This window comes from Mixophyes fleayi, chromosome 4, assembly GCF_038048845.1.
Source record: "Mixophyes fleayi isolate aMixFle1 chromosome 4, aMixFle1.hap1, whole genome shotgun sequence".
NCBI lineage: Eukaryota > Metazoa > Chordata > Amphibia > Anura > Limnodynastidae > Mixophyes > Mixophyes fleayi.
Genome location: NC_134405.1, coordinates 328960251 through 329248608, shown reverse-complemented (window position 1 = coordinate 329248608; position 288358 = coordinate 328960251). Strand labels below are relative to the sequence as shown.

The 288358-nt window shown below is 42.6% G+C and overlaps 7 protein-coding genes and 1 long non-coding RNA gene across 9 annotated transcripts; 6 read left to right on the top strand and 2 right to left on the bottom strand.

The window, feature by feature from the left end:
* Positions 1-12529: 12529 nt before the first annotated feature.
* On the top strand, positions 12530-25990 carry SSBP1 (single stranded DNA binding protein 1). Its single transcript, XM_075210359.1, has 7 exons — positions 12530-12629; positions 14444-14512; positions 15096-15150; positions 18699-18839; positions 21672-21762; positions 22970-23058; positions 25834-25990. The coding sequence occupies exons 2-7, from the start codon at positions 14489-14491 to the stop codon at positions 25872-25874; spliced, it is 441 nt and encodes a 146-aa protein (XP_075066460.1). The 5' UTR covers positions 12530-12629; positions 14444-14488; the 3' UTR covers positions 25875-25990.
* Positions 25991-47557: 21567 nt separating this feature from the next.
* CREB3L2 (cAMP responsive element binding protein 3 like 2) lies at positions 47558-87556 on the top strand. The gene is made up of 12 exons (XM_075210352.1): positions 47558-48038; positions 75755-75971; positions 78179-78345; positions 78505-78592; positions 78745-78932; positions 80711-80857; positions 81352-81410; positions 81726-81794; positions 82210-82309; positions 83710-83839; positions 83922-84135; positions 85934-87556. Exons 1-12 carry the CDS (start codon positions 47943-47945, stop codon positions 86007-86009), a joined length of 1551 nt encoding a protein of 516 aa, XP_075066453.1. The 5' UTR covers positions 47558-47942; the 3' UTR covers positions 86010-87556.
* A 19158-nt stretch (positions 87557-106714) lies between these two features.
* On the top strand, positions 106715-108673 carry LOC142153076 (E3 ubiquitin/ISG15 ligase TRIM25-like). The gene has a single exon (XM_075210349.1). The coding sequence runs from the start codon at positions 106730-106732 to the stop codon at positions 108395-108397; it is 1668 nt and encodes a 555-aa protein (XP_075066450.1). The 5' UTR covers positions 106715-106729; the 3' UTR covers positions 108398-108673.
* Positions 108674-117256: 8583 nt separating this feature from the next.
* On the top strand, positions 117257-118422 carry LOC142153078 (E3 ubiquitin/ISG15 ligase TRIM25-like). The gene has a single exon (XM_075210351.1). The coding sequence runs from the start codon at positions 117267-117269 to the stop codon at positions 118341-118343; it is 1077 nt and encodes a 358-aa protein (XP_075066452.1). The 5' UTR covers positions 117257-117266; the 3' UTR covers positions 118344-118422.
* Positions 118423-133796: 15374 nt separating this feature from the next.
* UPK3A (uroplakin 3A) lies at positions 133797-154956 on the top strand. Of its 2 annotated transcripts, none has more exons than XM_075205422.1 (6): positions 133797-133890; positions 148668-148805; positions 149499-149748; positions 150853-150938; positions 151552-151684; positions 154165-154956. In XM_075205422.1, exons 1-6 carry the CDS (start codon positions 133875-133877, stop codon positions 154295-154297), a joined length of 756 nt encoding a protein of 251 aa, XP_075061523.1. In that variant the 5' UTR covers positions 133797-133874; the 3' UTR covers positions 154298-154956. The 2 variants fall into 2 exon arrangements, with proteins under 2 accessions (XP_075061523.1, XP_075061522.1); XM_075205421.1 differs by lacking the exon at positions 133797-133890 and adding an exon at positions 145771-145944.
* A 2702-nt stretch (positions 154957-157658) lies between these two features.
* Positions 157659-256239, bottom strand: SMC1B (structural maintenance of chromosomes 1B). The gene is made up of 25 exons (XM_075210347.1): positions 256031-256239; positions 250492-250680; positions 242913-243025; positions 241462-241665; positions 240699-240937; positions 237495-237753; positions 236481-236621; positions 236261-236343; positions 229496-229703; positions 221660-221845; positions 216493-216672; positions 215698-215844; positions 215471-215608; positions 206623-206739; positions 199263-199369; positions 198850-198991; positions 198247-198392; positions 197798-197951; positions 193060-193158; positions 182072-182228; positions 170004-170158; positions 167681-167832; positions 162410-162479; positions 160593-160703; positions 157659-159330 (listed from the first exon to the last, which is right to left on the bottom strand). The coding sequence occupies exons 1-25, from the start codon at positions 256137-256139 to the stop codon at positions 159238-159240; spliced, it is 3699 nt and encodes a 1232-aa protein (XP_075066448.1). The 5' UTR covers positions 256140-256239; the 3' UTR covers positions 157659-159237.
* Positions 255597-276509, top strand: RIBC2 (RIB43A domain with coiled-coils 2). The gene is made up of 7 exons (XM_075210348.1): positions 255597-256468; positions 263191-263272; positions 266561-266905; positions 267937-268055; positions 271811-272038; positions 273364-273530; positions 276106-276509. Exons 1-7 carry the CDS (start codon positions 256352-256354, stop codon positions 276185-276187), a joined length of 1140 nt encoding a protein of 379 aa, XP_075066449.1. The 5' UTR covers positions 255597-256351; the 3' UTR covers positions 276188-276509.
* Positions 276510-276596: 87 nt separating this feature from the next.
* LOC142153075 (uncharacterized) lies at positions 276597-281702 on the bottom strand. The gene is made up of 3 exons (XR_012691442.1): positions 281565-281702; positions 280877-281047; positions 276597-278025 (listed from the first exon to the last, which is right to left on the bottom strand). It is a non-coding gene; the product is annotated as an uncharacterized LOC142153075 (long non-coding RNA).
* Positions 281703-288358: the final 6656 nt, after the last annotated feature.

Genomic DNA, 288358 nt, shown 5'->3' with positions numbered 1-288358 from the left:
TGCCCAAATGGACGATTGTCGCCTCATTTGGTTGGTCGTACCGTTTAATATTTTCGTTCCAATCTTGTTTCCGCTGTGTAGTGTGTATAAACTTCCGACCGATCCACAACAGTGAGTACAAAATTACAGTCCTTGCTCACGACAATATGGCTGTAAAAATTTGCTAAAGGGACGTCTGCTCTTCCCTTTATCGTCCTAAACAAGGCTAGTGTGTATGCAGTCCGTGGACCGAGCGATCGGACAATCGTTCGGCATAAAAAGTTGGTGGAAAATTCTGTAGTGTGTACCCAGCTTTACAAAAGCCCAATGTAAGAGACATCATAGATATCTCCAGCATTAGGCTAAGCTTTGCATTAAACCGCAGTAACCCCATTTTTCAACAGGGACTGCGATCTGGGGCTATTGAACAAGCTCTAAAAAGGCCCAGCTTTTTTGAAGATGGCATTAGCCATTCTACCCTAAGGGGAGAGCATTGTGCTAGAAGGATCAGCGGATCACTAGCCACAGACTAACACTAACTATCCTGCCCTCCGCTCACTCTTGGAAAGTGGCTTTGTGTGTGTGACCTCTGGATTATTATTTTTTAATTTTTTTTAGTAAATACAAAAAAATCATGTAATTGTTGCGATGGCAAATGTTAGTGCAAAAATCCTGTTAATAAAAAGACCCCTAGATGAGATAGAGGTAGAATAATTAGAGTAAGATGTGGTAACAATACATACAATACTACAGTGAGATATAACATTCTATCAAAAACGTTGTACAGGAGCTAATGGTGGTGATATATGGTTATATTGATGATTATTAAGTAATCAAACATATTGATGTTACTAGTACCGAGAATATGTTAAATGGGCTGTGATGGTACTACCAGAGTGTGAATGAGGGAATATAGTGAGCAAAAAAGATGAAGGAAGCTTTTGGGAGCAGAATGTTCCCAAGTTTTTACCTATAATAATTAATAGCACTTTATTCAGCATTTTATTTATTTTTAGCTGAGCTGCTGCAAGACTGAGCTATATATATTATTATGCTTCATATATGAAAATGTCCACGCAAGGTGCATTAGACTAGGTTCAGAACACCTTTTATTTAGGGGGAGATTTAAAGAGCAGATAGCTTCTGCAGGACCCTCGCACGATCGGTCTCTGATAAGAATCCTCCTAGAGGTGCGAGAAAAAAAATTGAGCAATGGTTTCTGTACCGTAATTGTGATATTTCTGTGCAGGAACACATTGCTCAAGGCTCTAATGGGACCTCATGACTAATTAAACTACCACCAGGGGGTGACAACAGGGCCTGCCGTCCTGTAAGTAGGAGGGTCTGTCTGGGCTCTGAGTGAGTGTTGGTGCTATCTGTCTATAGGCCTGGGGCTGAAATACAATGTGCAGGGTTTCAACTTTTGTTCGGAATTTCTAGATGTGATCTAAAATGTAAAGGATCAAGTATGAAAAAGTAGTTATTCTTTGTCCAGAGTTGAGGACTGTAATGTTTGGGATTTTTTTTTGGACTAACCGTTCATTTTTCAAAAAAAATAAAAGCATTTGAGACACTTTCTCTACAGTGCTGTTTGATCTGGTCACACTAAACTCTGAAAAACATATTTCATGAACCCTCCAAGTCCCATCCTAAAAGTAAAACAACACCGAGGCTGGGCAGGATTCTCTCTCGGCTGCCAGACACATACATAGTGTGTGGCTGTAGGTAGCCAGCCCATGCTAGTGGGGGTGGGCAATTACCCTGAACACCCCCTTCTGGATCCGCCAATGCCATCTACCTGAGATAGTAATAGGTGGCTCCTCATATGCCCTCTAGCCATAATCTATATACTGTTCAATAAAGCACAAGAGACCACAGAGCTGTCAGTGGATCAGACTCTTTTCCTGCACTCCTGATGAAACTACATCTCTGTCCTTATTGCTGATCACCAGTATCATCATTTATTTATATAGTGCCACACATTCCCTAGTGCCTGGCATAATCCTACAGATAAGACATACATGAGAGCAGAAAACATAATAATGGGTACAAATAAGCAAAATTATAAATGCACGGACAAGTCACATGGCATAGGAAAACAATTCTGCATAAGACGTGATCGGGACAAGCGAGGAAGACTGGGAGTGGACAGACTGGAGACATCGGGTAGAGGACCCTGCCTATGAGAGCTTACATTATAAAGGACAGGGAAATGAGAGACAATAGGAGCAAATGGAACAATAGGCACGGTGGGATTTCACTATGGTGCGGAGGACTGCAAGATGCTGTGAGCAGGATCGTGCAGGATCCTGCTTTACAGGATAGGTGTCCAGTAAAAGGTAGTGCAGAAACAATAATCAGCAGTGCAAACAAGACGAAACAGGGACATGCCTGATGAATCCCCTGCAAATGTACTAATAGAATCTGTCCCATTAGCAGATTCTACATATCCACTAGAGACAATGAGTATGGAGGAGCTGATAGGGGAATGCCAGATCCGGGGTGTACCTTACCTGTACTGCACGCACAGGGATATCCTCAAATGTCTTTTAAAAGATCAGGAGAATCCCATCAATGCCTTTAGTGTCTATAGGAAATGGATGCTCCCTTTAGGTCCCCACATACCTCTCTGGGAACAAATGCAACGTCTGCAACAGAGTTTTGAAGAAGCAGAGGATGAGGTATGGCACCAAGGATTTACTGGCACTGAAATGTGGCAGGATCAGTGTTATCGATTGTATACTGAAAAATGTCAATTGCAATATCTTTTGTCACACTCTAAAAAAATGTCTGCTCAGTCTGTTAATCAGGGGGAGGTCCATCCCAGTGGATTATACACAGTTGCCCAAGCTACTATCTTGGGGATGACTGGAGAAGAACTGATTGGTGAGGATGTTGTACCTCTGACTACTCAGAAAGGATTAGGATAAATCCTCCCATGTGGTGACTTGGATGGAAAAGAGCTACTATGTAAGCAGCCTCAGACTGGCCTGCCGGGGAGCCGGACTAACCACCGGTAGGCCCTGTCGCATTGAAGCTCCGCCCCCTCCGTTGTTAGGGCGGAGCTTCCATGTGGCTGACTTCCGACGGCGACACTTGTGTTAAACACACTACCGCACAAGCAGGCTCTCTGCACTTGCGCGGTAGTGTGTTTATTAGTTTCAGCAGGGGAATGAAGAGACAGCGCTGAGGAGGTCCTGTTATACAGCCGCCCAGAGGACCAAGAATGAAGGACGTCAGAGCTTTGCACAGGTAAGTGCACGCCCAAGGCAGCAGGCATGTAGGAGGGAGAAGGGGGGGCCAAGGCAGCAGACATGACAGAGGGAGAAGGGGGGGCCAAGGCAGCAGACATGACAGAGGGAGAAGGGGGCCAAGGCAGCAGACATGACAGAGGGAGAAGGGGGCCAAGGCAGCAGACATGACAGGGAGAAGGGGGCCAAGGCAGCAGACATGACAGGGAGAATGGTCACCAAGGCAGCAGACATGACAGAGGGAAAATGGTCACCAAGGCAGAAAACATGACAGGGAGAAGGGGGGCCAAGGCAGCAGACATGACAGAGGGAGAAGGGGGCCAAGGCAGCAGACATGACAGAGGGAGAAGGGGGCCAAGGCAGCAGACATGACAGAGGGAGAAGGGGGGCCAAGGCAGCAGACATGACAGGGAGAAGGGGGGCCAAGGCAGCAGACATGACAGAGGGAGAAGGGGGGACCAAGGCAGCAGACATGACAGAGGGAGAAGGGGGGCCAAGGCAGCATGGCAGAGGGTGAAGGGGGCCAAGGCAGCAGATATGACAGAGGGAGAAGGGGGGGCCAAGGCAGCAGACATGACAGGGAGAAGGGGGGCCAAGGCAGCAGACATGACAGAGGGAGAAGGGGGGCCAAGGCAGCAGACATGACAGAGGGAGAAGGGGGGCCAAGGCAGCAGACATGACAGAGGGAGAAGGGAGGCCAAGGCAGCAGATATGACAGAGGGAGAAGGGGGGGCCAAGGCAGCAGACATGACAGAGGGAGAAGGGGGGGGGGCAAGCCAGCAGACATGACAGAGGGAGAAGGGGGGCCAAGGCAGCATGACAGAGGGAGAAGGGGGGGCCAAGGCAGCATGGCAGAGAGTGAAGGGGGCCAAAGCAGCATGGCAGAGTGTGATAAAGGGGGGCCAGGAGAAGGGGGGAGTAAAAGCAGCATGGAGGGCGCAGTGTGATCATAAGTGAGAGCACAGCATGGTGATGAAGGGGCACAGTAATGTGTGTGTGATGGCACAGCGGACTTGTGGCAATGTAATGTATGTGAGGTGGGTGGTGGCTAACTAATGGGGTATTTGTTTGTGGGATGATATTGGGGCCATTTGATTTTATAGTGAGGACTTTTAATTTTAGATGGGGTGGTTTGGGGACTATTAATTGAATGTGGGGCTGAGTTTGAGGAGCATGAGGTCTATTTATTAAATGTGAATATAAACTATTTAATGGCAGTGACGGTTGTGGGAAATAGGTATATTTAATATATGTAAATGCTATTAATTTATTGCTGGGCTTGTTTGGAGGGAGGGTTAGTATAGTATTCCCATTTAATAAATAAACCTATTACTTTAATGTTTGGGCTGGAGGAAGGCCTAAGTATTAATCGTGGGTCCTATTGATTTAATGCCGGGGCTGGTTGGAATTTTCTAAATGTACCCATTTTTTTCCCAAATAGGGCCCCAACATTCCAGGATCCAGACAAGCCGCAACTAAAGAAACCAGCAGCCACAGGTGGTGACAAGAACAGGTAGAACAGTCTGTCAAATGTTCTGATTCTAGTGGGACAATCCCGATTTTTGGTGACTGTTCTGCTCAATCTAAAGGGCAGGTCAAGACTGTGTACTCTTTATATACACAATGCATTCATTATATACTACACTAAGGTGCTAGCTGTCCTTTGAGGGCTGACCACTCCCCCTCTAGTGTCTGGTCTCGCCTCTATGATGGCAGGCCACACCCCCTCTGGTGGGCCCCTAGCATTGCAGTCTCCCGGTGGGCCCTTCATGCCCCAGTCCGACACTGTATGTAAGTATCATATAGTAGCATCTTCTGATAATTTGCCAGTGTTATTGGCACCTGAGACTATATCTGAGTTAGAACAGAATTGCAGAAAAGGCCAGTTATCCACCCCTGTTGTGTCTGAAAATGTTTTATCTAATGAAGTAACGCAGGATACCGCATGTGTGCTCTCCAGTGCAAGTGATGTACAGCTGCTCAACATAAGATCTCAGCAGAACTCATGATTACAGACTGTATAACAGAATTAATGGGAGAGGATAAAGGAATTGTCATGTCAGGGGACACTACCATAGGGCCCTGGGAAAACTACTCCTACACCTTTCCCTATACAGAATTGGCAGATAAGGAGATGTTGACTGAGTGGGTGTCTGAGGGGGCACCAGTACAGCAAGATTCACCAGCCCCACAAGGTTTGATGCAACGCACTTCAGCTCCAAATCTTGGAATCCAGAACCCAATACCAGAAGCCTGCACTGGACCATCCACTCTGGTTTGCTGCCAAGAGGACAAGTCTGTGTCCAATGGGGATTCACACTACCCCGATGCGCCAGAGGTGAGGGAAGTAGTGCAACAGCTGGATGTTGTAGCGGGGGAGGGGAGATTCACACCAACATACTTACAGGGGCACCCACAAGTGGTTTGGGATGGGGACAGAGGATTCCCCAGCCGCAAATAATTTATGGAGCCCCCACATTTGCCTGCCACTGGGCAGTTGTCCCTGGAGTGTTTGGGGAAGGGGGCATTAGATCATTGCCAGAAACAAACAGACAAGGAGCTCGAAAGTTTGCCTGCCTTTTGGCAGTTTTCACTCGAATATGTGGGGGAGGGGAGCATGGTCTCCAGAAACAGAGGACAGGCCAAAGGACTATTTGCAGTTGGGCATTTAAGGGTGGACAAAGCACCCAAAGGATGTTGGACTACAACTCTCCGACCATGGATGTGTGCACCGGAGTGGCCCAGTTTTAATGTTGTCTCATTTTATGACACAGGGCAGCATAAACCCCCACTCCAGCTGGGTGGGATGATATGCCCGCTGCCATGGGACCCCGTTGGGAGATTGAGGAACTCTGTACTGCTGTCTACCTTACCATCACACCCAGGAGCAACCACAGCAGGTCAGAGACTTTGGACTTGGGGGAGAAAGGTTTACTTGGGGCAAGGGAGACACTGGGGAACAAGGGCGAAAAAAGTGGGGGGAGGTTATGTGACGAAAACGAGTGTGATAACACTAACCATTCTGTTTCTCGTTTCTCACATAATGTGGATTATAGTACTTTTTATAGCCCTTGCTTTTGTTCCCCAGCTCACCAGACTACAACTGTATTGTCTTATTACATGTGGCTAAGGTGACATTGTAGCTCAGTGTAAATATGTATATTGTGTATTGCATATTGATGACCTGGTAGTGAGGTTGTTATTCATTGTCTTTAAAGTAAATCCAGGGGGTTATGGGTAGGGATCAGGTTAAAAGATACTGGCAAGGCTAAACTAATTAGTGTTCATTGTTCTCAGTAGACTATTCCAGACTGGCCATCTAGCAGGGGAGGTTTTGTGGAAGGACAGCTCATCTTCACTGCCCTCTTCAATCCCCCCTAGTCCAGCACTGACAATGGTTAAGAAAAATAGACCAAGGGGTTTGCCTAGAGAGGGGAAAACACTGTGCAAATTTGACCCTAGATATGAGGAGCCACTCCAGGGGGGAGGGGTGCTCATTCTGGGATTTCATTCATGGAAGGTGCAAGATCTGGTTTCGAGTTGTCGCTCTCTACCAGAGTCTACATATGCAGCTGAGAGAGATCCATGGGTCGTCAAGTCTGGACAACCAGGTGACTGTAACTCCTTAAGCTAGTGGGGTAAGGGACAGATGATGTGGTATACCTGCCTGGCATTTATTTACTCTGTGTACATAATATTCTAGTGTTGTTTGTATTACAATAAATGTACTGTTGTACCTTTCTAACTGCATTTGTCTGAGTGACTATACGAACCCTAGAAGCTACTGGGTAGACTTCCCTGGCATAGGAAGGCACCCATGGTTGGCCAGCCAGCTTGAAGTGGGTAGCATTGGGCCAGAAAACCCGGTATCTTCACAGTAGCGCAGAAGGCTGGATGGTGCAGAGGTCTAGTAGGCATCCAGTAAAGGTAGCGCAGAAGGCTGGATGGCGCAGAGGTCTAGTAGGCATCCAGTAAAGGTAGCGCAGAAGGCTGGATGGTGCAGAGGTCTAGTAGGAATCCAGTAAAGATAGCGCAGAAGGCTGGACGGTGCAGAGGTCTAGTAGGAATCCAGTAAAGGTAGCGCAGAAGGCTGGATGGTGCAGAGTACTAGTAGGAATCCAGTAAAGGTAGCGCAGAAGGCTGGATGGCGCAGAGGTCTAGTAGGCATCCAGTAAAGGTAGCGCAGAAGGCTGAATAGTACAGAGGTCTAGTAGGCATCCAGTAAAGGTAGCGCAGAAGGCTGGATGGTGCAGAGGTCTAGTGGGCATCCAGTAAAGGTAGCGCAGAAGGCTGGATGGTGCAGAGGTCTAGTAGGCATCCAGTAAAGGTAGCGCAGAAGGCTGGATGGTACAGAGGTCTAGTAGGCATCCAGTAAAGGTGGCGCAGAAGGCTGGATGTGGCAGAGGTCTAGTAGGCATCCAGTAAAGATAGCGCAGAAGGCTGGACGGTGCAGAGGTCTAGTAGGAATCCAGTAAAGGTAGCGCAGAAGGCTGGATGGTGCAGAGGTCTAGTAGGCATCCAGTAAAGGTGGCTCAGAGGCTGGATGGTGCAGAGATCTAGTAGGCATCCAGTAAAGGTAGCGCAGAAGGCTGGATGGTGCAGAGGTCTAGTAGGCATCCAGTAAAGGTAGCGCAGAAGGCTGGATGTGGCAGAGGTCTAGTAGGCATCCAGTAAAGATAGCACAGAAGGCTGGACGGTGCAGAGGTCTAGTAGGAATCCAGTAAAGGTAGCGCAGAAGGCTGGACGGTGCGGAGGTCTAATAGGAATCCAGTAAAGGTAGCGCAGAAGGCTGGATGGTGCAGAGGTCTAGTAGGCATCCAGTAAAGGTAGCGCAGAAGGCTGGATGGTGCAGAGGTCTAGTAGGCATCCAGTAAAGGTGGCTCAGAGGCTGGATGGTGCAGAGATCTAGTAGGCATCCAGTAAAGGTGGCTCAGAGGCTGGATAGTGCAAAGATCTAGTAGGAATCCAGTAAAGGTAGCGCAGAAGGCTGGATGGTGCAGAGGTCTAGTAGGCATCCAGTAAAGGTAGCGCAGAAGGCTGGATGGTGCAGAGGTCTAGTAGGCATCCAGTAAAGGTGGCTCAGAGGCTGTATGGTGCAGAGATCTAGTAGGCATCCAGTAAAGGTGGCTCAGAGGCTGGATGGTGCTGAGGTCTAGTGGGCATCCAGTAAAGGTAGCGCAGAAGGCTGGATGGTGCAGAGGTCTAGTAGGCATCCAGTAAAGATAGCGCAGAAGGCTGGACGGTGCAGAGGTCTAGTAGGCATCCAGTAAAGGTGGCTCAGAGGCTGGATGGTGCAGAGATCTAGTAGGCATCCAGTAAAGGTAGCGCAGAAGGCTGGATGGTGCAGAGGTCTAGTAGGCATCCAGTAAAGGTGGCTCAGAGGCTGGATGGTGCAGAGATCTAGTAGGCATCCAGTAAAGGTAGCGCAGAAGGCTGGATGGTGCAGAGGTCTAGTAGGCATCCAGTAAAGGTAGTGCAGAAGGCTGGACGGTGCAGAGGTCTAGTAGGAATCCAGTAAAGGTAGCGCAGAAGGCTGGACGGTGCAGAGGTCTAGTAGGCATCCAGTAAAGATAGCGCAGAAGGCTGGATGGTGCAGAGGTCTAGTAGGAATCCAGTAAAGGTAGCGCAGAAGGCTGGATGGTGCAGAGGTCTAGTGGGCATCCAGTAAAGGTAGCGCAGAAGGCTGGATGGTGCAGAGGTCTAGTAGGCATCCAGTAAAGGTAGCGCAGAAGGCTGGATGGTACAGAGGTCTAGTAGGCATCCAGTAAAGGTGGCGCAGAAGGCTGGACGGTGCAGAGGTCTAGTAGGAATCCAGTAAAGGTAGCGCAGAAGGCTGGATGGTGCAGAGGTCTAGTAGGCATCCAGTAAAGGTGGCTCAGAGGCTGGATGGTGCAGAGATCTAGTAGGCATCCAGTAAAGGTAGCGCAGAAGGCTGGATGGTGCAGAGGTCTAGTAGGCATCCAGTAAAGGTAGCGCAGAAGGCTGGACGGTGCAGAGGTCTAGTAGGAATCCAGTAAAGGTAGCGCAGAAGGCTGGACGGTGCAGAGGTCTAGTAGGCATCCAGTAAAGATAGCGCAGAAGGCTGGACGGTGCAGAGGTCTAGTAGGAATCCAGTAAAGGTAGCGCAGAAGGCTGGACGGTGCAGAGGTCTAGTAGGAATCCAGTAAAGGTAGCGCAGAAGGCTGGATGGTGCAGAGGTCTAGTAGGCATCCAGTAAAGGTAGCGCAGAAGGCTGGATGGTGCAGAGGTCTAGTAGGCATCCAGTAAAGGTGGCTCAGAGGCTGGATGGTGCAGAGATCTAGTAGGCATCCAGTAAAGGTGGCTCAGAGGCTGGATAGTGCAAAGATCTAGTAGGAATCCAGTAAAGGTAGCGCAGAAGGCTGGATGGTGCAGAGGTCTAGTAGGCATCCAGTAAAGGTAGCGCAGAAGGCTGGATGGTGCAGAGGTCTAGTAGGCATCCAGTAAAGGTGGCTCAGAGGCTGTATGGTGCAGAGATCTAGTAGGCATCCAGTAAAGGTGGCTCAGAGGCTGGATGGTGCTGAGGTCTAGTGGGCATCCAGTAAAGGTAGCGCAGAAGGCTGGATGGTGCAGAGGTCTAGTAGGCATCCAGTAAAGATAGCGCAGAAGGCTGGACGGTGCAGAGGTCTAGTAGGCATCCAGTAAAGGTGGCTCAGAGGCTGGATGGTGCAGAGATCTAGTAGGCATCCAGTAAAGGTAGCGCAGAAGGCTGGATGGTGCAGAGGTCTAGTAGGCATCCAGTAAAGGTGGCTCAGAGGCTGGATGGTGCAGAGATCTAGTAGGCATCCAGTAAAGGTAGCGCAGAAGGCTGGATGGTGCAGAGGTCTAGTAGGCATCCAGTAAAGGTAGTGCAGAAGGCTGGACGGTGCAGAGGTCTAGTAGGAATCCAGTAAAGGTAGCGCAGAAGGCTGGACGGTGCAGAGGTCTAGTAGGCATCCAGTAAAGATAGCGCAGAAGGCTGGATGGTGCAGAGGTCTAGTAGGAATCCAGTAAAGGTAGCGCAGAAGGCTGGATGGTGCAGAGGTCTAGTGGGCATCCAGTAAAGGTAGCGCAGAAGGCTGGATGGTGCAGAGGTCTAGTAGGCATCCAGTAAAGGTAGCGCAGAAGGCTGGATGGTACAGAGGTCTAGTAGGCATCCAGTAAAGGTGGCGCAGAAGGCTGGACGGTGCAGAGGTCTAGTAGGAATCCAGTAAAGGTAGCGCAGAAGGCTGGATGGTGCAGAGGTCTAGTAGGCATCCAGTAAAGGTGGCTCAGAGGCTGGATGGTGCAGAGATCTAGTAGGCATCCAGTAAAGGTAGCGCAGAAGGCTGGATGGTGCAGAGGTCTAGTAGGCATCCAGTAAAGGTAGCGCAGAAGGCTGGACGGTGCAGAGGTCTAGTAGGAATCCAGTAAAGGTAGCGCAGAAGGCTGGACGGTGCAGAGGTCTAGTAGGCATCCAGTAAAGATAGCGCAGAAGGCTGGACGGTGCAGAGGTCTAGTAGGAATCCAGTAAAGGTAGCGCAGAAGGCTGGATGGTGCAGAGGTCTAGTGGGCATCCAGTAAAGGTAGCGCAGAAGGCTGGATGGTGCAGAGGTCTAGTAGGCATCCAGTAAAGGTAGCGCAGAAGGCTGGATGGTACAGAGGTCTAGTAGGCATCCAGTAAAGGTGGCGCAGAAGGCTGGATGTGGCAGAGGTCTAGTAGGCATCCAGTAAAGATAGCTCAGAAGGCTGGACGGTGCAGAGGTCTAGTAGGAATCCAGTAAAGGTAGCGCAGAAGGCTGGATGGTGCAGAGGTCTAGTAGGCATCCAGTAAAGGTGGCTCAGAGGCTGGATGGTGCAGAGATCTAGTAGGCATCCAGTAAGGGTAGCGCAGAAGGCTGGATGGTGCAGAGGTCTAGTAGGCATCCAGTAAAGGTAGCGCAGAAGGCTGGACGTGGCAGAGGTCTAGTAGGCATCCAGTAAAGATAGCGCAGAAGGCTGGACGGTGCAGAGGTCTAGTAGGAATCCAGTAAAGGTAGCGCAGAAGGCTGGACGGTGCGGAGGTCTAGTAGGAATCCAGTAGAGGTAGCGCAGAAGGCTGGATGGTGCAGAGGTCTAGTAGGCATCCAGTAAAGGTGGCTCAGAGGCTGGATGGTGCAAAGATCTAGTAGGCATCCAGTAAAGGTAGTGCAGAAGGCTGGATGATGCAGTGACAGACAGGTGCTTTGTAAGTAAAGATGGGTGCTTCCTGCATATATTGTTCTAGATGGACCAGTTGTAGATTGAAGATGACCCAAGTTCATTCCAATTCCACTTTAATCTTTAGCTTCAAGTTTTCATGGTTGTGACGTCATGCTTATGACAGACAGAGCTCTATGCAGGCTTGAAAATGCAGCATTCAAATAGAAGTCTCTGAATCAGCGGTTGCAGCACTGTATACAGTTCTTAGTTTGCATGGTCCACTCAGAGAATGAGGCGTCTTTTTTCTAATATTAATGTACTTTTTTTTTATTAACGTAAATTTATCTTACTGCATATTATAATGACATTTTTATATTGAAATCTTTTAATTGGTTTTGATAAACTGCACAACCATATCAGAAATGGCTGATAACTGAGCCACTTGGAGAGGTGGCCCAATGTGTCCCAATTTTACAATAGAGAATTTTTGAAGATCAAGCTTGTCTGGGCAGGGTATTCTATGGTAACATGAGGCTCTATCTGGTGAACATGGGACAGTATTTAGTTTTCGGCTATACCATGCATGCAGAATAGTTACATATTCCCCAGCGGTATGTGTCGATTTACTCACCACACATGGTACCGTAATTATTTTTTCAATATAATTATACTGTTTTGCTCATAAAAATATAGCTTTTTCATAATATTAACAATGCATAGTCTGCACTGCAGTAAACTATAATAAATATCGACAGCCTTGTAAATAATACAATATTGATATATTAATAATACAAAATATACATAAAAATAAAGGCTTACCCTGCAACATCCCTCTTGGGATTATTGTCTATCACATCCCCTTGCAGGCAGTTAAGTGCATTAATTAAATAAATAAACTAGACATTATTAACATTTCATTTAATCAGAAGCTGCGGGTAATGTGACAGAACCGTTTCTTACATTCCACACTGAGCAATGATTTTGATATAATGTTTTCTTCTAAGTGGGGCGGAAGTGGGGCAGGTGCGGACTGCAGGAAGTGGGGCAGGTGCGGACTACAGGAAGTGGGGCATGAGCAAACTGCAGGAAGTGGGGCAGGTGCGGACTGCAGGAAGTGGGGCATAAGCAAACTGCAGGAAGTGGGGCGGAAGTCCTTGATTCTGTCGGAAGTGAGGCTAGTGTGTGACAGAATCTGTGTTCCCCTTACTGCTCACGTGGGCAGAAGAGAGTGACCCTGGTGAGGTGAGTGGTCATTGTCCTGTCAAACTTTCGGGGTGTCGCGTCTTGAAGGCCAGTAGTTGGATCCCACATCATGTGCTCCCATGTTCCCAGCTCATAGTGTGGCAGCCTTTAAAGCTTCCTTGCAAATGTTCCCCATTTCAAAATTAGGCAGTAAATTAATGTAATTCGTATGAGAAAGCAGCAATTAGTACAAATTGCACCTACAGGTGTCATATATATATATATATATATATATATATATATATATATATATATATATATATATATATATAATGGCAGTGTAGGACTTGCATATAATGAGGTACCCTTGACGCTGGGATGCAGCCTTAAATTTTTGATCAAAATATGAACTAACAACTCATGTTTTCAATTTGCTAGATACACATAGATATGCTGTGTAAAGGATAAGTGCTGACAACTTTTTTTTGTTTTGTGTGTATATATATATATATATATATGGAAAAAGTACAGTAATAAAGCATAATGGGAATTATCTGTTAGATAAAGACGTAAGAGGGCCCTGCTCATAAGCTAAATGCCATATATTGCATATTGGTCCAGCCAGATTACAATGGGAAAAAGCACTTAGTGGGAGCATATGATCCAGTCACACAGCAATGCTGGTTTGGAGTTTAGAATGTTGTTTTAGTATAGATGGAGAATAAAAGTAAGTTGTGAATGAGCTAGGTACAGGGTAGCCTATAGAAGTTAAGAAAGGCGATTCAGGGATTTTATAAGCTTGCGTCATTATTTCTAGGGAACGCTGAAGTTTTGGAGTCTAGGGAACAGTTTAGTTTACAAAGGAGGTTATTCCACAGAGTTGGTGTAACCCCAAAATAAGCCTGTAGCTGGGAATGGGATCAGATACTGAGGATAAGAGGGGAAGAACAGATTTGGATACAGATTGGATGTGGAGAACATAGGATGTTTTTGAGTCAAGGATGATGCCCAGGCAGCGAGCTTGAGGGGTAGAGCTTATTGTTGTGTTGTCATCAGAAATAGATGTCAGGTAGGTAACTTCTGTTGGCTGGTGGGGTAAACCTAGTCATCTGCTTCCAAGCTACTGACTGCTGTTATCAGACACGTACGGCCCACATAGACTTCTTGCAGAACCGTTCAATCTGCTTCTACAGTGTTTGTCTGTGGATGCTTCTCTGATTCCTCTGTAGTTGGAGTGATGATCTCTTTAACGTTTGTGCATCGCAGATGATACCCAAATTTGTCTATCCTGTCTCCCCATCTGTGTTGGCTTCTGCCATTTCATCTCGGATATCCTCTCGCCACCCCCAAACCCCACCTGATCTAATAATATTCCCACTATCCGACAGAAGTTACCTACCTGACATCTCTATTTCTGATGACAGCACAATAAGGTTAACTCTTAATTGTTGGGGAATACCTTTTATATACACTTGTGAATGTTATTAGATGTTTATTACTATACACACACACATATATATATATATATATATATATATATATATATATATATATATACACACACACACACACACATCTTTTAGTCTTTCTGGGGTACGTTTTATGCTGTAGGCCATGCACCATTTTAGTTGCCCTTCTTTGCACAGTCTGTAATGTATTTATATCCTTCTGGAGATACGGCCTCAAGAACTGAACACAGTATTCTAGTTGAGGCCGTACCAATGACCTATACAGTGGAATTATTACTTATATATAGTGTTAATATCTCTCAGTAAAGTAGATGGAATGTCACAGTTTCGGAATTTCTCAAGCTCTGCAAAGTATGAAAACTCTTATCTATATTGATGAATGTCTTTATTATACAATCACTTTAGGTTTTTCCATTTCTTTGGAAAAGTGGTACACGCAGACCAGTACAAATGTTACGCAGAGCTGCCACGCAGGTGTGTATGCTGTTTGTGTTTTACATTATGATGTTTATGGGTTGCAAACTTGCCTATGCTCGGTTAAGACAGCCATTGTTTGGGGTGAACCATATTCATCAGATGCAGTGTCTCAGTCCTCAGTGTTTTTATATATTATATTTTATTTCCTAGATCCCTATCCAGTATTTTACTCAGTAGAGGTTTTTTACCAACTCCTAATGTATCAATATGTTTTTGTTCATTTAGGTAACCGTTCCCCTTTAAAATATACTTGTTGTGATTTAACAATTTTCTGCACCTCTAAAACTACCTATATTTTATATCGTAAATAAAATGAGCCACAAAATCATTATATGTTTGTGCCAAAACTGTCTGTAGAGCCCAGAGGACGTGTGATTGACACCAAATATATGTCAGTCGGGATGGGTGGAATTTTTTTTAGGCAATGACAACTATGCCACAGCTGTAATTGTCCAGTCTGGGCGTACATTTGTGTGTTCAGATTTGTTCTTGAAGCCAAGATTTTTTTAATTTCATGTATTAGACAGACCCTACCCCTTGGTTTAGAAGCATAACATTTCTACGTCACTGTCTTCCCCAGATGTTCCGTCAGTCGGTCAGATATCAGTCCACAGACTGGGGGGTTTTGGAGAGATGTGAGTATTTATAATCCCCTCATTGTGTTTGTCGTACGGTATATGCTGACAAGTAACTTACTCTAAAGAATCTTATGTGTTTCTCTTGTTGAAAATTTGTCTCCTTTCCAAGAGATGCAAAACATTATTACCAAATATATATATTTATTTTAAACTGCAATTTTTCCTTTTCTGGATATGACGTCTAGGAGGTGCCATTGCTATTCATAGTGAACTGTAAGGCTGGGTACACACTACAGGTTTTTCACACAATTATATTGCTAATCACACGATAAATGAACATTAGGTCCGATATCGCATTAGTGTGTACAATCCCACGATCATGTTTTATAATTCCAAAGCACATCGTATCATTTCATTTCATTTTATAACCAAACTAAAAATCACTATGAACAATGGAACGTTATCAGGCAAATCCTTCACTGTGTATGCACTGAGGACCGGCAGTGTCCATAGATCTCCATAGAGTTTACAGAGTCTTACAGCTGATGGTTATGACAGATAAAGAGCACAGATCTGACGGTAAATCATGTAACACGTGTATAGTGTGTACACATGAATCGGCTGCTGGTCGGGACTTTCAGTCGTTGGTAAAATTGTTAACGATATCACATCGGGGACATTTTCTGTAGTGTGTACCCAGCCTAAGGCATTCCACTGATTAGCAAAATCACATTTTTATGGGGATAGTGATTGATATGGATGGGATTCCTTTGGAAAGTTTATGGGCTTATTTTTTGTTTTCTTTTATATAGATATATTCGTTCATAAATCCACTTGGTTTCTATTTTTGGAGAGAATCCTTGTGTTAAATCCCCATGTAATTTATTTACCTCAATTTCCGTAAAAGGAATTAAAGATGGATCCCTGTAATGGACGGGACAGAAGTTACTAGATACGTTTTGGGTTCTCAACTGTTTCCTAATATTTTGAATATGTTCACTAAATACGGTTTTGTTTTTAGAGTCTGTGCAGGCACTCAAATAACTATATCACATTTGTCGAATCTCTTGATGAGATCCTTCATTTCAAACACTTTCAGTTTTAAAGGACTATTTCCTTCCTTCCCATTGCAAAGCTTCGTTCTATTACAAGTAAAACACAACCTCTAATAGCCGAGTAAGATCATCTTGTTTCTCCTTCCTCCTCCATGGCAGCAAATACTAAGGGGGCATCCACCTTACTTCTGGTGTCTTTCCTTCCACTCCTCTGAAAATCCCTTAGAGTCGTGCTTGACAATTCTAGGGTTCATGACTGCAGCCATTGGGGGGTATTCAATTAGGTGCGGGACAGGCCATGAAGACAATCCGTGGGACTGAAATAGCGTGGATTTTCGTCCCTAAATCTGCGATGTTGCGGTACCGTGTTAACATACCTGCGCAGCCGCGTCGTGCTGCGAATCCCATACCTAATGGAATACCCCCCATAGAGTTTTTCTCGGGCTAGACTTCATATGACGCACCTACTGAACTGCTTCCCGACAGTTTGGAACAGAGATGTTGAAGATCCGCATCAGAATGGCATACATCAACCATCAGTGTGGTATCGGGAGCCAAGCAACGCCAGCAGCCAGACCATTGTTGCACTGGGTTGAAGACCTCCCAGAAGGTCTATCAGCTTCAGACATAGCCGGAGTAGGCCATGTTAGATTGGTGTTTCTCAGTCGTTTACTCTGCACCAGAAGAAATAGGCTTTGGAGAAAATTCATTTTCATGAATAATGAACTGGGGAAACTCGGGAATTCACAAATAGGACTCGTGGCAACAGCAGACCATGGTTAATGGAGGTGATCCAATTGTCAGTAACACGACCTCTGTGTGCCAACCTTCTACATCAGGGACACACCTGGCATCCATGTCTAGAATCCCTGAGACTGATAGGGTGGATAATGAGTGGAGACTACTGAAATAACCAAGTGTTGTTGACAGATGGTATCTATTCTTTTTAAAGCCGGGAAACAGTTCACATGCAAGATCTACTACGCAGTCTGTAAAAGTGTTTGCAACTGGTTCACTTTGAGTAAGATAACAGCAGGTGTGAGTCCTCTGTCCATCACATCCTGCAGTTTCTGCAAATAGGTCATGGCAGTTCTAAGGGGTAGATATATCAAGCTTTCTAAAAAGGAAAAGTGGAGGTGTTGCCCATAGCAACCAATCAGATTCTAGCTATAAATTATCTAATACATTCTAGAACATGACAGCTAGAATCTGATTGGTTGCTAAGGGCAACACCTCCACTTTTCCTTTATGGAAGGTTTGATAAATCTTCCCCCTAGAAGTACAGATTTCCGCCTTAAGGGCATAACTGCACCTTAAATTAGCAGGAAATATTTATCACAAGATCCGTGCAGACGGCAAAGAGAATAAGGTTACAGAACAATTTTTATTGCAGAATAATGTGTCCTTTGTATAAAAATTAATTGTCTTTCTGGCTAAGAGAGATAATAAATGTAACCAGTACAGTACATAACCCCCTCTCCTTTCTTTTGGAATACAAGCTATAGGGTTTTTTGCTAAGCAAGTGTACACATAATCTACACATAGGGGATGCAGCCAGTTTGTGAACTCAACCTATATCCAGCCTTTCTGTTCTTTAGTGACATCATCGAGCCATGAGCGACACAGTGATGTCACTAGTTCCTTGCGGATTGGTAAACTGACTACTGGCACCTCCCAGAAAATGGCTGCCTCCTCTGTCTGTATAACGGCTGATACTGGGGAATCCACATATATAGGGATCCTGATTTTGTCCGTAATCCATAAATATCGCATTCTCCTTCACACAGATGATATACTCCACGTTCCTTTTATGAACAGGATGTTTGTTTCTCTTATAGTGAACTGTTTATTCTATTTATTGACTCGTGACACAGTTATATTTAGGAAACGTTCATGCATTTTACTTCTACATTAAGATTATGGTGGGTGAAACTTGTCTGTGATGTAGACAAACGTTAGGCGTGGTCATCTATAAGGAAAATTAAATTTTATGAAAACAACGTTAATGGTCTTTCTCTGTCTGATGCTTAGAGTTGAATTATTACCACAAAGATGCAAACGCTCATTTTAAGACTCCCGAGTCCCTGATTATGATAATAATTGGTTAACTTAAAGGAAGTCTAAACCCTGCAAAGATAACTGCCCCCCCCCCCCCATTGGGAAGCCCACCCAGGATAATCCAAAGCAACAGATGGCCCCTCTTCAGCTACACGCTGGATTGACCAGGTTGGGATGCCCGTCTTTCAGTCTTAGACCAGAATGGGTACAGCGCGGATGACTAGTGCTATACTGGAGACTGCAGTGTGTTCAGCATGTAGCCGGGCACTGCTAGGGTACATTACAGCTACAGGGCCAAGTTATGACATACCACAGGAGCGCTCCTCACTGTAGCTCAGGGTCATGGGGTGAGTTATTCATCCAAGTTCATGACTTGGGATGTGGATTAGCAGCAGCAGTATCTCTGACATCCACTATAACAACATGATAATTGCAAACAATCAGAAATATGGGGCATGTTGTGTAATGTTTTGTTTCATTTGTTTGTTTCAGCTATAAACAAGGTGCAGATATTGGGCAGAGTTGGGCAAGACCCGGTTATGAGGCAGGCAGATGGAAAAAATCCGGTGACCATCTTCTCAGTGGCCACCAACGAGATGTGGAGGTCGGGGGAGAGTGAGGTGTTCCAAGCAAGTAAGAGCAAATTTTCTGCTGTTTATTGTTTATTAAGCAATAAATTATTTGTTTACTTATTGTGCCTGTAAGTATTCTTGTTTGTTTGTTTTTTTGGCTTTACTAGTGTCTACTCCCTAGGCAACACAGTCACTGGCATAAGGCACCTATATAAGCAGCCTATGACCGTGCTTAATGTTCTGTAAGGTCATTATTAAAATCATCCACTCTGCTTATTCCTGATCTTTGTCACTTGTTGTTTTTAATCGAAAATTAAAACAGTTTTTATGTCATGAAAACCAAACACTTAAGTGGTGTTAGATGTGGGATGAAACATTTACTCATCTCTACATAGCACTGTTGCTATGATATGTAAGTGTGAACAGACAAGAGAATCTTTGTGAAATGAAGGAATGTTCTGATGTAGAGTTGTTCTGTTCTACAGTGAGAGTTCTATTGTTGCCATGACGATAGAACACTTTCTCATCAGATAGTTCAACCACAGGAGTTGCAAACTCTTTCCATCACAGTGGAGCTGCTGCGCGTGTGCTGTGAATGTACTAAGATTACATCCCAGGCTGGATGACGTTCAGATATGGGCTGGCTGTTTTCATCGTCACAGATCTTAAAATTGATTTCTGTCTGACCAAACCTGTTCTGGTTGCCAAGAAAAGTTGAGGCTTTACCGTTTATAACTAGGAAAGATCGCGCTCTCTATGATGTTAGACAAGAGCTGCACCAGCTGAGGGTGTCCCTCCCTCCATAAACAGTACTAAATAAGCAATTAGCTGAGCGCTCATTGGCTAGGGAATCCTATCTATTAATGTAGGGTGATGCCAGTGGGAATCGTGGATTAATAGGTTACACAATTTAATGACATAAAAACAAGCTACAAAAAGCAGAATTCCCTATGAGGGTTAAAAGGCACATTCAAAAATACAATTAGCAACAACCGTCATAAGTCTAGGCTAAAGACTTGTGAAATACACAAAAGGACATTAAAAACAATAAAAACAATAACATTCCAAAGATAAAACAGTATAATGTGTCCGTGAAAAAGGAGAGCCTCCAGAAAGCCTCATGGAATGGATCTGATCAAGAAATGCCAAAAACAAGTCCAGAATGGGTTAATATCAAAACTGTGCAGACCGGACCCGTTACTAACCAGGTGCAGGGCAAGGGTCTAAAATATGTCCTCCTCAGTAAGTATCCAAATAGATATATAGTGTGCAGATAAAAATCCGATAATCCGTGATGTTGAGATTGGATAGAGTATACTTGCTGTTATGATCTCTTTGAGGTCTAGCCGCGCGGCGGGGAGGATAATAAACCTCCCTTGAGAAAGTCCGGACAGGACGAAACGCGTTGGTAACGCCTCTTTCTACGTCATCATTTACCGACATCTACCACGGCATTCCAAACAGACGTTAAGTCTGCACCCCTGCAATATACAACACGAGGTTTATTATCCTCCCCGCCGCGCGGCTAGACCTCAAAGAGATCATAACAGCAAGTATACTCTATCCGATCTCAATATCACGGATTATTGTATTTTTATCTGCACACTATATATCTATTTGGATACTTACTGAGGAGGACATATTTTAGACCCTTGCCCTGCACCTGGTTAGTAACGGGTCCGGTCTGCACAGTTTTTATATTAACCCATTCTGGACTTGTTTTTGGCATTTCTTGATCAGATCCATTCCATGAGGCTTTCTGGAGGCTCTCCTTTTTCACGGACACATTATACTGTTTTATCTTTGGAATGTTATTGTTTTTTATTGTTTTTAATGTCCATTTGTGTATTTCACAAGTCTTTAGCCTAGACTTATGACGGTTGTTGCTAATTGTATTTTTGAATGTGCCTTTTAACCCTCATAGGGAATTCTGCTTTTTGTAGCTTGTTTTTATGTCATTAAATTGTGTAACCTATTAATCCACGATTCCCACTGGCATCACCCTACATTAATAGATAGGATACCCTAGCCAATGAGCGCTCAGCTAATTGCTTATTTAGGCATTACAGTTTGTCCTATGCTAGTTGTCATACATAGATGATTTTGTTTTTATTTTTTCTGCTTTAGTTCACCAGCCAATTAAAAGGGGTTTTCCACCTTCAGGGAAATTTTATTTAGTGCCCTTGTACAGCTGTTTTTTATTGCTCCCTTTTATACTTTTCAGCAATGTATCTAAGAGTTTACTTCTGTTTTAATGGGACATGACACAGCTACAGTTGTACCCAATTAGAGAGATACTATAGGTACATAACCCCTGGGGAACATTCAAAACAAATATCAATTTGGACTTTTGAGAAATACATACATTTAATGGACTGTGTTCTCTATTAAAAACATGCCCTTGGATGTGACACAGCTCAGCTCTGTATATCTGATGCATTTGTATCCACAGATCAGATCTGAGTCATATTCAAGGGCAGCAAAAATATTCTTTTACCTCTCAGACGTCTTTTAATGCTTTTTATGTTTTTTTTTTATTTTAATTTTTTTATATTATATTACAAATATGTTTGTTTATTTTAATTGACCATGGATACAGCATTGCTGGGCTGCGCTGTGAATTAGATATAGTTTTATCCAGAGAGCAGCTTTGTGTCTTATACTCTGGACAACACAAATAAACAATTGTGTCTGATAATATGTCAGTGAATTAATGTTGCCTGAAGGTGGAAACGGCAGTAACATTGTGGAGTTTGGAGCTGGTTTGTCCGGTGACCTCAGGGGAATTGCTCAAGTCACGTAGTTCTTGTTCCTCCCCCGGGGAGGATTATACAGGTTGAGCTGGTTGATCTGGGGAAAGTTACATTGTGTACTGACTTATTGTCTTTATCAGCCGGAGACATCAATCAGAAAACCACCTGGCACAGGGTCTCCGTTTTCCGGCCTGGTCTCCGAGATGTCGCTTATCAACATATCAAGAAAGGGTGAGCAACCTGGGACATTCTTACTTCCTTTCAATGAAAATGCAGAGGTAGTGGTTAGATGGCACTGCCTTCCAGTTGTTGTGGCCTAAACTTTAAAAGGATTGTTATGTTGCCACCCCTCCGATATATAGCCCTTTGGCGGCTTCCCATAACCCTCAGCGGTAACTGTACATACGCCTCCAGGTATAAGTAGTGAGCGGAACCTGCTGGCTTTGGTTAGGACTCCTGTACGTTAAATGGTAAGAGCTTAATTATTTCCCCTGAAACCCACAACACGTGGCCTCTCCTGTCACTACCTGCTGGCTGACCATCAGGTAGGTGGCACCTTTATTCTGGCCTGCTGCTTTGTGGTGATGAGACATAACGTCACTGGCCTGTCCATTATTCTAGAGAAGGATCCACAGCGTTCTGTTCCTGAAACCAAATTAACAGCACCTAGAACGCAAAGGAAATGCTGCTTCCTTGTTTAAAGAGAGAGGCCAATGATGTCATAAGGACTTTCCTCCAGCAGAGGGCAGTGCAGGAGAGAACACATCCAGTATCTCCTGTCTAACTCTATTAGAGACATTATTTTCACCACCACCAGGGGCGACTCTCTCTATACACCCCTAGCAGCAAACACACATAGAGAGGAAAGCACAAACATAGAGCAGCAAAGATGTTGGTGCAAGTAGCACAAAGAAAAGTGTGGGAAAGCCTATCTAGGAGACGTATAACCAATAGAGAAAGATCATTAAACCATAATATACCTATTTCACATCCCCTTAGGCCTAAACTTCAAATACTATTTGTATTTTAATCATTTGCATGATTAAACGCCCAAGATAGTAGCCCTGAATCCGCTAACAAACAACAATGAAAGCCCAATTTGTTACTTATCCTCTTGTAACCAGTGGAGATGGTAATTTGTTTTATATTCAGAGACAATGGTCGCGCTACACGGCAATTAAAATTCACCTCTGTAAATCACCCTGTTGGTGTATTTATATTTATAAAGCCGGAAAACAATTACTGGGAATACCAGAGGTTCATATAAAACGTATTTCTTGGGTCTCAAGTATAAAAGAAAAAAACATATTTATTGGTCAGATATTTATTACATCTATTTAATTATCCTTTATTAACAGGATCATATTTTCATACTGATCCAAGTCTGATTGATTCCCTTGTAAAGCGATCTCTTGTGCTGTCTGCTCTCTCCCATAAGGGCGAGGGTATACGTGGAAGGAAAGATCGACTATGGAGAGTATACAGATAAGAACAATGTCCGAAGACAGGCCACCACCGTCATAGCAGGTAGGTGTACGGGTCAGACCATTCCAACACCATCTAAATCCAGTTTAATTCATATCCTGGCCGCCCTTATTTATTGGTTTCTTTTGAATCCCTTTTCACATTGCCGAAAACCGAGGATCCCACCCCGGTTGACTGGGTTCACACTGAACCCGGTCGACTTGGATCTGCAAAAAAAAAAAAAAGCCCCCTTACCATTTAATAGGTAGCATTTCCTCACGTATGTCCGTCAGCTACAGGGTCAAATGACATCACTTTTATTGGCCAGGGGGAAAATTATGGTTTTAAAGCGGCAATAGGCAGACCCGCACCCTGTATAATATAGTCCAAGCGGCAGGTCCGCCTATTGTTGCTTTAAAAGCATATTCATTTTTTATTTTTTTACTTTTTTACACTTGTCGGTGAGACCTAGGTTTAAAAACCCAGGTCTCACCGTCCATACTAGCATCTACCTGGGTCAGACTCGGGAATAACCCTGCAAAAGACCTGGGTCTAATTCCCAGGTCATCCGACCCGGGTAGATGCAGGGGGACCCGTTCACACTGAGGCTCGACCCCCGATGACCGGTGCTCACCCCGGCAATAACCCGGGTTTTTGAGGCAGTGTGAAAGGGGTATGAATTAACTCTAATTCATGATTCCAAACTTTTAGCTATATAGATTGTGCCAGCAGAATAGCCTGAAGATGAGTACTGAGCATTAAATCATTCGGTCCCAGCAGAAGGCCTCCAATTCTCAATCCTGTTGCACTTTGTTTGTTTTTTTACGTTGGATTAAATGAGTTTTTCTGCCAAACTGTAAAACCGACAAGAGTGGTACATGAAAGTCACTCCCATACTTAACTTAAATGATGCTGTACCTAGCGGTATCTTAGGAGCTAAGACTGAAGTGTTTAAATGAATTAAGGGTTGAGGTCCTAGAGCGTTAGGGGGTTGGACTCTTCGCAACGTTTCACTTATTCTACGGTTCGTATTTTCCAGAGTATCCTCAAAACAAAGAGACTTGAGAAGTGTCAGGCGGACCCATAAGCGCACCTAGGACGCCCGTAGATGATACAATTTGTAATTGATCCTTTTAATTATTGTCATGAATGTAATAGGGTTACCCATGTTAAGGAATTTCTGACATTTATGGTCTCCCCGGCTGACGTCAGGCACGCAGTCACTAAGGACATGTCTTGACCTGTTCTTACATGTCTGGCCTTTTAGGTATACATTCTTCTTATTCCTTGCATCGCTGGTAAGTAGATTGCAAGCTCTTCGTCCCACTCCCTCCTCCTCCTTCTGAGTTCTCTGAGGTTACTTAATTCATCTGTGTGTCCTATGTGTATAATTGCAGAGTTATTAATAAACTGGGCGCGTTGTTTGTTGTTCTAACAGATTTAGAGAGATATTAAAACTTCTCCCTGACAAGTGCTAATGGCTGGATGTCCTGCAGGATATAGAGCCGCACATTATCCAGTCTGGACGCTTCCTAACACTTCAGATTGCTGAACCACTAAGAAGGAAAATATTTGCCTTTCTAGACCGTTTATTAAGTTCATACTGAATGTTACACTCGGCCATTATTAAAATATTAACTTTCAGCCGGATGTGTAAAGCTAAATTTAACCTGAGCATTGCAGTGGTTTAATCTTCATTTATATGAAGGAGAAGAGAGATTTAGCAGGCATTCTGGTAGGTTATGAAGAAAATTGGCTATTGTATTGTAGCTTTGGGGAATTAAATGAACGTTTAAAAAGATTTTACATTTGTCCCACACCCCTCCATATAATGTACAGGTACTCCTCACTTAACGACCGAGTTCCGTTCCTACGACTAGGTTGTTAAGCGAATTGGTCGCTAAGTGAGTACAGTACTGTTATATGCACCTACATGTATTGTAATCATTTTTATTGATTCTGAATGAAGAAATAGACTAAAGAAAACTGTATTTTGTTAGTTTGCTTTACATTACATAACACTGCATAACAGAAAATAAACATGTGTACAGTAAAGCTCTACAAACAGCAGCAATTATAACAAGGAGGACCCAGGGAGAACCTGGTTGTAACTCCGAGCGGTCATTAAATGGGTAGGTTGTTAAGTGAGGAGTACCTGTATATAACTAGTGCCCGCAGGATACAGCACAAAACGGGACACAAGGCGAATGCGGCCAATCCGCTTATAAACAACCCATACTTTTGTGGCTGTCATCCTGTGTAAAGTGTCGGGATGAGAGTCTAGGAAACCTCGTGGGACCCTGGTGATTCTACTAAGTGGGGGGTAGATTTACTAAACTGCGGGTTTGAAAAAGTGGAGATGTTGCCTATAGCAACCAATCAGATTCTAGTTATCATTTATTTAGTACATTCTACAAAATAACAGCTAGAATCTGATTGGTTGCTATAGGCAACATCTCCACTTTTTCAAACCCGCAGTTTAGTAAATATACCCCCTGGGTGTTTATTGTTGTGAAGAGAGAGCGAGACTGCAATTTTCCTTGTAAACTGCTTTCAAACTAGTCTTCTGAATAAGCATTTAAAAAAGAAAAGAAATCCCACAAAATGAGAAATAAGACCGGGCGCGGAATTTTGTTGCAAAAGCAAACTTTAAATTTGAAAATATAAAGGAGAAAAAAAAAATGATCTGTTGTACAAGTAAGGTTCAATTTTCATGTTGTTTTTTTTGTTTGTTTGTTTTTTAATCATTTTTGTTCATTGACAATCAATTATTTATTTTTTTTGCTTCAAAACCTCACTTTAGCTGACAGTGTAATCTATCTGTACCTTCTCTTGCAGATAACATCATATTCCTGAGCGATATGCGGGATAAGACTTGATGTGTCCCTCCCGCCCTCGGTCATGTCCTTTGTGTACAGCACTTAGCTTCATAATTGTTATTCCAAGTAAACTCTTTCTTTGTATTTACTTTAGAATAAAAATACTTTTTCTAAGACTGGTATGTTGAGTGCTGGTCTATATGTAGGCTCTTCTCACTTCTCATCCGTGGTTCCTGCTGGTGTTAGCAGGGACGTCAGGTCAGTTACCCTGGTAATAACGGAAAGATGTGTTCTACAAGGAAACTGTTACAGCTACCAAACAGTAGCTGTAGGTAGAAAATTTAAGCGGCCTGTTAGGACCTCTGTTAGTGGATGTGCTATTTAAGTAATAATACATAAGATGTACATTTATGAACCGTTTATTTCTCTTTTGAGCCTCTACAAATGTGTTTAATTCTACCTAGACTGTACAGTATATTCCCACATGGGGGCTTGTGACTGCCTGCCTCTTGTCATATTTTAGGATTGTCTACCACTGCATAACATCCTGTCCTGTCCCCCCTGCCACTACACCGCACCGTGGGGAGAATATCTAGGTGCACACTACAAATTTCCTCCCGATGTGATATCATTAACGATTTTACAGTGATTAAAAAAAATTCTCGATCAGCAGCCGATTCCTGCGTACATACTATACACGTTTTACAAGATTTACCTTCAGGTCTGTGCTCTTCATCTGTCATAACCATCGTCTGAAAACATCCTGACTCTACGCACTCCATAGAGATCTATGGACACTGTCGGTCCTGAATGCTTACACACTGCAGGATTGGAACGACCTCGTTGAACGAGATCTTTAGTCCGGTTTAAATGCATGTAATCTCATGTTAATTAGACCTTTAAATTTCAGTGACCAACACTTGTTTAGCTTGAACACACAGCAGGAAGCAATTAGACTTGCTGTTAGGCTTCCTATCTCTGTAGACTCAGGATGCAAGTAATTTAGAATATCACAGATTGATGTTCATTTTGTAAGTTAAATTGTAATAAATGCAAGATTAGAAAATGTTATATCCTGATGGTAAACATTCAATGTAAAATCTCAGCCATTACAGTGGCAGCTAAGACAGGGACTCCCCCTGCCAGTCTAGGGCTCCAAAGCTGTATAAAAAGAGCACTGTTTGACCATGTAATGTATTAGTCCATCTGTAACTTATGGATGATCACCAGTACCTCACACTGGTGTGTAAAAGTCCTTGTCAGGACTCTTGAGCAATAAAACATCACTGCTTGAAGATTCTGCCTGCGACTATTACCTGCTGTATCTTGTGACCAACAGATAAGAGCTTACGCTCTAATCCGTTCCCCGGTTGTCTTGTGTTGCGTGTCTGTGTCAACGCTCTGCCCGCTACCCGGCAGTCCTGATCCATAGTAAGCGGTCAGGAGTTACCAGCCAGACCACAGCAAAGAGCCGCTGCAGCAGCTGTTCCAGCTACCCCAGAAGTAAGCGGTTCTAGGTGCCGCAAAGGAGCCCAGTGGTGGCAGCCGAATTCTTCTACAACTATTGCACGGTCAGCGAGTGTCTGGTGGCAAGGTGACACCAGAAGGAGCGGGCAGTAACAGTCTGTTACTGATGGTGAGAAGGAAACCCAGATAAACTGTGTAGTAAGGACATCCCTCTTTTCTTCTTCCCCCTACAGACCGGGTGGTGAAGTAAGTCTATCTGGTCACATCCTCAATGGCAATAAGGTGCGTTATCACATAACGGGTTACCGCTGGCGAGAGCTTTGTATGGAGCAGCCTGTTTAACAAGAATCAACACATTACAAATAACACAGCATATTCTGTTATTCTCAGGATATCAATAACAGAAAAAAAACAAAAAAAATATAGAATAGAATATTTGTTTAAAAAAAAAAAAAAAAAAAAACTTTTACCATCTTAAAACATTAATTCATTAAACAAATTATTATTTTTTTCCATGTGTCTGGAACTGAAGGCCAAAGTCTGTATTTCAGTTCCATGCGCCCATCTGCACAGACTGTCCCGGTGCATCGTGAGTGAACTCTGCAGGCTCCGGACCAGTATTACTGGAACAGATAAGGAACGTTCTGCTGCCGGCAATTGTTTTTCCATCATACTGGTGACAAGTTATTTTATTTTATCACTAGGACTCACTGCCATGACCTAGGCTCTGTTAGTAAATAGTCCCCACAATTATAAAGGGAAAGTAGAAAATAGGGTTATAGTGCTTATCATGGGTGAGAGGACAATGTAACAAGACAGAGCAGGTTCCACCTCTCCCTGATATCACGATTGATTGATAGAGATTGGGAGAACAGGGAGAGGTGCTGGGAGTCTGAGGGGTCAGGGGTGGAGGTTATTACTTGACCTTTTGCAAAATTCCTGAACAGCTGCCCTTCAGGGAATTGTTAACTTGTCAGGGTTATAAAATGTGACCCCGCAGATCATTCTGGCTGTAGCACTGATTTACCTGTCTTCAGAAATCTGCTTTACATTAGAAACACGCAAAATCTATTGTCAAGACACTTGGGCTGTGTAGGGACAGAATATAATTCCTGCCTGCTATGCACCCATAGTCCAGTCCTATTCAATACAAGGGATTTGTTCTGCCGTACTGGACAGACCGACTCCTGCTCTGTAGTGGTGGCCTCTATATACAACATATTGCAGATGCCTGGTTGTCACCCATGTGCTGCTTGTTGGGGGAGCATAATATAGAGTGTTGTCTCTCCATATGGCAGCCTATAAGAAACAGAATTATAGATTTCCACATGCTAATAGAGAACCCACATGTTTGTATCTATGGTATATTAGTATTTGATAGTGTATTTACAATAACTTGGGATCAGAATGACTGACACTCCTTACAGTCTTGTCTACATCTCTCCAGAAGGTGTCCTGGAAATGTATCTTACGTGACGTTATCCATAGACTCCTGCGTAATGCTAGTAAGATAAAAATGTTATATACAGATAATAGAAGAGCGTGGGGGGAGGGAGTGTGGAATGGGGGGGATTGCTCTAAGGGCAAGGTGTTACAATTCCAGGTAATAAGCAGTTGCTCTCGAGCGACCCCTGCTGCTTCTTGGTGGAAACGGGTCACAGCGCCACCTCCGACCCTTAATGACTTTTGTAGAGGTGACCTGTTGAATGAGAGTGGGTGGTCTAAAGTGGGACTCTCCCTTCAAGTAGTATTGTACAAGACAGTGTTTGTTAAATAAGCACTGGTTAGTTAATGATGGCTATATGGACATTTATAGATCTTCATAAATAGACCCTTAAGCTGGGTACACATCTATGCAATTAAAGGGAAGATCACATGATTCACGAGGGTTCGGTTGCAAAGTGTGTATGTTCTCACGATCATGTTTTATCGTACCAGCACACGTGTCATCTGTTGATTTGGTTTTTTAAACCTTCTAAAAATCAATCAACGGTGTGTGATGTCGGGGAAATGTGGAAGCGTGTACGCATTCACGACCAGCAGTGTAGGCAGATATCTGTAGAGTGTGCAGAGTCACGATCTTTTCAGCAGATGGTTATGAGAGATGACGATCACAGATCTCAAGGTAAATCGTATAGGTGTGTACACATGAATCAACATGCTTATCCGGACTTTCAATCATAGGTGAAATCATTGCAGAAATCGCATCTGAAGTAGGATTGCATATGTGTGGACCCAGCTTTATGTCTTTCCTTAAATGTAGGCTCTTGTACGTAAACCATCGTCATTGTTTATTTGTATGGTGCCATAAATTCTGTGGTGCCCGACATACGCCACACATGACAACAAGCATAGTAACAGGTACGTAGGTACAATTCGGCAGAATATTAAAAGCATGGATACAATTAACAGAACACATAGCATACAGCCCAGCATACAGGAAAAAATCGGGGTTGATTTCCATTTTATAAAGCACTTCGGTCTCATGGGGCGGGCCTAATATCCAAATTTTAATGATGTATACGTTTGATAATGAGTCATGTGACAGGTAGCCATGGTCTGCTCCCTTAGTATGTAGAAATGACAGATGACCGGTCCCCTGCACACTGGCTATTTCTGTTTATTAAACCATTATTCATGAGGATGTAGCCTATCGGATCATTAGAAACTGGCATCTCATGAATATTAATCAGACCCTATGAATATAAGTTACGCTGTGTCTTGGTGATGCCACTGGTTCCTAGTCAAGTGATAGGCTGCCTACTGGCTCAGTCCACGGACTGGCTTCCTCTACTGTGCGAAACTTTAAAGATATTTCTTACTTCTTGTAGTCCGCACCTAAACAGAAGCAACTCATTTCATCCTAACGACGGATCAGAAACGTCAGAGTCCATGCTGGCATTTATGATGCTTTCCTGATCCAGGCTTTACAGTGTAGATTGTCACGGTTCCAGGCAGGCAGCGTGTACGGACTCTTGTGTAAACTTAAACCACTGACATTTTAATCAGTGAAGCAATAATTCTTTTTTTTGACAAACACACTATCCAAACATCCTCTTTCCGCACCCAGACAATTAAGCTTTATTAAACGCCCTTAATTACGTTTTTGCTAAACCTCAGAATGATGTTTAATCCGGTAACGACAAACTATGTAGAGACTCTGACGACTGTCCCTATCGGCGCAGTCTGCGCAGACTGGTGTTGAATAGGGAACTCCACCTTCAATATACGTTGGTCTTCATGGCAGATGTGTTGTTAATTTTTGCTGCCATTTGATACAGCAATAGATCTATTTAGCTACAATTATGTCTAATACAAAAACCTAAACCCATCTGTCATATCCAAGGGCAATTTTCACATTCTATAAAGACTACAGGTTGGCTTAGTACATTATTCTCCATTTGTTTATTATCGTTTATACAGCAACAATCATATTACGCAGCGCTGTACAGAGGATATTTGTCATTCACAACAATCTCTGACCCATTGGAGCTTTCAATCTAAATTCCCTAACACGCACACAGACTAGGGTCAATAATAACCTACCAGTATGTTTATGGCGTGTGGGAGGACACCTGAGCTCTTGGAAGAAACACATGGAGAACATACAAATGCATTAAGATAATATGTACTCTGGCTTGTTTCCCAAGCAGTCACCTTTGTTCCGTAGGACAGTTCACCAACAGTACAGGAAAGTTTCAGATACTTGTGTTTGTCAAGGAAGTTACTGCACGTTCTATGTGCGTCAAACTGGGGCAAACTTTGCTGGGAGGTGAGGAGTTAATGCCCCAGGGAGTGTCCCGGCTGTCACAGTATTATGTCAGCATGTGTTATTTCATATAACATGGGCCTCTTCCAGGGAATGTCATTATAATCCTAAATACTGCCAACAACATGAACTAATTTAGCATAAATACATATTGTGTTTGTTTCGTAGTGTACAAAAAAATGCAATTAAGAATGATTACAACAGATGATGCCCATGGTCACTGCCGCTGGGTAGGTACATTTAGGTGTTAGGCTGGGTACTTACTACAGAAAATTTCTCCTGATGCGATATTGTTAACGATTTTACCAACGACAAAGTCCCGATCAGCAGCCGATCCATGTGTACACACTATACATGTGTTACAAGATTTACCTTCTGATCTGTTACTCTTCATCTGTCATAACCATCGGCTGTAAAGATGGTGAGTCTGTAAACTCTATGGAGATCTGCCTATACTGCCGGTCCTGAGTGTACACACTGCAGCATTGGAATGGTATCGTTCTATCTGCTGTAGAGATTTTTAGTCCGTTTTTAAAATCAAATCAAACGATACGATGTGCTTCGGTATGATAAAACATGATCGGGGGAGCATTTATCGTGTTATTGGCACAATAATTGGGAAAAAACCTGTAGTGTTTACCCAGCCTTAGGTAGGTAATATCAGTACAGGAACAGACTCTCCAATTTTAATTAAACCTCAAGTCATTCTCAAATGAGAAGAGGATGTTAAAAGCAGACTAGAAGAATCTACCTGGTCTAAGATATGCAGGGACATGTGGTCCTCATCAGGTCTGAGTAATTATATTGACACTGGATTGAAATTACTCCTGAGTGTGGGATCTAGATCCAAATAAGTTCCACAGAAATAATTTTTTTCATAAATTCAGATTTTAGTTGTAGGTCTCTCGGTGTCAGAATTGTGGTAATCGTGAAATCGATTACCAGCGCTCCCCCGTATGTTGGAGATCCTGTGGGTCTAGAGCTTCTCTACCACGTTTTATGCCCTAACCTACAACTACTGGGGCAAGAGGTCTTTAGGCTGATCTCACCTTTGTGTCCTTCCAGATCAATCAAATGCACTTGTTTCTCTTGGTATCCAGAGTAGGACATATATTTACTACACTATAATGTTTATAGACTTTTATAGACCCTCCACCACTGGAGAAGATTCTCAATAGGGCAATAATCATCATCATCATCATCATCAATGCCCTTTCTATTTACAAGGGTTAGAATCAGTGGTCACACGTTTTACTCTTCTTATGGCCAAAGTTCTAATTCTCTTGTCTTTTATGTAGCTCATTAGAGTTAATGTTGCTGGGTCCACCCTGCCCCGTTCCTCCACATGAGGGGGACGGGGGTGGGGAGACATTTTAACAATTAATACTCACCTAATGGGGGTCACTGCGGTGAGCTAGGGGGGACCTGTTGGGATTAGGCTACTGCTCCTCTTGTGCCAAGTCCGGGGACTGTAGAGTAGCAGCACTGGGTGCCACCTTGCCTGGTGACCTAGGTGGGCCTGTTCCTGTGACCCAGGGAGGGCCTCGCTGAGCAGCTCTGGAATCGTTCTAATGCACCCAGAAAAAGTGTTGCTTACCAGGTGTCCCAGGAGGTCAAACGCTGCAGCAAAGTTCAGTGACCTCCGGATGATGGTGATTACGGTATATGGCCAAACAGGAGCATTATTTGGCCGGTAAGTGGTGATAAAACTTGGTAACATAGCCCTGGAAGTCTGGATCTAGTGATGACAGTACTACAAAAGGGCTGAGCCCACGAGTAACTGGCTGCACATATACACTAACCCCATACCCCCTAAGACCTACACCCTTCATCTTATGTACTGCAGACTGAAGAACATTCATTTGGCATTTGTTTCGAGGGGAGGATAAAAGAGGGAGCAGTAGGGACCACTCATGGTTGTGATGCGTCGCCAAGTTAATTAGACTATTCATGAACTTCGCCCCAAGAACGATTTAAGTAGTCTGGGCTCCCTTTCAGCCCTAGGGGTAAATGTATCAAGCTGCGACTTTCCGTGTAACGATGTTGATTATAGCAACCAATCAGATTCTAGCAGTCATTTTGTAAAATATACTAAATAAATGATAACTAGAATCTGATTGGTTGCTATAGGCAACATCTCTACCTTTCAAACCCGCCGGAAAGTCGCAGCTTGATACATTTTACCCCTGGACTTAAAGTTGCTGCCCCAAATGCCCTTTGTATGATCTACCACTGGTTAAATTACCCTAAATGCAAATCAATGTAAAAAGACAACTTGTAAACATACATGGTACTTTTTCCATAAAATAACAGAATTAAAGAGATTAAAAGCTGCGTGTCCGCTCGTTAGCTAAGCCCAATGGCTGAAATCGCCTTGTGTAACCCTCCGTGCATTGTTCTGAGTGACAGCTGTCTTCCTCTGTAGCTGTATAAATGGTGCGTTCTGTTCTGCTGTGAAACAATTCTGGTTTGTGTAAAATCTGCATTACCCGCAGAAAACAATTGGCCTGATTTAGAACATACACGGAATGTTGCTGGGAGATTGCCCATATAAAGAAACTTTTCATTTAGGTTTAGAAGTCCCTTGTAGTTCATTTTATTTTTCTTATGGTCATCTGTTTTAAGAGTCATCCACCTCTTCAAACTGGGAAAAAGCAGCTTAGTTTGCTGTGTTGCCGGACGCAAGATTCACAAAGGACAAGAAAAAAAAAATTACATTTAGTAATGACAGCAGTTCCTTGTGAGAGGGCCGTGTCATATTATTTCAGGTAATACGGTGTATCACAGGCCTCTGTGTAAGCTGGCAGACGGGTATAAATAGAACACTGTGCTACTTAAACCTTCTTACATAATTGTGAATGCATCTTACAACTAAAGAGCTTTTTACATGGCCCCCTCCTCTCCTCTCTTCCTGTTAACACCCCACCTCAAACTTTCTTCAGGTGGGAAGACCTGACTGACCCCAGTCCTAGTGTACACACAGCAGGGGAACAAACTGCCTTACAAAGCCCTCCTATTCTGGTCTCACAGAGGGATATTAAGGACTAAGCTGTTACAATGGCTCCTGTGTCTGCATATTACCTGCCCCTGACACACTTTATATTATCGATAGGCAATTCTCATCATCATTTATTTATATAGCGAGACTAATTCCGCAGCGCTGTACAGAGAACTCGCTCACATCAGTCCCTGCCCCATTGGGGCTTACAGTCTAAAGTCCCTAACACACACACACAGACAGACAGACAGACAGACTTGCGTTCAATTCACTTGCCTATCGTGACATGGCCTACACTGCTTGAGGAGCAATCAATCTGTACAGTCCTCTGTGGGGCGATATTGAAGAGACTGGACTGAAAAATGAGAAAATCAAGCTTATCTTAATAGCCCCCAACCCGGCGCCACCATTAAATTAATACCTCCCTCTCCAACCACCAACACCAGGCAGCCATATAACAGTAAAAGCACCACCATATATCGACCCCTGAGCTGTAGGGGGCAGACTCTTCCGAGTGCCCAGGTGACTTGCTACCATTAGCGGAGATAAGAGCAAACTCCACCCCTGATTTACCCGAAAACACCCATACGCTGGGCCGCAAGCGGCTCAAGGTGCGTCCAACTGTGCACCCAGGGCCAGCATCAGCGGGGTACAGGGAGTACCGTAGTATGGGGCGGACCAGCCCTGGGCCCAAACAGATTTATTGGGGGAGGGGGGACTCAGCAGTGAATTAATCAATGTTGGGGGGCCACTTTATAGGCAGCAGCTACTCCTGAGATGTGAGGGGTGGGTGGGGTGGGAGTGTTAGGCATCTGCACTGAAAATAGGAGATGTGGCAGCGGGTCCGTTTGTAGGCAGCGTGCCCGCCGTCGCTCCCAAGATGTGGTGGGGGGCTCCAGTGCCACGCTCACCAGGTATGCATCTTCCTGAGACGCGTCCTGGACAGAGAGCTACAACAAGGCAGAGAGGTGCCCGGCTCCCAATGCTATTAATGGAAAGGAGCCAGCGAGAAGAAGCATAGAAGAAGAACACATGAGAGATAAGTAAACTATTGCAGGGGTGTGTGCGGGGGGCAGAAGGAAGAAGGGGGCCCTGCCTGTTACATTTGGTTCTGGTGGCAGCCCTATATGCAAATGCAGAACCAGGCCATAAATGCAATAAAACTTTATAAACATTTGTTTTTATAGTCTCCCATCTCGCCCCGCTCCGATCTGTACTCAATGCAGCTGCCAGACTTATCTTTCTCTCACGTCGCTCCTCCTCTGCCTCCCCTCTCTACCAGGCCTTACACTGGCTCCCTTTCCCTTACAGAATCCTCTTTAAACTCCTTACTACCACTTACAAAGCTCTCTCCCAGTCTACTGCTCCCTACATCTCTAACCTCCTTACCATTCACACTCCCGCTCGCTCCCTGCGCTCGGCAAACGACTGTCGCCTCTCCTCCACTCTCATTACCTCTTCCCACTCCCGAGTCCAAGACTTTTCCCGAGCTGCCCCCCTGCACTGGAATGACCTCCCTCGCTCCATCCGTCTCGCTCCCAATCTGTGCTCCTTCAAACGGGCACTCAAAACTCACATGTCCTGAAAGCCTTCCAACCATTCACTTAACCCTCATCTACTCTGCTTGTTCTCCCTCCTCTACCCTGGTACCTTTTTCTCCCTGGAATCACTGCCTCCCTTCGTGCCTGTTTTGTCCACCCTCCCTTAGGATGTAAGCTCGTATGAGCAGGGCCCCTCTCCCCTCCTGTCTTCATACCGACTCTTCTGCTCCGCCCTCACTCCATATGTCTGCTCGGAGTTTCCGAAGCATTGGTACTTAGTGTTTATTGTTCTGTGATGTTTTACCCTGTATGGTCTACTGTTCGCATTATGTAAGGCGCTGCGAAAACCCTGTGGCGCCCAACAAATAAATGATAATAATAATAGTAAACAATGCATATGCTATTAGGTATTATATTAGCAGATATAACCTTCCTTTTCGCGCTATGCATGAAAGTAGCACATTTTTTAAATATGCACACAAAATTCTATAATATATGCTTGAGCAATGAAGAAAGCATCCAGCGGTTTCAGAGGTGAATCTGCAATCAGCCAATCAAACGCTTAGCTAGTACCGGCAATATCATCATCACCGTGTTTCTTGCACCTAATTCACACAATTTACACTACGCAAAAGGGCGTATGTTCAACTCTGCTTTAGGCCCATGGTGTTGTTTTATTTTCCTTACGTCTTTCCCTCAAGCTGCTGATTTCAAGTTTGCTAAGTGAAATGTCACTACCATGGCAACCACAGTCATATTACATGTGATGTAGTGAGCAGGAAGGCTTTGGAGTACCCCTCTTCTCTGAATGCTCATACACAGCACATTCCTACCTCTCTTTCCTCTGACATCATATTCACAGAGGGAGGGCCTCTACCTCAGAGATCAGGTGAACCTACCCTCAGGAACGAGCTTGAGTGCAAAAACTGAAATGTGTTCCAGATGAGAGACCGCCATATAATTCATACCCGAAGATAAATTTTGCAAAGGGAAGACTGAATTATGGAAAGCCTAGAAAAAATTAGATTCATGTTAAAAAAGTATAAAAATAGGTGGGATTGCAGCTTTAAAGACAAGTTATTCCACTACATTTTTTTTACCGTGAATGTTAGTATTAATATTATAACCTATCAATATAATTGCAGAAACTGATACATTTAAAATTTCACACGTAGTCATTTGTCCATCCAGATTTGATTGTTATAAGTGATTGTGAAACTGCCCCTTCCCTACGCGAGTCTGTGGCCAGCCAGCGTATAATTTACACCTTTGTATTGTTGATCGCTTGCTGCATCTTTGCATACAGTTGGGTATTTTTCGTTTGTCTTCATACAAACCGCATCTGCTCTTCACATCACCAATTATTAATTTGTTAAAACCACAATTGTAAATAATATTACATAAATGTGATTATGTCACTTTACAAAAGGCTGTTAATCCATTATAGCGACATGTCCCTCACTGTGTATATGTTGTTTGATAATATAAATATGGTAGCCGGGCTGATTGTCATCTGTATGCTGGTTACATATGTGAATAAGCCCTAAAATAATGAATTTGTATGGGTTTTTAGGAATTTTCTCTCCATTCTGCCATGTCCAAATTCAAGTGTTAATGAGAGGACGCCCGAGACACAGTAATCACTGGGGAGGGGGAAGGGGGGACTTATCAAACCTTCTAAAAAAGAAAAGTGGAGGTGTTGCCCATAGCAACCAATCAGATTCTAGCTATCATTTATCTTGTACATTCTAGAACACGATAGCTAGAATCTGATTGGTTGCTATGGGCAACACCTCCACTTTTCCTTTTTTCGATCATTTGATAAATCTACTCGTAGGGGTCCCAGATCAATGGCACATTCGGGATCCCAGCTTATAGAGAAGAAAGAAAGTTAAGCAGTGCTGGTCATTGTCACATTAAACGCTGTGATCCAGTATATTGTGGGTGTTTACTAAGAGATTAAACCTTTGCTGCCTATCACACATAACGACTTCCCCACCCAGCATATATCCACTATCATTTCTTTATTTGATATATTGCAAACAAAGACACAGCAACTGCTTTGAACTTTCCATAGTACATATAGGATATTTTCCAGTCTTTTACAAGGTCATGTGTTTTGGGGGGATGGATGGAGAGAGGTCCTCCTGCTTTTGAAAGGATTGCTGCATATATCAAGCAGCATAGGAGGGATTTTAAAGGTTGGTTATAATGGCTGTTCCTTCAGAGAGCCTTCAGTACAACACGCCCTGTGTAGGCTGGCCACACCTACTCTGGATACTGGCCAAGCCCACTGCATGCTGACCACACCCTCCACCAGTACATTGCTGCTTTACTGTAAAACATATTACTCAGACTGTATACCACATCTGAGTGGGTAAATAAAAATAATTATTATCTTATTTCTTGGATCCAAGATATTTTATTGCAATTATATATTTTAAAAAAAATTAATACAAATTCCCATTGCTCCATACAGCCAACATTGTACATGTACTATATTATGAAATCCTGCTTTATATGAATATATAACACAGTATAGTGTCACGGTCTGCCTCTGTCTGCCTTGCAACATCTCCCTTTTTGAATGCTGCTTGCATCCTGCAGCCCCTGTTTGTTTTGCACTGTGCAGTATTTGTGTTCATTTTACGTGTTTGCAGCAGTACCTCTGATGACCAGAGGTGCTGCTATTGTGCCTTACTTGTTTGTATCAGGGGTTAACCTGCCCTGTAATTATTCCTTGCACCTGGGTGTGTACCTTCTTAAACCTGTCTCTCCCAGCAGTCATTGCTGGTTATTGTTGTCCCATCCTGTTATTCCTACCCTCTGCTGTGCTTGTGGTTTCATGCTGCCTGGATCTCTCCATATCACTGCTTACCTGCTATCTGGGAGCTCTCCATATTACCACTTTCCTACATCAGCCATCTACCCGGTATTTATTCCTGCATTTTTCTGTATATTCAGTATTACACCATCAGATTCTTATTCCAACAATAAACTTTGTGTGTTTTCACCTCATTCCTGGCTCCTGAGCTGCACTTTGTATTTGAATCGTGACATATAGTTAAGTACATCTCAATGCCTTCTTACAATTTTTTAATTAAATTTCTTAAGGTAATGGAGATTAAAAATATGTTCATTTAACTTTTTTTAAATAAATAAATAAGCAGCATGCTATGTTATTTTATAGTTAGAAAATAATTTTATTTTATAACAAATTAACTATATTAATTAATTTTAATAGTAAATGTGATTAGACATTAAAAGAACATACATTTGCTTTCACTTATGTTACCTTTAAAGAAAAAAACTTATTATGACAGGCCTTATAATGTGTACCTTGGAATGTAGATAATTTGTAAGTACAAATGCAATTGGGCTACTTTTTCTTATCTTGACCCATGCACTACAAAAGATCTTCACAGTTGTTTGAAATACATCTCAAGACTACAACTCTTTTGAACTCATAGAATGCCTTGTGAATAAATGTAATTAACAGCATTGTTTTCCCAACAATGGACACACAAGTGTAGACAGCATAACATTATCTCTCTGAAAAACATTAAAAGATAAGTGTTAACCTTTGACTGTTCTGTTAAAGAAGGAATAGTGTGGAAATATAACACGTAGAAAAAGGTAAGTGTCACAAGGTGCTAGATGTACAAATTTAATTATATATCTTAATTTTTTTAATTTATTTTTTTAATTAAAACATCTGACAGACCGACCTCATATGGGTGCTTAGAGACTGGAGACCCCCTGTCAGCAGCCTTCCTGGTCTCACTAGAGATGCCTTAATGGTATGGTATCCTTTATGTAGTGATACCGAGGGATTTGCACGTCCTTCAGTAAATGTATAAATACAGGCAGTTGCCAAACAGATTGCAGACTTAAATCTTTCCGGATGGGCAGCTAGAGGAGTCTTGACCTTAGGACACCTATTTGAATCCGGTATGCTTACCTCCTTTGCTCATTTTAGCGACCTATATCAGTTGCCTACAGGAGACGTCTACAAAACTGTACAGCTCAAACACTGGCTAGCAATGACATCGCCACAAGACCTATCAATAAGACCCCCTCCAGCATTATATCATACTAAATGGACGAAGGGAAGCAATAGAGCGAGCATAACTTCTTGGTACATTATATTAATAGCACAAACAGACACATCTAAGTCCAAAAATACAACTTCAATGGGAGGCAGACCTCCACTTGGATGTGTCAGAAGAGGACTGGGAGTGTATCATTAAGAACGCCTTTAAAATGTCTAAATGTCTCAATCACACCAAAAGGCTGGTGAAGCTCCTGAATAGAATGTATGCCACCCCGGAAAAGCTACATAAGATGTGGCCCTCTGCATCCCCGACATGTTGGCAGAACTGTTCAGAGAGAAGGGATATCCTCCACTTGTTTTGGTCATGTCCAGCATTACAGTCCCTGTGGAGAGAGGTATTTAACTTACTCAGTGTGATCTTTCGACACCTGGGAGTAAATGTATCAAGAGTTTTCCGGCGAGTTTGACAAGTCGAGATGTTCAGGTGAATATTGTAAGGCGCCTCTAGATCTGTCCAAACAATGGAATCTACTTCTAATTGCAAAAGTAAGATCAATAACCTCATGCTATGTGGGCAGGGTTGTACCGTTGTTCTGCATGGCTACGCGGACTTGATATAGGCATATTAAGCCATGGTCTTGAACCATGCTGAATAACCTAAATGGAAAAAAATAAATAAAAAAGACATGATTGACATAATAATGCAAATTTAACAAATATTAAATTGCATATTTAAATTTTGATAACTCACCAACTAACCATCACCTTCCAGTCTTAATTCCTCAAAGTCACGGAAAAGTATGTATGAGTTGTGGGTAAAACATGGAAAAGCTGCATTAACAGAATTCTACCTTTGGCATGTCCATTGAGTGGAAGTGTTTTCTGTGACAACATTTGTGTTTGTGTAAATACAATGTCTGTTGCTCCCCTGATGTTTGAAATTTTCCCAATGGCATATCAACATCATCAGTTTCATCATTATCATATATATATAGCGCCACTAATTCCGCAGCGCTGTACTCACTCAGAGAACTCGCTCACATCAGTCCCTGCTCCATTGAAGCTTACAGTCTAAATTCCCTAACATACAAACCGAAGAGAGACTTAGGTCAATATAATAGTAATTAACCTACTAGTATGTTTTTTTTGTTTTTTTGGAGTGTGGGAGGAAACCTGAGCACCCAAAGGAAACCCACGAAAATACAGGGACAACATACAAACTCCACACAGATATTGACATTGTTGGGAATTTAACTGATGACCCTAGTGCTGTGAGGCAGAAGTGATAACCACTAAGCCACTGTGCTGCCCACATAGAATGACTGTTTGACCTCCTGCCACTGTCTTGTATCATGGGTAAAATATATGTAGTCCTTTAAATGTTTAAGGATATCCTTTATAATGATCGAAAAAAACATGCAAAAGGTGGGTTGGGGTAATCCAAAAGCCAAAAGATGAAGGGCTTGATTCATTAAGGAAAATAAGGCAAAAAAAGAGTAAGTTTTCTCATGGACAAATCATGTTACAATACAAGGGGTGCAAATTAATTTATTATTTTGTACATAAGTTAAATACTGGCTGTTTTTTCATGTAGCACACACATACTTGATAGCTTTATTTTTACACTGAATTGTAAAGTTGATCTAGGACATGACCTACTCCAACTATAAATCTGCCATCAAATTTAAAATGTATCTCCTCCTCCAATTCAACATGGTTTTGCCAAGTGTCAAAGTTACTCCTTTTTTTGCTTTCCTTTCCTTAATGAATCAGGCCCAAAGTGTTCTCGAAGGTTTGGTGATTCCTGGCACAGCATTTTTCTTCTTGTCTTTGGGTCAATTTCAAGCTCTATACGTTCATATAACGCTAAGATGGCAACAAAGGGCAAACCATAGATCCTAGTGATGTTTTTATCGTGAATACCATGAAGGATTTGGCATGGCCTGAAGACGTGCACTTCCAAGACGTCTTCCTCTTTGTAGTCTAGGCTGGTTGATATGGTCCTCCGGTCAACTGGAGATCTGGTGAGCATGATCCGGAGATTCATTCTCCAAAATTCAAATACCCCCATCACTTTCACAAATTATCACCAAAATACAACGTAGCTATGAGATGGAAACTATTGGCTTTAGTTACCAAACTGCCGTAAGTTCTCCATTGAACAATTGGTTCTCATGGCATGAATATTATTCGGGACATCTCTCTCTACAGGACCCTCAGTAACTGATCTGACTTCTGAGAACTCTACTGCTCTGATGTTCCCAAATGTGCCAGGTCAAAATGTTTTTTATCTCTAAATATGTCTACCTCCCCCCCCCCCTTTTTAACATCCCATCTATTAGTTGTTTATGTTTTTATTCTATATAGTGTCTTCACTATATGTTAACAATGTAAATGCACACATCTTTAACATTATTGATTGTAAACACTATGCACTGTTATGTGTGTTATACTTTCTTTATAAAAACAATAAAAAACTTTCTAAGTTAAAAAAAATTCAATTTTTTTCAATTGGATGAAAATTTTTAGAGATTTTAAGAACAAAAGAAAAATGTATATTTTAATGTTCAAGACTAACAATAGTAATGCAAATGCGTGAGTATAAAAAGTACATAAAGAATGATTTATATTCACAAGCTAACTGAAATAATTCTTATTTGAGGCCTTTAACAAATAAAGTAGTTTACCTGGTGCCTGCCTGCTGCTAATATAATGTAGATGGACATAAAGGAATAGCTATATACATGCCAGGCAAATAATGAAATAGTGAGTAATTAGAAAAGCCTACATATAGTGATGCTCACATAACTAGATTAATGCACCAACGTATGAAAAAACTATAAAATGATACTAATATTTTTAAATGTATAAAATATTAATTTATTAGACAATTATATGAAAACATACATATTTATTGTAAAGAAGGGATATATAAAAATCTATCCATGCATCACAATATAAATACATATAAATTCAAATAGAAAATTCCACAAATTAATAAATAATGAACACTTTTGGTCACACTTTTGCAACGCCGGAGCACTGCAGCTGTCTCACGAAAGAAGCCGAAACGGAGCTGCTGCTTATGCGTAGCAGCTTCGTTTCAGCCGTCCTCGGCCGCTTTAGTGAAGCAGCTTCCAAGTTCCATTATGAAACGAAAGATGCTGGCTCCAGGCAACTATGAGGCATAACATGAGCTGGGGGCACAACTATGAAGGATAACATGAACTGGGGGCAGAATTATGAGGCATAATATAAACTGGGGGCAAAACTATGAAGTGTAATATGAATTGGGGGCACAACTATGTGACATAAAAGTGGGGGGCACAGTTTTGGGGTAAAATCTGGCATAATATGAACTGGGGGCACTACTGTGTGGTGAAACATGAAGGTTTATTTGTTTGTCCCATTACCATTAATATTATTATGATATTAAAGTAATGAAATAAGAAACAATTTTAAACACATATATATATATATATATATATATATATATATATATATATATTGCAGCACGTCAGGGCAGGGATCCATTATCCCTCTACACACACAAGTAAAGACCACCTAGAGATGGCGCACATTGAGGAGCACAAGTCTTAGATTTTCTGCACTTGATAAAACAAGCAACATTGCAGTCCCCATAGAAACCTGTGCATTTGCGTACAATGAGAGTGTAATCCTCTTTTTATAAATAGCATTGATAGTTAACAATGTGGTTATCCCCCGAAAACGAATGTTCGCCCCCTTAGGAGGTTGATAAATAGGCCCCCAGGTGAAAGCAATCAGTATTTCTCACTTTCAGCTAATTACACAGTAGAGCCGTTACATAGTGGCCAATCTCATAGAGCAGACGTGCTCAAACTCAGTCCTCAAGAGCTAAGAGCAGGTCATGTTTTCAGGATTTCTGTTTGCAGAAACAGGTGGGATAATTACTGATCCCGAAACATAGCTTAACTCACCTGTGCATGGTTAAAGAAATCCTGAAAACGTGAACTACTGGTAGCTCTTGAGGACCGTGTTTGAGCAACTCTGTCATGTAGGCTTAAGCTGGATACACACTACAGATTTTTCGTCCAATAATCGCCTCAACCAGCCGACATACGACCGCTCGTTTGAAAGTCGGGTTAGTGTTTGTGGTGACACCATGGTCGAAAGTCTTCCCAAATGGTCGATTGTCGCCTCAATTAGTTGGTCGTACAATATTTTCGTTCCAATCACCTTTCCATCGTGTAGTGTGTATACGTTTATGATCAATCCACGACAATCATCCGATACTTCCTCAAGCTGGGGCTCCGTTGGGGGCGTGTGTATAGAAATTTCAGATGCCTGTACCTGTCCCATGTGGTACGTTGTCCCCACATCACTGACTTGTTAATTAGATGATTGTAATGGAACAGAAATAACACTAGTCCATTGCATTGATGCGTCTAGCATATGGCAGCCAGTTTAATAAAGTGCAGTGTTATACCAAAACAACGTTTTTATGTGTATTGCTTACGTCTGCCTTCTTAATGAATCTGCCTTTATTAACTAATATTTGCAACATACCCAGAATAAACCACACAGTGTTAATGGCACAGTTTTATTGCAGAAAAAAAATAAAAAAATATTTAGTGCAGAATAATAAAAGTTATAAAAATAGTACTACACTTTAAAGGTGCTAGTGCTTTGTGGCAGAATCGTTCCAAACAGTATTGACATTTCAACAAAATTCTTCTCAAGCTTTTTCATTTTTTTCTTGACGTCACTTATAATCGATGTTATTTCTTTAAAATAATCGTTGAGCTTTACTTTTTTTTCTCCCTCAGAGCTTTCATCGGATATGACGATGGTATCTGCGAAACAAGGAAATAAAAAATAGCATTAAACTTCTATATCTGTAATAAAGTTAATAAAAGTCTTTATCCAACACCATAAATAGTCTCATTTGCTCACCTTGCACACTGCTCGAGATCAGTTTATGTTGCTGTCCTTCTAGTACAATCGCAACAATAGCGGGCTTAACCTCCATAGGTTCTGTAAAACAGGCGCCATTTTGGTTATTATAACGGTGCCCAAAGCATTGTGCTGCCTACACATGTTCATTTAAATACCTTCTTGTATAACTTATTTCATATCTTCGTATTTGACATCAATTTTTTCTAGTTTGATAACAGGTGTTACATTAGTGGTATCTAAGCTGTTCTTATCACCGTTAATTCTTCATTCTGGAAAAACAACCTATGTTACAAATTTAGCTTTTGCATTGCTTCATGTTCAATTAAAATGAAATAAACTCCTTTAACCAGGTACACTACACGTGGTACTCACTTATTTTTAAGGTCAGACCACCTCTTCTGAACTTGGAATTTCTTTTCTTGCCAAGTTTTCCTTCAGTAATCGCAGTAGTTTTTGCATTATCAGTTCCTTTCTGTTATTAACTTTTCGGTATTCTCGCTTTTGACAGTCGTAGTCGTACTGGTCCAGTATTTTTACCATCATCTCCACCTCTCTTGTGCTCATTGGCTTTGCTCTTTTAACTGCCGTAAATGTTATTTCTTCTTCTTCTTCTTGACCATCTCCATCCCCCACCACAACTTCTTCAAATATTTCTGGGCCTTCCAGCACCATCTGTGCCTCCATTGCTCCAACCCCCACCGACACCTGCACCTCATCCACCGGCGCCAGACAGGCTCCTCTGTAATTTTATACACTCACATATGGGCGTTGCTTTCTGCTGTGGACCAATCAGCGATGATGCCCGACAGAATGGAGCATTGTGGGTGAAGACTATTTGTGCATAATAACCTCGTGTATGGAGAATTTTAGCTATAACTTTAACCCGTACAGGACCAGTTTTGGGTATTAACTATAGTGAAAGCTCTGCTCCTTTATGCTAATGCGTTTGGTATATTGTTACATGACCCGCAAATGTCGCTTCAGTGTGTACGAAATTAAAATCACTGTTCACGACAACATGGCTGTAAAAAGTCGCTACTGGGATGGTCGCTTTTCCCTTTATCGTCTAAAACAAGGCTAGTGTGTATGCAGTCCATGGACCGAACGATCGGACCATCGATTGGATGTTAAATCGATCGGCATAAAGAGTTGGTGGCTAATTAGGCAGTGTGTACCGAGCTTTGTAGTGAGGTGAAGGTTATAGAATTTAAACTTCTACAGAAGTAACGGTCATTTCTTTACTATACTTGAAAGTTTTAATTTCAGTTTAGGAAATGACTGAATACTGTTCAGCTGCAGTCTCAGACAGTTTATGGTAATGGAACTCTTAATATAACACACCATTCCGGCTGAACCTGGGACAGGAGTTCTCTCTGTCCTGCATGCTGGCTAATCCATTGCAAGGACTTAAGTTCTTTTAAATCACAAATACTCAGACACCCATCCACTTTACATCTCCATCTTGGCTGTCTAGATTCCCAGTGCTAATTTACCCTGGTAGACGGATTAACATAACTATTGTGGATCTCACTCACTCTTATCTCATTATAAATGGTTGTTTGTTTGTTTTTTACATTGTGCGGACAAGTCTTCAGTCCGCATTGAGATTTGTGTCAGATTACTTTCTGTGGCCTGGGGGCACTCACGTGTGGAAAATGGCAAACACCGCAGCACTGGAAGAGTTAATGTCGATATGCACCAAATAAAATCTAAAGATATAAATTTACTGTGTAAGCGCTGCAGCCGCAAAATGGTTAAGTGTCAGCGTTATTCGACGACAGTGGAATGCAATGTATTTAATCTATATGTGTTTAAAAACTTATTGGTAATAAGAGATGTATTTAAACTTGTGAGGGAGATCTGCGAGATTAGTTTGAATAAGGGATGTATGCTAGCTTATGAAGGGGACTATGAGGCCCGCGCCTGTCACCATCTTTGTCTCTCCTACTCGTTTATACTCAAGCGCCCGCCTAGGGACGTCTCATTGTCTTCCGCCTTTACCATGGGAGCACTTCAACATTAGAACCTTAAGACATTTTCCTTCCATGTTTTCATTATACTTTGGAGAACAACTATTCTCTATATTTTTAAATTAATTCAGTTTATAACTTTGCCTGTCACAATTTTGCACTACCCCCCCCCCCCCAAAAGTCCAGTGCCTTAGGCCGCAATTAGCTGTAAGGGTTTTCTACGGTGGCAGAACTCCTCAGTGACTTCTAATATCCTTATAATTTACAGTACGGAGTGTTTGATCTCATATATTCTAGTTTATCATTATTATAATCATAGTTTTTGTAATACTAAATATACACAAATAAAACCCCTATAATAATTAACTTAGAAGACCCCCATAATGATATACACCATTTAATATCCTTAAGGTACTGTATAATAATATGCAGTGTTATACATTATACTATCTCTATACAATAGCAGTGATATTGTATGACACTGGAATAATAAGCTTACAATTTAATACTATACCCATATAACAATATACTAATGTCCCTTTAATAACTGTTTAATCACTATAATAATAATGTTTAACAAGAGCACTGATTGTATGTTAATAATAATCATATTATTGTTAACAATTATCATTATATAACATCCTTATAATAATAATACTCAAAATCAGCTTAACACTTCCAGGTACACGTGGGGGCGGGGCCTCCTCTGTGTTGGTCACATAGATATTCTTGTCCTTATCCCATTGGTCGCGCCATGTTATATTTTAACAGCTATAGGTCGTTATGAGTGTCAGTCATCAGTGCCCTGCGCTCTCGATTGGCTACTGTGGATATCAAACAAACGAGGCCCCGCCCACATTCCAGTGAACTACAGCTGCGTTTTCCCTGGAGGCTTTGGAGAGTCGATGATTGGCTGAGAGTGAAGTAGCAGTTAGAGTAGCCGGAGGTGATTGGTGGACATGCAGCCAGGGCGTGGTCGGGGAGCAGGAGGGGGGCGTGGGCTGCTCTAGGCTGTCAGTCTGATCCTGGACACTGAGGAAGCAGGATCTGATCTGTGCTCTCAGTATTATATACCCTGACCTCCCACAGGACCCCATAGACATCTGCCCGGCCAGGAAGCACCTTAATCACCATCATTCTCATTTACTTAATTATTACAGCACAGCAGGTACTGCAGCAGCTGACACTAAAGACTTATCCCTTAAATAGAGAACTTGCTGAGTGACAGATACAGGAGCCCTTTAAATTGCAGTGACCAGCTGACATCTCTCCCTAAAGCTCTGTTCCAGGCTGTGCACAGAAAGCTGCAGGATTGTAATACCAAAGTATCTTAAAACTATTTTTTTAATACCAATTTAACCCTTATTCATTGGGCTGATCACTGGCAGACCATGGAGATACTGGAGACTGGAGAGTCTGTGATGCAGTGGGACCGAAAGCTGAGTGAGCTCTCAGAAGTGGCAGAGAGTGACTCACTATACAACACGGTGAGAACACATCATTATTGGTATTATTGTTACCTGACCATCTCTGTTGTAGGATACTGGTATTTATTGTTTTGCTGGCTTCTTCCCATAACAAAAAGTTATGTTGTGTTGTGTAGTGAGGGCTGCTACCCTACCCACCCTCTATTTTATTATTTATATTTTAATGTTCGCACTGATCTGACACATGTAGGGATTGCTTTTGCTTCCAGGATGCAATTTCATGTGAATATAGCTCAGCAAAATTCTTATTAATCTACTTAAGTAAATTAATATCTATGCTGTATGTTCATATTGCAGCCTGCTTTCTGGAACTAAGACTTGAAGGCAGATGGCTATATTATAAACACATAGAACACACATACTAATTTGTTACTTCTATTAATGTCTTCTACATCGCCCGGTCATTAAGGGGGTCTCTGCCTGCAGAGTGCAGATGTTATGGCTCCCCACACCTGGATAGGGGCCAGCATTTTGTGCACAGCTGTGTAGAGGGAAGAGGAAGGGGGGGGGGGGGGGGTACATGACAAATCTGAAAACTATTGAGTGCCAAATTTCTTTTTTTTTTTTTTTTTCTGCAGAGAATGTAGCTTTTTTTTTTTTTCTTTCTCACACTTATCTATAAAGTTTGTTGCTAATTTATTGATTGCTCATGTGTGCTATCTTTATTTTGAGTTTTATGCAATGACAGAGGTAGATAATGAGCAAGTTGTAGATGTCATTTTCTTGTCCTGATGAACTTTGTTTCCTGCAAAACGTTGGCTTTTGTTACTTTGTTTCATATACTTGTTATCAGCTATAGAAGAACTTGTTTTGGTGCATTTATACTCACACATTGTTATCTGGAGGGGGGGACTGTCTGGATGATAGTATTCGGTTTGGGTATGTGGTTGGTCTTCATTCCCCCAACTGTTCATCAGTATTTGGTTTCAAAGAGGAGGTGCGGGGTCAGTTCTAGGGGTCAGGGCTTTGGTCTGTTAGCGTTCTATTTAAAAACAATATATATGCATTAAACAGATGGGCAAACGCAGCCTGGCTAAGATAACTGTTTGCTAAACAGGATTTACTGAGAAGGTCAATATCTCCTGTGATTTGAAACATTGACCTTTCCAGTAAATCCTCATTGTTTAAAGAGTCTTGTTTTTCTGTTTTTTTTTCATGTTATTTACAAGTTTTGTTTTTATCCTACTGACAGTATCCTATAAATATTATCAGTGTATCTATTTTTACTTTAGTTGTTCTGTAGTTTAAGAAACAGTCCCTAATGTGTGATTCTATTCTAGGCCAGTATGAGACCGGGCCATAGTGTTATTGTAATGGTTAATATCAAATGCCAGCATCTGCAGTAGTGCTGTGTAATTTTGGTGTCTTGTGTAGTCTACAGGTTGTGCTTAATTTCTGAACGAGAGAGAGGGGAACGACAGTGTCCTGTTTATGTACCTGTGTTGGTTCCTTGTCAATCAGCAAGTATTGCATGTGCTCGAATGTTTAGGTGCTCACGTTCAGACATCCCTATTCTGCCTCAGAAAATGTCACTGACACAACCCGATCCGGGGTCTTAAGTTATAGAACAGAATAAAAGTGCGTTTCCTGGTTTAAATGCCTCCAATTGAAGTAGACCACCTTGAGCAATAGGATGAGCGCTGACTGCGTTCCTTACAGCAATTAAATCCAAGTCCATGATGAAATAGTGGTACCCACGTTGGTGTCCTACAATGGCTTGCCCATAATATAAACGTAACTCCCCCCCCCCCCCCCTCCTGTTATAAGTCTGCTTCTGCTTTTCTCACTTATTTTCCAGCAGCACTAACCTGCACTGAGTCACTTGGAGTTAAAAGAAACATTTTATCAACAATGGAAGTAAAATAAATGAGTGCTGCAGACTATTCTAATGCACGTGACAGAATCTGGTTGCTATGGGTTACAGTAACTTTTTGCGAGATACTGGTATATTAGTTTGGATAAATGTCCAGCATTGTCAATTGTGCACGCGCAGGATAAATCTGCATACCGCCATGGACACATAGGGCTCTGTGAATGTACCTATGACTGCATACCCATGACTTCTCTGATGCAAGGGGTTACTTGTATGTGTCTGCTTTCTATTTTTCTAAGCGTGTAGAGATTTGTGGGATTTTGGCATGCCTGTCCATGCACCTCACAGATGTAGACTACATTCACTGGTGTGGAATTCTTGGCTCTTATACAGAATGTCTGGGATAGATCATACTTGTACCCAATGCCCCTGGACATTTACTGAGGTATTAGGGAAAAACACCATTATACCAACACATTTCCTTCTAGATATTTTGTTTTATCTTGTTGTTCCAACACTTCCCTATTCCTGAGAGAACTACAATCAGATCTTAAAAAGTAGATTAAACGTGTATTCTACATGTACAGTGTACTGGTTATATTTTACAGTGATGGCATGCTGTAAGAATGTTTACTCAGTTTAGCTTGACTGCCTCTGTCTGTTTAATATGTGGGTATTGTGTTATCAGCATCGTGCAGGATGGTGTATAATATTTATTAAAGATATTTTTGCTCAGATATATCCATAGTTTTGTAATGGAAGATTTAGGACACCCATGTAACGTAAAGTTTGGATACACTTCATTTTAGGTTCTAACTATGGTAAAGCAGTTATGGAAATCTATTCCAAATTGTGCTCAACTTTGGGTTCACTATCGCGCTTAAATGCTAAAATTATATTGTGAGTTAACAATTTTAGGTGGGCAAATAAGGGCACTATCTTGGGAAAATCTGGACAAATGGGAGATATATGTGGAATAATGCTATTTAATGCATACCTATGCATGGTGCAGGCAGACATTTTGACAATGCAGACTGTAAATTCATCAGTCACCTTGCCCAAAATGATTTGATTGGCTGCATCTTCACGTACATTGGTTAACACCACAAAAATGGCTGCCTCCAACAGTACCGCAGGAATGTTGAGTGAATTGATAGGTTCACACATTCTTCCAGTGTGTGAACACTAAGAGGCTATGAGTTAAAAATGTACATTTCAGGTAATATGTCAAGCTGGGGTTTTTTTCCCATAATCCTCTGCTAGCACTAGAGTGTCACTGTTTGGTTAGCTGGTAGTTGCCTTGTTCCCACTAATGACAGTGTTTCAGATGTAAACGTCCCCACATCTGGGTGACAATAAGGGATCGCAGAGTTGCTCAGGCTGGTGGGCCCCAGTTTTGTTGTCTGCAATTTCGTTCTTCAAAGATGCAGACCCTTTTGAAATATGATATAGATGGCTTCTGTCTGCTGCTGACGATCAGCCGTGCTCCTCACGTCTCGCTTCTGTATGGTGCCTGGCAGTAAATTGCTGAGCTGCGTTATAAGTAATGTTTAAAGGGACCACAGCCGTGAAGATAATTGAAGTGTAATAATAAGTTGCAGAGTCCTAATTTTCAGTAACTCCTAGCAACCAATCAGACTTTCTGTTTCACTGGCTGACCTCCACTCCATCTATCAGAGCTGATTGGTGGTTACGTTTTACTGCAATCCTCCAGTGGAATATTGTCTAATTCTCTCTCTGCTCCTGAGAGAAGTAACACAATATATCCGCAAACGGTATCTCTCCATCTGCAGTGGAACTACAAGTCCCAGGTTACTAGCTGGGCATGCTGGGGCATGTAGCTCCATAATAGCTGGAGGGCCTTAGGTGCCCAAGTCTGCTATAAATAGAAAAACACCCAGAGCCAGATATCTAGGGAATAAAGGAATGAAAGTAGATTCCAGCCAGCAACCAAGGCTACATGTAATTTTAATTACCTGGACATGGCATGGGAATTTTAATAGATATAGTTGGCAGATTGTGTGTGTGTGTGCGTGCGCCTTTAAAAAAAATAAAATAATAACTTTAAGTCTAAATATATTTTTCCAAGGTCTGCCTACTTAATGACAGTTTACATGCAGCAAAACCACAGAGAATAGTGTAGTTATAAGATTGTCTGCAGCATTGGTGCCAGGCAATATAAGAGCCTTGTAATAACATGGTTAAATACATATCTCAGTGTGGGCTGAATCCAGAGAATGAATGCGGGGGGGGGGGGGGGGGGGGGGTCAGACAAAGAATCTTTAAGACCAGACGTTTATTTAAGGCAAATGTAAACATTTATTATCGGAAACTGCCAATTAATAACTGCATGTAGAGTCTGTAGCGGGTGGAACGTTGCCATCGCGTTGTCTAACGCAAGCTTTGCAGGTAAAGTGTTTCACGATCATCGTCCTCCTGTCCAGCCTTTATCGCTCCCAGTGGTTGTTTATTAGCTACAACAATATTAATTGTAGGATGCAGCCTACAATTTCAGTAGGAATTGGTGGCGTCACATAGAGTCTTCTGTCTCAGTGATGTCACTGGTCAATTGATGGCTGAATATTGGTTAAGCCTACAGCATGGTTTGCTTACATCGGCCTGATGCAACGTTAACGCAAAGTCACTATCAGTCGGCATTTACACCTGACCTGTACCGGGTGAAAGTGATACAGCTGAAACCAAGCGTTCTTCTGAGAAACACAGGACTTGAATCAACCGCATCTGCATCGGTGCGCCGTTGCCGTACATGGGCTACGTTAGTCCGCCCCTTCCCTCCCCAATTCTGCTTCCTAGTCATAGGTTGTGTTCGGACATGAATTGCGTTCCTTGGCATAATGTCCGTTTCAGCCACTTCACGCAAGATATAGGGCAGCACGGTGACTTAGTGGTTAGCACTTCTGCCTTACAGCACTGGGGTCATGAGTTCCCTGTGTTTGTGTGGATTTCCTCCGGGTGCTCCGGTTTCCTCCCACACTCCAAAAACATACTGGTAGGTTAATTGACTGTTAACAAATTGACCCTAGTCTGTGTGGGTTAGGGAATTTAGACTGTAAGCTCCAATGGGGCAGGGACTGATGTGAGTGAGTTCTCTGTACAGCGCCTGTGCTTAATTGATGATTTCTGGTATTGACTAATGTTTTCATGATAATAATCACTGGGGGACACTGTTCCATTGTAGTTTCTGGGCCCATTCACACCTATAAGCTGCTAATGTGCTTTTCAGCTGCTAACTTTTATGCCTGGAAATCTCATTAAAAATAGTATGAATAGTTTATTATGCTCCCATTACCATCATCGCATTTTAAAATGTTAACGCTGCAGTTAAATTGTTAAATCCGTAGAACGCAGCACAGTCTATTCAGTATGCGTTAGTGCGAGCTCCAAGTACAGGTTGTATTGGTAAAACGTGCGTTTAGTTCTCGGTCATTTTACCAGCGCATATGTGTGAACGAGCAACTCTCAATGTTTATAAATACAACTATGCAACTAATTGGGGAAATGATGATGGGCCCTGTGACTATGATGGGACGTGAATGTTTATAAAGAACTAAAATGAAGATATACTCTCTTTTTAGGTACAGGATATTTCTTTTTACATTTAAACTGACTGTAACAGGCTTGGGAATCCTGTGACTCCGGCTCTCGTGGAATTAGCCAGTGGCTAACAAAGCATGCTGGGACAGGAGAGTTCCACCACAGCCCAAGGGACAGAGGATGCCTATGTCTATGCTATATATTTACAGAAAACCCTGCTGTATGGCTTTGATTTACTGCCTAGATTGGGTTTTGCACGTTCTTCGTCCCTCTCACCTTATTTGACTTTTCAGCTACAGAGCGGTGGGTGTCTCCGCTTCCCCAAGAAGGAGTTGGTTCTGCGTTGAGTGTGTTGTGTGGTCACATCTATGCAACATTTACAGAGATCTACAGACACCCTTGGGCTGAAACTTTTATAAAACTTTGGTCAGTTTTGTGGCTTTTGGATAACTTCTCTCCCCCGTACTACCACACCTGGACAATAGATGGTCTGTTTTGGACCCTGTGGCAAAGAAAGGGATGAATTTGCAGCTATTTCTTATCTTTTTTTTCTTTAATTCTACATAGAAAGGAGAACTTACAGCTAAAAGGCAACTGTTTTTTTTAACTTATATTTTTATGTTTTTTATTTACAGGTATCCCTAACAGAGAATAATGGCAAAATCTTGCATGGCTTTTCACACAGAAGGCAGCCATTTTATGGGCAAACTATCATGTGACATCGCTGAGTCGCCGGTGGATCCAGTCATTTTGTGGGTTCCACCAATATTCATGAGGTTTTGTCCTATTTACTCTGTGCCTCGTGCCTCTAACATCATGATGTCCCAATGAGCTGTTGCACCACCATTTGATACACCTCAAACCCCCTCTCGAAATCATCTCCCCTCACGTCATCTTAGATCTACCTCTGACCTGCGCCTCACCTGTGACAAGCACCTCTCTCTCTTACCTGTAAGACTTCTCCTGTGCCGCCAACCACTTGTCCTCTACCACGTCCGATCAGACTCCCCTGGCCCTCAAATCTTTAAAATCTCTTTGAAAACCTGCTTCTTTATTAGAGTTTACCCTGCTACCGCCTATACTGCTCATGCTGGTACCACGTACTTGCCACTCTCCAAGAATGTCCGGGAGACTCCTGAATTTCGTCTAGTCCAGTTGAGCAGGCCGCCCTCCGCAATCCCTGTGCCCTATGTTCTTGTGGAGTTGGGATTTCCCAGAAGGGAGGTTCATAAAGTAGGTAAGTATGTGTTACACTGTCTTGACTGTCCCTCTGTCTCCACTCGGAGCCATCCTTGCTCTTCCCTTTTTCCATTAGATTGCAAGCTCTGTAATGAGTACAACTCTCGCTATCCACGGTGGCTTAGTGGTTAGCACTTCTGCCTCACAGCAGTGGGGTCTTAAGTTCAGTTCCCGACCATGGTCTTATCTGTGTGGAGTTTGTATGTGTTCCCCGTGTTTGCGTGGGTTTCCTCCGGGTGCTTCGGTTTCCTCCCACACTCCAAAAAAACATACTAGTAGTTTAATTGGCTGCTATTAAATTGCCCTTAGTCTCTCTCGGTCTGTGTGTGTATGTTAGGGGATTTAGACTGTAAGCTCCAATGGGGCAGGGACTGATGTGAATGAGTTCTCTGTACAGCGCTGCGGAATTAGTGTCTGTGATTATTTTGTGGCGCTTTAATCAACGACCGTAATAACACTAATAACAAAAATTACTGGGATTCCATAGTGTACAATGCTGATCACTTTTCATCTCTCCTTCATCATCTCTTTCCAGCCAATTACCTGTGGCACATTATGCAAATGAGAGGGAGGAGACACTCATCAGCATAATATATATATAGTATGAAATGACTAAACAGGTAAGTACAGCTAAAAGTGGCTACATTAATACATTAGCAGTCAGTGAGCAGGGACGGGTTCTGTAAAACAAGATCCTACATTGAGAGGGGTTAATTTTTGCTCCTCATTCCTTCCACGGGAAAGAGTGACCTCGCCTTGCCGGAATCCTTCCATCTGACTCAGAGGGTGGGCTGGACTCTCTCTGCCTTTTCCCATGGTGAGAACCTCCGACTCTACGTTTGTTTGGTTCCTGCTAATTTTCACTGGAATGCGTTAAAAAACGGTCCCAGCGTCGTCCTCTCCTTCCCAGCTGGTTTCTTTCCTCCAGACAATGGTCAGCTGTGCCATGGTTTTTATTGCACTACTCCATCTAAATTGCAGTGTTATAATGCTCTTACAGAAGCATTGCTATTTTATCTTTATTTTATTTTTATTCTTAACCCCAACAAGCTATCTGAATGTCTGGGCTTATTCCACATCTGCCAGTGTGGATAGCTTTGTACTCTTGCAGGGATTTGTGATCCAATGTTTGTAGTGTTTCATGCTGGGACCTGTGTGGAACACACTGTAGTAAAAAAACAAACATTTGTCATATATCTTAAGACTCGATTTCCCCCCCCTCCCTGTTTCTTAACCTCTGTTCTCATTTAGGAGCATGGCAAATAAGGTGGTCCTCATTTCTACACCTGTATTTGGGTCTTTTAAAAACCCCTCATACAGAGGTGGAAATAACGGGCTGTGGGCCCCGCTGCAGGGAAGCAGGCACTGGGGCCCAGAGTTCGCTGGTTCCCCGTGCAGCGGGCCCCATTATCTCCATGGGCCCCCGTGCATAGCACCGACTGCACCAATGGTCGTTTCGGCACTGATCGGTACGATACTTGGAAATGGTTAACCCCCCCGCCATTGTTGGATGAGGGGAGAGCTCATGTCTAACGCTTTCCTTCAAATATCTTAACCTTGCGTACCCTGGTCTAATTACAATCTTGATCTAATTATCATCTTGTCCATCTTTGCAGGGCAAGCTAAGGTTATTTACGAATAAAACCTCATTCAGATATTTTCTCCAAAATTAGAGCCCTGCCCTTTTCTCTTCAGAGTCCTCCATCTCCTCATGAATTTCTTATTGCAATGTCTACTAGAACTTGTCCACAGTGTGTGAACGTTTGCTGAAAAGTCATCAATATCTTGAATAAGCAAACTCACTAAATGTGTGTACAGAGATCTCTTCATGTTCCTGGAAAGAACTTTTTTTTTTTCTTTTTTTTTTTTTTTTCCAGATTCAGTCAGTCATAGCGGAGTTCAGAGTGTTTATTTTATGTGTCTTTATTTTTCTGGTAGTCCTGTATATATTTTTCTAGCCATATCTGTCATACCAGGGAAAATAACCCAGTCTTTACCCAGGGAAAAGCAGGACAGAAAGCAGATAGGGGTCAACAAGCCCTTAATAAACATTAAATTCTGCATGTATGCTTAAGCTACTATAGTTTTTTTTCCTGAACAATTTAAATAACAGCGTTAGGAGGTTTGTATTAACTTTATTCTATAAAATGACAGTAACACACGTCAGCGCTGTTTGTTTACCATGAGTCTTATTTTCTACATGGTGATGATTTTCCCCAGTGGGATCTTCCATGTTTGTTACTCCCTAGAAAATAAAGGCAAATTAAATAATTTGACGGCAGCAGATCATTAGCCGCCCCACAGCTAAATGAAAATATTTCTTGGAAGGATTATCCAATAATGTATTGTGAAGTTAACGTTTCTGCAAAGGGAGTTCCCTCATTCTGCAGAGTGCAAAAAGACTTACGTTGGTGTTAAAATTTACATTTTCAGTATAATCTCCCTTTTAAGGGTATTTTGTTTAATTTAACCCATACGCTAGTAACTATAATCTAACCAGATAACAACTTGTACATAAACACCCAGTTTAAACGATGTATTTGACTTGATGGTTGTTTGCAGCCTAGTCTGTCCTCTCAGATGTATTTTGTACTGCAGTCTAAAGATCAGTGTTTGTTCTTTAGTCATATCAGACCAGTGATACCACCCCACTAAGATTAGCCTAAACACAGAAATAGACTTTTAACAATAAACCCTACTTTACCTCTATGACTAATAGACTTTCCTTTGCTTGATGATTCCTGACGCAAGCAGCCTTGGATACGGAATGTGCCGTTGACACTTTTCGCAGGAGGTATTTGTGAGTTATTTTTGTTTTATCAGTGCAGATCTGTCAAGATGTGTCTTTCTGGTTTGTATTTTAATGTTGATTTCCTGCAACACATTGGTATTAATGAGCTGCGGGCCACTTTGTGGACTGTGCCAGTATTCATGAGTATGTTGTCCGTCACTTCATTAGGAACTTGTGAAGACATTAATGGGCACAAACTGATGCAATTATCATCATCATAATTTATTTATATACTGACTCCGCAGCGCTGTACAGAGAACTCATTCACATCAGTCCCTGCCCCATTGGATCTTACAGTCTAAATTCCCTAACATACACAGACGGTCATGGTCGGGAATTGAACTCATGACCCCAGCGCTGTGAGGCAGAAGTGATAACCACTTGGCCACCATGCTGCCCATAGTATTTATTTTATTTTTTGCACGAGTGTGTACGCACCCACGATCATGGTTTATCGTACCAATACACCAGGGGCGCACAGAGGATTTGTCAGGGGGTGTTTCCTCCGCCCCCGTAAAAAAAAAAATTCTGGAGACCTGCCGCGCATGCGCGCCAGCGCCGTTTCGGCTGCACTGTAGTATACAGCAGCCGCGGCGCTGTCAAAGAAGCGTCCACTGCACACATTGCATCTGCTGATTTGGTTTTATAAACTTCCTAAAAATCACGATAAACGATGTTGGGTAAATGTGGAAGTGTGTACGCACTGACGACCAGTTGTGTAGGTGTGTACGTATGAATCTGCATGATCGTCGGGGGTGTCAGTCGTTGGTGAAATCGTTAGAGAAATGGCATCTGAAGAAAATTGCTATAGTGTGTACCCAGCTTAAGTCCCTCAGTAGTGTCACTGGCTTTTAGTGAATTGATGGGCTGTGTTATCATGAATATTGACCCACAAAATGGCTACTTATACTGTGTGTAGATGAAGGGTGAGTTGTAATTGCTATTGGTAGACCTTTAGTTCAGTTTCCAACATATAAGATGTATTTTGAGTACAGTACGTCAGAAGATTTTTTTTACATTTTTTTGCAGTGTTATGTGTAGTAAACGCGATAATCGGTGATATAAAAATGATCTATTCAGGTCATACAGAGTGTCCGGGAGACTTCCCTATTTCAGGGTGTTCTCTCTGCGGGAGAATCTACCACCTTCCCTGATTCCTCCTCCTTTTAAAGAGGCCTCAAGGGTCCTGATGGCTCATAATATAGAGTTTTGAATAGGAGTGTTAGCCTGTTCTGTAAGTAAAGTGATGTGATCTATTCATGGCTTTAATAAAACATATCTTGGTTGTAGGCCTCCCATCATTTAGAAATGAATAACTGGAACATGTGACCTGAAGTTCACAAGTTCCAGCAGTCCTGATTTTGGTGGGGAAGTCCCAATTCCCAAAATGAACCAACAGCAACGCTTTGAAATATACATTTAGTGTATTATTATTACTTTTCTTCCTCGTTTGAATGCAACAATCACTGAATTTTGAACAAAGCATCTTTCAAATCTGCATCTGTTTTATTCAGTAAAAATCCTAAACCTTTGTTTACAAGACGAGTTAGATATTAGCGTGAAGCTCCTTAGTGTAGCTTCCTCTCCGTATAGAAGCTAAATATTTACTCCATTCCTCCTGCTGACCCCAGAAGGACAGTTTACCATAAACATCTGTATTTCTTGTCTTGTAAACTCTTTCAGCCCCTTCAATACCCCGGCTCTGGTTGGAGGATGGGAGAGAAAGTTGAAAACCGGCCAAACCAAATACAGATGTCAAAGCGTTATACGAGGGAGCTGGTCTGTAATGGCTAGCAGATGTGGCGTGGTTTCCTGATGGGTCACCCTGGCACTGCCAGCCTCTCTACAAGACAAAGCTCCCTGTCACGTATTCTAACGACTGGTTGCTTCTTTATATCTTATGTTAATGTAAATAGCACTGTGTAGAATTAATTCTTCTATGCCTTGCAGAATACTGGGTTCACAGATTAAGGAAACGCCCTTTCCCCAATGCCAAAGGAAAGTCCTTCTTTTTTTTTATTCTGTGCAAAGTACAGCCTAGATCTCGATTACCCCGGCGTATAATCAATGACTAAAACACAACTAGCAGCATTATAACTTTTAAACTCACGCTCGTCAGCCCCTTACAAGTCCGGGAGACTTAATTTGGTCCGACAGGACTTCCCTCACGGTTATTTCGAGAATTTAGCGGTATATAATCAGACTGTTGTATATAAATGATAAATTTAAGTCTAAAGCAGTTTCGTTTATTTTTTGACAGCTATTTTCTTCCTGGACTTTAAGAAAATTTGACACTTCCGAAAACCTCTACTGACTTCCTGTTAGCGTCGGTCACAGTTGCTCATGGATTTTTATATAGTGGACAGAAATTTTCTGAAATACATTGAGTTATTTAACTTGCGACTAGTAGATTCACGCTGTGGAAGGCGCCATTTTGTTAGCATAGCCAGAATTATTGACAATGCAGTCTGTTAATAAGGACAGCACGGTGGCTCAGTGGTTAGCAATTCTGCCACACGGCATCGGGGTCATGAGTTCAATTCCCGACCATGGCATTATCTGTGTGGAGTTTGTATGTTCTCCCCGTGTTTGCGTGGGTTTGCTCCAATGGGGCAGGGACTGATGTGAGTTCTCTGTACAGCGCTGCGGAAATAGTAGCGCTATATAAATATCTGATAACAAATACTTCTGGCAGCACGGTGGCCTAGTGGTTAGCACTTATGCCTCACAGCGCTGGGGTCATGAGTTCAATTCCCGACCATGGACTTATCTGTGTGGAGTTTGTATGTTCTCCCCGTGTTTGCGTGGGTTTCCTCCGGGTGCTCCGGTTTCCTCCCACACTCCAAAAAACATACTAGTAGGTTAATTGGCTGCTTTCAAAAATTGACCCTAGTCTCTCTCTGTCCGTCTGTCTGTCTGTGTGTGTGTGTTAGGGAATTTAGACTGTAAGCTTCATTGGGGCAGGGACTGATGTGAATGAGTTCTCTGTACAGCGCTGCGGAATCAGTGGCGCTATATAAATAAATGGTGATGATGGTGATGATGATGATACTTCTCTAGAACCAGTGGCACCAGTGAGGAACTAAGTTTACAGTATTCTTTATTATATAATATAAGAGGCTTGGATATTTAATAATCTGGTATAACAGCAATATTCCGCTGTAGCCCATAGCAACCAACCAGATACCGCCTTCTAGCAGTATAGTATGTAGTAATAATATCTTATTGGTTACTGTCTGTTACAGGACGATGCATGCTTGTTAAATAAGGCCTTTATATGTGCATAATTATTTTGTACTAGGGTGGAGGTAGACATGGGGTAGATTTTCTAAAAAGGAGAAATGGAGGCGTTGCTCTCATCAACCAATCAGATTCTTGCTATCCTTTTCTATAATGTACTAGATAAATGATAGCTAGAATCCAATTGGTTGCTATGGGCAACACCTCACTTTAACTTTTTAGAAGTATGAATATATCCACCCCAGTGTGTGCCACCAGGGCAAATGGGGACACAGACAGTGAAACACAGAGAGCCGTGCACAAGGATGAAAAGGAAGCATCACTTGTTGTGATAGACTGTAAGGGCTGAGTTACTTGCGCTGACAAGTTTTATTGTATTCAGAATCCTTATGTGTGGTAAATATATTTTTTTTATTTGGCTTAAAGGTTCTTTGGTGCAATTTTATATACAGGAACGGAGATCTTCCTGCTTCATCGTTTTAGATGCAAAAGGTGTGTTATTAGTCTCTTATTTTTAATACATGGAAAGAGATAGTTTTCAGAGTCTTATGCATCTGAAGGATGCTTTGTCAAGAAGTAAAATAAATAGGATCTAGGAAAAATAAGATGTCCCCCTGAGCATTTGACTCATTATTTTTACATTTTAACAAGACCATAAAACTGGCTTGTTGGAGCGATGAGTCATTGATGTCTTAAGGCAGACTTAGGCATTATATCCAAGTGATAGAGTGCCGATTAGAGACTCTTAGAACGTATACAAGGTGATGACATTTATTTGGTTAATTTTGGTGTTAATTATTTAGAGCAATGGTTGCAACATTTCAAGACACCTGATGGATTATGGGAGTTGTAGTGCAGCAGTGTAGATAGACCCAGCAGTTTAAATATCTAGGTCCGGCTGTGACACAAGGCATGCTGGGAGATGTAGTTCCCCACTGGGCTGACTACCTTTTGGTTTAAATCCACGTTGCTTTTGTCAGTATCTTCATGATTTTATTTTTTTTCTTTTATCTTTCACGTATAAGGATGTACCTTACCCCTAATCTCCAGAGTCTGCGCCTACAGGTTTACACGTGCATTCCCTTTTATGAGACTTCTTGTCTAATTATGGACACGCTGAATGGGATTAGTTCAGTGACTGTCATTCTAAATGTCAGTTCCCCCTGAGGCGAGTAACCGTAACCTTAACAGTACCTGGTGGGATAATTAGTGATATGGCATCTTGAATGTGCCTGCCATTCTTTTAAACAAAAATTCTAATATGTCAAGTAAATTGTGTATATGCAAAAATCAATTTGTGCATAACATTTGTTGCACATTCCCCCCCCCCCCCCCCTTTAAATTATAACAGCAATACGTAGCTGCCCCTGTGATACTGTCCGGGCTATTAAGGGTTAATTTGCCTATTCTCCAAGCTAGTCTTTACAGATGTGCGCCAGGTGAACGAGCCGGATTACCAGGTTTGGGGTTATCCGCTAAAGTGTTAAAAAAAAACTTTAAAAATAGATTATATAGCGTTTGTCTGTAAAAGGGGCTTTTCTCCCTGTGATAATCCTGCCCCAGTAGGTTTCCCTGGTATTAGTGTTTGTGTATTGTACCAGTGTCCTTTGCATTGCAGTTTCCTAATTTTACCATCGCTCATGGGCTTGGTTCAGTGGAAAGAATCTTGCAGATGGATTTCGGAAAGTTGGGAAGTATAACCTCTCAGTGAGGCTGGGTATGAAGCCGGCTTTGTGCTGTAGGATGAGGTGAATGTTGGCTCACAGGAATGCTCTCGCCTCCTCCCTGAGGAATGTCCTCTGTCTGGACTGCCATTGGGAGCTCAGCCTGCCATCTTTTCCTGTCAGAGTACACCTTGCAAATGTGTTAAATATTATGAAACCTTGCACGCACTTTTTTTTATTGTTGTTTTTCTGAGAAAATAATCCGCGTCTATTTCACCGGTAACAATTGTACTGCAAATCTGTTTGTATATGTAAATATATCGCAGTAATATACATTAAGTAGAAGATCATGGTAATACTGGCGTAGTGAAGGGATCTATTTGTTGGAAAGCAGAGAGATCACTTTCACTATACCAATAAGTAGCATCTAGATAAGTCAGGGAACGGTATTTTTACATAGGTGAACCTACGTCTGCTGGTATTATGGCTGGTAACGTTACCTGATAAGTACCTCAGGGGTGTGGCATCCCTGCACCAATGAGCATACCAGTGGCATCTGCACACGGCATGGTGAACAGGACACTGCTCAAAACAATCCCGACAGTAAGAACAAAACTCTTGATTGGCTTGATTGTTGGGGCTAGAATCACAGCGCTTCTGTGGTAATCCCTTTTTTTTTCTGTTTTAATGGGACTTAGAACTTGAATGTGCCGGTTCCAAAAAATTAACTCTGTGTCCAGGCCCATTGCATGGAGCCATCGGTTCCACTGTGGTTTGTTTTCCAGGTTAAGTCATCCAGTTTGGCACGTGGGGTTATTGGATTTCTGTGAAGACCGTACTGTACCTCATTATAGTACTTAGAGATATACAAACATTAATACCATTTATTTTAGCAGTTTGAACACGCTGCCAGATCCGGGGTCTCTAAGGACTATCTTGGACAACTCGGCTCAGCTACAGGCCAAGGAAAATGGTGATGCTTCAAAAAAGTCCTTTGTCTGCGTTCAGAACACAATGGTGGTTCTGTCCCTGCAGCAGATTACTCACAAATATCGCTGTATATTATTTAATGGTCATTAGTTTTATGAACAAACTTCTTTCAGAAAAATCTCATAATTATTTACTGCTCATCCTCATAGTTATTTTTTCCAAGCACCGGACAGTCTGTATAATAAATTGTATAAAAATCAAATCCTACATAGACCGAACAGGTAAATACGAGGTGACAGAGAAGTCGTAGACATGAGGGATCTGCTTGTGAGAACGGTACAGTCTAGAGATGGGATTCTGCATTTAAACATAAACTCCCCTGTGTGATATTATAATGAAACATTACTTTTTAAAAAAACATACAAAGGGCTCTTTCATATCTAAGTTGTTATAAAGGCAACAACAGAACCATTTTTCCCAGAATATAACCACAAGGGGAGCTTTTAAAGGTTGTAAACAATTGATGGATTTATTACATACTTGCCAACATTTGAATAGTGAATTCCGGGAGATCCCGGGCAGGGGGCGTGGTTGGACGGAGCGGGGCACGGCCAATCACGTCATTTTGGCCCCACCCTGCGACAAACGTCATTTTGTCTCGGGGGCGGGGCCAAAATGACGCCATTCACCGTAAATCACGTTCTGGCGGGTAAATTGCAATATGCGGGATACTTGTCTGCTCTCCCGGTTGTCTGGGAGACCTACCCGGGTTTCGTGAGTCTCCTGGACATTCTGGGAGAGTTGGCAAGTATGATTTATTATTTCACCTACACCAGTGGTGGAAATGTGCTGGTATACGGTGGTACGCCATACCGCCAAGTCTACTACTTCATTGTACAACTATCAATTTCAGTTCACTTACATTCCCATTACATTTTTCATACTGTCACTTCTAAATGTCCTTTTCGACCCCTGTATATGAGGGTAACGCCTATAAACCCACTAGGGATCAGTGACGGCACTTCATAACCAGTTTGCATGAGGTACTGATTAGGGAAAGGCTGAAAGACTGCCTTCCTGTCAATATCCGTCCAGCCCTCAAAATGGCTGCCTCCTCCTAGTGTAGGCAACAGAACGCCATTTAAAGTCCAGTTTAATAGGTAACGATTTGTGGAGACTGTTCCATGTCATATTAGATGTTCACCCTATGCATATTTAAATAAAAAGGAAGAGTAAATCCAAGCCAAGAAATATGGTGTGTTTTTGTCATTAAAGTGTACCAATCACCTAACATACAGAATGCAGCCATTTCATGAGCTGAACCAATATTCAGTTTTCAACTCTAGAAACTTGTCACCTGACTTCAGTGATGTCACTAGTTTGTAGGGAATTAATATGCTGTATTCTCATGTTGGTATAGCCGGCAAAATGGCTGACAAATGTATGTGCTAGTGTGACAGGAATATATATATATATATAATCTCCTCATGCCCCTTTTTCTCTTGAACAGCGAGGACATACAGTTCCTGGTAGAGGGACATTGTGTAACCCTCCACCTCCGCTATGGACTCTGATAAAGCGAGTTGGGGTCACTGTGAACTGTATTGGATTTGGCGTTGCTTCTATACACAATAATAATTGACAAGTTAAAATGTACCTGTCCCAGCTGGATTGTATTACAATATTTGCTCTCTTAAAGAACCACCTACAACTCTGACATATATGTATATATATATTCACATTTTATTTTCTTGCATCATGAAATCAAACGTATTTGTTGAAAAAATCCCACTTTTTCTTAATAATTGATTGGATAAGTATTCCCGCCCCTTTCATCCCAGTCGTCTAGTTTGAGTTCTATTGGGCTGGATAGGAACTGTTGACGAACAGCAATTTTCAAATTGTTCCTCAGATTCTTAATAGTAATGATGTCTGTGGAGGTTCCAGTGGGAGCGGCTTAAATACAAAGAAATGCAGCAAAATCGCATTGACCTACTTCAAGGCATTGTATGCTCTGGGTCATTGTGCTACTGGAATAGAAATGGTCCCCCCAAATCCTGGGTCTCTTGCAGAATGCAGCAGGAGATTTGTCCATATCCTGCACCATCCATGTTGCCCTCTAGTTTCACAATTAATCCAGTCCCTTCATCATCTTAATCTATTTATATAGCGCCACTAATTCCGCAGCGCTTTACAGAGAACTCATTCACATCAGTCCCTGCCCCATTGGAGCTTACAGTCTAAACCCCCTAACATACACACAGATGGAGAGAGACTAAGGGCAATTTAAAAGCAGCCAATTAACCTACCAGTATGTTTTTGGAGTGTGGGAGGAAGCCGGAGCACCCAGAGGAAACCCACGCAAACACGGGGAGAACATACAAACTCTACACAGATAAGACCATGGTTGGGAATTAAACTCATGACCCCAGTGCTGTGAGGCAGAAGTGCTAACCACTGAGCCACCGTGCTGTCCCTTAAGAAGTGGATATCCCCATAGCCTTATGCTCCTGCCGTAATGCTTCATGTTTGTGCCAAACACAGCCCCTAAGTGTTGAGGCCTAAAAGTTCGTCCTTGGTCACACAGACCTGGAATCTTCCTCCACTTGGTATGTGGGACACAAGCCTTCTAGTAAACCCTAGGAAACCATTGTTTCTTCAACAATGGCTTTCTTTTTGTCACCCTCCCAAGAAACATAGAATTATGAAGTACTCCGATTGCATCTCGCCCCTGCCAAAATACTGCAACTCCTACAGAGTCACTCCTAGCCTTAGGCTCTTGGTAACTCCCTTAGAATTGCCAATTTTTAGTTTTGGACAGTTCTAGAGAAATTCTGTTGTTCCAAATTCTCGTGTTTCTTTGGTCTTAACAGTACTCCAGGAGTTATTACAAGTCTTTGGAATCTTATATAATTTCCTCTGGTGCTTTTCGATACCCTTTTAGAAAATTGTATTTGATTGTTATTTGATCTTCATGATGAAGCTCATATTTAGAAACCTAACCACATGTGGGACTTTCAGACAGGTGTATTTATTTTCAAATCAATTGGGTACTAAACAATTGCTAAAAAAAATTTGAGGCAACTGATTATACTATGGCTTATGTAGGTGTACCTTAGGATTAGGACAGTATATGCCACTTTGACTGTGTAATGAGATCTGCAGAGAGATTCTACTACTTTGCACGATTTGTCTAAGTGGTTCTTCTAGTCTAGGATCTCCCCAGGCTTTTAGGTCTGTCTGCAGCACATTACATAAGTGTGCAAAGGTAGCATTTACCTGGGAGGAGCACTTCAAGGAGTCTCACTGTTCCTAACCCCCAAGGCAGGGTCTGCTGGACATCCCATCAAGCTGCTGTCATGGTAGCAGTAACCAGCATTCCGGTGTGTTTGTCCCCTTGGTAGAACCTTGCAATTTCGTGTGTGTGTTTTCTTTAACTTATTGTGTCCTAAATGGTTGTGATAGGGTGGCTAGATTTTATTTTTACACAAATATATCTTCTCCTTTTAATCCTGTACCTCCCTGTGAGAATTAATTTCGTTTTCTTTTGTTCCCTATAGAAACTCTGTATGTGTGGTAAATTACATTGACCCGCTCTTTACTAGTAATTTCATCAATGGTGACGCATTTGGGGTTTTGAATGGAGATTGTACGTCATAACCGAGGACCCCTGGTGTGTGTGGTACAGGGATCACAAAGGATGTTATATAATCCATTGCTGCCTGTGCAACGCGATACCTCGTTCATGACTGAATTTCTTAGAAAACAGTTTGCAGTTGGTCTTCTATTAATTCCAGGGACAATTAACAGTTTACCCCCAGCACAGTGATACAAGGATTGAGCTTTGTTTTTGGGTCCTATGAGGCAGCTGTCGTAGGTAACATTATTTAAGTGGAAGCAAAGTGTAGGTGATTTATTATTTACAGACAGGGTCACCCGCATTGCGCGGGTCCAATTTGTAATGTGTAGCAGTTTTTATATATTAACAAATTATTTGGCAAATAGACCAAAAATGTGATTTAGAAAATGTTGCATTATGTCGTGTTGTGGTGTTGCGAGGTTTCCTTCCAACAGCCAAAGGAGCAGCAGCACTAGATTTGAATTTGGCAGCTTTACCTTGAGCTGTGGAAGATATTCGCCAACAAACAAAGAAACAAACAAATATAAATAGATATAGATATATAGAGAGATATACATTGCCATAGACCTGAATTTGTGCTTTTATTCTGTCACTTAATGAAATATAATTTAGAATATTCTTTATATCGCACTAATACAAATGTTCTGTTGGTATCGGGGAAAGTATGTTGACCGCGTAGTTACCGCCCCGGGCGGTGGGACCACTTCCGGTTGTGGCACAGTTTTTGATTGCTTCTCATTCTCTATCTGGGTGTGAGTGGTGGGGGCAAAAGCAACAAGTCTGCAAATTAGCACCCAGTATAGTGACCCACAGACCCTTAAGCTGGGTACACATTTATGCGATTGTCGTGCAGATCACACAATAAACGACTATTTGGCCAAATCTTGCAGGAGTGTGTACACTCCCACGATCATGTTTGATCATACCAAAGCGCTATGTGTCGTTTGAGCATGATTTTCAGGAAGTTTATAAAACCAAATCAAAGATGGAACTATGTCGGGCAACTGTGTAAGTGTATACACACCCCCGAGCAGCAGCGTAGGCAGATATCTGTACACTGTACAGAGTTGCAATCTTTTCAGCAGATGGTTATGAGAGATGAAGATCACAGATCTGACGGTAAATCGTGTAGGTGTGTACACATGAATCGGCATGATCATCGGGACTTTCAGTCATTGGTGAAATCTGAAGTAGATTGCATTAGCGTGCACCCGGCTTTACTGCTCCAGTTAAATTTGTGGGTCGCTGTCCCATGATGCAATCGGGGAATCGGGTGAGTAGAAACCGTGGTAGCTGCATTTCTTTTCTCTCCGTCGCATGTGGCGGCGTTTTCCATCTTTTAAAATCCAGATTGAAAGGAAGACTCCCCCCTGACTATTTGGTTTCCTCCGGCTGTGTCTCCCCCTCAGTCCTTGCAATCTATAAAATGATTGTTTCATTTGAAAGTGGCACCCCCCCAGCCGCACAGCCTGAGTGGAGCTGTTCTTGGCTTGGGAGGGCCCCGGCAGTGATGGAAAGCAGATGTGAGCTCACAGTGGACCAGGCTGTCTCTGTACACAGGCGAAGGCTTCCCCCTCTCTGCCAGAATCTCCAGTGCGGTCCTAAAGTCCGGATTTCTTATTCTTGCATATGTATCAGAAGTGTCATTAGGATTCTCACACTTCATCTGTCACAATACTGAAACATTCTAATAGGAACTGAGAATTTATATGGGTTAATATAGAGAATCTGTGGTATGGGGGGGTAAACTTTTAGGCCAGGAGCCATAATTGTGACCCAGTTTATTGTCAATAATTTCATGTATAATTAACAAGCTTTTGTTTTTGTTACTTTTTGTTGTAAGTTTTGAACAAGCAGAGTAATGCCGCAGCCGGATTAGAGATTGGTACAATAAGACTTTGCCTGTTCCACCTTAATTGGCCAAGTTTTACACTGTGCGTTAAATTCGAAAGGACTGGAATTTTGAACAGTAAATTTGGGTGCGGCAGTGGAACCCTGATCAGACCGGTCCAATCTTTGCAGTCGTCCAACACACGAGTTAAAGGCTCTTGGACCGGCCAAATTGTGTCAAACCGGGTGACGTAATTTGATCTGTAGAAAATCTCTTCCAGCATGTTTCTAACCTCGCCCCACTGTAACTTGTTTTACTCACCTGACCTGTTACAACTATACTCCATTAATACCACAATTCTATTTACAATGCACCCAAACTGGATCACCTTACAGGTTCCATAATCTTTTCTTCTATAGCTTTTATCTTTAGATTGTTAGCTCTTTTCAGTAACATTCTTATTCCTCTTGTCTGCAAATATTATTTACATAAACATCACTTGTGTATTATAACATGACCGTATTACATTGTTATCACATATATACATGTTTCTCATGTCAGTCTCCGTGAAGTGACGACAGTGCTGATTTCTTACCCTGTTCTGTGTAATCAGCAGGAAGCTTGTCTGATAGCTGTCAGAAACCGAGATATATTCACTTTCCCATGAGCCAATCGGACGCATGTATAGGGGAGCGCTGAGGAGGGGGCAGCCTACAAACCGTTTTATTGGAACTATGTCCCCAGTTACACGTGGTGTGTATATATAGGTTCTCCATTCTATCAGTACAGACTGTACCTTCTCCCTTGGTTTGATTTGTCTGTAGATCATCTGCGTCTTATCAGAATAAAACTAATTATAGCTTCGTAATTTCCTCTGCAAATTGTCATAGCAGTGTCTGATGTGTTCTGCTATTCAGTGTTGTTTAGGATCATAATACTCTTTATCTTTTGTGTTTGTTTGTGTTGTGTTTTATAAAACTTTGAAGTTTTTTTTTTTTTTTTACCTTCAGATTACTTTAATGGACTTGAACATAAACTCCTGCAAATGATGCCAAATACATTGTTCTGTAGTTCTAGTTTCCTTCTATGCTTTCCAACCATGTTTTTATACCATCAGGCTCGGTTGTTCATCTTTTGATCTACTTGGATTAGACACAATACTGATGCCTGGATACAATTGTATCCAATGCCGGGAGCACAACAGTGGCACGTTAAAGGACAGTGACTATAAACCATTCATAAATACATTGCTTTATCTTCATTTAAAAATAATGTTAAGCTGTGTGTTTAGTAAAAGTCGCACAAGGCTATGCAGGAGCTAGTAAATGAAAATGATCCACACTCTTGTTTAAACTTTAAATTGACCAACCAAAATATGGTTGTTTGTGCTTAGCTTTTATATAGAGACATTTGCAAGAAGCAAATTGGTTCTATCTATTAACATCCCCCTAATAAGGCTCTGAGCCTGTGGGTGCCGCCAGCTATCTGCTGGAATGTCCGATTCATCCTCTGCTGGGCGATGGATTCCTGCCGTAGAAAGAGACTCTTTGTATCCTGCCAGGTAACACCTGGGTTCACATTTCTGTGCTCAGCGAGTGAGTCCGGACAACGTTGGGACTTGTCTCCATTAGCTGCTTGCCTTGAGGCTTGGAATACATAACTGTGTCTCGCTGACAAGCGGAGGGGTTAGCTTAACCGCCCGCCTGCCTCTAAAATGGCTGGTGTTTATTCTGAGTTTGTTTGGTGAACTTAAGCCGTTACTTCTACAACAGTATAGTCCGTAACGCTAGTTTTGCTGTATAAACGATGAGCACCTCCGTGTCTGTATTCTATTTTTAATAATATTTGATGTGCTGAAGCAAAATAAGTTTTCTGAAGTTTTCCATGATAATTTGGCCACAGGGGGACACTGTTGTGGACAGTGGATGCAGTTTCTTATTAGCATGGCCGTGAATCAATATGGCAGCTCCTATTCTTGTTAAAGTTGTAAGACTTGCAGAAGAAGCAGAAGTTCTGTGGGCTGAGCCAGTATTCCTGAGAATGTGACTTAGAAATTCATTAGATATCGGCATACCACCGAACTGCCCCTGCAACGGCTATAACGTCCCAGGAGCCTGTGTACTAGTGTGATAAAGAAGTACTGGGTGTAAGTGTGAGCAGTGTGCAGTGTTCTGCAGAGATCTAAAAGGGATATAAAGAGAGAACTGAGTGTCAGATTAACCGGTGGGGGCTGTTTACTTCTCTCACCCCCGGCTGCACTAGACATGAGGGGCTGCACTTCACATAGAGCCCCGGGGGTCCCTTTGGACCACGGCCAGGATGGTTCTTCTACAGGGGATGTACTAAGTGTGTGTATGAGATCAGGGGACCCTCTGTTGGTGCAGGCCTGGAAAATAAATCTGTTCTGTGTATGGTGTGTGGGGAGGGAGGTGGGGGGTGCACTGAGATGATGCAACGCAGACCTGACTCAGTGCAATCCTTTCTGTGGAAGCTGTGTGCAGACTCTAACATCTGGCACACACACATCCCCACATTCTCCATCCTGTCTCTATTCTCCAAGACTTTATTCTCGTTCCCCATTTGTTTTCAGCTTCCTTCATCTGACATCTTCCTCAATTGTTGCTCTATTGTTTCTGTAATCTGTACTCTGCCTAATCAGACTGTCCTGCCTCGCCGCCTGTCCGGCTGTCCTGCCTCGCCGTTCCTTGCCGCCTGTCCGGCTGTCCTGCCTCGCCGTTCCTTGCCGCCTGTCCGGCTGTCCTGCCTCGCCGTTCCTTGCCGGCTGTCCTGCCTCGCCGTTCCTTGCCGCCTGTCCGGCTGTCCTGCCTCGCCGTTCCTTGCCGCCTGTCCGGCTGTCCTGCCTCGCCGTTCCTTGCCGCCTGTCCGGCTGTCCTGCCTCGCCGTTCCTTGCCGCCTGTCCGGCTGTCCTGCCTCGCCGTTCCTTGCCGCCTGTCCGGCTGTCCTGCCTCGCCGTTCCTTGCCGCCTGTCCGGCTGTCCTGCCTCGCCGTTCCTTGCCGTCTGTCCGGCTGTCCTGCCTCGCCGTTCCTTGCCGTCTGTCCGGCTGTCCTGCCTTGCCGTCTGTCCGGCTGTCCTGCCTCGCCGTTCCTTGCCGTCTGTCCGACTGTCTTGCCTCGACGGTCCTGCCTCGCCGTCTGTCCGACGGTCCTGCCTCGCCGTCTGTCCGACGGTCCTGCCTCGCCGTCTGTCCGACGGTCCTGCCTCGCCGTCTGTCCGACGGTCCTGCCTCGCCGTCTGTCCGACGGTCCTGCCTCGCCGCTCCTTGACGGCCGTCTGTCTCTTACCTAACCGGTCCTGTCTGTCCTACTTTCACTCTCCTTATCGTCTCCTATATAATCCACAGCTATATCTCTTTCCTTCCTGTTCTGTTTCTCTAGTGTCAGTTTGTGTTGTTGCTTTTTCTCAGTTGTTGTCTCTTATTCTCTGCTGCTGTCTTGTTCCTTCCCAATCACTGTCCTTTTTTTTTTCTCTCTGTACTGTCTCTTTTCTCCTGTTGTCTTTTATTCATAACTACTGTCTCTTATGTCACCCTGAGTCTCTTGTTCTGGGGTATCTATCTCCCATCTCCACCTTTTCCTGATTGCTCCGCTTTAAGATCAGTCTTTCCCACATCTTCATTTCCGTATTTTTGGTAGGAAAAGGTGCCATGACTCATGGAAACAAACGATCGGGTTTCAGACTTGGGGTGTTTGTCTGGATTTGTGGTTCCGCTACGTAACTGTCTGGGTTTATTCTTCAGTAATGGCCTGTTAACCCCATCACTGCTGGGTGGGCCAGGAAGATAATACAGAGCTAGTAAGTTTGCAAGAAGACTGTTGACTGTTAGGGGTTAAGACTCTTCAGCTGGAACCACAATCACAGGTCCTGGCTGCCAAGTCATCCCCCAGATTCTTGTAATAACTGCTGGCAGAGTTTGTGCACTTCAAATACTAACTCGTTCCTTGTTTTTAAATAACAGTAACAGTGTTCTGCTGGATCAGAAGAATACACATTTATATCTAGTTATATTAGGTGCGAATGATACTGTATGCCGCAATAATATAGGGACAGTGGCGCATATAACAAACATGCAGATCCTGTAAGAAATTATATGCGGGTACAGCGTTCACCCTCGGTCATTGCTGGTCTAACTAACCCCAATGCTTTTTGGTCTTTATGCTTTGGAATCCGGAGAATTTTAAAGGTGATCTGTACTGTTAGGCTAAATACACAATGGTGGTACAAGTCTATGTTCAGGATTCCATTCTAAAGCCAGCTTGGTGCATGTAGGCCAGACCTCCCAACCGAACCGATTTAGGTGGGACAGTCCAGATTTGACGGCTCTGTTCCACCATCCTGACCTGGGACATCTTTGTCACGGTTGGGAAATTTGGGAGGTATATTGTCTGCTCACTGCGGTGAACGGGTGACCTTCGCACAGTAATGGAAGTGTTTGGAGGACAATATGGGGCAGCCAATCACTTCAAAATCGCTAGGCACGCCTCGGGTGTGTGGCTATGTCCAGTCGTGACGTGTCAGAACCTGCCCATTCGAGCTTACAGTCTAAATTCCCTACTACACACAGCAGCCAGTTAATCTGCCAGTGAAGGTTTTGGAGTGTGGGAGGAAACCGGAACACCCGGAGGAAGCCCACACAACATATAAACACCACCCTGTTCTGATTCAAACACAGAACTCCAGTGCTGTGAGCCAGCAATGCTAACCACTTTGCTGCATTTAAACGCATATTTTACGTATACATAAACCCTGTGCTATTTATATGCATTTCTTCCTAGCATTTTTTTTTTTTTTTTCAAACAGCAGTGTGTACATAGTCTGAGGCTGTCAGATACACGCAGACCCCATAACTCTTCATTTTGAAAATCCTTCAGACTCTTTAACACCTGCAGAATAGAGGGTGCTAAGAACTTGTCTTTTAAGTTATGTAAAATAAATCATACTTGCCTACTCTCGGAAACTTGTTTCCGGGTGCGGGGCGTGACTAGGGGGCGGGGCGCGGCCAAACGCGTTATTTTGGTCCCGCCCCTCCGCAACGGAAATGACTGTTTTCGCGGGGTGGGACCAAAATGGCGCGATTCTCTGTGAATCGCGCCATTTTAACAAGGGAATTCCGGGATGCGGGCGAAATGCCAACTCTCGCTGGAGTCTGGGAGACTGACTTGAATTTCGGGAGTCTCACGGATTTTCCGGGAGAGTTGGCAAGTATGAAATAAATATCTAAACTTTCATTATTTAAATTGTGTAGATATTTACTAAGGTCATTGTTCAGCAGATGACCGGGTACGTGGGTCCATTCAATCTGCAAATTATTAATCTAGAAAATAACTTAAACATAGAGCAACTGGGTGTTACAGGTTTATGAATTGACACAGGGAGTACTTGTAAGAAACTTGCACCCCAGAGACAGAATAAGGGGGGGGGGGAGTTAGCCCTTCCCAAGCATTGCTACATGTGTGTTTGCACAGTCTATTCACACTGATGGGTGGCTGGTTCACAGAGAGGGCATCTCCTCACTGTATGTAGTGTACACACAATGCGTGTTTGTACTGTGAGGCTGCCCATAGAGATCTGCTGCTATTTACTGTGTAGGGGGGTGGACACCATCCTGTCTGGCCCTCTGTAACCGGAGACCTGCAGTATATGAGAATACAGCCTGTTTAGTTACTGGACAGTATGCAGCTGAAGTGCCTCATCACCTCACATGTTCCTGGTGAATTTATACGACTATATTAGGTCAGCACACAAAATGGCTGCCTCCACTCTCGGGGACAGGGCTTCCTGGGGTCTGGCCATAGACAAGAGGCACAGTTAGCAACTCTGCATTAGTAACCATTTTTCATAGAGCAGCTTTTTATATTTATTTTTCAATTTTTTTTTTATAATTATTTGTAGGAGGTCCTCTGCCTGTGTATTGCAGGGTCCCCCTTCCCCCCCCCGGGTGCAGCCATAGTGGTGTATATAACATTACTGGAGACCTTCCTGTTTACACTGTGCTGGGCTAGTAAAAGGTTTGCTGGGGTCTTAGCAGGAGGTCTTGGTTGACTCCCAGGTGCCCAGTTTATACAGACCTCCCCTTTCACTTATAAACAAACCATAAACAAACGACCATATTGGCTTTTCTCACTAGCTGCATGGGAATGTGTTGTTTTGTAACTGTTACCCGGACACAATGACATCTCCATCGTGAGGGGGAACTAAAAATTGTGCCCCCCCCCCCCCCCCCCCCCCCACACACACACACACACACACACACAGATACCTCCCAACTTGTCCCTCTGACTGATTCAGCACCAATTGTGTAATAGCACATAAATTGTATATTATCCTGCAATGTGGTGTTTGTGACTTTATGTAGTATGTTTTTCTTTATTTATTAAATATGTATGTCTTTGGGAAGTTGAATTGTTGGGTGATAAACTCTGCCACAAAAACATAAATATAGTAGAGAATACATAATACAGTACATATACACTTATACTTTTATTTTGGCTTGTAAGCACAGAAAGCAAAAAAAAAAAAAGCAGCAAAAAAAGACTGATTATACAACAGCAGACAGAAATTTGAACAGTGAGGCTTCATCAGGAAGCCAGAAAAGAAATTGCAGTAATTCACAGATTTAAAGATAAACATAGGTTACATTTAAAAAAAAAAAAAAAAAAACACACACCATATACTGATATGGGGCATCCTCTCTGGAAACTTATTGTCCATAAAGTTCTGAAAAAACACAAAGGGGAGGAGGGGGTGGGTTAAATATCCTCCTACAATCACTGTGAGGAGCTCTGCTAAACAAAGGTAGTGTGCGAAAAGAAAAGAGTGGTTCTAGGTAATTAACAAACAGTTGCAAGTATGTAATTTTGTTGGTAAAAGCAATGTTGTTGTCTGTCTTTAGATTGCTTGTCCCAGTCTGCATTAATGTGGTTGCTCTCTGCACCTTGCCATCTGAATATGGACTGACTACCCCCCCCCCCCCCCCCCTCTGTTTCCTCCGCAGCCCTTCTCCGAGCTCCTCGACGACACTGCCCTGTTGGATGCCCTGGGACAGCTCATAGGGGACCCGTTCCTGACCGAGAAGTACGAAATGATGGAGGTAGAGAATCCCAGCTCTCCCTCCCCCATGATCAAGGCGGAGCACAGCTACTCTCTGTGTGGGGATTCGCGCCCTCAGTCCCCTTTTACCCACGGCTCTTCTGACGACAACTTTAGTGATGGTACGATGAGCGGGCAAAGTATGGGGTGAAATGGGGTCTTTACAAACATGTACACGTAAACATGTGTATGACACTTAGAAATGCAGCTGACTCATGGAAAAAAAAATACACGTATGTGTATTACGTGTGTGTGTGAGGCAGTACCTCATGACACGCCTCGGTAACGTCACATGTTCCTAGTGACCTGATGGGCTACATTTTTAGGCCACAATATGGCTGCCATCACCAGTGTCTCACCCTATTCACTGGATAGTAGTTCCGTTAGCAAAATGGCTGCCTCAAATATAAATGGCTGACAACCCGATATCCACTATGCTATATAAGATATCCTTTTATGGCCTGTTAAGAAGCCACATTCACATGCCGTTGTCTTAGTAAGTTGCCAACCAGTTTCCATAGGCTGTCCCCGTTCTTAGAGCTTTATCTGTGGACATTTTTTTTTTTTTACATTTTTTCCCTCAAAATGTCCCTATTTTTTCCCCCCAATATTGACCGCAAGACTCAATTGGTCTCCTGCCCTTTTAAGATGTTCACCATCTGTTATTTTCTGGGCTTGATAAGTTAATAGTTGTATATGTATAAAGTTAAAAAGAAAATGTTATCAAATTGAGAAATGGTGACGTGATGGGAATTGCTGTAGGGTCTGTATTGCAACCACTGGCTTACCGGACAGGGAAACCTGAGGGGAGAGGTGTAACTGGCCTGTCCTAGTTTTGCGATGAACGGGTCGGGTAACAATGTGTGTAATTTATAAAGGAAGCTTCCTTGATTGTATAACGGTCTTATATAGGGTTAATGTTCCTGTCTCCTCTCACCCCCTCCTACGCCGAGATTATTAGACAACGTGAGCATTCACGATCCAGGCAAGGGTTAAAGTCTACTTTAAGGCAAAGAAAAGACCCGGAAGCCATAAGGTGTTATGTTCTGCTGATGTCAGACCTCGCACCCCTACAGGGCAATTGCTTTAATCCTTCCTTGCTGGATGACAGGACCTTCGCTCTTTGTCATGTAGCAATATAGACTAATGACATTATATAGGTCAGAAATGCCGTCATTCGTGATTTCACAACGGCTGCTGCTTATTATGCATTGTTTGGGGATTGAGAGATAAGACCGTCTTCTTTAATAAACTTTTCTAAATGAAAGGGCTGCATGCTCCACTTTGATGTAGGCTGAAATCTCCTCCTCTTTAGGGACAGTTATAGGTTTCCACTTTTACAGTACGTGTGGTTTAAGTACTAACATTGTTTTTGGGTGCAGCAATTTTCATTAGCCCATAGCAACCAATCGGCCACTTGCTTTCATTTTCTAACTTGCACTTGACAGATAAAGGGCTAATTGCTGATTGGTTACTGTGGTTCAGGGCAAATGCTGCACCTGAATGCAGTCTTGGTGAATGAGCCCTACTGAATCTAGACCGGCTGAACAGTACAATTCTCAGCAGATACCAGCCGCAAAGTATCCTGTAACTGTGTCCCTCTGTGGCCCTTACAGACCAGTGGTGGTCTGTATCGTGGTCTGTTAGGTGTTTCACTCTCCACTTCCTGCTCAGTGTCAGGTCCCCAGGAGTTTGGCTCAGGTCAAAAATTAAAATAATTTTCACTGCTCTGTATTTTCCTTACAATAACAGTACTAGGTGTTGTGAGCTTATTACTCCATTGAGTTTGGAAATATTTCCACCTTCAAATCACGTTATAAGTTCACTGTCCCCGGTAGGAAACTATCCTGGAAATGAGGTGTGCAGGAGAAAACGTCTTCCCCTCTGGTTGCGTAAACAGCATAGATTTGCGATAGGTCGTGAGTATTTAAAGCTGCATTACCACTTAATCCCTAAATTTGACCAACCTCTTCCTTATCCTCCCTGGGGGCTGCTCCACACAGCTGCTTTTCCTGGGGCTCCTTGGAGGGAAGAAATAGTCAAATTTACCAATTAGGCCATAATGCAGCTTTAAGTCTAATTAAAAGAAAAAAAGAAAGGGGTGTAAATGTTCCTTGTATCTTGTGAATATTTGTTATCTCCCAAAATGGCCGCCTCCACGTTGTGTAGGAGACAGGTTGTGCTTTAAAAGCCCCTTGAAACTGCAGACTTATGAAAGTAGCCATATTGCTTGTTCTGTAGCTGGAGACTTCCATTCTATATTGTTATCGTCGGAGCATTGCCAAACCCTGTTTCACGTCTTTCTCACCCTGAACCTCTCCCTCCACAGGGGATCTCGCAGGTGATGACTGGTGCCTGGGAGGACAGCTCACTCCAACCAAAATTAAGATGGAAGTCCCTACTGAGGAGAGCCCGGGCCTTGCCCCTTCCGTCACACTGACGACCAGCACAGTAACGGCTCCCCTCGAGGTGGAAGCCCTGCCGGAGCCAGAGCAGGTGAGCCCCAACATATGTCTATAGATACCTATTGCACTAGGTCAGGCCTCTTATCTGAAACGCTGTACGAAGACCATACAAGATTTCTTGTGTGTAAAGTCCTCCAGATTGCGTTCTCCGGTCCATTTCCTTATACATAGTGCACTTGTTTCATTCCAGCATAAGCCTCTGACCCCAAAGTCCATGCCGCAGATCAAACTGGAGCCCCACGAAGTGGATCAGTTCCTGAACTTGTGTCCAAAAGAAGGTGAGCTCCTCCCTATGTACCAGAAGCTGTATCTCGCCCCGTCATGTGATACGTTGCTGTGTTTTTCTTGTTACGGTTCATTGTTCGCTTTAGTTTTCTTTGTGTTTTGTTGTTGTCATGGTCACAATTTTTGCTTTTGTCCCCTCGTCCAGCTGCCTCATCTGATAGCCTACAACTGCCCCCTACTCCTCCCAGCAGCCATGGGAGTGATTCTGAAGGAGGCCAGAGCCCCAGCAGGTCCCTCCCACCCTCCAGCCCCGTCCAATCACAATCCGGGAACAAAATGACAGCTCGCAGCCCCTCCGCTCTCTCTAACTCACCCCTGCTGACTGCCCCGCACGTAAGTCTCTTTCGCTATATGTCATGTTAGTTTAATTTAGTCTTTTTAGTAGAGGGGCTTGCTGACTACTGCTGTCCTACCAGCGTCTCTGAATTCTAAGCAGAGGACTTAAGTGGGATCTCCGCTTCACTTATCCCCCTCCCATCCCAATAATAGTACTTTGGTCTTGGTCCCTCCTCGTGGTCTCTCATCATCTCTCTATTCAGCAGGCTCCCGTCACGCCAACATTGCCGAGGCTTCTACTAATCGCCTTTGGTGCTGGTTGGGCCTCTCCATAGCGGGAGGGATCTTACACCGCGGCTCGTATCTCTGATGTTACGGAGAGAGCTGAACATCTCCGAAGGTCCTATCTATGTGTGAATGGTGGGGGAACAACACCGAAGTACGATTATTGCAGGAACAGGCAACCTAATAGGCTTCAGGGCCCCATCGTGCCCTCTAACCTTCAAGTGGGCCGACATTACCCATCATCTCCAAAATAAGTTATACTTGGAGGACCGCATGTGACCCTAGGGCGATCTAATGCCCATCACTATATTATTGGGAAGAGAGGGGGTTTAGTGCAGGGTTCATATACGTGAAAAACCCCCTTTATAATAACTTGGTTCTAGTAACACACAACAACCAATCAGGTATGTGCTCTAATTATTATACTGCCTACTATATCGATGAAAGCTCATATCTGGTTGCTATGGGTTACACACCGGAGTGCAGCTTGCACCAAGTTACTAATTAAGATTTCCACAACTAGAATACAGAAGTTATCGCTCACTGCTATAAACTGTTCTAGATGAACTCATCACAGATTGGAAGATAAATTTCAGTCTATTCTACAGCAGTTAATGGTCGTTCTGTGAGTCACTATCCAGCATCTACACCCATTACTTCATCCCAGGGCACAATCCACCTATTCATCACTTGCACTGACTCACTCTCCAGCCCAATAGTTTAACACTTTCCCCTGCAACGTTTTCACATCGGAGAAAGATATTCTGTGAATGTATGTCTGGATATACCGGTTTACATAGTTTTACATAGAAGCATTTTCTCAACAAATAAGTCCTAGGGGTAAACTTGCCTTTACAAGCCATGGCCGCTTTAAGTTTTCCCTGCAAAGTCGCCAATTTCCGGCGACTTTCAGAAATCGGAACTTGATACATTTAACCTCTAGTGTCTGTGAATTCAGTTGTTCTTAATTGTTTAGAAAACAGAATTGAATACAGCGGTATGCAGATATATGAGGATATATAATATAAAGTGTCAGGCTATCAGGAAATACTTAGATAGAGAAAAAGAGCAAACACCACCCCCTACAGGCAGAGTATAGGTATTGCATGAAATCTTTAGGTCTCTACAGATAGTCTATAGGTATTGCCTTCTATAAAAAAGGGACTTATAATATTGACAAAGTTGAGGAGAGTAATAGATATAACGGTATTGGGACTAAAATGTTAATCCTGGTGAAGACGTATTTTTTTTGCTAGACTTCCTAGGTCAATGGAAACAGTCAGCCGTTTGGTCTGAAATTGCTGATAACGCAGAACAACAGCTTGCTGTTCGCTGATAACCAAATAAATGTTACAATTTATTTTTGTAGAATATTCAGTCTTCAGTGAAATGTTTAGCCCTGCTCCCCTATATGGTGTCATAACTGTACAGACAAATCCAGCTTTAGCTATTTAAATGTTATGTATTGTGGTTATAATACTGTATTTAGATCTACAACAGACTTTGTCATTTATACTGCTAACCTGTCTTATTAACCTAATGTTCTGCAGAAGCTGCAGGGAACTGGACCCCTGATCCTGACTGATGAAGAGAAAAGGACCCTCGTAGCTGAAGGATACCCCATACCCACTAAACTGCCGCTCACTAAATCTGAAGAGAAGGCGCTGAAGAAAATCCGCAGGAAGATAAAAAACAAGGTGCGGGGCTGACAGTCGTCCTTGGCTTATCGCTTTCTGACATACTGTATGGCTGGCTCCCCCCGTAGGCTGGGGTTCTGGCCGCCAGCCCCTCTGGCTCCCCCCGTAGGCTGGGGGGTATGGCCGCCAGCCCGGCTGGCTCCCCCCGTAGGCTGGGGGGTATGGCTGCCAGCCCGGCTGGCTCCCCTCGTAGGCTGGGGGGTATGGCTGCCAGCCCGGCTGGCTCCCCCCGTAGGCTGGGGGGTATGGTTGTCAGTCCGGCTGGCCCCATTAAATTGGGGTCCTCTGAAAGTGAGTGACAGACAGGACGGATCCGTTTTATTCAGCCTTTTCCTTTTAAACATTAATAAACCCAAATGGACGTATAGCGATAATCTGCATGGCGTTCGTTCTGATACTTTCTGTACTCTACTTACTAATATACAAGTTATATAACTTTAGGACAGGGTAATCCACTTGAACTGGGATCACTCAATACCTGAATCTTTCTTCAGATCTCAGCCCAGGAAAGCCGCAGAAAGAAAAAGGAATATATGGACAGCCTGGAGAAAAGGTAAATATGGGCCCAGACTTGTCTCCTGCCTCTAATCTCTAACTAAGAACTGTAACTTGCTGGTTCAATTGTGCATTAAGAATTCCCTTTATATTACAGTAGTCAATTGTCTCTCTTTTTTTTTTTTTTTTTGCCTGTGGTATACTATGCAAATGAAGAGGACACCCAGCAGACACTTTAATGGTTTAAATAGACAACTGGCCCCTGTCACTTTAGCTTTGAGAGTAATTTAAAGGTTCAGATTTATTTTTCACAGCTACTCGGACAAAATCCCCCCCCCGTTCTCTGCCTCACACACTGTCTTTCTTGCTGCAGGGTTGAGAACTGTTCTTCAGAAAACGGCGACCTGCGAAAAAAGGTGGAAGTGTTGGAAACCACTAACAGGTGAGAAGATCCACCCAGACTTCCAGTTACCGTATTCTAAATGGAACTTTAGTCAATAGATCTAATTTATGTAAAGTTGTTTTATTTAGTCTATGTTCTGTAAACAGCATTTTTTCAGTCTGTTTTAACTATTACAGTGATCCATACAAATCATGAAAGGACTATCGATGAACATGGGTGCTGTAACCCATAGCGACCAATCAGACGCCTGCTTTTAGTAGTCTATGTTGCTTTAGACCAATCCAAGCTGTTTGCTGATTGGCTGCTATGGGTACATGCAGAAAGCTCCTATTGATCTAGAAGTTTCCATTTGGCTCCTGAATAATACATTTTCTAGCAATTCCCTTTTATTAGAATATCTGCAGGAGGAACAGAACTCCGTTTCCACCTTTTTATTTTTCTTTCCCACCCTCAGGACCCTCTTGCAGCAGCTACAACGCCTCCAGGCAATGGTGGCAGGCAAAGTTTCCCGCTCCTACAAAGTCGCCAGCACCCAAACTGGTACCTGTCTCATGGTGAGTGCTGGACTCCTGGTCCTATTTAGCGTACATGTTACCTGAGCACACTGGAGGCAGCCATTTTTGTTATGGGCTCCGCCAAGGCTCAGCCTATCCGTTCATTAGGAACTAGTGACATCACTGAGGATTAAGGCTCTTTGTGTTAACGTCCAGTTGCGATTCCCACAATTATCTGTGTCAGACACTTAGACTAATTCGCCTGAGCATTGGGCTTGTGACACGAACTTGAAAGACGACTGACTGGCATAATTACGTTGTCTCAACCTTTCATTTGTGTAAAGGATTAATTTACGCTGGTTCTTTTCCTCGCTATGGTTTCCATTACATTGATTATTCATTTATCTGGACCATTCTAAATATAATGTAACCGGATCTGTCAATGACTCATGGTTTCATTGTACTCTGTGTCTCATTAGTGCTCTAATTATAACAGGTCTATAGCAAAATCTTCCTATCGTACACATTGTGCCAGTATTCATGAGTCTTTATCGATTATATGGAACTCGTAGATCTGTGTGTGTGTGTGTTAGGGAATTTAGACTGTAAGCCCCAATGGGGCAGGGACTGATGTGAGTGAGTTCTCTGTACAGCGCTGCGGAATTAGTGGCGCTATATAAATAAATGATGATGATTGTTACCCCACATTCTCAGGAATATTGTTTTGTCCCACAAAACAGTAGCCACCAGGGCCGTAACTAGGGCTGTGCCACAGGGGCGATCGCCCAGGGCGCAACACTGAAAGGGGCGCAATTTAGGAATATTTTAGGTTCATTTGGTTAAAATTGAGGGTTAGGGGGGCGGCATTTGTCTTTATCGCCCCAGGCGCTAGAATTCTAAGTTACGGCTCTGGTAGACACCAATGTGTTTATGGTGCCTTTACTCGCAAAATTAGAAAAATGTGGTCCTATAATTCCAATTTCACATCAAGAGGGACCCCACAACTAGACAGTTTGCACAGATTAGAGATGGGTTATTCACAACACAGATTAATAATTAAAGGCCAACATTTCATTTATTTAAAATAAGAAAAACTGCTCCTAAATATATTTTTAGATAAATATTTTCTTAACCAGATAATTAAGTAGAATTTTGGATTTAGTTCGATTACCCTGTAAATAGTTGTTAAGAGACCATTGACACCAGTTATTAATTAAATGGACCTATCGTCGGTGGAGGAAGCCTTGTTGTATACAGAGCCAATATTTCTGGAAATTATTGTTGATGAGCGTTGCACCTCAGTGATGTCACTGGTTATTAGTGAATTGATAGAAAGCGTATGAATATTGTCTCGGTCCACAAAAACCAAGTATAGGTTGGGTTTGTTCTTGTTAAATAGTGAGAGAGGTGAATTGTCCTTTACTTTCCTTAATCTGTTGTTGCCTCTTGTGCTCCCCCAGGTGGTGGTACTGTGCTTTGCAGTCATTTTTGGTAGCTTCACACAGACGTTTGACCGCTACCCATCAGCAACCAAGACAGTTCAAGAGCAGAGCCGCCATTCGATACCGGAATCCTATGCAGCATCGATAGGTAAGTGAGACGGTATAATAGTACATTCATGCCCCCTACTTGTAGTGTTAGACCAGTCACTGACTGCTGCGGTCTCTCCTAGTGCGTTCCAGGAATCTCCTGATCTTCGAGGAGCATCATGGGTGGGAAGAGTTGCATAGCTCTGCCGTGACTGTGGAAACTCGTGACACCTGGGAGAGGAGCGCCGAGATAATCTCTCAGCACCACACGTCTGCTCTAGAGGAGCTCAGCCGCTCCCAGGACAAATCGCACGTGATGTCTAATGACAGCAGCCGGGACGGTGCAGTACGGCACAGGTGAGGGATGCAGGGTACACAAATTCTAATTGGAAAGCAGAGAGAAGATAAGTAAAATAGGAATGTGCAGTATCACAAAGATTAGTGACAAAAGTAAAAAATAAAGTGTAAAAAAGGAGACAAGATAAGTGGAATAGAGAGGTGCGTAGAGATGCATGTAACACAAAATTTAGTGGGTGAGATGCAGTACGGCATAGGTGAGGGAGGGATGTAGGTAGTACAGGAATTAGTAGAAGAGATGCCGTATAGCAGAGATGAGGGATGTAGGTAGCAGAGGATTTAGTAGAAGAGATGCCGTATAGCAGAGATGAGGGATGTAGGTAGCAGAGGATTTAGTAGAAGAGATGCCGTATAGCAGAGATGAGGGATGTAGGTAGCAGAGGATTTAGTAGAAGAGATGCCGTATAGCAGAGATGAGGGATGTAGGTAGCAGAGGATTTAGTAGAAGAGATGCCGTATAGCAGAGATGAGGGATGTAGGTAGCAGAGGATTTAGTAGAAGAGATGCCGTATAGCAGAGATGAGGGATGTAGGTAGTGCAGGAATTAGTAGAAGAGATGCCGTATAGCAGAGATGAGGGATGTAGGTAGCAGAGGGTTTAGTAGAAGAGATGCCGTATAGCAGAGATGAGGGATGTAGGTAGCAGAGGATTTAGTAGAAGAGATGCCGTATAGCAGAGATGAGAGATGTAGGTAGCAGAGGATTTAGTAGAAGAGATGCCGTATAGCAGAGATGAGGGATGTAGGTAGCAGAGGATTTAGTAGAAGAGATGCCGTATAGCAGAGATGAGGGATGTAGGTAGCAGAGGGTTTAGTAGAAGAGATGCCGTATAGCAGAGATGAGGGATGTAGGTAGCAGAGGATTTAGTAGAAGAGATGCCGTATAGCAGAGATGAGGGATGTAGGTAGCAGAGGATTTAGTAGAAGAGATGCCGTATAGCAGAGATGAGAGATGTAGGTAGCAGAGGATTTAGTAGAAGAGATGCCGTATAGCAGAGATGAGGGATGTAGGTAGCAGAGGATTTAGTAGAAGAGATGCTGTATAGCAGAGATGAGGGATGTAGGTAGCAGAGGATTTAGTAGAAGAGATGCCGTATAGCAGAGATGAGGGATGTAGGTAGCAGAGGATTTAGTAGAAGAGATGCCGTATAGCAGAGATGAGGGATGTAGGTAGCAGAGGATTTAGTAGAAGAGATGCCGTATAGCAGAGATGAGGGATGTAGGTAGCAGAGGGTTTAGTAGAAGAGATGCCGTATAGCAGAGATGAGGGTTTAGTAGAAGAGATGCCGTATAGCAGAGATGAGGGATGTAGGTAGCAGAGGGTTTAGTAGAAGAGATGCCGTATAGCAGAGATGAGATGTAGGTAGCAGAGGGTTTAGTAGAAGAGATGCCGTATAGCAGAGATGAGGGATGTAGGTAGCAGAGGGTTTAGTAGAAGAGATGCCGTATAGCAGAGATGAGATGTAGGTAGCAGAGGATTTAGTAGAAGAGATGCCATATAGCAGAGATGAGGGATGTAGATAACACAATTAGTGAAAGGTGCAGTACAACATAGGTGAGGGATATGAGTGACACAAGATTTAGTGGGAAGTTTGCAGTACGGCAGATATCTGGAATGCAGGTAACTCAGTGGTGTGAGAAGTAATTGGATTAATAGACAGGAGCAGTAGGGTGAAGGATATGGATACGCGATATTCAGTGGGATAGAGGAGGATCGAGAAAGGATTAAGTCTTATTTATTTATCATCTACACAACACTATTTACCAGGTTTATATATTTTATTCTTTTTCTGTTTTCAGGTTCAGTTCGGATTTTGGTCAAAATGAGACGACGAAAATAATAGAACTAGACAGAAGAGTAAACGCTACTTCCTAATTGTATATTTTCTTCGCTTACCGTTTCCTTAAAACCCTGTTTCCCAAACTGACGCAGCCACCCCTCAAGTTCCCATCCTGAGACGGCCCTTTGGACTATGCCTCCCTTATCAGGTGGAGGAGGCTGGGACTCTAGACTTGATATTGGCAGATGATCCATGATAGAAGTGAGCAAGATTCTATGGAACACCCCCCCCCCCAGATTTCTTGGGCATCTGAAAGAGGAACCATCTAATAGTTCCTTCTCAAAAGGGGAAATTCGTTGAAACGTTAAAATTAAGACTCTATCTGTAATGCCTCTCTGGTTAACCCCTTGAAAGAAAGACCTGCGATGAAATGTGACCAAATCATTTGGGCTGGGAGGCTCGTTTCTTCTGCAGCCCTTTGCCAGACAATGCATATTATGATCAGAAAATTTGGGACGTGAAATGGACATATTTATGTGATGACTCTTTCAGTTCAAGATGAGCCAGGAATGTGTTGCAGACAGGACCCTGGAAGGGAAAATGTTAAAAAAAAAAAAAAAGGGAAATTCCTCTTCCTCTACAAAATGAAAGAGGAGAATTTATATACAAGATTTGGGTTTAAAGATTATTATCTTCATCCAGGCTTAGGCAATTTGCGGCTCTCTAGCTTTTTGAGTCCTGCTGGGATTTGTAGTTCCACAACAGCTAGGGGGCCACAGGTTGTTAACATTAACCCTAATCAGGTCCTTGACCCCATCTCTCCCCTCTTGCCCTGTATATGTAGTGCCTTATATCTGGATCATATTAGGACATTGTTGGCTCCCATCATCCAATTCCACCCCGCTCTATATGTGTTGAAAATTCTAAACGCCCTCCTGTTTGGAATTCCTCTCTCAATACAGTCCACTAAATTATGTTTCTTAATATTATATCCAGATGGTTTTTTTTCTTAATTTTATTATACAGTACTTGCTCCATTCCTCTCCACGTAGCCACTTAAATGTCCCTCCTGCTTTTGTAAATAGTATTTATTAGTTGTATTTGCTACTTTCGTTCATTATTGAAGCCCCAAGAGGGTGCGCGCCCTGCTGCAACTACTAACCTCTTGTCTCCGGTACAGTGCCTCGTACAATCTGATCATCAGGGCTACCGCCACTGAGAGCAACCACCTCTACCAAAGGTGCCGAGGCTGCACAATATAGCGCTCTGAATCCCATGATCCTTTGCAAGCCAGTGGCTGGCCAACGGCCAGCAGGGACTCTTGGAATTTGTCATTTTAAAAAACCGCTACAGAGGAACAAATTCACTGCAACGTATTACTTATTTTGTTTAAGTTTGGTCACTTGGAGCCTTAACTCTCAATCGTTGGTGTTGCTGACAGAACTGTCCTCAATCTTTTACTGCCTTGGCAGATCGCTAAAAAATGGGCCATGGATCTCGCACCTGGCACTGAAGGGGTACATTTATGTTCCATGTATGTTTATTGCTTCTCTCTCTATCTCTCTTTTTTTTTTTTTTTGGTATAATATTTTTTATAAAACATAAAATGCAAAAAATGTAATAAAAAAATAGCTGCATACTGGATGGAGAGTGATTATTTAATGGTATAATTAGGGTGAACTGTTGGAGATCAGGAGGGACAGCATCAACAAAGTGGGGCTCAGGCACTGTAAATACCGGGGCTTACAACCCTAAATAACTTCATGTCTGATGGGATTGGATTTTTACTGACCACTACTTTTTTTTTTTCTTAAAGCAGCAATTCCATGAAAAAATTCAGTTAATCACTGTGACAGGCTATAAGAGGAATGTTTGTATTTACCATTTTCCCTTGTTTTGTTTCTTAAGGCCGCTGTTAGTGATTTATGATTCTGGACTATCATGGCAATGGCATGGCACATTATGTAGTGAGCAGAGAGGCTTTGGAACCCCTATCTGAGCTCTCTCTTAGGCTGGGTACACACCTTAACTGTTTTACCAACGATTAAAAAAAAGAAGAAAAAAGTCCCGATCGCATAGCGATTCATGTGTACATACTAAACACATTTTACAAGATTTACAGTCAGATCTGTGCTCTTCATCTGTCCTAACCTTTGGCTGATAAGATGGTGACTCTGCACACTCCATAGAGATCTATGGACACCTCTGGCCCTGAGTGCATACACACTGCAGGATTGGAACGACATTGTTGAACAACATTTTTAGTCCGGTTTAAAGATCAAATGAATCCATACGATGGGCTTTGGAATGATGATCATTACAGCGTACACACTAATACAATTTCTGTCCGAATGGTCGTTTAGTGTGTGATTGGCCCCATGATTGGCTGAAAACCTTGTAGTGTGTACCCAGCCTTAACCTGTGACCTCCTCGTCCTCCCCCCTCTGCCATCACATGACCGGCTGAGAGCTGTGAGCCGGCGTCTGTGCAGCAGATCGTTTGTGTCTGGCAGCCATTTTTCTTTGCCAAACAGAGGACTTTTGAAAGATGAGTGAATGATTTGTAGTAGGATAGCGAAGATCAGATGCATGGTAAAAAGCTATTTAACTTGCTATTTAAGGGAGATAAAGTGGGATTACTGCTTTAAGGACATTGCATTTTTGCCCCTGGTCATTCAGTTTAAAGAACCTGGGGCCAAAGGTCTATAAAGGAATAATTGACCACACATACAATCAGATGCAGCCATTGTTTGGCTATTTTTTACCGCCATAACTGATCAGCGTTTGGGTCATGGGTCCAAATCTGACAAGGGTCCTCTCTGTGTCGAGGTTGTATGTTCTTCCTGTGCTTGACTGGGTTCCCTCCCACAGTGGAAAAACATACTGGTATATTACTTGGATCCTGCTAAAAATTGACCCGTGTGTGTGAGGGAAATTGGACTGTAACCTGCATTGGGACAGGGGCTGATGGGAATGATTGGATATTCTCTGGAAAGCGCTCTGTTATATGGTGGAGCTATACAAATAAGCAACAATAGATCTTCTTGGGACCCACATACTCTATAGTGCAATTTGCTGCCAATTACGTCCAAGTCCGTGATTGGCAACTGATGGACTTCAGGCGCTGCACGGGGCACTTCTAACCTTCAAAAGGGGTTATCCATAATCTCAGCAATAAGATATAACAACACTTAATCAAAAATGACAGATATCTGTAATAACCAGCAGACAAGTGTTACAAAATATAGCAAACATCTGACAAAGCAAGAAGCTGGGAGCCGCAGGTGAAGGCTTGGAGGGCTTGAGGCCATAGGACTAGCTGTTGCCCATCCACCTGGCTAATAATGTCACAGCTTGTATGGGTACCATTTATTTAGAACGTAACAATAACCTGTTAGAAACTAATCAGACATTTGCTTTTACTGTTGATTATTCAGAGCCAATGTACAGAAATGTCTCTCCTTATGTCACAGTGAACATGCTTCTGCCAGTAGATGGGCTGGTATCTCTCTTCCACCAATACTAATCAATATTCATTACTGCCCAGAAGATCAGACTTCATGCTGATATGTAATTAGGTATAACTTGGACTAAGACACTGGTGTTAAAGGTCTGCATTTGAGATGCTGACCTATGTTTTAGAGCAAGCAAATGGCTGAAAAATAGCAATCATTGTACCAATGTGCTTGCATTAAACCTGCTTAGTACTGGATTGTGTTTAGATATATTGTTTTTCTAAAACTCTTTTTGCTATTCAGTGCGTCTGACACTCATCAAGTCCATTAAAAACTTCCATCCATTTCCCATAGATTGTAAGTTTGCGAGCAGGGCCTTCTCACCTCTTTGTCTGTTTTACCCAGTTTGTTTATTAGTTTACTGTGTTTGTCTCCAATTGTAAAGCGCTACGGAATATGTTGGCGCTATATAAATGATGATGACGATGAATGGGAACGTATTATAGCTGCAATGAGATGCAGTAAAGCGTTTTATATATGCGTTTTCACAAATTTCGCAAATGCCAGTGTGCAAGTAGGTTAAGTGTAACATGTTTGTGTTTGTCTGTTCCTCATCAAATGATCATTATTCATACTAGATATTGCAAGTAAGGCAGCATAGCAATGTGTGGAAAAGGAATCCTCTGGTAGTACTTCCACAGTCTCCCCTCCTGCCGAAGGTTGATATCCTGCGCCAGAACTGATACAGCCCCCAATCCCCCAACGTGTTTTGACTTAGTTTTTGTCAAAGCAGATGGGGAAGTTCCTCTAGTTATGGTTTTTAAAGTAAGACACATCAATCTTAAATGACCTGCCACTATTTTCCACATATCCCAATGCAGATCTTAAAATCGGATAGAATGTCGACACAAACATTCGTTCTGAAAATTGTATACAATTGACCACTTTTTAACTAACAAGGCTGTCTCTACTCATTGAAGGCCTAACTGGTCGCCCTTCTCAGCGCATATGGGCACAAAGAGGCTGCTAATTTTGCTTTACGTCTGATGGGGGAGCCCTGAGGTGTTGGTCGGGAATGATGCTGCGGACAATGACCTCATCCGAATGTCGATGCGGTCAGCATCCGATCACACTATTGATGCCCTAACATAAACTGGACATTTGGACCGAGTACCAAACTGATGGATCTTGCACAGTTGGCCAAACACATTTATGTACATGTATCATCATCATCTGTGTTTATTTAAGTGTCCTAAAACACAGCCGTACGGGACATTGTGTATAACAAATCATAAAAAGTATATACAAGGTTGATGATGAAGGTGTAAACGTGAGAGGCCCTGGCTTATGAAGAGCAAGATCTGATAACTTGGCAGTCGGGCAGAGTAGCCCGATTGCCCTGTGTGTGTGGGCACCTTCAGTGATTATCAGCTTGTAGATAAATAAAGATATAGGGATCTATTATCAATATTGTGAAATGTTGAAGACTTTCTATCGCTGATTATATCAGATAAATCTTATAACGCCCAATTTAACAAAGAAACGGTCAGCGGTGCAGTTGGCCAATGCTCAGCTGCCTGGCCATACTGTCTGACAGTGGTAACAGGAGTTTTCCTGTTTGCGAGGCTAGTGAAGGGTTCCTCTGCATGCACACTGGAAGCCCGGAATGGAACATCCAGTTCCAGATTTGTGAAAATAAAAATAAAGTTTTATAACAAGCTGACTGGTGATAGGAGGCTATCGATGTTCATGGTAAAAGCTTCATGTGGAAGCTTTGCCAAACGCCATTGGCGAAGGCTTCCACCGAAAGTGCTTACCTGCCCAGGGGCTTAGAGAAAAGGAGTAAAATCCATAAGATCTTCTTCCTATTTATTAATTTGATAAATAGACCCTATAATTTTACTGACAGCACAGCCTCTCCCTGTGTGTAAATATGTGAAACACACCTGCTCGTTTCTGAGTATCAAAAGTCCATTACTGTTATTTATCTCTCTCTCTCTCTCTTGCTGTCAGCGATGGCGTCTGCTGATCTGAGACAGGAGCTGGACTGTCCCATCTGCCTGAACATTTATACAGATCCTGTATCACTGAGATGTGGACACAACTTCTGCCGGGTCTGTATAGATCGTGTGCTGGATACACAGGAGGGGGCTGGAGTTTATACCTGTCCTGAATGCAGAGCAGAGTGTCGGGAGCATCCTGCACTGATAAGGAACATTCCTCTGTGTAACAGTGGGGAGATTTCTGTCTACTCAGCCAGATCAGGAGGAGACTGGGATCTTCTGCACTTACTGTATTCACTCTCCTGTACCTGCTGATAAATACTGTCAGCATTGTGAGGCTTCTCTGTGTGATAATCACCTGAGAGTACACAGCAAGTCTGCAGAACACGTCTTATCTGATCCCACCACTTCCCTGGGGAACAGAAAATGCACTGAGGATGCTGCCTGTATCTGTGTGTCCTGCAGTTTGGTCAGAGTACACAGGGGACTCCGAGTGGAGATGCTGGATGAGGCCTCCAAGAAGAAGAAGGAGGAACTGAGAAATGTTCTGCAGAAACTGACCATAAAGAGAGAGGAGACTGAGAAAAGAGTCCAGAGACTGCAGGAGCACAGGAGAGAATATCAGGATAAAGCATCTGGTGTAACAGAGAGAGTCACTGCCCTGTTTAGAGACATCAGGAGACAGCTGGAAGACCTAGAGAAGAGAGTCCTGAGTGAGATCTCCAGGCAGAAAGAGAGCGTTTCACTCTCAGTCTCTGATCTGATCCAGCAGCTGTAAATAAAGAAGGACAAGCTGTCCAGGAAGATGCGTCACATTGAGGAACTGTGTAACATGTCTGATCCAGAGACTGTCTTACAGGAACCAGACACAGGTGACCTGTGTTATACTGAGGGCAGAGAGAGATATGATAATCAGGTCCATGGTGTAGGAGATCTGGATGTGGGTCTCATCTCAGAGACATTACACACATTATCTGATGTAATAACAGGTATAAATATGGGGATCTATGTGCAGAAAGCTACAGACATATTACTGGATGTAAACACAGCTGGTAACTATATACATATATCAGGTGACATGAAAACTGCATCCTGGTCAGATATAAGCCAGAATCGTCCATTAGCACCAGAAAGATTTCAGGAAAATCAGGCAATAAGCGCCAGGAGATTTTCCTCAGGACGACATTACTGGGATGTGTAGATCAGGAAATCAGGGTGGTGGAGTGTAGGGATGTGTTATCCCAGTATAGACAGGAGAGGACATCAGTCAGGCATTGGATATAATAAGTCCTGGAGTCTGATGTGGTATAATAATCAGCATGCAGTGATACGTAACAGTAAAGCGATCTGGTTACCTGACATTACTCCCTGTGATAGCGTGAGGATATATCTGGATTATGAGGCTGGACAGCTGTCCTTTTATGCTCTGTGTGACCCATTCAGACACTTACACACCGTCACTGCCACCTTCACGGAGCCCCTTCATGCTGCATTATGGGTACTGGACAGTTGTATAAAGATATCTGGGAGAGTCAGGAACTGGGAGAAATTACCATAATGTAACTCCAATTCAAGAAAAAAACTGTGGTACACTAGGACCAATAATAGCAATTATAATTATTAATCCAAATTATAATTTCTTTATTAAAACATTTCAATTTCCTTTGATTAGTTATTTTAAAAATGCTAAATATTTTTTAAAAATGTAAACAATGTGTATAGTGTTGAAAATAGTTATTCAAATCTTAACCATTTTTCAATATATCTGGAAACAATGTTCCTTCCTATGTTTTTTATATTTACGGTTTTTATTTGTAGTGGTCTCTTTATTCATGATGCAGCTCTCTATATAATCTATAAAATTAATTTCTTAATACACCACTCTGTTTCCATTCCCTGTTATAATGATAACGGTTTGTTACCATATATGATTTATTTTTTTTCCAATAATAGTTTTTATTGAGCTTTTTTCATTTACATGGTATAAAGAAAGCATTCAAATGTAGGAAAAGGGGTTCTAAAGGGGGAGGGTGGGGAACAAGGATGGTAGTACCAAGGGAGGGCTGGCAAATTTTAGCCCGGGGGGAGACTCGACTCGACTCGACAGCCTATTAGGAACATTTTAAAGGGAAAAATGCAGGTGGCCCAGTGACAGCCCAAAGAAGTCCACTATGGGACCGGCCTGGGGGGCAGATGCCCCCCTGCCCTCCAGCCCAGCCTACCCCTGGGTAGTACACATACAGTACAGTAGATTTAACCGCATACAATTCAGGAACTCAGTAACAATATTTAAATTGGTATCACACTCCCTTAAGTTGGATCGTTATTAGGAAGGGGGTAATAATGTATTGGAAGTGTCTTGGGGGGATAGGATTTGTAGGTATAAACTCTTCCAGGCGAACCACATAAGATGGAGTGAGAAAGCAGAAGAAGTATAGAGGACACCTAGAGTTTCCATATTGCAGCTCAACTGAACTTTGGTTAATACCTTAGCTACCAGGGAGAGAGATGAGGTTCTCCAGGCTTGAGCAATCACCACCATAGTGACTATAAGTATGCGGCTGACTACATATCGATCACCTGACGATAATTGGGGAGGGAAAAGCTGTAAGAGAGCCACCTCTAGGGTAAAGGGGACCAGAGTCTTAATGGCCTGGGATATCGGGGTAAACACTGTGTCCCACAGAGTATGGGCAATGGGACAGCTCCAGAAGATATGTAGCATATCACCTGTCGCTCCACAATTCCTCCAACAGGCCTTGGACTGTGCTGGCCACATCTTGTGGAGTCTAGGGTTAAATCTGTCTGTGAATTTATTTATAGAACATCACTGAGTGATTCAGACACTTTGACATCTGGTAGGTTTATTGGACAACTAGGTCCCATTAAGTCTTGTCTAATACTAGGTCCAGGTCCCTCTCCCAAGCACGGTGGGAGGGGGACCTGTAAAGAACAATAGTAGGCTATTAAATTTTTATACAGTCAAATTGTATTGTGCCACAATTCACACACAATTAGGAGAGGTAGCATTTTGCATTTTCTTTATAAAAATGTAATAGGCTACTATTGTTCTTTACAGTCAAATTGTATTGTGCCACATTTCACACACAGTTAGGATAGTTGGCATTTTGCAAAAATGTAATAGGCTGGAATTGTTCTTTACACTCAAATTGTACTGTGCCAGAGCTATGGATTCCCATCAGTCCCCAGAAGACCAGGATCACCAAGCAGCTGCTGGCACCATTCATGATGATTATAATAATAATCCCTCTACCTCTACATCGTCTGCTAAAGCCTTTCTTAAAGTGCATAGTGTTTGTAAGTCAGGGAAACAAAAATGTAAGAAAACACCTTTTACCTCAGTAAATAAATTATCACCTTTACTCAAGGCCAAGTGAAGTGCCAAAAAAAGATGCCAACATGCCATTCTACACACGCAGTGGCAAGGAAAGAATCAGACCTTCACCTTACTTTAGGAGTGCTAGTTCTGCTAATGTACTTCAGACATCTTGTAAGGTCAGTGATGACGATTGAAGACCTTGTCATTCTGACTACAAAAGTGGTACCCAAATACTTCTAAGTGTAAAAGCAGAGCTGGAAGAAAGTATCAAGGCCTTACAAGAAAATGTTGGTTCTGATCCAGATATGACACAAATACCTGAGGAGAGTCTTGACCTTGTACCATACAGTACTCACAAAGAAGCCCCCTGTCAGCATGTGTTCTGATGTCTGCATGAGCAGGCCAAGTGTAGCCGGTGATACCCAAATTGATGATGCTATTTTGGAATTGCAAGAGGATGAGGGGGATATTTCTGTAGCTGATGACGGCGCTAATGAGGATGTTGATGACGATGATGTTGTATGTGTAAGTCCTGTACCGATGGAAGCAGTTGTTGCCAGTGACAGCAAGAAGCCCATTGTCATGCCTGGGCAGAAGACAAAAAAATCCACCTCTTATGTCTGGAATTATTTTTACCCAAATCCTGACAACAGCTGTGTAGCCTTATGTAGCGTTTGTAAATCCACAGTCAGTCGAGGTAGGGACATAAACCATTTAGGAACCTCATCCATGTTACGCCATTTGAAGAGAGTTCATGGGAAGCTTTTGGGAAAATCCGAAACTTATTCCCACAAAATAACAACAAGCAGTCCAGCATCAGCTAGTTCCCTGCTCTCATCTAGATCACAGAATCCTGCAATCGACACCAACAACACCATCCTCATCAATATCCTCATTAGTGATCGGAGTTAGTCCTGCATCCAAGCCGCTTAGGCTACATGACTCCTCCCCTAACCAGGATTCCTGTGAAGATTTTGTGACTTCTTGGCCTACTGCTGCTGCTGGGGATGAATCTTCCTCCCATAAGCAGCCCAAGAAGAAGACCACTAGTACTTTATAACAATTAACTATGACACAATCTTTTGCTAGAGGAAGCAAGTATAACAGCAGTCACCCAGTCGCCAAGCGGATCACAGACGCCGTAGCGACTATGCTAGTGTTAGATCTGCGTCCAATATCCACTATCCACGAGTGGAAGTGGGCAAACAAAACATTATATGACTGTGACAGCCCACTGGGTTGGTGATTTGCCTTCACAAGCAGGAACAGCAGCAGCATGTCCACTGTGTAACACTTCTCACAGGCAGGCTACTCTTTGTATCACTAACAGGCATACAGCTGATAAATTGTTAAGAAAACTAAGAGATGTGATTGATACATGGCTTATACCACTTGGACTCTCCCCAGGATATGTCATTTCTGATAACGCCAACAATATTGTGCGAGCATTACAGCTGGGTGAAGTCTATCACATTCCCTGTTTTGCTCACACAATAAATTTGGTGGTGCAGAGCTTCTTGAAAAATAACCGTGAGGTGCAGGAGATGCTGTCGGTGGCCCGTAAAATTTCGGGACATTTCCGGCATTCTGCCACAGCACGTAGGAGATTGCAGCAGATGACGATGATGACGATAACATCTTGACAGTGTAGAATTCATTTAACAGCACTGTTGGTCTAAACTGCCTTTAGGGCATTGATAGCTGGTTTAGTGGGGGACCAAACACTTCAGCCACAAAAGTGTCAGCCCTTGTCGCTGAAGTGCTTGGTTTGTTAAAGTGTGCATGTCCTTTGTAAGATCCAACATATTCACAAGGACAATTCCATCTTATATTACTTTTCTATTGTGAGTTTGTGACACTGGTGTGTGGCAATGTTTTCTAGATGTGATATAAACTGCAGTGTGTTTGTGTCGTTGCTCTGTCGCTTAATATCCAGCCAGCTTGCTGCAGTATTTGGCTGAAAGTGTATGAAAAGCATATTGTGACCTGTGAGATGGCAAAAATTGAATGGAAATGACTGGAAATGAGTGTTAGTGAGATTAATAATAATGTAGGTACAAAATAATACCTAAATTATGTGATTTTAGCCCAAAAAATGGAATTTTGTAAAAAAATATCAAACCAAAACACGCAATGGCGGTTTTGGCAAAACCAAAACCCGAAGGTAATCCAGATCCAAACCCAAACCCAAAACCAAAACACGGGGGTCAGTAAGCATCTCTAGTCATGAGTTCGATTCCCGACCATGGCTTTATCTGTGTGCAGTTTGAATGTTCTTCCCGTGCTTGTGTGGGTTTCCTCTGGGTGCTCCGGTTTCCTCCCACATTCCAAAAACATTCTAGTAGGTTAATTGGCTGCTATTAAATTGACCCTAGTCTGTCTCTCTGTCTGTGTGTGTGTGTCTATGTCAGGGAATTTAGATTGTAAGCTCCAATGGGGCAGGGACTGATGTGAGTGAGTTCTCTGTACAGCGCTGCGGAATTAGTAGCGCTATATAAATACCCAATGATGATGATGATAATTTCTGCTGTGTGAGTGCTTTCAGTAATTTTTTTTAGCTTCTGGCGCCCTCTAGTGGCATTGGATAGTAAGGACTTAAGGTTAATAGCAGCTGTAGAGTTTATGGAGCAGAAGCAGACACTACGATTAGGCAGCTGCCTACGGTGCAAGGCTTTTGAGGGAGCCACTGTCGCCCAGAAAGAAAAAAATTGTTCGGGTTAAGCGCTCCGCACTGAGCGCATGGCACTCATGGGTGCAGGGCTGGACTGGGACTAAAAATCAGCCCTGGCATTTAAAGTCCACAGGCCCACCTCAGTTCCAGCAGGAAAGAAACCGAGGTGGGCCTGTGCGGCAGCACCATAAAAGGCGTGACCACATTGTGTTGTGGGTGTGGCCAACATGGCGCAATGATACATACATTAAAATAAAACATTAAATTTATCACGCCACCCCCCTAGGCACATTATGACACCCCCAGCCCACTGTACTTATCTATGCTTCTGGTGCTGCTGACATCCATCAGGGTGGGAACTTCCTGTAGAGTGAGCAGGGAAGCTCTTAAGCTCTAAGTCTCACAAGATTTGGGAGACTATCGGCTTGCTCTGCAGGCTGTGTCCTATCCAGAGACTTGGAGCAGCTATCCGCTCCCTCTTGCTAACCAGAGCTGGATTAACACTTGGGGGGCCTGGGGTATTTAAGATAGGGAGCTCCTATTATGTAACATGGCTATCATTTTAGACAAATGTTAGACAAATACACAGGCAATACTGTGTGCAATACTTTTAGTTGCACGCAGCTCTGCCTTCACAAGCAGTACAGTGTGAAGCGGGACATACCTCCCAACTGTCCTTGTAGTTGGACCAAATCTCACTAAACAAGACAGTCACCAAAATTCGGGACTTTCTCACCAGATTCAGGACAGTTGGCAGACTGTCCTGCTCTCTCCTACCTGTCTTTTTACTTTCACGACCTCTGGCTCCTGGTGTCTTTAGTTCAGTTGCTGCTTGTCTGGATACTGGAATGTTGGAGGCCCTATTTGAAAAAAAAATTGGGTACATGTAATTTAGAAAACTCCAACCAGCCCTGGTGTTTAATCAATACAACCCATGTTTTATAATTAGGCCTCCCTCCAGCCCCAACATTAAAATACTAGTATTCACATTTAATATAAATAGCTACTGCTGATAAATAAATCTATTTCCCTCCCTCCAAACAACCCCAGCAATAAATGAAATAGCATTTCCGTTTAATAAATATACCTATTTCCCGCAAACATCACTGCAATTAAATAATTCATATTCACATTTTTTTCCCAAACAGCCCCACTTTCAATTAATAGCCCCCAAACCACCCCAGTATTAAATTAAAGGTCCAATCACCCTATCTTAAATTGCTAGGCCCTAATATTAAATTAACCCACATCACCCCACAAATAAAATAGCACAAATGAAATAATTAGCGCCCACCTAAACTCCACCATTAAATTAATAGCCTACCTCCCACATTATATTAACATTCTTCTCCTTCCCTCATGCCTGAGTACATGCCCCCAATTGATATTATGCCACACAGTAGTGCCCCAAAATCATTTTATACCACACAGTAGTGCCCCAAAATCGTATTTTACCACACAATAGTGCCCCAAAATCATATTTTACCACACAGTAGTGCCCCAAAATCATATTATGCCACAATAGTGCCCCCAGTTCATATTATGCCACAATAGTGCCCCCAGTTGAAATTATGCTACACAGTAGTGGCCCAAATCACATTATCCCATATTTTGTGTGGCACCTTTTTCTTCCCCCTGTTATTGTGTTGCACCTTTTCTCTCCCCCCCCCCCCCCCCCCGTTTTCTTTACTTACCTTCTCAGCTTCTTCTGTTCCTGTCTCCTGTCCGCTCTTCAGCTGCCTTCCAGGACCTGTACTGATCACATGTGCCCCGCGCAGCGATGCGTGCGGCACATGTGGCCAGGAAGTGTCGGTGCACTGACTGCTTGAACCAGCCCTATTGACCATCGGCCCTTCTGGCATTTGCCAGAAGTGCCAGATGGCCAGTCTGGCCCTGCATGGGTGAAAGAGTGCAATCGCTTAGAGTACACAGTCCCTTCCTCTCCCCAGCTGCTGGTCACGGTGACAGTCTGCTGTATAACCTCCGGCCTGCAGGGTGTGCTGTGGAAGAGAAAGCACACAGAGAGGAACTGACATGGGATCAGATCTCCTCTGACTGTTAGTGGGAATGGAGGGGTGATTTAATATACTTGGTGGGAAGTTGTTGAAGGGGTTAGGCATGATCCTAATGGGGTACTGTTGATGAGGCTGAGGGAGTTAATAATTAAGGGAGTTAATGATGTTGAAGGGGTTGTTATGATGAGGCTAAAGGATTTATTCACTATGGGGCTGGGATCATTAATAATGAGGGGGATGATGTGGAAGTTAATGATTATAAGGGGGTTTATTTGTAATTTTGGGGGGTTAATTAATGATGGGGAGATTAATATTGATAAAGAGGTTATTACGATGATGAGAGATTTTAATGATTTTGAGGAGGTTAATGACAAGGATGAGGGGATTGATTGGTAAGAGGGTTAAGGATTATTTTGAGGTGGTTAATGATCAATGATTCCAAACCTACATTTACATCAATGGTTCAGATTATGTTTCCATATAGAATGTTATAAACACAATTCAGTCCTTCTAGATAAGTTCTGATATTTAACACTGAAGAATTCCACAGCGATATGATCTCTCAGCCTTGAAAAAGTCGTCCCTGTGCTGTGGAGTGTGACTACTGACCCACTTTAAGACCGAGTGGTAAACCAGGGTTAAAGATTCCTTCATGTTGGCTGTTACATCTGCCTCAGTCTGGTAGGAGAAGTTTATCTTACTCCAGCAGGGGATTAATTATATGATTTTTTTGCTTAATTTTTAATGTGAGTGTATGAAATACTACTATATTAGTTTTTATATCTTTCATTTTTTTAAATATACTATTGTAACTAGAGATGGGCGGGCTCGGTTCCCCGAGAACCGAACCCACCCGAACTTTGGGTATCCGAACGTCATCGTGACGTCGACGGATCTCGGGGCTCGGTTCTCGCAATACTTGAAGATTATAAATACACGCCTCCAAAGCAATCCATCGCCATTTGACAGAGGGAGAGAGCAGGGTGTAGTCACAGACTGATTAGAGCAGGGACAGAGAATCCAATATTCTGATTCCAATTGTGCTAACAAAAATCGCTAGAGAAGAGAGGAGGATAGAGGTTTGGTTTTTTTTTCCAATATTTGGCAGTCAAAGTGCTTTTTTTGGTGTCCCCCATTATTGTGCATAAATATTTCTGGCTGTCAAAATTACTATCTGTCAGCAGTATCTACCAAATAATTTTTAGCACTCCTCAGTGCTTTTGAAGTGTCCCCCATAATTGTGCATAAATATTTCTGGCTATCAAAATTACTATCTGTCAGCAGTATCTACCAAATAATTTTTAGCACTCCCCAGTGCTTTTGGGGTGTCCCCCATAATTGTGCATAAATATTTCTGGCTATCAAAATTACTATCTGTCAGCAGTATCTACCAAATAATTTTTAGCACTCCCCAGTGCTTTTGGAGTGTCCCCCATAATTGTGCATAAATATTTCTGGCTATCAAAATTACTATCTGTCAGCAGTATCTACCAAATAATTTTTAGCACTCCCCAGTGCTTTTGGGGTGTCCCCCATAATTGTGCATAAATATTTCTGGCTGTCAAAATTACTATCTGTCAGCAGTATCTACCAAATAATTTTTAGCACTCCCCAGTGCTTTTGGGGTGTCCCCCACAATTGTGCATAAATATTTCTGGCTATCAAAATTACTATCTGTCAGCAGTATCTACCAAATAATTTTTAGCACTCCCCAGTGCATTTGGGGTGTCCCCCATAATTGTGCATAAATATTTCTGGCTGTCAAAATTACTATCTGTCAGCAGTATCTACCAAATAATTTTTAGCACTCCCCGGTGCTTTTGGGGTGTCCCCCATAATTGTGCATAAATATTTCTGGCTGTCAAAATTACTATCTGTCAGCAGTATCTACCAAATAATTTTTTAGCACTACAAGTGTTTTGGGCTGAGAATGGATTCAAAGCAGTCCACATATGAGCAGAATGAGCAACCAGGTTCTGTCACCAGTCCTGATGTTAGCGTTCCCAGTACATCATCTGGGCAAGGCGATGTCAAACTACACAGTGTTTCGAAATCAGTGCAAAAAACAAAAATAAAAAAAAATGTTACTGTGTTGAAGCGAAAAAGAAGTGTTACTGAGCAAAAGTTAAGTGCCGATAAAAAAAAAATTGCCAACATGCCATTCTACACACGCAGTGGCAAAGAGAGAATGAGGCCTTCACCTTTGGCTATTAGTGGCAGATCCCAAAAGTTACCGAGCCTACAATTGGTGCACAACTACTGTTACGCGTAAAAGCCGAGCTGCAAGATAACAGTAAGGCATTAGAGGATAATGTATGCTCTGATTCACAAATTACACCAATCCCTGTGGAGAGTCCATCCAACAGTGGGATGTCTAATCGTGAGCATTCTGCTGATGTGTGCCTTAATAGCCCGAGTGTAGCCGGTGATACACAAATTGAGGATGCCACTTTGGAATTAGAAGAGGATGACGGGGAGATTTGTGTAGGCAACGAGGGCACTAATGAGGATGTGGATGAGGTTGTTTGTGTAACTCCTGCACCAGTGGCAGAGGTTCTGGCACGTGACAAGAAAAAGGCCATTGTCATGCCTGGGCATAAAACAAAAAAATCCACTTCTTATGTGTGGAATTATTTCTACCCAAATCCAGACAACTATTGTATAGCCATTTGTAGTGTATGTCAAGCCACAGTCAGTCGAGGGAGGGACCTTAACCATCTTGGAACCTCGTCTATGTTACGCCATTTAACGAGAGTTCATGGCAAAGTGTTGGGAAAAGCTGAAAGTTCTTCCCAAAAAATTACAAGCACTCCATCATCAGCTAAGACCCTCCGCTCACCGACATCCCGACGGCTACAAAATACACCCACCACACCATCCTCGTCAATATCCTCAGTAGCGCTCGGAGTTAGCCCGGCATCCCAATTATTAAGGTTGGATGACTCCTGCGCTATTATTGATTCCTCTGAAGAAAGCGTTAGTCCCACTGCTGCTGCTGCTGTTGCTGCTGCTGGGGGTGATTTGTCAGCCCAGAGGCAGGTCAAGAAAATGAGCAGTCCTACATTTCAGCAATTAACTGTGAAACAATCATTTGCTAGGGGAAGCAAATATGACAGCAGTCACCCAGTCGCCAAGCAAATCACAGACGCCATGGCTGCAATGTTAGTGTTAGATCTGCGTCCAATCTCCACAATAAACGTAGCTGGTTTTACACAGTTAATTAAGGTTTTCTGTCCGCGTTACAGAATTCCATTGCGACACCATTTCTCCCGTAAAGCAATTCCACAACTATACCAAAAAGTGTGTAAAAATGTAGATATTGCGCTGAAAAATGCCATTTTGCCCACTGTTCACTTAACCACAGATATGTGGACAAGTGGAAGTGGCCAAACCAAAGACTATATGACTGTGACAGCCCACTGGGTTGGTCACTCACCTTCACCAGCAGGAACAGCAGCAGCATTTACACCACTACGTAACATTTGTCACAGGCAGGCCACTCTTTGTATCACCGGCTTCACTAACAGGCATACAGCTGACAATTTGTTAGCAAACTGAGAGAAGTGATTGATACATGGCTTATACCACTTGGACTCTCCCCAGGGTATGTCATTTCTGATAACGCCAACAATATAGTGCGAGCATCACAGCTGGGTGATTTCCAACACATTCCTTGTTTTGCTCACACCATCAACTTGGTGGTGCAGAGCTTCCTACGAAATAACCGTGAGGTGCAGGAGATGCTTTTGGTGGCCCATAAAATTTCAGGCCATTTCAGGCATTCAGCCACAGCATGTAGGAGATTACAGCAGCTCCAAGAGCAGTTTAACTTGCCCTGCCACCAACTTAAGCAAGAGGTGGTAACTAGGTGGAATTCCACCCTATACATGCTTCAGATGATGGAGGAACAGCGCAAAGCCATCCAAGCATATTGCACAAGCCATGACATTAGGAAAGGAGGGGGGATGTATTTCACTCTTGCACAGTGGGGAATCCTTTCAGTGCTGTGCAAGGTGCTGAAACCATTTGAAGTTGTGACGTGTGAGGTGAGTGCAGACTCTGCTAGTTTGAGCCAAGTCATTCCTTTAATTAGACTATTGGAAAAGCAGCTTGAGTAAATGAAGGAGGAGCTGAAAGCAAGCAATTCAGCAAAGTATGTTGGCCTTGTCAATCAAGTACTTCATTCGCTTCACAATGATCCTCGAGTTATTAAGATCTTGAACTCGGATCAGTACGTTTTGGCCACTGTGCTTGATCCAAGGTTTAAGACCTACATTGAGTCTTTACTTGTAAATGAGCGAGATGTGAACTTTTGCAAGGAGCTATTGCTCAGCAAGTTGGCTGCTGAACTGGGCCTCGGCTTGACAACGTATCCTCCTTCACTTTCTCAAGCTGCTGCTGCTCGTACAAAATTAAATTTCCCAAAAAGAAGCAGGGAAGACGCAGGGGGCAGACCAGAACAATTTAACATCTGGGCTGGTATGAAGGATTTTTCAAAAAAATGTGTCACTTTGCCCATAACTCCATCCAATACGAGTATAAACATGCAAAGGATGGTGGAGGATTACTTTCAAGAGGTAGTTGATATGGAAATGTCAGACAGTCCCTTTCCTTACTGGGAAGAAAAGCAGGCCATTTGGAAACCCATGTACAAACTTACTTTGCAATACTTAAGCTGCCCACCCTCCAGTGTGTACTCTGAACGAGTGTTCAGCACAGCAGGGAACTTAGTCAGTGATCGCCGTAGAAGGTTACTTCCCAAAACTGTGGAGAAAATGATGTTTATAAAAATGAACAACATCTTCCACGAGGAAGGCCTTCACCATCCAAGACATCCAAGCACTGACTGTTCTCTAATGGCGGATTCAAGCGGCGATGAATTGATAGTCTGTGATGATGACGTACACACTGATGAGGGTGAGGATGAAGCTGAAGATGATGACAATAACATCTTTTTAAAACTTTCTATGTAAGTGTAGGTTGCAATCTACCCCCAAAGAGGAAAGGGACTTGTGGCATTTCCATATCACGTACCGTCTTGAAAAGCTGCTGTTTGGGCAATTTCTCCTTAAAGGTAGGGTGTCATAGACAGAGTGACCCCAAACTGGCTTTGTCCATTTCTCTTAATATTGTACAGTCTATAACGGCTGAATTTTTTTGTATTTTCGACAAGTGGAGGGGGGCCTATAGAGCCAGAAACCAAACTGGCTTTGTCCATTTCAATTAATATTGTACAGTCTATAACGGCTGAATTTTTTTTAAAAAAATTTTTTATAATTTTTTATTTTCGATGGTCAATCAAGAAAATACAAACGTAAAAAACAATAATACCAGGTAACGAACATGGTAAAGCCAAAACAGTAATTACAAAGTATCGAATTCGAAGACAACATTAGGCAAAACATTCAAAATAAAAATAAACAAAGAAAGAAAGTGACCAGTTTTTATATTTTTAGAGAGCGATATTAAAAGTAGGATACAATAACAAAAGGGATTGTTAGGGAAGGGCAGGGACCACAAAGTTAAACACTACGAGTTTTCAGAGGGTAGTTAGGGTATAACGAGGCAAGAGCTGAGAGGGAGGCGTCCATTGAGCAGACTGCGGTCACCGCACATGGGTCAGGTCAGAGAAAAATCAAGTTGGGGGGGGGGGGAATGCGTTTTCCACGTGTAGCCATGGAGCCCAGACCTGGTTGAAGACATGGCAATTTTTTGTTTTTTTCAACAATATGAGGGGGGCCTATAGAGACAGAAAGCAAACTGCCTTTTTCCATTTCTTTACATATTTAACTATTAGTGTAGGGTGTATTATACATCCAAAGACGATGGCTGCATTGCCAATATGCATAGATGGAGAGGAAGACAATCTGTTTTGTGTGTAGAATAAATGAAGGCCTACCTACCAGGAATTAAACTGTTTTTTTGATAATTTATTAGCTTTACAATTAGATCACTTATCTATGAAACAGGTGGAGCACTAAATTGGGTTATTTTAGGCCCAAAAACATTGATTTTCCAACAAAATAGCAAAACAAAACCAAACAAAACCAAAACCAAAACCAAAACACGCAATGGCGGTTTTGCAAAACCAAAACCAAAACCAAACCACGACGGTAATCCAGATCCAAAATCGAATACAAAACCAAAACACGGGGGTCAGTGACCATCTCTAATTCTAACCCATCGGACAAGTAATCAGTGGATGTTTGTACTACTACACTTCTGCGGAATTCTTCAGCGTTATATTCCAGAACTTATTTCGATGGACTTATTTTCATGTTGTGTATATAACTTTCTATGTGCAAGTATTAAATTTGAACCCTTGATGTGAATGGGGATTTGGTATCGTTGAGGGTTAAAAGTGTGAGCACTTTTTGATGCACATCATCCTATTCTCTATAGAGCTTTCAGATGTGCTCGTCATGCCGCCCGGGAAGTGGTATCCCCCGACGTGACTTGACCACATGTTTTTTTTTTATTGATAAAGCAATTATTTATTCTTTGTATATTCTGATGTGAGGCTATTTATATATTATTATGGTCTGCATAGTAATTGTAGTGGAATAAACTCACTAGCCCACATTATGAATGTGCCTTAATATGATTATGTACTAACAGAACCAAAATGGTTTATAAAATCTTCATCCATATGACTATTTTATAAACAGCATCCGACGCTGTTAGCTGCACTGTCACTGCGGGCACGCTCTGTTTGATTAGTGTGGTCACGTGAGATGTGAGATCTCACGTGACCACACTAAGCAATAAACTGCAGCCACACTGACAGCGCAGCTAACAGCGTCGAATGCTGTTAGCTGCGTGATTGGGTACAGGAGCATGCGGGACCGCCCCCTTGAGGACAGCGACGGCCCCATTAGAGGAGAAAGAAGCCGATCGCCAGCATTTGAAGAAAAAAAAACAAAACAGCTTGCAATTCTGCCGCGCTGCGCCCCCCAGGACTCAGCGCCCCAGGCTGCAGCCTGATCAGCCTAGTAGTTGATCAGGCCCTGATCATTATTGTTTATTTGTAAGGTGCCATAAAAGAAAAACAATTGATAGAGGAAGGTGCAGATGTGAGAGGTTAGAGAGGACCGGACATCTTGCACTCAGGCAGACCAGACAGATTGCCCTGTGTATGGGCACCTATAGTGAAATTTAGCCTGTAAATTAATAAAGCTATAATCTTAGGTTGCAACAGTCTACCTTTCCAGGATTCCACTAGGACGCCCTCTCACAACCAAAGCCTCTACCTGTGTGTAAATATGTGAAACACACCCACTGGTGTCTGAGTGTCAGAGACTTTCACTTTCATTTCTCTCTGTGCTGTTAGCGATGGCTTCTGCTGATCTGAGACAGGAGCTGGACTGTTGCATCTGTCTGAACATTTATACAGATCCTGTAACGCTGAGATGTGGACACAACTTCTGTCGAGTCTGTATTGATCGTGTGCTGGATACACAGGAGGGGTCTGGTATTTATACCTGTCCTGAATGCAGAGCAAAGTGTCGGGAGCGTCCTACACTGATAAAGAACATAAATCTATGTAACATAGTGAGGAGATTGCGACCTACTCAGCCAGCTCAGGAGGAGACTGGGATCTTCTGCACTTACTGTGTGGACTCTCCTGTACCTGCTGCTAAATCCTGTCTGCATTGTGAGGCTTCTTTGTGTGATAAACACCTGAGAGTACACAGCAAGTCAGCAGAACACGTCTTATCTGATCCCACCATTTCCCTGGGGAACAGGAAATGCTCCGTCCATAAGAAGATCCTGGAATATTACTGCACTGAGGACGCTGTCTGTATCTGTGTGTCCTGCAGTTTGGCCGGAAAACATCGGGGACACCATGTGGAGATGGTGGATGAGGCCTCTGAGAAGAAGAAGGAGAAACTGAGAAATGTTCTGCAGAAACTGACCACAAAGAGAGAGGAGACTGAGAGAAGAGTCCAGAGTCTACAGGAGCGCAGGAGAGAAGATCAGGAAAAAGCAGCAGGTGTAACAGAGAGAGTCACTGCCCTGTTTAGAGACATCAGGAGACAGCTGGAAGACCTAGAGAAGAGAGTCCTGAGTGAGATCTCCAGGCAGGAAGAGAGTGTTTCAGTGACTGATCTGATCCAGCAGCTGGAAAAAAAGAAGGACGAGATGTCCAGGAAGATGCGTCACATTGAGGAGCTGTGTAACATGTCTGATCCAGTGTCTGTCTTACAGGAACCAGACACAGATGACTTGTGTGATACTGAGGACAGAGAGAGACATGATGACCAGGTCCATGGTGTAGGAGATCTGGATGTGGGTCTCATCTCAAGGAAAATACATACATTATCTGTTATAATAAGAGGCATAAACATGGGAATCTATGTGCCAGAAGCTGCAGACATATTACAGGATGTTAGGAAAGTTCGTAATACATTATCTAATGTAACAACAGGTATAAAGAAATTAAACTATATGCAGGAAGCTACAGACATATTACTGGATATAAACACAGCTGGTAATACTATACATATATCAGGTGACATGAAAACTGCATCTGTGTCAGATAGAAATCAGAAACGTCCACAAACACCAGAGAGATTTAGGTATAATCAGGTAATAAGCACCAGGAGATTTTCCTCAGGGCGACATTACTGGGAAGTGGAGGTCAGTAAATCAGGGGAGTGGAGGGTAGGGATGTGCTATCCCAGTATAGACAGGAGAGGAGGTCAGTCAGGCATTGGAAGTAATAACAAGTCCTGGTGTTTGTATAGATGTAACAATCAGTATACAGTGAGACATGACGGTAAAAGGATCCAGTTACCTGACAATATTCCCTGTGATAGAGTGAGAATATATCTGGATTATGAGGCTGGACAGCTGTCATTTTATGCTCTGTGTGACCCAATTAGACACTTACACACCGTCACTGCCACCTTCACTGAGCCCCTTCATGCTGCATTATGGGTAGTGGAAGGTTGTATAAAGATATCTGGGGGAGTCAGGAGCTGGGAGAAATTACCATGATGTAAGAAACCTGCCCCATAGACCGGTGACATATCATGGAGGGGATTTTGATTGATGGATCAGGTCTAGTTATAGCTAAGCTCCTCCTGTTTTGTTCTAGATATTGGATCTCCATGTGTTCAACTTGATGTGTTATATGTGGGTCTATCAGGGTTTTTTTTTATGAATGAAATTGTATTATTAATAACAGTTGATTTGAGTGTCCCAGTAAGTGAATAATATAACCTATATTGATTTGCAGAAATAATAAATACATATACTAAGGTTCTACTTAAAATGCCAGGAACATGTTGTGTTGGGTGATTGAATTCCCTGTGCTCTCAGGAGAATGATACAGCTGAGAGCGGTCCCCATGTACTTCCTCCACACAGGTAAATTCTAATGCTAACCAGGCGCTGCGGTATAGCCATGTGGGGGGGGGGAGCTAATAAAATGAGTGAGGTGCCAGGAATCATCCTATTGAAAGCATTATGCTCATTACTAGGCATGTGAGTAGATGTGACCGCTATCAGCCTGTGTGTGTGGATGTTTTCCAACTGTGCTAAAAGTCCCCAGTGCTGGCCGGAAGTGATCTCTTCCAGTCTGGTCCCCCCAAACTTTTGCACAATACTTTTAATAGGATCCTGGTCTGCATGTTGCACTTTGATGAAGAAGTACATTCCCCCAACACAATATAATTACACACTTCATACACAAAGTTGCCACTTGTAATTTAGACAGTCCCCATGCAAAGAGAACTGTTTAAAGTAAAATAAATTAATTAAAAAAAAAAGGGGAACATGCCCTCATCCCCGAAACCTTAAACGGAGCCAGGAGTAGACAGCCGGAGCTGGTATCCAGTATACTAGGGAGATCACGAGGATGGGGGGATCCCCTGCCATATGGTTAAAATCAGCCTCAAACTGGTCAACGGGGGGCTGGTAGCCTTTGCGAGTGGAGATGATGCTGTTTTTGTGTCCTCTCCCTCCCACCCACCCACGCTCTGTAATGTGGGGCTCTTACTGACCCCCCCCATGGGAGAAGGTAATTGACAAGTTTGGGACACCTGGAGTGATAACTTTGACACCCGAGTGATTCGAGTATAACAAACGCACAAAATTTTCAAATACACTTCAATTGAATGGAAAACTCCCTAAAACCTTCCTTCACCAATTTTTTAAAGGTAAAATAATTTATTTTCTTCCTTGATCTGGTGAAGTCTTAACAGAAAAAAGAAAACACTGAAAAATCCTCATAAATAAATATATAACTCACCTGGAAACTGCTGCCACTCAACCATCAGAGACACGCCCTTTTTCCTGGCCAACCAATCAGAAGCGTTATTCTCAGACTCTTTATTACAGGTGTCACATTTTTGTGTTTTGGTACATTGGTTGAAGTGTAACTACACATATACTGTCCTGCAGAAGTGTAACTGTTGGATGCAAACAGCCCCCATTATAAGTATATGATTGAGTCGAAATCTCTGGGACCTCAGTGAAGTTTGGTTCTGTAGCAGGGAGAAAGAGACTGAACCCTCCTGAAAGTAGATAACTTCCCTATATATCATCATCATTATATCATTAACTATAAATGTGACCTGTCCACCCCTTTCATTTACACAATTTAACCCTGCAAAATTGAATCTTGTTTTTTCCCTTCAGTTTAAACTAGGCGCACTTGTGACCTAATTTGCACGTAGCAATGAACATCCCGACCCGTCCAACTCATCCTACTGACCGAAACAAAATTTGCACCTCTGCTGATGCACTGATCTTTGCCGGCAAAACCATGCACTTCCCCTAAAGCTAAGGGGAAGGGCAGGGTTGGTTGATTCACACACACGGGTGGGGCCAGTGAAGTCACAGTAGCTCACATGACTGCAATCTGAGTGTTTTGATGTGTATCAGATTCCATAGAAACTGTCCTAAGTGGACACATGCCAGTCCTGGCAGTAGCAAGCAGTTTAAGTCCAGGCCTCTAGCTCAGACAGGACACTCTTCTGAGGTTCAGCCATGGTAATGGTGGGCTGCAGTATTTAGTGGGTTACTCACAGTTGCTGTAGACAGTGTCCAATTCCGCAGACCTGAGGGCTCTTGAAGTTGGGATGAAAAGCATGGATGAGTCCCCAGTGGCTTTCCTCACTATCAAAACAAAATTAACTAGGAGTGGTAACCAAGAGCTTGGGTCATAGGCACATAGGAATGTAACAAAACAAATAAAAATCAAACATGTGGAAGCGGATGATTGGTTCAGGGTTGAAAGGGAGAAGATAGTAATGTTAGTGGGCAGTCACTCATAAGGAGGAGAACATCAAATATGAAGGTTTTGTTAATCTTTATGGGGGAGGGTGAGGACCTGTAGTGAATAGTCCATGGATTTCAGGTTCTAGAGAATTTATAAGGGGTATTGTGATTGATGCTCAATTAGCAATAAAAGGTAGAGATGGTGTCTTTTGGGTTTTTACAAAGCTGGGCAATTTGGCATTTCGTAGCATTTGATTGTGGGTTATTAGTAGCTGGCTATGTTGGGGACTGTGTGGGATATTATGAGGAAGAAGCAAGAAAGAGAGCTAATCATGCATATGACTACATGTTATGAGTTCAATGGGGTGATGAACTCTTTCCACAAGGGGCCCAATTCGGGACAGTGCCACAGGACAGAGTACCCTCTCTTCCATAAAGTCTCCCACAAAGGGGGTAGGTATTGGGGAATATAGCGTGCAATCTTTTTGGTAGAATATACCAACGATAATATATTTTGTGAGCTTTCTCGTTTATTTTAACACATATAGGACTTTCTAACAAGTTAATTCCAAATTGAGCCCATTCCTCATTGTTATAAATCATAGTTGTCCTGATTCATCAAGGAACGCACTGTAAACGCAAGTGAGGTTTTTTAAAATTGGACAGAGATTGCACGCGCGTACACCCGTCCTCAAGTACAAAGAAACGTTTATATTTGAACATGGGTATAAGTACGTTATGGCTCTACACTACTTGCCGTATGAGGACAGACAGAACACACTGCAGGATACATATAATCACTATGTGCAGTTTAATGTCCTATCAGAACGCATGGAAAAAAATAAATACATTAACAACTCTTGATACTATAATCATTAATAAAAATTCATTTAAAATAAAATATTTCCTTTTAACATTTTTTTTACATGGAATACACTTATCAGGATTTCTTAATGCCCACTGTACATGCATTTTTACAGTTTCTCATACTTGCAAACACATGTTCCAGTATGTATATGCATACAAAGCCGTCATCACTATCAATCAGCACTTACACCTGACCTGTAGCCATACTTGCCTACTCTCCTGGACTTCCGGGGAGGCTCCTGAATTTCGGGGAGTCCTCCCGGAAGACCTCCCTCGTTCACCGAAATTCACGGCATTAAATGGCGGGGGCGGGGATTAATAACATCATTAAGCCACGCCCCCGCTATTCAATGCCATGAATGTCTGCATTTTATAGTGGGGGGGGGTCTATGGGATGCCCTAAGTACCTAAGAGATGCCCTAGAGCTTCAATCAGAAGATTGTGCGTGCGCTCTACCTCAGCACCCTCTTACTGTACATTGTCTAAGTGCATACACAGCTCCTTCCCCTGTTCTCCCCTTCAAGCCGTAGGCAGTCAGAAGAGTAATTTACGATTACAGATGAATTGCATGCTCTTGCGGTCACTCGAGTAAATTCAGTTTCTGAGCAATTTCACGCAAGATACAGCACACAACGAGACTTATGTCCGAAGATGAATCAGGCCCTGTGTGTTTAGCTGAACAATTGAAAGAGTAGTCAAAAGTAGGTGAAATAATGATAAAGTTTATTATTTTCAACACACGTGATGTCAGGTTAGTGGAGCCCTTATAGGCTGGAGAGTAAAACACAGCAAAAAATAGTGCACAATAAACAGTCCAGGATATGGAGCAACATTATAGCAGATCTGCAATATCACATGAGCCAAAGTCACAGAAGTAAATTTAGAACGTGAAGCAATAATATAAAGTACCCAGGTTTACAGAATAGCAACTTGACAGGTTTATATGAAGATGAAGCAGTCTCTGAGAATCAGGTTTGTACACCAGGGGGTAAATGTATGAACATGCGGGTTCTTCAACACCCGCGTGTTCAGCGTGTTTGGCGATTAAATTTCAAGCGGCACTGCATTGTAAAGGGAAACTTCCCTTTCCAATGCAGCGCAGCTTGAAATTTAATCGCCGAACACGCGGGTGTTGAAGAACCCGCATGTTCATACATTTACCCCCAGGACTTGAATACAGCTGGTGCTGTAGGGGTAACTAGATAGCTGAAAACTGGAATGTACTATGGTATAACAGTCCTAGGAAATCACAGACACTGAATAAAGCTGAAATCAAACAGAAAGCAGCGGAACCCCAAGGAATTCGGGAAACCAGAATACAAGCTGGTGGGAACTGGAAGAAAGGCTTGATGAGACTGGAGCTCAGAGCAGCGGAATGTACACAGGAACAAACAATGACCAGCAATGAGCAGTGTGAGTGGTATGAATGTAAATGCAGGCAGGTGCAGGTAATAATATAGTCATAGAGAGCGGAGATTTCACCCCTCACAGGCATAGTTGCCAATTCTGCTTTTAACAAGCGGAATTGGGCTTGTTTTTTTTCAGAGTTGCGGGTTTTTGGGCTTCACAGCATTTTTTTTTCAAAAAACTTTATTGCCTTGTGTATAATAACGCTTTAGTCAGTGTAAGGACGCTGCTGGTCTCTTACGTGAGCGTGACCTCAGGTGTTGGTAGGTAAACTTCAGCGTTGGCTCCTCTTGGGGGAGCCTGTCTGTGTTGTATGCAGTAGATATGGAGAGTATATATGCGACCAGACAGAACATGATGTGTGTAATTATAGTGTAAAGCTAGGGATATATTGTAGTGTACAGAGAAAACAAACCCATAAAGTGCAGCTATAACTCCTGAGTCTTCCTCTTTAGTCACTGTAACTGCAGAAACTGCTGCAGATCCCTTTTCTATTAATATTATCTTGATAGCTGTATCATAAATAAAAATAATAATAACATTTTTGCTTTTTTTGGGCTCTTTTTAGGATTGTTTGGGCTTGTTTTTCATTTTAGAGTTGGCAACCCTGCTCACAAGTAAAGTACACAAAGACCAAAACAGCAGCACCTCTGGTGGAACAGAGGAACTGCATGTCACAATATTCAGGACACAGTACTAACAATCGGGGGAAAATTCAATTAGCCGCGATGTTCACAATGTTCCTCAGAACATTGCGGGAGCAGATTTTTACCTTTACTGCGGTAAAATTTCCGCTCATTTGTCCTCGCACCTCTATGCAGGGGCGGATCTAGAAAATAATTTTACCGGGGGCCACTTCCTCTATGGGATGTGAGGAAAAAAATCATCAGAACTTGTAAAAATTCCGCAACAGAACATTGCGGTAAGTTGAATTCCCCCTTTGGTGTCTGTATTTATCTTTTCTCGTAAAAATTCCTAGTGTATCTGAGTTATTTTCTTTTGTTTTATAGACATGTCAGGACTGAGATGTCAATAAATATGTATAGGTGTATGCAGCAAAGATAGTATTATAATATAATATTTAGAATAAGCTATTTGAAAGAACTAGGGAAAATCCTATCATCCTGAAGGAAATGTTTAGTGACAAAGAATCATGGTAAAGTTATATTATCAATGAAAAGCTTTGGCCATTATGTACTTTTCTTTAATTAAGAGATCGTTGAAATTTCTGCTGAGTGAGTGCTTTGAGTAATTTTTTAGCTTCTGTGGTCCTCTAGTGGTATTAGATGGTAAGAGTTTAAGGTTAGCAGCAGCTGTAGTTTATTGCCCGTCCTCTCTGATTCTGTTTAAAACACATCAGAGCAGCCGGGTAGTATCTGTCTGCCTCTCGGCCGACGGGGACAAGAGTGTAGAGCGCACCTGTAGAGTGCAGCTGCAGGCAACCCGGTCCTGCTTCGGGGGTGATTGCCCCGATCACCCCCTGGATCTGACACTAGTTATGCCCAGTTAGCTGTGGATTTATTATGGACAATGAGTGCCTCTGTTGGAATGTAATTTTTCATGTTTTGAGCCTGGTCTTGCACCTTCATCATCATCATCACCATTTATTTATATAGCACCACTGATTTCAAAGCGCTGTACAGAGAACTCACTCACATCAGTCCCTGCCCCATTGGAGCTTACAGTCTAAATTCCCTAAGATACACACATAGACAGACAGAGAGAGAGAAAGAAACTAGGGTCAATTTTTGATAGCAGCCAATTAACCTACCAGTATGTTTTTGGAGTGTGGGAGAACCTGGAGGAAACCCACGCAAACACAGGGAGAACATACAAACTCCACACAGATAAGACCATGGTCGGGAATTGAACTCATGACCCCAGCGCTGTGAGGCAGAAGTGCTAACCACCTAACCACTGTGCTGCCCATCCTTGAAAATTGTAGTAACTGGCAGCACCTGTACCAATGATGCACCTGGCATGTGGATGGCCTCTGAGAAGGGTGAGTGATGCCCCAAAGTAACACCCGAGCAGTCAGGGCTTCTTAGGAGGGCACTGACCTTGCTCAGGTAGGCGTTAAGTTCGGGCAGTGCTGTTTTCAGTGGGTCACATGGGTGCATCAGGCTCACATCTCTGGGTGCAGGGTGACGTACACCGCGAGTTATGGGAAAGATTTATCCGTGCTTCTCTGCAATCTTGCTGAACTCTGCTCAGAGGATCTGGGCTTTGAATCAAAAAGGACTAAGGTGCCCTCTGTGTCACGAATGCTAAAAAAAAAAAAAAAAAGTCCCTTAAGGGCCGAAAGCAGAGCACACCTGGAGTCATCATGTTCTGGGCAGAGCTAAGCCGCAGATCCCGGTATGGGTGTGGTTGTCCAGGTTTGAGAGATAATGGGATGTTTGGTTAGAGAAAGGGTCCTAGAGGTTATATATTTAAGAGATATGTGTACTATTGGTTTGAGGAAGGCCCAATGGAGTCAGATTTGTCAGTTGACTCTGTGGATCTACTGCTGCACAGAGCGACCATCAAGCCTTGTCTGTCGGAATGTTTCAGCTCTTGATGAAGCTTTGGACTGCCTCCAGCCAGCTGCTCCTCCTAACCTATGTCTGCACTCCCCGGGCTCGACCTCACTGAACAAGTGAACACTGGATCTGGAAGTTACATTCCCTATTAAAATATTTAGCTTAAATGCTGGGGTACATAAAAAAACACATTTGAAAGCTAACAAAATTGACTTCTGTGTGCGATTTCCTTTGTTCTTTCACTCTACAGTAATTAAGCTAGTCAGCGTGATACACGTACAGTTACATACATACAGTTAGCAAGTGAGTGACATATTCCACTCAATAAAGTGCAGTTGTGTTGTTCATTTTTTCCAATGGCCTTTTCACCTTTCTCCTCTCCTCTTCCGCACACTGGCTGGAGATCCTGCCTCCCTCCGATTGATCACATTCATAGCCACCACCTTCTCCAATCTCCTCCTCTAATCACCTCTTCTTTTGTGATGAGAGATTTAAACACACCACTAGTGATGTCACTAGTCTTCTCCCAGAACATCACACAGGTACGCGTAGCCAGGCAGGCCAGGTCAGGATTACCAGGACTGTGGGGGTGGCCTAGTGCTTCAGAAGTGCTAGGCACAACCCCCAGGTGAAGTGGTACCCGCCAACATGACAAGACCATGTCCCAATGTGGCGTGAAACATACCAATATAGTTTCTAAGTTACAGTTAGCTGTTTCATGGCTGCAATTCATACTGCAGATTTTCCTGCTGATTTCCCAGGCACTTTTTCCATGCATACCTCCCAACATTTTGGGGAAGTGACCACACCCAATGGGGACGTGTCTCCGTCACGGCAGAGACATGGCCACCCTCCTGGGTCTGCCTCATACTCCTCTATAAACACCCATTCATTGCTGTACATCATTGTTTATTTTTAACATTCATCAAAACTAAATCTGTAGCCCTGGATATTCAGTATAGCAAATCATACAAAAAAAACCAAATCATACCGAAAAACATACAAGGTTGATAAAGAAGGTGCAGATGTTAGATGGTAGAGAGGACCCTGCACGTGAGAGTTTATGTCTAGCAAAATCTGATATCAGTCAGGTAGAGTGCCAAATTACCGTACATGGGTACCTATAGTGTGACTGTACCTATAGTGTGACTCTGTGGCGGATCCAGGAGGGGGGGCGATTGGGGCAATCACCCCCCTAGCAGGGTCTTGCTGTCGTCAGCAGCTTGTGCTCAATCAGAGCAGTGGGGCAACACACTCTCCCTGCCTGTCTCTGCCAAACGGACCTGCACATAGTGTGCAGCTGCCGGCAACCTTAGCTGTCAAAAAGGGGGCGGGGACTAAGTTGCCCCCTCAATCGCCCCCGATACAATTACTTTCTAGATCCGCCACTGGTGGGCAGCACGGTGGTTAGCACTTCTGCCTCACAGCATTGGAGTCATGAGTTCAATTCCCGACCATGGCCTTATCTGTGTAGACTTTGTATGTTCTCCCTGTGTTTGCGTGGGTTTCCTCCGGGTGCTCCGGTTTCCTCACACACTCCAAAAACATACTAGTAGGTTAATTGGCTGCTATCAAAATTGACCCTAGTCTCTCTGTCTATGTGTGTATGTTAGGTAATTTAGACTGTAAGCCCCAATGGAGCAGGCACTGAAGTGAATGAGTTCTCTGTACAGCGCAGCGGAATCAGTGGCGCTATATAAATAAATGGTGATGATGATGATGATGTGACTGCGCCTGTGCATAAAGAAAGATATCTTACTAACTACCACAGCCTCTCCCTGTGTAAATATGTGAAACACACCCTCTGGTGTCAGAGACATTCAGTTTCATTTCTCTCTGCTGTCAGCGATGGCGTCTGCTGATCTGAGACAGGAGCTGGACTGTTCCATCTGCCTAAACATTTATACAGATCCTGTATCACTGAGATGTGGACACAACTTCTGCCGGGTCTGTATTGATCGTGTGCTGGATACACAGGAGGGGTCTGGAGTTTATATCTGTCCAGAATGCAGAGCAGAGTGTCAGGAGCGTCCTGCGCTGATAACGAACATTCCTCTGTGTAACATAGTGGGGAGATTTCTGTCTACTCGGCCAGATCAGGAGGAGACTGGGATCTTCTGCACTTACTGTATTCACTCTCCTGTACCTGCTGCTAAATCCTGTCTGTTGTGTGAGGCTTCTCTGTGTGATAATCACCTGAGGGTACACAGCAAGTCAGCAGAACACGTCTTATCTGATCCCACCACTTCCCTGGGGGACAGGAAATGCTCCGTCCATAAGAAGATCCTGGAATATTACTGCACTGAGGACAGTATCTGTATCTGTGTTTCCTGCAGTTTGGCCGGAGAACATCGGGGACACGATGTGGAGATGCTGGATGAGGCTTCTGAGAAGAAGAAGGAGAAACTGAGAAATGTTCTGCAGAAACTGATCACAAAGAGAGAGGAGACTGAGAAAAGAGTCCAGAGTCTGCAGAAACACAGGAGAGGAAATGAAGAAAAAGCAGCTGATGTAACAGAGAGAGTCACTTCGCTGTTTAGAGACATCAGGAGACAGCTGGAAGACCTAGAGAAGAGAGTCCTGAGTGAGATCTCCAGGCAGGAAAATAGCGTTTCACTCTCAGTCTCTGATCTGATCCAGCAGCTGGAAATAAAGAAGGACGAGCTGTCCAGGAAGATGCGTCACATTGAGGAGCTGTGTAACATGTCTGATCCAGTGACTGTCTTACAGGAACCAGACACAAGTGACTTGTGTGATACTGAGGTCAGAGAGAGACATGATGACCAGGTCCATGGTGTAGAAGATCTGGATGTGGGTCTCATCTCAGGGAAAATACATACATTATCTGATATAATAATACAGATAAATACAGGGATCTATGTGGAGGAAGATAGACATATTACTGGATATAAACACAGCTGGTAATAATATACATATATCAGGTGACAGGAAAACTGTATCCTGGTTAGAAAGAAATCAGAAACAACCACAAATACCAGAGAGATTTCAATATAATCAGGTAATAAGCACCAGGAGATTTTTCTCAGGGCGACATTACTGGGAAGTAGAGGTCAGTAAATCAGGGAGATGGTTGGTAGGGATGTGTTATCCCAGTATAGACAGGAGAGGAGATCAGTCAGTCATCGGAAATAATAACAAGTCCTGGTGTTTGTGGTGGTATAATAATCAGTATGTAGTGAGACATGACAGTAAAGTGATCCGGTTACCTGACAATATTCCCTTTGATAGAGTCAGGATATATCTGGATTATGAGGCTGGACAGCTGTCCTTTTATGCTGTGTGTGAACCGATCAGACACTTACACACCGTCACTGCCACCTTCACTGAGCCCTTTCATGCTGCTTTGTGTGTAGGGGTAGGGTGTATAACGATATCTGGGAGAGTTAGGAGATGGGAGAAATTACCATAATGTAAGACATCCAACCAGAGACCAGTGACCTGACAGGGAGGAGAATCTGATTGGTGGAACAGTCAACCAATGGGTTGAAGCAGTGGAAGAACAACACGGCTAAATGAATCTGCCACCATGTGTTCAGCTTTCCCGTTTTTGTCGCTAATCTTAGTTGACCTATGGTTCGGTGTACACTGTGGACTAAAGTGCAATGACTGTTTATCAGTGGCCATTACTAATATGTGGTAAGGTTATTTTCTAAATTGGTACAAAAGATATGTTCAATATGTGGGTAACAGTGATCATAAATCATACATTTAACCTGAAATTGTCATAATCTTTGTACATATGTTAACAAAAAAGATAATTGGCTGAAGTGGTTCACAGTCCCATTCTATGCTCAATGTGAATAAATAATATAGTTTTTGTTTTAGATGAAAAACACCTTAGATAATAAATGATTAATGATACAGTTTTTATTTTAAGTGTGGACCAACCTTTGATGGATGTAGCAAGTTCATCAGGTATGCTTGACATAAGTTCAGTTGTGTGGAATGAAAACCTTAAAGGATCCTTGAGGCTAAATTTACTAAACTGCAGGTTTGAAAAAGTGGAGATGTTGCCTATAGCAACCAATCAGATTCTAGCTTTCATTTATTTAGTGCACTCTACAAAATGACAGCTAGAATCTGATTGGTTGCTATAGGCAACATCTCCCCTTTTTCAAACCCGCAGTTTAGTAAATATACTCCTTGGTCTCCAATGTAATCGTCCCAATCTGTAGATCCTCAGCACTTTCTACCGATATCAGGTGTGAGTGTGGGTCAGAAATAAAAAGATATTTTCAGAAATATGTTCACCATTTTGGTAAAACACAAAATAAAACTGATAGATTGAATCTCTATCACAAATTGTGTCTGGAGTCCTTAGTTCATAGTTAACTTTGTGAAAAAAAGTTCAGATTCACTTAATCCTGTGAGTGCAGCGTATGCGCGCTCTGCGTGTGCGCGCTCAGCGTGTGCGCTCCAGCTTGGAACACAGAAGTCTTTAATGCTGTGTCTGGATTTGGATCTAGAGTCATCATCACCATGGTAACAAATTTGTAGCATTTGGTTTATAATGACCTGGGTGGAAATTAATTCATATATGAAGGTTAATGCTAGCCACACACGCTGCGGTATAGCCATGTGGGTGGTCATAAAATGAGCGAGATGCCAGGAATCATCATATTGAAATTGTTATGCTCTTTACTAGGCATTTTGGTAAATGCGGTCAGAAGATGCCCACTATCAACCTCACACCTCCCAATATTTGGGCCGGCAGCACTTGGGGGTCGGAGGGGAAAATGTGGCCATGGCATGATGGGTGATTTTGAACTGCTAGGCTGCCAGGTCTCTTCTCCCCCCCCCCTCCTAACCCTCTTCATTGCTGTGCAGAACAGTAGTGAACAGAATACATCCCAACTTTCCCATCGATCGGGATGGCGGGACAGAGCCCTCAAATCGGGACTGTCCTGCCGAGGTTGGCAGGTAAGCAGCCTGTGTGTGTGGACATCTTTCAACTTCGCCAAAAGGCCTCAGTGCAAGCTGGAATTGTTCTCCTCCCAGCTAGTCCTTCAACTTTCTTCCTATACTTGTAATAGGACCCTGCGTTGGCATGTTGCATTTTGGTGAAGAAAGAGGTTTCCTGGCGCACTAAGAGTAATGTAATTACACAATTCACCCACAAAGTTGCCACCTGTAATATAGACAGTCCCCATGCACAGCGCAGTGTTTAAAGTAAAAATAATTAATTTTAAAAAGGGGCACATGCCCACATCCCCAGATCTTCAACCGGATCCAGGAGTAGACAGCCTGAGCTGGTATCCAGTATAACAGGGAGACCATGAGAATTAGGGTTCCCCTTTCAAAGTTAAAATCAGCCTCAAACTGGTCAGCGTGGGGGTGGTAGCCTCGGCAAGGAGCACAGGGTGCTGTTTTTGTGCTGTCCCTTCCCATCCATGCTCTGAAATATGGGCCTCTACCTGACCCTCACCCCCACCTGTGCTGTTGGGGACAAGGTAATAAACACGTTTGGGACACCTGGGGGTAAATGTATCATACCCCGGTTTTTTCATCTCACGGGAGATCGGCGTCTTCGTAGCTAAAATTTAAAGGGGCGATGGCTTGTAAAGGCAAGTTTGCCTTAACAAGCCATCGACCCTTTAAATTTTAGCTGCAAAGACGCCGATCTCCCACGAGATGAAAAAACCGGGGTATGATACATATACCCCCTGGAGTGATAACTGACACCCCAGTGGTTTGAGCAAAAAAACTACATTTCAATTCAATGGAAAACTCCCCAAAATCTTCCTTCACCACATTTTTACATGCAAAATACAATTAAATTTTTTGTGATCTGGTTTAATCTAAATGGAAAAAGAAAACAATAACTCACCTGCAAACTACTACCAACTCAGCCATCAAAAGCACACCCCTTTCCGTGGCCAGCCAATCAGAAGCGTTATTCTCGGACTATCTTTATTACATAGGTCACATTTGTGTGTTTATTACATTGGTCACAGTAGACCTACACATATACTGTCCTGCAAAAGTGCAACTGCTGGGTGCAAATAGCCCCCATTATAAGATGGAGCAGAGATCTCTGGGACCTCAGAGGTGAAGGGGAAGTTGCGTTCTTTTACGAGGAGAAAGAAATTGGGCACCCTCCTGAAAAATAGGTAACTTCCCAGTAAATGTGACATCACCCCTTTCATTTATACAATCTCATCCTGTAAAATGAAATCTTGTTTTTCACTTCAATGTAAAGTAGGTGCACTAGTGACCTAATCTGCACTTAGCAATGAACATCCCGACCTGTCCAACTTCGCCTGTTGGCCGGAAAAAAATTTGCACCCCTGTTTATGCACCAGTTTATGCACTACATGAAAAAACAGTCAGTATTTAACTTATGTGCAAAACAGCAAACTAATTTGCACCCCTTGCATTGTAACATGGTTTTGTCCAGGAGACTGAAATAAGAAACTTCTTAATTTAAGTTCCTTAATGAATCAGGTCCATAGTTTTATGATTACCTCCTACCCGTTCAAAATTATTACCCTTTGTCACATTACACCATGAAAATTTAAATGAATTAAATCACTTGTTCCAGCTGTATTTACACAGTGTAACCCTCAACTTCAAAGTGAAAATAACATTTACAAAAATTCTTAACAATTAATATAATTTAATTACTAAAATACCTGGTTGGATAAGTGATCATACCCTTAGAGTAACTATTATAAACTCGCTCAGATACATCCAATGACCTTCCAGATAACACAACAGACACCACCTGACATCAATTGTAGTGGTTTTGATTTCTACAGACTAAAACCAGCTGATCCTTGAGGATTCCACTACTAGTAGTGCCTGGTAAAGCAAAGAATTCACCATGGCTGGAAAAGTGCTTTCAAAAGGGATCCAGGATAAAGTTGTGGAAAGGCACAAGTTAGGGGAAGGATACAAAAATATTTCTCTCAAAGCATTATTAAGAAGTGGAAAGTGTATGGCACCACCAACACATTGCCTAGATTGGGACGTCCCTCCAAACTGCATGACAGAGCCAGGAGGATATTCATCAGGGAGGCTACCGATAGACCAATGGCAGCTTTGAAGGACTTACAAGTCTTTATGGCTGAGATTGGTCGGTCTGTGCATGTAACAGCTATCTCACAAGCTTTACACAAAATTGCCCTGTATGGCAGGGTTACAAGAAAGAACTCTCTTCTGAACAAGTGCCACACTCGGTCTTGTTTGCACTTTGCAAAAAACACTTTTTGATGCTATGTGACAAAAAGGTTATATGGTCAGATGAGACCAAGATAGAACTTTTTGGACTGAACTACAAGGGCTATGTTTGGCACAAGGCAAACAATTACTCCACCCAAAACACATACCTATAGTGTGAAGTATGGTGGAGGGAACATTATGTTGTGGGGTGTTTCTCTTCAGCAGGGACTAATCGATTAGTCAGGTTTGAAGAGAAGAGGGATGCTGCTAAATACTCCCAAATTCTTGCTAGACAGCGGAAAATGGGCAGGTGGTTCATCTTCCAGCACGACAACGATCCTAAACATACCACCGAGAAAACAATGCATTTGTCTAAGGATAGAAAGGTGAATGTACATGACTGACCATGTCAGAGCCCGGACCTAAATCTGATAGAAGATCTGTAGATGGCCTTGAAGAGAGCAGTCTATCGCTGCTCACCACAAAATTTGATTGAACGTGACAATTCTGCAAGGAAGAATGAGCAAAAAATTCCCCAATCTAGGGGCACAAAGCTGGTAGAGGTATGGTTGAACCAAGGGCAATTTCTAAGTGATGGATTTGAGAAAAGTGCAGAAATTTGCATTAATATAGTTTTGTTCATGGTTTTGTATAATTAGTAGAAGGTATGTACTTATGTATGTGTTGTACTGCATACATCTTGCTATGTCATTACCTCCAACTGTAATGTTTTTCATTTTAATTATTTCTCTTATCACTCAGCACAGATATGAATGATGAACTCATAACAGTGATTAGGGTACTTTTAGTTTCTGAGGGGTAAGTACTAATATTTATAGCACTTCAGACATGAATATTTTGTCATTATGGAGGGGATGAGGTTTTCTCACATCTAGAGACTCATTAAACATGCAGATATTATTATTGCTCTTTGGCGTAATATTTTTGTTATACCGCCAGGGACACATTTTAAGAACCAGTTATATTTTCAAGGCAATGCTTTAATTGATGACGTAGCATAGGCCACATAGACACTTTTCTCCTGGGCAGGCACTAATAGCTGCCATCACTGCCCATACAACACAGGTTGTTATAAAGCAGTGTTTGCTAACCTGTGACACTCCAGGTGTTGTGAAACTACAAGTCCCAGCATGCTTTGCCAATATATAGCAGCTTATTGCTGGAAGGGTGTGCTGGGACTTGTAGTTTCACAACACCTGGAGTGTCACAGGTTAGCCAACACTGTTATAAAGTGTACATTATGGTCTTTATTTAATACATATGGCAGTGGATTAATGATGGCTACAAATTATGCGATGATGGTGTCTGGCGCAGCGTGAATGGCCGGCCTGTGGCTCAAGATGTCCTATTACCCTATTTAGGATATATATTGTATTCTAGGTTATATGTGTCCTAGGTGGGAATATATATATATATTTTATGACAATATTGTGATTAAGGTTTTGTGATTAAATGTTTTGATAAATTGCTGACCATATTATTAAGGACATGTTCTATCTGTCAACACACTAATATGACCACCACCTTTAAGACTGCACCTATGATTGCTTTATCACTACAGTCCCCTTTTTTATCATTACAAATGAATCTTATTCATTTCCTAGCTACCAGTGGATATATATTTTGTTTGATTATAAAAGATTGTAGGATGTTAGAAGCTTACACTATATGGGAAACTAATTTACAAACTGTTGCCAAATATTTTATTCAAAGATTTCATACCTCACATGCCTGGCCAGATGTATTTAAATTGGTGTTAAGGACCAAAAGGGTCTTACCTAACAAAACTGGACTCAGTCCAATGAAGGTCATAATGGATTAACTCATGTCAGCTTAGATGTCTCTCACTTTGGATATAAGGGTGGTAATTAGGCATCATGTATCACGTAGCCTAGTACATTATTGCCAATAACTGATAGAGACTTTTTAGGTCTTTTACAGAAACAAGTTAAAGCTACCAAGTTCCAGCCAATGGCGGCTCATAACAACCAACATAGTGAATTGATCCTTGGAAGAAGTACGTCCAGATTTAACTTCTCCAATCCCATTTGGAATGTCCCTTCCAAGGGCTACTAATAATTGTTACAACACTACACCCACCTGAGGATGGATTCCCTGCACTGGCTACTACTACTGGGTCAGGATGGCATTTCGGAAGACATCTCTAAAACAGATTGAGTGGTGGATAATTAGGATTAAAAACTTGAACTGTGTTGAGAGGGCTGCCCACTGCATATTGCCACCTTTTATCTGTCCACCGGTCCCCGGCGGTCCCAGGTTAGGTCTTAATTCCCCCCCCTCTTTTTTTATTCCTTCTTACTTTCTCCTTATCCACCATATACACCATCACACTCCTACACACTTCTTTAAGGTTTTTCATCAATTCTGAAGTAACGTAATCTGTCTACCTATTTGCAGTATGCAATTGGTCTTCTTCTCTTGTTTATACTTCATGATGTCATTTGTTCATATCCCCTTTTGGTTATGTCAGTTATTGATATATTGTGTGCCAAAACGTTACAAATAAAGTTTAAATTAAAAAAAAAACTTGAACTGTGCATGTCCACCAAAAAATGTAGTCTTCTCTCCCTCCCACAGACAGGTTCTTTATCTATATACATTGTGGTTTTCTTGTCTAATGCCTCTCTCATTGATATTAAGCCTGCTTCTACAGTTTGTCCACCTTTTACTAAACTGCTACTAACAAGATAACCTGATCCTAAATAAATAAATATATATATATATATATATATATATATACACACATGTAGTGCAATCTTACCAGCTGGTGTTTTAAACCCTGTTGCTAAGGAACTGGTACAGCACTGGTGGAGGAACAACTGTAATAAGGCATTTACCAAATGGTACTGTTGAATCTATATCAGTTTGTTCACCTGTAAGTGTCAGTTTATCAGTTATGAGCTCATCAGCTGGAGAGAATTAAATACACTGCATGGTTTGAGTGTACAATAAACCCTGCTTTATTATTTACAAGTCCCTATCTATATAGCAAAAATCACGTATTACAGAAAACTACGCCCCAAAAGGTTTTAACCACTCATGCTCCCTTCACATAGATGTTAGTACATTCTCTCATTATGAACAGGAAAACTCCCCAGGGGGGGTTGGCTTATCTCCTGTCTTCTATGTCCAAGGTTATAAGCATAGCCTTGCAAATAATGAATTACTCCTACAAAACAGGTGCATCTAATTTGTATTTAAGCTATAACAGAACAAAATGGCTATAAGGAAACAAGATGGGGTCAGCTTAGCAAAATCACATTTCTCAGTACCCTATCAGAGACTAGGCAGCAAAGTTAAACCCTGTGCAACCATTTCCATAGTGAAGGGTGGGTACCCCCTAGGTGGCCAATTCCTTATCGTTGTACTATATCCCAAGACTCAGCTAAGTCTCTCAAGAGAGTGGCATAGCGGGTGTTGCTGCAAGTGCAGGCCGAGTTTATCTTCCATCCCTGGGTACAGCAATGTGGGGTTTCCCCATCTATTATAGACAGTGCTCACAGAGGTACTCTTGGAGTCTGGGGGGTAAATGTATCAAGCTGAGAGTTTTCCGGCGGGTTTGAAAAACCAATCAGATTCTTGTTATCATTTATTTAGTACATTCTACAAAATGACAGCTAGAATCTGATTGGTTGCTATAGGCAACATCTCCGGCTTTTCAAACCCGCCAGAAGACTCTCAGCTTGATACATTTACCCCGGGGAGTGCAAAAATTATGGCCGGGGACGCCTTGACACAACACCAAAGAGAGAGACCCGTGGGATAAGATATTAGAAGGTTTTGGATCCATTTGTTACATTCTCAACACCCTGACACTGTCTGATGAGAAAGGAATTAATCAAATAAGTGAGGCAGGAGCTGGATTTATAGAATGAACACAATGGGGATAAAAAGTGACCAAGGTTATAAGATTAATTTTAGAAGCACAATAGATATGAGCTACACCAGGGCCATCTCTTCCATTGGGCACAATGGGCAGGTGCCCGGGGGCGATGCGGGCAAGGGGACCCGCCCGAGGCAGCGCTGGAAGAACAAAAAGAAAATACTTACCTTGCGGTCATGTCAGCTGGCGATCCGGCTCCCTCCCTGGTCACCTCTGCCGTGCTGTGCTCGCAGTGAATGTTGGGCGTGATGTCATGCCCAACATTCACTGCAAGCACAGCACGGAGGAACGCAGAACAGAGAGACTCGCGCGGAAAAGAGAAGAGAAAGGGATCGGACTTAAGGTAAGTTAAGGGGGCCCCTATGTGTGTGTGTGTGTGTGTGTGTGTGTGTGTGTGTGTGTGTATATATATATATATATATATATATATAAATAATAACTTTTTTTTTTTACATATATATATATATATATTTATTTATATTTAGGGGCCCCGGTGCACTGCATTGCCCGGGGGCCCATAATGTAGTTAAGGTGGCCCTGAGCTACACTCGGTAACCAACAGATAAACTTGTTATTTCAGATAAACTGTTATTTGTTATTAACATTTCCACTATTTTTTCAGATAAGAAGGCTGAGTAGCTGCACCGAGTGCCTCTTACATTTCTATGGTAAGATCCTCAGCTGCATGTCAGGAGGGGAGACTAATCCTATGTCTAACATGCACCCTTCTACGGGAGGCGCTCACAGCATATATTCTGGTCCCGTTGTATGATTGTATGACCCACCACACTTCCATTAGCAACTACATCTGGCCCTACTTTGCATCAACATAGTAGTGAGAACTCAGAGGAGGAGGGCTGGTATCAAGTGCTGGCCCTGCACGGAGTATTATGGACAAATGTCCTCAAATACTCAAATAGATTGCATGGGCTTAACGGTATCTCTATGGAGTCATATACTTACATATTGTGAGGAGACCAGTCCTCATCCCCTGTACTTACTAGGCAGGAAAGTGTTGCATATCTGTTCTCTCTGAACAAACCATTCACAACTCCAGGACACTGATCAAGGACAGGAGACTGAACAATACCTACGTTGTTGAGTACAAAAATTTAGAATGTAAGTGTTCACTGTGCGCTCCAAGCAATAAATTATACATACAGTACTTCACTATTGCGAGCCATCTCTCCATTTTCTTCCTGTAAATACTGAAAACGGGACTCACAGCGGACATTTAGCTACACTGCAAATTAACAAGACACATAGGGTCCGCGTTACTTGGAAAAGTAACACGTCTTGCGCACTCATACTGTTATTACGGTAATTACGTATCACCGCTGTTACGGCAATAGTGTGCGTAATTACCGTTATTACGGTACCTTTAACGCCGGCTCAGGGAGCTGGGAGCTGAAATCTGGCTTAGAATTACCGTAATAATGGTAATAGTTTTAACTCCGTGTTACTTTTGCAAGTAACACGAACAATTGAATATGCCCTATAGACTCTGTACATTTTTCCAGTATCTTATCAGCAGACTGCTTGTCTTACAGTTTACCATTATCTTTTTCCTCTTTTCTTCTATTCCTTATATGCCACATGCTATTAAAAGTAGGAGAACATCACAAAGTTCCTCCATCCATTTACTGCTGTGTCACATCTTCTGTACTGACTCACCATGTACATTAGATTTCTGCTTCGTACTGACATTGATTGAACAGGTGATACACGAAATCTGCAAAACACATCTCTCCCGTCCCCCATTCCAAATCTCACCCTTTTGCAGCTTTTACCTTATTCTTTATCAATTTTACTATTCACTGAAGGATACAGACTACCTTCTACAGGTAGTAGGTCTGCATGGTTCTGTATATTTACTCAGCACAAATGGACTTATGTCTGACTCTAAATGGGGCCCCTAGAATGTATATTACTATGGGCTCTTTTGCATATATAATGTAATGGTAATTCTGAGATACAGAGGAAATGTAAATAAATCCCAGTTATCCTCTCAAATAGCATTGCTCTTGTCCTTCTCTACCAGAGATACTGGAGGAACTCCTTCAGGCTCTTTTTGGTCATGTCACCTGTACGTCAAACTTTCCTTCAGACAAGAGTGAGGTCACCTAATTGTATTTTACATGAGCTCATGGCCAGCTCCAGCCTTGGGATCAAACAATAGTCTCACAACTCCTGACCTGTCCCACCCAGGACATCATACAATGTCTATCCTAGCAACACCCATGACCTCATAACATGACAAAGCTAGCTCCTATGTCATAGATGGAAACACAGGTGTAAGCTCAGTCATTTGCCTCTAGTTCAACACATGAGCTGTGTTAGGAGCAGCAGATGAAGCACAGGAGCAGGGGAGAGAGGACAGGTAAGTAATATGATTATTAATTACTGATTTCATGGTAGACCAGGGGTGTAACTAGACATTTGCAGACCCATTTCCAAGATATTTGGTAGGGAATCCATGTAGCACCCAAGGGTGAGAAAAAACACATATACACATAATGGGTTCGGAGTGGAAGCACCCCTCTAGAAACCCTGATAAGTGTGGTAATAAATATGAAAGAGGCACTACAATGTAAGGTAATGAAGTGTCATATACACAAAAGGGAATAGAGAATTAACAGTGTTATTAATCAATGCGAAAGTTGCAATTCAAATACACTCCCCCATGTTTGTTTAGCCTTTTATAAATCTAATGGGAAACTTCTTTCCTGAAGTAGTCCAAACGTTAATGGCAACTAAGAAATACGAATAGATGGCCAGAACTTAACATTATATAGCTGCAAAGCTAATTATTGTAGTACAATCAGCTGTGAGGGTTAATAAGCAAACTGCCAATGAAAAGCAGGTAGATCATGCTGATGGATAAATATATATACAATATTTATATTTGCTATAGACAGATATAAGGAAAGATAGAAAGGCAGCAGGAATCAGGAAACACAGAAGGTGACACAAAAATAGGGAAACACAGAAGAAGTCAAAGAAATCAAGAAGCAGAGCAGGGTATGCAGGAATCGGGAAAGTCAGAAGGGGAATTAGGAATTGGGAAGGATTATAGGGGAAGCAGGAATCAGGAAAAAATGTATGGGAAGCAGGAATTGGGAAATATGGAATAAAAGGCAGGTATCTGGAAGATTAGTAGGGGAAGTAGGACTCAGGATAAACAGTAGGGGAAGCAGGAATCAAGAAAAACAAAGGGAAGCAGGAGTTGGGAAAGAAAGAAGTGGAGGCAGAAATAAAAAAAGACAAAAGGAGTCAAATAAATCAGGAAAGACAGAAGAAATTCTGGGAATCCGGAAAGACAGTAGGGGAAGCAGGAATCTGGAAAGCCTTATCTGTGTGGAGTTTGTATGTTCTCTCCGTGCTTGGGTGGGTTTCCTCTGAGTGCTCCGGTTTCCTCCCACACTCCAAAAACATACTGGTAGGTTATTTGGCTGCTACAAATTGACCCTAGTCTCTCTCTGTCTGTCTCTCTTTGTGTGTTAGGGAATTTAGACTGTAAGCCCCAATGGGGCAGGGACAGATGTGAGTGAGTTCTCTGTACAGCGCTGCGGAATTAGTGGCGCTATATAAATAAATGGTGATGATGATGATGATAGTAGGGGAACTAGGAATCAGAAAAGACAGTAAAGGAAGCAGGAATCAGGAAAGACAGTAGGAGAAGCAGGAATTGGGAAAGACGATGAGAATGCAGGAGCCTGGAAAGACGGAAGAGAATACAGGAATCTGGAAGAAAAGAAGGGGACACAGGAAGCATGGAAGACTGAAAGGCCATGCAAGAATGTGGAAGGACATAAGGTAATGCAGGAATTGGGTCAGACAGAAAGATATGCAGACATTGGGAAGAATAGAAGGGGAAGCAGGAATCTGAAAAGACATAAGGACATAGAAATCAGGAAAGATATAAGGGGACACAGCAATCAGGAAACATATAAAAGGATGCAGGAAATTAAAAAAAGAGAAAGGCACTCAGATTTCAGGAAAGACATAAAAGAATGCAGGAATCAGGAAAGACAGAAAGCAACTCAGATAAAGACAGAAGCGGATGAAAGATTAGGGAAAGGCATAGGATGACGAAGGAGTAGTTAAAGACTGAAGAGGACACAGAAATCAAAATAGACAATAGAGGGCAAATAAATAAGAAAAGAGAAGAAAATTCAGGAATCAAGAAAGACAGAAGAGAAAGCAGATATATGGAAAAACAGAAGGTAAGGCAGATACCGGGAAAGACAACAGGGGACACAGATATCAGGAAAGACAGAGGGGGACACATAAATTGCAACAGAAAAAAAGGGACAAATAAATTAGAAAAGACTGAAGACAATGCCAAAAATGTGAAAGACAGAAGGCTACACAGAAATTGGGAAATACATCAGGTGACGCGGAAATCAGGAAAGATGGAATGGAAAACAGGAATTTGGAAAGACAGAAGAAAATGCAAGAATTGGGAATGACAGAAAGGGAAGCAGTAGTCAAAAGGGATGCACACATTGAGACAGACAAAAGGGTAAGCAGGAATATGAAAAGACATAAAAGAACATAGAAAACAGGAAAGACATAAGGGGACACATGAATGAATCAGGAAAGAGATAAAAGGACACAGGAAATTTGAAAGAAAGGGACGCAGTACCTAATAGATTATCATCATGCTTTACTCATACATACTCATTTACTGTTATATGTTAATTGGCATTCATCTCAAGTATCCAATCAGCTCACCATGTAGGAGTATATATGTGATATTTGTGTGCAACTTTTATCACATCAATTATGCCCATTTTGCATTCAACCCTATATCAGGCCCAAAAAACTATATATACATCTATATCATATATCAGGAACCTATTATCACACCTCTGTCTTTTTCCAGGAGAGACATCTTTATGAAGCAAAAAATGAGATCAACAGCCAACTAAACTACATCTCTGAACTATCAACTCGGGACAACTGTGAGAACATCTGTACCATAACGTATACTCATAAGAGAGTGAGATCACCTGAACCGCAATCTCCACCCACAGACACATGTGACCTGGATCCCATGTCAAAGATATTTCCATGGTACAAGTTCTGTCATCTGCCTCTGACAGCAGGAGAGGAGCAGAGCTTGAAGCAGATGATCAACCACAGGAGCAGGTAATTAATATGAATATTAATTACTGGTGACTTTCAGGCTAGACTCTGTTACTAGACCTGCAGAGGTGAGGTAATAGCTTCCTGGTGTACTGTATATGCATATAGATATACATACATATATATATATATATATATATATATATATATATATATATACTGTATATAAAGTCAGGTCCATAAATATTGGGACATCGACACAATTGTCAGAATTTGGGCTCTATACACCACCACAATGGATTTGAAATGAAACAAACAAGATGTGCTTTTTGGATCTCATATTGAGAGTCGACAGCAACAGATTCCAAATGAAAATGTCACACCTAGAATCAACTCCAGACCTTTTACCTGCTTAATTGATGATGAAAAAGCTATTTCATGGACACATGTCCATGAAATAGCTTTTGAGTCGATTGTCCCATTACTTTTGGTCCCTTAAAAAGTGTGAGGCACATATAGAAACCATTGTAATTCCTACACCGTTCACCTGATTTGGAGGTAAATACCCTCAAATTAAAGCTGAGAGTCTGCAGTTAAAGCACCTCTTGTTTGTTTCATTTCAAATCCATTGTGGTGGTATATAGACCCCAAAATATGAGAATTGTGACGATGTCCCAATATTTATGGACCTGACTGTATATATATATACACACAAAATTTATACTTTCTATGGATAGACATCAAGAAAGATAGAAGGGGGGCAGGAATCAGGAAATACAACAGGAGACACAGAAATCGAAAAACACAGAAGGGGACATAGTAACCAGGTAATAAAGAAATGTTTGCAGGAATCGAGAAAATCAAAAGGTGATTCAGGAGATGGGAAAGACAATAAAGGAAGCAGTAAACGGGAAAAACAGTAGGGGTAGCAGGAATTAGAAAAGACAGTAGGGGAAGCAGGAATTGGGAAAGACAGAAGAGAAAGCAGGTATATGGAAAAACAGAAGCGGATGCAGGAATCTGGAAAGACAGAAAGGCAAGTCAGGACTCAGGAATGGCAGAAGGTAAGGCAGGAATCGGGAAAAACAGCAGGGGACACAGAAATCAGGAAAGACAGTAGGCAATACAGGACTCAGGAGAGACTGAAGGGGAAGCAGGAATTGGAAAAGACAGAAGGGAACACAGAAATCAGGCAGGACAGAAGTAGACACAGATATCAGAATATACAAAAGGGGACAAATATATTAGGAAAGACAGAAGACAATGCAAGAATCAGGAAAGACAGAAGGGTAAACGTTTATCGGGAAAAACATAAGGTGACGCAGAAATCGGCAAAGACAGAATGGTAAGTAGGGATTGGAAAAGACAGATAAGAAAGCAGGAATCGGGATGGACAAAAGGGGATGCAGGAATCGAGCTTGACAGAAATGGATTCTGACATTAAAAGAGATAGAAGAGAAAGCAGGAATGTGAAAAGACTTTACAGGACATAGAAATCAGAAAAGAAATAATAGGACACAGGAATCTGGAAAGAGATTGCAGGACACAGATAATTTGAAAGGCAGAAAGGGACACAGAATTCCGGAAAGAGAGAAGACGATCCAGGAATCAGGAAAAACAGAATAGGAAACAGGACTCGAGAAAGACAGAAGGGGACACAGAAATCAGGTAAGACAGAAGGGGACACAGAACTCTTAATACACAAAAGGGGACAATAACTTAGGAAAGACCGAAGACAATGCTAGAATTGGGAAAAACAGAAAGGAACACAGATATGGGAATTACATTAGATAACGCCAAAATCTGGAAAGATGGAATGGAAAACAGGAATCTGGAAAGACAGAAGAAAATGCAGGAATTGGGAATAACAGGAAGAGAAGCAGGAATCAAAAGGTATGCAGGCATTGAGAAAGATAGAAGGGGAGCAGGAATCTGAAATGACATAAGAGGACATAGAAACCAGGAAAAACATAAGAGGACACATGAATCAGGAAAGAGATAAAAGGACACAGGAAATTTGAAAGAATGAAACTAGATCTCTGAACTATAGTGAGGTTACCTTCACCCCAATTGTCAACTCAGGACAACTGTGAGTTCATCTGTACCATAACACATATACTCAAGAGAGAGTGAGATCACCTGCACCGCAATCTCCACCCGCAGACACATGTGAACTGGATCCCATGTCGTAGATATTTCCATCGTACAAGTTCGATAATCTGCCTCTGACGGCAGGAGAGGAGCGAAGCTTTGAGCAGATGATCAACCACAGGAGTAGGTAATTAATATAAATATTATTTATTGGTAACTTTCAGGCAAGACCCTGTTTCTAGACCTGCAGAGGTGTGGCAATAGCTCCCTGGTATACTGTATATGGATATATATATATATATACAAGTTAACCCGTGCATGATACTCATGCATTCTAGTCAAATCAAGATACTTAAGGTCTTAAAAAGGTTCTTGTCATGCATTTGGGCCTAGCCCAGGCCTCCTCAGGGGAAGAGCGTTACTTCCCGACGCAAGCGCCCTTTTTAATGTGTGTTCATGAGGTAAAATTACCTCACGAAAATGAGTTTGACCCCTCAACTCGTAAATTTAGCCTTTACTACCCCTCCCATGGGGGGAAGGGGGGATGATGGAAGTTAACTGACTTGACTATTCTAATTTTTTGGTCAAATAATGTCAGTATACCAAATTTCAGGTCAATTGGATGAGCCCTTTCTGAGAAAATAGTTTTTTCCACACACACACACTAACGCACGCCTCTACACATGTGTGTTCATGAGGTAAAATTACCTCACGAAAATGAGTTTGAACCCTACCAAATTTCAGCCCTTTTTGAATTTTTTTTCCCACACACACTAAGAATGTAGTAGGTCAGTGTATAACTCTGCCCAGCAGGTGGCGCTGCAACTTGTTGTTTTTTTTCACACACACACAGACGCCACTAAGCATTTATATATTAGATATATATATATATATATATATATATATATATATATATATATATATATATACATACACAAAATTTATAATGCTATGGATAGATATCAGGAAAGATAGAAGGTGAAGCAGGAATCAGGAAATACAGAAGGAGACACAGAAATAAAAAAACACAGAATGGGGCATAGAATCCAAAAAAAAGAGAAGTGTATGCAGGAATCGTGAAAGTCAGAAGGTGATACAGGAAAGACAATAGGGGAAGCAGGAATCTGGAAAAACAGTAGTAGTAGCAGGAATTAGGAAAGACTGTAGGAGAAGCAGGAATTGGGAAAGACAGAAGAGAAAGCAAGTGTATGGAAAAACAGAAGGGGATGCAGGAATCGAGAAAGACAGAAAGGCAATGCAGGACACAGGAAAGGCAGGAATCGGGAAAGACAACAGGAGACAGATAAATCAGGAAATATAGAAAGGGACACAGAAATCGGAATAGGCAAAAAGACAAATAAATCAGGAAAGACAGAAAATAATGCAGGCATCAGAATAGACAAAAGGTGACAAATAAATTTGGAAAGACAGAAGACAATCCAAGAATCGGGAAAGACAGAAGGGGACACAGATATCAGGAAATACATTAGGTGATGCAGAAGTCAGCAAAGATATAATGGTAAGAAGGGAATGGGAAAGACAGATAAGAATGCAGGAATCGGGAAAGACAACAGGGGATGCAGGAATGGAGCACGACAGAAAGGGATTCTGACATTGGAAAAAAATCGAAGAGGAAGCAGGAATCTGAAAAGACATAAGAGGGCATAGAAATAAGGAAACACATAAGAGGACAAGAGACTGAAGGACACAGTTAATTTGAAAGACAGAAAGGGACATAGAATTCCGGAAAGACAGAAGACTGTCACACTCTGCTCCCCAGGTTACCTCTACCCGAGTCTCTTAACACTGTTACTTTAATCTCTGTTGCTAGTGCAGACTATTAGTCATGGTCTGCACCTGTGATTATTACAACTGTGTCCTGGTCAGTGTTACCATTGGTCAGTCTCCCTTTACAAGGCCCTTCCTTTCATTCTTGCATTGCTGGTTCTTCAAGTCATATCTGTTACTCTGATGTCTCTGTTGAGATGCATACCCGTGGAAACTGTGCGTTATTACTGCGGCATGGCTGGACTTCATTGACCTTTGCATGCTTGTTCCACTGCTCGTGGTAAACGCTATGATCTACACCTGTCACTTACTCGGCCTACATTGCTGAATATTGTTTCCTGTTCCACAATCCGTGGTAAAGCTGCTATTCATCGCTGCTGTGTGTTCATCGCTGCTGGATGGTGGACTGTCTCGATTTCTGCATACCTGTTCCACTGCTTGTGGTAAACGCTATGATCCACATCTATTATCTACTTGGCCTGTATTGTTGATTACTTTTATCAGCTCCACAATCCGTAACAAGCTGTGTCTATCGTGGCTGAGTATATTTGGACTTTGTTGATTCCTGTGCCTCAAGTTTACTACTAATGGAGACTCTGATTATTGCATATGCAGCTTGTATTAATGAATGTTGCTGACAGTTACTATTCTTGCATGCCTTCGTGATCATCATTTGCAAATTACTCAAGTCTGCATTGAACTCTGTTTTATAATAAAATGGTAATCCTCGTTACCACCATTCGATGTCCGAATTGGATCATTCCTCTGCTATGTAACTTGTTTTCAGCTGTCACATTGGGAGCTTTCCTGGAGGGCCGCGACCTGCAAGGTGGGAGCCCATATTCCCTTGCGGGAATCCCTGGTGAAAACCTCCCATTTTGTTAGACTCTGCGCCACCAGGGAAGTTTTAGTCAATACTCATTGAGACAGCAGGATCTCACTCCATTATTTGTGAGCTAACCTGACAAAGACATTCCAGGAATCAGGAAAGACAGAATAGGAAGCAGGACTCGAGAAAGACATTTTAATGACCTCCCCCCTCAGCAAATTTAGGAGCATTGTAACGACTTCTCTTCAACCAATGCCGTGGAAAAACTAGTGCATACATTTCTGAGCATTCTTGGGCTATCAAAAAATAAGTTACAAAACAATACAGGGTTTAAAAAAAGAGCATAAAAGAAAAAGATTAAAAAAGTTTAAAAAAAAATAGCAAACCATACAGACATACGCTTTCTATACATATATTTTATTACAACCAAAACATAACCGTACCTCCAATAGACCTTCTTTGAAAAAAAATCACAAAAAAGCAACTTTTTTCCCACTAGAAAAGCTGCAAAAAAGTTATAAAATTCCAAAGTTATACAGTTATAAATTTCGAGGCCTCCTGAGATGCAAAATTGTCACAGACCTTCTACAGCCGAAGTGTATTACAATGCCTACCTTGCCCTACCAACGGGTTCTCTTAAAGTTTCTGTGCTTGTGTTGTGCGAACGCAAAACATCCGCCATACGCACAACCACCAACACCTACACACAGTTGACCACTGTGTACTACAGGCCAAGTAGGTCCTACTGGCACCTACTTGTTTAGCAAAATATAGATTTAGCGCTCTCTCATGGCGGTATCAGCACACTGTGCATGTAAAGCCATTGCCTTAGCAGGAAACTATAGTTTTAATCATTTTTGATTGTGCTTTTTCTGTAATTAAAAATTAACATATACAGTATTTAAAAATGTTACTCTTAAAAGCACCAGTGCTGCAAACACTTGAAATTAATTTTTATTCACAATTTTATACCAGAAGACTTAAATTGTTTATTAACACATGACCATGTTATCTCAAATTATGTGGTATTTTACCTATAGCAGCCAATCAGAATCTAGCTATCATTAGCCACTACATTCTAGTAAATGATGGCTAGAATCTGATTGGTTGCTATGGGCAACACCTCCACTTATCATTTTCAGAAGGTTTAATAAATCTACTCCTAGGTCTAGAACTGAAAGTGGAAGCAATATCTAAAACAGGGATCAGGGGCTGTAAGTAAGGAGCTCAGTCTCAAAATCATTGGCGTGACACTTCTGTGTGTAATTCATACTTGCCAACTCTCCCAGAATGTCCGGGAGACTCCTGAAATCCGGGTCGGTATCCCGGACTCCCGGGAGAGCAGGCAAGTCTCCCGCATCCCGCAATCCCCTGGCCAAAATAACGCGATCCAACGATAATGATGTTTTGTCGCGGGGGTTGGGGGGACAAAATGACACAATTGACGGCACCATGCCGCTCCCGCCCTCTAGTCAGGCCCCTCTCCCGGACTGCACTGCCTGAAAGTAGGCAAGTATGGTGTCATTTTGTTATGATGGGTGAACAATTTGTTTCTTTATTACTGCCTGTAAACTTACTAATGGCTGGCAAACCTAAAAAGCACTGCAAAAATACTACATCAAATCTCCAATTAGAAACTCCACCAACATCAGAAAAAAATACTTAAATTGTATTTTGTCATTTTATGAGAACTACATTTACCAAAATAATACATTTTTACATATTTTTTTTTAGTATGTGCAGTTAATTTTCATTGATTTACAAAGCAAACATTTCTAAGACCACAAGAGGGAGCCGTTTCCCATCCTAAACATCTAAGGACAGTTGAGGGGGGACATAGCACAGAAGTAAGGATCACACTGTGTTACTAAATTGAAAACTGTATTTCTAAAATCAATAAAAATACTTTTTATCAGGGGGGAGGGAGTATCACACTGTGCATTTCTGCTTTAATGTACATGAAATGTAAATATGGTTGGATGACTTGTGCTACAATTCTATTAATTCGATTCATCTAAAATCTTTTTTACATAGCTACTGTGTTCCTTTTGCTACTAACAGAACAAGTGCAGACAGCAGGGCTTCCTCTCCACCTCTTTGTTATTTCCCTGCTGCCTGGGAGTTCCATGGTCATTTAGGCCTAAAGCCATACTTGCCTACTCTGCCGGAATTTCCGGGATGCTCCCGAATTTCGGGGAGTCCTCCTGGACACCCGTAAGAGTAGGCAACCCTCCCGGATCCTAAAACATGCCAAACTTTACGGCATTGAATATCGGCGGCGGGACTTGATCGCCCCCCGCTATTCAATGTGGTGAATTTAGGCATTTTATAGTGGGGGTTGGCTATGGTAACCCAAAACCGTCACCATGCCCCCTCCTACCCCCTCCCAGAGGACAGAGTCACAAAGTCGGCAACTGTGCCTAAAGCTAAGCTAAGTCCTGGGTGACTACAGAAACTGCAGCCAGCACGGAGGGGCCAACAGTTTTTGCCAAGGCTCAGTTAAGTGTACACTGGGGAACTAAGGGAAGGGGTTGAGGAGTCTCTGTGCAATATCAAACCTCCCAACTGTCCCAATTTAAGGGTTGTGTGCTGCCATCCCCATTGGGACAGCTTTGTCTTCCCGGGAGAGAAAGGCAATCACTCGGTTTCTAATCGCCACAATAGTAAAGCGGCAAAGGCGGGGCTTAGGACATGGATCTCGTGGCCCTGCCCCCTGCTGTAATTGGCCGGAAGCCATGCTTGATGTTTTTGGGGCAGGGCTAAATGACGTGACCCATCAGGCCCGGCCCCCAACACACCCACCTCGCCCTGATCTCCCGGAGGAGTCTTTGCCAATGTTGGCAAGTTTGGGGAAAGTTGGGAAGTGTTCTCTGCGGTAAAAGTGTGCCGTGCGCACTGTTGTGCACACAGGGGAGGTGTGGGGAGGAGAGGAGAAAACAGGGCAGCCTAGCGTCTCACAAACACTAGGCAAGCCCCCGGGATGTGACCACGTCCCTATTGTGATGTGGCCACACCCCCATCACGATGTGACCACTCCCCCAGCACCAATGCCGCCTACTGAAATGTTGGCAGATATGCAATATTTGGCTGATAGCTGCGGTTTATCTCCATAGAATATAACCAGGGCCTGGCTGGTAACTTTTAGCCCCGGGGAATAGTCCGACTGTGAGGACCAGTGTCTGCCAGTGCCAGAGGCTGAATGCCCAAGCTAAGAAGGGGCATTTTCTGTAACCTTAATTAATATAAGTCTGCTCCTTATTAAAGAAGGGTGCTATAGCTCTCAGTAGAAGAACACAATAAACCAAGAAAAAGAAGCCCCAGGTAACAAAATTCAAAATAATAATAATTTTTAAAAACACAGAAAAAACATATAAAAGGCTCCTAGCTGAATATACAAAAGAAACTGTATTTAAAACCATTCACAATACATAAAACAAGCTCAATATGAAACAGTATAAACATGAGGGTTAGAATTGCCCATTAAGGGGAAGTGCAGCAAATTAATCATCCACAGTAATGTAAGACTTAGTACTCTGAATCAATAATAACTGTGTATCCTATCGTGCATAACCAACCGGATCTCTGTAAACGCTCAGATAAAAATCCCAATGTTTGTAAGTGATAAAAACCGAAAAATCTAATTGGCTTTTTGATACCTCACAGTAATATTTTTCACTTTAAATTTTAGTTGCAGCTTTAAATAGCATAAACCCCTCATAAACATCGGCATTTCTAAAGGTGGTCCTGGCATCCTCGCATTTTGCAATAAGCTTGTATCCTGGGCAGGTAATTTTGTGCATGCTATAACTTACACATGGGGTCTCGATAGGAATAACATCCTTAGGGAATAACAGCCTGAGCACTAGGAATGTAAGAATACCGATATCACCCGTTGTTACACATTCTCTGGTGTCTACGTGACACTGCGGGCCCAGTCTCACTGATCTACACCAATAATAAACAAGCATTGTTTCTGTATGATGAAAAATCCTGTGTTCCACGTGACATTGTTGAGATTCCTTTCAAATAACCTGCTGTGCTGGATTCAGGCAATAGTAACAATTTTAGGAATGCAGCAAATAAAGAGTTGAAATCTCCCAAACAAACTTTCAGAAAGTCTACATAACAGGGTGAGAGAATATCCTCAATTAACCCCATTTCATTACACGATCAGCCACCAGGAAGAACCACAATGCCAGGGCCGGCCAGATCAGCGACCTGGGTCGCCATCAGGGGCGGGCTGGGCCTAGGAGCAGGGGGACATCGGGCCGCTCAGAAAACCGCTGTTTGGGCCGGCTGTGGATGCAATTTTTCCTGATTAGCAGTGGCGCACATGTGATGTGGCCGCGTCAGCGCACAGGCGGCCGCATCACATGACACGCGATGCTGACGCGGCCGCACCGGGTGCAGGGTGGTACCTTAAGCACTAGGGCCCATGTGCACCTTACACCTGCACTGTAGCTGGTGCAAGTGATACAGCTAAAAATGTGTACCTGCGAGATGCCCAAAGCTTGAATCGGATGAATATACAAGGTTCAACTTTGGCACGCCCTTACTGTACATTGCCTACATGCATACGCCCCTTCCCTCCCCATTCCAGCCAAATCGTAGGCTGTCGGAAGTGTCATTTGCGTTCAAAGTTGAATTGCATGTATTTGCGCTCACTGGCGTATAGTCCATTTCTGAGCATGCGAAGAGCAATTTAATGCAAAATACAGCACACAAGGGGACTTTCGTTCTTTAATGAACCAGGCCCTTCAGGAGCATCCTGTCGGTGGAAACGTTTTTCCTCTTAATACTAAATATGACTGAAGAGTTTCTAATTGGAGGTTTGAAGTACTTCTCATCATCATCTATTTATATAGCTCCACTAATGCTGCAGCCCTGTACAGTGAACTCATTCACATCAGTCCCTGCCCCATTGGAACTTACAGTCTAAATTCCCTAACACACACACACAAAAAGACTATCGTCAATTTAATAGCAGCCTATTAACCTACCAGTATGTTTTTGGAGTGTGGGAGAAAACCCATGCAAACACAGGAAGAACATACAAACTTCACACAGACTAGGCCATGGTTGGGAATAGAACTCACGACCCCAGTGCTGTGTGGTAGAATTGCTAACCACTAAGCCACCGTGCTGCCTTCTCGTTTACCTCCCACTAATGTGCAAATATTTGATGTTTGTGTAATGTATTTACATGTTCTAATTTATTAGTAATGGTGTATTGTTTTTTTTACTGGTGTTATACTTCAGACTTTTTAATGTGATTTTGTATTTGGAATAAAGTATAATATTATTAAGCAAGCCGATCATAGATTAAAATGAATTATTATTGTGTTATTTTATGATTCAATATAAACTTTAATTATTTAATAATCATTTTATCCCTTAGTGCTGATATGACATTAGTGCCGCCTTTCGTTTATATTTATTTTCTATGTTATATTATTTATTTATATAAGGTTTTATATTTATGTATTTTATTTTTATATTTATATATATTCCCACCATCAAGAGTCTCCTCCGGTACCGACCTCTCGATCACTGTTGACAACGCCACTTTCTCCTCTGTTCCCCATCTGGGTGTCATTCTTGACTCCTCCCTTTCCTTCGCCCCATACATTTAATCTCTTGACCAATTCTGTCGCTTCCAGCTCTGCAACATTACCCGTATCAGACCCTTCCTCTCCTGATCATATCTCATCTCGACTACTGCAACCTTCTCCTTACTGGCCTCCCTCGCTCCCATCTCGCTCCCCTTCGATCTATGCTGCAGCTGGACTTATCTTCCTCTCTCGCCACTCAACATCTGACTCCCCTCTCTGCTAAGCCTTACACTGGCTCCCCTTCAGCCTACAGAATCCTCTTCAAACTCCTCACCCTCTCTAACTCCACTGCTCCCTACATCTCTATCCTCATCTCCATACATATTCCCTCCAGCCCCCTCCGGTCAGCCAATGACCGTTGCCTCCCCTCCCCTCTGGTAGCCATATCTTACTTCTGTATCCAAGATATCTCCCGTGCTGACCCCCCACCACTGGAACGATCCCCCTTTCTTTCTTTTAGACTATCCCCTTGCCTTTATAGCTTTAAACGGTCATTTGCCTTCTGTACGGCGCTGCGGACTGCATGTGGCGCCCTATAAATAAAGGTTAATAATAGTAATAATAATTATTTATTTTTGTGTGTTTGAAGCTTTTTCTTTTGCATTGGAAAAAGTGCATCTAAAACTGCACTGGGAAGGCACAAAATGCATACCTAGTATTACCCGGTCAACACAGGTTGGAGATCAACTGAATAGAACAGACATACACTAGAATGTATCTTTATATAACCTATACTATACCGTATTCACCAGACTAGAGGTCTTCTTTATATTCTAGCCACCAGACTTGGGTTCTGTTTTATACAGTGCTCATGAGATTGGTGGTCTGCTTTGAATATTAGCCATGAGATTGAGGTCTGCATTGTACAAATGCTACGAGAATGGACTTTGCATTCTAACCAATAGGTGCCAGTATATCAACAGAGAGTACTTTGTATTATAGTCATCAGAATGTGGGGTGTAGATGGAGACCCACGATTTCTGATGTTGGTCCAAACAGGTGGTGCATAAAATAAAACAAATCAAGTGCTTGTTTTTGTTTTCTAAACAGCACTAGAAAAAGATAGTTAGAACCTAACATATTGCTATATATTACAGAAATGTCAGGGCAGCGCTTCCATTAGGCCAACCTATGTGTTCACCTAGGGCACCAATGGTTAGTGGGTGCCTAAAACACTCATTGAGTGACATGTCACTCAGTGTTTTAATGTCCCCATGGTGTCCCACACATTGAGTGCTGTCCGCTGTCATTGAGGGGCAGCTTCTAACCTGTGCTCAATGTCAGGGAGTGTGGCGCCCGGCTATGATGTCACAGCTCAGTGCCACACTCCCAATCTGAAGAACAGGAGATGCTGACCCCTGACCTCCCGCCGTCTAAGTTGAGAAGCAGCAGGGGGAAGGGGCGCAACACCCAATGGTGGGGATCTGCCTCCAAGGGTGGTAAGCAGGGGAGGGCCGGCAAATTTTAGCCCGAAGGGCAAGACTCGGCCCAGCAGATTATTAGGAACATTTTAAAGGAATAAAAATGCAGGTGGCCCAGTGACCGGGTCCAAGGTAGCCCACTATGGGGCCGGCCCCGGGGGCAGTTGCCACCTTTCCCACCAGCCCAGCCTGCCTTTGGTGGTGAAGGACCTGAGCAGTGACTGTATTGAGAAGACCATATGTGTGCGGTTTGGCCCTACCTACCTGTCCATACTTACAGTATTAAACACATACAGACCATTTTATTCAGAAGGCAAAACAAGAGAAGTGGCTTATTTGAAACTGTCCCTACATGCATAATAAAAACAAGGATGGAGAACTGCAAACAGAAAAACAAAAGTTCTATTGTCTACTTTGTTATTATAAAGAAAAAACCAGGGATATGAACAAACATTTAAAAACAATGACTGTCCTTGGAAATTAGCGAGAGCGGCTATTATGTAGTCTCTGCAATAAAATGACAATTATAAGATAAGCTCTTTGAAAAGTTAGTTTAGCACTGTGGAAATGAGAAAACATGTAGTGAAATATTTATTGAAGCAAATCTACTCTAAGGGGTATATTTACTAAACTGCTGGTTTGAAAAAGTGGAGATGTTGCCTATAGCAACCAATCGGATGCTTGCCATCATTTATTTAGTACATTCTATAAAATGACAGCTAGAATCCTATTGGTTGCTATAGGCAACATCTCCACTTTTTTCAAAACCGCAGTTTAGTAAATCTATCCCCAAATCTAATGACAAAAATGTGGTGTAGAAAAACTGGCTGTGTAAGAATGGCGACTGGAAAGATACTGGACAGACAAAGGTAACTTCTGGATAGACCACATTCTTCTATTCTATCTGAAAGTCTCTGCTACGGGGGAGGAAGAGGGGAGGGGCAGGTAGAAGGGGAGATAAGGGCTAACAAATATGCAATACCAGTTTTCCAGTAAAATTACTTTTTTCATTTTGAATACAATCAGCAATTGTGTCCTCCACGTACTTATGCCACTCTGTCCACCTTTCTCCACATAAAATAGGCATTTAACGATGAGAGTAATTTAGAACCTTATCATGATGCTGCCCTTAAAAAATGCTCTCCTAGGCGACGGCCTGGCTGGCCTGTATAGTAGATACAGGCCAGGGTGTACAATTATACATAAAAGTGGAGGTGTTGCCCATAGCAACTGTGAGCAGCACCATGGCTCAGTGGTTAGCACTTCTACCTCATAGCACTGGGGTTATGAGTTTGATTCCATGGCCTTATCTGTGTGGACTTGGTATGTTCTCCCCGTGTTTGCGTAGGTTTTCTCGGGGTGCTCTGGTTTCCTCCCACAGTCCCAAAAACATACTGGTAGGTTAATTACCTGCTGTCAAATGGACCTTAGTCTCTCTCCGTCTATTTAAGCAACAATGGGGCAGGGCCTGATGTGAGCGAATTCTCTATACAGCGCTGCATCTATATAAATAGATGATGATTCTAGCTTCCATTTAACAAGAACATCACAGCTAGAATCTGATTGGTTGCTGTGGGCAACACCTCCACTTTTTCTTTTTAGAACATTTGATAAATCTACCCTCAGATGTGAAATACATCTAAGGAAGGCGTTCAGAGGATTGAAACGACAAGGGTGATTTTCTAAAGTGGAAAAAACGTTTGTGGGAACAATAGTTTTTAATTTCTTCTGTACAATGTTCGGTATATTATTACCTATTACTAATTTAGAATGATTTGTGATTAGCGCTATTATTAAGCTCTTTATAGCCACAAGGGCTGGATAGCCCAGAACTGGCACAGGGCAGAGGTGGCAGTTGTATAAAGCGCAGGGAAGCAGCTCAGGGTCAGCACTGAATGCAATTTATATTCTGTCCAAGTTCATCACTTCTGTATGACACAACACACACTAATGGGATTACACCCACACGTTATTAGTACACAAACACAGCATAATCAAGCTGAGCATGTTGGCATTTGTACTCTAGATACCAAGACACCTAGCTATTCATCCTTGGCATGTCATTCTTCTTTAAAATTTGTGACCCTACAATTGTAGAATTTTACAAGACCCCAGGTTTGGACAATGTGGGGTTAATATCCACCCCACACACATCCCCAATCTTTCCCAGTGTAGTATGCTTTATAATATTATCCAAGTATGCCTATTAATATTTACATACAATCATGTGTATTTCTATCACATACCCTCTCTCAAATATTTACATTTTAAACCTATGTAATGTTCTCACTTACATCTACTTACTCTGTGTTCCCTGCATAGGGAGTTATTCAGTACACCACACATTACCCTTCCCGGGACACCATAAAATCCTTTTAGGCGCTGTCTGATTGGTTGAAGGTGGTGGGCGGAGTCAGAAGCTGCAGGTGGACCTGGACACACCTGCAGATGGTTTCCCCGTGCATGGAAGTCCAGGTATTAGTTCTATATTGGCTCTCTGTGGCTCCAATCACTGTCACCATCTACACAGCTATGGGGACCTGGAATTTCTTGTTTGTGGTCGTGTGGCTGTTACAGAATTATTTGGGTGAGTGACATTTTACACTGTACTGTCCTTTGTGTCACTCCATGTTATTGAGCCATTGTAACAATATACTGCAGAGGTGCTGAAAACCCAGTCCTCAAGCTCTACCATCAGGTCATGTTTTCTATCTGCAGAAACAGGTGGGATAATTATAGATTAAACTGCCTGTGCATTAAAGAAATCCTGAACTGTTGGTAGCTCTTGAGAACTGAGTTTGAGCACCTCTGATATACCCTGTTACTTGTGGTTAACACAATTCTTCTAAAATCTGGAAGTAAGGGATTGCTAACATGGCATGATTTCAGATCTCTTCACAAAGTTACAAGTAAAATAATTAGTAGCACAGTTGGATCTCATAAAATGTACCAGTCACTAACTAATGTGTATGTGATCCAGTTAGGAGATATGTAAAACATGCACTGTTAGTGGTCACATTTCTGTCTCTGATATATAATTATGATAAACACGGTCCTGTTCAAGATATGGTACCATTTTTATGGCCACCTTACAGAACATTGCACCATTGTGTAAATGAAATGTTTACATATAAGTGTGTATAAATATGTTTGAAGTAGATGTAGATGTAAATGTGTAACACTCTAGAATAGATGTACTCAAACTCTGAGAGAGCTACCAACAGGTCACATTTTCAGGATTTCTTTAATCATGCACTGATGAGTTCATCTATTTTTCTGGGGCAGTAATTATTCCCTCGGTTACTACAGACAGAAATCCTGAAAACATGACCTGTTAGTAGTAGTGCTTGTAGACTGGGTTTGGGCATCTTTGCTCTAGAAGTACATGGTGAAAGTGATTGCGTTCGTGCTCTTGTGGTCTACCTGCATGTTCTACACCAGAAGTTCATCAACCACAAGCACCATCATGCCCATCCAGTTAATGTCCATGTAGCTCCACAGTGAACTATACCTTTTGTACACTGTGTATCTGCAGGTGCTAATTGTCAAGGTGCAATGCTCTGCAGAGCTGGAGTAGTGCAGCTTTATGGTTAGAGTGAATGTTTCAACTCTTGTTTGTTCTCCTGTATTTATTTAGAATGTTAAGATCTATGTAGCAGTATCTTCCCTTAATTTTTTTTAAACAAGACTTTCCTGTTTTGTAAATTGTTTCAAAAATACAAACCTGACACATCACATTGTTGTTTTGATGGATAAATTGGCTTATTTCCCAAAGTCCTAGATCACATGAAATGCATAATCTGGTCTGGGACAAGGCCACGGAACAGCACGGAGTATATGATGAACCTTGGTTCATATATCAAAAATCTAATGATGTAAATAAAAACAAATGAAGAATACAGAGTTTGTTGGTCTATCTTGTAATGGTGGTGGCCCAATGCCAGGGAATCCCACCATTAGGCTAGTTAATGAAGAATAAGGTTAATAATCTGATTAGGGTGGACCTAATGGTCCTTCTTATACTTAGTGTTTGAAGTTGGCTAATCTGTCAGGGGTCCTTGTGAGTGTATGGGCTTGTCCAGGTGAGTAACTCAATTTGTCACAATTTGAGTGATGCAGGTCTCTCAAAACAAACTACAGACTTGGGCAGGGGTGTAACTAGATATTTGTTGATGTTTTGTAAAGAGCCCCCATGTACCACCGAAGGGTGAAAAGAAACACATGCATGGAGCTTTAACAAGGGATAAGCCCCAAAAATATGGGCCCATTGCTACTACAACAGTTACCCCTTTTGGACAGTTCGGCCATTCAGATTGTCTACTTTTAAAGAACGTTAGAGTAACGATCGCTCTACTCATGGGTAAGTTTTGTCAGGCCTTCCTAACCTGAAAACCCTGCCATTGGGGCTCATTCACATATTGGGTCTGACGTGCCCTGTGCACTTTCACCACATGGTGACTCAGTGGTCAGTACTCCTGCCTCACAGCGCTGGGGTCATGAGTTCGTTTCCTCCCACACTACAAAAAACATACTGGTAGGTTAATTGGGTTCTGACAAAATTAACACTAGTCTGTTTGTTAGGGAATGTAGATTGTAAGCTCTATTGGGGCAGGGACTGATGTAAATGACATGTTCTCTGTACAGCGCAGTTTTTTTATGCTCGTAAGTTACCCTTATTGTTGTTTTTAACCTGTTTTTCTAATGTAGCTTTGTTGAAGTAAAGTTTAAAGTCTTTTATTACTCTTCCCTCAGTAAAAACTGTTGTTGGCTCTTAGTATTCAGAGGGGATGTGGGACAGCGCAAAAGCAACGGATGGAAAAGAGTGCTGTAAAATCACTGATCTTGTCGCCGTGTATGGATCTATTGATGCATACTTACCAACATTTAGAATCCCAAAAGTGGGACAAAATAAACCCCACCCCGGTTACACCCAAACTCTGCCCACAAATGGTCAATTTGCATAAAGCTCCACCCACTTTACTGTAAACCCCACCTTTTTTTTTTAGCCTGTGTATCATGATGCCCGCCAAAATCGTGACAGTTGGGAGGTACGTTAATATGCTGGGAGTACACAAGCTGCCCCACAGTGATGGAAGATAAAAAAATGCAATGTTCCAGGGTGCTTGTTCCTTTTATAATTGATGGAATAGAGGGCAACTGGCTAGATTCAGTATAAAAACATTAATTTAATTTCAGAAATAATTAGTTTGCTTGCTAGTATATATTGACCACAATTGGCTTGACTTGCTCTCTAATAGTTCAGTATCTTTAACTAATTTAACTGCTTTGTGTGTTTTTATGTTTTTCCAGCACAGGCCCAGGTACCGTTATTGGCTAGCTCAAACATTTGCAAATTTAATCCCACCCAGACTACAGTTGCTTTAGAAAAACCATACTGCTTCAGTGCAGGTGCAAAGCTACCCAACGTTGGCCTATTTGTAGTGAATGGTAAGTGTTTACAGTCCATCCTCTCTAGATGGCGTTAATACTGTTAATTTCATCAAGTAAATACACACATATAAACACACACACGTTGAATTGGAAATTTGAATTTATGTAAAATGTATGTGAATAACATTTTATAGTTTTACAGGCAGTAGAGGGAGTGCAATATATATATATTACACACCATATACTGGTCCATTTCTACCGCTGTGTACGTATATGTATGTATATTTTATTAGAACAAGAAGCCATTTATTTTTAATTAAACAAAAAAAAGTCTCCTATAAAAATGTAACATTTATTTTATGAACACCCAAATCTGCCAGTGTAGCTATATCATTCTTGCCAAGTTTGTAGTGCTGCCCTCTGGTAGATCCTGGAGGGGAGGGTGTGGTGGGAGGGCAAAAGGGAATACGGCACGACGAATCTCACCATTTTGGCCTCGTGAAGCAATGGAGCGAAATCGTCATTTTAGCACGAGCCCAAAATAACAGAATTTACCGCAAATTGCGCCATTGAGGCCCCCATCTTGCCCACTTCACTACTAAGTAGTCAGGATGTGGGAGAATGGCCTGCTCTCCTAGGAGTCTGAGAGACCTACCCAGCATTCGGAAGTCTCCCGGATATTCCGGGCGAGTGGGCAAGTATGAGCTACATCCCCCAATAAGCTAGTTTATTCCATTCTTTTTGTTTTAGCTGCCTCAAGCGTAACCGCAATTTCTGCAAATGGAAAGTACATTTCAACAAACGCTGGATTGACAGCTCCGTATCTAGCAGCGACTTTTACAAACCCCAATTGCACAGATGTCCCGGTGGTTTCTCAAATAGTTGGTGCAACTGCCGGGCAAAGTGTTCTGGACCAGTATGTCATCAGGGTGGGCAGCGATGACAACTGCTTTAATAAAGATCCTTGCAATGGACCACTGATTAATGGCACAGCGTACAGGTATTTCCTTTTGTTACAAAAAATAAAAATGTACATTAAACCTAAAATTGTGAAATGCAGTGAGTGCAGCAGTGATTACACAACAAAAATGAGGTTTGGTGGGTCCTTTTTATCAGAGCATTTATAATTGTGTTGCTGGGTCGTTTAATCTGAACGCCGTGGTGGCAGCGACAATTCTCTAAAATCCGAATGTCAATAGACCATTGCTTTGAACTCTTTGACATTTCTTTAGAAGACAAGAAATGTTACACTGTTTAGACTTTTACCCAGTGTATGCACAGCCGACTAATTATTAATCATGTTTTTGTGTTATATAATCTAACACAATTATAAGTCCGTAATTTTTTATTACACCAATAGCATACTTCATGTGTAGTCAACCGTATATGATCATTAGTGGCGCTATATAAATAGCCGCTGATTATGATTATCCTTGCTTCCCAGTGATATAATGCAGCTCTGCTTTCTGCATTTGATTGGTGGAATCCAGCGAGCAGCTTTGTGTTGGGTCCCATGGTAGAGAAAATAAAAACTAATTATCTGAAGGCCAAAGGCTAAAATATGTTGTATGTGCACACCTGCAACTTTCACTGATTACAAGCTGATAAATTAATAATCTGCAGGTAGTGATTTTCAGCCCACAGCCTTGGCCACATCAACAGTTCGTGACTTTGTGATTTTCCTGATAGACCTGTATACTCGTAATTGTGTCAGTGAAGACATGGGCAGTGACATGATGTGAGGAGGGGGATGGAGGCAGCAGGAAGCCACAGACTGAGAGTTATATAGTGGAGGGAGCAGGGTCTCCTAACAGTACAGTAGTGATTTAAGGCTCCTGTTATACTTGTAAAGAACATTTTTTTTTTTTTTCAAATACACCCACTATGATTTGTTTTAACACAAAACAATACCCAACACAGCAACACACTAATTAAATCTGTTACATGCATCAGAGAGAAAGTTACATAATTTCCTCAGGGGCCCAATATGCTACTACTGGCTGTATAAGAATCACATTGGTTGATGAATGCTTTCAGATCTATTTGTGTGGTTTTTTTAGTTTTGTTCACTAATCAGTATTTGAGTTTCTTTTTTTTGTTTCAGGTTTAAGTATGTATTTTACAATACAGATATATATGCTACAACTAATTTTGGCACAGACTGGTCAGCACAAATCACTACTAAGAATGGTAAGGAACATTTGAAAGGAGCTCTAACCTCAAAAATGTTGTTTGTGTCATGGAGCCTAATACAGGAGGATGCATACTAATGTGTGCTTTGTTTGTTGGTTACTGAACGGAGGAGACCTGTTAGACTTGCAGACTGTATGAATATATAATCATTGCCTGCATTTCACATAACTATTTCCTGCAATTTACACAAATTAAGTTATCTGTTCCAGCAGCCTATGGGGCCAAATTATTTTGGTCCATTTAGCCTTAAGTCCCCTGAAAACAGCAGATATCTGCATTTTTAAGTATGCTAGGTATTTATAACTGTAGGAGCGCAGCAGATACTGGGATGACTTTTTAATAAATGCTTACTAAAAAGCATGTCATTGTTGCGATAATTAATAAATATGCCCCCTCTATATGCTCTGCAATCGCATATACTGCAACCATGAAAACAATAAATACATATCTCTAGTGGGACTTTCCAGCCAGTGGTGTAGCTAAAGGCACTTATAGCAGAATGTGACCTGGACCCCCCCTGACCAGTGGAAGCACCAGTGTCATAGTATGTAGAATAGAACAACGGCGGAGTTCCATTCATTGACTGCTAGTCTCCACTTTTATCTCTTAGGCAAATCCTCTGCGATCATCGACACCTGGCCCGGCAGAAGAAGCGGTGGGATGATCGTGCTGACATCTATTCTCAGCGTGTTGACATTCCTTGTCTTGGCAGGTTTCATTGCCGCCATCGTTACAAACCTTCTGTAAGTATTTTTTTTTTTTTTAAACTCTTTATTTGAAGAGGAAACAACAGGAACAGTACATACAACATTTTTGACAAGAAAAATCTTAATAATCAAGGTGTTTCCTCTGAGTTTTATACTTTTATATCGGTGGGGAGGGAAGGGGGGGAGGGGGTAGAGAGGCACAAATATTGTCAACAAAATAGCTAATAGATAGGCGCGTAAACTTGGAACAATGCTAAGAAAAGCTGGAACACAGAGTTACAGTTGTTACGTGACAGAGAGGTAGCATATAGACATTACTCACCCGCCGCGCACCATATCCAGCCTGGGGGGTCCAGAGGCGGCCCAGAAGCTATGTTCCAACTGCCGGGGGAGGAGCCGTATTGGATAGGCAGCTACGGCTTTCTAGTAAGTACCACAGGGCCCACACCTTATCAAAGTTATATGATTTATCATGAAGGTAGTAGCACGTTATACTCTCCATGCTTGCGACATGACCTATGTACGACCGTAACTCCTGCATAGAGGGAGCCCTAGGGTCTTTCCAGTGCTTTGCTATTAGGGATTTAGCGGCTGCCAGAATATGGGAGATAAGCTTGTTAGAAGGCGCGCTTTCATCAGGTATAGGGCGAGAGAGAAGGAATGACCAGGGGTCTTTACTTATCTGTTGTTCTGATACAGAGTTTGAGTGTAAGAACCATGTTCCAGTAAGGAACTATACGAGGGCAGGTCCACCATATGTGTAACATCGTACCTCTCTGGCCACATTCCCGCCAGCAGCTCGGAGTGGCTGTAGGAAACATTCGAGACAGCTTATCGGGAGTATAGTACCATCTAAAGTACACTTTGTAGGCAGTTTCCTTAATCAAAGTAGAGATTGAGCTCTTGGCAATCCCCTCCCTGACTTCCTCCCAGCATAAGTCGTCTGGGGGAGGACCCAAGTCATTTTCCCATTCCCGCTCATGTCGTCCTGGAGTATGGAAAGTATAATCTATGAGCCAATTATAGATCTGGGAGATCATCCCTTTGGTGAGAGTTGAATGTACTCAAAGGAGGTCGGGGCCCGGAGAGCCTCCTGGGGGGGCAAAGACATGGCGAAGCGTCGGACCTGGAAGTACTCAAAAAAGAGCGGACGAAACGGTTCAAATTTATGATGAAGTTCTGACATAGAAGCCCAAGTTCGATAAACCACCCGTAATCCCGCCTTTATCCAGAGTTTAAATTGCTGGGTCGAATTGCCAGGAGGGAAGTGTGGGTTGCCCCAGAGGGGGGTCAGAGGTGAAATAGGGGAGGACAATTTATATTTGACCCGGCATGAGTCCCAGAGGGATAAGCAGAATTTTTCTGTAAGTATTTTTGGTTTCCAGTTAAGATTTTAGTTCTTGGGATAATGATTTTTCAAAGTGGATATATCGATGATATATTGGTATCCACAATTCTTTCACACAATAAATTATTAGGTTTCCATTAAGTGTTCTTGAGACATAGTGGTAGAAAGGTCTATCTACCCATCTTGGTTATGAAGGAAAGAAACTCCCGCAGCAAGAACAGGTTGTTCAAACACGGGTAGAGGAGATAGGGGGAATGAGGGAATAAGAGAATAAGAGAGCTGCATAAGTAAAATTTGAATCTACTGTATATGTTAAGCACAATAACCTTCCCTGTAATAGCGATCAGTAGAGTGCCTGTAGTAATTGCTGCCAACTAATGCATTCTACTGAATAAAAAAAACAAACTTTGGACAGACTGGCACTGCGGCAGCATGAAATGTAGTGTCTCTGCCTTAAAGACGAATCCAACCACATTTAAAAAATTAGTTCTGGGCAGTAAGTAAAATAAATACAAGATCTTACCTGTGTTTCGACGAGCCCTGCTGTTAGTTGAGAAAGGACTGTCTGAGAAGGGAGAGGGTCTACACACACTTAAGGAGACCTGCTGATGAGTGGACTCACCAGAGTGAGGATAAGTAAGACTTTGTATTTAATTTTATCTTAATTCCACCCCAGAGTAAATTTTTAGTTTTAGATGAGAGGCTGTGCGGACTTTGCCCAGATCAGACTTGAGGGCAATGCTCACAACCTCACAAACTATATTTTATATAAAGAAGGTGGTATATTAGTTTGCAGACCCAGACCATATAGTAATACCATACTACAAACATGGTTTTTATTCCTTTCATTTTTTAATGTCCTTTTATCATTGCAGTACATTCAAAGAAAGCGACAATGTTTAACATTCACCACAATTCATCTGTCCTAGTTATAATAAACAATCTGAGCTAAAATGTTTTGTTTTTTCTGGAACCAGATTTAAACATGTTTCACTAACCCCTTTGGGACAGCAGACCCACTATAACGTGGATTTCTAGAACCAGAAACTAAATTAATAAGTAACTTGTTGGCTGATAGATCTCTAATTGTTGAAGGTATGGCTTTATCCAGTTTTATTACTTTGGGGTTTGTAATAAGTTGCTTGTTCTTTTTTTCCTACCCAAACAGGAGTCCGTCATCTGTTATAGAAACTACAAGACATGAATCTCAGACAACGCATAACGTGCCACGTAAGACTGAAGAAGTTGTTGAATATGCTACAGCCATTGATCCTGGAGAACGTTATGCCACTAACCAATAAACTTGGGGGCTCCTCAAATATTCACTTCATGAAAGAAGCTGCATGATCGAGCATTGGATCATTTCTATTTTCCTTAAGAGATAATGAATTGCCTCACAGCTACCTATGGCCATTAAGTGTGGACTAACTGGTCAGATATGATGATCTCCTCAATTGGTAACCCCTGTTGATGAGATATGCTGACTTCATTATGTTATGCTTTGAAAACAAATCTTTTTTTCTGTCTTGCCATGCAAACCGAAATCTCCTTTATTAGCTGACTAATGACGACTGAAGTGTAAAACAGCACCATCGACAACAATGGTCTCAAATAAAGTTTTTGCAATTCTCATGATAATCTTGAATATTTTTTGGGAGGTTTGTTTTACCGTTCTAGTCACTGAACATTGTCATTTTGTCTATATACCAGTCGCTGATAATGCTGTTAAATCAATTGTCACATTGCCAATTACTGAACTGTGCATTAAGGTAGTCAATGCATGGTTGTATTTGACTCTTGCCCCTATGTGCTGTAGGTAGATTCATCCTTTTTTTTGCTGCCTATGCACTGAGAACTTGTGTTCAGGAGACCAAAGAGAATGGACAAGAAGCTGTTATACACAAAGATGTTTTTACAAATTGTTTTGTATGCTTTGATTTTTCTAAGTTTTCTAAATAAAAGTATTGTCAGATTATTGTAAGTGACTGGTCCTCATTCATTGGTGGAGTATCATTTCTGAGCAGCGGGTCTTCACATTCAAACGTTGTGCATTTATTATATAATGTAATTTGTTAAACCTTTTAATTTGTAAAAGTTTCACTCAGGTACACTGCATCATACACCCCTGAATGCTCACAAAGGTTGTTTTCTGTATTGTTTACATGGAATGTGTACTTGTTGTTTTGTGAAGCATTAAATAGACCCCATTCCACTGTGCATGTAAACATTTCGGTAGGAACCTGTTGACTTTGGTCACAATATGGGGGGGGGGGGTGGAACTCATGTACACCTTGAGGTGCTCTGGGTGGACCATCTAAACCCACCAATACAAAACCAAGTCATTCTGCAGAGGGCTTCATTTGTGTCCAAGTATGTTGACTTGTTAATAAGATGGGTGCTGAGTTCAATTCCTTTGTCCGTTTTATTCAGTGCTTTTTTTTTTTTTTTGTAAGAAAAAAGGTGCCGGGACTCACATCACGTAGTCAATCACTGTACACACACCCACACACTTCAGTTGTGTAAAGAAACATAACGGTCGCTGCCCACAGCAAGCACTCAGCGTGCGACTACACGTCCAATCACAAGCTGAGCAGCGCCACAAGCCGAGCAGCGCCATCACAACCAGCGTGGACAAAGCACGCATGCATCGGACTCGACACACAAGCAGCCCGCATGCACCGTTTTAATGATTTTGCCGCAGGCCTGCTACGCTCAACAGGGCGATTCAAGTCCACGTGGACCAAACATCAAATGTTTGTTAAAAGTCACTTTTAGAACTTGGAAAATCTGTCATAAAAAGGTGCCGGAACTCCGTTCCGGTGAGTTCTATGACAAAAAAAAAAAGCAGTTTTTATTTATCCTGACCAGAAATGGTTTGGACTAAGAGAGAGGCATGAAACCAAACCTGTTCTGAGGTTTCTTTTAATTACATTGTGGTCCCTATTTTTAGGTGTGGCTTTCTTTTTACCAGAGTGCATCCATCAAGTGTCCCTGGAACAGCGTGATATATCTCTCAGGATCTCTTTCAGACTGGTTAGGGAGCATGTGACCCCCTAGGCCAGTTTTTGCACTTTAACAATAAGTAAAATGTATCCGTAACAATAGGACAATAAGGAACTAATGTAAAATGTTTTATACAGTGTGGATCTCTGTGCTGGGTTATACAATTTGCAGACGGTTTTGCTGATAGAAAATAAATTTGTGCCTTGTCCTTTGGACATTCTTTGCACACCTGTCTCTTAATGTTCTTCACTTATTTCATTATATTCTGTCTTGTTGAATTTATAATTGAATGAGGAAGCAAAAGACTGAATATTTCTCAAAATAAGCCTGCCGGCAATTAATGGGAATGTCCCACTTGCTTGCAGAAACTTACCCTGCATACTAATAGAAAGGGGGGTTGGCCATTGCAGAGACACAGCCGGCATAAGCATATGTACTCCTCAGAGGTTGTATATGCACTTGCAATATGTTGACGTTCAGGTGAACATAGTGTTAAACATACCTCAAAATAGAGATCTACTGATAACTATAACGCCTGCTGGATGGACTTGAAATGCGAGAAGTTGTGTTCAGGCTCTGTTCAGCATGCACTTGGTATAGACCAAGCATTGATCACTATCCTGATGTGCAGGGTCCATAGCCTGTGACTACAAGCCCTGAGGTTGTATTCTCCAACCTGCATTACCTTCCTCACAGGGTCATATTGTAAAGCAATAAGGCCCTACTTGATGGGTGTAAGTTAATTAATTTGGGTTCCATTGTTCAACTACCGCAGTCCCAGACCCGTTGTCCAATTTGTGGTTTGTTTGGTTTTTATTTCCTCATCTCTATTAAAAGTCCCTTTACATAGGTGAATAGGATGTCTCTCCCTCCATCTTCACCACATCATCTGCGTGACATCAGCAGTTTGTACTAACTAGTGCAAGTATGTTTTATTCCTAGCCTGTAGCATTTCAACATCGCTATACTAGTGTCTCTCTATCCGGAAGGCAACTCATTTAATGGCTGTATATAAAGAAATTTAAATAAAAGGGCTAAAACTGCTTGTATGAATAATCCGCAGTAACGATGTATGGTTCCAGAGAAGTGAGATGTAACCAGGTCAATGGAAATAATTTCAGCACATGATGATGCAGGGAGAGATCCAAATGACATGTTAGATTCCAGCTTCCCATTCTGGCCCAGATTAACATAAGTGCTCGTATACGGGTGTAAATGTGTGTGTGTGCCAACCTCATTGCTGTGCCCGTGAATGAAACTGTAGTACAGTTAACTGACTTTTCTGTTAACTGGATAATCTGTACACGGATATTTAGGAGATGACCATGTACTTTTGTTCCATCCATAACCCGTCAATCATTGGTTAAACTCGCTGTCCATGTGCTTGGACCATTTGGGTGAGCGTAGCTCCTGTTTTGTCAAAGCAATATGAATACACTGTGTAATTGTAGGAGGTATCCAGAAGCATGTCTCCAACCAATGCAATATTAATGAGTATATGGTTTTCTAAACAGTATGGTTTATCCTTCAATCACTGGAACTACTTTACACCCAATATTTGTACTTTACTAATGTTTATGGAGGCAAAACATATAATGATCCCACCTACCTTCTGCCACTTTTTGTGTTTTTCTTTTTTTTTAAAGACATAGACAAATATTTCCTTTTAATGCTCTTTATGCTCAAAACAAAAATAAATTACATAGTACAATATATGCAAAGAAAATAACATTTTATAGTAAACAAATATTATATCACAGACCAGACAAGAGCAACTAAATCTGATTGTGCCATACAAGGCTGTTGTTTGGCACAATAGATTGATTTGCAAATTGCAAAACATTTTTTCTGGACATTCCACCCGGCCGACTCGATGAAAAGGGAGCTCATGTGAATCCTGGACCTCCTATGGTACCTCACGTACCGAAGCAATCATCTGTGTATGCCCAGTACTAGAGCTCGGCTCCATGAGCAGAACACAAAGGGACAGGCTATGGTCAGTGGGTGTGATAACTAGCATTATGTGGTCAGCGCAAGTCCCTCATTTTCTAACACAAAACATGCGCTGAAAGTGTAACATTCCTAAACTGTGAACATCAGATCCACCAACATGACCTTATCCACCCCGCACAGAATACTCTGCTGCTGAACTTCCCACTTCTATTTCTATTGGAGTGACCTGGGACACATTAACTGATTGGAAGAGAGGTTTTAAGCATACGTGAAATTCATCCCAGGTTATTTCAATAAAAACATTTGAGGGGAGATGAGATACTGAGCGTTTTATACCCAGTGCCATAGGGTCATGTTGGACGATCCAATATAGTCGTCGGGACATAGACCAACCAACATATATCTAAAAATAAATCTGGTCCATATTGGTAAAGTGATAGAAAAAAAAAATAACAGTTTAATAACAAATTATAACATGTTTTTTTAACATACAACTACACAAAAGAAAGAAAATCATTATATATGGCACGTTACCAATCCTCAACAAGTAAACCACTATATTGTGTGAATCAAGATATTTTAAAATGGATTGAAATAGACTTTAAAATAGCACCGTTCATAAAATGTCCAAATTATGGCATAAACCTCTCACTATATGCAATCTAGAGACACGCATTATCAAACATTGGATACAATCATAAATGACCCCTATATAAAACATTTATGTGTTCCACGAGTAAGAGAGCAGCTGACAGTACACCTTGTTCCACCTTTATGAACGTTGATTTAGCTTTGCTGTGGGACCTCTCTCATAAACACACAACTTGACTATTCAGGGTAAAACTTATCACATAGATCATTTGGATAGTCTTTATTTACAATTGTATCCAGTTGTTGATACTGTATCTCCAGAGCGAGAGGTTGGTGCATAATGTATGATTGTGATGCTTTTGTAAATCCTCAATAAATTTGGAAGATTTGTGACACAATGTTTGCGCTCTTCTGTTTAGTACGGTATTTGGAGGGAGCAGGAATGGCACCATCTATATATCTTCTCCATCTTTTGTATAGTTATGTATTTATAACAGAACTGGCACCATATGTATATAAGGTGTCACTAGGCCTAATCCGGCCTTAATTTAAGCTAAGTGCAGCAACAAACACAAATCTATACTCAAAATACTATGTATATCAAAACTAACAAACAAAATATATAACGTAGGATACATTTCTGCTGTTCAGTACAATACAAACTGGTGATAGTTATAACAGAGCATTTCTCATCTTATTTTTTTCTATCACTTTCAGATTCTTCCTCCTCCTCATCCACATACACAGTTAGATCCAGTGTCAGCACTTGGCTGGATAATTCACCTTGCTACAAACAACAACAAAAAACAGTGGGTAGAAAACATATTCTAGAGAATAACTGTAATCTTCCAAGAAGCACAAACATAGCCGACAGTGGTCTAATAGGTGGTCGCACCCTTAATAACGGCAGCTCTTTTGAGATGGTTGTTGTCATGAACCAGACTAGAATTATTTGAAGAAGAAATACAATTGCTGTTTAAAAATTCTTATGGGGCCATATGATTTGCTGCTTTGTTATAATCCATACAATGAGCATATATATGATAGAGATCTGTTACTAAAAGGATATAAAATTAATCGCTGAAAATCGAGGTCCCGTGGGGCCTGTCCGTCCTCCTGTAACTGTCAGTAAAATAAATACTGAGTCTACAGCGTGGGAGGAGACAAATCCGTTTAACTCTTTACTGTTGGTAGGAGAGTATGTCTCCCAGGCTACATGAGGGAAAGTAAACGTGAAACATGCACTAAAATGCACTGTCCATATTATCTAATACAAACTCTATATAACAACTCTACACTAAACACCAATGAAGCAATGAAGGGGAAAGTTAATAAACTGACAAAAATGTACATTTCACAGTTATTGATGTTGGCTAAGGTCTGTATAGCGAGGCTGTGGTTGGCCCCGACGAGTCCCACGGTTAAAAATTGTAAGGCACTGGTCAATACCACCATAAGGCACGAGAGATTTGTTTATACTAGCAGACAGGCTCTGAAGGAATTTGAGAATATATGGTACAGATGGTTAGAGTCTCCATTCTATCCTATGTCATCTAGTACAGATGCTCTATCTACTTAAATGTATGGCTACCGCAGTTCTTATAATAAGTATCTGAGTCCATGTAATAAACCCTGCATGTTTAACATACTTATGTATAAGCATTTATGATGTATGATCCTGAATGAATATAGCACATTTATTATTATTATGCTTTAATGTAATCTTGTAAATTCCGTCATCTAATTCCGATATGTATGCGATTGTTTTTCTTTTCTTTTTGTTGTTTAGTATGTTTATATCTTAAAAAATTTCAATAAAAATACTGGATTTAAAAAAAAAAAAACACCAATGAAGCAGAACGCATGTTCTTAAAAGTGAAAAACGTGCAATGTATATTGGGGGAGTTGCAATATTATTGCTATATATGCTATAGCTTACTGCTAAGCTCTTAGGTAGACTTACAGAGAATTATATCAGCATCCAGTAAAAAGTTATAAGTATCTGTTAGGTTTAGTTCCACTTTAATATTGCCTTAAGGTCTACGTTACCTCTGTGCACACTCCAATTAATGCATCTGCCCTAGAATAAAACTCCTCTTTTAGAGAAATCACCACCATTTGGAACTGCTCTCTTGTTTGTTCCCTGATGTAACTGGTCACCTGGATACAGATGTATCAGTGTTACTGACAGATCGGATCAAACACAACACAAATAAAACACAATGAATCATTTGCTGCTGCATGTGGGATATTCTTGTCCGTTTGGGTGTTTTTAGCCATGTAGCAGATTGAATAGATTGATGAAAATGCAGCAAAGAGAATGAAACATTCAAAACATGTGTTTTTGTGCATTAATGATACATTTATTACTACATCATAAAGATGTGAATAAAAAACAATATTCCTCCATTTAGCTGGTAAAAGCTGTGTTAAACTGTACCCATACCCTACACGTGGAGGGGACAGACCTTTTATTTTTCACTAAAATTGATCTGGGCTGAAATAATCTATTCAGATGAATTGATTCAGTTCACAGTGAAAAAATGAAATGATTGTAAACAAAACACGAGGATCCAATGACAACAACGAGACTGTAAATGCCTTGATTCTACTTCAGGATGGCGTTACTTGTCATTTACAATGGGATCCAGATGAAACCTCTCTGGCTTCAGTGGATCCCTCACCCCATGAAAGCGCCATACACATAAGACATTCTCCACTTGCCGGCAGCATTAGACCGCTGGTACAGAAGGAAAAGGCTTAGTGGAGGAGGAAGGAATTAGCCAGGGCTCCCAAGGCAGCCCCGGAATAGTAAATTACAGCAGTATTTTATTATGTATCACTGTAAATTTTGCAGCGATGCATTTTGATAGTTACCGCACTGTGGTAATAAGTAGACATCTAGTAGACATAACTGCAACCTATTTGTGCCCGGAGGTGACATGTGTTATTGGCAATGTAACAAGGAAGTGAGAGCTACTGCCAACTGCTATAACAATTAACATTGTGGCCTCCAGGCTTTTGAAAGAGCCTTCTCCCAAAATATAAGGCATTGTAGGCACTACTATCTATATCTTTCAGTTGATTGGTAACATTTTTTTTTTTTTTTTTTTTAACAAAGAACAAATGAAAAAGTTGTTTACTGGTTTTTCAAGATTCTGATTCCCCCCAAAAACTGTGTAGTTCTTCTTGAAGCCACATTAACAAAGTCAAAAATTATTTCACTGACATTTAAACTGCATTAAACCTGTAAGGTCTTTCAGTCAGTATCTGCCAATGGTTTGTGTTGAAGTCATCATCATCATTTATTTATTTATATAGAGCCAACATATTCCAGAGCGCTTTACAATCAACTAGTTATTTAACTATATACTGGTTGTGATTTAAATTCATGCATAACAAAGCTCTGTCCGCTATCAGCATATAAATGGAGATCTCGGGGTAAATATATCAAGCCTTTGAAAAAGGAAAAGTGGAGTTGTTGTCCATAGCGACCAATCTGATTCTAGTCTTATCTAGTACATTCTAGATGAATGATAGCTAAGATCTGATTGGTTACTATGGGGAACAACTCCACTTTTCATTTTTTACAAAGTGTGATATGTTTACCTCCTAGTCTTTCTCCAAGTGAATCTTTCTCCTGTCCTGTCTTGTTACTGCATAGTTGATGTGGGAAAGGACAATGTAAGTTGGATTATGAAGAAGCATTATACTACGATTGGTAATTACAGCTTTTATATCAAGGACCTTATGGAGGAAACAGCAGATTTCTTTCCCCTGCCTTGTGCAATAGTGAGGTTTTACAATAAGTCGGCCGTACAGTAGCTGCAGAGGTAAAAGAGAACTGGCTCTCGGCAGTGACTTACTTTGCCAATGTTGCTGTTGTCCAAAGCTGCATCTACTTCATCTAAAATGAAGAAAGGTGCAGGACGAAAGCTGAAACAGAAAGTAATGTACCCAGGATTACTTGTACACGCATTCAACAAATACAACATACCATACATTTTATTGCTACATTTCACAAAGACTTTAGAATAGATACCAACACTGATGGACCTGTACTTATCAGAAAAAGGAATGAGTATTTAAGGGGCAGTCACAAGTGTGTTTATTTTGTTAGAAATATGTCTATTTGCCTGCCATGTGTATATACAACTGCACCCCCCACTCCCCCCCCCCACACGTTCCGCTGCAACCAAACCATATGGCAGATTGTGGTCTGTGACTCAACGGTGCATATTGACAGATGCAATTACTCCACATCAAAGTCCTGCTTCTACCACTTTTGGACTACCACTTAATCAATTAATCCTCTTCTCTAGTTATGCTGGGTGTAACCTTCACCAGCATTTTTGTAGTTACCCATTACATTTTTTTCTGATGATATAGGGGGACACAAATGTATTGCCCAAGGACCAATCACCCTGGTCCAGCGCAGAATGTTACATTACCTCGCTCTTCCTGATTGAGTGGCTGAGCGGAGGCACCGCATCCCATCTGATGACCCTCATAAAGGACAAAACAGTATCTCAGCTATGGAAAGCCTGAGCCCTGGACTGGCAGATCTCCGAAGCACTGACAGCTTGCTATGGTGAGGTCACAAGGACAGTACCACTAGTTTCTTGCTTATTTGAACACACAAAATCATCTTAGTCTTCATGGAAAACCAGGTAAGGAGACTTGTTTAGGATAGAGCTGCCAGCTCAGAAACCGGCCTAGCCAAAACAATAGCTAGGAGAAGGCTATCCAGGTGAATAGAACAAAGAGGCTCAACATCCTGCAGGACCGTTAAGGGCAGTAGGTCCGCATGCAACCCTCTGAACCTCCACCTGCGGCCCCCAGCTCCTTCCTGCTTTATTGTCAGATGTGTTTGTTATAGCGTGTAACACTTGTTTGAATTGCCTGTTGATATATTATTATAGATAGGTGTCTCTTTCGATTAAACGTATTGTTTATTAGTGAGATAATGCTGGATCATAACTTCCAGAGCCCTGCTGTCAAAGCCAGCTCTGTTAGGCCCTGATGAAAAAAAGAGGACCCGGGTCTTTTGGAGGGTTATTCCCGGGTCCGACCCGAGTAGATGTCAGTCTGATCGGTGAGACTGAAACCTAAGTAAAGTTTAAAAAAAAAATCAAAAAAAAAATCATCACAAAATGAGCCAATCAAAGCTCCAGGGAGTTGCCAGGGAGACACGGGCAGACCTGTGTTCAGTGTGGACACGGTCTACCCGGTAATTTGCCGGGGTGTCCTGCACTGGTCACCATGCAATATCCCGGGTTCATAAACCAGGGATATTGTCAGGGCAGCAGTGTGAAAGTGGTATTAGTCATTATCTCCTTCAAGCTTTTGAGAAACAGACATAGGTGCTATGCTACAATCTGAATTTTGGTGCAAAATATGGTAAACTATCGTATCAGAAAGTGAAGGTGGAGCATATTCAATATTTACTAGCACATAAAAAAACAAACCTTGCTATACAGCTATCACCAGCATGTAGAAACTAACTTTGTCTCCTACTGTTTTTCTTTTGTGTGATTTATCATAAACAAACCTGATTAGAAAGCCTAATAACCCTCCAAAAAAATCTAGCTACAAACAGTAAACTACTTGCAGATATCACCTATCTTCCTTGCACTACTTCTCACTCTATTATGCTGTGCACATGTAATAGATGCAACTATGAATAAATTATATTTACCTGCGAGTCTGGGCCCGGTGTTTCTGAGAAATTGGTAACACCCCAGCCTAATATACTGCTCATTGGGGCTGTGTACATGTCTTACACAAGTCATTAATGTGCATCAGCACTGTGTAAATTTCGTGTGTCACATTTCCACATTGTAATATTTTAATAAATTAGGGTTTGCATGCACATTAATGTGCTGTTCCACATAAAAAGTATTTGGATGGTGCAAAAGGCGTCCCATTGAAAGTAACGACCAGAACCCAATCACCGACATCTCAGAAGATGTGGGAGATTCTAGGATTCTTGCATGATTCACAAAGCTCTGCTCACACTTGCTATAATGAGAGCACCTCTCTAAGGGCTAGATTTACTAAACGGCGGTGGAGATGTTGCCTATGGCAACCAATCAGATTCTAGCTTTCATTTATTTAGTGCATTCTACAAAATGAAAGCTAGAATTGGATCTGTTGCCATAGACAACATCTCCATTTTTTCAAACCCGCAGTTTAGTAAATATACCCCCAAATGTCACTGGAATATTTTGTCCTGGAGAAGAATGTCATTTCTGTATCTGGGGTATAATTGGAAGCATGAATGTGATTAACCCAAATTGAACAAGAAACGACAAGATTGGCCCTGGACATCACCCATAGGTAATATTTAGCATTCCTGCAGTTTCCTCCATCTTGACATACTTGAGTCAAATAACAAAAAATAACGTAATCTTTTACAGAAATCGATAGCAGGATGCATTACTAGTTTAAAAAGTTGATCCGGGATCAAAAATCCACTTTAAGATATAACAAACCTGACAAGTTGATGCTGCAATTGTGAGCGCTATATGCAAACATTAAAACACACATTGCAAACACGTAACACAACTGTCTTTTCTTTGCTGACATTGTGCACCTATTTTTATCTCTTTTATGGGTAAGATGGTGGGGACTGTGGGGTTGCAACATGTTTATCCTTCTGATTCAAGGAGCCAGGCGGATGGAGCCGTGCGTTACTGGACACTGGCTAGTCTCAAACCGCAACCAAATGCAAAAACAATATTTAATTTTGTGGCACAAAATCAGGGCTGCCAAGAGGAATTCAGGGCCCCGGTACAACAAATTCATGGGGCCCCCCTTATAGTTGTGCAAGCAAAAATATTTTTTTATTAGGTGTGGTCATGCATTTGGGGGCGTGGCAAATGCGCCATTGGGGCGTGGCTAACATCAAAATCACTAGGCTCTCAATTCGCCCGAGCGTCACATATGTCCAAGCACTCCTGACTTTCAGGACATCTAGCACCACAGTGTAGTATAGAAACAATGCAGTGTGTACACAGAGAGTTCAGTCTTGGCCTGCACCTTACATTGGGCACAACACTCACCAAAAATTGGTATTGTCCCTACTAGAATCATAAAATTTCACACACTGTGCTGCTCTCTCCTACCTGTTCTTCTCACTTTCTCCACCTGTGGCTTTCTGTAGTTGCGGCTTGTCTGGACCCTGGAATGTTGAAGGACCTATTTTGAAAAAAAAATGGCTACATTTAGAAAATTACAGCCAGCCCCGGCGTTAAATCAATAGCACCCACGATTAATAATTAGGCCTTCCTCCAGCCCCAACATTAAAATAATAGTATTCACATTTAATAAATAAACCTATTCCCTTCCTGCAAACAGCAATACCTATTTCCCGCAATTATCACTGCCATTAAATAACTCATAGTAAATAGACCTCATTCTCCCTAAACTCACCCCCATATTCAATAGCCCCCAAACCACCCCATCTTAAATTAATAGTCCCCACTATTAAATTGCCTCACCATCACCCTACAAACATAATAGCGCCCATTAATTAGCCACCACCTACATCACACACACAACATTGCAAGAAGCCCCCTGTGCCATCACACACACAATACTGTGCCCCTTCATACACAACTACACTGTGCCCCCTTATGCTCACTGCGCCCTCCATGCTGCGTTCCCCCCTTCTTTTTCACTCTGTGCCTTTCCCCCTTTTTTTTTTAATTAGTGCTTCTCTCCCCTTTTTTTTTTTTACTCTCAGCCTCTCTCCCCTGTATTTTTACTCCCTCTTCTTCATAGCACTGTCCCATTCTGTTTCCCTCCCCTTGCCTCTCCGTTTCTTTACTAACCTTTTGTTAGCTTCTTTCTTTTCTTCTGTCTTCTCTTCTATCTTCTAGTCTTGTCTGGCGCATCTCACTGACTGCCGGGCGTGACTTGATGACATCACGCCCGGCAGTGAGTGTGAATGGAGAAGAGAGGAAGGAGGGACGCGGCGCCGATCACGTGAGTATGATTCTTTTTTTTTCCGTTACAGCTCCCCCCACCAACAACGGACCCCCCCCCCGCAGAAAAAAAGACATTTAAAATAATAAAAATAAAACACCAAATACAAAAAAAATAAAAATAAAAATAAATTTAAAATTAGCACGCGAGGGCCCGGGTAAAATGTACAAATTTTTAACGCTACGTTTTTTTTATGAAACGGTCCTCTCGCGCTCCAGTGGAAGGTCTATTGAAAGTATAGGGTGTGCGAGAGGCAGCCGCGTTAAAAGCTATTGAATTGTTTTTTAACGCGGTGCGTTAAACAGGCCAATATGCTGTTTTATCTCGCACCTCTTAGGGGTGTGATAAAAATAAAAAACCTAAGAAAAGTATTTGAAATCATGTAATAATGAAAAAAAAAAGTTTAACTATGTTTATCAGTAATGCCTAACAGGTAAAAGTTGATTTTCTTACGAAAAAATAAGGAAGAAAAGAAAAAAAAACATAAAAAAAAATAATAATAAAAAAAAAATCACTAATTAAATATATTTATGTATGTTTTTGTACAAATATGTATGTACTAATGTGTTTTGACATGGTATAGATGATTCTATAGTACAAAATAGTTAAATAAAAAAATATGATAAAGTACTTTAATGTAGATATTATGTGTAATGCAATCTAATGTATGAAAATATATGCAAATCCTTTTATTTGTGTTATACATGACCGCATTTAAACTCCCCTTTACTCCCCTAAAAACTTGCAAACACAATGATTAACATGCGGGGGCAGCGTTCCCTCTTTTTCAATTGAATTACAGGAGTTTTCACGCTGCGTTAACTAAAAACGGTCGCTATAGCAGTTAAAAAACGCGGGCGATTTTTTTTTTTTTTGCAACGCTGGGGGGAAAAAAACCCAACTTGCGGTCAACTGAATACCCCCCAAAGTTGTACTTAACTGGAGAGACCATAAGTGATAGTAGGCAGGACTGAAGTAATGATTTGCCTTTTGCTGACATGTGTAGTCTAATCATGGACAGGAATCCCGACACTGAGAATGGGGGGCGTGCATCTATGTATGCACACAGTGACAATTTCTGCATATATAATGATCTGCAGGTCTGTATATTTCTGATACGTAACTAACCCTGTTGGTATTAATCTCACCTGTGAATAGCAAACACCAGGGCCAGCGCAGCCACAGACTTCTCTCCCCCCGACAAGTTGTCCATGGGCATGAAACGCTTTCCTGGAGCTACGCAGTTGTAACCAATTCCATCAAGATAAGGTTCTTCTGTATTTTCAGGACTAAGAAAGGCCTAAAAAAATTGAGTTTTAATAATCGTGGTGTACTAGTATCTGTTATGCCCCTTACAAATAGCACAGAGCTACATAAAATGAGAGTACTTAATTATCATACATTCTGTATCAGAAGACAACGATTATACACAATTACATCAAAACCCTGTTTAAACAGGTATTATTTACATGTATATACAGGGAATGATGCTGAGTTAGGCGCATATGTGTCCAAAAGATAAGTTCTAAAAAGCAGCACGTAAATATGCTGAGGTGTACGCTTTAAAAATGCATCCAGCTCTGCAGCAGTAGCATATGTGCCAGGTTTACGTCAGGCTCACCCAGATTCACATCCAACCAGGCCATAAGAACAAGAAAAGTTTTTTTTAACATTTGTTACAAATGAAAGTAGTAAAAAAACACGCCTACAAAATCATATAATAAAGGCATGAGTAATGCACTATCAGCTTCAGAGGAGAATCCACAGCCGGGCACCCGCAAGTGATACGGCTACTGACTGGCAAATGTGTGTCTCCGTGCAGGTCTGCTTCAGTTCACAATTATGCAAACATGCTCTACTCGGTCTGCGTCTGCACACCCCTTTGTCCCACCTTTCCGAGCGTAAGTTTAAGGTCAGCACATGGTTGCAGGTATATGCCATTTTTATTTGGGCATGCGCAGTACAAATTTGCGTATTTTACGGTAAGCAAACAGACGTACGGCCAAATCAGCATAAACCCTGCAGTTTATGCACATCAATACCACTTGTGTATTATAGTATACCCAACATTAGAAAATGTACTCAAGTACTCTATTTATCTTTACACATTCTATAAATTAAACAAATAAATAATCCAATACTAGCAACATCTATTAAAATGTATTTATATAGCGCCAGCGTATTCCGTAGCACTTTTCAGTTCTTAACAAACACAGTAATAAAACAAGGTAATACAGACAAAGAGGTAATAGTCTCAGGACAGAGCTTTGGTTATTTCAAGAATATTTAAATTCCCTTACAATTTATCTTATCCAAAACACTACTACTCTTTCTAACATAATATTTTGTATTGTTACCCTCACTAGTGTGAAACTATAACCCTTTGCTCTAGAGCCAAACTAATTCTGTAAAATACTCCCCTCCTGAACGTCATTGTACTTCTTCAATCATCTCACTCCTTTACCCCTAGCTGTATATACCATGTGGGGCACATTTAGAGGTGGTTGAGCCCCAAACGTACTGCGTCTGTTGGTTTTTTTCTCTTTAAAAAACAAATGTGAATCTTTCCTGCTGCAGTAGTTAAACTTGATGTCAGTTAAGTGATCCGACTACAGAGCCATGACATGATATAATATAGGTGAGACGCCAGCTAAGTACTATCAGATGGAGTGGACAATGAGTCAAGTAGAATAGGCTAGATATCATCATTGTGCATCGTTGTACGAGCCCTCCAGCACCCACAAGAGATCTGAGGATGCATACACATCTACTTATGTCACAATTACGTGAATATGGCATTGTTGTACACGGCTTATGGTTGCCGTTCCACCTCTCTAGGCATAGGGAGAGGCAAGGTAACAATATGCAAAAAACATATATACAGATGTATGCACCCCCCCTGTACATTTGTGAAAACTAAGTCTTACTCTCTATAGGCTGCAAAGTGATGGCGTTGGGCATATGGACAGGGGAGGGACTTATAGTTCCATATACAACACAGACCAGCTCTGGTGGAACTACAAGTCCCAGCACTCTGCATTATTTTTATTATTCTAATCAGTGAAATAGCGCTGGTACAACTGCATATTCAAACTCCATGTGAATGTTACTCCCTTTATGCTGCATGTAATTCTCAGGCTCTGTTCCTATTTTCTGTATGTAGAGAAATTCATACCAACATTGCTGTCAAATAGTGAACCGTGTCCCTTAGTATATAGTTCTAGTTTTACAACATTCTTGTACGGCCACCACTGACAGCTCCAGCACATCATCAGGGTGGTCATATTATTATAACCTTATACATTTAAAATGGTATTCAATGGTTTAGTGTGGAAATAAAAGCCTTTATTGGCTACATGGATTTATACGTCTGTGTGGAGGAATAAGGCTAGATTTTGCATATTCTTTACATGAACTTTCGCCATTTAGTAATTTAAGATTAATTAACTCAGTAACTGAAATCATTCAAACCTGAGCGCTGGCATTTCTGCAGAGCTTCTTGTAGATCTCATCGATAGCTACAGAAACATGCTCAAAACACTGGCTAAAAAGCTCATATCTCTTCTGTTTCACCTGCTCAAATTCTTTCCTACACAGACCGGCTTTCCTTCTGCTGGCCTCAAAAGCTATGAGAAAAATAAATAAACGGACTGTAACATTACAGAGCGGAAGTGTGTGAATTCCACATAGTGACTGAGCTTCATTGTACAGCATGACATTTTAATTTACAGGTATGTCTCTCAACACATTTCAGGATCCATTTATATGACAAATTATTGCCAAGGAGATTTGGCAAGATGCTGTAGCAATAATGTTAAATATTTGACTAATGTTAACATCACCCAAATACAGCATTCTGGAAGTAGTTAGATTCTCGTATTTTCAAGATGATTTCTATTAGAAAGAGATTGGAAACAGGCACAACCATTCATACTTAGGTCTGGGTAAGCAGCCCATGGTATAGTCAATGCTTCTGTAATTACACAGAATACAAGAGTAAAACAACTGCAAATGTTACGACAGTTGTTCAGTTAGAGGGATTATTACTATATACAAATGTCCTCAGTATATTCACACTAATCATTCAAGAATGCTGGTAATAGGAGCTTGTCCCACTTTTACTTTATTAATGATGCATACAACAAACTCCGTCCTTAACCCAACAACCTAATATGAAATGGATAGTAGGAATACAAGAGCAAAAGAAAATTTGGTTTGCAGCACAGGTTTAAAGGTGACAGAAGTAACATTCAGATCTATTCTAAAAGTACCAATCCAGTATCATAAAGGAAATAAAAAACATTTGCTTGATGTCTGGCCAAAAGATTACTGTACATAGCACTCAATCTCCCCATTGTTCAATAACCCAAGAGTGACACATTATTTTTCTTAATGTTTATGTTCAAAAGAGATGATTTTTGTACATTTCTCTAGATCCGTTTTGGGGACACTACTTACCATGGGTGTATAGAGGGTGCTGTGCGGGAAGTAAGGCACTATTTACATCTAAAGACTTGTCTGGCCTGCTCCTCCCCCTCTATGCCCACTGTACAGAGAGCCTTCAGTTGTTTAACTAACAAAGCCCTAGGATAGGACTGAAAGAAAAAAAAAAAAAAACAAGAACCACACTCGACCGAAAAACAGAACGAAGATAAAGGGGTGGGAGTGAAATGTACCACAAACGGATTCAGAGAAATGGATTTTATGGTGAGTACAAATATCCTCTTTCTTCATTCAATCCATTCCATTTGGGGAACACAGCTTACCATGGGGACATTCCAAATCTGCCCCCAGGGGAGGTTACGCTCAGACACTGCTGATGTGCGCAAGTTTTCAGCTTCAAAACTGGCATCTTTTGAAACAAAGACATTGAAGCTGTAGAATCTAGTAGAGGTGTGGACGAAGGACCAGGGTTATTGCCCATCACAAATGCTGAGGCTCTAAGCCGCACTGCCCAGGAGATGCTCACCGATCTGGTAGAGCAGTATCTTCCGGAACTGGAGTTCCCTCTGAGATATAAGCCTGGTAGATGATAGCCTTAATCCACATTTGCAACTGTCTGTTTCGTTGCCAGCCATCCTCTCTTGGGTGGGTCGTACAGAACAAGGAGGCAATCTGTTCTACACAAAGTGGACAACTGGTTCACATAAATCGTCAAGGCCCTAACCACATCTAACAGGTGGAGTGTTTCTTCCACCCTGGATGCCAAGTCTTGGCCTAACTCAGGGTTAACAATATCTTCGTTGAGATTAAGTTTTGATATCACTTGGGCTGGAAAGAAGCCTTGGTGCGCAGAACAGCCCTATTATTGTAAAAGACAAGAAATGGTGACCTGCAAGGCAGGGCAGCCAATTCAGGCACTTACCTCGCTTACGTGTTGCCTTGCATAAAGGACACCTTCCAGGTAAGGAACTTGAGGTCAATAAATTCCAGAGGCTCGAAAGGCGGCTTGTGCATTGCCAAAAGTACCAAGTTCAGACCCCACAGTGTTACTGGTGAAACAAAAGGCGGTTGTTCATCAAGAACCTTCTGAAGAAAGGTCTGGACCTTCCAGTTTTCTCTGGAAGAAGATGGATAACACGACACATGGACTCTGACTAAGGTTAATCTCAATCTGCTGTCCAGACCATTGTGTAAGGACAAGAAGCTGGCCAATCAAAAGAAAGAAGTGGGAACACCTTTACGTTCACACCAGACTATATAAGTTTTCCACACTCTGTGATAATTTTTAGAAGAGGCCAGTGTCCTGGCCCTGTACATGGTCTGGAGGACATTCTCAAATAGACCCTTAGCACAAAGAATTATGGCCTCAACCGCCATGCTGTCAAAGACAGCCATGCCAAATGCTAGTGGTAAAATGGGCCCTGGCTTAAAAGATCTTCTCTGAGTGGTAGTCTCCACAGTGGTTCTGATCCCATGCTTAGATTATTATGATCTTTACAGCCCCAATCTGGTGCTACCAGCATGGAAATTGTAGGGGAAAGATACACTAGATGTCACTGCCAGGGGACTATCATTGCATCCACTAGGAATTCTTGTGGATCGCTGGTTATTGCACAGTATCAAGCTACCTTGTGATTCAGCAGTGAGGCCATCATGTCGACCTCCAGCTGACCCCACCACTCCACAATCTGGTTGAAAAACTCTGGATGGAGTGACCACTCCCCGAATTAGTGGCATGCAGACTCAAGTGGCTCTCCCAATTGTAAATCCCCTGAGGAAAAGACCACCAAGATCACTGGGACATGATGTTCTGCCCAGCGCATGATCTTGACAGCCTTATTCATCACTACAGGACTTCTGGTCCCCCCTTGGTGGTTTATATACGCCACAGCCGTCATATGGGTCTTTTCCTCAAGAGGGACTGAGCCTGCAACAGAGTGTTTAGTACTGCGCTTACCAGTATATGGGTAGCCATGCTTCCTCTCGAAACCAAAGCCTCTGAAGGTGAAGGTCCAGCGCCAAAGCTTCCCATTCCTGCAGGCTGCAATCCATAGTTATGATGGTGCAGTCCCATACAGTGAAGGGGTGGTCGTGGGTAAGATTCTTCTTCCTCAGTCACCACAGAAGGGACTGACTGGTCTGTGGGGACAGTCTGGAAAACTGTGCTGCATCTGAGGAATGGACCTCAATTACCTGGCTAGAATCTTGATCTGGAATGTCCGGGAGTGGATGCCAGCAAACTGCAACACTTCGAAGCAAGCTACCATTCTCCCCATCAGCTTCATGCAATGCAGGATGGAAACTTGCCTGAGGGAAAACAAAGTTTTTACTTGTTTTTGAATGGACAGAATCCTCTCCACTAGTAAAAACAATATTTCCTGGTGCTAAATAGGAGACCCAGAAAAATCAGGCGCTGGACTGGGACAAGACTGAACTTTTGAAAGTTTATCAACCCAGCTGTGCGTTTCCTCTGTCAAGCACAAATGGTTCAAGAGAAGAGGGGCAGAGTTCACCTTTATCAAAAGGTTGTTTAGGTATGGTATGACTGTCACATTTTTTGTCCTTAAGAAAGCTGCCATGACCACCATAAGTTTGGTAAATACTATTGGTTCTGTAGCCAGACTAAAGGGTATTGCTCTGAACTGGTAATGGGATTTCTCCCCGCAAACCTGAGAAGGCTGTCATGTTCTTCCTATATTGGGTTGTGGAGATCCGCATCCTTTATGTTCATGGAGGTGAGAAATTTCTCTCTCTTCATGCATTGATCAGTGATGGTAAGGACTCCATCCAGAAATTGTCCACCTTCAAGAATAAGATTAGGGGCTTCAGATTCAGAAAGGCCCAGAAAAACAAGTTAAGTTTCTGCACAAGAAATAGGTTTGTGTAGTAACCCAAACACTTCTGCTACTTCAGGACTGAAACAATCGCTCCTGACAACAACAGGGAATTGCTGGCCCTTGCAAGGTCAGTCACCTGGAAGGGGAGTTGAAAATAATTATTTAGGAGGTCCAATATGTAACCTCTTTCCTTTATGCCTCTTACCCACGCGTCTGAAGAAGAATGGAACTACTGCTCTCGAAAGAGCAGGAGACGGGGCCCCAACACAAAGCTTTCGGAAGAAGAATGGAACTACTGGTCTCAAAAGAGCAGGAGACGGGGCCCAAACACAAAGCTTTTTGGGTTGGCAGGGGACCAGTCATTCAGATTGTTTTTCAGCAGTTTTGGAACCAGGACATCTGCCCAAAACTGCTTTACACTTTGGTGAGCCCCATGTGGGCACAGTATTGGCCCTTTCAGGAATTTCCTTTTGTTTTACCAGTGTAGCTAAAAGAACTGAATCTCCAGCCTCTAGCCTTTGGGGCACTAACAGGAAGAAAGGAGCTCTAGAGAGACAATCTGGTCCGAAAAGAAAAGGGTAAGGCCACCAGAGTCCTTTTGGACTTTGCATCTGCCTTCCATGATCCAAGACAGTTAGCATGTCTGGCTGCTACCACTAAAGCCAAGGTTCTGGACAGACCTGCATCAAGGACAGTGTAGTGTTCCCCAGGTACTCAGATGAGTCCTTTACATTGTTAGCCAATGGCATTAACTCCATCTAGAAATCCCAGATTGTTGCCCAGACCATTTTTCCACCACTCTGATTAACCAAGCGATGGCTGCAAAACAGATCTGAACAAGGAACATGTTGCGAAAAAGATGGATTTTAAAATTCCTTTTGCATTTTCTATCTGTGCTATCTTTGAAGGAAGCAGCATGTGGAAGAGGAATGGTAGTGGATTTAGTAAGATGGGCAACGGGGGCATCCACTCTTGGTGGCATTTCTCTATATCTTCTTTAGAGAAAGAGTAGTTAAACTGGAACCTTTCTGGAACTTGAAACCTCCCATCTGGTTTCTGCCAGGCCTCACCCAATGATTCAGATAACTGGGGGGAGGTATTTAAACGTCGGGAACCACCAGTTCCAAATCCTCAAAAATCAAGGGTCTGTCTGACCAGTAAAATTAAATCAGGTCTACTGGAAGATTCATCCTCCCATCCAGTCAGGTCTTCATTGTCTGAGTCCCCTTAGATCTTACCTTCTTCTTGAGAGAAGTGTTCCGATTCAGAATCTCCTAAAATTTCAAACCGAGATTGAGCTTGACGCTTACAGGTCTTGTTGGGTGATGAAGTCTCCAACAGCCTCTACAGGGAGGAAGACACTTAACCCAGTTCCTGAACTGATCTTTCAAGGTTCCTGGATTGCTGCTATGGGGTCTGCGACTTGCTGAGACACCATTTCCTGAGATTTACAGATGGAGCCCCTAAAGGAAGAGTAAGAAGAGTAAATTCACCTACCTCCACAGGACGCGCTGCATCCCTTTTCAGTTTCATGATGGACTGACCTAGCACCTTGGCCCAGATTGGCACTGCCTTCTTGGATGTGTCCCCCCCATATATACGTGGACCTTGGTCCTCAGACTTACAAGTTGCACATCTGGCTCTGAATGTCCACTAGGCAACTTTGCCTGACATTTGGAGCAGGCTAAGTACAATACAGATCTATCCCTGGCAGCCTTGGATTTGCAAGTAGTCGCTTTTTCTGACATGATTAAAAGATTTAGAAATAAAAAAAAACAAAGAAAAAAAAGAAGTAGAAACCGTAGAGCACAATCTAGGATACAGACTGATCTAGCAGGCTATGTATCAGAATATAGCAACATAGTGTTTTATTTTAAATAATGGTACAGTGACCTTGTACTAAATAAAGTTAGTACTCAACCACAAGCAGGAGAGAGTACAGTGACAACTGGAGTAATTTAAACAAAGTCAGTATATATACCCAGCAGTTCAGTAACAATTGGAATAATTACAATTAGTACTGAAAGCATAAAGTCAGATAGAGTTCAATGAGAGAACAGAGTGATAAATCAGTACTCAATGTATAAAAGCAGAGAGAGTAGTGTTATAAATAGCATATTAAGTGGCTGGATGAGAGCACATTCACAATACCACACCGGCTAATTGCAGTGAAAAAAATTCCAACATGCAGAGGAGCACCCAAGTAAAGCTGTGGTGAGTAGCAAGTGAATAATCAAATATCCAGCTACTGCTGGTTTAAGAAATACCTCCTTCCCTAGATCCAGCCAAATCATGGCTGCCTCCATGACACAATTGTTCCTGAAGTGGGGTGTAAGGATTCTCAATATAAGACCACAGAGAGAGCGTAGTGAACAAAGTGGTTTTTACTAAACACTGGGTTACACAAGTTTCAGGATGCAGTACGGTTGGGTATGGCAGAAATAGCAAGAGAACTTCGTAAACAACAGATGCAGAATGTGATGTCTGCAGGACTTTACCAAAGTAGCGGAGATGACACACAAGGTGCAATGGTCTGCGGAGCAAGGCACTGAAGGTAACAGACATAGGATGCGATGATCTGCAGGACTTTACCACGAAGTAGTGGAGATTGCTAGTAGCTATCTGGAACAGGTTAGTCCTCTGTAACACTGGAGAGCTGAAAGCAAGTATTGATGGTAATACTCTGCAGTAGGATAATGCAGAAACACTGGAGAGCTGCAAGCAGATACAGAGTCACAGACAAGCCGAGTCAAGGTTACAGGAAGAGGTCAAAAAATGGAGGGATGAGCAGAGGTCAATACCAGGAGATCAATAAGTATAGGCCACAGGAAAAGCAACACGGGTAAAAGCAACAGATGATCTGGCAAAGGCTGCTGAGACATGCAGGCTTTTATAGGCCAGAGACACGTGTTAAGCATCCTGGAGAAACGAGCCAGCTCTGGCAGGTAAGAGGGCAGCCTAAGTACCACAGTGACAACATTGGTCCTTTGGTTGAACAGTGGTACTACAGGCAGGAAATTATATTTATATACACACACACATATATATATATATATATATATATATATATATATATATATATATATATATATATATATATATATTATACTGTATACAAATATGTATATCCTGTATATATATATATATATATATATATATATATATATATATATATATATGTATACATATATGTGCATATACTATGGATCCGTAAAGTATTCACAGGGCTTCACTTTTTCCACATTTTGTTATGTTACAGCCTTATTCCAAAATATAATAAATTCCTTTTTTCCCTCAAAATTCTACACACAATACCACATAATGACAACATGAAAAAAGATTTTTGGGAGATTTTTGCAATTCAAAATAAAAAAACTAAGAAATCACATGTACATAAGTATTCACAGCTGTTGCCATGAAGCTCAAAATTGAGCTCAGGTGCATCCTGTTTCCACTGATCACCCTTAAGATGTTCCTACAGCTTAATTGGAGTCCACCTGTGGTAAATTCAGTAGATTGGACATGATTTGCAAAGGCACACACCTGTCTATACAAGGCCCCAGATTTGATAGTGCATGTCAGAGCACAAACCAAGCATGAAGTCAAAGGAACTGTCTATAGACCTCCGAGACAGGATTGTCTCGAAGCACAAATCTGGGGAAAGGTACAGAAAAATATTTGCTTCTTTGAAGGTCTCCATGAGCACAGTGGCCTCCATCATCTGTAAATGGAAGAAGTTCGGAACCGTCAGGACTCTTCCTGGAGCTGGCTGGCCGCCTAAAGTGAGCGATCGGGGGAGAAGGGCCTTACTCAGCGAGGTGACCAAGAACCCAATGGTCACTCTGCCAGAGCTACAGCATTCCTCTATGGAGAGAGGAGAACCTTCCAGAAGGTCAACCATCTCTGCAGCAATCCACCAATCAGGCCTGTATGGTAGAGTGGCCAGACGAAAGCCACTCCTTAATAAAAAGCACATGGCAGGCCGCCTAAAGTTTGCCAAAATGCACCTGAAGGACTCTTAGACCATGAGAAACAAAATTTTTTGGTCTGATGAGACAAATACTGAACTTTTTGGCATGAATTTCAGGCGTCATGTTTGGAGGAATCCAGGCACCACTCATCACCAGGCCAATACCATCCCTACAGTGAAGCATGGTGGCAGCATCATGCTGTGGAGATGTTTTTCAGCGGCAGGAACTGGGAGACTAGTCAGGATAGAGGTAAAGATGAATGCAGCAATGTACAGAGACATCCTGGATGAAAACCTGCTCCAGAGCGCTCTTGACCTCAGACTGGGGAGACGGTTCATCTTTCAGCAGTACAACAACCCTAAGCACACAACCAAGATATCAAAGGAGTGGCTTTAGGACAACTCTGTGAATGTCCTTGAGTGGCCCAGCCAGATCCCAGACTTGAATCCAATTGAACATCTCTGGAGAGATCTGAAAATGGCTGTGTACTGACGCTTCCCATCCAACCTGATGAAGCTTGAGAGGTGCTACAAAGAGGAATGGACAAAACTGCCAAAGATAGGTGTGCCAAGCTTGTGGCATCATATTCAAAAAGACTTGAGGCTGTAATTGCTACCAAAGGTGCATCAACAAAGTATTGAGCAAAGGCTTTGAATACATATGTATATGTGATTTCTTAGTTTTTAATTTTTAATAAATTTGCAAAACTCTCAAAAAAACTTTATCCACGTCGACATTATGGGGTATTGTGTGTAGAATCTTAAGGGTAAAAAGGAATTTGGTCCATTTTGGAAGAAGGCTGTAACATAACAAAATGTTGAAAAATTGAAGCGCTGTGAATACTTTCCGGATGCACAGTACATGTATGTATACATGTGTGTATGTGTATGTGTGTGTATATATATATATATATATATATATATATATATATATAAATGGAAGAAACCTACCTAAAAGTGCCCTACTCCTTGGGCACTACATAAAAAGGGTCTCCATACAAAGGGCATAGAGAGGGAGGAGCAGGCCAGAGAAGTCTTTAGTTGTAGTGCTGCCTTACTCCCAACACAGCTTCCTCTATACTTTCATGGTAAGGAGTGTTCCCCAAATGGCATGAATGAGAAATATGATTAAATATCGATGACATTTAAACTAATGTTGGAGCAGGTAGTTTCCTATTCTAAAACTAGGGGTTGTGTCTGAAAAGTCTCTCTGTGTCTTCCTAGGTCTGGGAGCGCTCCCTCTTCTATGCAAACAATGGTGATAATGTCACTGAGGTTTTCAGAGGAGGAAGAAGGTGGGAGCGATCACCGCCAGCATTCTATATAGAACACTGTGCATGGCCATTTTGACAGCCAAAAAAACACTTGATATGAGTTCCTGGTCAGTACAAAGGAACCAGAGGACCGTTGGTGATGCATTATATTTTAATAGGGTATTTTGCCTGGATTCACCATGAACTGGTGAATTCAGGCAAAATGCACCTGGTATTTTGAAATGCCTGAAATCAGGCCCTGAGAGATGAAGTGCAACAACTATGTGTGTATAATAAAGTATAAATGTCAATTATAAAATTCTAAGAAATATTACCATCAATAAAGGGTAGATAGTATAAGCTGTCATCTTAAGGATTATTACCAGAGAACCACTCTAGAAAACTATAATAAATACACAAAATAAAAACAGTACCCAGAAAAAATGTTCAAAGTAAAAAACAATAAATAGAGGGGGTCACATTCACAACACTTGGTTTGAATAATATGAATACAGGCTCAATTAACCATAGAATACATTTTATTACAACATAAAAGACTGCAGATCTTTATAATTAAAAACATAAGAGAAATGATTCGGTAATATAACTGTGAGCAAAGGAGATAAATTGTGTATAAACATGAGGACTGCAATGCACAAATAATATTAGTAAAGCAATAAGCACAGTAAGAACATTCTTATATAGAGATTTGACGCTTTTCATTTGGCTCAAAGATGTTAGAAGCTCCTGGGATTAGGGAGCCACGGTCCCAGGTATTTAATATTCCATAAAGAGTCAGATTATGTAATCAAGTCAAAACGAGTAGATAAAATATGTTAGTGCAGCATACGGGTATTAACTCTTATCCAATTGACTCTATAGCAATAGCCTTGGTGTCCTTTAGGGGGATAATGCCCCCACAAGAAGACGACTACATCAGAGCCTATAATGTCACCTCATGTTAGTATACACGAAGAGGTATTAAAAGTCCACACTAGCAAACCCTGGTCCAGTGGCCATGGCTTTTGTTCGTTCTGGTGGACACCATGTTAATATGTTGTCTACCTGTTCAGCTGTCTGGGTGCAACTTGGAACTGAGAGATTTATTCCTGGTTCGAATCAAAGAATACAATAAGGCTGCAGGACGATATTTTCCACTGCGTCCTCCTCACTGACGCGTTTCGTTCTTAATAGAGCTTTTTCAAAGCACTCTGGACTAAAGTTCGTAAGTGTGGACGTAAATATCAAGTATACTGTATGTATATCCCCCCTCCATTAAAGAATGATGTAAGACGATCGATAACTATTTGCATTTGGAGCAACCATGAGTTTCTTATCACATGGTACTATAGTTGGAGTACAAGTCACTGATAAATACAAATCTCTATGTGAGCAGTGTCTATCCACTGTAGATACTTCTCTAGCTGTGAGATGATGACTGGAATGAGGGATCATGTTTTTCCCTCTCGTTCCCTTTACCCCAAAGAGAAGTCAGAAGATACTCCCCCTACAAAGAGCTTGGATCTTAATCTTCGTGAGACCACCCACTTTCCAGCTTCAGACCCACAACCAATTCTCAAAACCAGTAATTTTATTATACACCTCTTGATAAATCTGTACAATTCCTAGAAGGGATCAATTCCTCTCTCCTATCACTAATCCCTTCTCCTAATCCCAAAGTTATAGTTTTTTTCCCCTTTTTACTCATTTACAGTTATAACCAACTACATCTTAATTTAGTGATACTATGTAACTGACATTTTAATAAAACAGGTTACATAAAAATAAATACCCAGGCCCAACATACAACCTCCTGATGACACTAATTTAAAAGACAAGTTAACACCAAAATCTACTTTTTATATATGAACCATGAAAGTATATATTATTCAGTTTTAACCTGGCATACCATTGCAACTGTATTAAAATCCCACATCTTTTAGGCCTTTGTCTAATGGAGTTTGACAGAGGGCAACAAAATATTACAATGACTATTACAGTATAAGCAGGGCCTAATTTTTCTCTCGTGTCCCAGGCAAGAAAGATTTAAAGTTACGGCTTTGTGTATAAGTCAACCAATCCAAACAGCATTGCTGCAAAGCAAGATTTCCATATTGCCAGTCAGTCTGCACCTCCTATGTGACAAGTCCCTCTCTCCTAACATGAATACCTGTGGCAGGGGAGTGATATTTGTTTACTAATGGTCAAGGAGAAACATACCAGTTAAAACTGGCACTTTAAGACGATAAATATTTCAAGATGGAGTGCCGGTTTCCAGGATTATACTTGATCTTAACTTTATGCAATTTGGTATACCTGACAAAAAGCATTGATGACAAGAGAGGTGTTGTGCAGATCTTCAAGGGGCGGGAGGGGAAAGATTATATATATATATATATATATATATATATATATATATACACATACAAGTTAACTCGTGCATGATACTCATGCATTCTAGTGAAATCAAGCTACTTAAGGTGTTAAAAAGGTTCTTGTCATGCATTTGGGCCATAGCCCAGGCCTCAACCACCAACCACTCCCCACTGTCACCCCCGGCAACCACCAACCACTCCCAAGTGTCACTTCTCCTTCAAGAAATATATATATATTTTTTAAATCTTTATAAACACTTTTAACAATTAACAAATTAAATTAACAAATTAAAAACATCTTAGTATACCAAATTTCAGCCCTTTCTGAATTTTTTTTCTCCACACACACTAAGAATTTAGTAGGTCAGTGTATAACTCCGCCCAGCAGGTGGCGCTGCAGCTTGGTTTTATTTTTTCCACACAGACAGACTAATACACGCCACTAGACATTTATATTATAGATATATATATATATATATATATATCTCAAACACAAGTTTTACCGCAGAGGTAGCTCAGTATAAATAGACTTGGAGAGAACATGTTAACTATTCAATGTCTACATTCAAGCAAGTCCAACTACAACCTATAGTTCTGCGTTCTTCAATTCCATATGTGTGAGAACTGGTTTTATTGTTGTGTATAAGAGTATTATGTTTACCATTTGTGGTTTCTTGAAACTTCTCAGTGACATTCTGTAGTTTTTCTAGAGCTTTTAAGTTTGGAGCTGATGTTTTTAGTAGACCATTTTCATGGTCGATACATTCCTGACGCATTCTCATAAGTTCAGCAGAAATTTCATTATCCGTTATTAAGGTCTGTAACAATAATAAGTCATTGAAAACCAGTAAATATGCAGAATTTGGTGCCATTTTAAAATCTAGTAATTGAGCTATACAATAAAAATATTTGACTACATTTACAAATGGAGAAAAAAAAAAAGATTTTTATACTTAATACTTGATAACTCAGATTGTACCTGGATGACACTGCTACCATGTGGTTGTGTGAGGGGACTCAGGATGTGGCACTTAAACAGTTAAAAATTGTTAATGTAACTGTTGACAGAACTCCCCTCTGCAACCCCTGTAACTCCTCTGTGTAATTGAAAAGCCCCAAGGAAGGTGTCCAGAAACAACAAGAGTGGAAAGGGAGGGAATGCAGTGTCCTCTAGGTACTTCTGAACATCCAAGATTCAATCATCATGTTCCAGCACCTTAATGGTCAGAGAGAAATGGAGTTAAGGTTTTAATCCGAGTTTGCTGCTATGAGCATATTGACCAGATAGGTCACGATGCATACTCACTTCTGGTAAAGTGCCACCCTCTTCTGAAAGATAATAATGTTGACAATGTTATAACATTTAGTTCCAACCAAACACATGATCCTTTTGGTTTCTGCCATCGCAAGGGAGTTCCTTGTTTCTCTCGATGGTTGATGTATGCCACTGTGGCACTGACTGACTGAGTCTTTGGAGAGTTTTCCACAACAGTAGATGTCCTATGACTAGAGCTTTTAGCACCACTCTTAGTTCTGGTACATTTATTTGGAAGCCCACATTAAGGACTGACAGTGCTGAGCATTGAAGGATGGAATCCGTGGTCCAATTTTCCCAACAGCAAATGGCATAGGGACGGCTTCTGTTTAGACTGTCTATTCGGAGCGATCAAAGGTGCAAATGGCGCGTCTTTGGACACAGGTTGGTAAAAAGACTGGTCAAGTTAATATGAAACTAGTTCCATTTCAATATAAGCTCAATCTGGAACACTCTTGAAAGAGACTGCACAAACTGTACGGTCTAGAAGGTTGAAACCATCTTCCACAGGATTTTTATTTTACATGCTCAAATGAACAGATCCAGAGAGCTTATAGAGAATTTATTAGACTGTGCAACAAATGTATCTTGTCTGGAGACAAGAACACTCTCTGCTTTAGGGCATCGAACAGCAGACAAGACTCTGGGCAGGAACTAGACTGGACTTCTGATAGTCAATGTTCCACCCATAGGATTCGAATGTGTGTGCAATCTCTCGCACATGAACATGAAGTAAAGCCCGGGACCCCTCCTTGATCAAGAGAGTGTCCAGATAAAGAATAATTGTCGCCCTTTGGATCTCAGAAGAGCGGACATGACTGCCATGATCTTTGTGAACACCCAGAGACTTGTAAAAAGGCTGAAATTGGACATGGTAAGACCGAATTGTAAATTTGAGAAGGCATTGATGGCCTTACTAGACCAAAACATGAAAAAAAGCATCCTGGATATCCTTGGATAAGATAAGTTCATCCAGTTCCATGCTGGATATGACAGATCTCAGAGTTTCCATCTTGACCCCTATCCACTCAAATTTGAGTGTCCACAGTCTTACAGTCTTGAGCTCAACTCAAGCTAAAAGAATCATGCTGGCCTTTGGACTAAAAAGGGGTTCGATTAGAACTCCATTACCTTTTGGATTATCTGCACTGGGATGACAATCTGCCTGTAGAGCCCTCTGTCTTACTAGTTCTCCAAGAAGACCGATGCCGTGGGCTTGGACGACAGCCATCTGGCTGTCCAAGCCTACTGTTCCCTCTGTTTCCTTCACAAGTCTGTAGTCTTGCTTTAAATGTAGTGCAAAAAGACAGAAACCTGGGACCCTGCACCTAGATATAATGACTGACAGAAAATAACTTTCTAGCTCCCATGAGCCGAGGATCCAGAGCTGCATCTCTCAAATATTCACACCTCCTGAATGTGTTCAGCTAAGGTTAGTAATTTAGGTAAGGGTCAAGCAAATTGTGAACCCTCCAAAAGTTGCTCAGAGCCCTTTACCACCGCTTTGTTAAACCATGAGAAGGCTAAATCAAAAGTATTCGTACGCTTGACCATTTCACCAACAGGGACTGTAATGACATTGTATTCAAATACATATACTTTTATATGGAGTTGGTTCCTCTGTTGCAGCTATAACAGCTTCCACTCTTCTTGGAAGGCTCCACAAGATTCTGGAGTGTTTCTGTGGGAATTTTTGCCTATTCATTCTGTAGAGCATTCATGAGGTCAGGCACTGATGTTGGACGAGAAGGCCTGGCTCGCAATCTCCGTTACAGATCAACCCAAAGGTGTTCAATAGGATTGAGGTCAGGGCTCTGTGCAGGTCAGTCAAGTCACACCGAACTCATCAAACCATGTCTTTGTAGTCCTTGCTTTGTGCACTGGGGCACAGTCATGTTGGAATATAAAAGGGCCTTCCCGGAACTGTTGCCACAAAGTTGGAAGCATATCATTGTCCAAAATGACTGGGTATGCAGAAGCATTAAGATTGCCCTTCACTAGAGATAAGGGGCCTAGCTCAAACCAGTGTTCTACCCACGCTTTATTTGCTGGGTGGCAAGGGACTTTCGGCTGCATCACGAGTGCCAGGCGGGAAGCGTCACTGCCTGTTGGTTGGCTCATCACAGTGAGCAGTGAGCTCCTGGTGCCTGGTGGCAGGGAACTCTTGCAGAAGAGAGAGGGGGGTGAATATGAGAAACCGAGGGGGTGGTGGTGAATATGGCAAATCTGAGGGCGGGCGGTGGGTGTCAATCACAGGTGGAGTGTCAATTTTGCATTACAGGAGGGGTGTTAAACTCCAGGGGACAGGGGGAGGGCACATGTGTAAAAAAAAAGTGCACATTTGCAGCAGTTCCCTTTCTGATAAACCTTTAACACAGTGCTTCTTATTTGGGGGTCTTTTGTGTATAGCCAGCATTTGTGCATTATCTGGGCACTTAAAAAAATTACTGGTGTCTAAATAGCATTTGCTCAGTATCTGGACACAGTGTAAACATCATTTGTGCAGTATCTGGCAACTTAAAAAAATAATGGTGTCCAAACAGCATTTGTGCAATATCTGGACACAGGATTTTCTATTTTAAGATGAATTAAAGCCTGTTTAAGGAATTGCATGAAGCAGAGCAAACTGAATAATCTGATGCTGATTTCATTAGGAGGGACCAGATCCTACAGACTTTGATTATGAAAAAGCTGCAGACGACTGAGCCTCTATGAAGGAGAATAGATATATAAAATGTTAATCTAGAAGTTAAATCATTATAAGATCAGGATTTAAACATTTAATTTGTGCAAAGGCCCCCAGAGAACACTGCCAAACCCTGAAAAACAGCCCCATACCATTATCCCTCCTCCACCAAACTTCACAGTTGGCATAATGCAGTCAGGCAGGTAACATTCTCTCGGCATCCGCCAAACCCAGACTCGCCAAACAGAGAAGTGTGATTCGTCACTCCACAGAACACGTTTCCACTGCTCCACAGTCCAGTTCCGATGTGCTTTACACCAATCCTTCCAACGCTTGACATTGGTCTTAGTGATGTGAGGCTTGCCTGCAGCTTCTTGGCCATGGAAAACCATTCCATTAAGTTTACGCTGCACAGTTTTTGTGCTTACATTAATGCCAGTGAAAGTTCGGAACTCTTCAGCTATGTAATCAGCAGTGTGTTGGCGACTTTTACGCACCATTCGCCTTAGCAGTTGTTGACTCCGTTTTGAGATTTTACGTGGTCTTCTGCTTTGTGGCTGTTGTATCTAAATGCTCCCATTTTCTAATAATATCACTCACAATTGACAGTGGAATAACCAGCAGGGATGTAATTTCACGATCCATCTTATTGTAAAGGTGGCATCCTATCACAGTACCACGCTTGAAGTCACTGAGCTCTTCAGAACAACCCATTTTGTATCACAAATGTTTGCAAATGGAGACTACATAGCTAGGTGCTTGAATTCATAAACCTCTGGCAAAAGGTCTGATTGAAACACCTCCATTCAATCATTAACAGGTGTAGCCAAATACTTTTGTCCATATAGTGTATTTCGACCATCCTTGAGGGTCGCAGCATTCAGAACAGGAATAGTAGTGGTCTTGGACAAATGCGCTATAGGAGCATCCACCTTGGTGTGGATTCCCATTTATCTGTGTTCACACTACTGAAATTATAGAGTGTGCAATTTGTGTGATAGCTGAAACTTGTATTCGGGTATTACTCATACTTTATTAGTAAGTCCCCTAAAAGAGGATTTATGTACTTACGTTAAATCCGTTTCTCTGATTCCGTCTGGGGGACACTGCTTACCATGGGTTCTGGAGGGAAGCTTGGGAGTTGGCACCTAACTAGTTAACTTTAGTACTGCCTACAGACCCCTCCCCTCTACAATCCCCCCGCCTCTTCCTCCTCAGTTATTTAAAAAGCCCCAAGGAGATTGGTCAATCAACCATGAGCATATAGAGGAAAGGCAGAAGGGAGGGATCGCAGTGTCCCCCAGACGGAATCAGAGAAACGGATTTAACGTAAGTACATAAATCCTCTTTTCTCTTTCATCCAGTCTGGGGGACACTGCTTACCATGGGGACGTTCTAAAGCAGCTCCCTAAGGGTGGGACTACTCTGAAAGTCCCGCTCGTAAAGCATTACGAGCGAAATTTGCATCCACAGAAGCAAATATATTCAACTGGAAAACGTTGTAAATGTGTGGACAGAGAACCAGGTGGCTGCTCTGCAAAGCTAGTCTGCAGAAGCCCCATATCTCGCTGCCCAAGACGCCCCTACCGATCTAGTAGAATGGGCCGTAAGTCACTCAGGCACCGGACGGATAGCCTTATGTAAACTTGCCTAATGGTAGCCGTAATCCATTTTGCAATGGCCTCTCTTATTAGCATCATAAAGAACAACAAGGAAACAGTACGCCTCATTAGAGAAGTTCCTTTAGCATAAACGCGGAGAGCCCTAACCACATCTAACTTTTCCATAGACTCTGACTCCGAATGGGAAGTGGGAGAAAAGACCGGAATTACAATTTCCTGTTTCAGATGGAAAGCCGAAACTACTCTAGGAAGGGAGGGAGGGTTCTTAACCGCTCTGTCCTTGTGGAAAACCAGATATGGTTCCCGGCAAGACAGAGCTCCTAATTCTGAAACCCTACGCGCAGATGCAATAGCCAAAAGAAGAGGACCTTCCAGGTCAACCACTTCAAATTTGCCACAAATAATGGCTCAAAGGGAGGCCCTTTAAGCATGTCCAGCACCAGGTGAGATCCCACGGTGCTGTACACGGAACATAGGGAGACTGAATATGCAAGACTCCCTGAAGGAAAGTCCTAATATCTGGCAAAATCGCTAATTTCAGGTGAAAAAAAGACTGAAAGTGCCGATACCTGAACTTCTAGGGAACCTAAACGAAGGCCTGCTTTCAGGCCATCTTGAAGAAAAGCCAATAAACGAGGAAGACAAAAGGAGGATGTGTGACATGTCCTTTTTTCGCACCATCTGATATAGGCCTTCCAAATCTGGAGATAGGTGCGAGTCGAGACCGGCTTTCTGGCTCGCATCATAGTGTTCGCCACGCTGGAGGAAAAAACCTCTAGCCCTCCAGAGGCTAGCTTAAACAGCCATGTCGTTAAACTGAGCTGAGGTAAATTCTGGTAACGGAAGGGGCCTTGCAGAAGAAGGTCATCTCGAGACGGAAGACGTAAACCCTGTCCTTCCGCCATAGAGATTATGTCCGCGTACCAGACTCGGCGCGGCCATGAGGGAGCTATTAGAATTACTGGCAGACCTCCCTGCCTTACTCGTCTGAGCATGCGAGGAAGCATGGGGATCGGAGGAAACAGGTATCCCAACCTGAACTCCCAAGACATAGTCATGACGTCCACTGCCATCGCTAAGGGGTCACTTGCCCTTGCGCAGAACCTGTGAACCTTTCTGTTGTGTCTGGAGGCCCTGAGATCTATGTCCGGAAAACCCCATTCTGAACCAGGGACTGGAAAATTTCCGGATGGAGTGACCACTCGCTCGGTTCTGGCCAAACCAAAATTTGAGCTGCAATGAATGGCCTGGTTCCTCCCTGCCTGTTGACATATGCCACGGCCGTGGCATTGTCTGACTGAACTCTGACAGGGTGGCCCTGGAGGAGGGACTGGGCCACCCGGAGGGCCAGTAGAATTGCCTTCAACTCCAGCACATTTATGGATAGGGCTGATTCCTGAACCGACCAAAGTCTCTGGAGCCTGAGGTGCAGGATTACCGCCCCCCCAACCTTTTTTTCAGCAGCTGCATGCACAAGTGCATTGAGGGGCTGGGAGAGGACAAGACCTGAGTAGTAATACTCTGAATAGAACTGATCTTCTCAACAGGCAGGAACATCCTTTGCTGGCTGGTGTCCATAATGAGCCCTAGGAAAACCATGCGTTGACACAAAACCATCTGGGATTTCCTTAAGTTTATTAGCCATCCATGGCCCTCGAGAACCGCCAAGGTGAGGGATAAGGGATGACGTAAGCAATTCTCCGTGGAGGATTTGATGAGAAGGTCGTCTGAATAGAGCACGACCTGAACTCCTTGAAGGTGAAGACATGCTGCCATAACTGACATGATCTTCTTGAAAACCCTCGGTGCCGTTGAGAGGCCGAAGGGATGGGCCCAAAACTGATAGTGGAAGGATCCCACCGAGAATCTTAGAAGAGACTGATGTTGGATCTAAATGGGAATCTGGAGGTATGCATCTTTTATGTCTATAGACGCCATAAACTGATTCTTCTCTAATCCGTTTATCACTGACTTTAGGGATTCCATCCGAAATTTGTCCACCCGTAAGTGCACATTGAGGCCCTTTAAGTTTAGGATGGGACGAAAAGAGCCGTCCGGCTTCTTGACCAGAAACAGGTTTGAATAAAACCCCTGTACCTTTTGGTAATCTAGGACCCTGCAGATAACTCTTTGAGAAAGAAGGGAGGCGACATAATCCTGTATCGCCTGCCTTCTTGATGGATCTCGGGGGAGCGGGGTCATGAAGAAGTGATGTGGAACCGGGCCCAGCAGGTCTATCCTGTAACCCTCTGATATAATGCCCCGAATCCAAGAATCTTGGAAGGACGCTGCCCACTGTTCCTGAAACAAAGACAGACGTCCCCCCACTGACAGAGTGGTCGTCAGGACGCATGCTTTTCCTGGGTCTTGGAGGACTGTGTCCTAGCGGCAAACGAGGATCTCCCCCTGGCAGAGAAGCCTCGAGAATTGGGCTGTCTGCCTCTAAAGGACTGTCCTCTAGGCAAGGAGGTCCCCCGCAAAGGCTGACGAAAGGAGCTGACCCGAGGGTTTTGACTGCTGCTAGGGAATACCGGCAAGGAAGTACTTTTGCCCCCCGTTGCCTGGGAGATCAGGGTATCCAATTCCGGACCGAACAAACCTGCTGCAGAAAAAGGAATGGTTTCCACTGACTTTTTTTGATTTCGCATCTCCTTCCCAGTATTTCAGCCATAACGTTCTTCTTGCTGAAATAGATGCAGCCTGAATAGAAGAGGATACAGCCGCTGTGTTCTGGGCCGCCTCATAAAGGTACCCCGATGCCTCCTTCAAATGCAAAGCCAGGGGAAGTAAATCAGAGTCCTGCAAGGCCTCTGCCAGCTGGTCTGCCCATGCTTCCATGGCTCTAGCAACCCAAGCCGAAGCAATGTGGGCCTAAAGGAAGAACCCGCAGCCGTGAATATAGATTTCAGCTGGGATTCCACTCTGCGGTCATTGACATCCTGCAGAGATGCAGAACCTGGAGCTGGGAGTAAAGTGTGCTTGTCCAATCGGGTTATGGAATATCCACTTTTGGAATACTCTCCCAGCGAACCACATCTTCCTCCTGCAATGGGTACAGGGAAGAGAACCTTTTGGGAACAGAGAACCTCTTATCAGGCTGTTTCCAGGCTCCTTCTGCAATATCCTTAAGTTCCACGGAAGGGGGAAAACGGATAGCCTTTCTTTTGGCCTTCTTAAAGAGACTTCTGTCTCTAGGAGTAGTATCCTCCGGTTCTGGGAGGTCCAACTCTTGTCTCACTGCTAAAACCAAATCATTAATAAATTGGCTTTTAGAGCTTTCTTCCTGTCCCAAAGGTTGAACCTGGTCAGGATCAGAAATAATTTCCCCCTCTTCCTCTGAAAACTCCTCAGAGTCTGAAAGGACCATAAGGGTATTATCAGATGTAGGCCTCCTTCTTTTAGCAGGCGGAATGTTTGGGGATTGAAGTAACTGGTTTAGTTTATCCAAACCCTTTATAAATGCTGCAGACCATGCCGGTTCTGTGGGAACAGGGGCCTGGTCCGTAAGTAATGAGGAAGGTCCTGGTATAGACGTTCCAATAGAACCTGTGGTAACAGGGAGGCCCAACCGAGTACTAGAATTATTAGCCACCGAAGTAGCCACAGTAGATAGCAATTGATTAGATTGAAAAACCATCTGTGCTAAAGAGGAAACAGGAAACCGACTGTGTCAGGGAGGTCACCCAGGCCGGTTCCTCCGTCAGTGGGGCTGAAAAATGCTGGGTTTGCGCAGAGGGAACCCCTGCCTCGCAGACAGAGCAGAGCGCCAACGGGTCCTTCTGCCCACAAGGTAATTTTACATTACATTTAGAACATGTAAAATATTTTGCAATAGGGCCCTTTCCCTTATCTGACATTTCTAAATAAAGGAAGGCACACCAAACACACAGACTTAAATTGATAAATTTAGCTGAGTAGAGAGAGAGAGAGATAAATGTGTGGAGAGAAAAGTGTAACTACAAGTAATCAACTAATCTACATATAAAAGTTGTACTTGTAATATTTTAAACACAAAATAATACCTAAGCAAGTAGGAGAACTATAACATAACCCCTACTAGCTCACTTGTATACAGCAATACAGAATATGTGTTTAAATAAATCTGATACTTAGCCCATAGGCCCAACAGGGGAGAAGTCCAACAGCAGTATCCTGGTACCTGCTCCCTCAGATCAGTTCTCTCTTCCCGAAGAAGAACGGGTTAGACCATCTCTCTCTCTGGAAGGAGGGGAAACTCTATTTCTTAGCTCCCCCCTTCAGTAATGCTGCCTCTGTTAGCGATTCTTCCATAAAAAATAAGAGGCATTTAAAGGCAGAGTAGTCTCCGCAGCACATAACAACTGATGCCCCCTCCTATGCATGAGGGGAGATCCAGGTATAGCCCCCTTCTTAATGTCCGATAACCGGCGCTCTATGCCTGCAGTGGCAGCGCCGATTATCGGGGAGGCTCCAGGAGTGACAGCGGTCCGTGAGACCACTTGTCACTCCCAATTCAGGCACTCGTTTCTTCTGTCCCTGTCAGTGAGAGCCGCTGGCTCTCATCTGACAGGGGAATGCCTGTGCTGCTCTGCTGTGAGTGTGTTCTCTATAGTAGAACACACTCCAGCGCTGCCATCTGTGAAAAAAAATTCAAAAGAATAAAATAAAATTGAAAATTTAAACTAAGCACTAAAAAACACTGCCCAACTCCACGGGCACCTAAAAAAAACTGAGGAAGAGGCGGGGGGATTGTAGAGGGGAGGGGTCTGTAGGCAGTACTAAAGTTAACTAGTTAGGTGCCAACTCCCAAGCTTCCCTCCACAACCCATGGTAAGAAGTGTCCCCCAGACTGGATGAAAGAGAAATGATAGATATAAGGGAAGGAAATACAAGCGTCCTTTTCCTTTAAATAGGGTATCATCAGTCTTTGCTGACTCCTCGCTCTCTTGAATGTTTGGTGCTTGCTGCGCCTCACTAAATTATGCCCTTCTGCCCTGTGGCATACCCCATCGAGTATGAGGAATTGTTCATGTCCACCGCTACCTTGCCCTCTGCTCCTGAGATAACATGGGGTCTGAACCCTCACAGGGACTGAACTACCTTTGGAGAGTCATAGCTGGGGAGGCGGAATGTAAACTCTTCTCTAAAGAGAAGTAACCATAGCGAGGATCTGGACTGGCCTCGCTAGATTTCAGGTCTCAACCGGCTCAACGACTCATCAGGTGTAGTTGCCACAGAGCCAAAGGACTCCTAAATGAGAAACCTCAAATGAAGGGACTCGCTTGCTGAGGTTTCAGCAGAGGCAAAAGTGAGGTTCTCTTTGTCTACCCCATGGAAACACGTAGCCAGCTATGTGAGTTCAGCAATAGACTGGACCAAAGATTAAGCAGAGGATGACGTAACGCCTACCCCCGTGTTTGTTGGTGGTTGATCGCGACTGTGAGCTCTCCTTTGTGGGCTTCAAGTCAAGAGACTGTGGACTTCCGGTCAGGAATGGGAAGTTTATTTACCTTTAGCAGAATTTCGGGTACTCTGTCCGGCACTGCAGTTCCTGATAGTGTGGCAGCAGTTTTGGGTCTCAGAGTCACCAGGTCCTGTAGCGGCAATGACCCCCGGTGGCAGTCTCTCTTAGGGAGCAGAGGTGGTAGGAGGAGGCCCTGAAGGGATAATACTTCTGTGCACTCCTGGCATCCAACACTTGCCTTGAGGCTTTCTGGATGCTGCTGGCCGCATTCATGCAGAGTATAAATTAAGTAAATAAAATCCTTTGCTGCCAGTGGCAGCTGTGATGAAAAGCACCATACTCTTGTGGGCACTTAGGGAGGGGCTATAGAAGGGGAAGGAGGTTCAGACTTCTGATGAAAAGTGCCAAACTCCTGCCTGGAAGAACTATACCCATTAGTCGTTGTCATCCATGGACTCAGAGAAAAGGATTTAACGCGAGTAAACAAAAAACACATTTTCAGCATTAATGAATCACTCTTTTAGCAGTTATATCTTAAACAGTTTAATAGGACATGCTGCAATGAAGGGTAAACATAGGTTACCTTTAGATGATCGGAAAGATCACTATAATCTATGCGAATATTCATTTCTCTTTCGTAGATATCTGCAGTAGCTGGAGTACTTTCAGATTCTGTGTCCAGCTGAAAAACAAACACATTTAATATTTTGGTTTGGAAAAATTGCATATAAAAGTGTAGCTACAGATGCCTATTTATAAATGTACTTGGATTTTCTAATTAGAGTTGTTGAGGGATCCTCCCTTTTCCTTCTGTCTGTAATTAGACTCTCAACTAGTTTGTCTACAAAAAGCACTCTCCCAATTTACATCTCGCTGAAAGTTACTACCTCCGTTTCAGGGCTTCTCCCACAAACATAGCTAAAACAAAACAAGGAAAGCACAAGGTACAGTGTCTGCCTCTTTCTCAGCATAGATAATAGAAAATGATACAAGTCCCTAACCTCTCTGACAACTGATCCCTCAAACCACATGGACAAAGAAGGCTTAACATTATAGGAACACGGGAAGGACTGTGATGGATTAAGGAATACTGCAGATTATTATGCTGAGAGAATAATTGATATTGATAGATGTCATAGATAATGCCGAGGTTTATGTGATATATTGACTATTGGGAGCAGTGATGTTATATGGATAAGAATTGTAAATGGGAGCAAGGAATATTGTATTATGTGATACCGGACAGTGATTGTGATATGGATAAGGATTGTAGTAGACAGGAAGAATTATTGTATAGTGTGATTTTTCAGCATCAGAAGAAGTAGTGGCATGTACCCAGGTGGTCACATTATAAACCTGTTCTGTCGAAGCCCTATGACGCAAAGAGAGGAACTGACCACCCAGACCAACTGAACTGTAAGCTCAGAATGCACCAGCTCTCCAGCAGCCAAGTATCTTGATCCAGCAAGATATGGACTATGAACAGGCCCCTACACTGTTCTTGAGTTCCTGAAATAAAGCAAAGTGTGCCTAAATGTAACTCCTGTTTTCTTGGATATAAGCAACCTGCACAATTAGGTATAATCAGTTAGGATGTAGATAACCGTGGTAACTTCCCTGAATTCATCTTTTGCAGATTTTCGTGGTATCCGATGGATGTTAGCTGGCCAACTAATCATATAGTCCCAAGACTTGCGCTTAGCAAACCCTGAAAAAGGTATGCTAATAGTCAGTCTTTGTGGTAGAAGATACCCCAGATTAGCTTCAGCTCTTTTAGGGCGCAAGCACGTTGTATCACTATGTTATGGTCGCCAGTGCGGCATAAACTCATAGAACAGGTCAGAGCCGTAACTTAGAATTCTAGCGCCTGGGGCGAGAAAGATAAATGCCGCGCCCCTAACCCTCAATTTTAACCAAATTAACCTAAAATATTCCTAAATTGTGCCCCCTTTCAGCGTTGCGCCCTGGGCGGTCGCTCCTGTCGCAAAGCCCTAGTTGCGGCCCTGGAACAGGTAGAAGATGTCTTCACCTTTAGCAGCCGCCTTTCCCGTAGAGACTGGTTGTGCTCACAGTTACTCAGATGCCACCAGGTCTTATGCTCAGAGTAGTATGAGTTTATGCTTACACGGTAGCGCACAGGTATAGCAGATTGCGCATGGAGTAGCGACAGGCCAGATGTCAGCGGACTGGGCAGGGCACCAGATGAAATGTCTGGTATAGGCAGAATGGTCAAGGTCACAGGCACAGGTTCAGGATCCAGGGACAGGCGTAAGATCAGGGTCACAAGCAGAGGTTCAGAATCCGGGTTCAGGCAATAGATCATGGTCAGAAGCACAGATTCAGAGTCCAGGAACAGACAAGGGTCATATACGGGAAATCAATCTCAGGTTAAACACCAAACACAGGAACAAAGTAGCAGGCAGCAGTACTGGAACAGGACGCTATAACTGGCAATGAGGCTCTGACCTCACTCCCTTAAATAGTACTAAGAGCCAATCAGGACAGAGGAGGACAGGGCTGACAAACAGCCTCAGGAGGCAGCTAATTAATTACTAGCTAGAACTAGCATAGGTAACAACATAAACCAGGAAACATGTACAAAAATATAAATGAACCAGTTTAAATCATATAAGAGCTCCCCCTGGTGTTGGAGGATGTCCCTACACCCCCCTACATCTATGCCACAAGGATAATAACAGAGCATACCGTGTTTCCCCGATAATTAGCCCTACCCCGATAATAAGCCCTACCCCCGGTTTTCGTTAATGGTCCAAAATAAGCCCTACCCCGTAAATAAGCCCTATCTTAATCCCGATTTATAATGGTCCCTGCACGTCAAAACATGGCCCCAACTCCGCCTCCCTGCATGAACTGGATGCCGCTGTGGCATCCAATCACAGCTGCAGCCAGCGCTCACGCACCCTCCCACCTGCGTGTCAGCGTCATCGGTAGCAGCGCCGCGGAGGAGAGAACAGAAAAGAAGGAGAGAGAAGAAGGAAAGAAACGGCAAGTAAAGTAAAAAAAAGACTGAGGGGGCATGATAAGGAAAAAAAGCAGCACTGAGGGGGCATAACAGTCATCATTTTATTTCTTATCCTGTCTGTTTTTGACCTCCAGACATGAGTGCAAAAAGGAAGAGCTATACCGTTGAGTATAAGAAAGCAATTGTGGAGGACTCGCAAGAATCTTTCAGCTTTCTGTAAAGAAAAGATGTTGGATCTCAGAATGGTTCGAAAATGGCGAGCGGAGTACAATAAGCTCCCTCAACAGGTGGATGAGGGAAAAGCTAAGAAGCGCAGGTCTGGATCAGGTCGGCAACCCTTATATCCTGAGTTGGAAGACATCATTGGTGAATGGATTGCTGACAGGAGAGCAAAGGCGTTGGTTGTACGCAGGGCTGATATTCAAGCATTTGCCCTTGCAATGGCACCACAGTTTGAAATGGTCCCAGAAGGATTCAAAGCATCACAACACTGGTTGGACGGTTTCCTTCAGCGATATGAACTGTCTCTAAGAAGATCAATAACACTGTTTAAGCTGGAAGATGTTGAAGTTATTAAACGTGCACTTGCATTCAAGTCCTTTGTTGATGGGATCGACTTTTCAAAATACCAAACCTGCAATATGATTGCTATGGATGAAACTGCAGTGTTTATGGGTCAAGGATCTCAAACGACAGTTAATCACAGGGGTGCCACGTCAATCTACATTCCCACCACTGGCTACGAAAGTGCACGGGTTACCTGTGTTTTGGCAATTCGTCTGGATGGAAAGAAAGCCACACCTCTAATCATCAGTAAGGGCAAGAAAGATAAGATTGAACGTGTTTCAGGCATTTACGTTCTTGAAATCGAAAAAGCCTGGTGCACACAAGCAGTTATAAGGAAGTGGCTGGATTTAATGCTGCCACGTGTTTTGCGAGGTGACCAAAGAGGTCTGATCGTCTGGGATTCAGCCAGCACCCACTGCGCTAAAGACATGAAGATCTTCCTTGCATAGAGAAGAATAGATCAAGTAATGATTCCCGCAGGAATGACTGCCTATCTTCAGACCCTTGATATTGCAATAAACAAGCCTTTCAAGGACCATTTGCGCATTGAAGTCAATGACTACATTGAAAATAGAATGGAAAGAAATCAGCGTGGAAACTTTGTGAAGCCCCGTCTGCAAGAGGTCGTGACTTGGGTGAAGAAGTCATGGGATAAAATTACTGACAGCTGTGTCGCCAATGCACTACGAGCAGGCTACCCGGACAAGACATGCTCATTTACGGAGAGCTATATTGCTGGACATGACAGATTGGGTCCACTTCTTCTGCAGGAAATGGAGGCGCAAGAAATCCAGGCCGGAATTCGGGGTATGGACACTTATGATGATGTTGTTGAAGAAGATGACATGACCATTTTTGAATAATGGTAGGATTTTTTGTTCACATTTACCTGTTTCTTGAAAAAGCTTTAAATGTTAATTAAAATAAGACCTACCCCGAAAATAAGCCCTATGCTGTTTTTTTGACCCAAAAAAAAAAACAAGACAGTGTCTTATTATCGGGGAAACACGGTAGAAACTAAAGCAAGCGCCCTGCTGCTAGTTCACTCCAGGATGCGGCGTACCGCTGCAGCTCGTGACACACTAAACACTATCGCACAAAATCACAAATTAAACGTTATGTAGAGTCTCTCTCTGACAACCATTAGGAGAGGGGGTCCCGGGCAGACTTAACTTTTATTGAACATGCTCAGTACCCACTGGGGAACAAGGAATAAAAAGTATTCCTTTCAGTCTTATCCACTGTGGGAAGCAAGGATATGGCAGGTTTAACTTCTCGTTTACAACACTGTGTACTTTCCCAAGCAGCAAACAGGCTGCCCATGCTGACGAGGAACCCCAGGAAGAGCACATACCTCTCTGTAGTGGTTGCTACTGCTACAGTTGCACCTAAAATTGGACAGAGGTGAAAAATACCTGAGAGGCTCAACCTTGCAGTATCTAGAAAGCAGGAAGAATGCAAAGTATAACCTCTGTGGGGCATATTCAATTACGATTCGCGGCCGCACGTGTCCCGGTACCGCAACATCGTGGATTTGTGTGCACAGAAATCCACGATATTGCGCTACCGTAATGACGCTTTATATGCGCAGCCGCACGGAATCGCGACCGCGAATCGGAATTGAATATGCCCCTGTATGTCCACTACCACATGAGAAACATGTTTCCAAAACAAAGTATTATATATTATATTACAGATACCATGTGTATATCTCACAAAATAGAATATCTTCATCTGTTTCCAAATTTAACTTTAAACAGCAGTAATTTACCTCTATTTCCGTAATGTCATCCAGGGACCCGGCTAGGAGAGTTATATGCAAATCTTGTACTTTGCAATCTAGAAGCAAATTGTGTCTCTCTAATCGTTTATGTTCTATCAGGCTTTCAATTGTCATTGTCTCCTTCTGCTTCTTGCCCACTTCCCTGCAGAAAATACAATCATACATCACATTAATTATACAGAAGGGTTATTATTATTATCTCAAAAGTCCATTTAGTGGCTGCCCTTGTAAGTAAATGCACAATGTGTCTGCTTTTGGCAATCGACTTAAGATTTGTGTTTAATATTGAAGGCTAAGGTAAAATGGACACATAAGCATAGCTAAACTACAAGAGAACAGCAGATAAAACATCGCTGAATGCAATGGATGATGATACACAGATTGTAAAATTAGTTGAGTACTTATATTTATTTAACTGAACCCTACAATTTTGCTACCTGTTAATACTCAGAAGATTCTTTCGTGTTTCTTCAACACACTTCTGAGCATCCACAACTTCCGATTTCTTAAGCGTCAGCTCGTTTTTGAACTGTTGTAGCCGAGATAAAGTTCCATCCACTGACTGGCGACACTGACTTTCAACCTAAATTAGATCAGTCAAATGTTAAAAAAAACCAAACCAACATGTTATTCTTATTTTAAAGTTAATAATCTTACTAAAAATAGTTTCATGTAGAACCCATCTCCAATTATATATGTGTCTGTCAAACAGATGTGTATGTGTTGAAGAACAGGGCCCTCTTTTAAATGGTCATTTTATTGACAGAGTGGGTGCAACTTGCATGCTGTTAATATTTACATTCCGTGTTTTAGTGCAGTCAACTCGCCTTTCATTTCAGGAATAAGTAACAAATGCCTTCCGGGAGTTCAGATGCTTTTCATATGAACTCTGGAAAAGCTAACAGTATCTTTCTATGTTGAAAGGGACATATTAAAATAAAACAAAACAAGTTAATGATAAACATTTCGCTGGAACCCTTTAACGATCTTAGATAATGTAAAATGTCTCTGGGTTACTTTATAGAGAACAGTTATTTTACCTTCTTAAGCTGGATGACTTCATCCTCTTCTTTACTCAAAGTCTCTTTTAGCTTTCTCATCTTTTCTGTTTCTTTCATAAGTTGCCCTTGACTAAATTGAAGATGAATTTCTAAACGCATCTTTTGCTTTTCAAATTCCAGTCTAAATGGGGTAATTATAAATTTAGATCAATTTCAGCTATATAGATCTAGTATAATATAAATAAAGTGTCAGAGTTGCAACACGGTTAATTAGAGTACACTTCTTTTGGACATCTGTTTATTTTACTACTGAAGCCTACATAATTGCTGGTGTAAGAAATGAAACAGGAATCATTACAAAATGTGTTACTATTGTGCATATGCTCTAAGAAAGGCGCAGATAGCGCACGTGTGAGAACCTCTAGTTACGATGCACGATAATCAAGCAAGACCTTTTCTTGTCGGTTTCTTGGTGTTGCTTCACATATTCTTCCTCATAATCTCGAATGTTGGCTACTCCAATCTCCTCACAGAATGTCTTGAACACTTTATCCTCTACCTTTAAGAAAATAAATATACTGCACTTAGGACACAAATAAAAACGATAAGAAATGAAGAATGAGAAATCAGAAATTCCTCTACGGACATATTTTAATTTACACACAAAATTGTGGAGAACACTGAGCTTGGAAATGTAATAATGGCCGGCTATAAACGGATCAACTGACCAGTATAACACTTTACAGATTTACTTTATATGCCCATGAAACTTTCCACTTATAACTATTTTATATATTAACTTGCCTACACACAGTTGAGGCAGCCATAGGAACCAGTGACATAACTCAGACGTTTATAACCAATTATTTAACAAGCACTGATTAACAGGCTGCATTTCCTTGAATAACATGCCAGCCAACACAAAGGTTGCTCCAACTAGCTGTAGGTGGCAAGTGAATCAACATTTAAGATTCATCAGGTGTCTGCATATATATATATATATATATATATATATATATATATATACATACTGTAATTGTTTTTTCCTCATCCTATCCACTGCACTAGCCTCCCCTTCCTGCTCAGTCTATATATCCCTGTTACAGCCCCAGCATGCACTGAGTTACGCATTCCTTGCTCATTTTTGAACTTGAGCGCTAAGTGCACCATTCTAGTTACCATTAAATATTTCCAGGAGTCTAGTTAACTCCTTTTCACGCAGTCACTCCTACAATACCATTCCCGTACGGCCTGTTATAAATATTTTTACAGATTAAGGATGGCACAGAGAGATTGGCCGTACTTTCTTCAGTGCTGAATTTCAAAAAGTACAAATGCATAGTCTTATTAAATTAAACCTATGTGCAGGCTCTCATATAGCTGCTTCAGGAAATGACAGAGAAGGGGACACAGATTCCAGCTTACTGTTACCGTTGTACAGGATTGCTATCTCTGCAAAACTCTCCATAGGGTCCAGAAAAGAGGATTTATGTACTTACGTTAAATCCGTTTCTCTGATTCCGTCTGGGGGACACTGCTTACCATGGGGTTGTGGAGGGGAGCTTGGGAGTTGGCACCTAACTAGTTAAACTTTAGTACTGCTGACAGACCCCTCCCCTCTACAATCCCCCTGCCTCTTCCTGTTCAGTTAGTTTTAAAAAGCCCAAGGATAAAAAGGGCAGTCAAACAAGAGCACACAGAAGAAAAACAGAAGGGAGGGATCGCAGTGTCCCCCAGACGGAATCAGAGAAACGGATTTAACGTAAGTACATAAATCCTCTTTTCTCTTTCATCTGGTCTGGGGGACACTGCTTACCATGGGGACGTTCTAAAGCAGCCCCCTAAGGGTGGGACTACTCTGAAAATCCTGCTCGTAAAGCACTACGAGCGAAATCTGCATCAGCTGATGCAAAAGCATTAAACTGAAATTTTTTTGTAAAGGTGTGGACAGAGGACCAGGTGGCTGCCCTGCAAAGCTGGTCTGCAGAAGCTCCATTCCTTGCTGCCTCGAGGCCCCTACCGATCTGGTGGAATGGGCTGTAAGTCTCTCCAGCACAGGACGGTTAGCCTTTATATATACTTGTCTGATGGTAGACGTAATCCATCTTGCGATGGATTGTTTTGAGGCTGGCCAGCCTCTCTTATTAGCGTCATAAAGGACAAACAGAGAGTCAGTACGTCTAATCTGGGAAGTTCTTTTGACATAAATGCGGAGAGCCCTAACAACATCTCACTTATCCATAGATTGTTTATCTGAATGAGAAGAAGATGTGAAAACCGGAACTACAATTTCCTGGTTAAGATGGAAAGCCGACACTACTTTAGGGACAAAAGAAGGAAGGGTCCTTAACACCGCTCTGTCCTCGTGGAAAACCAAATAAGGTTCTCAACAGGACAAGGCTCCTAATTTAGAAACCCTACAAGCTGATGCGATCGCCAAAAGAAAGAGGACCTTCCAGGTCAACCACTTTAAATCTGCCTCGCTCAAAGGCTCAAATGGAGGCCCCTTGAGCATATCCAGTACCATGTTGAGATCCCATGGAGCGGTAGGAGGTACATAAGAAAGCTGTATGTGCAAGACTCCCTGGAGAAAAGTTCTAATATCTGGAAAATCAGCTAATTTCATATGAAAAAATACTGAAAGTGCCGATACCTGTACCTTTAGAGAACCTAATCTGAGACCTGCTTCCAGGCCCTCCTGAAGAAAAGCTAACAAGCGAGGAATACGAAAAGCGGACAAATTGCATGCCCTGTTTTCACACCACCTAATGTAGGCCTTCCAAATCCTGTGATAGATGCGAGATGAAACAGGTTTCTTAGCTAACATCATAGTGTTAACTACACTGGAAGAAAAACCTCTAGACCTCCAGAGGCTGGCTTCAACAGCCATGCCGTTAAACTGAGCTGAGGTAAACTCTGGTGCTGGAATGGACCCTGTAGAAGAAGGTAGTCTCAAAACGGAAGGTGGACCCCTGGTCCTTCCGCCATAGACAATATGTCTGCGTACCACACTCGGTGCGGCCAAGAGGGAGCTACTAGTATTACTGGCAGACCGCCCTGCCTTACTCGTTTGAGGACGCGAGGAAGCATGGGAATTGGAGGAAACAGGTATCCCATCCTGAACTCCCATGACATAGTCATGACATCCACTGCCACCGCTAGGGGATCTCTTGCCCTTGCGCAAAACCTTGGAACTTTCCTGTTGTGCCTGGAGGCCATGAGATCTATGTCCGGAAGACCCCACTTCTGAACCAGGGACTGGAAGACCTCCGGGTGGAGTGACCACTCCCCCGGCGTCATCTGGATTCGACTTAGATAGTCCGCCTCCCAGTTTTCTATTCCTGGAATGAAAACTGCTGATATTGCCGGAACATATTGCTCTGCCCAAAACAATATTTGAGCTGCAATATCCATGGCAGCTGCACTCCTGGTTCCTCCTTGCATGTTGACATATGCCACGGCCGTGGCATTGTCGGACTGAATTCTGACTGGGTGGCCCTGAAAAAGGGACTGTGCTCCCCTGAGGGCCAAGAGAATGGCCTTCAATTCTAATACATTTATTGATAGGGCCGATTCCTGAACCGACCAACGTCCCTGGAGTCGGAGGTGTAGGATTACCGCCCCCCAACCTTTCAGGCTGGCTTCCGTCGTTGCTAGGATCCACGACCATGGAGCGAAGGATCTGCCCACTTTCAGGTGATCCTGAAACAGCCACCACTGAAGAGATTCTCTCGCCCTCGGAGATAGGGAGATCCTCTGAAGTTCCAGGTGTAGGTGTGATCCTGACCACTTCGACAATAGACCCCACTGGAAACATTGAGAATGGGCTCGACCGAAGGGAATGGTCTCGAAGGAGGCCACCATCTTTCCGAGTAGCCTCATGCATAAATGCATTGAGGGGCTGGGGGAAGACAAAACCTGAGAAGTTACAGTCTGAATAGAGCTGATCTTCTCTACTGGGAGAAACACTCTTTGTTTGCTGGTGTCCATGATGAGTCCCAGGAAAACCATGCGCTGACACGGAACCATCTGGGATTTCTTTGAATTTATCAGCCAACCGTGGCCCTCGAGAACCGCCCGGGTGAGGGATAAGTGATGAAGTAGGCAATTCTCTGAGGAAGCCTTGATGAGCAGGTCGTCCAAATAAGGAACGACCTGAACTCCCTGCAGGTGAAGACATGCTGCCATTATTGACATAATCTTCGTGAAGACCCTTGGTGCTGTTGAGAGGCCGAAAGGGAGGGCCCGAAACTGGTAGTGGAATGATCCCACCGAGAATCTGAGAAGGGACTGATGGTGGATCCAAATGGGAACGTGGAGGTATGCGTCCTTTATATCTATGGACGCCATATACTGATCTTTCTCTAGGCCGTTTATCACTGACCTCAGAGATTCCATCCGAAATCTGTCCACCCTTAAGTGAACATTGAGGCCCTTTAAGTTTAGGATGGGACGAAAGGAGCCGTCCGGCTTCTTGACTAGGAACAGGTTGGAATAGAAACCTTGACCTTTCTGGCAATCTGGAACCCTGCAGATGACCTTCTGAAGCAGAAGAGAAGCGACACAATCCTGTATAGCCTGTCTTCTTAATGGATCGCGGGGTAGCGGGGTCTGGAAGTAACGCTGTGGAGCCAGGCCCAACAGGTCTATCCTGTACCCTTCTGAAATAATTCCCCGGATCCAAGGATCTTGGGAAGACGCTGCCCACTGTTCCCAAAACAGAGACAGACGTCCCCCCACTGGCGCCCCCTGTGGTACAGGGTGGTCGTCAGGATGCAGGCTTCTCCTGGGTCTTGGAGGCCTGGCGCTTAGATGCAAAAGAGGATCTCCCCCTAGTAGAGGAGCCTCGAGAATTAGATTGTCTGCCTCTAAAGGACTGTCCTGTCCCCTATGAAATGAGGTCCCCCGAAAGGGCTGACGGAAAGAGCTGCCCCGTGGGTAGCGCCTCCTGTAAGAATATACTGGTAAGGAAGTGCTTTTGCCCCCCGTTGCCTGTGAAATAAGGGTATCTAATTCTGGGCCAAACAAACCTGCTGCAGAAAACGGAATAGTTTCAACGGACCTTTTTGATTCCGCATCACCTTCCCAGGATTTCAGCCATAGCGTCCTTCTTGCTGAAATAGAGGCCGCCTGAATGGAAGAGGAAACCGCCGCTGAGTTCTGGGCTGCCTCATAAAGGTACCCCGAAGCCTCCTTCAAATGCAGGGCATGGGGAAGAAGTTCGGAGTCCTGTAAGGCCTCTGCCAGCTGGTCTGCCCATGCTTCCATGGCTCTAGCCACCCAAGCTGAGGGAAATGTAGGTCTGAAAGAAGAACCCGCAGCCACAAAAATGGATTTAAGCTGGGATCGAACCTTGCGGTCATTGGCGTCCGGAAGGGATGCTGAACCAGGAGCTGGGAGTAAGGTATGCTTTGCCAAGCGGGCAATAGGGATATCTACTTTGGGAATAGTCTCCCAGCGAACCACCTCTTCCTTCTGTAATGGATACAGGGAGGAGAACCTCCTAGGAATAGAAAACCTTCTTTCAGGCTGCTTCCATGCCCCTTCAGCAATAACCCTAAGCTCAGAAGAAGGGGGAAAATGGCTGGCCTTTCTCTTAACCTTCTTAAAGAGACTTTTGTCTCTGGGGGTAAGATCCTCCGGGTTTGGGAGGTCCAACGCCTGTCTAACCGCTAAAACCAAATCATTACCAAATTGGCTTTTGGGATTGTCTTCCTGTTCCAATAGGTGTAATTGGTCAGGATCCGAATAAATTTCCCCCTCTTCCTCAGAGCCTTCTTCAGAGTCTGATAGGACCATAAGGGGATTTACCGATCTAGGTCTCTTTCTTTTAGCAGGCGGGGTATTAGAGGAATCAAGCAACTGGTTAAGCTTGTTCATACCCTTTAAAAAAGCTGTAGACTATGCCGGTTCTGTAAGAACAGTGGCTGGGTCAGGCTGTAATGAGGAAGGTCCCGGCAAACCCGATCCACTCGAACCTGAGGAAGCTGGGAGATCTGACTGTGGGTTAGCATTATTAGCCACCGAAGTAGCCACAGTAGATAGCAACTGATTAGATTGAAAAACCATCTGTGCTAGGAAGGAAACCGACTGTGTCAGGGAGCTCCTCCGTCACTGATTGAAATCTGCTGGGTTTGCGCAGAGGGGGCCCCTGCTTCGCATGCAGAGCAGAGCGCCAAAGGGTCTTTGTGCCCACAAGGTAATTTTACATGACATTTTGAACATGTGAAATATTTTGCCATAGGGCCCTTTCCCTTATCTGACATATTAATAAAGGAAGGCACACCAAACACACAGATTAAATAGTTAATTAGCTGTAGTGGAGAGATAGAGAGAGAGAGAGAGAGAGAGAGAGAGAGAGAGTGTAATGCACGGAGAGAACAGAGTGAATAACAAGTAATCAACTAATCTTGTTAATAAAAGTTGTACTTGTAAAAAATTTTTAAACACAATATATATATATATATATATATATATATATATATATATGTATAGGCAAGTAGGGAGACTATAGTGTAAATCCTTACTAGCCCAGTTGTGCACAACAAAACAGATAATGTGTTTAAATAAAACAGATACTTAGCCCAAGGACCACAAAGGGGAGAAGTCCAACAGCAGTTTGTCCTGTGCCTGCTCCCTCCGTTCTGTTCACTCTTCCCGGGCTTCTCTTGGCGCCAGAAGGCTGGGAAAGACCAACTCTCTCTCTGAAGGGAGGGGGGAACTCTATGCTTTAGCTCCCCCCCTTCTGTAATACTGTCCCTACAGCATTTCTTCTTGTAAAAATAGAAAAAACGAATAGCTTGTGGGAGAGTAATGGAGACCTCTAAGATAGAGGTCTCCGCAGCGAGATACCCGACGCCCCCCTCCTATGTATGAGGGGGGAAACTTGGTATAGCCCCCTTTCTCCTCCACTGTCGACAGAGCCCGGTTATTAAAAAATAAAATGGCCGCCGACATCCTCAATTTCCGATAACCGGCACTCTATGCCTGTCATGGCAGCGCTGGTTATCGGGGAGGCTGGAGGAGTGACAGCGGTCCGTGAGACCGCTTGTTCACACCTCAATCCGGAATCCATTCTTCTTCTTCTCCATGTCCCTGTCAGTGAGAGCCGCTGGCTCTCATCTGACAGGGGAATGCCTGCGCTGCCCAGCTGTGTGTGTGTTCTCTATAGTAGAACACACTCCAGCACTGCCACCTAAAAAGAAATGAAACACACAAAAAAATTTAATAAAAGTTATTAAAATTACGCTAGTACTAAATAACACTGCCCAACTCCTGGGCACCTAAAAAAAACTAACTGAACAGGAAGAGGCGGGGGGATTGTAGAGGGGAGGGGTCTGTCAGCAGTACTAAAGTTTAACTAGTTAGGTGCCAACTCCCAAGCTCCCCTACACAACCCATGGTAAGCAGTGTCCCCCAGACCGGAAGAAAGAGAAACATGAAGTGTGGCACCATAGTAACACAAGTCATTTACTTGTACTCACCCAATAGGTTAATATTTGCTGGCCCTCCCATGCAGCCTATTGTGTTTAATACACAATAAGAGTGGAAACAGCAGTATAATTATGTTCAGTACAATCTACCTTCCTCATCTTTCACCATATTTTATATAATATATAAATATTATATACTTATATATAAGTATAAGCTCCTAGAATCTAACCTGATTACTCCATCTGTACTACTGTACCTGACATAAATCTGCTATTTATCTACCTTTGGAGTATGAATTTCATAGTTATATTATATACATTTCTTCTTTTTCAAGACGTTTAACGGTCAAGGATTGCAGTGTAAGGTAAATGTATCCACCTTATTCATTTGTTCTTCAATCTCTTCAATCGTCACTCTTTGTCCTTCCGCCTCCTCCCTTAACATCATAAGCTGAGAATCAAAATTTAAGATCTCACTCTCTAGCCTGGATCTTTCCTGCAGAAGATGACAGGTTTAAGACAGGTTTCATTATTAAAATAAACTAATGGTCAACCTCTAAAAATATATAAAACAACAAAAATAGTTTTTCTAAATACATTTCCATAAATATTGTTTTTCAAAGTAAAAATATTTTATTATATATTTGCTTACCAAGAACACAATGTTTTTTCTCTGTGTGTGGCAGAATAGTGTGGGGAATACGTCCTGTCACTAGCAGCACGACAGTCATCAATGAGATGATTGTTGGAAGAGCACGTCATGAAGAACGGTGAGCACAACCCTCCTGTCTATTCCTATTCTCATTCTGTCTGTCTCATGATGAGCCCCGGGCTTGTTAACAAAGTTCTGAGTCTTCATATTGCTGTATGCGACACAGAAGGTAGCGCCAACAAATTGCCATATTGTGCCATCTTCCATGATGGACTACAGACCGGAGTAGCTGCGACCTAGAGATGAAAGCCTGCCTAGTTCTTTAGGCAGCAGGGACAACATCTCTGTTCAGAGCATGCAGCCTCTATGTCCCCCCTGCTATCACCAAGGCCATTCTGATTATTACTCCAACCTTCCAGTGTCTAGCTCAGAGGATATTTTGATAAACAAATTCAATGCTCTTAATTATTCCCTCTGAACAATTCTTTTTACCTTTGAGTCTGAATAGTTTACCAGTCACCCGTCTGTATGCAGTTTTTGAGAACTCAGGTCTCTGTGACAAAGGCAGTTCACCATTCTATAATAAGGATCTTCAGCCTTGTTAGCCTATCTTCCATTGCTGGGCAAATGGCCATCTTGGACACTCCCTGGACTGGTGGCCATTTGCCCAGAAATTCTCTTTTTGAGAATGGTTTTTGCTTGCCATTTTGTTAGGTTGCGGGGAGTCTTTGGGGTAAATGTGTCAAGCTGCGAGTTTCCAGCTGATTTGAAAAGTGGAGATGTTGCCTATAGCAACCAATCAGATTCTAGCTATCATTTTGCAGAATGTACTAAATAAATGATAAGAAGAATCTGATTGTTTGTTATAGGCAACATCTCCACTTTTTGAACCATCCGGAAACTCGCAGTGTGATACATTTACCCCCTGGAGCTACTGATGCTTGCTCAATAAGCTTAATGCTGGGTCATGTATCATCTCTTTATCAAAAGAGGATATGGTTAAAGGAACAATGATTCTGTCCTGGCAGAGATGATTGTTTTTAAGTTCTTGGCTTTGTACATGATGGCAGCAAATTGATCTGGGCGATGAAGATCTCTATCCAGTTGTATTTTAACAGCTATTAATTTTCTTGATGACTCCTCAGTTAACTCAGATGGCATCTTGGCAGTGTATACTATTCCTCCGACGATCTAGTGATGCATGTAACCATACAAATCAAGACTTTACTTTAAATGTAATTACATAGTATCTTTACATACATATGTAGGTCTGGGGAGGTGTTCTTGTACCCTACCGTCACTTTCTGTATTCTTCTCATTTGGGATGTCAAGTTAGTATTTCATTTTGTGATGGGGGGGGGGGGGGAGTGCATCTAGAATTTTATGTATGTTTTTTTGACTAGGCATTCTTCCCTCTGTATTCCTACTTTCTTATTCGTGAATGGGGGGTGGTTTTAACATGGTTGGGGCTCTCCAGCATACTTGTTGTGATTTCAGTGCTAAAATTCCTGCAAGGAAGGAAGGAAGGAAAGATTCCCAAATGTATTGTTCAGGTATTTAGTTGCTTGGATTTACCAGATCACGGTAGAATCTGCACAAGTTCTGGTCATGTCTAGGTTGCTGAGTTTTTTTTTTTTTTTTTAAGGCAAATCTCTCCTTATTTTAACAAACATATGTGACCACAAAAGATGCCAGTCTCTATGTACATGCTGCATTTTATTACCTAGTTTCATGTAACATTTCTCTTTTCCACCCAATCTTTTTATGACTGCTTTGGGGCCTCCCAACTTTTAAGCAGGAGAATATAGTCTTCTGAACATTGAGTTAAGTCCTTTCTGAAGGAACTGCTGTTGCTAAGCTGGGTTTTGTCTATTGACTAGTTTGGGTTGCTGCATCCTATTGTTACACGTATAGGTGTATTGATTTTGTCTTCTACTTTTTAATTCTAACTGGCTCAGTGTCATCAGTGTCTCAGGTTGAGATGTCTAGTAAGCAGCTCACAACCAATCATACGCCACCTTACACGCACTGAACGTTTTCCCGTCTTAAAAACTGTACTTGCCAGTAGCCTGGTGCTGGCTGAACTGGGGGTCAGGGGCATCTGCCCCTCGGGACAATCCCATAGCGGGATAAAGGGCTGGGTCCCTGGGCTATCTGCATTTCAGTCTCGTTCCCTGGGCTAAAATTTGCCAGCCAGCCCCTTACACTACCTGTCCAAATCAGGAATCGGCACATACTCCAGTGGTAGTTTACAATGGACAAAATATTATTGAATTCAGAAGCCGGACAAGTGCTACGATGGGATGAATAGTGAGATAAATGACATTAAAAGGAAGTAAGTCGAAGTAGGGTGTGTGTGAAAATACTAAGGGTCACATTAGAACAAATGATCATGAATACATAAAAAGCAGGGGGTGGGATGTAAGCATTAACAATCACAATTTCCGAATTTCCACTTAGATGCTTTCTTTTACAAATTGATACATAATTGTTAGATAAGAGGATTTATGTACTTACGTTAAATCCGTTTCTCTGATTCCGTCTGGGGGACACTGCTTACCATGGGGTTGTGGAGGGGAGCTTGGGAGTTGGCACCTAACTAGTTAAACTTTAGTACTGCTGACAGACCCCTCCCCTCTACAATCCCCCTGCCTCTTCCTGTTCAGTTAGTTTTAAAAAGCCCAAGGATAAAAGGGCAGTCAAACAAGAGCACACAGAAGAAAAACAGAAGTGAGGGATCGCAGTGTCCCCCAGACGGAATCAGAGAAACGGATTTAACTTAAGTACATAAATCCTCTTTTCTCTTTCATCCGGTCTGGGGGACACTGCTTACCATGGGGACGTTCTAAAGCAGCCCCCTAAGGGTGGGACTACTCTGAAAATCCCGCTCGTAAAGCACTACGAGCGAAATCTGCATCAGCTGATGGGAAAACATTAAACTGATAAAATTTTGTAAAGGTGTGGACAGAGGACCAGGTGGCTGCCCTGCAAAGCTGGTCTGCAGAAGCTCCATTCCTTGCTGCCACGAGGCCCCTACCGATCTGGTGGAATGGGCTGTAAGTCTCTCCGGCACAGGACGGTTAGCCTTTATATATGCTTGTCTGATGGTAGACGTAATCCATCTTGCGATGGATTGTTTTGAGGCTGGCCAGCCTCTCTTATTAGCGTCATAAAGGACAGAGAGTCAGTACGTCTAATTTGGGAAGTTCTTTTGACATATATGCGGAGAGCCCTAACAACATCTAACTTATCCATAGATTGTTTATCTGAATGAGAAGAAGATGAGAAAACCAGAACTACAATTTCCTGGTTAAGATGGAAAGCTGACACTACTTTAGGGACAAAAGAAGGAAGGGTCCTTAACACCGCTCTGTCCTCGTGGAAAACCAAATAAGGTTCTCGACAGGACAAGGCTCCTAATTCAGAAACCCTACGAGCTGATGCGATCGCCAAAAGAAAGAGGCCCTTCCAGGTCAACCACTTTAAATCTGCCTCGCTGTATGTGTAAGACTCCCTGGAAAAAGGTTCTAATATCTGGAAAATCAGCTAATTTCATATGAAAAAATACTGAAAGTGACGAAACCTGTACCTTTAGGGAACCTAATCTGAGACCTACTTCCAGGCCCTCCTGAAGAAAAGCTAACAAGCGAGCAATACGAAAAGCGGACGAATTGCATGTCCTGTTTTCGCACCACCTAATATAGGCCTTCCAAATCCTGTGATAGATGCGAGATGAAACAGGTTTCCTAGCTAACATCATAGTGTTAACTACACTGGAAGAAAAACCTCTAGACCTCCAGAGGCTGGCTTCAACAGCCATGCCGTTAAACTGAGCTGAGGTAAACTCTGGTGCTGGAATGGACCTTGCAGAAGAAGGTCGTCTCGATGCGGAAGGTGGACCCCTGGTCCTTCCGCCATGGACAATATGTCTGCGTACCACACTCGGCGCGGCCAAGAGGGAGCTACTAGTATTACTGGCAGACCGCTCTGCCTTACTCGTTTGAGGACGCGAGGAAGCATGGGAATTGGAGGAAACAGGTATCCCATCCTGAACTCCCATGACATAGTCATGACATCCACTGCTACCGCTAGGGGATCTCTTGCCCTTGCGCAAAACCGTGGAACTTTCCTGTTGTGCCTGGAGGCCATGAGATCTATGTCCGGAAGACCCCACTTCTGAACCAGGGACTGGAAGACCTTCGGGTGGAGTGACACCTCCCCCGGCGTCATCTGGATTTAACTTAGATAGTCCGCCTTCCAGTTTTCTATTCCTGGAATGAAGACTGCTGATATACCCGGAACATATTGCTCTGCCTAAACAAATATCTGAGCTGCGATATCCATGGCAGCTGCACTCCTGGTTCCTCCTTGCCTGTTGACATATGCCACGGCTGTTGCATTGTCTGACTGAATTCTGACCGGGTGGCCCAGAAGAAGGGACTGTGCTCCCCTGAAGGCCAAGAGAATGGCCTTCAATTCTAATACATTTATTGATAGGGCTGATTCCTGAACCGACCAACGTCCTTGGAGTCGGAGGTGCAGGATTACCGCCCCCCAACCTTTCAGGCTGGCGTCCGTTGTGGCTATGATCCACGACCATGGAGCGAAGGATCTGCCCACTTGTAGGTGATCCTGAAACAGCCACCACTGAAGAGATTCTCTCGCCCTCGGAGATAGAGATATCTTCTGAAGTTCCAGGTGTAGGTGTGATCCTGACCACTTCGACAATAGAGCCCACTGGAAACATCGAGAATGGGCTCGACCGAAGGGAATGGTCTCGAAGGAGGCCACCATCTTTCCGAGTAGCCTCATGCATAAATGCATTGAGGGGCTGTGGGAAGACAAAACCTGAGAAGTTACAGTCTGAATAGAGCTGATCTTCTCTACTGGGAGAAACACTCTTTGTTTGCTGGTGTCCATAATGAGTCCCAGGAAAACCATGCGCTGACACGGAACCATCTGGGATTTCTTTGAATTTATCAACCAACCGTGGCCCTCGAGGACCGCCCGGGTGAGGGATAAGTGATGAAGTAGGCAATTCTCTGAGGAAGCCTTGATGAGCAGGTCGTCCAAATAAGGAACGACCTGAACTCCCTGCAGATGAAGACATGCTGCCATTATTGACATAATCTTTGTGAAGACCCTTGGCGCTGTTGAGAGGCCGAAGGGGAGGGCCCGAAACTGGTAGTGGAATGGTCCCACCGAAAATCTGAGAAGGGACTGATGGTGGATCCAAATGGGAACGTGGAGGTATGCGTCCTTTATAACTATGGACGCCATGTACTGATTCTTCTCTAGGCCGTTTATCACTGACCTCAGAGATTCCATCCGAAATCTGTCCACTCTTAAGTGAACATTGAGGCCCTTTAAGTTTAGGATGGGACGAAGGGAGCCATCCGGCTTCTTGACTAGGAACAGGTTGGAATAGAAACCCCGACCTTTCTGGCAATCTGGATCTCTGCAGATGACCTTCTGAAGCAGAAGAGATGCGACACAATCCTGTATAGCCTGTCTTCTTAATGGATGCCGGGGTAGCGGGGTCTGGAAGTAACGGTGTGGAGCCGTGCCCAACAGGTCTATCCTGTACCCTTCTGAAATAATTCCCCGGATCCAAGGATCTTGGGAAGACGCTGCCCACTGTTCCCAAAACAGAAGTCCCCCCACTGGCGCCCCCTGTGGTACAGGGTGGTCGTCAGGACGCAGGCTTCTCCTGGGTCTTGGGGGCCTGGCGCTTAGAAGCAAACGAGGATCTCCCCCTAGTAGAGGAGGCTTGAGAATTAGATTGTCTGCCTCTAAAGGACTGTCCCCTATGAGAGGAGGTCCCCCGAAAGGGCTGACGGAAAGAGCTGTCCCGTGGGTTGCAGCTCCTGTAAGAATATACTGGTAAGGAAGTGCTTTTGCCCCCCGTTGCCTGAGAAATAAGGGTATCTAATTCCGGGCCAAACAAACCTGCTGCAGAAAAAAGAATAGTTTCAACGGACCTTTTTGATTCCGCATCACCTTCCCAGGATTTTAGCCATAGCGTCCTTCTTGCTGAAATAGAGGCCGCCTGAATGGAAGAGGAAACCGCCGCTGAGTTCTGGGCTGCCTCATAAAGTTACCCCGAAGCTTCCTTTAAATGCAAGGCTAGGGGAAGAAGTTTGGAGTCCTGTAAGGCCTCTGCCAGCTGGTCTGCCCATGCTTCCATGGCTCTAGCCACCCAAGCTGAGGCAAATGTAGGTCTGAAAGAAGAACCCGCAGCCGCAAAAATGGATTTGAGCTGGGATTCAACCTTGCGGTCATTGGCGTCCGGAAGGGATGCTGAACCAGGAGCTGGGAGTAAGGTATGCTTTGCCAAGCGGGCAATAGGGATATCTACCTTTGGAATAGTCTCCCAGCGAACCACCTTTTCCTCCTGTAATGGATACAGGGAGGAGAACCTCCTAGGAATAGAAAACCTTCTTTCAGGCTGCTTCCATGCCCCTTTAGCAATAACCCTAAGCTCAGCGGAAGGGGGAAAATGGCTGGCCTTTCTCTTAACCTTCTTGAAGAGACTTCTGTCTCTGGGGGTAAGATCCTCCGGCTCTGGGAGTTCCAACGCCTGTCTAACCGCTAAAACCAAATCATTAACAAATTGGCTTTTGGGATTGTCTTCCTGTTCCAATAGGTGTAATTGGTCAGGATCCGAATAAATTTCCCCCTCTTCCTCAGAGCCTTCTTCAGAGTCTGATAGGACCATAAGGGGATTTACTGATTTAGGTCTCTTTCTTTTAGCAGACGGGGTATTATGGGAATCAAGCAACTGGTTAAGCTTGTTCAAACCCTGTAAAAAAGCTGTAGACCATGCCAGTTCTGTAGCTGGGAGGTCTGACTGTGGGTTAGCATTATTAGCCACCGAAGTTGCTACCGTAGTTAGCAACTGATTTGACTGAAAAACCATCTGAGCTAAGGAGGAAACCGACTGTGTCAGGGAGGCCACCCAGGCCAGTTCCTCCATCGGTGGGGCTGAAACCTGCTGGGTATGTGCAGTGGGAACCCCTGCTTCGCATGCAGAGCAGAGCGCCAAAGGGTCCTTCTGGACACAAGGTAATTTTACATGACACTTTGAGCATGTGAAGTATTTTGCCGTGGGGCCCTTTCCCTTATCTGTCATTCTTATAAAGGAAGGCACACCAAACACACAGTGTAAAATATAACTCTAGCTGAGTAACAGAGAGAACAGAGAGAGCAAAAAAATTTGGAGAGAGAGAGCGAGAATATACACACACATATATATATATATATATATATATATATATATATATATATATATATATATGTATATATATATCTCTCTGAAGAACACAGATAAAAAACAAGTAATCAACTGATCTTTATATAAAAGTTGTACTTGTAATAGTTAAACACCACCAATTATATAAGCCAGTAGGAGACTATAATGTAAATCCTACTAGCCCAGTTATTAAAGCATTAGATAAGTGTTCAATAAAAGGTGATACTTAGCCCATAGGCCACAAAAGGGGAGAAGTCCAACAGCAGTTTGTCCTGTGCCTGCTCCCTCTGTTCTGTTCACTCTTCCTGGGCTACTCTTGGCGCCAGAAGGCTGGGAAAGACCATCTCTCTCTGGAAGGAGGGGGGAACTCTATGCTTTAGCTCCCCCCCCCCCTCCCCTTCAGTAACTGCCGTCTCTGCAGCTATTTTTTTCAAAAAAATAAAAAGGAACATGTCCCTTAACGGCTTGAAGCGTGGCAGAGTAGTGGAGACCTCTAGGACAGAGGTCTCCGCAGCGAAAGACACCCGACACCCCCCTCCTATGTATGAGGGGGGAATCGTGGTATAGCCCCCTTTTCCTCCTTCTCCGTAGCACCGAGTGAAAAAAAACTAAAATGGCCACCGGCGTCTGTTAGTTGCCGATAACCGGCACTCTCTGCCTGTAATGGCAGCGCCGGTTATTGGGAAGGCTGGAGGAGTGACAGCAGTCCGTGAGACCGCTTGTCACTCTTCAATCAGGCACATATCTTCCACTCTCCAGTCTCTGCCAGTGATAGCCGCTGGCTCTCATCTGGCAGGGAAATGCCTGCGCTGCCCTGCTGTGAGTGTGTTCTCTATAGTAGAACACACTCCAGCGCTGCCACTGCTGAAAAGAAAAAAATTGAAAATACAAATAAAAGAGTAAATGCATTAAAATTTACACTAAGTAATAAAACATTGCCCCAACTCCAGGGCACCTAAAAAAAACTGAACAGGAAGAGGCAGGGGGATTGTAGAGGTGAGGGGTCTGTCAGCAGTACTAAAGTTTAACTAGTTAGGTGCCAACTCCCAAGCTCCCCTCCACAACCCCATGGTAAGCAGTGTCCCCCAGACTGGATGAAAGAGAAATGCTAATATAACTAAACAGAGTATGGTGCTCCTGTTGCAAGGCATTAGTACAGAAAGCTGTCCAAAACATTACAGTGAGACTGACATACATATTAGTCAACTTCTGATTTATTATGCCAAATGCTAATTGAGACTGGAAGCACAAAGTAAGCGGTATGAGGAGTAAACACTGTAAATTTAGACAAAGAAAATCAACTGTGTGTCAAGATTTTATTACCGCAATACAGTTTCCAAGATGTTTTCTCTTAATGTCTTCTAGCTCCTTCTGGGAATACTTGAGACGAATTTGTGCTCCCTGGGCTTGAGATTGGAGTTGTTTTAAATCACTTTCCTTCCTCTTTAACTTCATTAGCTCCTAAGTGAATTCATGTTTATTTTTTAAAGTTATAATGGCAAGTAAAACAATACACATTTATGAAGTAAGTAGTACTCTGATACACTTACTTTCAGCTCATTCATCAACGTATCTCTTTTTTCTTTTAATTCATTTATTTCTTTCTCATCCCAGCGTTTAGCTTTAAACCGTAAATCACTTGAACCTCCAGATATCACTCCCGATTTCATGAATAAAGTTCCATCTAGAGAAACAGCCTGAAACGTACATCATTTACAGTGCTCGGTACTTAAATACTAATCACCACCACCAAATAAAATCATTGTGCAGCTGATATCCAATGATTTCAGATCTAGCACCCACTTTTCTGTTAAGAGAAGTTCTGACAGAACATCCTTCAAATGGACAAGTAGAAGATACCACTGTTCTATGGGGTTATGTATCCCAGTACTCAAGTCACTTGAAAGATTACTGGTAAACTGTCAATGCCACTCTAAAGTTCACACTCTGACACATTTTAGCATTTGGTTGCAGTATCATGTGCATTAATGTGGCTAGTCACCCCCCTCCCACCTTTTAGCAAGGGTGCTATGATCCACTCAGTTCGTCCCACCACAAGGAGCAATCACCACCCTCTTGCTGTATTTAGCCATATCCCTACATGTGCAAACAGTACAATTGTGCAAAAAATAAAGACTAAAAATAATAAGAAAAATAAAATAGCATTTGTGTCCACCAGTTTGCATATTTGAAAGCAACTTTTAGTGAGTAATAATAGTCCTTTATAGATGGTAGTGCAATGTCTATGGTCTTATATGAAAACCGTTCACATATTTACAAGAAAAAAACCTAATAATCATAAAATAAAATATAAAAACAATCAACCTGCCTTGTCCAATACTTACTTTAAGCCTTTGAGGACCGTCAAACGCAATGCGTCTTGCATCCTTCACCGTATCACACACCAGTCCATTGCCACACACAAAGTGAATCACTTTCTTTAATTGGGGACTTGAACATTGTATTACATCAACCATCATTTTGGAACCTTTTATTTCCCTTAGTTTTTCATTGATTGGCTTTATCTGTAAATGAAAACCAAATCCTTATTGATCAGTATCTCACTAGAAAAACACCACATGTGCTATGAACATTGAAGATTTGCTAAACCACTGAGGAAAGAACACATGTATATGTAAAGTAAAAACTTTATGCTCTATACTGTTAAATCCTTTTCTCCGAGTCCATTGGAACTTTGGGATATAGCGGCTCAGCCAGGGATGGAGGCAGTTTAAATTTTTTACATGTCTGTAACTCATCCCTTTCTATACCCCCAGCCTGCCTGAAAGCTATTTTTCCCCCTTACCAAACCCCCAGGATAGAACAGAGAGAAACAAAACAAGAGAAGAAAAAGATAACCCAACAACATTTCACTTTGTAGCATAAAAGGAGAACCCTACTCTCACCAAGATATCTGGAACTGTACCATAGATCCCGGAAGAGAACTACACAGGCGATCAACAAAGATGCTCCCGGGTGGGCAGATTGCCTGTTATGCTGATTGTTTTTCTAATGGTTTGGAGGCTGGTCACCTTCTGGAATTTATACTTTTCCATGAGAAGCAAAAAGACCAAATCTAGGACTTCTAGGCTTGGGAGCATTAACGGGGACTAAAGATCTTTTATTTTATTGAGTTTAGGGCCAAAAACAACAGCTATCATAAAAACTAATATAATAAGGTAAGATAGTGCAAAACTCAAATTGATATAAAATTTATTACAGATACATGTGTATCAACGATAAAAATGATAAGCAATTGCTTCAATATATTCTGGTTAAGTGAATGAAGTATCAAAGGAGACTTGACAATCATGAGACTAAGTCATTGGCATAATATCATTATAAATGTCATAGTGGAGATATATATATATCATTAGAACAATAACACTCGAGGCTTATAAATTGTGTCACACAAAAACATATAGCCTGGTTCAGAGAACCTTCAGAAACTGATAGATGTCATAAGCATCATAGGAATTGGCTTCTATAAGGTTATTATTGTTATAATTAACGCTATGCAAATGGTTTTAAACCTCATAAAAAGTAGGGACTCAAGAGCTCTCTTAGACTCTTTGTTAGCTTTTAAGGCCTTAAGCCAAAGGGTATATTGTGCTGAGACCACTGAGGATAAAATACTATCCCCTATCTCCAAATAGACCCACATTACGAGCAGCTTCACCCAGATACTCGTCTGGCTCCCAGATGTGGATAACCAAGGTCAACAATTCATACATTGGCTGCAGACCTTCCTAAAGCTGTTGTGATCACTTTTCACCATCTTGATGCTAAAATGGGTTTGAGAGAGGCCCAAGCAGCAACATATACAAATTTTAAAAAGGCTTTGTAATTCCAGTCCGTGTTATCTTTAAGAACCGCAGCATTAGGAATGGGAATCATTGTGGTGTTTGACAAGCGCACTATGAGGATATAGGAAACCGAGAGGTGATTCCCATTTCTTCGTATTCTCACTCGGAATAGGATAAATGTAGTGTAATCTATGTGAGACCTTGAAGCTCTTGACTGGTTTGGTCCATGCCTCACAAAGAAAATTTTCTAACTGAAGAGATAAAGGAAAAGAAATAGACTCTTTCTTTTTTTCTGTTCAACAACAAGTCTGGAGTAACTAATTCTTCACTGTCCTGAATGTTAAGGGCCCGAACCAAGTCTTCTACCCCTAACCTCCTAGAGAAATCCTTGTTCCAAGTACATGAAGCCTTCAAGGTCTAAATCAACAGCTACTTCACCTGTCTACTGAAAGGGAAACCACAAGTCTGCTCCTTCCCAGGACAAATGCAGGACTTTGGCACTAGCTAGATCTAGCCGAAGAGGAAGATTCTAAAATTGTCTCCAAGGACCAAGGAACCATCTTTAAATCCTGAATTGGTTTTGCACAGGCTCTGAGCTCAAGCCGGCTCCTTAGAAGGAGAAACCGAAGGCCCCTAGTTAAAATCCACCACTTCAACAGAATCCTTAACAAAATGTGTGAGACAGAAAAGAATACCATCCTCGCTCACCCCCTTGGCACGTTTTGCCAGTTGAGTTAGCTTTGCAATACCCTGGACTATTGATTTTTAATGGTTGCTCCTGTCAGTGAGCTGCACAACTCATTGCATGGCAGTTGGCCTTAGGCATCACAATCAGAATTACAATGAGACTACAAAGATGGACTATGACCTACAGAATTGTGTAACGACCCATAGACAAATACAAATTGAGAGCTAGAGAAGAGCAGCAGCTGTGGTTCCCAGCGTATGACAGTTTACGCAGGCTTTTCCCTGTGAAAAAATCTCTGCCAAGGATTAGCTTCAAACTGACAGGGAATAAGTTTCTCCTCCTCCTCGGATCCAACACTAACTTGTCAATTGTTCACCTGACTGCTTGCATTCCACTGCATTATTCCCTTGTGCAAGCCCTGTCGTGCCGCTGTAGTCCTTAAAACTACTTACTTTACCCATATCTCCCTTGCACGGATCTGATGCTGAGATGTCCCGCTGACTGCAACAGCATTTTGGTTCTCCCTCCCGGAGGCAGTCTTTAATGAGTTGGGGGCGGCAGTAGGAAGTGCACTTTCTCAGCCTGCTCCTGGGCACATACAGTGTAAACTGTATGACAGTGGCTGCAGCTGCAAACAGTGTCCTGGTGTTAAATAAAACTAAATTAAATAATAAATAAAATAATTTGTAGGCTACCATAGCAGGACAGTGCCAAAGCACCCTATCCTAGATTCCTAACAGGATGGGGGGTATAAAGGAGGAGGCGTTATAGACTGTCATATGTCAGCTACTAACAAGTCATATAAAATTTATAAAATTACAAATAAGGATTTTGTGATTTAATTAATAGTATTGGCTTGGTGTGGCTTACAGCAACTCTGTTTCTGATAACAAGTCAAAACCAAAGACGGAGAGACTAAATTACATTGTTATCTCTTTGACTGTCTTTAAACTCTTCTGCTCTACCCATGAGCTATTTATGATATGTAGTTACAGATGAGTGGCCAATACCACTTTGTGGCACGGGTCATAAAAAGTAAAACCTTTTGGAATCTCTCTTTAAATGTTACATCAATATCCTTAATAATATCCAAAAACAGACCCCTCACATTCTTCGTGGTTCTGTGATATCTCAATGGGGTGACTGAGCAACCTGGATAAGCTTCAATGAAGAAAAAATAAGGACACAGGAAACTGTCATTTTCGCAAATATCATACTTACAGGAGTCATGACTGGTACGTATGTGAAGGGAAATGACCTGTTGTGTGTGAGTAATATCATCTTTTTAGGACATTCTGGTAAGAAGTTAGGCCAGAGTAAATAAACACTAACTTGAAAGGTGTTCATTTGCATGAACACTAGTTCTGACAATGGAAGGGGGACCGTGGGCACCTGAAGCATGTTTAAAATGTTCTGTACCCCTAAAAGTTTGTGGTCACTTTTGGGTGTCAATTTACTATTAAGAAGTGTTCCATTGAATTCATGTTCTCCCTGCAAATAGAAAACTGATCATTTCTGAGTGTACCGTTGTCTTTGTTTATTCCTTTTCATTTTACAATAAACTTGTGTTATGTTTTTGTATGGCAATTTTGTTAATTGTTTTCCATCTTAAGTACTGTGGATTTATTCTCCATAATAAATTACACTTAATAAGTTAATGTCTCTGTGTTCTTGCATATTCACATGTCAGACTTCTTGAGTAAGAGTGTCAGCTCTTCATAAAAAAAACCTTGGTGGTGGCATAATTAGTAAGGCAAAGTTAGTGTGTGGGATAAGACAGAGTGAGTTTTAATCATTTTTAAAAAGACAAAGTGGTTGTTTCTGATTAACTCTTTGTCTCACACACAAGTCACTCAGGCTCAGGTGAGTGCTGGATCGTAACATAGTGTCTAGAAATTTAAAGTGCCCGCACTTCTATACTGAAAGGTTTCATCTAAATGAAAGTGAAAAGAAAGTTAGTTGATCTAACAAATAGAACAAACATTCTGAAACTCAACTGCTTGTCAACAACCCTGTTAATATGGATGGTACATTCAATGCCAAGCATAATAAAGACTTTAAGCAGTCTTCGGGACAAAAAAAAAAGCCCAATACAGCTGTTTTTCATTAGATAATGCAGACATTGAGAGTACTTCTGCACAGAGCTACAACACAGGGGGAGAGATGATTTAATAATGCTAACCAGCATCTCCCCGCATACAGCAGTCTCATCTGCTTCAAAGCCCTAAATCCATAATTCATAATAAAGGTTATCATGTGAGCTGTGGTGGTATAATAATAATGGATAACCTGGCTTTTTTTTCTTGAAGTTGGCCATTGGGAGGTGGAACGTTAGGTTACTGTTCCCATTGGCCACAAACCACAATTTAACTACAAATCTAGATTCATCAAACAATATGTTATCTATCCTAGGTAACAGTGGTTTCACTGTATGGAAATTAGCAAAATATATTTCCTATGCTAAACACTGCACACAAAGTAGCCACTAAAACAGTTTTGCAATTGGCCCTGCGTGATTTCCAGTATTTCTGATTTTTATACATAAAAATTTAGTAAACATAGATTAAATGAAATGTAAAGGCTATGTCCACTTTCTGAGGTCTTTCTGTATTTAACAAGGTAACCATTTAAATGGTTATTTGTGCCCCTGACCATCTGGCAAAATGAGTGAGTTACACTCTCTAGTATAGTGGTAAAGATATGGGTAAATTTGGACCTCTAAACTCTGCATGCATACATTTGCCTATCTCAGCTATCTTCAATTCTTCTATTCATGCATGACGCAGTGGTAAGGGCTGGGCGGTATGCATAGCGCACACAACATTTAGATGTAAAATAAAATAAATTCGTAATTTAAACACTAGATACTCTATATTAGTGACACACAGTAGCACCTAAGCAAGGCTGTTTCATTGGCAAACATGACCATTTGGATCCACGCAGACGGATATAGCCTTTAACCCTGTTAAAAGTAGTTATGAACTTGGTGTGCTTTATTTTAAGGCAAGTAACACTCACATCAAGGTAGTCTAGCGAAAGGAAGGTCTCCGGCTCTGCCCTTTCCTCTTTGAGAAACCGGATGCAGTCCCGTGCCACCTTCTCAGTTGACACAACAATGGCATGCATATATCTGCCAAAGACTTTGGTAACAGCAAGTTGATATTTTTTATGGATGGGGTGACAAAGCTCGAATAATCGACCAAACTGGAAACAATAAAAAACCAGAACAAATTGTTAATTTAAAATCTATGGTTTTCGTCAAAAGCAAATATAATCTAATATTGGTTGTCTTGCTAAAAAATGGGGTTATTACATACAAAGTTGTTTGGATATTTCAACTACAGAACCTTTTGGTCCAGTAAAAAAATAGTTTCTCACGTGTTGCATTGAGGGATACAGAAATGGTAGTATAGGCCGTGTCTCCTGAAACTTTGACACAAAGCAAGTTGACTACTTTTCCTGCAGGCAATACCTGCAAAAGAAGTAGTCATCCAGTCGTTTAGTATGCTTAGGAGAATCTAGCCCCCACCCTCTGAGCCTCTTTCACCTTGCAGCTTTTCATTGTGCGCCAGTTTCCTGATCTGTCTCCAAAAATTCCCAGGCATCATTATTGAGCTCTGCATGATTCCATGGGACCCCTGAAAAACGCTTATAGGTGGGGTGTGGGGGGGATGTCATTGTTCACCCTTACTCCCTCCAAGCTTTAAATGCAGATGCTAATGATTCTACCATCATTCTGTCAGTTCCAGCTGCCTCTACAGTCTCTGTGATCAGGGTTTGCATCTACCTTCCATCCCGAAAGTATGCACATCAGGGGACCACCAAATAATCAACATCTTGCAGCAATCTTCATGGTGACCTGGGTTGACCCACTATGAAGCTTCCAGCAGTCTTACCCAGCTTGATTGCTTGGAACCGGAAGGAAGACCCTTCATAAGCTATCCAACTAAATCGCCCAGAGTGGAAACTGCCTGATACAAAACCCTCAGCCTGTATGTGATTTTCCCTCTTCCAAAGATACCATTGAAAAATGGTGGAACCTCGCTAGTTGACCCGGTATCAAGATTGTCCAAGAAGTACAAGAAGGATTTCTGTAAGTACATCTTCTCAGCCTTGGGGTCAGACATTGGCTAGAATAAACTTTTAAGGTACTTTTCTCTTGTGGTCCAAGCTCAAGAAAATGCCAATCAGGCTATGGGGAAGAGTACTCCTCAGGATAGGGTCCAGATGAATTATGGTCACGCAACTGCTTTTTGATCCTTTAATAAGCAGTCCAACAATCAAGGGGAGAAACAGACTGCCCGGTCGAGTACAGCAGAATTTACATGAAACCCAAGTCCAGTCTGTCAGCCCAAGATTTCAAATGTGCTTCAACAAGACATCCTACTACTATTCATCCATGTCAACCCCCTGGGGGTCAGAATTCAGAATTTTTCTAACAAATTTCCCTCACAGCCCGCAACAGTTTTTATCCCTGTCCCAAGCCCTCTCATTTCTGATCATACAACCGCGGTTCAAGCAGGAGGCAGTATTGGCTATTCTTAAAGCCTCGCTCAGATCTGGAAATGCCTGGTATTCAGACATTATTGCACTCCCGGGCAGGGCTGCCAAGAGGAATTCAGGGCCCCGGTACAGCAATGTCCCCCCCCCCCCCATTGCAGTGGAGAATTTTCTTAATTAAAAAAATGGGCCGTGGCTATGGCGGGAGTGGTCATACAATTGGGCTAGGCTATGCGTGGGAGTGGTCATACAATTGGGTGTGGCTATGTGCGGGAGTGGTCATGGCTATGGTGGGAGTGGTCATACAAATGGGCGTGGCTATGCAACATTGGGCCTCATGTCTACCAGGTTGAAAGCGCTAGTCCACCCTCCTGCCGAAAAATAACTGCTTTGCTGTGTACACCATTGGCATAAGGGTGCAGCGCCCGCTTGACGGAGCATGACATATGTCCAATCAGTCCTGACTTTCAGGACAGTGACCTAAAAACATTTTTTTCAGTGTAAGAATTGCAGATGTTCTAATGAAAAAGACAAATATAAACAAAACCCGATAGATGCAGCCATGCTTCTCATAAAAGGACAATCTACCTCACTCAGCAAAATTTACCCATACTCGGCTCTCAAAACAAAGGAAAATTAATCTGAATATTAATATTTACAAAAAATGTTGATTGTATAGAATTTAAGTTTAAAAAAAATCCCACGTTGTTTTTTTTTGCAGTGAATGCTAAATATTAGTATTGTAGAACCTCACAATTAAAAAGTATGAAATGGAAATTATTATCAACTATATATGAAACCATGTCAACTGGGGTCTTTATTACAGGAAATTCAGCCCAATCCTGCAGTTTTACAGTTACTCACCTCACAGTAACAGATCGGACATCGGAGATATCCCCAGCTGCAGCCTGTACTGAATTAAGGCAGCCTCGTGACTCGCGCTCCTTATAGGCGCAGTCACGGGCTGCAGTAAACAAGCAGCAACACTAAGTCACGCGAGAGCACAGCAAGGCACTCTCGTGTGACGTCATTGGACCGGCGGACCCGATACAAAGACCCAGCGGCCGTCAGAAGCACAACCGCAGCCCCCCCCCCCCCAGTAATAAACAAAAAAAAGTTGTTTGAAAAAAAAACGTCCAAAAAAGAAAAATCTGGCTCCTGGTGTCTTGATCACACCTATTATAACAGAGGCGGGTTCCTTACCTTAAACTCCTGCTTAAGGTCTTAAAACAGTATGGCTCATGAGGTTGTGGTCCTGAGTTAGCATGGCTTTCCAAGTCTAATGCAATTCACACTTTGTGCAATAAAACCATTATCTGCACACAGGGTTTGGTGCTCCGACTTCTCGAGGTACAAACTGGCGTTCTACCAACCAGTGTTTTTCTCCTCCTGCATCTGTTGAGTTTCTGTTAGTCTCTTGGCCAGGCTCCTAAACTTGAGGAAGGCCAAATATTCACAAGCTGGAACAATTCCTGGTGAAGAGACCATTCTCTGGGATGAATCTGTTCTCGGTTGAGGTAATCGGCTATCATGTTTTGCTTGCCTGCTACATGCAATGCTAAGGGTGACTTCAGGTTTTTTCCTACCAAAGACTAATTTCTTGCTGCTTCTATCTTCAAGGTTCTGCTTCTGGAACTTACCTAGTAATTTATGTTGTCTGAGATTATTCCGAGACACCTGCCTTTTAGATAAAGATGAAAGGACTAAATTGCTTTCCATACTGCATTAATTTCCAAAAATTCACATGAAGATTCGTCTCATTTTGTGACCATGTGCCTTTCGCCATTCGATCCTGAAAGTGGGGTCCCTTTTCTGTGGCAATGTCGCCTGTTGTATTATCCACTCTGGCTTCAAAATGGACACTCCTCTTGTCTTTAAATGTGGTCTTCGCCCCCACCCTGAGAGACTTCCTGGTGCCTTTTGATAGGGCAATTGCATGTCTATTTGTGATACCACTTCTTTAGAAGTTCCAACTGGAGAGTCCTCATCTTTTTCAAAGGATGGTCCCCATGGTGGAGGTAAATAACCGTAATTGAAGACCCTTTCTTATTGACATTTGATAATGAGTCTGCAGCTCACGTGCCAGGGACTGTATCTTGATACACCTCTCTTCTGACAGACACTTTGTTCTGTATGGTGTTTATCTGAACCCCCAGAAATTTTACTTGTTGTGATGGGATGAATCCTCTACCACGAGGATGTTGTAGAGATCAGGCCAAATCAGACTCAATTTCCTAAACTTTGCCATCAGAGCAACTAGCACCTTGGTAAAAGATCTTGGGGTTGTCACCAGCCCGAAGAATGCAGGTGAACTGAAAGTGATGGCCCAAGACCCAGAACCTGAAGGCATAAACCACAAAAGGCATATGAAAATAGGGATACTGAAGTGTGAAATATGGATGTGAGAAAATCCCCTTTGCTGATGTTCAGGAGGATCGAATACACAGACTTGCGAAAATATCTGATATGGACAAACTTCATGAGCATCTTCAGATCTAGAACAATGCAAAATGCTCCTGATGACTTTATGACAAGGAAGAGTCTGGAATAGAAGCCGGTGCCTTCTTGACCTGCAAGAGCAACAGACAGTACATGAGCCTCTCTTAAGGATTGCAGACACTCCTTGGTTCCAATTCTATTCTGATTGATGGAGGCCTGGACCGAACAAAGATGTGCGCTCTGGGATTCTGATGAAACTCTATCTTGTACTCATTTCTTACAATGTCCAACACCCACTGATAGAGGGGGCCCACATTTTTGCATACTGTGCGGTTCTGTGCTGTTGATAAGAAGATTTTGGTACTTACGTCAAATCTCTTTCTCTAAATGCCCAAATAAATGTCCTGGTAACTAAGGCCATAGCTATGTCAGATTTCAAAGTGACAGATTAAATATGAAGCTTCTTAAAACAGCTGTCCTGTCACGGGCACTAGGAGTCTTTGCCCAGGATGAGTAGAGAAATTGTGAGGTTGGAGCTCAAAATAAACTGAGCATTGATTTAGAAAACCTCTGCATGTTTTGGGGTCTCCATCATATTTTGACGGAGTAGGCAGGTGAAGCGTGGAAGCAGTAGACACCTGGGATGGCACTGGGGAAACGGAGGAAGGCACAGGAGCATCAACGGTAGCTGTGATATTTTGCACAGACGTTCTTTGGGAGGATAACGCCTGGTAACACCGCAGCAAATGTCGCTGGTGAACATCCTGTTGTTCCATACGGGTAACCAGATGCTGCAGCATCTCTTTAGCTGTAGGTTCCGCACCTGGGTCTGTCATGGCCTGATCTTACTGTCACGGGCACTAGGAGTCTTTGCCCAGGATATCACCAGATGATGGGCTTACCAGAGAAATAGAGTTGGTGTTATGGTTCACTGGTAGCAGGGTGACAACGGAACAGGAGAAACAGCAGATGGTGAGAGAATGCTCGAGGAAAGTCTATGACTAGCAGCAGCTGGTAATGAGTAGATGAATGTACACGAGGAACCAGATGGACAAGGGAATGTGAGGAAAGTCAGTGGTCTGCGTATAGCAAGTTGTACCACTGCTATAGTGAGGAGGAATGTCCAGGAGTAGCGAGGAGGTAGTGAGAGTCAGAGGTCTGCGTATAGCAAGTTGTACCGCTGTCTATAGTGAAGGAATGGAATCCAGGTGAAGGTAGGTAACGGGGAAGTCAGTGGTCTGCGTATAGCAAGTTGTACCACTGCTTATGTGAGAGGATACTTGAAACTGGTGTCACAGGGAACAGGAGTCAGTGGTCTGCGTCAGCAAGTTGTACCACTGCTATATATATGTGAGGAGGGGCACGAGGAGATGAATGTAAAGCAGAGTATACACGGGGCACACAGAACTTGATCCCACGATGATATCCACAATACAACGATAACTGACAAGCACTGCTTGAGGTATACAAAGTCACAATAACTACCCGGGCAATAGGAAACAAAGTCAATAGTAACAATAGCTTCAGTGGATAGGAGGCTCCGGAAGGGAACACAACTCAGTCCAGATGGATATGCAATACACAAGCAAAGTCAATGGAAAGTATGCATACCGCAGTTCAGGAGAGCAGGCTGTCAGAGAGACGTGCAGGGATACCTGAACGGCTGAAGGCCGGCAGGAGGAGAGACCACTGGAAGGTGGAAGCGGTAATCAGGTTGGTGCAGCGCACGGCAGGTAATCCAGAATCCACGAAGCAATACTCAGGAAGCAGTAGTAAGTGGAACTGGAAACAGGAAGAACACGGGAGAGTTGAGACTGTCTGGTATCCAGTAGTAGAGGTGGAGGCAGCGGAGAGCTGACACGATCAAACCCAGAAGAGTTGAGTCGATCAGGAACTCTGTAGCAGTAATGGAGGCAGTGGATAGGAATCAGCTGCGTGCAGACACAAGGAACACAGGAACACCTTCAGAGGCTCATGGGGAATGAGACTCCAAGATCAGGCAACCAGGTAATGATCACAGGTGGTTTAAATAGGGAGGGTTGCCTGATCATCCAATCAATTAAAAGCAACAGGTACTGAAGGTTTGAAAGGGCTGCACATGCGCAGACCCTCAGGATGGCGGACGGCCACGGTTCCTGGATACACGGGAAATGGCACTCACAGTCCGGTGAGTGACATGTCCATCTTCATATCCATGGGGTCTCTCAAGGTGACAGTAGTTCTGGTGACATACTAGCCTCAGGTGAATCAACTTTCGGGAACAAGCTCTACTTCTGGGCCTCCTATTCACTGAATGGATACATACGTTCCGAACACTTTAGGTTAGATTGATGCTTGTCCACCTGTGTACATTCTTTATGTATCAGTTCTTTCACCACCAGATGTACAGGAAAAACTCTTCCCATTCTATTGTGACCTTCGAAAAGGTATTTGAGTGTCTATGGCAGGCTGTATCTCATCCATACCCATATATAAATGAAACATCCTAAGTGACTCCTTAATCTCCCTGGATTCATTACTGGAAGAATACTCCAAATTCTCTTAAGAAACATATTCTGATTGCAAATATCTCTTATCTAAATCTGTGCTTGTCTGAGACCTTGGTTTCTTTAACCCTCTTATGGTACCATAGATCTTCTTTAGCCTCAAAAGATTCTTTCATCTATGCTATAAGTTCCTTATGCTGCTCAAGGGGCTGAGTTTTTCCTTTGTGCTGAGAACTGCATGTTGTGTAAAAGACTCTTTCAGACTAAACCGTCTTAAAGAGACTTAACACAGGCTCCACAAACTTTATACTGTATCTTCCTGTCCTTCTTCTCTACAAGACCTGACATTAGTATCTACCTTATAGTGAAAACACACAGAATGAAGCACTCATAACCCCTTAGGCTCTTATCTAGTGTGGATGTCCTTCGGCTCTTTGGGGTCTGACTCAGGCTCCATTCTGCTGCCAGCTCTGGTTGTTGTGCACAGGACTGAGGCAAAACATTTCACAAAGGCAGGTATGCTTTAGGGCAGTTCAGGGCCTTCTACTAGCCTGGTCTACATTTGGGCAACCTGTGCCCTACGACATTGGCACCAAATTCTAAATTCCAACACCAGATCTACTCCTGGAGGTAGTTGACTGGTGTTACCTGGGTAACCAGCCCAGTACTCAGCTTTCACATCGGAAAGGTGCTTCACCAGGACCAAAGAGAAAGAAAGCCCCTGAACTACAGAAAATACTAAAACACTACCTTCCCTACCTATTACTAAAGACAGGGAAAGACATCGGAGAAGAGGAGCTGCCTTAAAAAACATCCAAAGGAGGGGGGGTTTGTTTTATATCCTGTCTGTACCCAAACTGGAAAGCGAAGCTTCCCATTGTAACGGCTGGTGTGGAGGACTGAAGAGGAAACAGCAATTTTGTGCTGGATACATCAACTCATCCTCAAAACATATTGTTTCAGGTTCATGATTCACTCAACCAAAGTCATTAGTACGCAATTTGGTGGCGTCATCAGATGCAAGATTTGAGTACAAGTTATTGCAGATTGTTTCAGTGTCTTGTCCACAGTACCTGCTGATTTGAATCGCTCTTGTTCCCACAATCTTGTTTCTTTGCACTGCTTTTGAAGCTCTCGCTATTCCTGTGTACCAGCCAATGCAACACTTGAGGAAACTGGATTTTCTTTACTTACTGTTAAATATTTGTCTTTATTGTATCCAAACTCAAGCGGGCAGGGCCTATACCACTATTCCGCTACTCAAAATGAAATATAAAAGAATAGGATTTAACGAATAATACAAAAATCATGCTATTCTAGAGTTGTAATCAGTTTTCTTTGCTAGTTTTGATTCTCTGACCTAGAGCATGAGTTCAGCCATCTTTTAACAATGGTGACTATAGATCTATTTTAAAGCCCATGTCTTTACCACAGCATCAGGAAACAATCTTTTCATACTGTCTAGGATTTCTGCTTTCATCTTCTGGCGACTGCCTTCATGGTACTCAATCCGGGCATTCTGTAGGTCACTAACAGTAATGTTAAGTTCCTCGTTCACCACGGACATTCTCTGTTTTCCGTTTTCAATTTCATGTACGAGTTGTTCCTCCTGGCTTCTGTGCTCTTCAAGAGATTTTCTAAAAGAAAGCAATACAAAACAAAAAAACATTTAGCACACTTTATTCCATAACCAAAGTTCTGAAACAAAGCATTCCAGTATAAAGGGCATAAGCATTCTTCTAGTAGCAACCGAATATTTAAGCTACAGCAAACATATTAAAAAGGAGGATTCAGTCATATGTATATAGATAAAGTTCATGAAAAATCAGCACTTCTCTTCAAGGTAAAGTTTGTTTGCATTACTAGGGAGAACATGTTTCCAATTGGGTACATATGATTTAGTTATGTGCTAAGACTTGCTTACCCTAAAGTTTTGCTACTTGTCACCCTATTTGTCTCAATCAAACAGTGTTTGGACGGGGGGTATAATTTGGAATACATTTTTTTAATTCTCTTTATTTGTCACACCAGAAAAATAAGACATCCAAAATCAGAAAAATATAGCCTTGTATAAACAACAGACATTGTTATAAAAAGAGGATTTATGTACTTACGTTAAATCCGTTTCTCTGATTCCGTCTGGGGGACTGCTTACCATGGGTTGTGGAGGGGAGCTTGGGAGTTAGCACCTAACTAGTTAACTTTAGTACTGCTGACAAACCCCTCCCCTCTACAATCCCCCTGCCTCTTCCTGTCCAGTTAGTTTTAACAAGCCCAAGGATAAAAGGGGCAGTCACACAAGCGCACACAGAAGAATAACAGAAGGGAGGGATCGCAGTGTCCCCCAGACGGAATCAGAGAAACGGATTTAACGTAAGTACATAAATCCTCTTTTCTCTTTCATCCGGTCTGGGGGACACTGCTTACCATGGGGACGTTCTAAAGCAGCCCCCTAAGGGTGGGACTACTCCGAAAATCCCGCTCGTAAAGCACTACGAGCGAAATCTGCATCAGCTGATGCAAAAACATTAAACTGATAAAATTTTGTAAAGGTGTGGACAGAGGACCAGGTGGCTGCCCTGCAGAAGCTCCATTTCTTGCTGCCCACGAAGCCCCTACCGATCTGGTGGAATGGGCTGTAAGTCTCTCCGGCACAGGACGGCTAGCCTTTATATAAGCATGCCTGATGGTAGACGTAATCCATCTTGCGATGGATTGTTTTGAGGCTGGCCAGCCTCTCTTATTAGCGTCATAAAGGACAAACAGAGAGTCAGTACGTCTAATCTGGGAAGTTCTTTTAACATAAATGCGGAGAGCCCTAACCACATCTAACTTTTCCATCGATTGCTGATCCGCATAAGAAGTGAATGAGAAAACTGGAACTATTTCCTGGTTTAGATGAAAAGCCGAAACTACCTTTGAAACAAAGGAAGGAAGGGTTCTTAACACCGCTCTGTCCTCATGGAAAACCAAATAAGGTTCCCGACAGGACAGGGCTCCTAATTCAGAAACTCTACGAGCAGAAGCAATAGCCAGAAGAAAGAGGACCTTCCAGGTCAACCACTTTAAATCTGCCCTGCTCAATGGCTCGAAGGGAGGCCCCTTGAGCATGTCCAGAACAAAGTTGAAATCCCATGGAGCCGTAGGAGGGACATAAGGAGGCTGTATATGCAGAACCCCCTGGAAAAAAGTCCTAATATCTGGCAAATCAGCTAATTTCATATGAAAAAATACTGAAAGAGCTGAAACCTGAACCTTTATGGAGCCTAATCTAAGGCCTGCCTCTAGGCCATCCTGATGGAAAGCTAACAAGCGAGGGAGACGAAAGGATGACAAGGCATGTCCTATTTTCGCACCAGCTAATGTAGGCCTTCCAAATCCGGTGATAGATGCGAGATGAAACTGGTTTCCTAGCTCGCATCATTGTTTGTATTACACTGGAAGAAAAACCTCTAGACCTCCAGAGGCTGGCTTCAACAGCCATGCCGTTAAACTGAGCCGAGGTAAATTCTGGTGATGGAATGGACCTTGAAGAAGAAGGTCGTCTCGATACGGAAGGCGGAATCCCGGACCTTCCACCATAGATATTATTTCTGCGAACCACACACGCGGTGGCCAGAAGGGAGCTACTAGAATTACTGGCAGAGAGCCCTGCCGCACTCGTCTGAGGACGCGAGGAAGCATGGGGATCGGAGGAAACAGGTATCCCATCCTGAATTCCCATGACATCGTCATGACGTCCACTGCCACCGCTAAAGGATTTCTTACCCTTGCGCAGAACCTGTGAACCTTCCTGTTGTGTCTGGAGGCCATGAGGTCTATGTCTGGAAGACCCCACCTGTGGACCAGAGATTGGAAGACTTCCGGGTGTAGTGACCACTCCCCCGGCATCATTTGGTTTCGACTTAGATAGTCCGCCTCCCAGTTTTCTATTCCTGGAATGAAATCTGCTGATATTGCTGGCACATACAGCTCTGCCCAAACCAATATTTGGGCTGCGATATCCATCGGCACTGCGCTCCTGGTTCCTCCTTGTCTGTTGACATATGCCACGGCCGTGGCATTGTCGGACTGGATTCTGACCGGGTGGCCCTGAAGAAGGGACTGTGCTCCCCGGAGGGCCAAAAGAATGGCCTTCAATTCCAATACATTTATTGGGAGAGCAGACTCCTGAACCGACCACCGTCCCTGGAGCCGGAGGTGCAGGATTACCGCCCCCCAACCTTTCAAGCTGGTATCTGTCGTGGCTATAATCCACGACCATGGTGCGAAAGATCTGCCCACATTAGAGTGATCCTGGCACAGCCACCACTGAAGAGATATTCTCGCCCTCTGAGATAGAGAGATCTTTTGAAGTTCCAGGTGTAGGTGTGATCCTGACCACTTTCGACAATAGGTCCCACTGGAAACATCGAGAATGGGCTCGACCGAAGGGAATGGCTCTCGAAGGAGGCCACCATCTTTCCTAGTAGCCTCATGCACAAGTGCATTGAGGGTTTGGGGGAAGACAGAACCTGAGTAGTTACCTTTTGAATAGAGGTGACCTTCTCTACTGGGAGAAATATCCTTTGCTTGCTGGTGTCCATAATGAGTCCCAGGAACACCATGCGCTGACACGGAACCAACTGGGATTTCCTTGAATTTATCAGCCATCCGTGGCCCTTTAGGACCGCCTGGGTGAGGGATAGGTGATAGCCTAGGCAACTCTCTGTGGAAGCCTTAATGAGTAGGTCGTCCAAATAAGGAACGACCTGAACACCCTGCAGGTGAAAACATGCTGCCATTACCGACATAATCTTTGTGAAAACCCTTGGCGCTGTTGAGAGGCCAAAGGGGAGAGCCCGAAACTGATAGTGAACTGATCCCACCGAAAATCTGAGGAGGGACTGATGGTGGATCCAAATGGGAATGTGGAGATATGCGTCCTTTATATCTATGGACGCTAAGAACTGATCTTTCTCTAGGCCGTTTATTACTGACCTTAGAGATTCCATCCGAAATTTGTCCACCCTTAAGTGAACATTGAGGCCCTTTAGGTTGAGGATGGGACGAAAGGAGCCGTCCGGCTTCGAGACTAGGAACAGGTTGGAATAAAAACCTCTTCCCTTCTGACAATCTGGAACCCTGCAGATGACCTTCTGAAACAGAAGAGAAGCTACACAATCCTGTATAGCCTGTCTTCTTAATGGATCTCGGGGAAGGGGAGTCTGGAATTAACGGCGTGGAGCCGGGCCCAAAAGGTCTATCTTGTACCCTTCTGAAATAATCCCCCGAATCCAAGGGTCTTGGGAAGACGCTGCCCACTGTTTGTAAAACAGAGACAGACGTCCCCCCACTGGCGTCCCCTGCAATACAGGGTGGTCGTCAGGACGCAGGCTTCTCCTGGGTCTTAGGAGCCTGGCGCTTAGATGCAAACGAGGACCTCCCACTGGTAGAGGAGCCTCGGGAATAGGATTGCCTGCCTCTAAAGGACTGTCCCCTATGGGAAGAGGCCCAACGAAAGGGCTGACGAAAAGAGCTGCCCCGCGGCTCCTGTTAGTATATACTGGCAAGGAAGTGCTTTTGCCCCCCGTTGCCTGAGAAATAAGGCAACGGGGCCGGGCCGAACAAACCTGATGCCGAAAAAGGAATAGTTTCAACGGACCTTTTTGATTCCGCATCACCTCCCCAGGATTTCAGCCAAAGCGTCCTCCTTGCTGAAATGGAGGCCGCCTGAATGGAAGAGGAAACCGCCGCTGAGTTCTGGGCCGCCTCATAAAGATACCCCGAAGCCTCCTTTAAATGCAAGGCTAGGGGAAGAAATTCGGAGTCCTGTAAGGCCTCTGCCAGCTGGTCTGCTCATGCCTCCATGGCTCTAGCCACCCAGACTGAGGCAAATGTGGGTCTGAAGGCAGAACCCGCAGCCGCAAATATGGATTTGAGCTGGGATTCAACCCTGCGGTCATTGGCATCCGGAAGGGACGCTGAACCAGGGGCTGGAAGTAAAGTATGTTTTTTACTTTTTTACAGGTGGCAGCGCTGGAGTGTGTTCTACTGTAGAGAACACACTCACAGCTTGGCAGCGCAGGACTGTAGTATTTACAAGCCGCTATGGCTTGACATCCCGTGGGAGCAGTGGCAGGGTCCGCCAGAGATAGTCATGCCTGTAAAACTGTTTTTTCTCTTCAGTAGTAAACAAAGTAATCGTTGGGAAAGAAGAAAACGGCAGGGAGAGGAATCATTTGGGATTTTTGTATTTACGTTAAATCCTTTTCTCTGAATCGGTTGATGCACACTGACAACGCAGTACAGGGGGTCCAGGACGAAGTTTGGAACTTAAAAGTCTGAAACTTCTACGCCTTCTATATGCTCTCTCTGCAGGGAACTTGGTTATTATTGGAACCAAGCCCCACAGTAGAGAATAGAGGAGAGGAACAAAGAGTGAGAGAAACAGCATTCCTCAAAAAACAAACAAAAAACTTTTAATGGGAGAACAAGAGAGTAAAGGGCCCCCAACATATTCAAAGACGACGATATAACATAAGTAGAAAAATTATGTTTTCTCTTACACCCTATAAGGGACCCTGACAATGGGGACTTCACAAAGTTGCCCTTACAAGTGGGTACGCTCAGAAATTGTGGTGCAACACCTTCTGTCCAAAAAACTAGCATCTTTTCACTGGACATATTGAACTAATTAAACATATGAACTCAGGATCGGATGGCTGTCCGACACAGCTCCAAAGCCGATGCTCCATATTGTGTTGCCCAGAAGTGCTCACAGATAATGGTATAATGGCCCTTTAAACTGTAACGAACAAACTCCCCATGTAAACTTGTCAAACACCTAAATAAGTTATCTAGCAATTGTTTGCTTTAAAGCAAGCCAACTTCTATTATGGACATTATATGAGAACCAAGAGATCATCAGTTTTCCTGAACTCAAGAGTCCTATTAAAATAAATCTTCAGAGTCCTAACAATGTCCAAAGAGGGAAGAAATTCTTCTTCTGAAGATTGATCTTGGTGCAATGCCAGGATTACAAAGATTTAAATGAAACCTAGAAACTACCTTAGACTGAAACTTTTGACTTAAGAACAGTGCTATTCTTTTGAAAAATAAGATATGGAGATCTGTAAAGTGCCTTCCTCTTCTAAAAGAATAGAGAGAGCGGAGATCTGGACCTTAAAAGAACTGAGTCTCAACTATCTATCCAACAAAACCAGAAAATTGGAATAATCAACGCTGACAATGCTGGAACATTTAGTTCCACCAAATGCGTTTTCTTGTTGGTTTCTGCCATCGCAAGGAAGCTCCTTATCCCTCCCTGATTATCGATGTTTGCCACTGCTGTGGCAATGTCCGAGTCTTTATGAGCTTTCTCCAAAATATGTTCACTGATATAAGGTATACACCTGACCTGTCTACCCAACACCGTAAACAGGTCACAGTAGTTGTGGGCTGCCCATGACTGTGGCGTTCCCCCTCACCTACCTGAAGCCGTGCCTCCAGTGCACGGTCCGTGGCTACAGTGCCTGGTAAAGTGGTAGTGCGGTCTACCAGTCACTACCTGTAGTGGCAGTGGCTGGACTGCCCAGGAGGCAGTGGGGGGTGGCACAAAAACAGACCACTCCTAGGGCATCTTGCGGACATGAGGCTGTATGGATGCCGCTGGCAGCATCTGCATAAATTAAAAATAAAGTACTTCATTGCCAGAGGAACCATGATGAAAATCACCCTACTCCTGAGTTCCCTGCATAGAGGGAATATAGAAGGGGGAAGAGATTCACACTTAGTGAAGACCTGTCAAACTCCTGCCTTGACCCTCTAAAGCCAATTGTCAGTGTCCCCCATGGGATGTAAGAGAACGTATGGTTTAATTTTATTTTATTAGTGTTTTTTTAGCCTGTCCTTCTAATTGGTGATCTAATGAACAATACCTTCTTAATGTTTTCAAATAAAAGGGGAGGGTGATTAACCTGTTTATTGCATATCAAATAACATGTTTAATGTAAGGGTTAGTCAGCAACGTAACAAGTTTTACCCATCACTTTCGTACTTTTTCTGTTACTAAATTATGACTATTTCCAAGGATATATGATTTTGAGTGTGCACCCAGTTACACTTTTACTGTTTGTTAGTCCAACATTAACATATTTAAACATATAGAATAAAAGGCTTAAAATGTAATGTTGCTTGCAGATATAATACATACATGCAATTGTTGATGAACTCTTCTAATTTCCCTATCTTCTTGTTGTAATCTTCTATCTGTTCCTCAACACACTTTTTGTTTGCCTGTATAAAACACAGTAAAACTGTTATTTCATAATCCTAACCTTTTAAAAACCTGAAATAAAATAGTTGTTTTTATACAGATAATTATCTGATGACATATTTTTTATTCACCGGTGTGAAAAGTACAATATAATTACCTCTACTTCTTTTTGCCTCCTCTGATCGACTGCTAGCTTTTCTTGGTTAGCCCTGTGTTCCCAATGAAATTTCTCTAATTGCTGCCCCAAAACTGCACTTTTCTTTCTCGATTCCTCCTTCAATGATCTGTACAGGTCCAACTATGAAGGTAAGCATCTTAATAGTTTGAAATCAATTGCAGGTATAACCTTACATAGCTTATTTCTGTGGTTAAATTACAGAAAAATGTACATAAAATGAATTATGTAATGTAATGAAAAATAGGAAAGAGTTCATTGTACAGTGTTAGTAGATTCACTAATAAATAATAGGATAGTAATATGATGATGTATTACAGAATTTAATATTTTTAGCTTAACATTAGCAAGAAGAGAAACAGGTATACTATAGCCTTACCATTAAAAGATTAAAGAAAAAAAATGTTTTTTTTTATACGTTACAAAAATAATTTACCGATATACAAAACATAGCTTAGTAAAAGACAAGGGGGTAAATGTATCAAGCTGAGAGTTTTCCAGTGGGTTTGAAAAACCAATCGGATTCTAGCTATCATTTATTTAGTATAGTGTACAAAATGACAGCTAGAATCTGATTGGTTGCTATAGGCAACATCTCCACTTTTCAAACCCGCCAGAAAACTCAGCTTGATACACTTACCCCTAAGGGGTAAGTGTATCAAGCTGCTGGTTTAAAAAAGTGAAGATGTTGCCTATAGCAGCCAATCAGATTCAAGCTGTCATTATGTACAATGAATTAAATAAATGATAACTAGGGGCCTGATTCATTAAGGATCTTAAATGAAGAGGTATCTTATTTCAGTCTCCTGGACAAAACCATGTTACAATGCAACTAGTTTTCTGTTTTGCACATAAGTTAAATACTGACTTCTTTTTCATGTAGCACACAAATATCAACTTTAAATTTCAGTGTACAAATAAGCTATCAAGTATTTGTGTGATACATGAAAAAAACAGCAATGCAGCATTCTCTACACTGGTAAATGTATCTTCTACCTGACTTTGCTCCAGCTCAACATCTAACTGTCTTTTCATACGCTCCTGTTCAACCTTTCTATCAAATTCTCTCCAGGCCTTCTGAATTTCATTTATTTCCTTTTCTAGCTCAGCAATCTCCTGATCCAGTTTGTAGCAGCGCTTTTCATTGTTCTTTAAGGAAGCTTTAGTCATTTCAACTTTCTTTATCTGGTGAGCAGTATTTTCTTTTGCTTTAATGTACTTTGGCCTGGAGTCATTCAATGATATTTCTTGAACTCTAAGACGAGTAAAATTAGTATTAGTTGGTTAATTCTGTAATATAAAAGACATGTCTTTACTTCTTTAGTTTATATCACAAAGAAATATTTACAGAGACCCTCTGACAGCTAAGAAGATACCTTAGAGGTGGTTTTGTCTATGGCATTCTGCGATAGTCGGACCTCCATAAAAACAGGAGGTGTATACACAGTCACCAGTTAGGGAGAATGAGCACAATGAAATCTGAGTCAAAGTGGCATGGTTACAATTAATTGAGCAACCAAGGCAAAGAATAAACAGGTGAGTGCCAGAAACAAATTCAGGGGTCAGTGCTGACAGTAAGATTCAATGGTCAAAGAGGAGATCAGCAATAGGTACTAATACGGGCAAAGAGTAAATAGGAAGGAGAGTGAGAACATGGTCATATTTGTTAAGAACCCAATGCTTAAACAAACATTAAAAAATACATGTTTCCCAGCACCACATAAACTTCATCAGCACAAACAGATATCGAACTAGTAACAGCAGGTGGGTTATAAAGTGAGTGACACAACCCTGGCACCTGATTTAGATGGCAAAAAATAAAGATAAGTATCGAAATGATGGACCCAAGATCTCACTTCTGGTCCTTATTTCTACTTGTCAACCAAGAACTTTAGCTTGCAGAAAGACCTAAAATAATCTAAGATAACCTAATCAAAGAACTTATTGGAGACTAAATTATTCCAAACTACATAGTCAGGAGACCAATCAATAGCAACTGGGGATGGTGAAGGAGGTTTCACTCAAGAAAACCGTTTCCTGCTAGTTTTAATAAATGAGTTTAAGATCCGAATTAGGAAAGGCAAACTGAGTGAAACAGCAAATAAATCAGTTAATAACCAACTGTTTTAAAAAGCAGTTTAAGATGTACATTTTGGGGTAAAGGCAAACTTGTTGGAAGTCCTGAATACGTGTAGTATACTTCATCATTAAGAGCTGGTAAATCAAAACAAGCAGAGAGGTAAGGGAGTTTACTGATGGCCACAGACACATAAAGTACTAAGGACATAGAAGATATGAAGAATTAATTCATTACATAGTTCAGTGTTTGCTCCTTTCTGGATAACCCCACCCTTTCAAGCACCTGCTGTGAACCTATAAACTGATTGAGCAACTTCCATTTCTGTATAGTTCAGGAGTTGAAAACAGTTTTGGAAAAGTTAGAAAATGGATCATTTTGCTGGAACTGTCAGTTACTACTAAAACAGTAGTCATGCCATCCAGTGATTGGGTTCTATGGACTCTAAGGAGTGGGGAAAGGTTGCAAAAGAAACACGAGAGGATCTTTTGTATCAAATTTTCAATAAAAGTTTGAACTATACATCATCTCAAACACACGCAGATGTTAAATACACAACATAGATTTCTAATTACTTAATGCATATATAGTCCAGAAAATTGCCTGCAGCTCCAAAATGTAAAAAGGTGTGTGTAATGGCAGATTGATTCTTAAAGAAAATGACAGAATATAGACGGTAATAGACCGTTGATCTCAATTCTTCATTAGGGCTTATTCACATAAAGGTATTCACTTACTGCATTCCAAAGTAAGTAAAAGGTCTGTAAATGTGATTTAATAAGTGAGTTCCTCACCTTGCATTCTGTCTAGAATGCCACAAGACAAAATGCTCATGTGGACAAGTCCTAATGATAAATCAAGATCAAAAGGTTGAACAGAATTCTGTCGTTATTTTAGTGTGATAGTCTTCTGCAACCTGTTGACAGTGACACAATCAATATAACACAGTCTCCAATACAGAAGAGAAATCTGACTCCATCAGCTCAACCTTCATGTCTTCAGTAAGACAAGTGCTAATCTGGAACGATCAGAAATACTTTCTGTAAACACAAAAGGCTTTGGATTAGCCATTGGCCCTGATGAATCTTCAGAAGATGTAGGCAGTTTGCAAGAGCAGATGGACATCATGATCTAAAGTGTCAGGTCAGCTCTTCATTTAATGCAGTAACATTATATACCAAACTAAGCTAACATCTAAGCGAACATCTAAGCTAACAGGGCAGCACAGTGGCCTAGTGGTTAGCACTTCTGTCTCACAGCACTGGGGTCATGAGTTTGATTCCCGACCATGGCCTTATCTGTGTGGATTTTGTATGTTCTCCCTGTGTCTGTGTGGGTTTCCTCCGGGTGCTCCGGTTTCCTCCCACAATCCTGCTAGGTTAATTTACTGCTATCAAAAATTGACCCTAGTCTCCGTCTGTCCATCTCCCTCTTTGTCTGTCTGTGTCTGTATGAGTGTGTGTGTATATTAGGGAATTTATACTGTAAGCGCCAATGGGGCAGGGACTGATGTGAGTGAGTTCTCTGTACATCGCTGCGGAATTAGTGGCGCTATATAAATAAATGATGTTGATGATGATCTAAGTGAAAACCTTATCGGTGCTCTATATATCATAGTTGCCAACATTGGCAGGTTAAGTTCCGGGAGGTCCGGGGGTCAGGTGGGCATGTGGGGGCGGGGCTCGAAGAATCGTGCCATTAGCCCCGCCCCAAAGTTGTCACCACTTTTCCCGTCCAATAAAACAAGGGGGCGGGGCCATAATGACGCGCCCGTGACGCCGATAAGCCCCGCCTCCCCCATTCAATTTCCACCGTCGCCCGGGAATCGGGAGAATTGCCCTCTCTCCCGGGAGCCTGACCCAGATTTCGGGAGTCTCCCGGATATTCCGGGAGAGTTGGCAAGTATGCTATATATAACACTCTCAGAGGTGGGAAATAAGTTTTCTTTTGTGCATAAGTTCATGAGCACTAACAGGTAGTCACGAAACAGAAAGTTTGCCAGGGCTGGAACACTGGTCAGTGCTTAAAATAGATTATTTAAGCAAAGGTGTTATTTTTTCTTTGGTAACGAGTAAATTATAATGCTGATTATTATAGTAACATTTCAACTCATAACTGCTCACTTTATTTCTTTTTCAATTTGCTGCTGTTCTCTGTTCAGCCTCCCGTGATCCTTTTTAGCAGCTTTTAATTCAGATTCAGCATCATAAAGCTGCTGTTTTTGGCTGTTAGTGTCAAGTTGTTTATGTTCCAAGCTTCTCTCTAAAGATTCCAATTTGCTCCCATTGTAGAAAAGTTGAAAGAGTTGTAGCTGCACCCTGCTTTCCTTCACTTGTTGCTGCAGCTTCTTATAACGATCTGCCTGCAGATATTCAACAACATAAAAGAATTTCAATGCATTGGTTTTAGCAACATGAAGGGAATATACAGCACCATAAGAATCAGGAAAACTAGCTTTGTTTTCTCTTTCACAATTATTTATACAGGTAAAGGGCTTGTTCATTCAGAGACCCTAGATCTAAAAAGTTTCAAATGCTACTAATAAAAAGAGTAAATCATTTCTACTGAACATTTATGTTATATATACAGTTTCCTCCCACACTCCAAAAACATACTGCTAGGTTAATTGGTTGCTATCAAATTGACCTAGTCTGTCTGTGTGTATGTTAGGGAATTTAGACTGTAAGCTCCAATGGGGCAGGGACTGATGTGAGTTCTCTGTAGAGCGCTGTGTTATTAGTGCCGCTATATAAATAGGTTATGATTATACTGATCGTTGAACCCCTCTTCCTTCTCGCTTAGTATTATTACAGGACTTTTTTAATAAAAGCAAAACGACAATCTTGTAAAAGAAGACACAGGATTAGGTGGATTTAACACACTTACCTCATCCTTTTCTAGCCTGGCATTTTTACGCTCCGCCACTGCATTCTTCTTCTTTGCATAACAGAACTGTGCGTCTTCATCAGCTTGTAACATCAGCTTTTTCTTTGTCACATACTCTTGTGCAAATTCCAATGAGTTGCTTATTTGTTCAAAAAGATGAGTTCTTTCCTTAGGTTTCTTCATTGCAATTGACTCCACCTCTCCCTTGAATTGTATAAGTGTAAAAGATAAATCTTGGACAAAACTAATTATTATTATTTTTATATAATGTTCATTATTGGTAATTACTTGATAGGGTGAGGGCAGTGTACAAACAAGGAGGTAGGGGTTCTCAACATTTGACATGACACATCTGGATGCTATCTCATTTATTGACACACCTGCATTAAATTAAATATTCTCCAAGTTGTTTGCCAACGAACCAAATTATGTCTGTAAATCAACTACGTGAGCCATTGTTCAGATTTCATTAAATAATGTACGGTACTTTATTTTAATTACTTGACTGTTATCTATAAATTACAAATTATAATTAAAGACGACCTGTCACCATTGGGGCAGATGATTTTTAAATAAATAAACTGTAATAGGAGCCTAGCACTGAAAAAAACACAACAAAGTTCTCCTACCGTCACTGCTCGCTCCTGGAGAGCTTCCTACAAGGAATGCAGGTGGTATGTTATACGCTGTGCTGAGCAGAGTGCATTCCCCTGCTGCATATCAGTCCTCCAAATGCCCTAAAGCAGGTGTGTAACCTATGTTTTATGGCTCCCCTGATTGTCAGCTATGCCTTGCATGGTACAACGATACCTTGACATTTCGGTTCCAAGAGCAACAACACCCTGACATTTCGCGTCCCAGTTAAAAACAGGCTGACATCACTGCCGTAAACTAATTAGGAATGCTGACAGAGAACAGAGGAGATTCCCAGAGAGATCAGCAAACTGGGCACTCTTCTAACCCGATGCTCTGCTACAAAAACAATGGAAAACATTTTCAGGCCTCCATTAAATATAGTAAATTAACCTCTGCCCCCATGGTAACATGTCCTTTTTAATACAACTGAAAATTGGGGAGGTTACAGAAAGGAATGCTTCTACGGCAACGCTATGTTGATTCACAACACATCATTCTAGAACATTTACAACTAGTTAGTCCTGTCCTCCATAGTGAAAGTAGAGGCTGCCAATCAGAACTCAATGGGGTATAACACACCGATGCAAAACTGGAAATGCCGTCAATAGCTTTACTTGTAGAGAAAGGCAAGTGAACCCCAGATTGCATTAAAATACCAGTGTTTTACAGTGCCTCATCAAACGGTTCTAAAACTATAATTGTTTCTACTGTTGATGTTTTATACTATGGATCTTTATCTGTTAAAAAAAAAAAAAACAAATTGTCCCAAAGAACCAGGGCTACTTGAAGCATATGAGCAGAATGGAATGCCTTACCTGAAATACTAGGCAATTTCTGGCTTTTACAATTATTCCAATTTTTTCAAGCTCCGCAATATATTCTGAACGCCCCACTTGCTTGTTTTTGAGTCGATACTCTGAGGAACCTCCTGATAAGCAATAGAACAATACAACACTCTTACATACAACTTCACCAATTGTTAGTTAATGCAGGGCTGGACAATCCCAGGAGCCAAGCAGCCAACACACCGAAAACCTTATTCCTGCTGACTACATTTTATGGAGTCATTTCTATTGAAGCCAATGGATGCAGGTATTCCCTGGCTCTGTGAACTATACAGGAGGCATTGCCACAACAAAGAAATCACAATAATAAATCATTATGATAGCGGTACAGTAAACCAAAAATTGTGTTGTCCTATCACTAGAGAGAGTTTGGAATCATTATCATGTTGCCACTGATATCAGGAATAATTTAATAAACAGTAGTGGGAAAAAAGAGTACAAGATAAGAGGATTTATGTACTTACGTTAAATCCGTTTCTGATTCCGTCTGGGGGACACTGCTTACCATGGGTTCTGGAGGGGAGTTTGGGGAGTTGGCACCTAACTAGTTAACTTTTAGAACTGCCGACAGACCCCTCCCCTCTACAATCCCCCTGCCCCCTCTTGTTCAGTTAATTAAAAAGCCAGAGGAGAAAAAAGGGCAGTCAAACAAGAGCACACAGAAGAAAAGCAGAAGGGAGGGATCGCAGTGTCCCCCAGACGGAATCAGAGAAATGGATTTAACGTAAGTACATAAATCCTCTTTTCTCTTTCATCCAGTCTGGGGGGACACTGCTTACCATGGGGACGTTCTAAAGCAGCCCCCTAAGGGTGGGACTACTCTGAAAACCACGCTCGTAAAGCACTACGAGCGAATTTTGCATCCGCAGAAGCAACTACATTAAACTGGTAAAACTTTGTAAAGGTGTGGACAGAGGACCAGGTGGCTGCCCTGCAAAGATGGTCTGCAGAAGCCCCATTTCTCGCTGCCCATGACGCCCCTACCGATCTGGTGGAATGGGCCGTAAGTCTCTCTGGCACCGGACGGTTAGCCTTTATGTAAGCTTGCTTAATGGTTGCCGTAATCCATCTTGCAATGGACTGTTTTGAGGCTGGCCAGCCTCTCTTATTAGCATCATAAAGAACAAACAAGGAATCAGTACGCCTCACTTGAGAAGTTCTTTTGACATAAATGCGGAGAGCCCTACCCACATCTAACTTTTCCATAGACTCTGAATCCGAATGGGAAGAGGGAGAAAAGACCGGAACTACAGTTTCCTGGTTCAGATGGAAAGCCGAAACTACTTTAGGAACGAAGGAAGGGAGGGTTCTTAACACCGCTCTGTCTTTGTGGAAAACTAGATATGGTTCCCGGCAAGACAGAGCACCCAATTCTGAAACCCTACACGCAGATGCAATAGCCAGAAGAAAGAGGACCTTCCAGGTCAACCACTTCAAATCTGTCACAAGTAATGGCTCAAAGGGAGGCCCTTTAAGCATGTCCAGCACCAGGTTGAGATCCCACGGTGCTGTAGGCGGAACATAGGGAGGCTGAATATGCAAGACTCCCTGAAGGAAAGTCCTAATATCTGGCAAATTCGCTAATTTCAGGTGAAAAAAGACTGAAAGTGCCGATACCTGTCAGGAACCCCTCCAGCCAGTACAACAAAACCCGGAATCTGCTCCGAAAGTCTGGTGTTCACTGGAGCCCCTAGTGGTGGGGACAGACTTGGCTGCAGACAGACAGAGGGTCGTGAGATGTGTACTGACTGGGGAGAACCCAAGGATATTGTGAAATAGCATACAGCGGTGGTGAAGTCCAGGCAAAAAGGTCAGGGCTGGCGGCAAACAACAAATCCAGGAAACAGGCAGAGATCGAGGTCACAGGCAATACAGCAGAGTCCAGTACACGGTCCAAGGTCATACACAGCAAGATCAATCCAAAGGCAGAGAAGGGGAACTGAGCAGGGAGCAGGTAAGTATGCACAGAGCAGGAACTATAACCAGCAGTGAGGCCCAGTCCTCACTGCCTTAAATACTATGATGGACAAATCAGAAAGAAGGAGAACAGGGCTGACAATAAGCCTCAGGAGGCTGCTAATTAATTACTAGCTGGGAACTAGCATAGGTGATAAGATAACCAGGAAGCATGTATAAAAATTAAAGTGAACCAGTTTAAATCATATAGGAGCTCCCCCTGGTGTTGGAGGATGTCACTACACCCTCCTGCATCTATCCAACAAGGATAATCCCAAAAAATAAAACCAGAGCATAGAAATAGAGCACGCGCCCGGCTGCTAGATCACGCCAGGATGTGGCGTACCACCGCGGCTCGTGACAATACCTGAACTTTTAGGGAACCTAAACGAAGCCCTGCTTCCAGGCCATCTTGAAGAAAAGCCAATAAACGAGGGAGACGAAAGGAGGACGTGTGGCATGTCCTTTTTTCACACCATCTGATATAGGCTTTCCAAATCCGGTGATAGATGCGAGCCAAGACTGGCTTTCTCGCCCGCATCATAGTGCTCACCACGCTGGAGGAAAAACCTCTAGCCCTCCAGAGGCTGGCTTCAACAGCCATGCCGTTAAACTGAGCTGAGGTAAATTCTGGTAACGGAAGGGACCCTGCAGAAGAAGGTCGCCTCGAGATGGAAGACGAAACCCCGGTCCTTCTGCCATAGAGAGTATGTCCGCGTACCAGACTCAGCGCTATTAGAATTACTGCCAGACCTCCTTGTTTTACTCGTCTGAGCACGCGAGGAAGCATGGGAATAGGAGGGAACAGGTATCGCAACCTGAAGTCCCATGACATCGTCATTACGTTCACTGCCACCACTAAGGGGTCTCTTGCCCTTGCGCAAAACCTGTGAACCTTTCTGTTGTGTCTGGAGGCCATGAGATCTATATCCGGAAGACCTCACCTCTGAGCCAGAGACTGGAACACTTCCGGATGGAGTGACCACTCCCCTGGCATCATCTGATTTCGACTTAGGTAGTCGGCCTCCCAATTTCTTATTCCTGGAATGAATACTGCCGATATTGCTGGAACATATTGTTCTGCCCAAATCAAGATTTGAGTTGCAATTTTCATTGCAGCTGCACTCCTGGTTCCTCCCTGTCTGTTGACATATGCCAAGGCCGTGACATTGTCGTACTGGACTCTGACAGGGTGGCCCTGGAGTAGGGACTGGCCTCCCCTGAGGGCCAAAAGAATAGCCTTCAATTCCAGCACGTTTATCGATAGGGCCGATTCCTGAACCGACCAAAGGCCCCGGAGCCGGAGTTGCAGGATTACCGCCCCCCAACCTTTCAGGCTGGCGTCTGTCGTGGCTATGATCCATGACTATGGAGCGAAGAACCTGCCCACCGTCATGTGATCCTGAATCAGCCACCACTGGAGTGATTCTCTCGTCCTTGGGGATAGAGAGATCCTTTGGAGATCTAAGCGTAGGTGGTATCCTGACCATTTTGTCAACAGATCCCATTGAAAACATCGAGAATGAGCTCGACCAAAGGAGATGGTCTCGAAGGAGGCCACCATCTTTCCCAGCAGCCACATGCACAAGTGCATTGAGGGGCTGGGAGAAGACAAGATCTGAGTTGTTATGCTTTGAATTGAACTGATCTTCTCGACAGGCAGGAACACCTTTTGCTGGCTGGTGTCCATGATGAGGCCTAGGAAAACCATGCGTTGACACGGAACCATCTGGGATTTCTTTAAATTGATCAGCAATCCGTGGCCCTCGAGAACCGCCAAGGTGAGGGACAAGTGATGACGTAAGCAATTCTCTTGAGGAGGATTTGATGAGCAGATCATCCAAATAAGGCACGACCTGAACTCCCTGAAGGTGAAGACATGCTGCCATAACTGACATGACCTTCGTGAAAACCCTCGGCGCTGTGAACCTTTTCTCAGGCTGTTTCCAGGCCCCTTCTGCAATATCTTTAAGTTCTACGGAAGGGGGAAAACGGCTAGCCCTTCTTTTGGCTTTCTTTAAAAGATTTCTTTCTCTAGGAGTCGGATCCTCCGGTTCTGGGAAGTCCAACGCTTGTCTTACTGCTAAAACCAAGTCGTTAATAAATTGGCTTTTAGCGCTTTCTTCCTGTCCCAATGGTAGAACCTGGTCAGGATCAGAATTAATTTCCCCCTCTTCCTCTGAAAACTCCTCAGAATCTGAAAGGACCATAAGGGTATTATCAGATCTAGGCCTCTTTCTTCTAGCAGGCGGAATGTTTGGAGATTCTAGTAACTGGTTCAGTTTATCCAAACCCTTTATAAAAGCTGCGGACCATGGCGGCTCTGTGGGAACAGGGGCTTGGTCCATCTGTAATGAGGAAGGTCCTGGTATAGACATTCCACTAGAACCAGAGGAAGCAGGGAGGCCCAACGGTGTACTAGGATTATTAGCCACCGAAGTTGCCACACTAGACCACAAGTGATTGGATTGAGAAACCATCCGTGCTAAAGAGGAAACAGACTGTGTCAGGGAGGCCACCCAGGCCGGTTCCTCCGTCAGTGGGGCTGAAACCTGTTGGGTTTGCGCAGGGGGGACCCCTACTTCACAAACAGAGCAGAGCGCCAACGGGTCCTTCTGCCCACAAGGTAATTTTACATGACAATTTGAACATGTGAAATATTTTGCCAAAGGGCCCTTTCCCTTATCTGACATTTCTTAATAAAGGAAGGCACACCAAACACACAGACTTAAATTGAAAATTTAGCTGAGTAGAGAGAGAGAGATATAATGTGTGGAGAAAAAAGTGTGAACTACAAGAATCAACTAATCTAGATATAAAAGTTGTACTTGTAATATTTTAAACACAAAATAATATTTAAGCAGGTAGGAGAACTATAATATAATCCCTACTAGCCCACTTGTACACAGCAATACAGAATATGTGTTTAAATAAATCAGATACTTAGCCCATAGGCCAAACAGGGGAGAAGTCCAACAGCAGTATCCTGGTGCCTGCTCCCTCAGATCTGTTCTCTCTTCCTGGGCTTTTCCTTGGCGCCAGAAGGCTGGGACAAACCATCTCTCTCTCAGGAAGGAGGGGGAGCTCTATGTGTTAACTCCACCCCTTCAGTAATGCTGCTTCTGCAGCGACTCTGTGGCCGAGTAAAAAATAAAATGTATTTTTGTAGCAGAGTAGTGGAGACCTCCAGGGGAGGTCTCCGCAGCGGATAATACCCGATGCCCCCTCCTATGCATGAGGGGGGATCCAGGTATAGCCCCATTCTCCTTAGCCACCGAAGATCTCCTTCCCGAAATCCAAGATGGCCACCGTCATATGAAACATCCGATAACCGGCGCTCTATGCCTGCAGTGGCAGCGCCGGTTATCGGGGAGGCTCCAGGAGTGACAGCGGTCCGTGAGACCGCTTGTCACTCCCAATTCAGACACCCGTTCCTCCTGTCCCTGTCAGTGAGAGCCGCTGGCTCTCATCTGACAGGGGAGTGCCTGCGCTGCTCTGCTGTGAGTGTGTTCTCTATAGTAGAACACACTCCAGTACTGCTACCTGCAAAAAAAAGAGTTAAAAATGAAAGAATAAAAAAAAAGTATATAAAATTACACTAAGTACTAAAAAATACTGCCCAACTCCGCGGGCACCTAAAAAAAACTGAACAAGAGGGGGCAGGGGGATTGCAGAGGGGAGGGGTCTGTCGGCAGTACTAAAAGTTAACTAGTTAGGTGCCAACTCCCTAAGCTCCCTCCACAACCCATGGTAAGCAGTGTCCCCAAGACTGGATGAAAGAGAAAAACTGGTTGCCAAGGAAAGACCCCAAGATGTGGCTCTTGCTAAAGTGCACCAAATGCTGCTCAGTTTCAAAGGCTGGAGCCTCAGCGTGGAATTATTATTTTTTTAAATAAAAATACATCCAACAACCTAATGCTGAGACTCCTTGAGAAGTGTGGGGCTGGGTAGTTCAATATCTGGCCTCCATAAGATAGCCAAATGCTGAGCCCCCCCCCCCCCCCCCCCCGCCACCACATATGGTAAATTAACGCCGTCTCTTCATCAGTAGTGAAACCAGCAATCTCTTCATAAAAAAAAAAAGCCCCCACATGGAGGCCAGGGGGTTTAACTCGGCTTTTATATAAATAATCCAGGGTCCACGTGACCCAATCTAATGTACCACTCCTCCCCTGACCTTTCCCATTTCCTCCACTCTCACGTATCCATCTCTCTGTCATCTTACAGTCCCAGCACTTTCTCAAATTCAATTTGTCCAAAACGGAACTCATCGTTTTCTGTCCTCTCCATTGACAACACTACGCTCTCCTCTGATCCTCAAGATCATTGCCTGGGTGTTACCCTAGATTCCTCCTTCTCTCCCAACAATCAGTCATTCACCCAATCCTGCTGCTTCAACCTTCACAACATTGCCAGTATCAGACCCTTCTTCACCCTTGAAACAACCAAAATTCTCTTTGACTCTCTCATTATCCCTTGACTACTGCAACCTCCTCCTCTCTGGCCTCCATCTCCGTCCTTCAATACATCCCCAATGCTGCTGCTTGCCCGATTTTCCTCTTGTTGTTCTGCTTCTGCCTCCTCTGCATATCAACCGCTACACTGGCAAAATCCAGTTCGAACGCCTCACCTATAAAGCCCTCTGCTTCCTTCCACCCCAAATATCAAACCTCATCTCCTTCCAGACCTCCCCACTAATTACCTCTTCCTACTACCGCCTCCTCACTCCAACATTCATACTATCCACCAGCCTCCAATACTTCAAACATGCCTTACAAACTCATCTTTCAAAGTCTACCAGTCCACCTCATAACTCATTCTTCACCCCCCCCCCAACCCAACGTGTCACTCTCTCGAGTCTGCACCCCTCTTTCAGATTGCTGTATATCCATTTTCCCACCTATCCCATTCTGTCCACCTACGCATCCCTTTGCGTTACCTCCTGCTGTGTCTTACGCACTGTACAATATGTTCTAGTGCACTGGTTTGTGTCGTGCCGTTTGCCTGCAACTCGTCTATTTCCCCTGTTGTTTTACATAAATGTTGTTTTATCATACTCCCAATTGTATCGCACTGCGGACCTTTGTGATGCCTTATAATTAAACAATTATAATTCAAATATGACTTGGAGGAATTCCTAGCCAGTCCCCTCTCACAGCGTGCTTTGTTCAGCATCATGTATCAAAGCCTACACAGTGTTGTTTTTTTATTATTATTAATAGCAATTAGGATGCTATTGTTAGGACTAATCAAGGTAGTTTGCATTGTCTCTCAGTGTTGGACATCTTAGCAAAATTTGGGATTTTAGTGATTATACAAAGTATTGCAGCTTAGAAAGAGATCACTTTTATTTGATGTGACAAATCTCCACTGACTTCATGTAGTGCGGTTAGGTTTTGTCATGGAAAAATAGGAAAGGATTTTATGGAAAATTCTATAGAAAGTAAAGCCTTACACAGAACTGCTGCTGGAATAATGTTTCCAAGCAGTAGCCTTTTTAAATTATCCTCATGAGCAATATCCAGCAAAAACAAATAAAAAGAGGGATCAGACAATAATAAGCACACCGGTAACTGTTACATTTCCTCCATACCTACAATGATCCTGGAATAAGTCATTTCCTCCCCATTCTCCTGACAATACACCAAGTGCACGCTGGCAGTGCAGGACACCGGACTCCCTATATTTGCTCCATGAATGAGTTCTCGAACACTCTTTACTCTTAAGTTAGTCGTTTTCTCGCCCATTACAAAACTGAGCGCATCCATCAAATTGGATTTTCCTTAACAGAATAAAGATAACTATCAGCTTTTTTTACTTTGAAATTACATATTAAAAGGAATTTAATAGAGAGAGCGTTTATAGCATGTTTTTATAAAACATATCTATTTTCTTGTTATAGTCTCCTACATTTTGAATGCTGAACAGGCCGTGACAACTTCTTGCGGTAATTTCGTGCTCATGATCAATTCAGCGTTCAAAACAACAGCTTTGTTCACAACATAAGAATCAATAGTCCCTATTTCAAAGGCAATGTATGCTACATTTAGTATGAGGCTGAACACAACCCACGTAAATACATGTTTAATTATTTATCCCCACCACTATCAAAATTACATGGTTTCGACACCAAGGATCCTTGCTAATAGGAAAAATACTTACACTCCTTAGATGCCTCTCTAACAGGTAGTTCTCATGTAGTCGCTGGACAGAGGAATCATGAAATCAAGTCCTTTGGTCACATATGGACTTGTCATGAGTTGAGAGGACTTTTGACACTAAGCAAACCCCTATGTGTAGGAAACACTGAATTCTAAAGTTCTATTGCCAACGTCACCAGGATAATTACCCATTAGAAAGGAGCAGGAGAGGTGGGGCCACTACAGTATCTTTCAAAATGCAGACTTCCCAAGACACTACTCTGCCATTCTAGTACTTAGAGGAGGGCTAATAATTGAATAATGTATTCAGGTTGACATAAACATTGATACTCAAACAATTGCACTATTTTTCATGGCAATTTGACCACTAGGAGGTTCTTTTCAACTGATATGTATATCTTCTTTTACATTTAAAATGTAAACCAAGCAACTTGTCATTTTTAACAAAGATTAACATTATACTCCACTTATTGAGGACTTTAAATGCTTAACATAACAAGATCTTAAGGACTTATTCAAACAAGCTATTTAGCAGAATTTGACCATTCCACATTCAAGATAGAACCTTATGTGTGCAAACTACTCTCATATTGTACAGGCATCAGGCTCACAAATGAATGAACCACTCTGTTCCCAGCATTCTAGTGCTCATTACATTACAGCGTTCCTTAGTGACTGTAGTGAGGAAACATTTGCAAAATCATGTCTGTGTGTATGAAATTATCATGAAACAGTAGTAATTATCTTCCATTCTGGTATTTGGAACTTCATGGTTAACATGTTTCCAGACAATAGATAACATACCTGTATAAAAATTCTACTACACGTACTTAACATTTATCTTCTGTGGATTACAGCCAAACACTATATGAACTCTGTACACAGACATACTCACCTCTGTAAAACAACATAACTCTGCTCTACAAGAGTGTATTTAAGAAAACTAGCAGCTATGCAGGGAGTTCAAATATAGAAAATAGTTTTATGAAAAGGGTAGATGTTGCCCAACAACCCAAGCAGATTCTAGCTATCATACTTCTAGTACAGATAGGGCAACCTGATTAGAAGCTATAACAAACAAATCTGACAATAAAGTGGTGTTCAGGGGCACATGTAATTGCTTGGAGGGTCACATGCGACCCCAGGGGCACATGTTGCCTATCACTGGTCTAGTACAGTCTAGAAAATTATACTAGAATCTGATTGGTTGCTATGGGCAACACCTCTGCTTACTTTTTTAGTCTGATAAATCTACCCCTAGGGTGTATTTATGTTAAGGGGTTGATTCAATTAGCAACGTTGTTCTTTAGAGCTGCGAACAAAAATCAGCTGAGAAATTACTGTAGTAACGCTAATTATGCGCAGCTATTACCATAATAACAGTAATAGTGCGCGGTGTAATTGAATCTACCTCTACATATCTAAAGTCCACAAATGATGGCATTACAGAGTGCAAATAAAGATATTAGATATGTGGAATATTATGTTTAAGTGTATTTCTTCCCCCCATCTGCATAAACAGGTAACACCTTATAGTACAACTCCTAAGTGGGCCACATCAGAGCCGTAACTTAGAATTCTAGCGCTTGGGGTGAGAAAGACAAATGCCATGCCCCTAGCCCTCAATTTTAACCAAATGAACCTAAAATATTCCTAAATTGCACCCCCTTCAGCGCTGCACCCTGGGCGGTCGCCCCTGTTGCACTGCCCTAGTTAAGGCCCTGGGCCACATACAAACACATTTGGTTGGTAAATTTGATCTGATCAAATGGACAGACCACTGCACCCAGTGTGGCCACACCCCGACAGATTGTGTGAAATCATCATCAAATCTGGCGAGAGGATGGCAGAAAGACTGTTTCATATCTTCCAGCATTTAGAATCCTGAAATTGGGACAAAATTAGCCCCACCAAAACTCCACCCACAAATGGACAAATTTGTGTAAAACAACACCCACTTTCCTGTTAAGCCCCACCCATTTTGAGCTCCGAAAATTGGGTTGTCCCTCCAAAATTGGGACCATTGGGAAATATGCTGCATTGCCACTACTGCATTGCTATTTAGGCTGTATCTAATGTAGTGCTCAGTGTTCTACTCAGAAAATTTTGCCAGCCAAGTGGCGTTAAGAAGCAGCTGGGTGGGGACAGTTGTAATACTTTTTAATAATATTAAAAAATGTTGGAGGTTATTGTCCCCCACCAGGACTGGTTAGACTGGTGGTCAGTGGTCTAAAACACACTGCTGGCTGTAGTGCTCACATAGTGCCTGTTCTAAAAGGAGAAACAATGGTTTATTCTATTATAATAGGACTCTGTTGTGCTCCAAGAGCCGGGTGGTTCTGGGGAGAACACTGGTGATGATATACAACAAAAACTTTACGGGAGCAGGTTTTACTCCTAGTGTAATGTTAATTAAGTATGGCCTGTGTTTTAAGTGCAAGTTAAGCCACTATTTGACATTAATATCAGTGGTCAAAGTGGAAATTTAGAAGTGCTGGTATGGAACTTTGAAATCAGTGGCCGAGGGCCTGGGGGCCGCCTATGCTCCTCGAACGTTTAGGGATTTTGAAAAGTGACATTTTATTTTTTAACTTTATTTTAACACTATATAGTATAATATAAAACATATTAAATGATAAGAGGCTATTCACCCTGTGTCTCCCTCCTCTCCTGTGTCCAATTATCTTTCCTCTGTGTCCCTCCACCTTTCTCTCATGTCTCCTTTGTGTACTTACATTTTCCCTCATATCTCCATATTATAATAAAACTTTCCAAAATATCTCCCTTATATCTTCCATGTTACCCTTTATCTTTCCCTTATCTGTTTCTGTTCCTATGTGCCCATATCTTCCTTGCAGGTATCCCCATCCCTGCCTTCTCTCCCCTGTGCCTCATATCCTGCTTGTCTCGCTCCTAACTTACTACTTCATCTTATCTATGCTTGCTCCTATTGTTCCCTTTTACTAGTTAATTCACTTTTGCCCCTCCAAAATCGCAGTGCCCTCATTCATCACACTATACCCCCCTCCATATCACTCTCTGTGCTCTACCGCCATATCTCTCTATGCCCCCCCCTCCCTCAGTGCCCCCTCCATATCTCTGTATGCGCCCCACCATATCTCTCTCTGTGCCCCCCCATACATCTCTCTGTGCGCCCCATATATCTCTCCGTGCCCCCCATATCTCTCTCTGTGCCCCCCATATATCTCTCTCTGTGCCTCCCCCATATCTCTCTCTCTGTGCCCCCATATCTCTCTCTCACTCCCTCTCTGTGCCCCCTCCTATATATCTCTCTCTCACTCTCTGTGCCCTCATTAATCACTCTGTCCATCTCCGTTCTATACTTACCTCTCTACGACTTTCTTCTGCCCTCTGTGGTCTTTTCTTCTGTGCTGCATCCAGCTACTCTTCTGGCTCCTCTCTGCTCCCTGCTCGTGTCTCACTGACTGTTGAGCGTAACATCATCGCGTCCCAGCAGTCAGAATGGAGCAGAGAAGCCAGAAGAGCAGCCATTGGATGCAGCACAAGCAGGGTAGGCAGACGGAGTACCTCTCGGGCATGGCGATCCCCCACCTTGCCTACCGCTGGCAAGGCAGAAGAAGTGGGGCGGAGAAGTGACGGTATATCATTCCGGCACATACCGCCCTACTTCGAGCTCTGATCAATATACATAAAAAGCTGCATATTACAACGCTGAATAATATATATGAAATAACTGGTGTTTATACATAACTAAATGTCTCTCCTGCTTTCACTCCTGTGCACCAAGCTGCCATGTTAGAAAGGAGATACTTCTCTAACAAAGTAGATAGAGGTGAAGAGTCAATTAAGTGTGAGGTACTCCTGCTCACATTTCTGGGTATTATGGTACATAATACATTGCACTTAACTGAACCTACCCCAAAATGATTGATAGCTAGGCAGACTTGCTGTACAGAAATGGACTGTGTGGATTGGTTGATTCATATACAAGATATCAAATGATTGCAGTTTCATCTTTTTGACCTGTATCAGATCCAACCAGGGGTATCAGAAAGTCATGGGAGTCTTGACATGACAGTATTTTACATGCATTTCTACCATTCGTCAAGATAAAAAAAAAACAAATCAAACGCATCCGATACGCGTTCAATGTGTTTTAATGGCGCTTGTTGGCTATTTCCAAAGCCCTGTTCTGAACAACGCTACACCGGAACTCAGGTAATGACATCAATGGTTATAGTAACAGTATAAAAATACTTTTTTTTGTATTAACCACACATACATGCATTTTAAAAATGCCAGTGTGTAACTGTATGTATCCAAAAGGATGGGGTAGGTAATACTTTATTTTTTAACCAAGCTGCAGTGTAATGTCAGAGCAACTGAACAATGTATATACGTTCACATCTGAAAATGTCACTTTATATTGGGGCGTATTCAATTGTCGGCGGAAATGCCGAAAATCCCGCGGCCCGTGCACGATTACCGTAATCGTGCGCGGAAAAAGTTAATACAGTAATTTGCTCAGGGAGCTGCGAGCTGAAATCCAGCTACATTTTACCGTATTAACTGTAGTAGTTTTAACGCCGTGGGACTTTTTAACAATTGAATAGGCCCCTATGAATGTGAACAGTGTTTCATCTATAAGATTGTTTTATCTATTCGTTTTTTTATTTGACTTAGTAAATAGATTTTATTCCTTCAGAGGTTTTAATTATGATGAATTGTGAGTGGTGATATGTACCCAGGGCCCATTATTTACAGACCCTGTCCTGTCTCAAGATCTGCGGTAATGGAAGCTGTGACTCTTCACCTGTTGTAGAACTAGTAGTAGCAGTATAATATAATGTGACCATACATAGGTCGCCTAACCCTATTTTGGATATTCTTGTCAATCCCGATTGTCGCCGGTCATTGTCCCAACAGTGAGAATCCCCGTGCGGGAGGGCGCATGACACCTCTGCAGCGCTCGGGCGGGCCGACATTTACCTGAACCATTGGGGCCGATCACACAGTTGAACCGTTTAAAGGGCCCTATGATCTGTCGCCCTCGCCACGACTTAAAGTCCTCCAGTACGAGGTGACTGAGGGCGCCCATGTCACTCACTGCTCTCTGTACAACACTAATAGGTGGTTTCTCCTCTCAGAGATGTTTCCCGCCAACCTCGGATAGTGACGTCACACGCCCAGAGCCAAGGGCGCGGCTTTGCCCAAGAGATCTCGCGGGAGTGCCCGGGACTTGGGTTTCCTAGCAACCGCCGTGTTGTAGTCTCCTAGGCGACGTGACGCCGCTGTGTTTCCGGAGGAGACATGCAGAAGCTGGAGCTGCCCGTGGATCTGGCTGAGGCCGCCGTCCTGCAGAGGAGGCAGAATGCCGAGCAGCAGAGACAGAGCCGGGTCTTCAACGCCAGAGTCAGGACAATCGGGGTGAGGCTTCCTCGGTGTGGGGGGAGAAGGGTCCAGCTCTTATTATAGACTCCCATCATGCTCGCCATAACCATGTTCATCATAACCACCATACTCACCATAATTACCATACCCATCATTCTCACCATAACCAACATGTTCATCATAACAACCATAATCTCCATGCTCCCCATAATTACCATTATCACCATGCTCCCCATAATTACCATTATCACCATGCTCCCCATAATTACCATTATCACCATGCTCCCCATAATTACCATAATTACCATTATCACCATGCTCCCCATAATTACCATTATCACCATGCTCCCCATAATTACCATTATCACCATGCTCCCCATAATTACCATTATCACCATGCTCCCCATAATTACCATAACCGTCATGCTCCCCGTAACCACCTTAACTACCGTATTCACCATGCTCCCCATAATTACCATAATGCACCATGCTCCCCATAATTACCATTATCACCATGCTCCCCATAATTACCATAACCGTCATGCTCCCCGTAACCACCTTAACTACCGTACTCACCATGCTCCCCATAATTACCATAATGCACCATGCTCCCCATTATTACCATAACCACCATGCTCCCCATTATTACCATAACCACCATGCTACCCGTAACCACTATGCTCCCCATTATTACCATAACCACCATGCTCCCCGTAACCACCATGCTCCCTATTATTACCGTAACCACCATGCTCCCCATAATTACCATAACCACCATGCTCCCCATAATTACCATAACCACCATGCTGCCCGTAACCACCATACTCACCATAATTACCGTAACTACCATGCTCCCCATAACTACCACGCCCACCATGACTACCATGCCCACTATGATAATTATAACCACCATTCCCACCATAACCACCATGCTCACCATAACCACACCTTTCACAAGCCGAAACGATAGCCGAAACTAGGGGTGTTATTAGATTTTACAAGGAAAGTCCATATCCAAGGACTAGGCAACTTGTCACTCTTCAGTATCTGGCTGGGAAGCCATAGTGGGACATGACACAGGTTCTTACATGGAATTTACACCAGAAGCTGGCTCGACAGGGGTGCATCTGCTCCTCGCGCTGGTCCCATAGTGGGCTACCATGGGCTGGATCATTGGGCTACCTAATAGGCTTTTGAGCTGAGTCTCATTTATGCAGATATATATATATATATATATATATATTATACACACATATACATATACATACTACAGCTCTGGAAGGACTCTTATCATAAAATAAACACAAACTTTAAACACAAAAAAAATATGTGGCGCCAGAAGATAAATTCAGGCTCCAAATAATATGGAGTCCTAGGGGTAAATGTATCAAGCTACGAGTTTCCGGTGGGTTTGAAAAGTGGGGATATTGCCTATAGTAACCAATCAGATTCCAGCTATCATTTATTTACTACATCATACAAAATGATAGCCAGAAACACGCAGCTTGACACATTTACGATCTAACTGCAGCTGTTCTACAGAGAAATGTCAACCCTTAAAAATTATAATCATAAAAGTGAACAGCGCAGAAAAGGATCCCATCCAAAAAAGGATATATATCTATATCTATCTATCTATCTATCTATCTATCTATCTATCTATCTATCTATATGTATACATATATAATTGTATATGTATATTATACATAAAATTATAAAAAGTGCTAAATATGTATATGCATTTAAATAACCTTATAAACATCAGTTAGTAGACATAGGAGATTCGGTAAAAAAAATATGCATTTAATATATTCCAACATACATTAATAAATAAAATAGTGTAAAATGATGCAAAATTGAAGAAATACCACATCAAGCCGTTATAAATAACAGCAAATAAACAGGCACATATACATTGGATCACAACAAAGCTAGGATCTCATTAAATGATCAATTTAGATGCCAGGAACTCAATAGTTAAGAAGACAGGTACTGTTCCCAAATAAGTCCAATATTCCAATGTTCCTTAACGGCAATAGATAGAGAAATATGCTCCAACTCATTATGATCCTAAGTAGAAACTGAATGTGTTCTTTAGGACGATTATTTGAACTTCATATAAAACCAGTGTGTTACCTTTCAATAGATGGATATAGTCTGTATGATAGTCTAAGAGAAACCTATTCCCAAAATAAACACCAAAAGCAAATTTACCAAATTTCTCTAATTTCCAGTGACCGTCTCAGCTGTAGCAAAACTGCAGCCATTGCAGGCGTACACATAGAAGTGAAGTAGACAGACCATCCGGACACTGCAGTACATAATTAAAGTTTTTTATTCTCTGCATCTTGTTCACTTCATAAATGAGACCCACTGAAAGCAGTTATTTTATGAATGCAGATGTTCAGGAAATTAGATGGATATCAAGCCTAATTTTCAGGCTATTACTGGAAGAAAAAAGAAAATTATATCTGCAAAATCTACAACAACCAGAGTAGGAGCATATGCAGAGAATTGCACATAGAACAAGGCCAGTGGTATTATTCGGTTGGTCATTATCGAAACTGCCGGTCAAAAATTCACAACTGTCTCAGAACTATGATTGTCCAAGGGACACGTAAGGTATGAACAGCTGAATCCCACAAGGCATACTTAGTGTGGTCTGAAGATAACTTCACATGCAGTCACATTATAGACATTGTCTGACTTGCCTTTTTAGCCCGTACTGGATCAATGTAAGATAGGGGTCTGGTTCATTGGTCGTTCTGGCCCTGTACACTTAATGATTCAAGGCCAGTTACTAATTGGCCTTGTGGGACCGCACCATGTTTAGATACATTCAGCATCTGTATCAAAGCTTCAATCAATGAGCACAAAATTTTAAATAAGGTTGAACAGAAACTGCCTTATACATATCAACAAAACGCCACTTCACTTCAATTTATAACTTTCAAAAAAGGTTGGATATGTATATATTGGTGCTTCTTTTTTTATCTAAACTAATTACAATAAAAATAAACAGTACAAATTTAGAATTAATACCTATTCAGACTAGTATTATTCTTCTATGGATAACCACCATTTTTCCCCCCATATATGGGATTATTCCTTTGCAATAGTCTAAAAAAAATCAAACTATGAACAGTAGATGGTGCCAGAGATTTTGATTTGATCGGTTGTCTTTTTATCACCATTATATAATGTGTATTCCATCATAAGAAAATATAGTGAACAAAATAATGATCTAACAAGTACGCATGATAAAAGTTTTTTTTATCTGTACACTATTATTACCTGGCTGCCTACAAGTTACAGCTTACGTTGCCTCACCACTAATTCTATGGAAGAAATACTTGTTCAACATGAGTGTTAGCCTAGTTGCCTAGTCCCTGATTTCAACAGACAGTCCCAGGTTTTGTGCATGAACTCACTGTTTTTAACCAACTACTCACATCTGTTTATCTTGTTTTGGTTAATGGGTATAGTCCTTGTAAAAGTTAAATATATTTTATATTCTGTACTTAAATTGTAGTAAAAGTGTACTACTGTAGTCCAATGATCAGGTCATATAGTGTCCTCTGTCTTTATAGGGTGTAATAGAATTGTATTATGATCATGTCCAGTGGTCAGGTCATGTTGGAGGTGTAGTGTCCTATGTCTGTATAGAGTGTAATAGAATTGTATTATGATCATGTCCAGTGGTCAGGTCATGTTGGGGGTGTAGTGTCCTATGTCTGTATAGAGTGTAATAGAATTGTATTATGATCATGTCCAGTGGTCAGGTCATGTTGGAGGTGTAGTGTCCTATGTCTGTATATAGTGTAATAGAATTGTATTATGATCATGTCCAGTGGTCAGGTCATGTTGGAGGTGTAGTGTCCTATGTCTGTATAGAGTGTAATAGAATTGTATTATGATCATGTCCAGTGGTCAGGTCATGTTGGGGGTGTAGTGTCCTATGTCTGTATATAGTGTAATATCATTGTATTATGATCATGTCCAGTGGTCAGGTCATGTTGGAGGTGTAGTGTCCTATGTCTGTATAGAGTGTAATAGAATTGTATTATGATCATGTCCAGTGGTCAGGTCATGTTGGGGGTGTAGTGTCCTATGTCTGTATATAGTGTAATATCATTGTATTATGATCATGTCCAGTGGTCAGGTCATGTTGGAGGTGTTATGTCTGTATAGAGTGTAATAGAATTGTATTATGGTTATGTCCAGTGGTCAGGTCATGTTGGAGGTGTAGTGTCCTATGTCTGTATACAGTGTAATAGAATTGTATTATGATCATGTCCAGTGGTCAGGTCATGTTGGGGGTGTAGTGTCCTATGTCTGTATAGAGTGTAATCGAATTGTATTATGATCATGTCCAGTGGTCAGGTCATGTTGGGGGTGTAATGTCCTATGTCTGTATAGAGTGTAATAGAATTGTATTATGATCATGTCCAGTGGTCAGGTCATGTTGGGGGTGTAGTGTCCTATGTCTGTATAGAGTATAATAGAATTGTATTATGGTTATGTCCAGTGGTCAGGTCATGTTGGGGGTGTAGTGTCCTATGTCTGTATAGAGTGTAATAGAATTGTATTATGATCATGTCCAGTGGTCAGGTCATGTTGGGGGTGTAATGTCCTATGTCTGTATAGAGTGTAATAGAATTGTATTATGATCATGTCCAGTGGTCAGGTCATGTTGGGGGTGTAGTGTCCTATGTCTGTATAGAGTGTAATAGAATTGTATTATGGTTATGTCCAGTGGTCAGGTCATGTTGGGGGTGTAGTGTCCTATGTCTGTATAGATTGTAATAGAATTGTATTATGATCATGTCCGCAACTGGTCAGGTCATGTTGGATAGAGGCACTGTCCTATGTCTGTATAGAGAGACTGAGTAATACAATGTATTATGGTCATGTCCAGTGGTCAGGGCATGTTGCGAGATGTAAGACCTGATTCATCAAGGCACACATTCTGAGCGCAACCTGCGTTCAGTATTATACACACGTATTTAGGCGCGGATCTGAAGATATGAGCGTTGTTGAGTTCGGGGGCAGGTCTGCTCTGCTCTACTACACAAGACACTGAAGGATACGTCAAATACCTAAGTGGTTTATAAGTTCGCAAAAGAACCCACAGAAAAATAAAAAAAAAATAATTAATGTCACCTATTAATAATTTAGGCATTCATGATAAAACAGTTAAAAAAGTTGTTTTTTTCTTTCTTTGTTCCCCCCATGAAATACATTTATTAGAATGTTGTTAATATCTGCTAAAGATAAAATACATGTTTACAGTTGCTTGTGATTGCAAACACTTGTTCTAGCATTCATACGGGACTGTCATCACTACTGATCTGGACTTAGACTAGTCCTGTGGCTGGTGCAAGAGCTAACTTTGAGGTGCGTAGGGCTGGATTTGGACGTGGCTGCGTGCGGTTGAGTTGTGCACACCCACAATGTACAGTTGCTACAGCAAAATGCCCCTTCCCTGCACCGTTCACTCTCTGAAATCGTCAGCTGTGGTTAAGTGTCCTTTGCATTGGTGGACGCAGCAGGCAGGGCTGCCTTCACGGCTGTATCTCCCGGTTGTGGGCACATGCACAGTGATTTGCAGATGATGCGCACAAAATCGGCAGATACATTCCTTGATGATCCAGGCGTCAAGTGTCCTACGCTGTGTAATGAGTAATAGAAGTACCCAGTACCCTACCTCCTCACCTGTTCTCAGTATATGTTCCAGCATGTTTGCCTTGTCTTCATATTGAACATCACTATGGAACATGTAGGCACTTCTCAAGCGATGGGAAATAGCATAATGTCTTTTTAGCATGTTGTGTATTTCTTTACAGATCAATGGTCATACATCAATGTAAATACAGACTTCTACCACAGTAACCACTATTTCCTTTCCATAGACAGAAACAACTCCACCAATTATAGAAGCTCTTGTTTATTATATATATATATATATATATAAGCCTAGCGGGTGTGTGTGTGTGTGTGTGTGTGTAAAAAACTACCGGGTGACAGAGTGCTCAAGCTGCAGCGCCACCTGCTGGGCGGAGTTATATACTACACTGACCTACTAAATTCTTAGCATTATCTAATATATAAAAGCCTAGCCGCGCCCGTGTGTGTGTGTGTGTGTGTGTGTGTGTGTAGAAAAACCTATTTTCTCAGAAAGGGCTCATCCAATTAACCTGAAATTTGGTATATTGACATTATTTGACAAAAAAATTATAATAGTGAAGTCAGTTAACTTCCATCATCCCCCCGTGGGAGGGGTAGTAAAGGCTAAATTTACGAGTTGAGGGCTCAAACTCATTTTCGTGAGGTAATTTTAACTCATGAACACACATGGTGTGTGTGTGTGTGTGTGTGTGTAAAAACTACCGGGTGACAGAGTGCTCAAGCTGCAGCGCCACCTGCTGAGCGGAGTTATATACTACACTGACCTACTAAATTCTTAGCATTATCTAATATATAAAAGCCTAGCGGCGTGTGTGTGTGTGTGGCGATGAAGATGACAAGAACCTTTTTAACACCTTAAGTAGCTTGATTTGACTAGAATGCATGAGTATCATGCACGGGTTAACGTGTGTGTGTGTGTGTGTAATATATATATATATATATATATATATATATATATATATATATATATATAATGAATGATGGTTTCAGCATGTAAATACTGTTGCAGACTATCTGTTATTAGAACTTTATTTAATTGCATTGCAATTTCTTTGTTTTAATCCTTTCAGGTTGATAAACAGAGCTTGGATGTTCAAGTGCATGATAAAAAAATCCAGAAAGAAACTGAAGATAAATGGCACGAAGCATTCGGTATGCAATTAAGTTTTGTTGGTGTGTTTAAAACAGTACTTTAGTATTGTGCCCCTGACCAAAACATTTTAGGTATGTTTAACCAGAGCACCTATTGGAGAACATTTACAAAGTGCAAAATGCAGTTTTGGAGCCGCCGTGCTCCTTGATTGGCGCAGGTACGCCTATATTTCTGCAGGGGCGCATATGTTTATGGAGCAAGATGGCTGCACATTTGCAGGGAAGCACAAGTCTGCACAGGAAGTGGGGAGGACCTGGGCAGAGGGGAGGAGCCAGTGGAGAGAAGTTGGGTGGAGTCGAGGCGTTCCTACTGACGTGTGGAGTGGGGCACACATGTGCATCTGATTTTGCTGAGCATTGCAGGAACAAGATTTAATTGTGCAGAATTATTGAGAATCGCTTTGTGCCTCCATGTTACATTTCAGTGCAAAAACACAGAACAATGTGATAACACTCTATGTCTCCTCACTCTCATGAATAATACAAGCCATAAATGAGATACCGACCAATATATTAGTAGAAAAAGTGAAGAGTTTAAAAGGGGTAGTTCTAAAGAGGTGGGAGGTCGGACTCTGGTGTGACGTCTGACCTCTTGCTCTGTGCTGCCACAGATCTTTCTGCCTGCATACATCGAGGCTCACTTCTAGTTTGCCATTGGGGCACATCACTGTAGAACAAAGGCATTTTGCTCTCCACATGCACTGGACCTCATTAATGAAGAGCTTCCATTTCACACCACAAAACACCTCGGTTTATCTCATGGATGTCCCCAGCAGACATCATGGTTCACGTCTACCCTCTGCAGCGCCTCTGAGTGCGGAGAAGTCTTCTGGTGTCCTGCAAACGTCACATCACTTCTGTTCCTCTACCCCCTTCAAACCGTCAACCAACCCGAGCCTATAATAGGAGATCCCAAGCATCTGGTCCCCCCGATACAGCTAGTATCTGAGTGGTTGGAGAGCGGGGAGGACAACCCAACTACTTTCGTAGTCCATCAAGACTGTGTGAACCCATATAGCATGACACAGATTCATCTTACATAGGTGTCGTGCACTCGATGTCGCACAAAATGTTACATCAAACTTGCAAAAAATGCTCCATTCCACACAACTGTCTACCCTTAGCCCATACTCCCACTCTATGGGGGGAATTCAAATGGCCGCATTACTGTAATAAATGATGCGGCCTGCGCACTATTACCGTTATTACAGTAATAGTGCGCTTATATACCGTTATTACGGTAATTTAAATGCTGGCTTTTTGCTCGCAGCTCAGGGAGCTACGAGCAGAGAGCCTGGGTTAAATTTACCATAATAACGGTAGTAAGATTAATGCTGCGTTAATCTGGGGGGTATTACGGTAATAGTGCGCATAATTACCGTTAATACAGTAATTTCAACACTGGCAGAAAGCCGGGTTAAAATTACCGTATTAATGGTAATAGGTTTTCCGCTGTGGTATTCTGGGGGGAATTGAATTTTCCCCTAAGGACTTGATGAAGAAGGAGCAGCACAAAGTGTTTCAGCTCAGCCGATGCCTTCAAGACCGTGTGTAAGAGAGTTTGGGTGCCGTTCTCTTCCGGCTGCACTAACGGGCCACGATTATACGGGGAGGGGTCCAGCTGCCCGACCCAGTGCTGAACTTCTGGATCTCATCCAGTTGGTCCATTCACAAGTGTGACCATATGAGACAGCGATCCTGTCGCCCGGCTCGCTGTGTTCGTGGACAGCTTTAGTAACAAAAGCGCAAAGTTTGATGACACAAATATTTTTAAATAATTAATGCAAAATATATAGAGTGGCGTTCACAAAGCTGCCACTTGTGTTTTAAGCCTTTTTCTTTAACAAATGAGTCACAAACAATTAACAGGTGTCCAAATGAAAGGTAGTTGACAAATGCTTTATTAAATGTGGACATTACCAAATATCTATCACATTTAATACGTGTTTATTACATTTTAATGTAAAGAAAGAATATTTTAACACATTTTAGTATAAGAAAAGTGCTTCTTCCAACATTGTTATTAAACTGTCTAACAGCTGATGCCCCCCTTCCTTATTACCCCCTTCCTTATTACCCCCTTCCTTATTACCCTTGAAATAAAGACATGAGAATCGTTTCGTGGAAAAATAAGAGGTCACAGCTTTATTTTAACAACAAGCTTTTGCATCCATCAGCTTCAGCCATCGCCAATAATTCATAATTGACACCGATAAGAGGGGGACCTCCATGCCCCCTGGCGCTCCTCCAGGCCCTGTGGATCCCACCTCTTTATCCTGGCTTTTTACAGGACCCCCATAAGGGTGGTATCAAGCATATCAGCCGCACTTTCAAAAGGGGGGTATCAAAGGCCCCCCATGGGCACTGATTGCAGTGTTTTTCTGCCTTGCTGTGTCTCGTCTGCAAATAAAGTACATGTTGGCATACAATACAGCTTATAACCATCTCTGGCGCAGATGGGTGAGAATTCTTCAAACAAATTCTAATGCTTACCCATGTATTCCCTTATTTAAACCTCCTCACTCTTTTGTCCAACCCTACAACCCCTCACTCCTTCCTTTCATTTGCTTCTCTTGCTTCAGCTCTACCCCTGTTTCACACGTGCTATCCCTTTACCCTTCTCTCTTCCCCTTCCCATCACCAACTTCGTTTAGAGCTGGAACAGCTTCGACATTAGTCAGACCTCTGTTTTCTATGGATTTAATGCACTATCATGACTTTAATGATTTATTTTTTTTACATTTCTGCACTAGCAGTGTATGGGGCATATTCATTTGTTAGCGTTACTGGCCAAAGTAACGCGGCGCGTGCACTATTACCGTCATTACGGTAATAGTGCGCGGAAATACCGTTGTTACGGTACCTTTCACTCTGGACTTCAGCTCGCGGTTCAGGAAGCTGCGAGCTGAAATCCAGCTTAGTAATAACGGTAATAATTTTTACAACACGGAAAAACGGGAACAATTGAATATGCCCCTATGAGTCACAAAACAGTGTTAATAGTTCAGTAGCAGAAATATTTAGGAGGAGACATTTGTGAATTCTACTCATTGTATAGTTCAGAATCAAACAAACATCCATCTTGGGATTTAAAGGGCGTAAACAACCATAGTCCATTGTACAGGCACCATGTAATGGGACTACAATGCCGCTTCACAAACTTTTACTTTTATTAAATTTAAGTGTTTTTAATTTAGAATTGCTTCACCTGTAACAAGCTTATGTAAAACTAATCATGATATACTGTGAGAAGAGAGATATATTATATGGATTTATTTTTACTTTCAGATGCACAGATGGTGCAAGGTGACAAGATTGTCTGCTTACTGGACGAGCGACAAAAGGAAGACATCAGGAACCTGAACAAGACCATCAATGAGTTCAGGCTTTGCTTCCAGAAAGAAGAGGACCGTCGTGAGTTTGATCTGTATGACCCACAGGGTTTAAAGAAAGACCTACCAGCTCGTGTGTCTGACGATGACCCCCGCTGCAGCGTTTCAGGGGTCCAGCTGCTGATGGGAGAGGATCTAACAGAAAGCAAGCGGAAGAGAGATCAACAAGAGCAGCTCAGGGAATGGTCCCTTCAGCAGCAGTGGGAATTGGCCAAAGCGTTAGAAGAGAAGAAGTTTGCAGGTAAATAGCGGATTAATTAGGCTGAGTACACGCTACAGGTTAGGTCACCCGATTATTGAGCCAATCACACGATAAATATCCATCTAATGATAAACGATTATCGTTCCAAAGCACATTGTGCCGTTTCATTTGATTTTATAAATGGACTAAAAAAATCTCATTCAACGATGAAACGATGTTGTTCCAATCCTGCAGTGTGTAAACACTCAGGACCGGCAGTGTCCATAGATCTCTATGCACTGTGCAGAGTCAGGATCTTTTCAGCTGATAGTTATGAAAGATGAAGAGCACAGATCTGAAGGTAAATTGTGTAAAATGTGTATAGTGTGTACACAGGAATGGGCTGCTGATCGGGACTTTCAGTCGTTGGTAAAATCGTTAATGATATGTTTTTTAGTGTGTACCCAGTCCATCATAAATTGACTTTTAAATGTCCTTGTAGCTAAGTAAACTATCATTTTTTAAAGTACGGCAGTGGAGTGTTGTTTATCTTATCTCTCCTTTACATGTACTTCTGTACCGCAACCTTTAGTGTTCATACACACAGCTCTTTTTATGCACTGTGCCAGGTAGCCTGCATTCAGTGTTTAACCACAACTTCACATAGGGTTCATTGTTTATTATTATTATTATTATTATTATTATTATTATTATTATTATTATTATTAAGTAAGAACATGCCCATATTTCAAATAAGTGTACATTGGACAGATCATGAATACAATATGTCCTATAGGCTTATATGCATGTTCAGAACGGCGTTCACTGTTGCAGCCGTCCAATCAGCCGCATTGATGCACTTTGAGTTCTTCTTGTGTATTTCCACTCTTCACCTGGCTCTTGTTGCTGAAGAATCAGACAATACCGGGGATGGGTGGGGTGGGTAACCCCTGAACCACGATTATTGGTCAAGCCTACAGAACAACAGATGCAGGTGATGGGTAACAAGGCTGTGGGTCTAGGCTTGTATAGCCCTTACAATCTATACACACCTCTCTGATCTCTCTAATATATTGACTCTCATTTTACAGGCAGTCTATATGACACAATGAGAATGGAACTCGATAAGAAAGCCATGGATTTACAGAGAATGGAGGAAGAGGCAAGACGAGAAATTTGTACTTTCACAAAAGAATTCAACAGAGTTCAGGTAATTAAAAAACTTGTGCAGCAAACAAATTAAACTAAACCGCAAAAGAGAAACTCATTGCCAAACATGCACCATGTCACCCTACAGCAGGCCTGTCCAACCTGCGGCCCTCCAGATGTTGTGAAACTACAAGTCCCAGCATGCCCTTCCAGCTATCAACAGGTTGTCTACTGGCAAAGCATGCTGGGACTTGTAGTTTCACAACATCTGAAGGGCCGCAGGTTGGACAGGCCTGCCCTACAGTTTGTCGTAAATCATTTTGGTCCAACTGGAGAAGATGTCCTTGGCATCATAGAGGTGTCACTGTGCTAAGTTTTTCTCTTTTGACAGCATATCTATTTATTTTGTAACAGTGACATTACACTATATTTTTGGTTTATTTGTCTGATTTGTATTATAGAACACAAAAACTGTTTTTCAAGTGTCTGTTTGCAAACATGATCCAGACCGAAGCCTATTTAAAAGCTTTTTTATATGGGTTTAATTGCTCTGTACGATATGATCTCCATGAACAGACGTCTAAGAAGACAGGAGAGGTATCTTTGAACGCTATGAAAATATGTAGATTGTTCAGATAAGATACCTCCATCCCCGATGCTGGTAATACGCGGGTTTGCAGTGAAAATATTCCAGAGTGAACAAGCCCTGAATCCAAAGTTTCCCCATCTTTTAGACAGATGTCACATACTGAACCCCTTCACTTAACCCAGACTAGAATGTTGGGGATAGTTCCTTCTGCCATTTTCCTATGTAACTGCCCCCCATAGTCACTTGTACTGGATACCACTGCTGAGGAGCCGGAGGAGAGATCAGGTACAATGACTCACATGATAGCTCCTGTATGGAGGAGTGCTGGATACATCCAGCCAGGGTTCCTATGTAACTGTCCCCATAGTCACTTGTACTGGATACCACTGCTGAGGAGCTGGAGGAGAGATCAGGTACAATGACTCACATGATAGCTCCTGTATGGAGGAGTGCTGGATACATCCAGCCAGGGTTCCTATGTAACTGCCCCCCATAGTCACTTGTACTGGATACCACTGCTGGGGAGCAGGAGAAGAGATCAGGTACAATGACTCACATGATAGCTCCTGTATGGAGGAGTGCTGGATACATCCAGCCAGGGTTCCTATGTAACTGTCCCCATAGTCACTTGTACTGGATACCACTGCTGAGGAGCTGGAGGAGAGATCAGGTACAATGACTCACATGATAGCTCCTGTATGGAGGAGTGCTGGATACATCCAGCCAGGGTTCCTATGTAACTGCCCCCCATAGTCACTTGTACTGGATACCACTGCTGGGGAGCAGGAGAAGAGATCAGGTACAATGACTCACATGATAGCTCCTGTATGGAGGAGTGCTGGATACATCCAGCCAGGGTTCCTATGTAACTGCCCCCCATAGTCACTTGTACTGGATACCACTGCTGGGGAGCAGGAGAAGAGATCAGGTACAATGACTCACATGATAGCTCCTGTATGGAGGAGTGCTGGATACATCCAGCCAGGGTTCCTATGTAACTGCCCCCCATAGTCACTTGTACTGAATACCACTGCTGAGGAGCTGGAGGAGAGATCAGGTACAATGACTCACATGATAGCTCCTGTATGGAGGAGTGCTGGATACATCCAGCCAGGGTTCCTATGTAACTGTCCCCATAGTCACTTGTACTGGATACCACTGCTGAGGAGCTGGAGGAGAGATCAGGTACAATGACTCACATGATAGCTCCTGTATGGAGGAGTGCTGGATACATCCAGCCAGGGTTCCTATGTAACTGCCCCCCATAGTCACTTGTACTGGATACCACTGCTGGGGAGCAGGAGAAGAGATCAGGTACAATGACTCACATGATAGCTCCTGTATGGAGGAGTGCTGGATACATCCAGCCAGGGTTCCTATGTAACTGTCCCCATAGTCACTTGTACTGGATACCACTGCTGAGGAGCTGGAGGAGAGATCAGGTACAATGACTCACATGATAGCTCCTGTCTAAAGGAGTGCCGAATACATCTGGGCAGGAGTCTGCTGTAATTTGTGTCTATCCTCTCCTTTAGCTCTACAGCTGTGATCCAGCAGAGGTCCCCAGTACCGGTATCAGTAAATGGTAGGGATAACAGAAGGGAACCTCCACCAGTTTAATAGTCTGAGAGTATAAACACCCCAAAAATGTGATTGGACTTCCAAATTCCATCTGTATTTTATTGAAAAAGCACTTACATTGAAAGACAACTCATTATCTTTGCTTTAAACCCAACAGAACAATCAGTCTGCATTCCAAGAGCATTTCTTCTTTCTTTGCTATATTTTATGGGATGAGGATGCTGAAGGGCGCAGGATCCAGAGTTACGATTCTTCAGGGTTTTATGGCTTCCACACTTCATCTATTGCAACACAGGAAAAATATCATTTTACAATGTGAAATGTTCTGAAATGATCATTTGTGCTGAAAGAGTATGGACAATGATATTAGAATGCCCTGTGTTTTGGAAATTGTTGTTGAGAACAAATAATCTATTTGTGATTTTGCAGTATAGCAATGATGACGGATGAGTGTTTCAGCGTGCAGAGCCGTTGGCTATAATCTTTGATCTGCAGGTCGTTATAACACTAACTGTTTCAGTGTGCTCATTACAAGCCTTGATGGCTGCAGTTGCAAAATCCTTCTTTGCTTTTCCATGGAAACATTCCCAGTTAATTGTATGCCCTTTATGCCTCTTGCTAATGATCCTTTACCGGATATGCTTCTAAATCATGTCTATTATTTCAGTACTAGAGGGTTTAGGATGTTGTTTTGTTAAATCAAAATGTCATCATCTTATAGAAACACATGAAACTTAAATTTTTTATGTTTGGAAGTTGGTATTTATTTAGGAATCCTTAGCTCCTATCCCCCGTCTCCCCAAGCTGTAAACTTGCAGGCAAGTTTTAAGTGGGAGTGGGTACGACAACATACAGCCAATCCGAGTAACTATACATTATCAACAGCAAGTGAGTAATAGGATGCTGCTGTCAAACTGGTGCAAAAAGATTGCCGCATCCCTCCCAACTCTCCCGATTTCGCCAGGAAAGTCCCGAATTTAAGGCTCTGTCCTGCTGTCCCACCCACGGGCATATTTTGGAGGTGCTACAGTACTAGGAGGGGAAGAGGTGTTTGTAAGTGGCACCCTAGAGCTTTATAGCATTAGGCACATAGTTGCCTACTCTCCCGGAATGTCCGAATTTCTGGGAGTTCCTGGCCGGCTGTGTAAACTAAACAGAGGGGGTGGGGCCTAGTGACGTCATGGGCCCAGCATTGTGGCCCTGCCCCCTGTTTTTATTAGTTCAGAGTAGTGATGTCCGTTTTGGGGGAGGGGCTAATGCCTTGATTCATTGAGCCCCGCCCCCACACACCCACCTGCACCCCGGACCTCCCGGAAATCATCTTGCCCATGTTGGCAAGTATGATTAGGCAGCCCTCTGGGGGAATGGCCACGTCCCCATCATGACATGACCACGCCCCCCCCCCCCATCATGAAGTGACCACAGCCCATCATGCATTGGCCACTCCCCATTGTGATGTGGCCACGCCCCCTATCCCACTGCCGGATACTGAAATGCTGAGAGGTATGTTGTCGTGTCATGTGCATGAAGCTAAATTTTCCCTATAAAGCCCCAGTGTATTTTACAGAGTAAAATAAGCAATTACACATGTCCACAAGTCTCTTTAATAGTATCATTCATGGAAACACTTTTCTATTTATGGATAGGCTGAAGAAACTTTAGAAAGAAGAAAGTTAGAAAAGCAGCAGCAGGAAGAGGACAATTCTGTGGAAATCTCCAATCTCATAGAAGGAGACCTTCTGTCTGAGAACCCTTCACAAGCCACAAGCTCCTTTGGTCCGCACCGCGTGGTCCCCGATCGCTGGAAAGGAATGTCCCCAGAGCAGCTAAGGGCAATAAATAATGTCCAACAACAACAGTTACAAGAGAAGATGGTACAGTAATATCGCTATTATTGCTATGTACAGTATATTTACAGTTACATGTTATTCTCAGGGTCAGCAGTGCAGGAAACCTGAATCTTCTTGTGATGTGTGTTATGTGATCTTGTGATGTCCGTTAATCATCTTCCATTAACTCAAGGCAGTTTATTATAACTTCTAAATAGGAAAAGTGGAGGTGTCGTCCATAGCAACCAATCAGATTCTAGCTCTCTGTTCTACATACTAGATAAATGATAGCTGAAATTCTGATTGGTTACTATTGGCAACACCTTCACTTTTTTTTCCAAATATGTGATAAAAGGAAAGTCCATTATAATATATATATATATATATATATATATATATATATATATATATATATATATATATATATATATATAATTTTGCCTTTTAACCCATAGTTGGATAAAATGTTCCCTAGTGTTCTGATAGATCCTGTTATGAGAACTGAGACAAGGACTTGGGGGTAAATCTTTCAAGCTGCGGATTTGAAAAAGTGGAGATGTTGCCTATAGCAACCAGATCCTAGCTTTTGTAGAATGTACTAAATAAATAACTAGAATCTGATTGGTTGCTATAGGCAACATCATCACTTTTTCAAACCTGCAGCTGATAAATTTACCCCCTGGTGTTCAGTGTCAAAATTTAAGGGGTAGAAGAGACCTGGAAGTAGATTTATTAAAATGTCTGTAAAGGAAAAAGGGAGGTGTTGCCCATAGCAACCATTCAGATTCTAACTATTATTGATCTAGTACATTCTAGAACAGTGATTGGCCACATGCGGCCCTCAGAGCCTTCACCTGCAGCCCCCAGCTCCTTCCTGCTTTATTCTCAGATGTGTTTGTTATAGCTGTATCACTTGTTTAATTTGTCTGCTGATATATTATTACAGATAGGTGTCGCTTTCTTTGTTTTTGTATTGTTTTTCCTGAGATTACAGGTAATGTGCGACCCTTTTAAAGGTTAGAGGCCCATACTATGTGACCCCCGAAATTTAACAGGTTGCCCCTCACTGTTATAGAAAGTGATCGCTACAGTCTGATTGGTTGCTATGGGCAACACCTCCGCTTCTCCTTTATGGAAGCTTTAGTAAATCTACACCCTGACCTCACATCTTAGCTTCCACAATACCTTCCCTTCCTGCTCAGTACCTCTACTCCTGGCCACTGTCACAGCTTTTCTCTTACAGTAAGTGCGAGAGCAGGTGAGCCATGAGCCGCTATATGGGACAAGAGCACCGCTCCGGAGTATATACTAACAATGAGAAGGAGCGATTGGAGCTCAGCTTTATACTGTACTTATCCTTTCCTCCACAGAGACTGAAAGAGGAAGAAAGGCTGAGGCAGGCAGAGTGGGACCGGCAGAAGGCGCAGGAAGCCCGCGCCATGATCCTTCTCGAAAGGCAACAAAAACGAGAGGAGCGGGAACTACGCAAAGCACAAGATCACATCAACATGCAGCTAGCGCAGGCACATAAGGCCCAGTGAGTACCGCTATCTAAGGGGGGGGGGCACCTAACATGCTCAATTTATTATTTAACAATTAACTGACACCTTCTTCCAAACCCAGAGGGCCGGTGGAGCCGTAAAACCCATTAGCCATCCTAGGCTCCCGCCTAACTCCCAGCCATCACTGAGGGGCATGGATTACTCTTGCCAGTTCTTATGTGTAATTGTAGTGCTCGTACTCTGATAGGGCAAAGTAGACGACCAATCACTGCCTCTTGCAGTGTTGGAGAAGTGGGAGCAGTGGTAATAATAGTAGTATAATGTGTATTTATGATGTGCAATGGTACATGTTTCCCCTTCCCCGGTACCATCAGGCAGCAAATGAACCAGAAATAGTGGAGGACTTTATTTATTTTATTTTACTCTTTTTACATTTTCTCAAACCAGAGTTGTCTAGTACCCTTGGAGGCTTCGGATGACCTCCGACCTCCACCCAATTTAAAGTTCAGAGAGGCTCATTTAAGACAAAAATCCAATAAAAAGATAATAACATGCAGTAGGATTTATGTCAAGTTTTATTCTGCTGGAGGCATTTGGAACAAGCTGAATTTTTATTTCCAACAATGTTATGATTAATAACTTTTCATTTGCGGTGTAATCTGTTGCTTTTGTATTCATATATTCATAAAAATATCAGCAGCGTACAATTTAACGGAAGAAGAGACCCGGGGGTAAATGTATCAAAGTCCGGTTTTTGCATCTCGCGGGAGATCGGCGTCTTTGCAGCTAAAATTTAAAGGGACGATGGCTTGTAAATGCAAGCCTTGCCTTGACACGGGATGCGGGATATAATGAGATGCGGCCGTCTGTGTGCCCCCTGCCTGCAGTATCCCAGCCCACGCCTGTTCCCTATTACCAACACTCTCAACTTCCCCTATATAAGCTTATCCTAAGTCCTTTTATGACCCCCATTCCCTATAGCCCTCTCCACTTTCAGCTTGTTTGTACCCCCAACTTATGTCTCACTGGTTCCTCATTATCTTTAGATTGTAAGCTGTTGTGTCCAGGACAATCTCCATCCTGGTTTTCACTAGTATGTTATGAGTGTATATAGTTGTACTATATAAACATTGGACCATAATTAGCTTCAAAAAACATCCACTCTCAGGGGCCGTGCAGTCATTTCCAGTGGCCACACTGCTTTTGTATGTGGTCATTTGTGATATGTCCACCATGTGTACAGTATTTATTTAAACTTGTGATCACTTATTTAGAGGACCTGTCATATTTAATCTACCTTTAGTGAACAGTTTATTTACCATTTCTTTTTTTAACCATAGAGTGCTCTGTCAGCATACAAATATAGCAGGCAAATTAGCCCCATACCCGCCCACCACTGAACCACTGTAGAAGTACCCAGCATCTATCAGCAGCAGCCATGTTTATTTGTAAGGCACCAGGAATCTCTGCAGTACCAGACTGTCAGTATAACAAATCATACATAATTCAGCTGTATTAAGCCTGAAAGCGGTATCCTAATGATCGACTTGGCTGCTGTTGCTGGCAAGAAAGAAATTAGAAAAAAGCTTATTTATTTTCAAGTTTGCATATCATGTTTCAAATGTTAGTTTATAAACTATGTCATTAGGTCAGCTAATGCATTTCGGACCTAAAACTGCCTCGGTTATATGTCGGAAATGCATTAAGAAGTCTGACGGCACTCTTGCCGTGGTTTTACCATACTTGCCAACTCTCCCTGAATGTCAGGGAGACTCCCTGAAATAGGGGTGATCTCCCTGAAGAGTCTGGCATCCTCCCTGATACTGAGCCAGTACAAGACGTGGTTGGCTTCGCCATCTGTGTCAGGATGACACTGGTCAGAAATTGTGTCCTATGTCCATGTATTGATGCCTATGGAGGTGGCCATTATCATGGAGACCAAGATTTAATCAAAGACTTGACTTCAGTAATGGAGACAGAAATGTAAAAGACACTTCAGTCTCTAGAGATTCATTAGCTGCTTTTCCTTAACGCATAGTTGCCTATTCCGGGAGATTCCCGCATTTCTAGGAGACCTCCCGGGAGAGCCGGGCAACCTCCCGGTTCTCGCCCCTGCAATAGAGTGGTGGGGGCGGGGCTTAATTATGCAAATATTGCATCATCTTAGCCCCGACCCCTGCTGTAATTGGTCGAAATTGTGACAATCGTTTAGGGGGCGGCACCCAAAATGATGCAATTAGTCAAGCCCCGCCTCCGCACACTCACCTCCCCCGGGATTTCCCTGAAGCCAATGAGGAAAAGTTGGCTAGTATGGATTATACTATATAGTTTATTGAATCTTTGACGCTTCCTGTTCGTGAGTTCGGATTGTTGTTAATACAGGGTGGAGATGGTCCCATCGCGTCTAGGTCAGTTGCTACAAGCTCCTTCAGTAATATGCAACAGGTAAACCACCTATTACTCTCCAACTGCTGCAAATATTGTGGTCCCAACATGTCCTGCTAGCCCCGGACTTCTACCAGCTTCATTCATTGTGGGGTCATCTTTTAAAATTCCCAGTTATGAATATTGCACATTCTATAACCAATTTAACCTCTTTCTAATTTACAGGAAAATCTACCTTGACAAAGAGGTCTTTTCTAATACTCCGACAGCTCAATATTTTGAACAATTCAACACAACCAGCCGATGAAGATGGAGTTAGTCATTTTATTGCAGTATATGAAATGACGTCCAGATTCCTCAATGAACACTGAGCAGTAAACAATTGCTGCTGTAGTAATAATCTTGTAACTTTACAAGAAATTGTAGACTCTATTATGAAATGCTGTGCTTGTGAGGGACCTTGTAGATGTGTGTACTCCTACCGCAGACATCTGTTTTCCTCATTTCTCTTCTACAAATGTAAACCAACTGCTGAAAATGTATCCACCATGTGTGTGACGTTATTACTTCAACCCTACCAGGGTGTAGCTTTCAACACTCCTAGTAATAAAAACATTTTATGTGTGCAATGGGTTATCAGATATGGAGTCATTATTTATTTATTTATTTATGTTTTTAGTCTTCCTATTGCTTACAAAATAGTGCAGGGAGACAATGTGTGGGCTCTGGAAACCCAGTGGAATCACTGAGGCACAGTCATTATTCTAGGACATCGTCATCCATCAGGATCACCCTAAATGTCATAATTTGTCAGTGTCAGGCATCAGGATCACCCTAAATGTCATTATTTGCCAGAGTCAGGCATCAGGATTACCCTAAATGTCATAATTTATCAGTGTCAGGCATCAGGATCACCCTAAATGTCATCATTTGTCAGAGTCAGGCATGAGGATTACCCTAAATGTCATCATTTGTAAGAGCACAAGCATCAGGATCAACCTAAACGTCATCATTTGTCAGATTCAGGCATCAGGATCACCCAAACGTCATCATTTGTCAGAATCAAGCATCAGGATCACCCTAAATGTCATCATTTGTCAGTCAGGCATCAGGATTACCCTAAATGTCATCATTTGCCAGAGTCAGGCATCAGGATTACCCTAAATGTCATAATTTATCAGTGTCAGGCATCAGGATCACCCTAAATGTCATCATTTGTCAGAGTCAGGCATGAGGATTACCCTAAATGTCATCATTTGTCAGAGTCAGGCATGAGGATTACCCTAAATGTCATCATTTGTCAGAGTCAGGCATCAGGATCACCCTAAATGTCATAATTTATCAGTGTCAGGCATCAGGATCACCCTAAATGTCATCATTTGTAAGAGCACAAGCATCAGGATCAACCTAAACGTCATCATTTGTCAGAGTCAGGCATCAGGATCACCCAAACGTCATCATTTGTCAGAATCAAGCATCAGGATCACCCTAAACGTCATCATTTGAAAGAGCACAAACATCGGGGTCAACCTAAACGTCATCATTTGTCAGATTCAAGCATCAGGATCACCCTAAACGTCATCATTTGTAAGAGCACAAGTATCAGGATCACCCTAAACTTCATCTTTTGTCAGAATCAGGCGTCAGGATTACCTTAAACGTCATCATTTGTCAGTGTCGGGCATCAGGATCACCCTAATTGTCATCATTTGTCAGATAAGTGTTATGATTTTTAGATTATAAATGATGATAGGTGAATGCGTGATAAAGCATCATGTCATTTTAAACAAAAAAGTATTTTTCTGTATTATTTATTTGGTTGGTTGTTTGTAGGTTTGTCCATCTAAAGATTTCACGTTGTGCCATTTATTCCTGCCTCACATCCACAAGTTCATTGAAGCTGGACGGAATATGAGTAAAGTTATCACAATGTTCTCTGTCAGTCCCCCAGAACACTAGATGATGATATCGCTTCACCCCAGCTGCTGTAGAGCAGATGGGATGTACAGACATATAGAAACAGGCAAACAAAACATGCAAAGATGGTGAGCAGAGTGAAGAGGAGGATGTAAACACAAATGAGGACTGTCCGGCCTTTGTAAAGTCTGGTATCAAGCTCAGCCATAATGATCGTAGCCTCCATCTCTGAAAAACAAAGAAACATTCTCTGAGTTATGGCACAATTAAAACAGAATTTAACTTAACGGTGTGCAGTACCTTCATTTAGCCTACAGATGGCACTGTTGCAGGTGCTATTCATAGAAATCACTTGGCTGATGTCACAAAGAATGGAAATATATAATACATACATATATATGGGTCGAGTTTCCGTCAGGTTTGAGAAAGTGAATCAGATTCCTGTTTGGTTGCTATAGGCAACATCTCCACTTTTCAAGCCCGCTGGACACGCGCAACTTGATACATTTGCCCCTAGCTGTCATTTTGCAGAATGTACTAAATAAATGATAACTAGAATCTGATTGGTTGCTATAGGCAGTATCTCCACTTTTTCAGACCAGCAGTTTAGTAAATACTAATGTCTATACTGACGTTAATTATGCACCTTTTATATGGCTCCAAAATGTTGAATTTTTGTTAAATATGTCTCAGGCTTGGCACTGAGGAGTCCACACCAAGCCCCCTTTTAACGAGAGGGATTTAAGAAAGTCCCAAATCAGGGAATAAATTGCATCTTACATAGGTAGCTTGTTGTTGTGTCCAATTTTTGAAGCATAGATTATGAAGCTGACACTATTTCTGCATTTCCCATATATAGTGCACCCTATACTGGGGGGAGTTGGGCAGATAATTGCCATACCTTGCTGGGCACAGATTAGCTTTGTAAGAGCACCTACATTTGCACCAACAAAAAGTAGATTTTGTGTTGCAGGACAAGATCATGGGGGTAGAGGGGTGCGTTTAGGGGCAGGTTCCCTGCTTTGCTGGAAACAAAGGCCCTGATTCATGTTGCATGCCGTATCTTGCAATAAATAGCTCTGTGCGTTCTCCAAAATGAACGTTACGCCAATGAATGCAATTGCATACAATTCACGTCTGACTGCAAATGACACGTGAGAGGCGGAACGGGTGATGGATGGGACAGACTGACATAGACAACGTAGATGCGGCCAAATCAAGTCCAGTGTTTCTCGCGGGTACGCTTGTTTCATCCATATCGCTTGCACCAGCTACAGGGCAGGTGTAAGAGCCGACTGATAGTGATGACTGTCACGGCGTACACTTTGTTTTAAAAGCTACACGTATGCGTGCCACTAGATTCAGATTTGGACATTTATTTTATTATATAATTTTTCTTTAATGTGTTCTGATGTGACATTTTGTTGTACAGAAGTTCTTGGGCCTATACTGCAGTCTGTTGTGTGTATCTACATAGGGCAAATATTGTGTAAGAAGAGAGTACTTACACCCAAATACAAATCGAAAAGTATCTTCAGATACGTTTGGTTTCGAATACGATGGGTACTGCACAAAAGGTCCGTCCTCCATGCACTTTGTGTCCGAACTTGAATCAGGCCCACAGTCTTTTTTCCCTGCAAAAGGACTTCCTTTTTCTAGCACCTAAATTTTGTCTCGCCATCTGCATTTCATTGGATGAATTAAGCACCTTTTGTTCATACTTGAGCAGAAAGGTAAATTTTTAAGCACATTTTAAATATTGTGATAAAAAGCTTCAGACAGAAAAAAAGACATTCCTGGGGGTAAATTTATGAAGCTGCGAGTTTCAAAAAGTAGAGATGTTGCCTAGGCAGAATCAGATTGGTTGCTATATCATATATTTAGTGCTTTCTACAAAATGACATCTAGAATCTGATTGGTTGCAATAGGCAACATCGCCTCTTTTTCATACCCGCAGCTTGATAAATTTGCCCGCTGATGTCCCCTCACTCTCTGCAGACTGATTTCCTGAGGGAAGTTCCAAAAGGCCAGTGTCACGGACATGCTCCCAGCTTCCGTGACTTTGGGGTGTTCGCTCTATGAGGTCACACGATTCCAGCCCACAGGGCTAGATTTACTAAGCTGCCGGTTTGAAAAAGTGGGGATGTTGCCTATAGCAAAAAATCAGACTCTAGCTTTCATTTATTTAGTACCTTCTACAAAATGATAGCTAGAATCTGATTGGTTGCTATAGGCAACATCCCCACTTTTTTAAACCCGCAGCTTAGTAAATCTAGCCCACGGTCTCTCTTTACCTATCACACAGGTTACAGGCCTACTGAATCGCCCCAAACAGCGCTCACATCTCACACACTTCAGGTTTGCCACCACCTATTGAATACGGGCAATAGGACCCCAATATACTGTCCCACACTGGCACACAAGGCTTCTAGTTATCCACAGACTAACAAGACCCACACCAGCAAGCAAATGGTTAACTCTTCACACCTCCAGACTGTTACACAATTGTTAATGCAAGCACACACAGCTTGTTAATCAAATGTATCAACAAATCACACACTGGCATTCAAAGGGTTAACTTGGCTGAGCTATATTCTTAACAGGCTAATGGATTCTGTGAGTATCAAGGACGCAGCATATTAAATTATAGATTTAATATACAAAATTACAGGGCATACAGATATAAAAAATAATGAATAAAATATTAATAAAAATGACATAACAAGCAAAACAGTTTAAAATAAACGGGGTTACATTCAGAGTACCACGTACGTGAATTGTCTTCTCTGGCCAAGGGAAATTGGCTTGGAAGATGGACAGCTTATCAATGTGAATGGATTTCCCCAAAAGTCTGACCATTTGCTGTACCTTGTCTGAGGCTTTTAAAGACACTGCCACACCTCTTTCTACCCCCAGGGGGTTGTGGCCTGTGACAGTTTTTTCAATCACCATTTGCTGATTTACTACTCAATTCTACTATGTGACCTAACTTTTCTGTGGAGCATCACACAGACCCAATTTTATGACTTTGTCCATCTTTTGATATCAAACATGATGAAATTTTGAGATTGTCACTTACCTTTTCCAAAGATATGTGAGTTTAGCTGTTCCCGGATACCACCCGCACCTGTCATTCACAACTCTGGTGTGATTTCTGCTCCTCAGTATGGAGTGGCACCCGGATTTTCCAAAATATGAACTATGAAGACATTTTCCTTGGAAGCTCATATTTCTATATACCTGTATAGGCCTTCAAAATGAACAAAGTCTATCCAGGAGTCCAAAAACTAACTTGTGTCAGGATATATCTCACATTTGCAAATATGCATACAACAGACTTTCTGTCTTCACATTTTAAACTTTAGTAGCTGAACTTATCAATGGATTCATTTGATATAACATATTTACACTGCAGTTATGATTTATCTCTTATTCCCCACAATTATGCGATGGGTTAATCCTTGCAAATAACTGTAAGTTCTCTATGTTCACGACAGCCAGGGAGATAGTAAAAGTTGTACAAGGGTTTTTACAAAACAATAACTTTAAGTTGTGTGAAGGTGGAATTTGCTGTAACACATCTCTGTGTATTAAAACTATGTTATGTATATATGAAGACTGTTATGTGGTATTATTTACTTGACAAAAGGAAAAGTTAGAACCTCCTGCTTTTATACTAAATTTACTGCTAACACGAAACTTTTACCCATCATGTACAAGTTTTAGATAATATAATACACAGTCTCAACAAGCCGCAATGTACTTACAGTTGTTTTTGTGTCTTCAGATTATGATCTCTTGTCAAGGTTCCATCTACTTCTTATAAATCATCTCCCTGTATCTGCCGAGCAATCAGCTGGATCTAATTGGAATGATGGGAGATGACAACTGCGGAGCAGACGTCTTTGATCCTTTGTAAAAAAAAAAATTACATGGTGAACAGGATTACAGACATATTTCTCTGATTGAAACTAGGTCACTCAGCTTGTCAGTAAATATCTTTATCCTGTTAGGAAGAAAAGAGATTTTTTTTTAACCCATTCACCAAAATTAATTATTTAAAACCTCTCTGTTAAGCAGTTTTACAGCAATCTATAGCCATGCCACCTTTTGTGGAACTAGAAATGCCAGCATGTCTTGGCAGCCTCTGACTGTAAGAGCATGCTTAGATCTGTAGTTATACAAGCAGGGGAGAACCACAAGTTGGTTCCTCAGGTTCAGAGCTGGATTTAGACCTCATGGGGCCCTAGGCAAGATACTGGTTTGGTTTCTGAAATCCATAGCACTATATTTTTTATAGCATAGCATATACCCCTATCATCATCATCATCATCAACATTTATTTATATAGCGCCAGCAAATTTCGTAGCGCTTTACAATTGGGAACAAACATTAATAAGACAATACTGGGTAATACATACAGACAGAGAGGTAAGAGAACTCTGCTCGAAAGCTTACAATCTATAGGACAATGGGAGTTAGAAACACAAGTGCATGTGCTACATCATATTGCACAATGGACCAGCCAGACTGCAAAGCTAAAAGTACTGAGTGGGCTGTGTGTGTTGCAATGTTGGTCAGAAGGTTGTTGTCTTGCGTTAGCAGTGTAGAGGATGGCAATAGGGTAATCTAGGGAAATTAAGATGATGGTTGAGGAATATCATAACCTTGTCTGAAGAGGTGGGTTTTCAGTGAACGCTTGAAGGTTTGAAGACTAGAGGAAAGTCTTACTGTGCGTGGGAGGGAATTCCACAAAATAGGTGCAGCCCGGAAAAAATCCTGTAACCGAGAATGGGAGGATGTGATGAGAGTGGAGGAGAGACATAGATCTTGTGCAGAACGGAGGTGTCGAGTAGGGAGATATTTCGAGACAAGTGAAGAAATGTATGTCGGTCCAATTTTGTTGATGGCCTTGTATGTTAGTAAAAGAATTTTATATTGGATTCGTTGAAATACAGGCAGTCAATGTAGAGACTGACAGAGTGGCTCAGCAGAGGAATAACGGTTTGTAAGAAAAATCAGTCTAGCCGCTGCGTGCAAAATAGATTGTAGGGGTTCAAGTCTGACTTTGGGAAGACCAGTAAGGAGGGAATTGCAATAGTCGATGCGGGAGATGATGAGTGCATGAATTAATGTTTTTGCGGTGTCTTGTGTCAGATATGTGCGTATTCTGGAAATGTTATTTAGGTGTATGTAACATGATTTAGATATAGAGTTGATGTGGGGAATAAACGACAGATGTGAATCAAGGATTACACCTAGGCAACGAGCTTGCGGGGTGGGATTTATGGTCATGTTATCGACAGAAATAGAAATGTCAGGCAGGAAGCTTCTGTTCTTGGGTGGGAATATTATTAATTCAGTTTGTGAAAGATTGAGTTTGAGTTGACGAAAAGACATCCAAGATGAAATGGCAGAAAGACAGTCAGTAACGCGAGACAACACAGATGGTGAAAGATCAGGAGAGGATAGATTTGTGTATCATCCGCATAGAGATGATACTGAAATCCAAAGGAGCTTATTAGTTTTCCAAGAGAAGTGGTGTAGATAGAGAATAGCAGAGGACCTAGGACTGAGCCTTGTGGAACTCCAACTGATAAAGGAAGCGGAGCAGAGGTGGATTCAGAGAAATTAACACTGAAAGAGCGATTAGATAGGTAGGATGAGAACCAGGATAGGACAGTGCCTTCAAGACCTAGGGATTGTAGCATTTGTATGAAGAGAGAGTGGTCAACAGTGTCAAATGCAGCAGAGAGATCCAGGAGAATTAGAATAGAGTATTGGTTATTATTTTTTGCTGTGATCAAATCATTGACAACTTTGGTCAGCGCAGTCTCTGTGGAGTGTTGAGAGCGAAAGCCTGACTGAAGAGGATCCAATAGGTTGTTTGCTGTAAGAAAGTGTGTGAGGCGAGTGTAGGCAATTCTCTCGAGAAGCTTGGAGGGGCACGGGAGCTGGGGCGGAAATTTATGAGAGAGTTAGGGTCAGAATTCTGTTTTTTTAAAATGGGAGTAATCACTGCATGCTTGAATAGTGATGGAAAAATACCAGTAGAAAGAGAGAGATTACAGATTTTAGTTAGAGGGGGAATGAGCACAGGAGACAGGGACATACCCATTTGTGAGGGAATGGGATCAAGAGGACAGGAGGTAGAGTAGGAAGATGAGAAGAGAGTAGAAACTTCCTCTTCATTTGTGGGATCAAATGAAGAGAGAGTGTCAGAGGGTGCTATAAAGGAATTGAGCTGATTGCTTGTCAAGGGAGATACAATTTCAAGCCTGATCTTATCAATTTTGCCCCAATAGTTAAGTAGAAGGGTAAATTATGTGCCGCCGCACATCACGCTGTTCCTCCTGTATCACACTGTGGCCCCTCATTACTGTCCCTCTCATCACACTGTGCCCTCCTTTATCATTACACTACATGACACTGTGGTCTCTCATTACTGTCCCTCTCATCACACTGTGCTCTCCTTTATCATTACACTGCATCACACTGCGGCCCCTCATTACTGTCCCTCTCATCACACTGTGCTCTCCTTTATCATTACACTGCATCACACTGCGGCCCCTCATTACTGTCCCTCTCATCACACTGTGCTCTCCTTTATCATTACACTGCATCACACTGCGGCCCCTCATTACTGTCCCTCTCATCACACTGTGCTCTCCTTTATCATTACACTACATCACACTGTGGTCCCTCATTACTGTCCCTCATCACACTGTGCTCTCCTTTATCATTACACTACATCACACTGCGGCCCCTCATTACTGTCCCTCATCACACTGTGCTCTCCTTTATCATTACACTGCATCACACTGCGGCCCCTCATTACTGTCCCTCTCATCACACTGTGCTCTCCTTTATCATTACACTACATCACACTGCGGCCCCTCATTACTGTCCCTCTCATCACACTGTGCCCTCCTTTATCATTACACTGTGGCCCCCTCATTACTGTCCCTCTCATCACACTGTGGTCCCTCATTACTGTCCCTTATCACACTGTGCTCTCCTTTATCATTACAATACATCACACTGCGGCCCCTCATTACTGTCCCTCATCACACTGTGCCCTCCTTTATCATTACACTACATGACACTGTGGCCCCTCATTACTGTCCCTCTCATCACATTGTGCTCTCCTTTATCATTACACTACATCACACTGTGGCCCCTCATTACTGTCCCTCTTCACACTGTGCCCTCCTTTATCATTACACTGCATCACACTGCAGCCCCTCATTACTGCCCCTCTCATCACACTGTGCCCTCCTTTATCATTACACTGCATCACACTGCGGCCCCTCATTACTGTCCCTCTCATCACACTGTGCTCTCCTTTATCATTACACTGCATCACACTGTTGCCCCTCATTACTGTCCCCCTCCTCACACTGTGCTCTACTTTATTATTACACTACATCACACTGCGGCCCCTCATTACTGTCCCTCTCATCACACTGTGCTCTCCTTTATCATTACACTGCATCACACTGCGGCCCCTCATTACTGTCCCTCATCACACTGTGCTCTCCTTTATCATTACACTACATCACACTGTGGCCCCTCATTACTGTCCCTCATCACACTGTGCCCTCCTTTATCATTACACTGCATCACACTGTGGCCCCTCATTACTGTCCCTCTCATCACACTGTGCTCTCCTTTATCATTACACTGCATCACACTGCGGCCCCTCATTACTGTCCCTCATCACACTGTGCTCTCCTTTATTATTACACTACATGACACTGCGGCCCCTCATTACTGTCCCTCTCATCACACTGTGCTCTCCTTTATCATTACACTGCATCACACTGTGGCCCCTCATTACTGTCCCTCATCACACTGTGCTCTCCTTTATTATTACACTACATGACACTGCGGCCCCTCATTACTGTCCCTCTCATCACACTGTGCTCTCCTTTATCATTACACTGCATCACACTGCGGCCCCTCATTACTGTCCCTCATCACACTGTGCTCTCCTTTATCATTACACTACATGACACTGCGGCCCCTCATTACTGTCCCTCTCATCACATTGTGCTCTCCTTTATCATTACACTGCATCACACTGCGGCCCCTCATTACTGTCCCTCATCACACTGTGCTCTCCTTTATCATTACACTACATGACACTGTGGCCCCTCATTACTGTCCCTCTTCACACTGTGCCCTCCTTTATCATTACACTGCATCACACTGCAGCCCCTCATTACTGCCCCTCTCATCACACTGTGCTCTCCTTTATCATTACACTGCATCACACTGTGGCCCCTCATTACTGTCCCTCTCATCACACTGTGCTCTCCTTTATCATTACACTGCATCACACTGCAGCCCCTCATTACTGCCCCTCTCATCACACTGTGTTCTCCTTTATCATTACACTGCATCACACTGTGGCCCTTCATTACTGTCCCTCTCATCACACTGTGCTCTCCTTTATCATTACACTGCATCACACTGCGGCCCCTCATTACTGTCCCTCTCATCACACTGTGCTCTCCTTTATCATTACACTGCATCACACTGCGGCCCCTCATTACTGTCCCTCTCATCACACTGTGCTCTCCTTTATCATTACACTGCATCACACTGTTGCCCCTCATTACTGTCCCTCTCATCACACTGTGCTCTCCTTTATCATTACACTGCATCACACTGCGGCCCCTCATTACTGTCCCTCATCACACTGTGCTCTCCTTTATCATTACACTACATCACACTGCGGCCCCTCATTACTGTCCCTCTCATCACATTGTGCTCTCCTTTATCATTACACTGCATCACACTGCGGCCCCTCATTACTGTCCCTCATCACACTGTGCTCTCCTTTATCATTACACTACATGACACTGTGGCCCCTCATTACTGTCCCTCTTCACACTGTGCCCTCCTTTATCATTACACTGCATCACACTGCAGCCCCTCATTACTGCCCCTCTCATCACACTGTGCTCTCCTTTATCATTACACTGCATCACACTGTGGCCCCTCATTACTGTCCCTCTCATCACACTGTGCTCTCCTTTATCATTACACTGCATCACACTGCAGCCCCTCATTACTGCCCCTCTCATCACACTGTGTTCTCCTTTATCATTACACTGCATCACACTGTGGCCCTTCATTACTGTCCCTCTCATCACACTGTGCTCTCCTTTATCATTACACTGCATCACACTGCGGCCCCTCATTACTGTCCCTCTCATCACACTGTGCTCTCCTTTATCATTACACTGCATCACACTGCGGCCCCTCATTACTGTCCCTCTCATCACACTGTGCTCTCCTTTATCATTACACTGCATCACACTGTTGCCCCTCATTACTGTCCCTCTCATCACACTGTGCTCTCCTTTATCATTACACTGCATCACACTGCGGCCCCTCATTACTGTCCCTCATCACACTGTGCTCTCCTTTATCATTACACTACATCACACTGTGGCCCCTCATTACTGTCCCTCATCACACTGTGCCCTCCTTTATCATTACACTGCATCACACTGTGGCCCCTCATTACTGTCCCTCTCATCACACTGTGCTCTCCTTTATCATTACACTGCATCACACTGCGGCCCCTCATTACTGTCCCTCATCACACTGTGCTCTCCTTTATTATTACACTACATGACACTGCGGCCCCTCATTACTGTCCCTCTCATCACACTGTGCTCTCCTTTATCATTACACTGCATCACACTGTGGCCCCTCATTACTGTCCCTCATCACACTGTGCTCTCCTTTATTATTACACTACATGACACTGCGGCCCCTCATTACTGTCCCTCTCATCACACTGTGCTCTCCTTTATCATTACACTGCATCACACTGCGGCCCCTCATTACTGTCCCTCATCACACTGTGCTCTCCTTTATCATTACACTACATGACACTGCGGCCCCTCATTACTGTCCCTCTCATCACATTGTGCTCTCCTTTATCATTACACTACATCACACTGTGGCCCCTCATTACTGTCCCTCTTCACACTGTGCCCTCCTTTATCATTACACTGCATCACACTGTGGCCCCTCATTACTGTCCCTCTCATCACACTGTGCTCTCCTTTATCATTACACTGCATCACACTGCAGCCCCTCATTACTGCCCCTCTCATCACACTGTGTTCTCCTTTATCATTACACTGCATCACACTGTGGCCCTTCATTACTGTCCCTCTCATCACACTGTGCTCTCCTTTATCATTACACTGCATCACACTGCGGCCCCTCATTACTGTCCCTCTCATCACACTGTGCTCTCCTTTATCATTACACTGCATCACACTGCGGCCCCTCATTACTGTCACTCTCATCACACTGTGCTCTCCTTTATCATTACACTGCATCACACTGCGGCCCCTCATTACTGTCCCTCTCATCACACTGTGCCCTCCTTTATCATTACACTGCGGCCCCTCATTACTGTCCCTTTCATCACACTGTGCTCTCCTTTATCATTACACTGCATCACACTGCGGCCCCTCATTACTGTCCCTCTCATCACACTGTGCTCTCCTTTATCATTACACTGCATCACACT

What these genes read in the sequence shown, in the direction of transcription:
- SSBP1 (XM_075210359.1), top strand. Translation starts at nt 14,489, where the DNA reads ATGTTACGCAGAGCTGCCACGCAG. An exon ending in TACGCAGAGCTGCCACGCAG is followed by an intron (nt 14,513 to 15,095) that starts GTGTGTATGCTG and finishes TGTCTTCCCCAG; the next exon opens with ATGTTCCGTCAGTCGGTCAG. An exon ending in GGCCACCACCGTCATAGCAG is followed by an intron (nt 23,059 to 25,833) that starts GTAGGTGTACGG and finishes CTTCTCTTGCAG; the next exon opens with ATAACATCATATTCCTGAGC.
- CREB3L2 (XM_075210352.1), top strand. Translation starts at nt 47,943, where the DNA reads ATGGAGATACTGGAGACTGGAGAGTCTGTGATGCAGTGGGACCGAAAG. An exon ending in GTGACTCACTATACAACACG is followed by an intron (nt 48,039 to 75,754) that starts GTGAGAACACAT and finishes TTTCCTCCGCAG; the next exon opens with CCCTTCTCCGAGCTCCTCGA. An exon ending in TGACGACAACTTTAGTGATG is followed by an intron (nt 75,972 to 78,178) that starts GTACGATGAGCG and finishes CTCCCTCCACAG; the next exon opens with GGGATCTCGCAGGTGATGAC.
- LOC142153076 (XM_075210349.1), top strand. Translation starts at nt 106,730, where the DNA reads ATGGCTTCTGCTGATCTGAGACAGGAGCTGGACTGTTGCATCTGTCTG.
- LOC142153078 (XM_075210351.1), top strand. Translation starts at nt 117,267, where the DNA reads ATGGCGTCTGCTGATCTGAGACAGGAGCTGGACTGTTCCATCTGCCTA.
- UPK3A (XM_075205421.1), top strand. Translation starts at nt 145,806, where the DNA reads ATGGTTTCCCCGTGCATGGAAGTCCAGGTATTAGTTCTATATTGGCTC. An exon ending in ATTAATGGCACAGCGTACAG is followed by an intron (nt 149,749 to 150,852) that starts GTATTTCCTTTT and finishes TTTTTGTTTCAG; the next exon opens with GTTTAAGTATGTATTTTACA. An exon ending in ACAAATCACTACTAAGAATG is followed by an intron (nt 150,939 to 151,551) that starts GTAAGGAACATT and finishes TTTATCTCTTAG; the next exon opens with GCAAATCCTCTGCGATCATC.
- SMC1B (XM_075210347.1), bottom strand. Translation starts at nt 256,139, where the DNA reads ATGGGCGCCCTCAGTCACCTCGTACTGGAGGACTTTAAGTCGTGGCGA. An exon ending in ATCTTGGAAACTGTATTGCG is followed by an intron (nt 206,740 to 215,470) that starts GTAATAAAATCT and finishes CATCTTCTGCAG; the next exon opens with GAAAGATCCAGGCTAGAGAG. An exon ending in ATGACATTACGGAAATAGAG is followed by an intron (nt 193,159 to 197,797) that starts GTAAATTACTGC and finishes TTTGTTTTTCAG; the next exon opens with CTGGACACAGAATCTGAAAG.
- RIBC2 (XM_075210348.1), top strand. Translation starts at nt 256,352, where the DNA reads ATGCAGAAGCTGGAGCTGCCCGTGGATCTGGCTGAGGCCGCCGTCCTG. An exon ending in CCAGAGTCAGGACAATCGGG is followed by an intron (nt 256,469 to 263,190) that starts GTGAGGCTTCCT and finishes TAATCCTTTCAG; the next exon opens with GTTGATAAACAGAGCTTGGA. An exon ending in GCGCAGGCACATAAGGCCCA is followed by an intron (nt 273,531 to 276,105) that starts GTGAGTACCGCT and finishes TCTAATTTACAG; the next exon opens with GAAAATCTACCTTGACAAAG.